This window comes from Erithacus rubecula (genome assembly GCF_903797595.1).
Source record: "Erithacus rubecula genome assembly, chromosome: 3".
Lineage (NCBI taxonomy): Eukaryota > Metazoa > Chordata > Aves > Passeriformes > Muscicapidae > Erithacus > Erithacus rubecula.
In genome coordinates this window covers 12,119,732-12,398,694 of record NC_136689.1, presented here as the reverse complement: position 1 = coordinate 12,398,694, position 278,963 = coordinate 12,119,732, and the positions used below count along the sequence as shown (strand labels likewise).

General features: G+C 37.5%; 2 long non-coding RNA genes across 2 annotated transcripts; one reads left to right on the top strand and one right to left on the bottom strand.

Moving 5' to 3' along the window:
* Positions 1–35,532: 35,532 nt before the first annotated feature.
* Positions 35,533–186,732, bottom strand: LOC306799784. The gene is made up of 2 exons (XR_013773680.1): positions 186,659–186,732; positions 35,533–35,613 (listed from the first exon to the last, which is right to left on the bottom strand). It is a non-coding gene; the product is annotated as an uncharacterized lncRNA (long non-coding RNA).
* Positions 186,733–260,619: 73,887 nt separating this feature from the next.
* LOC306799781 lies at positions 260,620–266,010 on the top strand. Its single transcript, XR_013773677.1, has 3 exons — positions 260,620–260,907; positions 262,337–262,419; positions 264,096–266,010. It is a non-coding gene; the product is annotated as an uncharacterized lncRNA (long non-coding RNA).
* The last annotated feature ends 12,953 nt before the right edge of the window (positions 266,011–278,963 follow it).

Sequence of the window (278,963 nt, the reverse complement as noted above, 5' to 3'; positions counted from 1 at the left end):
ACATTGTGACATTGTCACTATATTGCAAAATTTCTCTGCATATCTGCTTCAGTTCCCAAATGCCTGATGGCAAGACAATGAATGCTGTACTTTGTGAATAAGTTCTGACTTGCATATCAGAAAGACTGGTGGCATTGGGAAGACTTGCTTTCTTGCAAAGACCTGGAGAATGCAATGCAGAAAATGCCCATGTAGGCAATAGCATGATGCCAGGTATTAATTTACAGAGAGAGATCAAAATTGTTTATTTTGTAAAATAATGAAATATGAAGTATGTAACTGAAAGGCCAGAGGAGGGTAGGGGAAGTGGTTTGACTTCAAAGGTGCCCTATATTCTTAAGATTAATCCAGAAATCTATGAGAAGGATTTTGGACAGTATGAACTTCTCCCAGGGGAGAAGTCCTTAGAGATCAGAATTTGCCCAGAGCTGACACACCTTGGTTTGAATCTCTTCACTGTCAGCTGCTGTGCTTACATCAACTTCAAGTTTCTTGTGGTTCCTGAGTTGCACATAACTTTCCTCCTATCCACATTTATGTCTTACTATCACAGAGGGAGAACAGTCATACAGGATCAGACTAAACATCTGTCTAGCTGGGTATCCTGTTTCTGACAGCAGCCTGGGGAAGAGTATAGGAAAATGTCAAGCATGTAGTGATCCCTTCTTGGTGTACTCTCTTACCTTCTACTGAATCATGGTTTTGGGACTTCCTGAGCTAGAGATAATGCTAACATTTTTCATCCCTCCTCACAGTTCCATTAGTGGTGCAAGCCTTAGAGACTTACTTTCTATTTTTTAACAAATCTTTTGTATAAGAACTTTTTTTTTTTTTTTTTTAATGTGGTATCTTACACAAGCACTCTTTCATGCAATGAACTGCTAAGCTCATATATCTTTTTCACTGCTTAAATTCCTCTTTGGAATTATTTTCTTGGTTGACATCTACCAGAATAAGTTTGTTGCTAATTTATTTCTATTTACTCTGTTAGTTAGCTGCTCATTAATGTGAGGGGAAGGGTGTGGGGGATCCCTAGGGAAGCTGCTGGCTGTACAGGCTCCAGCAGGATGGCTCCATTTTAGCTGTGCTAGAGAACAGGGAGGAGTTAAGGTGCTGAGTCCAAGACAAAATTTATGAAAACTAACAGTTCCAGGAGCCTTCAATTCCAGAAATTTCACATTTCTCTGCAAGACAAACTCGTTGTGCAACCCAGGTCCCAGCATGACAGGAAGCAAGCCAATTGCCACTGACACAGGTTTTGAATGATGTGGATAATCAAACAGTAAAATAATTTACTTGGCTTCTGGTTCCCAGCAAGTTGTGACTGGTCCTTTTCTAAATCAAGCCTTGTCTGAAAAGGATAAATGGTGCTACACTGCACACTGCCTTCCCTCCCCCTTCTTTGCAGCAGGAAGTAAAAGCGTCTGTGGAAGAACTTTGGTGTGAGCAAACACAATATTGAGCCAGGAAATGTTTATGCAAGAGCATGTGAAAACCTGAAGGAAAATGTAGATCTAAAAAAAAATCCCATACTCAACAACTACTTCGCTCTCCTCATCAAATGTAAAGGAATTTAAAATTTCTTGGTATTTTAGTGCACGTGGTTTTTAATGAAAAGGAAAAGAAAAAAAACTTATATGAGTACTATAATTTTGATTCAGATCGGTTATTTTTCAGTTCAGTATTTACTATTTCTGTTGAAGAGCTCGATAAACCAGTGTTGGTTTCAGGAGTGGATCCATACCCTTTTTGTAGCTGTAGGTGTGTAAGTCTGTGGGCTCCTACATTTGAAAAAATAGCCCTTACTACCAGAATGTTACACTTGTGACAATTCTGACTGCAGAAATTCTTACCTAGGTGTAAACAAATAAGAAGGGAGGAAGTAGTCTCTAAAAACTTCATACATGGGAAAGAAATATGACAAGGAGTTTGTAATTTTTTCTGTTGCTATTTTGCATGCTGATAGGTTTAAGTGGAGTGATTAAGCCTCTGGAACACGAGATGCAGTTTATGTGTCAGCTAATCCAGAGCTGACCCAAACTTTCTAGTCTCTGTGGGAAGATTCTCTTCTGCTTCAGCATCTTGTCAGCTACTTTGAATGCGCTTAATCCTACTCATATTTTGTGGTATAGGCCAGGCCAAAAATATGTTCTCATAATTCAGGCCAGGCAAATTAGAAAGGCTTTGCCTGCTAGGCACACTCAGTATTTTATTGCTCTAATGTTTCACTGTGAAAGTGATGTATTGTTCCTCCTCTGTGTCACAACAAAAATAGTCTAGAATCACCTGCTTTTCCATTGTCCCCTTCATATCCAGTTCTCAGTAATTCTGATGCTAATTTTGATGCAGGTCTCTTTATGCACCTCTGTTTATCAGATTATTTCCCCCACCTTCAGTTGACCCTCAGATTTAGAATCCTCCATTGTTACCATATGGCAACACTTGAGGGTCATCTTACAGGATCAATCAAATATTGCTGTTCTTGTTATTGACAGACACAACAATCTGGTGAGTAGCCTGCTATAAAAAACTAAAAAAGAACTTTCTATCATGAGCAAGTTATGTCCTGTTTTTGAATTCTGTTCCTAAAGTCTTGCTTGTTTAGGTCAATTTTCAATGGATTGATAGTAGGCTGATTTTATTTTCTGGATCTGTACTGCTTTTGGGCACAGGAGGTTGGAGGGCACCTGTTAGAGGCCTAGCAGCAATGCTAGCCTCTTATTTTTTGAGCTTTTCAGTCATAGAAAGTGATATAGTGCTTATATATAAGTATGCTCAGTATTTCAGGGTTGTGATTTTTTGCTTACACCAAGGAACCTCCCATTCTTTGGAACAAAAAACCTGGCAACAAACTGGTATTTGGAGGATAGAACTTTTTATATGAGAAAAGTTTTATTATCCTCATGAATTGGACTAATACCTATCAATAAAGCAGATTCTATGCTGTTGGTGGGGACTAAGCTTTTAGGCATAGTTTTATGACTTACTGTTTTGGGAAATAAAACCATGCACATTTTATCTTTCACATGAATGTCTCTCTTTAAAAAAAAACCAACTTACTGCACTCAGATGGAGCAGAGCACTTCTTTTCATCCTTTTGTTTTCTTTTTGATTTATTTGAATGAAGGTAGATGTTGAGCTAGAGGACACAAAAACAACGCATGTATGCTAGAACCTCAGTTAGGATTATAGGCTAAAATTAAAATAAAAATTATAAGTAAGCTGTGGTTACATGAGAGAGTTTGCATTCTTCACTAGTTTGTCATTAAAGGGTTTTTTTGTGTCTAATTTTATTTTTTTATTATGAGAAAGCTAGTATTGGTCTCCAAATGTGGAATCCTTTGCATTTCTGATTTGGAAAACTTGCATTGTGCTCCTCGTACTATCTCTACTGCTACCACTTCTATTAATGATAGTTGAGAAGTGTTTAAGACATGCTAATACAACAAGAATACACAGAAGAGATGTCTCTTGTTTTGGGGATCTTCTGACACAAGAGACCAAGATACACAGATGGAAAATATTCAGTTGTACAGGGTATGGAAGCTGAGTGTATTATTAGCATTATCATTACTGAGGTTTTTGAAGGCTTCAAGTGAAAGAAGAGGATGAAGGTAGTCATCTAGTTATTTCTGTGTATTTTCTGCTTAGAGGGACAATATTGCAGAAAGCACCAACATGGTTACTCAGGTGAATTAGGGGTTTATCTGGACTGCTTGATGCACAAAACACAAGGGTCTGAAAAAGGGGTACATATGCAAGTAAAAAATTAAATATCTTATGTTTTAAGTAGTAGAGAATGACAAGTGCTGCCCTGATTACAGTGCAAGAAGAGCATAGGTCCACTGAGTCATGGATGAATTCAGTCTCTAAGGCCAGGCAGCTCTTGGGCACTGCCTTTGTGTGCTGATGGTCTGAGAGGTGGGGCTGGGTCTTACAGACATCCAGAGTCTGAACCCACTCCTCCACTCCTGCTTTATCTTCATCAAGTGGAGTGGCTGTTGAAATATGACTTTGTATGTGTGTTAATCATCACGTGGTTCATTATGAAACTATTTCTAACATTTTAGTAGCTCTGTCTGAGTGAGATACTCTCTCCCATCCCTGACACATTGCCAAGACCACACCATTCGTATCCAGCCTTGAATTAGCTGTTGTTTTGTACAATGTCATATTGCAGCTGCTCCTAAAGTCCTGGTTGCAAATCCACATTCTGGAGCTGTAGGATGATGCTCATGTGCCCATTTATGGATGCTGCTGACACTCTGAATTGTTAAGGCATTGATATTCTGAAAATACAGAAACTGAGGAGGCTTTGAGTAGCTATGAGCAGGATGCACAGTGAGCACAACTCACCAGAGTAACTTTTACTGAAAGTGGAGTCAAGCTGTTGGCAAGGTGTCCCACAGGAATGGCTGAAACTTACCTGACAGGCTCTGTGCAAAATTTAAGAGATTTAAATAATTTTTTTGAATAGTCAATTTATCTTGTGTTTTGAGTGTTTACTGCAGCCTCTCCATTCATTCCTCTGCCAGATTTATTATGCTGCAATTCTTTTACTCACCACATTTGCTACCTTTCAAATCAAGACTTTCATCCTGCTTGCCTCCTCTTCCTCACTCTTCTGCATAAAGCTTCCTCTGCCCCTGAAATGCATTGCAAGGAATTGATGGCAAGTGTCCTATACGTGGAATTAGAGTGGTGATAATACAAGGCTGAGTGATTCCCCCACTTTGCTGTCCTTTTCACTTCAGTTATGAATTTTAAATAATATTTATTCCCTGAAATGATGTCAGTGTTTTGCTGACATGTAGTTTACCATTGGGTTTATTTGCTGTATTTTTAAAACCTAATGCCTGCTATCTTTTCTATAATTTTATAGATGTGTAAAGGCCTCTGTAAGCAGCTACATGGTGAAATTTAGCAGTGCATGATACATTTTATTAGGATTAAGAGCTTGTAAATTAATATAGAAGTTCTGAGAGCTTCAGAATATACCTGCCTGAAAAAATAGCAGTAGTGACTTGATATGATATTTGTATGTTTGCTTTCAGTTTGCAGAATGTCTCTGAGAGACAAGCTTCCTGCTAGCCAATTTATTTTTCAGATAACAGGGACTGTCAAGAAGTACATTCAGAAGGAAAACACAGTAATTAATTTGTCACTGAAACCTGAGGGGTCCTCTTCCTCATATAGGTGATAATGAAGGTTTTGCATGTAATTAGCAGGAATAATTAGCACATTTCTGGTAACAAATAGACTGAGAGGTTCTCTGCAAATAAATTAATTGTTGTGCTAACACAGGCAATTGTCTCTTTATTGTCTGACAATGCCCCTTGTTTGCACTAAAGCCTATTTCCGACCTTAGCAGCTTTTCACAAATAGGAAAGTGAATCTATAAAATTGTTCCTCATCCATCTGCTTTTAAAACACTTCAGGACCACCAAGGGACTTGCTTGTTGAGACTTGTTAAACAATTTATAATAGTGAACGTGTGTTGCACTATATTAACAAGTAGATTTTTCAAATCAACTTGGTGGGTAAGCCAGAAAACACACTAATCAATCAAATGCTACTTTGGGCATCTAGGAGAAGTGTCTCTGAAAAATAATATAGCAGTAAATTCACAGCTAAGATGAACAAACCCCAGAATTCTACACATAATCACACAAAGAAGTAGTACTGGTTTTATGTGGTAGATGTTTCTCATAATGCAAAATCACACTTTTTTTACTTCACTGCTGTAAAAAGTGAAGGTGTCACAGGTCTGCTAAAACATCCTCTGGGCAGCCTTAGTTTAGGCAAGGCTTACTTTGCCTATATTCTGTCTTCATTTACTCTTTTCAGAAGATCGAAACAGGCTTTCTACTTCGGGTGTTTTGTTTCATCCTTTTTCTTTCTCTTTCCCCCCCGTGTTTCCTCTGCTTAGGCACAACTGTCATCTCAGCAATAAGCTTACATTACCTTCTGGGTCTTCATAAATATGGAAACTGTTGGTTATAGTGAAGTCTACAGATGTATTTCATCCCTCCCATGTGCCTGTGAAGGGGATAGAAGAGGAAAGGGAGAAAATTTAGTTTAAAGGTGGGGTGCTGCATGTATAGGGTTGGGTAAAATAATAAATTTTGTTTAGGGGAAGCATTGCTGCTTCTACTTTTTGCTAGAGTAGTAATTCTCCAGTCTTCCTGTGGAATGGAAGCAATGAAATATAACTGATAGGTGTCCCTTTGTCTTTGAGGGTAGGGTCACTGTGCTTGCCAAAATAACAATTCATCATTTCACCTCCAAATGAGTATTTTTATTGATGTGTGTTTTGATTTTTATATTTTTGTTTTTTCCTTGCTTTTCTCTAGTAGCCATGACACTGTGTGCTACAGTTAAGTCTTGAAATGTAATGCCAGCAATTATTGGAATTAATGTATCAAACTACAGCAGAAACCAGTCCTGCATTTCTCGGTGAGAAGTGTTGTTTAATAGCAATGGTTTCCTAAAAATAATAAAAAAACCCCAGGCAATCATCAGTTTCCTAAACTGGTGTTCTCTGCATTATACATCAGTGGAAATTTGACCAATGGATAAACTCTCCCGTTTTCCTGCCTTGTTGGAGAAATGCTGCTCATTGTAGCTATTCCATGTTCTTGTAATAGTTGACTAATAATGAGTAAGAAAATGGGAACCACCATCAACAAAAACCTCACAGCCAAACAGTGCTTTTGCAAGTGTCTGTACAGCTGTGAAATTTAAGACTTGTCCAAACATGTGGCTGCTTGACTTCAATCCCTTTTCACCAGTGCATTGCATGTCAGTCAGACAACTCCTGTTGTGCATCATGTCAAGTGTTGAGTTGTTGGCTATCCTTCATCAAACCTTGCATCTATCAGATCTTCCCAGGGACATCCTGCAAAAATTTTGGACTTACTCTATTTGCTTTTGTGACCAACACTGGTCCTTATGCTAAGGTAACTTCCATGTAGAAAGATCCTGTGGAGATGGATGTAAGCCTTGGATATTGTACAATCAAACCTTTTACTTTTTGCTGGAAATTTCTCAATCCTGAACTAAGATTTGGACTTTATTGTGCACATAGGAGAAGATCTACTAATAATGTTATTATTAATTGATGTGGAACTGGAGAGACAAATGATTGATGAAAGCTGGTTCAGCCAGTGTGGAGTGGGGAAGAGGGATTCTGAATGGGCTGACTCAATATTCAGGATAGGACTTCTGAATTGTTTGGAAAATGTGGCTTCCATGAAAGGTGGAATCTGCTATTCAACCTTGTAACCTCTTTCTGTCTGGTGGATCTTTAGGAAATCACTGTTTTGTAGCTTTATCGGGAGTGAATTTGCTATCCCATATTTCTTCCCTGTGCATATCCAAGTGCACAGCCAGCACTTTCACTTGCTGTGTCATGCTTGGAGCTCACTGCTCTCTGCCTCTCTTTAACTACTCTCAAAACACCTCTAGTTGACCAAGATGGTGGCCCTGCATGAATTAAATAATAGAAAGCTTGAAGGAAAATCAGTTTTATTCCAGCATCAGAGGCACAAAAGCATTCCAATTTTTCTGATTTGGTGTTCCATCAGTGTCTTAATTGTTGAGCCAACATGGGGCCTCATGAGGTAATTTGGCCAAGTCATACAACATTCTTCTCAAAGAACAGTATTTTATGATACTTTAAAATTGTGGTCCTTTTTTGTTACTGCAAAATCCTGTTTCTCTTGTACGATGCTGATTGTCAACAGCTAGGTGAGTGAATTTAAAGAAAGCAATGTTCATATCCCATGGAGCTGGCAATGGAAGCCCTGGCAGAACAGTTGACACAATCTGTGACCCACCCTTGCTGGCTGTGCTCTCCTGTGCTCTCAGCTCTGTTTGCCTGTCCCAAGCACCTGCAGCTCCTCCTTGCTGCACTCCCAGGCAGCTCTGCCCATGTGTGGGGTGCACAATGAACCCCAAGGTGGGGTGGGTCAGCCCAGCTGGGTGATTCAGTGATGATCCAAGATGCATCCATGGCTGTGGGGCTCTCCCTGTGGGGTGCAAGGTCTCTTGCTGGCAGCACACTTGGCTCCAGACAGCTCAAGGCCTCCGTCTGTGTTCAGCCACAGGGCTGGGCATCACCAGACAATGTGTTAAGTGACTGTATAATTTGTGCTGGTTGACAAATGTTGACAGAAGAAAGATAAAATCTAGGATTAATATTGTTCTCATTAAAATGTTTCCTTTGGTGCTAATTCTGCCTGCTGAGATATGCTATTTGTATTTGAACTGCTGCTGTACACAGAATTTGGTTGGATGAACCAAATTTAATTCCTCAGCTTTTAAATAAAGCATGTGGGAGATTTTTTTTAATAAAGTCAAGATTTTTTACTTCTGTTGTTGTATAAATTCTTATATGTGATGACAGCCTTGTGGTGGTGAAATAAATGTCTTCTCCCTTTACTTTTGTTCCATTTGTAACAATGAGCTAAATTCATGTTCTTTATATTTTGCTTTATGAAACCACTTGCAAAACTGTTATCCAACACAAATTAAAGTGTCAGTTTTTGATCCTGCATCTCAGTGCTTTATCTATATTTTCCCAAAACTGAAATAAATCAGGGTGTGGTAGATCTTAAAAAAAAATATCCAGTGACTTTATAACAATTGAATAACACCAGAGCTTCTGGGAATCACACATAATGTGATGGTTACATGATAGTGGGGAATGCAAACACAAGAATTTGTAATGTTTGTCCCAATCATGTAATAGAAAGTTTTCTAATATAGTCCAAAATCCAGTATATGAGACAAATTAAGCAAATAAGTAGTTTAACTTTCCATGCTCCTTTTCTCTGAAGACTCAACAGTACTGATAACTTTCAAAGGAATAACTTTCTGGAATTTGCTTTCAGCCATTGTTGGTAGCCTGACTTTAACTGAGGATTAACTGAGGACATCTACAAGAGCTGGAAAATTTTTTTTTGGCTGCTGTTTAGATTTTTTATTTTTTCTCTTGATTTAGTTTTAATCTAATCTTGTCTGGGCACCAAGCAGAGCTGAAAAGTGAGTGACTTTTTATCTAAATTGAAGTGATAGCAATTGATCAGTTTTTCATCATCTGTCTTTGCTGTCATTGGTGCTTCCTCTGTGATCTGCAGTTGACGGAGAGAAATGCAAACTTAATTGAATTCTTTATTTCTCTAGCTGTTTATTTATGGATAGGTATGTTGAAGCATGTCCTACATCAGAGTTCTTTTTCCTGCTATGAGTGTAAGGGTTTTATTGATTTCATTAAAAGCAGGGACATATTTGACTTTCGTGAAAGAGCAGGATAAAATCTAGTTTTGTATCATGACTTGGGAGTTGGTCATGGTGAGTGATAATAGAACAGTGCTGGTCACCTTGGTGAGGTTTCAGGAAATACTTATCTTCCACATTTTCATTTTGTTACTAAAGAACTAAGAGAAGGTTTTTAGAAAATGCATTTTACAAAAATATGCTGGTACCACTACCTTTGTGGAATTTGAGAAATACCTGGTAGAGTCTTCAAAAAATATCCCAACATTTTGTTTTTCTTTCTGCTTTAGTTTCCCTTGTTAAAAAATGACATTGATTTTGACATTTTACTTTACAGATTTTGCACCGTTTGAACAGCAGCATTGCTGTGCATTAAGTAGTCAAGAAGGAAAGCAAAATTCAGCCTTGTCAAAGGAAAATTAACCTCATAAATGTTTGTGAGTAATAAAAAGAATGTTAAAATAATTTACCAGAAATGCTTCATTTTTTTCAGATGACAGGAGTATTAGCTAAAACTTGCAAAAGCAGATATTTTAACTGTGTTATGCCATATGGTCACTGTAAGACTTTTCAGAGACATTTTTCCAGGTAGATATATTGTCAGTACCAACTCTTGTAGTCATTGTGCATCGATTCCACCAACACATGGGGAATTCTAGTCCAAGTTAAATATTAACAGAGTTTCCTGCTTGCAAACTCTCTGCTGCTTTCCAGCTTAGCAAATAAGCTCCTTGTCCCAGGATTTGGTCAAATGAGGGAGGAAAAAGCCCAAATCACCAAAAGAATACCTTAAAATTTAGTTTGATTTTCTTTAGAATGGACCAGGGCATAATTTTAACATTTTCTCCTCAAGTAATTATATTTCCAAATGTCATGGCATTAAAACAAATTCAGGCGTTTGAGGGCTATATATGATATTTATTGTAATAAATGTCCTTGAATTCTTCTTGCTAATTCACCATATATTTGCAGAGCTGGTCTAAGTGTTAGAGCAAACATTGACAGCTCATGCTATTGGGAAGCACAGAAAAAAGAATTAGCAAAGACTGTTGTGTTCCATGAAGGTAAAGCCTTTCATTTTATTTTATTTTTTTCTTACCATATCTTGGTGGCTTTTCTCCTGCATTGGAAGGCAAAAAAAAAAGTTGTCTCAGAGCAACAACCTTTTATTATTTGGATCTTCACCCATTGTTCCATCTTAGTGATGGTCACTGAAGCTCACCAACAAAACACCTTGCAACATTTATTCTCTCACAGTCTGCAAATTGCAAAAAGCAGCTGAGCCTTTGTTGGGTATTTTTTACCACTCCAGAGGGGTAAAAATAGTTTCTACACCATTGGAATTAAAACATTCTTAACACTAATCCAATGTTTCTAACAGTTTGTAAACAACTCTTATTAAATTATGGGTAGTACTGGAATATATTTCATCATAGGAAGACAGGTTCTTGGGGCAGTAGTTATTAATTTAAATCAGTCATCAGTCATCCCTGTCATTTAATCTCAATGAGTGGTCTTGGTAAAGTTTCTATGAATGGAACTGTCCTTTGTCTGAGGGACATTTATTGCTTTGATAGTAGAAAATGAAATCATATGCAGTAGGCTAATAAAGTGCTGTAGATGTCACTGCATGCTGAAATCTAAAGATATGAAAATATATTTGGTGGCAAGCCCATGGGGGAGCAGAGATCCACCTGCAGCCCATGGGGTGAGCAGAGATCCACCTGCAGCCCATGGGGTGAGCAGAGATCCACCTGCAGCCCATGGGGGGGAGCAGAGATCCACCTGCAGCCCATGGAGGGAGCAGAGATCCACCTGCAGCCCATGGGGTGAGCAGAGATCCACCTGCAGCCCATGGAGGGAGCAGAGATCCACCTGCAGCCCATGGGGTGAGCAGAGATCCACCTGCAGCCCATGGGGTGAGCAGAGATCCACCTGCAGCCCATGGGGGAGCAGAGACCCACCTGCAGCCCATGGAGGGAGCAGAGATCCACCTGCAGCCCATGGGGGTCCAAGGGGGAGCAGAGACCCACCTGCAGCTCATGGGGGAGCAGAGATCCACCTGCAGCTCATGGGGGAGCAGAGATCCACCTGCAGCCCATGGAGGAGCAGAGACCCACCTGCAGCCCATGGGGGTCCAAGGGGGAGCAGAGACCCACCTGCAGCTCATGGGGGAGCAGAGATCCACCTGCAGCCCATGGGGGAGCAGAGATCCACCTGCAGCCCATGGAGGAGCAGAGACCCACCTGCAGCTCATGGAGGAGCAGAGATCCACCTGCAGGTCATGGGGGTCCAAGGGGGAGCAGAGACCCACCTGCAGCCTGTGGGACCCCACACTGGAGCAGGGGAGGCTGTGACTCCATGGAAAGGTCACACTGGAGCAGACTCCTGGCAGAACCTGTGGACCCATGGAGACAGGATCCCACAATAGAGGAAGTTTGCTGGCAGATTTTTTTTGTGGAGGACTGTCTCCTGTGGGAGTAATTTCTCATGAGAACAGAAGACTGTGAGGGGCTGTTTCCCTGGGAGGAAAAAGCAACAGAGACAACACATGATGGACTGGCCACAGCTCTGTGAAAATGAGCTTGAGAAAAAGGGAGGGGTGAGAGACAAGTTGTTGTAAGATTTGGTTTTAATTCTCATTCTTCTACTCTGATTTGATTGATAATAATTTATTTTTTTCCCTCATGTTGTCATTTTGCCCATGACAGCAATTGATGAGTGGTCTCTCCCTGTCCTTATCTTGACCCTTGAGCCTTTTGTTATATTTTCTTTCCCCTGTCCAGCTGATGAAAGCTGTGATAGAGCAGCTTTGGTGGGCATCCAGCCAGAGCCAACCCACCACAAAGAGATAGCAAAACAGATGTGATAATGCCTGTGAGCATTCAAAGGGATACCTGTGGATTATTGTCATCAATTATTCCTACTTTAACGAGAGTACAATATTGACAAACCTTGAATGTCATCAGGAGAGAGAAAACCCTTATTTTAAGAATAATCAAATTTGTTCTGTCTTAATTTTAAATTCATTGTCAAATTGAGGGTTCAGCCACTGACTCTGAATTTTATATGGATGATCAATGAAGGGAGGACTTGAGTAGAAAAGAGCTAAGACTGGCTTGCTTTCAGAAATAAAATTAAAGTGGAAGAACACAGCAACTTCACAGCAAACATTTTCCATGTGCTCAAAATATTAAGCACCAACCTAAGGTAGTCTAGGTTTTTCATGGCTGTTTAGAAACAGTTTCAGCAAAAATAGATCCCAAAATTAGATTTAATTTTTTGACTCCTCAATATAGAGGATATTTGCCAAGTTTTGAACTCTGCAACAAAGTCAACTCAGTCATCACAGGAGTAATTATGCAATGGAAACAGCTGCCAAGGGCTGTTTTGTAACCAGTATCACTGGAATATGCAAGACTCAACAAGATACTTATCTGTCAGGGATGCTGTAGGATTAGTGAAATTATGCTGTAGGAGGCTTGGATTTAGGTAGCCCTTGAAATCCTGTGGACAGAAACCTTTCCTAATCTAAATGATTCTAGGAACACATTACAAGAGCTACTATTATGGGATTAGCATTAAAAGGAAAATGTACATATTTTTCAAAATATTCTTGATAATTTTATCTTTTATTCTTTCTTGTAAAAGAGGTTCATTTCTGCCAGCATGACTATATCTTGCATAGATATTAAAAATATAAAAGGGCAGAATAATTATACCCGTGTACAGTTTATTGTGGTTAACCTTTCACAATGAGCATAGACTGTTTTCATGTAGCAGCAACTCTCCATAACCATTTTTCCTTGAGAAGAATAGGTGATCTGGAAGCCAAAACACAATTGTGCACCCTCACATGAAGGATGGCCTGTCATTTACTGAGAAACATAATTTTCACAAAAAAACTTCTGTCTCTGAAACAAATCCTTTAGATAGGAAGTTCCAGGCAGTATTGAACTCCACGTGTTCCAAGGGTTTTTCCTGTCATAGCCATGGCTGGCATTCTGATGGGTCTGGTTGTTGCTGCAGAGCAATGGATGTGTGACTGTCCTTATGGAGGACATTGGATCCTTGGGCAGTGCATTACATCAACCCAGCAGAGAACCTGCTCCAAGGAGTGTTTAGTTGCTGGGACAGCAACATGAACTTCCCAACCTAATAAATTGGTGAAATTTTGAGTCTTAAAATCATTCTAGAATCATGGAAAAACTGAGGTTAGAAGGGGCCTCTGGCACTCATCTAGTACAAACCCCTGCTGAAAGCAGGGTGAATGTCACAGTTACATCATGTAATGAAGAATGAAAGAACCCAGAGGAGGTTGTAGCTGCTATGGCAGAGTAATCTTATGACCAATCCAAAATCACCAGTGAGTCCTAAAAAGGCAAAATGGTTCCTGTGCATGCTGAAGTGATGGATGCTCCTCAAATGTACTGAACACTGCTCATGTTATCCATTTTAATTGTGCTATCATATACTAATAATGCTTTTTTTTTCCGCTCTATCTGGAAACTCATTCCTCTGTTCACAATGCTATCTTTTCCTTACCTTACCAATTTTTTAAAAATCAGTTTTTGTCTGACTTTCTTTGTTCATAATCTGTTGATAGATTATCTGTACCAATACTTTCAGTTTTGTCTCTTTTTTAGAGGTCCTGTATAGATTTCAGAAGTGTCAAGGAATCTCCTCCCACGATCACATGCTCTTTCTCATTCTTGTTCTGTCCATATGTGTTTTGTAGTGGGCTGTCAAATAGAGATTGAATTATATGTGGAACAACTGCTCTTTCTGTTGAAGGGAGAGTATTCCATGAAGGATAGATTAACTCTGAGATTGTCTCAAGTAATTAAAATCACTAATGTTACCTTTTTCCTGTTCTGAATTAACCTAGATTTTTTATGAGATTGATATGCCCACCATTTATTTCATATAACTTTATAAATTTTGCCAAAGCATGCCAGATGAATGTGTAGGTAACTCCTTATGACAGATGAGCACCTGCAGAGAGTGAGTCAGCAGAACAAGGCTCACAGTTGGCAATACAGCATTTCTTTGTTACAGATCATCTCTAAGTCACCTTGACCTAGGAAAACATCTTGGCTGAGGGCTGGACTATACACTGAGAACATTGTATATAGTCAATATATATTGACTGTACATTGAAATGGCTAGTAAAGAATAGCCATTTCAGAATTCTTTCTGAATAATTGTGTGTGTCTATGTATTTATTTGAGTTGTATCTCCCTATACTCTTGGTTACTACTAATTGTTTGTAATAGACACTGAAATTTTATATGCTCTTTTCATACCAGTTGAAGCATAAACAAGCTCTAAGGAAGGCAATGATGTTAACATTAGGCTTTTCTTGAAGTTGCATCACTTGCTAGTAGGTGTTTTAGGAAAAATGTTGTAACTTGGGTTCATCACAGCTAATTCTAGCACTAGACTGAGGTCCCACTGATAAGAATATTCTCTTTACTTCTCCTTCTGCAATTAGACACCTGTGGATCAGAATTACACAGAAAACCAGCCAGCATGTCTAATGTATGTCTGTGACTCTCTGTGATAGCAGAAGGCTCCTGAGATGAGAGACTACTGGGGGATGAATCAGGACCAGGGTCATCAAGACCTCTAGCTGCATATAAGGTGGTATTCAGACTTATGTTCTCATTAATATATTTTTATAGCCTCTAGGACATCATGAAATTACCCAGATCTTCTGGAAAAATGTGTAGTTTGAATATCACCAAAGCTGTGATTTCCTCCCCGCTTTCAGTTTTATTGTAGTGTGGACTCCAAAATATCAAGAATTTTCAGTTCCACCTAAACTTTTAGCTAGTATGTGGTATCTCGAGTGGGACAAGTGAATGTGTGCAAGGAGAATGAAGGTACATGTGAAAGAAAGTTCTTATAGATAAAGAAATGTAGAACCTATGACAGACAGACAAGAGGAAACCAAGAGAGCTGATTCATGACATCTCAAATTATAAAGGCAGTGCCCTGAAGTTGGTAGCAGTTTTACTCAGATGTGCTGAATAGTGAGTTGTGGTTTCTCAATAAACTCATAGAACTTCTATTCCTGCTATAGGTGTGAGGGAAATTGAGGCAATGATGTTTTGAGTCCATACCTAAATCTGATAGAATTTACAAGCTGAAGACCTTATTCAAGCACAGTGGTCTGCCTTGGTGAGAAGAGTGAGTGACTGTCACCTGGGGACTGTGTGATGTAAGGTAAAAGTAAACTGCATCTTCTGAGGAAATCTGTTGTCTTTTTGTGTAAAAGGTTGGGATTTCTTTTTGTTTTGTTTTGTTGTTTGTTTTTTCTCTCTCTGTGAGGATATGCATCAAAGTGATAGATTTCCAAGGCAATCCCTCTCCAAGCTCCCCATCTCCCCACTAAATAGGCACGTGGCTTTCAGCAGCACAACCAATACAGTAAAAAGCCCCAGTTATAATTCAATGACCTGTTGTGTATTTTCATCTTTGAGAGTTGAGGAGTGAGCATCTTCATTACAGAAACTGTGAAACTAATCTAAATTATCTATTGTCCTTCTACAATGAACCAGGTGATAGCCATTCATGTCTGCACACAAAGGCAGGAGGTGGGTGTGAACCAGAAGCATGTGAGGAAAGTGAACTTTCCTAGAGCATTTCTTACATTTATGAGAACCATTTTTAAGTAATTTCAGACAGGCCCATTTGCAGCTGATGTAGCTGTGGTTAATTAACAGAAAGTAAATTATTAAATTAGTCAAGCAAATTCATCAGGGTAAATTTACCCACCCTATCTGCACTTGCTCCAGTCTTCTCTCAGGTGGAGAACTTTCCTGTTGCATCAAACTTTATCACTTATCCATATGACATTTCCTTTATTTACATAGAACCCACAATGTCACACATTTCTGGTCAAATCCTGTTGAAATTACTCATGAAATTCCTCTAGATGTCCATGAGGATTTCTCTCTTACAAAACAGCCTTTCACAGAAAAGCAAAATACATTTAAATTTCTGCTTTGTGTTAGATGAAGTGAAAACTGTGATCATACCTATTTAGATCATGTTCTCCTTTATCATGTTTTCCTCTTATTTTACCTGTATTTGGTTAAGGAGTTGACATTTCTGCTTGCATCATTCTACATGTGGAACTTAAAATTCCCATATCACCTTGAGTTTGTATTTTTATCAACATATAAATATTTTTTCTAATTTTAACCATTTCCTAATCTCTAATTCTGATGGCCATAGATGGGTTTGATATTTTAATTATTTCTTAATTAAAATTGTTAATCAAACTATGAAGAATATCTATCTGATCTAAATCCCATGCAAAACAACTCTTGTCATATTATGATGAATGGGTGCTTTAAATTCTCATTTTCTTCTTTCTGTCTATAAACCTATTAGCTTGTCTTATGATTTTCTTTATCCAGTCTTAAAATTTTCATTAGAATAGCTACTATTTGATATCATCTGCACTAATCCATCATGTGAAAAGTTGTCAAAGGCTTTCTGAGAGTCTAGATGGCTGCTGCTACCATAGTTCTTCATGTCAATGGCTATTTCCCCTAGAACCTTGAAATAAGTAGAAGAGATGAAATAAAAAGATGTTTTGATGTAATTTGGTTCACAAATCAAGTCTGATCTGGTTTTATATATATTTCTAAAATCAATAAATCTTTAATATTTTTAACATTTCTGCTGCTAGCTTTTAAAACCATTTATAGTGGTTGTGAGGCCAAGTTAGTGTCACTGGAATTGAGGAGTTCACCTAAGATCATAGATCATAGAATATCCTGAGTTAGAGAGAGTGCAGGAGGGTCCAGCTCTCAGCCCTGCACAGGATCAAATCTCTGTGTGTTCTGGAGAATATTGATTTTGCCACTGTTTTGCTTTAGGGCACAGGTATATTCAGATTCTGTGAACCAGTATGATGGTAACGTTATCTTGGACCAAAGTTAGATTAAATGCAAATTGCTTTTATGTTTCAATAATATTTTTTAAGTTTTAAGGTTTTTTGAGCCTGATATTTTTTTTCAGGGTTTATCAATTTGTATTGTAACATATATAACAATCTGTAAGACCTATATAAAGAAAAGTAAGGAAAAATGCCAGTAGAAAGCAGCAAGAATTGCAAGCAGAAATCACATAGGCTTTAGCAGCTGAGAAACAGAGTGCTAGATATAGTAAATGCAGATGATAAAATAGAATTGTAGACAAAAGTAAGGGTAACTATTATTGCTGTGTTTGTAAAGATGCTTTTTCTTTCCCAAAAATTTTAGATGTATGGGTACTGGTTTGTTTTTTTTGGGTAGCTTTTTTATAATCCAGCCATTCAACAGCCTTGGGAGTCAAGACATCTGCCTTGGAGATGTACTTATGTTTTGATGAACCTTAAAGCATCATGGGTTTTGACATAATGTTGAAATGAAATCTTTGATGCTTGACAGCTGTTGGCTGCATGGAATGCTCTTTTTTTAAAATTTCTTTTTTTTATCCCTTTCAGCGTGATGTTTACTACACATTACAAGAATGTGCATAATTTTGAAGAAAAACAGTTTTAATTCCCTTTATCCATAAAGCTTTCTGTAAAAGTGATAGATTCATAGCAGTTAATGTCCTTTTGGTGAGGAATGCTGGCAATTTTAACAGCTGTAAATGTGTGTGTAAAAGCAGAGGCTTGGGATAAAAGACTGTGTGAAGTTTTGCACATGGTAGCAGAGAGATGCCACCAGATGAAATGCTGGAGCTGATAGTGTCATCTTGGCATCCCTGACCAGTGCTCACTGTTAACCAGAGAGGAGCTGCAGCTGGGAGGCTGCCAGCTCATAGAAACAAAAGATGTCCCACAGCAGTATCTGCAAATGCTGTTGCAGTGCTGCTAATGTGGGCTGTGAAGGCAGATGGGATGGCTCATGTGGCTGATTGCTGCAGAACTCCAGTGGCCATGGGGGCCTGAGGGGGGGGAGAATGGTCCTGTAGCACAGGAGTGGGCAACTCCTGCTGGCAGCAACAGCTGCCCTCTCCAATCTGCAGAGTGATCCCTGATCCAGCTGTGACTGATAGCTCACACTGGTGCTATGACAGCCCTTAGGGCAATTTCTGTGCAGTGTTTTATTTTGTGTTTATTAAAGCTGGCATCTTTCCAGCTGCTCTTCACCAGCAATAATCACTTTTCACTCATTCTAAATGGAAAGAATGATGACCTCTGTCTTTATGCAGCAATGGTACAAACAATAACAAGCCAATGCTCAAGACTGTGCAAAAGCCAAAATTGAGCTAAAACCAAGGGGAAAAGAAATCCAGAGGGAATGCTTGCAACTGCCTTTCAGGTGTCCATGTATGAGGGAACAAGCCGGTAAAAGAATTAAGAGAAGTAAACATGGCAACAGGGATTGTGAAGGTGTTCACAGATCTTGGGTCTGCAGTTCTTAATGGAAAGGCAGATGTAGATTTCAAGGTAATTATATTGACCATTGGTATTGATTTTTTCCCCTCTTTCTGTTCAGTAAAATAAGAGTTGAACATTCTTTCCTTTCCAGATAGAAGCAAGAGAGCAAGGCCACAACTACTGACAAACTCTCAGACAAATGGGAACAAACTTTCTTTAATTTTATCAAGTCTTAGTATCTATGAGAAGTTTTCAAATGTGCTCAGGCCACATTACTACTTTTGGGATCACTCCTGTCAGCTGCTGAAAACTGTGGCCCTGAGCCAGCAGCAAAACAGATTTTAAGTGTGCAAGTGACCCCATGGTTTCCATGGAAGAGTTTACATGTTTAAATTAAATGTGCTGAAGTTCTTCACTGCTGCAGAGCCAGAATGCCTCACACTGTGTAGGACTGAGTTCTTGGAAATCTAATCAATACATTTCAGTGCCAAAATGGGGACAAAGTTCCTTTGAAAACCTGTCTGCTGAGTTAGGTGTCTAAATGTTGAGTGTTGAAATTTCCTGAAAATCTACCCTTTGCATAGCAAAAGTGGTAAGTTCTACTGATAACCAATTTAACAATACGGGGCCAGTATTTTTAATCTAATCCTACATGCCATTGCACTTCCAAAGGTGAAGACTTTATATTAATTAAATTGTATATATACTACTGTGCTTCTTTGTTTATTTTGTAGCTTAGATACACAACTGTAGGTCTGTTCCAAACAATGTAAATCTCATATTTAATTAAATTTAAACACCACATATTTCTGAAAATGTAGTTTCCTACCTTTGGTTTCCCAGTATGTCTCAAAATCAGTTTGCAGTAATAGTCAATGTGAGGCAGGTTGTGTTCATGCTTGTGCTCATGCACACAGACCGTGGATCTGGTGCTAAATCAGCATTAGTCTTTGCTCTGCCTGTGTTTAGGAAACACTGTTCTGCTAAGTACTGTTTTATGGATGTGGCTAAGGCTGTTTTTATCCATGCATGGTTGTGTTACACTTACAAATTTCCATAATTAAGACTGCAAGTTCCATAATTATAGCTTCAAATGAGAACAATTTTTGCCGGAGCTCAGTTTGACAGTCGTTTACAAAAGGGGGATTTTTTTGGTGGTGGTGGGGGTGATACCATTTCAATTATGTCAGGATTTCTATTGGTCTAGCAGAATTCTTTCCTCCTTTTAATAAAGCAGTGGCAGTGAGAGTTTGTTTTAGGCAAGTTTTCTGATTTGTTTGTTTTTTTTTAAATTCTAGCTACTACCTTGTAAAGTTACCACCCATTGTGGACTTGGAAACAGATTATGAAAATGCATTTACTTGATTATCCTTAGCATATGCTTAAAACATAAGCATGATGGAATAACTTTATAGTTCCTTTATATAAAAGAAAGGAAATTTTTATATTATGCAGTAAAATCAAGATTTTAAGCAGTTTACACAATTCTTGTTTTTTTTCCTTTGTAAAAATATTACCTCATAGTATGAAAGATACTTATGAGCCTTATTAATCAGCAACCTATGATTTGTGGTTTGTGACACTCACAGAGGTTGACTCAGTGGCATAGGAATTCCTCTAATGCATCAGAATCAGTTCAGACTTGCATTTTTGCCACTAACAAGGACTATCTTCTGTATTTTCTGAAAAGTTTTCCTCTATTAGTGATGATAGTCAAAAGTAAAAAAAAAAAAGGTAGGTAGAAGTGATGTCTGGATAAATTGTCAACATGGCACAGAATATATTTCAAGATGTTATTACTTTTCAGGCTGGAGAGATCAAGACAAATTTAAAGTTTGTGTCCTGTGGAAGGAAAAGCCCCTTATACTGTAGTAATATTTAAATTCAAGAAAGGAAAACATGAAAAAAAGAGAAAGCTTATTTGAAAAGAGCAGCCAACAGGGTAAAATGATTAAAGACCCTACATTAGAGACTCAGAGTAACAGTGTACCACCTATAATATTAAAAATTTTAAAAAGAACCTTTTCCTAAACCTGGCTTGGCCAGCAGTACAGCAAGATACTACTCAGAAGTGCAAGTGACAGATCAGGATGAGATAAATTGTGTCCCAGGATTCATGGTGCTATTGACAGACTTCTACAACTTGAATATGGAATTATAAAGTTCTTAACTGCAGTGTGGAATTTATGTTCTAATCAGCCTGAGGCTGACAAATGAGTCTGATATCTTTAAATGCTTCCTATCTTCTTATATATTTTCATGAAAAAAATGAAAAAAAGGTAATTAAAAACTTACCTGGTGATTCAGTCTAGCAAGCCACACATATCTCAAACACTACAGACATATGCACAACTGATTCTCTAAATAGTGTATGTAAATTTAATTTAAAAGGTCTGAAGCCCTGCAGTATTGGTGAATAAACCTCCAGCAGTAATAATATGTTTGCCAGTATTAGCTGGCAACATAATAATATGAGTGCCAGTGTTAACTTAATTCTACTTCAGGATATCAAGAATCACAGACACCTCCTTCCCAGTTAATCACTGTGCTTAATTTGTTTGCTCAAGAAACACAATACTTTAGATTATAATAGACACCAAAAGGTCTCAAAATGCTCATTGCCCTGAGCAAGCCAAGAAATGCTGAAAAGGCCCAAACATGTTGAATATCCATCGTAAAAAACAGTTTTTTTCAATTTTTGGTAACAGTTGGATCACATTAAAATTGAATTAAAATTATTATGTAGTTCTTTTGAAATGCTCCTGTACTGTGAATTTTTTAGTTTGCATGTAGGAAATACATTAAGGTAGCAGGCTGCTTATTTTGGACAATGTAAAATGACCTTCTATATATAAGCATTTAAAATGAAATGTTGGCTGAATAATCATGAGATTAATTTCATTCTGAATAATTTTCTTCTGTGCCTGCCACTTGGTAGCTAGAAGCCAGGTGGGTAGAGTGTTCATTGGTGACAGATTTTGGGGTGCACACATGTGCATGCTCTGGTTATCATCAAAGTAGGATTCCAGGTGGGAATTCATCATCTTTTGGAAGTAATTTTAGTGGGTAAACTCTGATAAATCCACCTTACCTTAATGGTATTACAAAACCTCTGTGTACTGGAACTGTTGAAGTTGAACCTGTCTAATATTAAAGACTTCTGTTTAGTGTATAGTAAACATGTGCCATCTCTTTTCCTTTCTGCTTCCATCTGACTAAGTCAGAAATTTTCATGTGTATGAGCTGTATGATTTTTTTCTTTCTAAACCAAAAATTCATAAAACCAGCATAAGTTTAAGTTCCACTGTCTCTGAGGTACTTCAATATCTGTTATCTAATCCTTAGTTGGGAGATTCACCATCTTTAAATTAAACTTTAAATTTTGCAAAACAGTTGCTCCAGCTGAACAGAATCTTGGGAAGACACATAAAACTAGAAGTTTTGTAACTTACTTTTCCTTGTTGACTGTATTTCTTTGCTATTCTTTGATATCTACTTTTAAGATTTCTGCTGTAGCTGTAGTAAACAGTAGATAGGATGTAAAAGATTTCTATCAGCTCCAGAGAGAAGCCATAATGGCACAGATAATCCCCTCAGTAAGCAATGATTCCTTGAGATGATAATTTATGTGGGGTTTGTGTGTGTGGTGTGTGTATTTAACCAACAGAACTAAGCATTTACAGAGGATGTATGCAATTTGCTTACAGGTGCTGACTGCTTTTCCTTTCTATTCTTTTGGAAGAATGCATGAAAATCTCCCTTTTTTCCTGAATTTCATACACCAAACATGTTCATACCTAATTTCTATCTATTTAAATGCCCAAAGAATTCTTTAAGGATGTTCATTCACTTTGGCCCTGAAGGTTTCTCTGGAATTCATGAAGAGCACTGGCTATCTTCATTGCCCAGTCACTTGTGAAATTTTAGCTCACTGTCATCTCTTCATTTCAGCAACCTAGAATGATGCAACATAACTTTGGGAAACAGCAGCATTAAATTAGAGATGCAAACTGCAGACTGTGATATTAAAAATGTGTTCTCCTACTGTGGTCTAATTTGCCTTTTTCTTTTTATGCTGATAATGTATCTGAAACCACACTGTGAGCAGTGTGTAATAAGTTTCTAGGCTTTTGGCATCTGTTATGGACAAACTGTGGATTCTTTGCAGCTTCAAACAGCAAGTGAAATGAGAAGATCGATGGAATTAATGACTAGATGTGTGACATGGAAATGTGCCTAAACAAATGTAATTTTGCAGCAGGAGCACCTAAATTGTGTTGAGGCTAAAAGACCAGATCTTGCTTAAAACATGAATTAATTAACTGCAAAACATTTTTTTCTCCTGTTGTTACACAAAATAAAAGTCTGGGGATTTGAGTCCTGTGATTTAGCATATGAAGCTGCTGTCAGAACCTCTGGCTTAGGAAGCCCTGAAACTGCAGGATGCTGGAAGTGTAACCAGGGGAAGGATCATGATGTGCTTGCCTTGCTTCTATACTTTTCCTTAGGCATCTGCTACTGTGAGAGCCAGCATATCCAACCAGATGGACCTTTGGTCTGACCTGGCATGGCCCCCCTGTGTAAGAACACATGTGATCTGGGTATTTTTGATTTTCACACCCTTGCACAGCTGGATCACCACTGGGGATGAGTGAAACTGTAACTGGAGTTCATTCTAAAACATTGTTCCTCAGGTTTGGAGCAATTTTGAGGAATGTTGTGCTGTCCAAAAATATAAAAATCCACTGGATACATAGTCCTGTTCAGCAGAGGGAAATGGTATATGTTCACATATTCTGAAAGGATTTGAACTAAAAAGGAAATTGTAACCTTCTGATTAGGTAACATGAGATACCTTGATGGGTGTTGTAGTTAACTCTGTACAGCCTTCTAGTGCTAGGTGTGTGCCTCACTTTCACAGGAATCTGGAAATAAGCATATTTTCTCATTGTCCTCACCTGGTTTTGCTTTTTGTTTTTCTGTTTTTCTTTTAATTTGTTTTTAATAGTACATTTTTTGTAGCAATATCCCCTGGAATTTGTGGTTGAGGGAGTCTCCAGTTTATTGGGGTGTTTAGGTGTTGCTGTATTGCACACATGCCCAGGCTTTCAGCTGAGGTGGTAGAAGCCAGTTTGTCTGAGGGGGTAAACAGTTTGCTTTAGAAAACAGGAAAAGAGGCCTGAATTTGACATTGTCAAATGTCAATTTCCTTCCTCAGGAAATTTGGGGAAAACTGCCCTAGAAAGGGACAAATTAATCCAGATGTGACCCCAATTGCTACTTGAGCCATGGCTATTCACATTACAGCAAGCAAAAAATGGGAAAAAGGGGTGAATTACATTGCACATAGTGAGCCTGTAGCTCAGCTGTTTCCAGTCTCTGGTTTCAGACTGCAGTGTTTGGACAGAAGCAAGTTGTGTTGGGCAGCTGGTGTCAAAAAAGGAACTCTTCACTGTGAGCACTGATTTTTATTGGTATTGACCTTTCATATGTGTAAAACAATGCAGCAGGTGACTGAGCTGTCCTTTTGATTAGTGCTGAGAAGTACCTGCTAGAATTGAAAATACAAAGAACAATATGGGATGGTTTTTCTGCTGTGGGAAGAGCTTCTTGTCCTGTGCAGATCCTTAAGTCTGCTGGACTGACTGAATTAGGTGCAGTTCTCCTTCAAATGTTCTTTGAAAAGCATGATCCAAAGGTGACAAGTGAAAAGGGAGCTAAATCTGTTCTGCAGTATGTAGTCCAGAAAAAGAGAGAGTGTTGCAAAGGAAGCAGGAGGTTTGAGGAAGTCTTGATTTAATTTCTATAAATGTTTGTTCTGAAAATACAGCTATTAGATTAACCCCAGATTGGTTTTTGTGTGTGTGTGTGTGGGGGTGTTTTTGTTAATTTTTTGGTTTTGTTTTTGTGTTTTTTGTTTGTGAGTGCTTATATTCTGTGCAGTTGCATGAACCTGTATTTAAAACTAATGCAAAGGCTAAAAGAAATGTCTCAGGAGCACATATATGAAGGACCACAGTTTCTGAAAGAAAGTTTTTAATGAAATTAGAATCACAGTGACATATTGTGAAAGGCTTCTCTCTATTACATCCCTAAGATTTATGTAGGAAATGGTCCAGACTCCTACAAATCCTTGTGACTAGTGAGGAATATATACATTACTGTGCCAGATGACATATCTATGTTATATATTCCAGATTAAAGCAAATGGAGTTTGAGTGCAGATTTCAGCTGAGATGGCCTTCTGGAGAAGTTCACTGTCTTTCTGATGATTTTAAAGCTCTGTTTTATTGATCAGATGCTTGAAAGTGAGAGGTTGAACTAATTCAACCTGAGTTAGTTTTATCTGAATGTTGTAAGAGTGTAATCTTTGCTAACAGCAAATGAGGGATGTGAATTTATCATTGTCTGAAGTTTTCCTTTCTGATGATCATTTCATATGCTTATGCTTTAGGTTAATGTTTAGAAAGTTATGAAACATAGTAAATATTTAGATTTTTTTACATTACTTCAGACTTTAGACAAAATATGAGACTAAAAATGGAGTAAGGTGTTGTTTTTAGTGATAACAGAGGGGTTAGTGTGATAATGGTTTGCCTGGACAATGGTTAAAAGTGGCCTTTTCTATGGAATTTGGGTAAATTGACTGGCTAATGTATAGGACAACAAGCTCTCTTATTTCACTTATTTCAGAATGCCTTCCTTTGTAGGGATTCTGTTAGAGAGTAAAATTTGTTGGTTTATTAGCAAAATGACTATTTTTCAATGCAATGTTCTTCCAGCATGGGAAGGTATTCTGAAGGAGAATACAAAATCTACTGTCCTGAATCTTCATGTGCCAAGATGCTAGATTAAAAGGGTTAGTTCATTCCTATTTTACCAGTAGATTGAAATTTCCCACATGCATCCCAAAACAATGGGGTTTCAGTGACAGAGCCAAATGTCCTTTAGGATGTGGAGTGGAGTTATACTTTCAGAAAAATTTTTGTTTGTTCATTTGTACATGTTTGATTGTCTATTTAGTAAAATATATAATAAAAATAAGGAACCCAACATTTTAGAAATTCAGCCCTGAGTTTTGATCATCATTATTTTATGTTCCTGAGATTTTCTAAAAATGAACCTCATATCTATCTTGATCGCCTTCATATTCATTCGATGCCATGAAAATTAAGTTTCTTAATTATGTATTATATTGCTGGTTGAAAATGGCATTTTTCTGTTATTTGGGATAAAATATGTAGGTTTCTCTTTTTGTTCTAATCTGGAGAAAAGCTTGATGTTTTTCATGGCATGGAAACTGAGAAATTTAATTTTTAAAAGTCTGAATTACTGTAACCTGATATTTATGTGATTTTGCTTTGTTAGTATTGACACATGCTATGCATCAGTATTTTATGGCAAAGGCATAGAACAAGTGAAGTGATGAATTAAAAATATAAATTTAAAAAACAGCACAGCAGCTGCTGTTTATTAGAAACTATTACATTTAACTTTTCATCCAAATTGATGAAAGCTTTGTATTTTGTTAAATTTTTTTTCCAGAGAATAGTACTGATCAATTTTTCTTCCATCTAAAATCTTCCTGCACCAGTGTGGTGGGTATTTCAAATATGAACAAAAGAGGTTGCTTGCTCTTAGGTGCCCCAGTCTTAAAAGTGTGCCTGCATTAATATCCATGAGGATTAAAGGTGAAACAATACATAGCCATTCATTAGTCATCAGTATCTGATGGTCCATCTAGCTTGAAGATCAAGTATTTGCTTTAAAAAGAAACAACAGCTGTATCAATTCCAGGTGTAATGGGTTTGAATAAAAAGTTTAAAGTCCCAATTGCCTATATAGTTGTGCAAATACATAGGTAAATTTTTGTGTGCAGTATCTACAATCTCTAGGGCATGTCTTTGCAGTGGGACTGTGGGATGGAGGTGGTGAATCCTTGTTCATTCAATCCTGAGGAAACATCTGTGGATATGAAAGTAGAATTCACTGCACCAGATACAGGCTTTGAATCTTGGTGTTGCAATAGGAAACCACTTCTCTTTTCCTGAGGTTTGGTCTTTGAAACAGCTATCAGACTGATATTTGTGGTTAGAAATAAAAAAGACTTTGGTGGATTTACTTGTGATATTTTAAAAACAGTGAAAAGGTTTGGTATGAGTAGTAATAAATTTAGATGAGGCTGTGGAGGGAGAGATCAAGACTGTGAAAGGAAAAGGAAAAAAGGAAACTTCAGAGATTAGATAAGCAGCTGTAATTTTCATGGCATCCAGGATCCAAACCTCAGAAGACATTGTGGTTCATATATCATTGGATTTTGACCTGTGAGGGAAATTCTTCTTTGCAGAAATACTGTAATGAATTGGCAAACCCCATGTGTGTTTTCTTTTGTCTTTATGCCAATGTAAGCAAGGGAAATGCTTTTACCATAAGCCTTTAGATTTCTTAAAACCCATGATCGCTGCTTCATTCTTAGCATGCTTAAACAGTGGGTTAAAGTTTTTTCCTTACTGGGTTTTTTTTCTTTTTTAAGAGCAAGTCTAAGGGGTTTTTCTTGTAATTAGGGTAATGGGGTGGGGGGGGGAAATATCCCACGGAACAATTGCTGCATATTTTTAGGTCTCTCACATTCAATAGAGCTCATCAATGGGCAGCACTGAACATTAAAATGCATGAAGTTGAATTAGGTTGTTTGGCCCTCAAATGGCCCCACAGACAGACACCTTGAAAGAACTGTCATTTAGAATACAACTAGCAAATAATATGTATTTTAGGATGCATAGAGGCGTTTAAAGTTTGAATCATCATTGTAAATGGATGAGTATCAAAAGCAGTTGTGGAATGAAGCCAAGAAATTATCAGTCTTTCAAAACATCATTTACAAGAGGCTTTTTTTTTTTTTTAATTTTTATTTTACAAATCCATAGATATATGCAGGCAGCATACTGAATCATGGCAGAAAGATCTTTGGTGTATGAGGTGATGGGTTTTTTTTTTTTCTTCATGTTTTTTCCTTTGCTGCTGTTTAATCTGGAATTGGTCCCTATTCCTGTTAATTTTAATTGAATGCTCTGAATTTAGAGGTTTTATGTTGGTATACTTGGCATGCTTCCATTTTATCCTTCCTTGCCATGCTGGAAATGGGCTCTGGATCAGACACTGCAAAGGACATGCATTTGCAATGGTGCCTTTGAAAGCAGGCATATCCCCAGCAGCACACATCTGCTTGTTGATGCTGCTTCCCAGCTCAGAGTGCTTGTCATGGGTGCAATCTTCAGAGCCTAACAACAGTGGGTGACCCAATGCAGTGAGAAACTCTCCCTCTCACTTGCTTTTCTTTTGTAGTTATTTTCAGGCTGTTTGTGACACCCAAGGGATAGAAAACAGATTCTGGAACGTTATCCAACACCAGGAAAATTTGGATACTGCAGAAGAAAGATGGCTTTTTCCTTCTCTTTACTTGAGACCTCTCTGGTCAGTTGAAATGTACACCTTCTTTCTGTGTTGACTAACATGGTTTTTCTTCATAAATCAAATAGAACACATCTGGAGGCACCTCCTGCCAGATATGTCATTGTGTATTGTACTTACAGAGGGTCAGTGATGAGTTGCTTCACTTCAGAGGACAATTCTTCAGTGACAATTTCTTGAGTTTGTTGGGTCCCAGTTGCCCCCGCTCTTTGGAACACAGGGGCAGTTCCATAACAGTTCTATACTCTCATCTGTGCATTTTGTTACTCTGGGTCTGTAATGATAGAGCATAACCTTTTGCATTTTGGGGGTTTAACAAAATTGAATAATTGTATATAATCTCTAGTGTGGAGACTGATTTTCAGTGGTATGGTAGGAGGGGAGGAAGATTCAGGTGTGAAATGCACACAAGGTCTCCTATGCTATCCACTGGACTGTCATGAATTTTCTAATAAATAATTACTAGCTTTTGGAAATAAGTCAATTAAATGTTTTTCTCCCACACTGGTATACCACATATGCAGGACCTGATGCTATTAATGCACATCCTCCTGAATCCCACTGCAGTTTTCAGCCTGGGAAGTGAACCTCAACAGGACAGGAAATCTATCTGACCATTCCTGCCATGTGACCACATGAAAGTGAATCAGAATTTGGCTTGTCCTGAGATTTTTACCAGCAATACTATAGAGCACATTTGATGAAAACCAAAGTTTTCTGCTTGAGTAAAATTTGTTTTGCTGATGAATTCTGTGGAGCTTTAAGTGGAAACCCTCTTTGGTAACTGAACAAAGCCATCAGGTATGTTATCTGACTTGACAGTCTGGTGTTTGATTAATCAAACTGTTAATTTGATTTTAAATGACTGATGCTCTTTTAGTACATCTGACTTAAGTGCCTGTTTATAATTATGGTACTGAATCAAAGGCTCTTCCCAAGCATTGTACAGATTGGTTTGAAAAGATGTGTTTTGATTTTTGTAGTCGTAAAAAAATAGCATTGGTGTTTACTTTAAAGCACAAATATGTTCAAAGAAACACATAGTTAAAGTGATAAAGCAGTGCCCTCACACTTTTTATCTGAAAAAGGAATGCAAGGGTGCAATTTTTAATAAGTTATATAAACAGCACACTTCATCTTCTAAAGAGATAACCAGTTTGGGGGCATTCATAGCAGTTTGATTGGTGGGCACTTAGCTTTGTGTAATGAACATTGATCACGCAAAACTTTTGTAAAACTGCTGGAGGTGTAGGGGATTTAATCTTGTGTGTAGCTGCTTGCATCTTGTATTTTGCTGGGAATGAATTCCTGTGGAGCTCGAAAACCAAGTAATGTCATGTGGTAATTCGGTGTGCTGTGGTATATTTTCAAGTGCGTTGGAGTAAATGCTCAGATATTAGGATAGTTGCATTTTTGTGGAGGTTAAGGTCCTAATCCTATAGACAGACAAGCACACTCTTCCTCGAAATAATCTGTGTAGACTCATAGTTATATGTATTATATGAACACTTAAATGCAAATTAAACCTATCAGTTTCTTCAAGGTTCAAATATGGTTGTATCTGTAACTACAGGAGAGTGTCTGCACTTGGAAGAAAAGGCCACAAATGTCTGCAAAAACACCTTTTTGAAATAGTTTAGGTTAAGGCTAATCACTAGCATGGTACATTCTATCTCTAGTAAATGTGTAAAATACTTTGAGTGCCATCTTGGTGTAGCAAATAAAAATGTCTAGAGGCATTATTTTTGCCTATCTTTAAACTCTACATGTCTCAGATAATACATTATCATCTATATTTTTCCTCACAACTAACTTTAATATCTCAGGGGTATGTATTGCAACACTGTAATTATATAGCAGATAATCTAATCACAATGACACTATTTTTAAAACTGTGGTTTTGGGCATTGTAGCTAAGTGGGTGCTTAAAAAAATATTCTAAATTTACAGAAAGTTTTCCATCCCTTCTTTTTTGTTTCCCAACTACATACTGTTTCAAGTGTCTTGATTTGCAGAGGAAAGATACTCAGCACTTTCTGGAAATTAATAGCCCCATTGGCAATTCAGGCACTGTAAAAGCCCAAATCATCAGTCATTCTTGAAAATCTTGGTTGAAGAACAATAGATAATGCAATCTCTATTTCTATAGGGTTTACTTTTTCCTGTTTCTTTTTTCCTATATCACAATTTCCTAAATTCTTCAGTCACTGCAACCTTTCCAGAATACAGAGACATTAATTTTGACTTTAAACCAAGCTAAAACACCTCCTTGATGGTTCCCTTTAGTTTTTATCATGTAAAATAGTATGAAATCACGAAACAGCACTGTGTTTTCCTTAACAAGGTATTGTTTTGGGGGAAAAAATTAGTCTCTAAAGGAAAGGAGCATTGGGAAATAGAGTTTTGTCCCTTCTCCATCCCTATATGAACCCTAGAAAGCTGAATATTCTCACTTAGCATTCCTAAATGACTCTTACTTTGTTAGCATGTCACTAGCCTGGATATTTTTAGCTTGGTTTATAAAAAAAAAATACTGAACTTGACTGGGTAACTGGGGCTTGTGTCCCTTGAATGAGGTAAAGTGTACCCTGAGAAGAAGGTATATAAATACGTGGATCTGATTTTTAATTTTTTTTTTTTTAAATTTTATTTTTAATTCATGACTATGTTCTTGTGTCAAATTCACAACCAGGTTACTTAGGGAGCAGAGTACCTTTGTGGGAGCTGTGTATCCTCAGGATCCAGGTGCACTGAGTCCTGGATCCTGCATGTAGAGAGTTACTCTGGGCTCTGTTTTACTTTTTCCATCCATGTTCAAAAACACTGCAGGTCTGCAGAGGGGAGCCACATCATTGTTCTTTTTTATTCAGCCTGAGACTGTTGAAGATCCTTCCTGGGGACTGGAATGGCTTAGAAATGGGGTGAATTTGAAGTTCAAGCGAGATAGCAAGAAATGTCTACTGGGAATACTGAATACAGTCTAAGGCAGTGGCAGTGGTTATGACTTTGTGAAGCCACAACACCAGTGAGAATGGTATTTTCCATCAGTTTTCAGAAGCCTGCAGGGCCCAGTGAAAGACAGGAGCATCTGTCCTATGTATTTCTTGGGTTTGTGAGTTAAAAAAAAAATGTTTCTTTTTCTTTCAGAATGAAAGAAAAAAGGATTTTTTTTTTTACTGTAGGAACCCTAGGGATGGGGCCAGAATTAATTTCAACTAATTGTAATACCCAGCTGAGATTAGGAGCCCTGTTCTATAGAGCATAAGAAGAGGCAATTTTAGAGTAGCAACACTGAATTATCCTTTAAAGCTGTCTCTCAGCATTGACTTATATAGGCAACCTTTGTTGATGTGCCTCCTAATTAGGCACCCCAGAGAAATTCCTGCAGTTAGTGAGATGAATTTGGATCTCAGTGAAATAAAACTTCCTCAAATTTATCTCCTGTCCATAGCAAAAAATGATATAGAAGAGCATACAAGCATTTAAATTTTACAGAAAAGTGTATTTTTGATCTGGAGAATTGATCACTAAAACTTACTTTGGTTAAATGCCTTCCTTTTCTTGGCTAAGGAGATGAGTCAAAACCTAATTTTTTCCCCCCCAGATGATTTTCATTTGCACTACCTTTATTACTTTTGAGCATATTTTTACAGTCTGAAGTTTGAAATTTCCATTTGTATATCACAGATGATGAGTATATCATATTTGATGATGCACTGCAGAAATATTGTTGAATTTGGATGACTCTCTTATAGAGAAATAGAAGTAATGGCACTGAAATGGCAGCTGTAAAGTTCTGAACAAATAAGTAATATTTAATAGACAATAATATTGCATGTGAATAAACATTTTTTTATAACAAGATATGAATGGGATCTTTTCAACAGTCCAAAGTTTGACATTAGGTTTTGGACATACTTTAATCACTCTCATTCTTCTTCTACCTAAACTTAAAATTTAAGTAATGAAGAGCTTAATTATACTTTTTTTCTTTTAATTTGCATGTTTTGTATGGATCTCTTGCTAGAACTGTACTAGGGCAAAACCTAGATTTTTTTTTCAAATCACATGAAATGCAGCAGCTTGGCAGGAGAGTTCAGTGTGGAGGATTCAATATTCTTTAAAAAATGTTATTACCATTAAAGAAGTCTGTGCAAGTTATCCAGAATAACTCTTGGAGCTTGAAATAGGCATTTTCTCCCAGACAGTGCTATTCACACACTTCTCTAGCAGTGACCTCCCAAAGAAATTCCTTCACGAAGAAGACATTTCTGTGGGGAAAAGGAGGAATGTGACCTTGTGTATCCTGATAAGTAGCTGCTGCTAAATTATTAACTGAATATCTCAGCCTCAGTTCTGGCAGTTCCAGCTCTTGTTCTCCTTCAGAGCAGCTTTGTCTTTAAGTGTAATAATTGTTAACTATAGCAGGAAGACTGAAAGTGAAGGCAACAGGAGTGTATACTTAACAAAAAACCTTCCTGCAAATCTCTCTTGTTAAGCTATCCTGACTTAGTTATAAATAAATGAATGTACTTTATTATGGTTGGACTCAGATGTTTGTGGGCTTATGTGTTTTTTGTTTGGTTGGTTTGGTTTGGTTTTTTTTTGGTGAGGGGAAACAGATTTTTATATATGTAATTAGGTAATTGATCCTGTACTGCCTACGGATTGAAGTGACAAGCTATTAACTTCAAGTATTCACAGCTTTACATGCACAAGGCAGAGTATTTGCAAGGGGAAAAAGCACCTGTATGGGTGGATTTCTGTAGGCAGACAGAAGTTATGGGTGCTAGGTCACACTATTTGAATTTCTTTGGATATTCTTATCATTTAATGGTGAGGTTGAAGGGGTATCTCCTCCTGCTGCACTCCTAAGCACTTTGACACATACAGCAGTTTTGTCTGGGAGTTTATACTGGTTTCAGTACTGTGTATTGTTGGCTTAGATTTGCCAAATTGCTGATGTTCACATCTGGATTGGTCACTCAATGAGCTCAGCTCAGGTGCAAGAGGATTTGCTGTAGTATGGAAGGGAGGGAATTTGCTGAACCCCAGAGATCTGGGAGAATATATACAGGGTGGACTGGGAGTCCTGGCAGCTGATGACAAGGGACTTCAGAGGGATTATTTTTAATATTTTTGTTTGCACATTTAGTCAGTATATTAAGGATCTTCACTTTCAAGAATCTGATGCAGAGTCAACACTGCTTAGTTGGTCTCAAAATTTCTACAAAATAACTTTTTTCCTGTCAGACCCAGCCATCAGCCCCTGTGTGCCTCCTCCAGAGCAGGATGGTCTTAAATACTTGCCCCATCTACTTGTGCTTCACTTTGCTTTTAGTGCAATTGATGGTTTTTGTTAATGGTTTTTTGTTTTGACATTAACATAGTAATCCTACTTGAGAAATCGTCTCTCTGTTTTGGACTATCAGAGTTCTTGCTGCTACCTCTGCTGGGTACAGCTCTTAGGGTATTCTCCGGGGTGGGGGGATTGTAGGAGAATGAGTGTTCAGGTATTTAAACTGGTTTTGACTGAGCTAATTTACAAGGGCTAATCCAGTTTAGAGCTCTGCACAGATCAGTGTGTTCTCTTCCAAATTAGTTTGCATTTTCTGTTCTGGAGCAGAACTGTTCTTGGTACTCATACCAGGTTTTGGAAGCTGCTTTGTTTATTTTCAGACAGTAAATAGGTTATACATATGTTTGTGATCCTCCTCTGTCCCTTTTATGCATTTAAAGCCTAACTAAGGAGCCTGGAAATAATCTTGCCTAATTTCTAACCACCAGAATTTATATTTTTTAAACCATCTCATTTTTCCCATATAAAGCAAGTCCCTGAGCATATTAATGTTTGGATTCTTCACTTGTGCTCATATCTCTCATTGCAATATTCTGTATTTGGGCACAAATATTTTTTCTTTAATTTTTTTTTTTTTCTCTGCATTAAGGAAGACTTTGGAAGGTGTATTGGTGATTCTTGTAGTATTTGGGGAGTGAAGAAACAATAAGGTGAATAGTAAGAGAAATCCTTCATTTAGTCTGCAGGCACTCCTGTGCAAACTATATTCCTAATTTTCTAGTCAAAAGGAGGAAAATATATCTGAAGTTAGTGGTGAGTGGCTGTCACTCTAAAATTCAGACCAAGGCTTGTTTAGGTTAACTGGATAATTTTCCTTATCTACTACATAAGTTGAAATTGGATCCTTTAGGAAATTTTTATGAATGGCATCTATAACATAATATTTTAAACCTTGATAACACCTGACAGAAGTTTCTAAACTCAGACAGTATGGGAGGGAGAATATCCCATTGAACACAGCTATGCTGAATATTTTCTTAATAGATCTGTAGATGAAAATAAAAGACTATGATAACTGTATGGCCTGATGTTACTAAGATGAACAAATTTTAGGCACTAATGCTTTTAGGGAGCCTCCTACTTTTCTTTGAACAGTGGTGTATTGTACAGGTTATATCATAAACGTTTACACACATATGTAAGCACATGCATCCTAAACTTAATGAATGAAAATTCGATTGTGGTCAAATTGAAGATGTGGATTTCCAGAGGGATTACAGTATCTGAAGGGTAACCTTAGCTAGAAAAGAATAATGTAATTAAAACAAACTCTTGCAGATTCATTGATAGAGTTGACATATCTTCATCTATATTGTTTATTAAGACTTCTCCTTTTTCTTTGATTCTCTTATGCTGTGCTTAGAACTTCTGTTTGCTGAGGAATTAAACATTCACATTTGCTTCCTGAGTCTTTTCTTAAGCTTGTGTCAGACAAAACGAAAGAAAAACAAAGCTTGTCTGGAAATTCAAAAGTAATTTAGTTTTATAAATCCTTTCAGGAGATCCTGTGTTTACTAAGTGAACTACAGAGGGTTAATTTACTAAAGTGTTCTGAAGGACTTGCCCAAATGAGAAAAGAAACATTACCTAGAGTTGCTGTTCTTTGCCAGGAACAAAAGTAAAACAAATCAGTGGCAGGATGAGTGGATCCGGTTAAATAATAATGTCTCTCCAGCAGGAAGTCTGTCTGTCAACTGAAAGGTGAGACAGCAACATAATGACAATGCCCCGTGGATCAACTCAGAGTAAAAAAAAAACCTCCCACAACACAACCCACCCCCCAAAATCCGTCAATGAAAATATAAGATGACAGAATTCACAACAGCATTTTTTTTTAGTCTTTAAGCTTAAGTGTCTGGAAACACATTTCTTCTCCAAGGTTATTCACATGCAGATTCCTCCTTGTGGTGGAATGCCCCAGGGTAAGGAGAGCAGAATTTGGCCCTTTCTGTTTGCTCACTGAGGCCAAGTGCTGCTCTCTCAGTGAAATACCTGCCTTAGAGCTGTACAGCTGTGACATGCAAGAGTAGCTTTGGCATTTCCTTTTTTTTTTTTTTTTTTTTTTTTTTTTTTTTTTTTTTTTTTTTTTTTTTTTTTTTTTTTGTATGGAAGGCGAGTCCTGTGAAAGCTGAAGACTTGGTGTGGAAGTGAAGTTTTGGCTGGAGTGGGGATGCTTGGATGTTTTTGTGACAGCAAAGATAGAAATAAGGATTATCAGAGTTAATATCAAGTTAAAATATCTACAAAAACTTCTCAGTCTGGTGCTCTGTTATTTGTATTTCAGTTCTGGATGACTGCAATGCTCCTAGGACACATGAAAATTCCCTGGAACCAACAGTTGTAAGTGTTCATTGTATCAGAGAAAATCTAGTCATTTAATGTGTTATTTAAATATGCATTTAACAGCTGACAGAAGTTTGAAACTTTGGTCTCTATTTCTAGGACTTTCAGCATATCATTTTTCAAAATCAGTGTTTTTTTTAATTTATGAAACCTTCTCACACTGGCATTGAAAAATCCCAAACTGCCGTTTGTGTGCTTAAAACATCTGCAGGAAACAAAGGTGTTGGGCTGCTTTGCAGTGATGAGTTTAGATCTCATTTCCATTTGGTAATTGCTGTGAGAAGTTTACCTGCTGTAGTGTAGTTTATTTTGTCTGGAAACGCCTCTGCCTCTGCCTGTGGCTGCTAAGCAACAGCCCAGATATTTACTGTCAAACAAATAAAACAAAAGCCTCATCTGCCACTTGCAGGCTTAACGTCATTGTTACTGAGCTGGGTCATCATATCTGAGAGTCAGCTCTAAACTTAGTTTTTGACCACACAGTAATATTACTGTATTTCAGTCTTCACATTAAGTAGTGAGATTGTAACTACATGGAAGTATTCTAATGCCTCATATATTATTTATTTTAAATTGTTATGTTTTTTCTCCATCAAAGGGTGAAAGGAAAACTTACCTTGTGAGACAGCTTAATTTACGAAAGTAGAATTACCTTCTTGGCTGCCCTGTAAAAACGAGGGATTTCTTTAATAGGTTTCTGCCATGATTAGAGCTGAGCCCTTCCCATCTATTACCTCCCTTATTTAACCCAAAACAATAACCAAAATGTATTTCTTGGAATTGGTCTGGAGGAAAAAGAGATATATAACAGAAAACCCAACTCCCAGAAGGAGCAGTCAGGCAGAAATGTTACTGACAAAGGGAAATTACCATTGAGGCAAGTAAGGTAAGGCAAGGTAATCAATAGTAATCAAGTTGGTGGCTCTAAAACACAGAAATTTCCTTTAAGATTTGTATTATATTCATCTGCAGTGGGTCAGAGGCCAAGACAGACTAATTGCAATTGAGGTAAGCTGTTCAGAAAGATCTGGGGGACATGGAAAATTTCAGTTTTTAGTAGCTGGAACTTGTCCTCTTCTCCAATACTGTGTTTGCTAGCTGCACCCTCTGTCACTATGACCATCAGCAAGTGGGTCACTCCTTGCTGTTTCAGCAGATCTGTGCTCTGGTTTTTCTGGGAACTGCAGGTGACATCTGCCAGGTATCTGTGCACATACAGTCCTACACAGGGAGAGGCCTCAAAAGCACAGAGAAGTGGTTTTGGGAATAACTTCAATAGTGTTGCTAAAGCCTGTTGCCAAAAGCAGACACTTAAATATTTCTAGATCACATGTACTGTGCACCTCACTGTAGGGTTTTGCAAATATTTTAATGTAAGCTAATTAAATTAATTTTGGTGTTTTTACCAAGAATATGCTGGAAATGGGTGCACCTGGGATGGTGAAAGAAATATTCACGGAAGTCATGGCACCAAAATACCAAACTGTTCCAGAATTGCCTTTTGCTGTTGCAGGTTTCAGTATTTGTGGAGGAAATAATAAAAGAGGCCTGAAAAACAAAATCCACTAAAGTGACTTCATGGATTTTGAAGCAGTTAGCTCCCATACAAAGTCCTGCTGTGTATGGGTTTGGAATATTAATTTTACAGACTAATCCAACTGGCCATCTGCTCATCTGAAATTCAAACAAGGCTGTGTATTGCAAGTTAGTCTCCTATAACAACCAATAGCTATAAATGATCAGCAGAATGTGTCATTCTGTCTTGCTCCTCCATCAGTGAATGACTGCGACATGTCATTTAATACTTCAGCTGCTGATTATTCCTGATGGGGAGGAAAGGGGAGAAAGCAAATGATTGAGCTGGTAGTGATGTTTGGCATGCATCTTGTGGATCCACTTTTTTGTTGCTCTCTCCCATGGTCCAATTATTATGGGTTGTGCCAAAGGCTAGAGGAAAGACTGTGTTTAGATCTTTAGATTGGAAGTAGCATGACAAATAATTTCCTCTGAGAATTACTTTCCTGTGGAAAGAATTGGTCTTGACTGGGTAGTCAAGACCAATATTTCAAGCTCTTGACTAGCCTCTGGAAACCATGAATATATGCAGGTTTTTTGAAACCTAGTAAAAATTTGATTTGATGTGGTTCCAACCACCAAACTGAGGATTTTTGTGCAGAATTGAGAAATACCTATTGAGCTTTTTAATTTTTACCTGACTTTATTAAACATTCACTTAGTAGCCCATACTCTCAGAGTCAATATCTTTAAATCATCAGTATTTGCCTAATAATTTTAAAATTCTAATTCAGACATAGCAAAACTGGTATTTGTAATTTTATTTTATTTTATTTAACTTTAAATGTATATTGTAATTATTTTGTTTGAGAAAGGATGCCTTTGAAAACCATGTGGTTTGAGCAGCTGCTAAAGTCTTTGTCATATCAGTGATATGCTTGAAGCATTTAAGATTTTTGGATATTATGATTATGCTCTTCTAATTTCTGTAACTTTTAGTTGTGATTACGGCTTTAGTTATATAATAAGCATGAAGCTCCAAACAATAATTAGTTATTACTTCTTTATGTTCTAACAAGAAGAAGAAAAAAAGAAATAAAATGTGAGGTAGGACACAGTTCTGAAGCTTTTGATAATGGTTTTGTGACTGACCATCTTTGGTGTCTTTGGAACACTTCACCAGTGAGATACTTAACAGTAAGAACTTTATTTTTAAAGAAAGAAATCTTGTCTTTCCACCATTTTGTCACATGAAGGTGCCTAATGTCTTCCACTTCCCATTCTGCAAAATGCATACAGTCAGACTTCACTGAATTCTTAGAAAAAAAACCTGATTATAACCCTAGATTTTCCCAGAACCTAAATGCAATTTGCTTTTGGAGCAATTCCATTAATTTTTCTAGTCTGTGTGAGGAGTGGTAGCAGGAACTGAATCATAAATGTTTGGAAAGGACTTTAAAGTATTTAGAAAACTATAAAATATTATTAAGTGTGTAATTAATTGCTCAAATCCATAGTCTTCATAGTAATGGGTTTACTTTGTTGTTGTAGTAAAAGGAGAAGTCAGATTGCTCTAGGAAATATTTTTTTTTTTTGTAAATTTTGAAACCACAGCAATTTGGATAACACATTTTAGCCTACATTATGGTTATGAGTTGCTGCATTACAAGGATTCTGTGTAAAACCACTTCATACCATCAAGGGTAACATCTTTATGAACAGGTGAATAATAACCATGAGAAATCAAAGAGACTCAGAAGAAATACAAAAAAAGGAGGCAGATGAGTGTACGTGAGGGAGATGATATTTTTGTTTTCTCTGCTCTTTAAAGTTTTCTGTTCTCTGCTGAGAGCAAAGAAAAAGACTCATTTTTTTTTCTTTATTTGATATGGAGGAGGAGTCAGAGAAAGAAACCCTTTTGCTGAGAGCTCTGAATTAGTTTTGTTTGGCACTATTCAGGTGCTGCAGACCAGGATAACAAAGAAAGCTTTCAGTTGAGGTTCACTGAAAGAGTGGAACTTAAGGAAGAAGTTAGGTATAATCTAGAGAGGCAATTAATTAATTTAAATATTTCTGTTTGCTTTTCACTGGAATACAACAGAGAGTTTGGAAAACACAGTTAAAAATATTGTGCATTTCCCAAGAAAGTCTGTCTTTACTATTTCCTGCCTTGCCATTATTTAAAATGAAGAAGCAAATTGTGATACATTTAAAACAAATACCAAAAACCTAGGTGCAAATAGAATTTTAATTCTGGTTATTAAAGAATGATAAATGGAAGAAATACTAATAATGGAGATTTTAAAGAAATCCCTCATAATATTTAACCTTTTCTGAAAATGTTTGCACAAATAAGTGACTAGAAAACATCTCATTGTAGATATTAGTAAGAAACTTGCTAATATGATAAATTGACTGCATTGAGTACACACTGTTTTATTCCAAAATATACCTGGTTTATCTTCTCCTTCTATGATTATTTTTTATTGAGGCTTTTCTACATTTTAATGTGACTGAAATAATTTTAAAATTGTATATTGAATACTTTCTAGGAATGTGAAAGTTCTGAATTAAGTTTGAGACAAGTGAACAATTATTATGTTATTTGCAAAATGTTGATAGTTTATATCCTTATACCTAGGTCCCAAGGAAAAATGTATGAACTCTGTTACTGACTTATTTTCCATTTTTCTGTTGCTCTGCTTAGTGCCTATTCTGACAACTCAAAATGTTGAACAAACAAAGTAAATAAGCACTATGGAAACCATAAATCATAAAATATTCATATGCTTAGAAAAAAACATATTTAAGTTTCTTTTGCTCTCTTCAGGATGACTTTTGTCTCAGTGTTTCAGTTTCAATAAAAGAGACAGCATGCACTAAACAGATAAAATATCCATTTATGTTTGAGGATATCGAGCCAAGTTTTGCTATCAGCTGCACTACCATAAGTGTGGTAACTTCAGTGGAGTTACTGTGGTATTATCTTGACAGAAGTAGACAGCAATTAATGAGGAATATATATTGCTGTATATTCTAGGAAATCTTGAATATGATATCTAACCACAGGCTGGATTTCTTCCTTCATCTCCAATAGGAAAGTGAAGTCAGACTCAGGTTCTAGATGAATTCAGCAGATGTTCATGCATTGCTCTGTGATGCAGTGCAGAGCCATACTAGAGCACTTTGATCAAGCTTTAATTTAGTGGTTAGGGCAGTTTCTTTGAAAATAGGGGATGAACACCTTTTATCTCAGGAGAACATATTACCCAACTCTCCCAGGATCTGATTATATACTTTGGTGCTCCACTGTCATTTAAAGCAGGGCACTGACAGTTTTTCCATCGATGCTGAAAGTGTGCAGTATTTTTTCTCATGGAGAGAAATGGATAATCTGCCTCACTGCCTATGTGGTGGAAAGCCCCACCATTCATGAACTATGGCTGTTTCTCTGGGATTTCAAAGAAATAGAATTGAGAGGCGTGAAATGCTTCTACATGACTAACCTTGTGTTAGTTATTCAACTGTCCCTTACTAAGAAGGCAGAAAAAATTTTACAATCAAATTAATTATGTTCATTTATTGGGTTGCAGTTATTTAGAACTATTAGAATACAGTTGCACACTCATTAAACACATGGCATAGAGTGCCATCAATGAGTTTGGCTGCCAAAAACTGGGTTTTTATCAAAGTGATTTACCCAGTAATTCTGTATCTGCTGGGTGTGTGCATGCAGGGATTATAAACAGTAAGGAGACAAAAGACTGAAAAATGCAGTGATTTTCCCAGGTGTTGTAAAACAGACACTCCCAATAATAAGGAAAAAAAAAGGGAAAAGGCACTGTAAAAAGTGAGATTCCTTGGACACAGACCTTGCTGTATTCAAAGTGGAGAATACAGGGAATTTGTACTCACAGTGTAGTCAATTATTGGGACAGGGGGATTTACATCAGAGGAGCTTGTGCTGCTGAAATGTTATCACATGTTCTACAAGAGTTTACAATTTAAAATGTAAACAGTCCTAGAATTTCATGCTTTCAGATAACCAAAATCAGCTGGTAAAGTGTCAGAGCTGCTGATCACAAAAAGCCCAAAGTAAATCAGGAGACATGTGGAGAAAAAGGAGGCAGAGGTCAGCAACGTGGCAGCTCCTGGGCAGACAGGAAAGCTGCTTTTGTAGTGATGAGTTGGTTTGAATGTGACAAGAGAAATCCTTCTCTCCTGCTCACTGCATGTTAGGAAAGAAAGAGAGTATTTTTAAATCTGAAAAGGATAGCTGTAGCAAGGCAGAAATATGCCTCAGGGAAAAGAAAAATAAAGAAAAAAGAAGATATCTTTAAATATAACAAATGTAATTAGATTTTTCTTTCTGTTCAAATTTGTTATTTGTCAGGTAATCTTCATTAATTTTATTGGATGGTGGAACATCTTTTTCAAGTGCTATGCTGTTTACAAAGTTTAAGAAACCCAGTTAGAGAACAAAACTTTTATTGTCTGACTGGTAAAACCAGTCACGTGGCTGGAAAAGTGAGTTCCAAATGTTAAGTCCACAAATGAATGAAGAACAGCTCATATTTGTTTTGTTTATAAGCAATGAAGGCTAAATTACTATGTAGGATTCACAAAAATTATGTCTTGCAAACAGTCTAAATGTGAAAGTTGAGCCAGTCCCTTGTGACTGGAATTTAACTAGATTTGAGTGTAAGAAACAGATGTTCTCTATTTAGATATAAATATATAAATATATATATATTGAAATGCATCAGTTTTTACAAAAAAATGAAGTAGATTTTGTTATTGTTCTCCTGCAGTCAGGAAATCCTGAGTAAAGACTGATGACTGATTGTCTCCTCTATCTTATCTAGAGGCCTCCCCTGTGCAAAACAAGTGTAAAACACTGATACAAACATAAATGATAATGTTAGACAGAGAGGAACACCCAAAAAAAGTGTTAGTTGTATTAGCAATACAACTTGGGTCAAATCAAATTTTATTTTTAAAACTATGACTTGCAACCCAAGTTGATTACTTGTGAGCCCTCTATTAAATCTCCAATAGTTGTAATGAGATAACTAAATACCAACACTATTTTCACTAAATCCAGTGTCAATTTTCCCCATCACCTGTCTCACAGATCAGAAAGAAAATTATAATGTCAGTACATGGAATTTCACTCATTTGACTGTCATCTTCTAGCAAGTTACCAAAACCGAATGAGAATGAAATAATTTGTAGATGAGAACTCAGCAGGAAAGGGCAATGCTCTGCAGTGAGAATGAATCTGGATAATCAGCTTTAACTCTAGAATTCCTCATTGCCATCAACGTGTGTCCATAGGCTCTTGTTACTCATGCCACTATTAAAAAAAGAATAAATTTTACTGCTGGAAAGAAGAATCCCTTCAGGCAGAAAGTTCGCAAACTTTTAAAGATATTTCTTGTTTCATCTGAAGTGTTTGGGCAGAGGATTATTCACTTTAGTATTTAAATGGAAAAAATACTGATGCAGTAATTTCTGCTCATTTGGTACAACAGCAGTACCTGCTGCAGTGTTGTTTGCAAATTCATCATCCATCTGTTGATTTTTTTTCCTAAGGAAGCAGAAATCATTGTGCTTTTTGTTTGAGGATATGATAAATGTAAGTCTGTGTATTCTTACATTACCATAAACTTTCCTTCTTCAAGAAGAAGGAAGTCTGGGATGTTCTCCAGGAAGTTTTGTGGCTGGCAGCTGGGCTCTGGCAGTGGTCACACAGCCAGGTTTAAAATGATGAACACATTAGAGGTTGTCAGGTTGGCCTCACCATGTTTGAGAGATGTCTCCACTGATGTGGATTCTAGGTGTGCATGTGGAGAGTAAATTTCACTTAGACTAAATTTCTCTTAGAGTGAATAAGGCTCTGGAATTATTTTTCCCCAACATTTTTGTGAACTCACCTGAGTGTGTCCCCTCCTCCAGCTAATCTTTGCAGTAACTTTGTATGTTAAAACAAAGCTATGCAGTAGCTTTGGTAGCTTAATTATGTGGCTGCAAAATTAACCTTTGACCTTTCTTAGACTAATCAGGAAATTGATTTCAGGAGCTATTCCTTAACCCAGGATATGTGGTGGTTAAAGTTAAACATCACTAATAGGAAGTCTAGTAACAGGAAATGTGTGAATGCTAATCCATACAAACATAAACAAACCTTTGGCTTACATACAGTTTTATTGGAATTTTCCTCTTGACTCCCTTTCCTTCAATAAGCCAGAAAAAATTACAAGTAGCTTGTTTAACTCTGAAAAACTTGAGGGTTTTTTTGTTGGGTATAGGTTTATTAGATTTCTGCTAAAGGAGATTTTCAGACTTGGGTAGAATTTTGTGAAGGATCATCTCAGGACAGTTGCATGTAATTCAACTTCACTGCAGTTCTGATCAATGCTTTATTGCCAGAAGAACACAAATTTTTAGGCAAAGAACTAAGTGGGGCAATTTCTTTTTGTGTAACAGAATTAGATGATTTAGAGAAAATTTGCAAAAAAATCTATTTACACAAGGTCATTTTGAAATCTTTTTATAAATCTAATTTTTAGAAACTCACTGAAATAAATATAATTTTAGGACAGAAAAGTAAATTTGAGAATTTGAAAGATTTTTGTTGTTTTTTATTGAATTCCATCTACTTTTCATTAGGAAAATAGTCTTGAGTGACTTGTAGCTCAACACAAGCCAGTTAATCACTATAGATGTAAGTGCATGCCTTACCTTGGAAACCTGTGATTTATACTTTTCACACTAAATCAACAAAACCTGCATGCTCATATTCAGCTCCACTGAATTCAGTGGGATATTTTGCATATCCATTGACACAGATCAGCTTCCAGATCAGGGCTAAAGCAACTTTTCTGGGAGGATTTTCCTTGAAGTCAGAGGAGGGTCTTATGGGAACAGAAAAAAATCTAGACTGACAAAATTCATTCTCAAAACAGGAAAGAGCAAGATGGCTGTAGAACAGTATCTTACAATCTCTGTAGTTCCTCTTTTGTCCTGTCCAGGTTGAGTTAATTAGTGACATCCACAAAATAAACCCAGGCAAAGCATTTACTATGCATATTAAAGCAGGGGGTATGTATGGCATTAGAATAGTGTCATAATGATATGTGTTCACCTATTTACAAAATTGGCTAACCATGAGGTATATAATTCATGGCTTTACTTTGCAGATAATTTTTTTCCTAAGGGAACATTTTCAAAAGAGTTCTTAAGATGTACTATTACATTAACTTCAATAAAAATGTTATTGCATATAAAATGAATATTTGATGACTATCTAAAATGTGTTTAATGATTAACAGCTGTGAAGTAAACTGTAAACATATCAGCCCAGCCCAATTAAATAAATTTGGGATTAATTCATTTGCCTTAATACACTGTCTCCTCCAGAGATCATAAAAGCTTCTCTTCAGGGTTTGGTGTATTGAGCATTTAGTTGTTTTTCCATTTTTGGAGCCCAGTTTGCAGACTGATGTATTGTAGTAATTCACTCCACTGTAGTCCAAAAACTCTTTGCTTACGATACCCAGGCAAAGTTGTAAAATTGGTTTTGATCACAGCCTCATTAAACACATGTTTTGCAAAGTGGGAGTGATGAGTGAGGAATATGCAGCCTGCAAGAGCCCTCCCACTTAAATGTAATAATGTTAAAAACTGAAGAAAAAGTTGCTATATAGAGGCGTGACAATATTTATACAAGCAACTCTTACAGCCTGATTCTCTCATTAGTCTGGTGCTGTTGGAATCATTCCTGAATTAAATAAATTTAAATATAACTCAAGATTTGATCATAAGTTAATGGGATATAATGAAAAGCTATAAAGAAGAGGAAGTCACAGAGCAGTATCAAGCAACTTTCTTATTGTTTGTTTGGAAGCAAAAAAATCAAAGATTTCATGTTTTATATGTATGCTGCTATTTGGCAAGGGGTTTAATCAGTTCTCTGGAATAACATTTTTATAATGAATTTCAATGAGGCAAGATATTTAATATTTTAAAGTATTTGAACCTTGTGACATTAGTCTTTTTCTACAGCAAAAACCCTCTTGTTTTTCTCATAAATCTAGCTTTTTTCCTCCCTATTCAAACATTTATTTTTGCTTTGTCTTAAAAAACTGCTGGTGCTTAATAGAAAGAATGTGTCTTTACAATGCTTGTTTTGATAGAAGAGAAATTGCTGTCAACATGTCAGTGTGAGGCACAGTCCTTTTTTACTTCAGTGCCTTAACAATGGCATTCTAATGAGGAATGTAATTTGCCTAATTAAAAGGTTATCTGTAAGATACAGCTGTCCCCTGAGCTCTTGGAGTGAGCACAGAACCGGGCAGGTGTACCTGGTGAACCTGGGAATCCCCTGCTTCCCCCAGGAGGGAAAGGTCTGGAACTCACCTGAAGAGGCTTTGTAGTTGTGGATACTGGAAAAAATGATGAGGAATCAGTCCCAAATTCTACTCTTCAGGCACCAGATTATCTTTTTCAAAGGGTGGTGCTGCTACCCTCAGGGATCTGGATAGGCTGGAGAAATGGGCTGGCAAGAACCTTGCAGAGGTGACAAGGAGAAGTGACAGACCCTGAACTGCAGAGGAGCAGCCCCGTGCTCCAGCTTTGAAAAGAAGCTTTGCAGAAACAGCCTGGTGTCCTGGGGGATGCCAAGTTATCATGAGCCACAAAAGTGCCCTTGCAGCAAAGGCTAAATATATTCCAGGCCATATTGGGAGAAATGTTTCCTGCTAGTCAAGGTAGGGGATCCTTCCCATTTCTGAGGTGCTGATTAGGCCCCTCTAGAGTGCTGTGTCCAGTTTTGGCCTCCCAAGCACAAGAGAGACCTGCACGTACTAGAGAGAGCCCTCTGAAGGGCCATGAAGATTATGAAGGGACTTGAGCATCTCTCCTGTGAGGAAAGGCTGATGGAGCTGGAAGGGTTTGCCCTAGGAAATAGAAGGTTCAGGAAGGCACTTATCTAAGCAAATATATAAAGGGAAGGTGCAAAGAGGATGGTCCCAGCCTCTTTTCAGTGGTGCCCAACAACAATGGGCTCTATCTGAAGCAGGAATTTCCTTCTGAACATGAGGAAACACTTGTTCACTTTGCAGGTGTCTGAGTACTGGCACATGGTGCTCAGAGAACATGTGGAGTCTCCCTCCCCAAAGGTACTAAAAAACTGTCTCATTGTGAACCTGGGCAATCCCTGTGTGACCACCCTTTGGGTGACCCCATTTGAGCAGGGGGTTAGATTGGATGACCTCAAAAGGTTCTTTCCAACCTCAACCATTCTGAAAGAGTGCTGTATTTGTTTTCCAGACTTTCATGGGCAGTGAATCCAGTGACTGATCAATTGAAGGCAGTATCAGTAGAGTATGTTGTTTGAGCAGCCACTTATTGATCATGTGAAATAAAATAGTTGCCCAAGTCTTGAGAAGAAATGGAAACCTTAAGTAGGAGAATGTGTGGCTGTGGGGCTGCTAGTTCTAGTCTGTCTGTTATAACATCAGATTTGTGCAGTGGAATGAGTTCGTCCCACACATAATGAACAGGTATCCTAAAACTGTAAATTTACATCTCATTTAGTTCCTGATGATACTCCTTCTGATGCTCTCTGGTACTAGAAAATTCAGCATTCTGTTAACTTGTCCTCCATCTTTAAAGAACTTTGAAAGATACACAATGATGGCCTATATTATATTTTGTATATAGGATGCCAACCTCTAGAGACAGCAGTCAAGAGAATCCTTTTACAGAAAAAAAACCAATCAATAATCTAGTTTAATTGAAAGATTCTTCAAAGTTTTTTATTCATCATAGTTCACAAGACTGAATCCCTGACAAAGACAAGACAGGATTTTTTGATATGTTACTATACTGCATGCTTAAGTAAGCAATTGGCTCCAAATGAACTTTTTCACATCAGGAGTGTCCTATAGTCAGTCTGTGAGTCAGTCCTCTTGCTCTCCCCTTGTCTATCTATGGACACTTGCTTCTTCAGCTGTAGTTTGAACTTGCAGTGGTATCCATTTAGAATTAAAGGCAGTTAAGGTTCATTAATTTCATGCTGTTGCTATGATCATACTGGTTACACAATACATATTTGAAGCAATTTGATTAAATGCATATATGTAGGATGTGATGAGTTATTGCAGGTTTACAGTTTTAGAGATGCTGAAGAAAAAGCAGCATTTTGTTGTGCTCCAATAAAGCTAAACAGTGTTATAAATGGTTATTTCTTGTCACAGCATTATGGTGATAGCCAGCAGTAAATTCATGTGGACATTTTAACAAAATGTTCCTTCCTTCTTCACAAAATCAATACAATCCCAAAGAACTGTGGTTTGGTTTTGGATAGAGAAAATTCAGTTCAGCATTACCATCACAATGCAAATGAGTTTGGAGCTCCTTGACCACACTGGTAAGGTGGGAGAGACCTATCAAAACCCAGGGATATCTTAGGAGCTCTGAGGTGGGTGGTGGCTCCAAATTATTCTCTCTTCCCCATTACTAACCACTTCCTCATGGCTGAAGGTCTACAGCACATGTGTTTGACAGTTGGTTAAAATATACAGAACCACCAGTTTCACTTGTAAAATCGAGTAAAAAGATTTTGAAGCCAGAAATTGGGAGCAGAAGCTAAAATTCCCTTCTGCTTTTTATTCTGCCTTAGTCTCTGAAATGTCTTTCTAACCAACTAGCTTAGATTTTGGGGCATGGTATTTAGTCAATCCAAAATATTTTGCTACAACTCCCTTAATTTCTAAGCCCTTGTGGTTGAACTCAGAGTCTCTGTGTTTCACTTGTACTTTTTTTGTGGTTTAATATGTTTTCTTCTCTTCCTGATATATTTGAGGCATCTCTGTGCTGAGCTGTCTCATCTGAAAGAGGCTGACAGCATATGAAGGCAGAGAAGTATTCTTTGATGGGAAAATGCAAATCCCAAACAAAACATTTGCAGAACCACTAATTACCATTTCCATACAATTGAGCAATGATATGGGATTTATTATAGAATGACTCAAAGGTAAGGCAGAATCCTTATAAGAAATCCAACAAATAACTTCTTATTACTTCCCCTCCACTTCTTTCTACAGAGGGTAATTTTTACTTATTACAGTTAGTGTCAGGACTCCCTCAGTGTATGATGGAACTGAGATTTGATTTCTTTGGTCTCAGGAATCAACTTGTGAGTTGTTTAAGGTGTTTCATAGTAGAACAGGAAACTGGTGAATATTGTCAAAAGGAGTTTCTAAATTTGGAAGAAGGTGTGGTGCTCTGAATATTCAGATATTCAGAGATGCTGGGCAACCCCAGCTGCCATTAGTTTTTGTGGTTGTGTATTCAGTACTTGGAAATGAATGAACTGGCAATGCAAAATTAACTGAAATCTTAGAGAGTTTGGAAAGTATTTGTCTTGTTTTAAATTTTATTTTTTTGACTTTACTGTTACAATTATGGCTACTCCATTAATTAATTGTCACAATAGCATTCAATAAAGAAAAAAATATATATCTGTGACCCTGTTTTTTTTGTTTTTGTTGAATTTTTATACCCTCTCTTTATTTAGTTCAACCGATATAAAAAATAATTTCATTTAGCAGAAGCTGCTTTAATTCCAATTGAACCTTCATTTAAACCTGTGGATATTGTAATTACATTTAATTATAATGAACATTAAAAAAAAAAAAACTAGTTAGTAAGGTTTGGGTTTATTAAAACCATATCATTTTATGGTGCATTTAAAATCTGATATTCTCGTATGCTCAATCCTGTTTATTTCTACTAGTAGAGCTTGGCTAGGAAAGTGAATTCAAACCAAAGTTTGGATATCACATTTTTCTGTATCTAGTAGAACCTATAGCATCCAGATATTCAAGTGTGAATGCCTTAGGCACAATTCTATTTCTGAGTTGGATTTACAAATGTTGAAAAATATATTTATACAAAATATAATTTAACTTCTCTGCATTACAAAAATCAGATAACAAAGTAGATGGAAAAAGCCAAAGGTCCTCTTTACTGTTGGAAAACAAAGTAGCTTCATTGTACAGTATGTGTGGAGTGCTGGGAGAAGAAGAATTTAGGTGTACTGAGTTTAGTAGCCTGCAGTGTCTTATCTTCATTGTCAGCAGAAGATTGCATTTTGTTCAAAATTTCTATGCCAATAATTATATTCTATTTATCAAGTCAAACAGAGATTGAGTCATTTGACTTAAAAAAATTTAAGTGTGATTGATCTCATTGTAGTGTAGATCAGTGAAAATAGGTCAGATGAATCATCTTTAAATGCTTGTTTTTCTTCTTTAACTTAAGAAAATCCCCAAACAACCTAAATTAACTAGTTCAGATATAAACATCTACACTGTAGGGGATTAATATCAGATGAAATCTACCCAAAATAATCACAGTTTGCTCCCAGCTGGATAAAATATTTTGTAGTATGTTTGGTCTGATTCAGCCTTGGTCTTTACAGGTTTTGCATATTGTCATAAGGCACCTGAAGTGTATATTTCAGTAGGAAGAAACACTCTGTCCCTCCAGATTTTGTTTCCCTTCTGACCACCACTGGCCAGTGGGTCAATTTTCACAATGACATTGCACAAGCAGCAAGTCTCTGTTAGAGGCTATGACCAAAGAAAGAGATATTTGGAATATTGAGGTGTCTCCAAGATAAAACATCCCAAGAGAAGGATGTTTGACCTGGGAAATTTTGGGTTTACTATTAAGCTGTAGGAATGTAACTCAGGAAAGACTCATGTTATACTGGAGGGGTGGCAAAAAGGGGACCAACAAGTTGACACTTCTGTTTGAGAAATGCTGCATCTGTTGCCATGCCAATCATATAACGAGATCTTTCTGTAAGTCAAGTGGCTCTACATGATTGATCCCAGAGTGAATGTGTCTGAAAAAAGCCAAATACTGGGAACATCAATAAAGTTCAGGTGTACACGTTTTATTAGGAAAAGAAAAGGTGTAGAAGTCTCTGAGTGTGCAGAACAGGTTTATTTTCTTAGGCTTTGTGTTCATTCCCTTTGATTTTGAATACCCTTTTTATTTCTTTCCTTCAATTTCAGACCAATTATTTAACTTAAAATTGTTATCTGGTACTGTCTCAAAGGAACGAGCTGGAACTGCTCCTACAGTTTTCTAGCTTAGTCCTCTCTATAACTTCCTTTTCAGAGTTTGACTCAGGATTTGCCAATAATTGACTATGAGTTCAATTTTTTTTATCAAGTCTCTTTTTGCAGTCTCTCTTTTGCAGTTTCCTAAGCTTGCTGTTGTTGTCTTAATTATGTATCATGTAAGCAATTGAATTTCTTGGGTTTAAGCTGATTCTTGATTTCATCAATAGTAAATCTCCATCAAGTTAGATTTATTTTTAAATTCAATTTGACTAGTAGTTTTCTTTAACAAGAGATGAAATGTATACAGTACCTGAAGTAATGAATGTGCTTTTAATTTGCTTCGACAGTTGCTACTAAGTTACTTCATGTTGCTGTAATTAATCTGTAGCCATTTTTTATGTCTTCCGTATTTTTGTATCAAAAACAAACAGCTGGATCCCCCTGTGGTTCTCCTCCAGTGTCTGCTGCTCTCCTGTCTCTACTTGGCTCCATGCAGCCTTCCTGCCATCAAGCACTGTGCTGTTCCAGTAAAGCACCTTTTAGTTCTCTGATTCTTCCTGCAAAGCTTTAGGTTTGTAGGTATGGGAGATGAATTCTTTAATTATTTATATTGGTAATTATGAATCATCTCTCTCTCTTACTTTAATTTGGAATATAACTGAAGCATTGTTTTGAAAGGGGATGAAGTTTAAAGCAAGGTTCTGTGACCTAATTGGGTTATGCATATTTTTGAATTGTCTACAGGGAAGCAATAGTTATCTAAGGGTTGTAATTGTTTAAGTGATGGAAAGAGTCATTTCATGGCAAATGCTATTACACTTCAAAGGTAGAGGGAAGAGGTGAAAGTGAAGCCACTGCTTGTGCTAAAAATTTAAAGTCATCCTACCAGTGCTCTTTACTTTTAGAGTAAAACTGACAAATCTGAAATATCTAGTTCAAATATTTGCTATTGACTAGCAGGCATTTGTTTCTAAAGCTGGTAGAAGCAGTTTTCATTCTTTCTGCCTTCTCAGTGATTGATCTGTTTCTTTCTGGTTTTCTTTCAGAGAACTTAATTGCATGATTTTTTTCAAAAACAAGCACATCAAATGTCACAACATTAGCATAATCATAAAAATGTCAAGCACTGAGTGCATTTGCAATATGCCAGAGCTTACCAGAGAACATATTTTTTCATGTGATTAATGTGAGTCTCTGGAACATGCCTTTGAATGGACATCTCTATAAGAGGTGACCAGTGGTTCCTTCAGATTATTCCCATTATGGAAAATAACAGTTTTTCACTAAAGTGGGATAAAATTGGTCCTTAAAAGCAGTAGATTCTAAAGGAATAGACAAATATAAAAGGTCATGTAAGAAAAGGAAAGGTTACTGGTAGAATCATAGAATCATAGAACAATTTGTGTGGGAAGAGACCTTAAAGAATATCTAGTTCCATCCTCCCTGTCATGGGCAGGGACATATTCCAATACATCAGGTTGCTCAAAGCCCCATCCAACCTGGCCTGATGCTGTGGATCACAGTGTTCTGTGCAGATTTTGCTCTGTCTGGCCATATTGATCTCCAGCTGCAAGAACCTGGAAAACTGGACCACAAATTTTGGTGCCTGTCATTATCTGAATATTACCATCTGTTTCACAGGTAGTATTGTTTTTTAAATACAGGTAGTTGATAAATGCTATATATTTGAGATGACTAGATAAGATAAAAAGCATCTGGTATATACTAATAAATATACTTTTTTGATTGCATCTAAACATGTGCAGAATCTGAATTTTGTTCCACTGCTTATACTAATTGCAATAGCATTTTTTTGGATAGTAATTTAATGGAAGGATTTGGGACTGTGAATCTCAATTGTAAGGATGGAAATGGGGGAAATGGGAGTTTCAGATACCCTTTGTAAAACAACTATTATACATTTCTGTGCAGAGTCCCTTCATCTTTCTTGCCTCTTACAGAGGGAAATAGCCACAATTAAATACAATATATTATTAATACAATTAAATGCTTTAAATTTTTGACATAGGAACCCAATGTATTGTCAATGCAGTAATTTGCTTCCCAACATCCTCTTCTGGATTCTGTCCAGAGGTCTTAACTTGATTTGTGAAAGCTGCCTTCATTAAGCTCTTGACTGAGCTTGGTAAGACTGTTATCTAAAAGATTCCTTGGCATAGTTTTTTCCATGCATGGAAAGCCACAGACACAGTGTGCAGTGTTCTGGTATGATCCAGGAGAGGAAAGCAGGCATGCTGTGAGCAGGGGGGTCTCCTTCTCCTTACAGCCTCTGAACCTCCTAGTTGGTTTTCTGAAGAGTACCCTGTGTCACAGGACATCTCTTGTCTTACTGTCTTTGTTCAGATAGGCAGATATTTGCCTTTTGCACATTGCACTTGAGAAAATACAGTGGTCACACAGCTGGCAAAAAGTACCAAACTGGTAACTTTCTCCCTCCAAATATGTTTATGGAGAGCAAAAGCCTTGTAAACCCATCCATTTATGTCAAGGACAGTGTCATTACAGGTAGCTTTTCCTAATGTCTTCTCCCTTTAAGGAGTAAAAATTGAGTGTCCCTGCTCAGCTCACTCTTCTGCTCTGTGATAAATCTGGAGCAATGCCAGCTGGTGCTGGTGTGGAGGCACCAGGTCCTGCTCCCTGGATATGGGCTGCAACAAATGGGGCACCTCAGCAGAAGCTGCCAAAGGGCCTTCAGGGGATAGATGCCACTGGGTAGGAGCTGCCAGTCAATGTCTGGGTCTGCATCCTCTGCTCTTCTGACCTGTTCTGTCCTGAGAGGGTACTTTTATGCTGCTTTTTCCTTTCTTTCTCCTCCCTCCCTTTCCCCTATAGATCCTCATGGAATGTTTGATGCTCGTTGACAGAGGTCATGTGGAGCTGCATGTTCCTCTCCTGGAGCAGAAAGGAGACCACAGTGGCTTCAGTCTGTGAGTGAAGGGCACACATACCCACATGGACCTGCTGCAAGAGAACATTTTGCTCATTCCTTCTACTTCATTTCTTCTTACATTCTTCTCTGGCCTAGGAAATTTGACTTTGTCTCCTGTAGTGTCACTCCCATACTCTTGTGGGATTCTATGAGAGATGTCAGAGGACATGGATTTGGCAGTGGTAAGCCTGATAATAAAACCATTACAAGTGACATTTTGTAATCCATCTGCTGGACACCCAAGGATGGACTCAAATATACATGTGAATACTTCAGAAAGCATTCCACATAAGTGTAGTATAGACATAACTTCCTTCAAAATCCTGAGCACTGAAATGTTTGCAATTGCCTGTGTAATATGTACTTTTGTGATCATTAAATTCTGCTCTGTGCTAGTTCTCAACATGTAAGAACAGGTCCTGTGTTTATCATGATATGATGAACTAGCAGCAGAGAAGCAGTACTTGCCTGCAGTGCAGTAAGACCAGTGGAAATAGTCAGGATTTGGGTATTGAAAAGCAGAAACTAATGTGTATGCACGTAAAAAACATAGGCAACTTTCTGTATTATTTTCAGGTGTCTTCTTTTATCCATCTGTAAAGATGAAAACAATGTCAAATTTTTTCAAAGTCTATTTTTAAAATGGGTTTTGAAGGCAGTTTCCAGGTAATGTACATTTTACATTCAGCAACTCATGTGATGCCATGCAAGGTTCTTTTCCTGCTCCTGCTCAAGGCAATTTAGGATTTGACACTGATTTCATGAAGACAGGAGCAAAATATTTCAGGTGTGCATTCAGACCTTGGGATCCATTCCTGTCACATGGAACTGTGTACAGACGGGGAGCATGGAGGGGTTTTAGGACAACAGTCTCTGCTCTGCCAGTATTTTCTGGCCTGATGGGCCAGAATCCCATGGGAATTGCTGCCTCTGAAGTTGTTAGAAGGGGCATTAGGATGTACAGTAAGAGGACAGACACAGTTCCCCTGCTATGCAGTTGAGGCAGGGCAGCTCATGAGTCACTCTTATTCTTTCAGTCTGGTGTAGGAGAATTGCAAAGGGAGTGTGTTTTGCACTTTCAGCACAATAGTCATGTTCTCCACTTGAATTCATAGATTTGCACTTAAACATCCCAAATATGCTCCTAGACTGGTTATCCAAAATGGAGTTTTCACATTAAGTCTGCATGTGATTCATATTGCATTCTTGCTTCTTCCCTCAGGAGACCACTGGATTTCATTCCTTATCTAACACTTCCTACCTTCAGAAAACACACACGTCTTTGCATTATGGCCTCATATAAAGTTGGTAACTTTTACATGTCAGGAATGAAAAGGAAATGCATTAAAAAAAATGAGAAGGTAAGATATCAAGGAAAGGGAAACAAAAGGGTGTGATCCAGAATATTACATCTCTTTGTGGGTGACTTGACTGAGATACAGATTGAAGGGACAGATCTTTTTGCTATTACTCCTCAGTACCAAAAGAGAAAAAGTTGCTTTGCTGGAGGCCACTTCATCCTGACTGCATTCATATACAGGTGATTTGTTTCAGTGCACAGAGGCATATCCTGCAGGGTTAAAATCAATGGAAATGTTGCTGCTGAAAATAGTGAGAGCATTTTATCTTTGTTTCTGATAACTGATGTCACAAGGTCTTGGGAGGGTTGTAGTACTCTTAGAAACAATCTCAACCTGTGTTTTACTCTTGGTGCCTAGTGTTTCCATTGAAAGTGGCATTTCACCAGGATGCTGTGCCTTGTGAATTCAGGGAGAAGGTTTCACACTGGAAAGGCATATGAAACCAGCACTTAGTGAGAAACAAGTAATTAAGACATCTGGATAGAGGAGGACATGTCAAAAATAACAATTTAACAAAGTAGGTGTCTGAGAACAAGAAACGGGAACTGGGGAGGTGAGGTTTCAGGTGAACTCATAGCCCAGAACAGTCATGGTTATACTGGATCCTCAACTTGTTGCACTCTCAGCTGCTCTTTCCTCCCTGGAGTCTTTCCAGGGCAGATGGTGCAGCTGAGGCTGCATGGCCTGAGGCAGAGTGTTGGAGCAGCAGCATGTTGTTAGCTGGCTTAGCAAAAATTGTCTTTTTTTTTTTTTTTTTCTTTTTCAACCCATGTATTGTGAGCTGAGGCCTAACTCTGGAATTACTCTTTTCCTGTGGTTGAATCCACAGAGAATTGGACTGTAATAATGGCAGCAGATTGTATATTTTCTTGTCCTCGGATGGTTTGACAGCAGGTCAGTGATAGCAGTTTTCAGAGCAGTAAGGATTACCTGTCTGTTATATTTCCCTTTTCCCAGTTACTCCTCTCCCCAAGCCAAATTATATTTTTTTAAACAGTTGGGATTTCTTGTGCAAGTTAACTTGCTAGAGCCCTGTCAAGTCTATGCACAGCCACAGTTTTCTAGTTTTCTTTCCAAATATCTGATTCCAAGCAGGCTGACTCTGTACCTCTGGGAGGTTGGTATTGCCCCTGTAATATTTCTAAGCATCCTCATCTACTGGATTGGTCTGAAGACCAACAGAAGCAGCTCTCATTCAATAGGTGGTGGTTGCAAATTCCTGGAGTGGGGAAAGATGTTCTGAAAATTTTATCCAAAACCTGGATTTTTCTGTAGTTTTTTTCATTGCTCTGAAACTTCACATCTCCTCTTAAAGTTGTTTTCAATTTAGGTCTTCAGTAGAGGAGCTAATTTTAGATATGTGGTTATGCTTTTTTTTTTTTCTTCTAAGAGCCTACTAAATAGAAAGAACTTTTCTACAGAATATTGTTCTGGTTTGGATTCTGCTTTTTTTTTCCTTCTTTAGGAGTGTTAAAATGATGTCACTTAATTTGAGCAGTAGCAAACCTCAGCCCCAAACAGAGAAATATGCAGTCTTTCTCAAGACATGTTGAGACATCCCCCTGCAGCTGTAATGGGTTATCAGCACAACATCTCCACCCTTTCACCAGATGCAACCTCTTAGAAGCAACTTTTTCTTCAGACTTCAGTTGTATATCATCTGATCTCAACTAGTGTCAAAAGACTGGGAGCTCTCTGCCTGTCTGCTGGGAGCATTGATCCACTCACCACAACTATTTACAAGATGTGAAGTCTTTCCTTCCCTTGCACTCTCTTTCTCTCTTAAAAAAAAAGAAAAAGCTGTCAGTATTTCAGAAAGCGTGAGCAGAAGATCTTTGTGTACTTTAATCCATAAATAAACATTTCTTCTTTTGAACTTCATTAAAATTGGATGTGTTTTCCCTGTAAAACTCTTCAGCATCCCTATCATTTAGACATATTTCGTGATGAATATTGCAATTAAGTTTTGTCTGTAGGAATAATTGTAGTCTAGAAATACTCAATTTATGCCAAAAAAGTAAATAAGAACCAGACTACAAGTATACTGCTTATAACAGTAATTTTAGAACAAGATATTAAGCTATGCTCCTGTTTTAACAAGTTGGACCAAATGCATCTTTGTTATGACTGAGCTTGCAAGGAAATTGTGGAGTTGTGAGTTTGGTTTGACTTCTGCACAATTATATCTGACTTTCTTCTGGTAAGACTTGTTGATGTATCACATTCAAATCTCCAGCTTTGCCTTCTCTGCATTTGACCTGAAGAAAGGAATTCCTGCTTTAAAATGCTCATCAATCAGTGCTTGGTAGTTAAGCTGATAACAAAGCTAAGGCTAAGCCAGTGTTAATTTGGCCAACTGTTACATTACTGACAATATTTGTCAGCAAATGATTTTAATTAGACCAGCATAATGAGATAAGTAGGCTAAAACTAAGCTAAATCTAAGCAAATTGCTAAAACTAAAGAGAGATTCTGATGACAAACAAGTCCTGATGAGAGTAAGACTGATTTTTTTTTTCTTTTTATCACCAATGCCTGAGTAGCATGTGGGAATGGAGAGACAGCACTAATCACATGAGAAATCACTTAAAAATGATGCTGGTGTGCTGGAATGCTGAGCTGTTGTCAGGAAGGCTTGCAGAGTTTGAGCAAGTGCTGTGTAAACTTCCTGAGCAGCCTTGCATGTCGGTGACACTCCTGTTTGTGTGCCTGCCTTACGTGCCTGGCATGGAACAGGGCAGGGAAGGCTTGTGCAAGGTTAAAGTGAAGAGGCACTTGAGCTGTGAGACAGTACAGTGGAAGATGTGGAATAGGATCTTCTGAAATTGGTGGGTGTAATTAAGAACAGGTAGGGTAAATATGGGAAGAGTAGGCAGTATTGTTTTGAGAAAGAAGTAAGAATGGAGAGTCAAAAAAAAAAAAAAAAAAGAAAAGCATTGTTTGGTGTTTGAGCAAGGAAATGTTTGGGGTGAATAACCTACTGCTCTATTTGTCTCTTTCTCTCCCTACACAGATTTCTGTTCTGATTTCTGATGCAGTATTCTGGCCCCCGTGTTATTTCCCCCTGCCTGCCCACAATCTTCCTGAGACCTGCTGGCAGAGGGAGGTTTTCACAGGCTGAAGTGTTGATTCTGAGAAGTGTGAAGGAAGCAGAGCCGTGCTGGATGATGTGACTCACCTTGGAGAAGTTGATGTTTTCCGGCTGAGGGAAAGTATAAAGTTTCAGCTTTGCTATTCCAGATGTTTTAATGGGTATTGCTGCAGTGAGAGAAACCCAGGTCTGCATGTTTGACTCAGCCCTGAATAGGAGAAGAACAAGTTACATACTAACATAAATGTTTAATGATTTATGATATAAAAATAAATTAGATGGTGAGCAAAATACTTGGTTAATTGACTATGGAGTCCTAAGTTCCCCAAAATGTAGCATTCCAGCTAAATATGGCTGAAATATTAGCTGTCTTATGATGAATATTTTAAAGAAGATTCTATTATACACCTAGGGGTTCATTCGCTTCAGTAATGAGGACAGTTACCTCTAGGGAAAGGAAGCTATATTATGCTTGCCACTTAACCAGGGGCTGGTTTGACAGGCATCAGCTCAGAATATGTGTGTATATATAGGGAATCACAGCAGCTTGTCTCAAGCTTACTGAGTAGGAAATATTGTGCTGTACAATACTTTGGGTTTCTGTCTATGGATTTGTGGATGGCACTGAGTGGGATTCAGACTATTTTTATTCCCGAGTCTGGTTGTTGAGATGGAATCCATCACCTACTAAATATTAAATCAGCAGGTTTTTTAAAGAGTAACACTGTCTCTGCTGACTTGAATATCCTTATGTGGCCCAGAGGAAAAGAGAAACAAAGACAAGATGAGAAAACTATCATCTTTGGCATTCTTCTTAATATTAATGATTTCTCTAGTTTTCAAACTGTTGAAGGTAAAAAGTGAGATAGTAAAACTTTCACATGGGTAAGAAATGACCCAGGTGAAAAAAAAGCATACATTATAAAAACTGCCGTGAAACTTCTGGAGTTGAATTATTTGTTGGAAGAGATGGGGAAAATGCCTCAACAGATTATTTTTTAAACAAGTTTTGTTTAATTGTTTCCAAATGAACATATCTGGGAATTACTAGGAATGTGCCATTTCCAAATTACTTGAACAATTTCATGTTGAAGCAATTTATGCCAGTTTTTACTCTGGGTATGGTTTCTGAAACCTAGTGTTTGCAAAGGCTGAAGTTTTGAACTAACTACTCAACTCACATGCTAATTTTCATCTTAGCAGACCGACTGGAATTGCAAATAGTTCCTTCAGGTTTTTCTTTTCAAAGTTGCACTTCATGGACAATATCCAAAGACACCTGTGAGGTGTCTGAATGAGGAGTTCTAGTATATCATGGTTGTCTATATGAGCATTCATCATGAACCTCTGCACAAATAAAAGCCCATCTCTGCCACTTTTAAAGGATCCTTTAAGACTTTTAGGATTCTCTAGGATTTTAAAAAACTCTTTTCTGATAATGAGCAGGTAAATGAAATAACAAAGGCACAATAAATGATGGCACGTATTTTTTTGCTTTACATTTTGCAAAATAGTCACATTTCAGTTCCAGATATTAAAATGAAAAATTGCTACACCAATCTTCTAAACACAATAAAGATTCTTAAAAAGTTCCTGCTTGCTGACTGCTGCAATGGAAGCTCACTTCCTATGCCACAATTTTAAGGCCTCAGATGACATATCAGAATGTCCTGGATACCCTGATATTTAAACAGCGCATCCTGTACAATCCTATGGCAGGAGAATTCCAGTCTTTTTCTGAATTTCAAGTAATTCTCCTTGTTTAGCCAGATGAATTATCTAGGTTTCAGAATACAAGTGATTTATTCTGATGCTGTTTGTTGGATAAACTGACCCTTCAATGCAAAAATGACAAAATGAAAGCACTCCTTAAGTTGGCACCTTTGCATATTTCACATGCATTTTTTAAGGTCATATTACATATTCCTCACTTTTAGTCACAGAGTTATTGCAATGAATGCTCTGTGTATATGTGGATATCTGAGCTGCTTTGTAGGAGTGTGGAGGTAAGGAAAAAAGGAAAAAATTAGTATGAAAATTGAGAGGGAATAAGTGAGATGAGGAGTTAGGAGGGACTCTGAGCTATATCATTCCTATTCTATACATCTGAATCCTTAGAGGTTGTAGGGTTTCCTTTCCTAGTATAACTTGATGCTCACTGGGAGTTCAGGCCAAATTTTGATGTTTTAAAATTTTTATTTAAAACCCAACAGTTATTATTTTTCATCTTGAGATAAGGGTTGAATAATCTTAAATTGTACAGAGACCATAAACTGCTTTGTTATCCCATCAGTTCATTCATTGTCTACATTGGTTTTAATTGTGTGTGAAAAAGAGAATATTTGAATAAAACCATTCTTTCTTTTTTGAAGAGAAATTGTGTTTCTGAAGTTTGTTTTGGATTTGTGCCCTGCTTGATGTGATATCCTGTTATGTAAGACCACAACATAAAGACTTTATCAAGACTTGGAAAGTTTGGGAAAAATAAACGGTTTGTTGGGTTTTCTTTTTGCTTTCCATGTATATGAGCTTGCATTTTTTTTCAGATTGTGAACTAAAATAGATGAATATTTTCAAAATCATGTAGCTCAGATTTTTTTTTTTTTTTCCTGCAGTGGTAACACTGAATTGTGAGAAAGAGTTTGGAGTAATAGTAAAATATCTGCACGAGTGAAGGGATTTCATCCCAGAAAGCTGTAAAAAATGTGCAGAGTTGTACTTCATTTTAAAGAAAGTCTAAATCAACTGTAGCTAACACTTAAAAGTGGAAGTGGAGCTAACACCTAAAATCCTAACCCAAAGAACTCTCCCTTAAATTCTCTCCCCTCCCTAATTCCTATTCTTCCAGATTTTTTAGCCCCTATATCATATCTTAGAATTGCTTGGCTATAAAGAGTTAAGGGAATCAATTTACTTGGCACAGAGCAGTGGGGCACAAGTTCTACAGCTCCCACAAGGTGTGATGGTCCTGTGCTGTTTCCAGGTTTGGCTCAGAAATGTCTCAGCTGCCTGCAGTGGCAAAGGCAGAAACATGGAGCTCATCCCAAGAGGCTGGTCCAGCCCCTCTAGTTCTGCCATTCCAGCAGCTCTTGTGTGTGTGCACTTTGTGTGGGCAGAGCTTGGCTGCCTCCTTCCAGAGGGTGCTTTGGATTCGTGGTGCAATGGGTGAGAGTGACCTGTAATTATCCAATCTCCAGAAAATCGTGGGGACAAAGCAAGCCTGTGGCTGGAACACGCTGCTGCAAGTCATGATGGAGATTTCTTCAAACGGTGGGGGACTGGGGGAAGTGAGCTGTTGATGGTGCAGTCTGCTCTTTAGTAAGCTGTGGAAGTAAAAAAAAAAGGTTCATGGGCATAAACTCATATGTTTTTTCCCCCCAAAGGCCTCAGCATAAGCCTGGCACTGCCAGGGCCTTGTTTAAGAATGACATATCCTCTGCCTGAGATTTGCAGCAGGCTGATTTAATTGCTATGTGTACCTACCCCCTGTTTTGCTCTTGACTCTCTGCTCATTTTTCTTTCCAAGTCACTGTTATAATCGGTGATTTTAGCCAGAAGCAGCTAAAATGACAGAAATCTGTAAAAGGGGTTCATGGTTGGAAGTAGAGCGCTACATGCTGAGTGCTGCCTGCCAGCATTTTACTGGATTTTAAGTGAGGGGGAAGGAAAGTAAGAGAGTTCTATTTTTCATTTTTTAATTAATGCAGACACCATTTTCATTCTGAAGTGTCACACACTGAAAATCAAAGGAGCCTTGTATAAATAATAAGGAAAAAAAAAAAGGTTCTCCTGATTAGTAATGGAAAACGTTTTCAAACAAGATCTACAGAATTACGAGAGGCCTGGCACTTCCTCAAGGTGAAAGTCTCTCAAAATCATAACATAAATTATTGATTTGTCCAAGTCTCTTCTCCATAGGAGATTTACAGTCTCATTTTCATAGTTGTCTTAAGAAGGGAAGAGAAAGAGATTCTTATCTAGGTCAGAATGAAAGCATCTTTTTTTTACAAAATAATAATAAACCCCTATTTTAGATAAAGTGAATAGGCTGGGAAATTATAAGTCTTTCTGTTGATGTCAGGAAAAACTTCATTTAAGAAAATATATTTGCAGCTGTGCAGGTGTAATCAGAGTCACACTATATGACATCTCAGATACAGGGAAGAATTGTTGTGAATTTCAAGTCAGATGTATAAGGAAGATTTCTGGCCTTCTTTGATTTTCACTGGTGGTTACTGTCTTCATGAAAAGAGAACTCCCCAAATAAAACACAAAAGACAAAAAGTATGAAGATGTTGGCAAATCAGAAAGCAGCAAGATATGAGTCAGTCCCCTTTTTTGCTGCCATCTTGGTTCAAATACAGCAGTATGGGTCTAGAAAATAAAGATCAGGAAAACCAAAGGAAAGACTAAGGTAACGTGGCTTATAAGTGAAGGTGAGCCTTTCTTGACAAGCTGACTGGCTCTCCAGGTCTGTGAGGAAAGGATTTGGCTACTGAGGAACCATGAAAAATGAAATCCAAGAAAAAAGTAGTCATCTCTTAATCACCCCAGGCAGGAGAAGGGGGCACCATAACACACAGAAGGTGATGAGCAGAAATGCACTGAGCAGGCAGGAGGGATGTTTGGGGAATGTCTCACCTTCTGGGGTGAGAAGTAACAGACTTCAGATGTTTCAGTCTCATTACAAGCACGATGGAGAGGGTTAGAATTTGTTCTTAAAACCCAGAAAGGACTGGTGGAGCAAAATACTCAAAAAATTAGCACTGTATGTCAAAGGAAAAGAAATCTTCAAATGACAGAGAGTTTGAAGCTAGTTATGTTAAGTGCTTGCAGATCAGGATGTTAAAAGAGAAAAACATAACATAGAATTTAGTTATCATCTATTGTGGTAGCCACAAAACACACAAAGCACAGTCTCTTAAGACTATTTTTAATAAAGAAAACTGCATTGTGTTATTCTGGAAGACTTTAGTGTGTGCAATGTGTTAAAATTGCCATAATAGAAAAGTGAATCCTACTTTGGTTTTAGTCTGGTCTGTGGGTCCCTGCTCCTGGTACTCTCTTGCTGTTCAAGAATTCCTCCCCAGATGGCTACTTTTCTGGCAGAAGAACTCAAATCAGTTGTAGGTGCAATAGGCAGAATTAGTAAGGTTTTTTCTATCTATTGTCCTAAAGTTTTGTCTGCCACATACTGCTACTGAAGGAACAAATATATTGCAGAGGGCAGTATTAGATTGTCATATACAACTGTTGCCAGGCTTCTGAAATAGTCTCAATTTTTTCTTGTCAGTCTTTGAAGAAGAATAATGGCCCCTAAATATGGATATTTGAATAGATGTTTGCAGATCTGTCTTCAATACTTGGCTTTTTCCAAGAATTCTGGTTTCAATATTGGCACTGTTTGGTCAAACAATTGCAGATATATTTGTAGTGTGCAATGTAGTCTGAGGCTGAAAATGGGGTTCTGGGTTGTAAGGCAAGGGTAACTGTATGGGGACACTTTCTTCCATGCAATGCTGTAATAAGAAGCAGTCAGTTGCTACAGGTGATAAGTACTAAGTGAATACTCACTTGAAAATTGCAGATTGAGTGCTAAGATGATATCTGTGTCAAACAACAGTTCAGGAACCACCTGGACCTGTGTAGGTTGTAAATCCAAATGTTTCATTTGCTGGTTTTCAAAGTTCCTCAACAGCTGCTGTCCTGCATGGCATTGAATATACATTGAAGTTACCCTAGAAAGTATTTTTCCAGCATAGATGGTTATTTCTGAGTAACCTTTCCATCAGACGTGCAGACTGAATTTTTATTCAATAATTGCTAGTGCCCCTTTAAGTGAAACCATGCTCTTAATATCTAGCTGTGCTGTAATTCCATCACAATTCTTGCAACTGCTGTTTGGGCTGCAAGTGAAGCTTCACCAGGATTGTTGCAGGGGTTGTGAAAGAATATTCACATTGTGCTTCGGATTTGAAGAACATCCAGCTTGCAAGTGGCTAAGAAAAACAGCCTTTGTCAGTAAAATAGGCAGATTTCTATCAGGTATAGTGGACATGAGTCCAGTTGATGAGGAAGGGGGAATTGTTTTTACCAGATCATTTTTTCTGACCTTGTTCATTCCCAAACACTGAATTTTTCCTCTGTGGAAGAAAAATGTTTGTCGTGACTGGAAGGTTTTGTACATACCAAGTGGTAGTTTTGCTAGAGGACTAGCAATTGTTATACAAAGAATAGTTCAAACTAGGAATCTCCTGGGCTGGTGGGTTTGTCTTTCCTTTTATTCTCATTCTAAGGGTACCCTTAGGGTTCTTGCCTGGCTGGATTCTGGCCTTGTTTGTGTTGGTGTAAATCAGGAGTAACTCAGCTCCTGTAAGTGCAGTTCAGGTAAATGAGATCAGGCTCCAGCACGTGGTATTCAATCACTCTATTCTGTTAAAGGAGCTACAAATGGATGTTCATCTAGTTATGATTTGCACAGATCCTCTGTTTTGTAGTTTTGCTACATATTGTTTCATCAGATTTCCTTCCATTTTCTACTCATAATAACTACTTTTTACTTAAACTGAAGCAGCTTTCATTTAAAATTCTGTAAATCTTTTTACAAACTTCAATTACCTAAGTTTCATAACATTCCTGTAACATTAGTTAATCAGTAGGGTTGTACAACTGCTGCATCCCATCAAATGTAGCGCCCAGACCAAAAGAAAAAAATTACAAACAAACCCAAACAAACCAACCAAAAGGCATGTTAAGACAAGACTAAGTATGCAGTATTAATTTAAGATGCCTTTAGAATTCAGGGCAAGATGTGTTATCTAGTTCACAGGAAACTTTCAAGAGAAAAAAAAAGCAAAAAACCAAGCAAATGTGTTTTCTTCATATAGGACATACAGAAGAAATTTCAGACAGAAAGCAGACCTTGTGGACAGATTGGAGTGATATTCAAAACTCATTCTGTTTGAGTGTCCATTTGTGGAATTTCTGCCTTTTGCAGTTCTTCCTAAGGGTTTTTCTAAGATGTTTAGAAACCTCTCAGGAAATCACAAGGCTAAGCTTCCTAATTAGTGTTGTGGAGCTGTGTTTAAAGCATACAGCAATTCAGCTGCAAAGTGTACAACACCTCTGAAAATCCTCCTTTCTCCTCTCCCACCTTTCCTCCTGCTGAGCAGTGACTCTCCGCATGCTATACACTCTGGGCAGAGTTTGTGGGTTGCTGTGAGAGGCTTGTTCTTTATGAAAATACCTGTGCCTTCCATGAGACAATTCCCCCTTTCAGGCAGAGGTTCTTGCTTGCAGCATGGGAATCCCTAGGCATGAGTGCAGGTAGATTTATCCAGGCATTCTGGCCCTGGACAAATGAGATCATGACACGACCACAGGACAGTGCCTGAGTATATTGAAATGAAAGAGCCCAATTTTCAGTTACAGGAATTGAGCTTTTAGGTAAGTAAGTCTTGTTGAAATCTATTTTATTTTTCTGAAGGGAAGCAGATGCAGTTTGCTGTTAACTAAATTTTATGTAGCAAAAGTTAAAAGGGAAACATTTCCAGGAATCTCTTATTGCAAGTCAATATATGCCATTAATATGTGCCCTACTGCAGTAACAAGGAGACCTTGGGAACAAGCTCTTACTGATTGATTCTTGTGAGCTCAGCTGGTGGTCCTTGGGCCTTATTAAATTCCCCTTGTCTTATTTTTGCACACTTATTCCCTTGAGCTACAGCTTAACTGCAAAACTTCTCTCACAACTTGTTGAGTCTCAATAAAATTTGTTGAGCATTAAGGTTCAAGGTTGGCTCATCCCTATGATTAAGTCTGTTCAGCTTTCAGCACATTCAGTTTTGCTCCACTTAGCTTGATTTGCTTTGCTTAAGGCTTTCTGAACAATTGGTTTGCTCAGTGCTGTTGCTAGCCCCAGTTCTAGCCGTGTGATGACCTTTCTCCAGCCCTGATTATTTATGTGTATCCTGCAGCTCACTGGGGAAGTGTGTGTTGGCTTCCAAACAAAGATTGCTGTCTATTATATATAACCTAAAAATACAACTGTGAACATGTGTAGGAGCTAGGAGCAGGATTTTTTTCCTGGAGTTTATTAACATACTACTGTATTTATTTAAAAACCTACAAGATGGATTTTTTTAAAGGTTTATTATTCAAAACTTCTCTAATTGTAAAAACAGACTGATAGCTGCAAAGTATAACCAGTTACATTAATGGGCTTTATAAATCAGTTTAAACTATTGCATTTATATATTGCATTTATATATTGCATTTATATATTGCTATCTTCACTGGAAACCTGGGTTTGAAAAAGGAAATGCTTGACCTTTGGTAGCTACCTACAAATATGGCAGAGTGGTAGACAAAAATGAGTAAAGTTGTTGGTGTTGAAAATGTCCAGCTACCCAGAAGTAAGCAGGATGAAATATCCTAAATTTATGTGTTCATTAAAAAGCAAAAAAAAAAAGGTCAGGCAAAAAAAAAATCTGTTTGACTACTAAATATACCTCTCTGCTCCTTCTCTTCATCTTTAATTTGTTTAACCAGATTTCCTAAGATGAGGCTTTGGTCTTCATCCTCTGTGTGTGTGAGATCCAGAGATGACCTTACTCATAGAATGATGAAAATCAGAACAGAAAAATCCTGAATGTCTCCATCATGCAGAAAGCTTCATTTGCAACTCATACCTACCCCAACACTCAATAGCAGTCACAAATGTGGTGCTCTAATATACCAGGCTGCATTAATTTGGGCTCTCACAGAGATTTTATTGACTTTTGGCTAATAAAAAAGGCAATTCCACAATTTTTGTGTTGAGTAATCAGCCATAGTTTGTTTCCTTTCTTTAAAAAAGATGTAATTGTAAAAACCAGTAGCATTTGATTGTGGGTTAGGGGAGCATAAAATATGGGGGAGTGTGAAAGGCCTCCTGTGCCTGTGAGTGTCCTGGTACAGCTTGCAGGAGATTTGTTCATTCTGCTGCTGGACAGTGAGCACCACGGCTGTTTGGCAGAGCAGGGGCTGCCAGGGGTCAGGCTCAAAGGAAGGATGGCTTGGAAATACAAATATATCTCATTACTTTTACTCCCTCTGGGCTCTTGTCTGGCCCTGTGCATTCCTGCAGTTTGCACTTACCTAACCCTGGATATTCAGTGCTGTTGAAAAGTTTCCGTTATCATGGACTGTAAATTTTATTCACCACACCCAATCCCAAGAGCATCCAAGCACCTGGTCTGACACACCATCCAAACAGACAAAGCAAAATTAATTATGAAGAAAGTGGTAGTGGGAAATATGGGCATGAGAGATACATGTGAAAACCATAAAAATGGCAGGTGGGTGTTCTCCCAGGCTGGCTGTGATAATAAGAGAGTAGGTAAAGCAGTAGCAGAGTGGAAAACCAACAGAAATTAGAGTCTAATGCCAGTTGCACAGGAAGGATGGAGAGAGGTGAGGGGGAGTTCAGAGGGCAGTCAGGCAATGTGAAGGAAAGGACAACTTCCAGCTGTAGAAAATTGCAGGAGGAGACCAAAAGGAAGCAATTCTCACAGACAGTAAACACTTTTGCTATTATAGTAACTCAAATTAATAAATATTTATCTTATTAAGCTGTCCAAATGACTTGGTCTCTGAATAAATGTGAAAACTGTTTCATTGGGGCTTCCTAGAGAGATCCAGTGAGTTTATTGAACAAAGCTTCTGACAACAGTTCAGGATAAAAGAATGCAGGTCTCCTGGGCAAACTGCTGGGCTGGCCCTGCTCCCCCCTGTGCATAACAGACTCTTCTCTGCTCTGCAGCAGCTCCAACAATGTTTGATGCTGCTCAGATACTGCAGCAGGGTGGATATATAGAGGGGCTCTGGCCTAGCTGATGCTCTGAAAGTGTTGCTGCTTTCTGCTACTGCTGCACTCAGTCTCCAGAAGGCAACTCTCTCTTGTGCTTTCATTTGGCATGACTGAGGGACTACACACCATCCCCAACCTTTGGAGGTGCTGGTACCCATAGGATGAATTGGGGTCAAAGAGATAGGTTGGAATAAGCCTCCAGAGGTTACAATGCCCAAATCAAAATTAGAATAACTTCAGATTTAAACCGGGACCTTGTCCAGTCTTGTTTCCAAAATCTCCCAGGACAAGACTCCACCATGTCTCTGGACGACCTCTTTCAGTGCTTAATCACTCTCAGTCTACATTTTTATCCTATTATGTCCAATTAGATCTTGTCTTGCTGCAACTTGTTGTGACTGTTGCCTCTTGCTGAGCACTCCAGAAAAGAGTTTGCTTCCACCCTGGTGCAAATCCTTTTTCTATAGCAATAGGCTGCAATTAAATACTCTCCCCTTCTCCAGGCTGAGCAAAATTGTTCCACCAGCTTCTCCTTGGATTTAATCTGCTCCCCAGCTAAAAGACCTTTCTCTGGACCCTTTACAGTTTGGAAGTATGTGTCTATACTGGTGAGCCCCAAGCTGGAGCCAGATGCAGCCTCAAGAGCTGAGTAGGAGCAGTAAATACTGTCTTGTCTTTCTGTCTATGCCCTCTGAAAAAGCCAGCACTGAATTCTGCACCCCTGCCCAGCCCCTCTTGCAGAGCTACAGGCCATGCAGTCTGTCCCCTGTTCTGTACAGCCACGAGGGACATTTCTGGTCCTGGGGCAGTGATTGGCATTTCTCTTGGCTGGACTTAATGTGTTTCCTCTCTGTCCAGCCCTCTGGCTTGTTGAAGCCCCTCTGAATGGCAGTGCAGCTCCCCAGCATAGAAACTTTCCTCCATAGCTTGGTACCAGCTGATGTCTTTTTATTTTTTTCTCTCCTGCTCACTGATGAAGACATTAAATAATGTCATCTTCCATATTGGCTCTTTGGGTACACCACCACTTATTAGTCCTTTGACTTTGCACTGTTGCCTGCTGCCCTTTGAGTGCAGGCAAATTTTCATCTACGCTGTTTTATGTCACCCATTTGTCAGTGTGTCATGCTAATTCTTTGGGGAAGCCCTGTAACCAGCTAGAAGAAATGAGGGGTGCAATGCTTTAGCCAAATTTTTCAATTCCTGGAAAAATCCCTGGAGACTTGATTATGGATCAGAATAACAAAATCTTTCCTATTCACTTATAATACTAATCATCATGATTATCATCACAATCATCACCATCATCTTAGAATTAAAAAAAATTGCATTGAAAAAAGATGTGTATCATTGTGCTGGAAAGAATAAGAACCTTTTCCATTTGTGTATTTCTGTCTTTCAATGGATAGAATGCTTCAAAAGGACTAGAGGTCAGTATATATTTAACAAGAAGTTTTCTAGAATTTATCATAAACAATACCTTTCTTTTTGTATATATTTTATTTCTAAATGGAGGAAAACTAGTGCAGCATAATTTCAGGTTTTATTGCTTTTGCCATTCACCCACTGAAATCTCAAGCAATGAAAAACTTGTTGCCTTTCTGCACACCCTGGAGTGAACCAGGCATCAAGCAGCTCACACTCTGAAAATCTACCAAATTCGTTTATGTTAAAATTCAGCACAATGTCTTCCCTTTTGGCAGGGGGAGCAGTTGAATACAGTGACCACTGTGTAATTTAGTTTCTTTCTACATGTGCAAAATAAATGTTTCATAGTCACAACAGAGGCTGAAGAGTTGGAGAGCCCTTGTCCCAGTGCAGCACAGGAGAAGGAAGTACATCCTGGTTCTGCCCACTATGAAATATACCCCAGACTTCCATTTCCAGCATTTGTCTCTCTTGTACATGTGGAAATAAATGAGATAAGACTGATACTTATTTAGGGAGATGTAATGCCCTCTGTTTGTGTAGCTGCAGGAATGCTCAATTTTTCAAAACCAAAAGATGTACTAGATTGTCTTAAAAATTTTCCATTGGATATTCTTGTTTGAGTCTTTTCTTTTTATACATAAGTTAAATGCATGAGTTTCAGCTGACACATAACAGAGAAATTGTGAACAAAAAAGTTCTGCAAGGGCTTTAGGAAAATCATTGTGCATGAGCAGCTAAAGGTTTGAGGAATAGGCTGCTGGGATGCAGTGCAGAAATGGTTCACAGTACCAGCCTGGGTTAAAAATTGATGTTTTATACCACAGCTGACATGATCTTATGGTCCTAATAGCTTGACTAATCTGAGGGTTTTCACTACCTTCACAGAAAATGTGAGAGAAAGAAGAATTTTCAGTTAGCAGAAAGTAAAGCAGACTCATAAATTTTATCTTGAACCAGGTTCTGTTTTCTAATATACCTCGCCGGCTGTAAATGATGTTCTTGTCTTGTTCATTAACCCAAGGATGTGAAATCATTCTCTATATCTGGTCTCTCACCTCTCACATCTCCCCTTCCCTTCCTCCCTCTCTCCACCCCAATTCCTGTGTAAATAGTACAAGTTCATTCATCACCAGGTCATCAGAAGACTGTCATGATCTAGTGATTTGAGAGTACTTATAATTTCATTTGTAATACAGATTCATTTGTAATATTTGAGAAACTGCTGGACAGAGAAATAGAAAGAGATGTGTGTATTTCAAAAAATACTTAGTTCTTGTTTTGCACTAGATTTTACATTAATTTTTTTCTTGGTCATGTAGAGTGTTTCTTTTATGTGCTGTTGTTCACATTTGACCTGCTTTCAAGTGAAGCTTTTAAATGGGGACTATTGCTGTGAATGAAATATGGAAAACATATACAAATATATACAGGAAGAGAAAAATAATCTTGATACTATTAACCTCATGAAAGTTAACACAAGTAGGCCTTGAGTGATAGAGATTTCAAATGTGAAGGGTTTAGTTAATTTCATTTTCAAGGCAAGTTTTGATAGATTAAATTAATAAACATTTTGTTTAAGAAAAATTGCAACAAAGCTCTCTGTCCATTTGAATGTATGTTAACATTTCTGTTCTTGAGACCTTCCTGAACTGTCTTATTCTGTGACTTTTATGCTGTTGACTTTGCCTTTTTTGCTGGTAATGTCAAGCTTACTTGTTCAATCTAAGCTGTGTGGCTGAGGCACTCAGCATTACCCATTGTTTGAACAAGGTCTTGTTGTGTGCTCTGGCTGATTGATTGCTTTTTCTCAATAAACAAAGACTTGCACTCAAGGTCTTTGAAACATTTTTTGCTCAGCTAGTCAACTGATATTCAGAGAAGGCCAACTGTCCCTTTCCTATATTAATTTATTCAAATAGATAATTTTTTTTCTCAGACTCGCTATCTTAGAAAGGAAGAGAGAGTAATCAGGAGGAAGTATTATTTTTCTAGTCCTAATTATCTTGCTGCTTAAGATGTAGGGGTTTTCTGGGTCCATCTTTAATCTGAAATCACAGTACAAGATATTTTTAATGAATATCATTTATTCTGAAATAGGATAAAGTGAAGTCCTAGTAGTGCTAGAAGAGCAACACTGAAACCCATTGTTTCCTTGTGAAAAGAGAGGGAACCTGGAGTTATGCTGTGAATATCTGCCAAGGGTCATCCACATCTTGGAACTTCATTTGGGAGGAGTATCAGTTGTCAATATAAACCCTTTGCAGATGATTTAGTCAATATTTCTTTGCACAGTTTTCCTCCTTCACTGACACAATTGATTAACATAAGCAGTGTTTAAAAATATCCTAATATTGCAGTGTCACAGTTTGCCCTGCTCTCTTTAAAAAGGTGCTATGGAATCAAGTTTTTTTTCTAGATTTATCATTCTGTATCTGTAACAAGAGAAAGATAATTACTAAGTAATATTTTCACTGTCTAAGAGAAAGATAATTACTAAGTAATATTTTCACTGTCTATTTCAATGGAAAGATGCAATCTGGATGTGCAGATCTGTTTTCATTTTACTGTGAGGAGGAAAGAGAAACCTACTGCAGGTTACTGACATTTTGCTGTGGTAATGACTCCACTGTGCTGTGCAGACACAAAATAGCCCAACTGTGTGTCTTCTCTATTCACCATTCTCTTCTACCTCTCCTATGCAAGGAAAAGTCAGATAAGGGTGGGATCAGCAAAGTTCCTCCAAATAAAAGGAATGATGTAGCTATAAAGGGGAACATTTTATAACATATGGTATATATGCAGCTGACAATTTTTATGGCAATTCTATAGTAAGAGTCAAGCATATTTAAAAAAACCCAGTATGAATCCTAATGTATTTGAATAAGTTCTCCACCCATCCCCTCTTAGTCTCTTTATTTGGATTGGATTGGGTTGGGGGTGGAGAAAAAATATTGTATAAAACTTTTTTCTCTCCCTTTCTTCCCTCAGGTTGTAAGAATTGTTTTATTATTTACATAAATTTAAAGTTCAATGCACACCTGTATTGCTATGTACATAAAAATATTCATGAAAGATGTGGAACTTCCATCATATTTGGCATTCCTTTACTGAATAGTGGAAGTTTTTTCTTATGCTTACATTGATTAAATAATTCATTCTTTTGGAATATGACATTCTATATATAAACATCACTGTAATTTTTTTGGTTCTGTATACCATTAATATTTGGAGCAAAAAAGTACCTTGAAAAGTTAATTGAAACAGCAGATAAGTCTTCCTGCAATGGAAGATCACATGTAGAGGCAGTGAGATGAGGTAAATTCAAACAAGTGTTAACATGAGGGAAGAGTCAAAGTCCATTTTTCTTGTATGAAAAGGAGGCTAATTTAGTAGGTACATTTAGTCATGACTTTCTGTAAGTGTACCACTCCATGAAACACATAATTACACAGCAGTACTGTGTGCTGGAAAACAGGGCACTATTAGGAACAGAACCCCAGCTTTATAATTCTAAGAAATGAAGAGCAATTTGTATGTAATCTGTCATTTTGTACACACATTCTGTTAAACCTTAATTTGATTGGAAAGGAGAGGTTCTGGCTGATTGGTGTGGCTCCATTCCTGCTGCCTGTAAATTTGGAGATGGCATTTCTTGCTGCACCCCTGTCAAGGAGGCTCCTAAGGTTTTCACATGGGTCTGTCTGTCTTTCTGCATTCTTACATCCATTTCCAGTGGATTTTCACCTTGATAATTCTCCTCATCTGGTAAATAGGCAATTCTACTGCTGTAACTGGCACCTCAGGCAACCCCTTCTGTGCAGCTTATTTATCAATATTTGAACAATGCACACTGTCCCCCTATGACCCTCTATCTGTTTTTTTCCTTGTCAGAGAATGCTCTTTTTGAATAATCATTTTGACAGACTAATGGCTTTGTATCTAGAGACAGACCTTGATAAACTCATTTCTATTTAGACTTTTTCATCCTACTGTTCCTTATACCAGTCAGCATCCTGCCTTTCGCAGCCACCTTAACCAACATAAATGATACCTGCCTCATTTGACCTAAACTTTTTGCAAAAAAAAAGGAGTTTTTGGAATAATGTGTCTTGGACAATTTTTTAATTTTAAATTTTTTAAGTACAGGGACATCCCTACACACGTACACGTCAAATGCTAACTGTGTGGAAAACAAGGTTTTCAGGAAGTAGACAGGTTTGTGAGAGTTTTACCATGTTATATTGTGTAACCTTCAAAATTCACTCTTGTGGTGGAAGCCCTAAAGTGCCAAGTAAATGACAGTTTTGGTTTTAAGCAATATTCTAGACAAAAGTTACCTTGAATATGGTATTTCATTATTTTAGCTATATTCAATATTATGTTGGATGCTATTGTAGAATCTGGCAAACAAATCTGAGATAATGCAACATTTTTTATTAAACACTGCAAGATGTAGTGCAAGTTTTTTAGATTCTGTGAGCATTTCTGGTACTGCAGGACAGCACTGGTATTTGAGCTTGAGGACAACATACAGCTGATAAGGACTAAGTACTCTTCTTGTGGTGGGTATGATGTTAAATGACACTGATTAACTCACACCATTCTAATTCAACAACAGCAATATAAGTCAGTACTAATTAATCCTAATTCACTAGTATAGGTCCTCTGTCCTAAGGAGAATGCACCAAGGTTAAAAATGCTACTGATTTCTCCTTTTTGTCACCAGAAATTTCATTGGGATCAGCTTCATCTGGCTGATTTTTGGGCAGAAGTTATTGAGAGTGGGAGAACTCAGGTAAGCAGGAACTGGCCACTGACTGGGAAATATGGGTTGTTTTGTATCATATTTTAGGGGTGTAAATGAAAGTGATTAACTATCAAGTTTCATACCAAATTCTCTCTAGTTATATGATTTCAGCTACAAGCAGTGAAGTTAATTAAGAGAGGTATCAATGTGCAGGATTTTGAAGGGTTAAAGAATCTGAACAGGTGTGAAAGATTAGCTGGTGGAAGAAAATCCCTTGAGCAAAGACTGAATGGAATAAACATCAGTATAAAAAAAGAGAAGAAATCACCTTGCCCAGGAGAAAAGTTTTAGAACTAAGTGTTTGTTTTTTTCCCAGTAGAATCTATTATTTTCATAATTAGCAGTTCTTGTGTGATTATCTGAGGAGGGTGTTAGTGCTTTATGATTAACTGAGTACCTGTATATCATATGACTAACTGAAGTGTCCTCAGCTCTTTCTAGTGTCACAAAAGGTTAAGAACCAGTCTTTTTGATGTACAGTAAATGCTAATTGGCATCATATTTTACTGGAAAAACTCATCCTCAGTCAAAACAGAAAACTGTGTTTTTGTAATCAGCAGCTGTAGCTGTGCATAGTCTTTGTCCAGGCAACCTTCTCTCTGTCCTGTAAGTTAATTGCTGGGATTTTTTGGGGTGCTGGTGGTTTGTTTTAGTTTTAGTTTTTAAACTCAGGACATACTAAAACAGGGTACAGAATAAAAGGAGATATGAATTTAGATGAACTTAACATGTGAAAAACCTCCCATCTTTCTAAACTGAAGAGAACTAAATACATAATAATGAACTTTGTGTTTTGCTGTTTCTGTTCTGTTTATGTTTCATTTCTGTAGATATGATTGGAAAAGAGCAATGGCATGTAAAAGCCCAGTATTTTTCTCAAATTGATAAGAATTTTGTTTACACTGACAAGGTTTTTCAAGTCTTAAATGAATGGTCTTCTTTGACCTCGCAAAGCCCTTGATACGTGCACACACAAAAAACTGCAGCAACTGGTGCCAGAGTGACCAGGCCCAGCCCAGGTGTGAGTACATAGTTCTGCAAGTAAGCACATAGAATTACAATCATATCTCTCAAACTTAATTGCCTCATAGAAAATAAACACTCCCAGTTACATGATCTCCCCTATTACCAGGACAATACAAATCACAAAGATCTATGATAAGACTCTGCTTTTAATGAAAGAGGATTGTATTTCTCCTCAAATCCCTCTAAGTCTTTGACTTGATTTGAGAGGAGAAGCTAAATTAAATTGAGTTTGAGAAGTATGAAGATTAAGAAGTCTTCTAAGACCTCTGTTAGGATCAGGGCTTGAAAAGCTTTGAGGATAAGATGAGAAAATCTTCACCCGGGCAGTCAGTGTGGGCTGGAGCTGCTCAGTCTTGCTCATACTGTGAGAGATGCTGAGCACCCACTAATGCTCTGCACTTCAGGGCTGGGTGTCCTCTGGAGTTTCACTTGGGGAAGCCAATCTTGAGCAGTGCATCAAGGCTGTGTCTGCTAAAGGGGTGCTATTCCTACTGTATTTAATTTTAAATGAAAGTCAGCAGTACTCCTCTGAACAAGCACGTGTTGTTATCCCAGACAGGTAAGGCATGGGAAAGGTTCTATTAGTGGTACAATGAAGGAAATTGTAATCCATACCAAAGTATTGTGAAAGAATACTTGACCATTTCAACTACACCAAAATGCCAGCACATACTCTGGGTTTGTACACTTCATACTGCTTGCTGTTCATGAACTTTCAAAACTGGTTAGACATCTTTTTCAGCTCTATAATAAATAAGATTGCTTTAAAAATCTGAAGGCTTAAGAAGTCCCATATATTTTTTGGGATGACTGATTGCTTTTAGGAAATAGTGAGGGGACAGTACCTGTTGGGTGTGTAGGGATGTGTCCAGGATTCAGAAGTGCACACACCCCAGGGCTGTGGTACCTGCTCCACAGCACAGGAGGACCCTGCTCCTCTTGTATCCATCTACTGCTGTGTGGTTTCCTGACTGCTTCTGCATTAAATGTACCATCCAGATGGGTGGAAAGGACTACCAGGATTTCCAATACATTTGCTGTGGCCAGTCAGTGGGATGAGAAGACTTTTAGCTTCCCTTTTGCCTGTGGCTGAGCAGCGCAGAGAGAAGCAACCTCCTCTACTGAAAGGTGTTCCTGTCCACAGCAGCAGCTTGGAACTGCATGATCTTCATGGCCCCTTCCAACCCAAACCATTCTGTGGTTCTGTGGAGGAAGAGTGAATGTGACCTGTTCTCTGTGGGAGTGGGTCTATCATGGTGTGTGGAGTACAGCTGAGAGGTGAGGAACTTCCATGCAAAGAATCTGTCCTCATTTAGCACACAAAAGAGAAGTCCTACAAAAAATTCAGAGCAAAGGAGCAAAATGACCTGCTCATTGCCTGCATACCTTCTCATGGGGTGCTGCAGTTACTGAAGGTCTTTATTATATCCCTGGTAAGCAGGATATAACAGAAATTACCTTTCTAAATCCACATTTATTGATTGGTATTGTTATGGGCTATGACTCTGCCCTTTGAGAGAATGTTGACCTGCTAATAATGTGATTCAAATAAGGGCATTGATGTAGAATTCTGAAGTGATTTTAAAGCACTGTGCAAGGGGTCTGAATATCAAACACAGAAGTAGGCAGCTGCTGTGCTTGCTAAAATGAATATTGAATTGTACTGTCTGGCAGGTGTTACCTTGCTTTCAGGTAATAATATTCATCTACAGGTATATTCAAGCCTAACTTCTGAACTTGGCATAATTAAAAATATAAATTATGAGTCAACCATATTTAGGATATGGAATAAAAGCAAAGAAAATGTCTTGCCTGCTGGAGATATTACAGCCAACTTCTGACAGATAATATGTGTATATAGCTATATAATCAGCCTCCTGTTTCAAATGTGTTTTCTAGTGATTCCTCAGCACCCTTTTGTTTGCTACTTAGAAATTCTGTGAACCTTTTTATGGGGCAACACTGTTTTCCCTGCAGGTGCCTGAGAGATATGCAGTGTTTCTTGCTGCTGTAGTTCTGTGGCTGTCAGCAGGCAGCTGGCCAGAGAGCCTTTATTTAGCAAAAGTGAACAACTGGAGAATTTTTGTTTGCAAGATTGACGCAACCTGCCTCAATTTACTGAGAGCAATAACAGTGTTTCTCCCTCACTGAAGAGATCTAGCCTGAAGCTCCCTGACATTAATAAATGACTAGATCAACCCCTTTTCCCTCACTATCTTTTTCTAGCTACAGCTGTGAGGTATAGAGACATAAGGAATACTAGCTGCAATTCGATACAAAAGTTGGAGAAGAGCAGGGGAGAAGAAAAAAACCTCTTCTGGTAACTTTTGTAAAAGCTAATAGCTAAAATGCAGTGAAATATTTGTCATTAACTGGATATTACTATATCATGTTGCCATTTATTGAAGGAAAGAATTAGGAATCCAGCTCTTAATTTGTATTGAAGATTTTGCTCAGGTAAGACTGTAACGAAAAATTTAACCTGAAAACAAAGTAGAGTGAAACTTTTCAGTGGGAGAATGGAAACTGGGAGTAAAATTCACAGAAAACACCTTATTTCCAAAATGGTTGTAGTCAATTTAAGTTCAGCAAATTTGCTAATAAATTTATGACAGGTCTTAGAGCAGAAATAAGATTCTTGGTGGGGCAGATTCTAACTTAGCTCAGACTGCCAGAAATTTTAGGAAGTCTTTACCCTGATCAGTTTAGGAAATTTCTCCCGTTTTCACTTACCTACTTAAGGTTAAATACCAGTGCTAGGAAAAGAGCAACAGCAACTGTCTTTTTGTAGAGCTTTTTTATTATGACTTTAGCATTTTGCTATTTATTTGGAAAGTACCAGTTTCTCACTAGTTTACTTGCTGATGAATCTTACTTTTCCTCTTTGTTTGTTTTGATGGTTAGATGCACAATCTCTTTCTCTGCAAGGCAGAGGTGTACCTAAAAACTGTCCGATTTTTCTGCTTTTTGGGTTAGATGAGACCTATGAAAATTTCATGTATATTTTGTGTACATCTTCCTTTGACAATTTTTCTGGTATTCTAATGAATAAAAGGAATTGAGTTAAAAAGAAAAGGTTTAAATTTGGCTAAACATATGACTGCAGGTAGAAACTAAAGTGGAAATCTCTGTATGTCACCTTATGCTTGAAATTTTTTTTTAAGTATTTTGTATGTTTGGGCAAATATTAGATGCCTTTGTGGGTCATAAAGAAATCTGGTAGCAGGTGATGGTCATGTTTCAATAGGAGAGTTTGGGGCTAGGATTTGAACCCAAGTTTTCTGGGCTTTGGACTACTTGAATACCTGTTTTGTATTAATAAAGCCTGTGTTAATAATTATTAATTATTAATAAAGCCTGCATCTTCACTCTTTAGAGAATCATAGAATATCCTGACTTGGAAGGGACCTATGAGGGTCATCATGTCCAGGTCCTGACTACACCCAGCACAAACTAAAAGCTAGACTATCTAAGAACATTATCCAAACTCTTCTTGAACACGCACAGGCTTGGGTTCATGGCCATAAGCTGGGGAGCTTCTCCCAGAGATGGGTATTGGTTGCCTTGCTATTTCAGTACCCAGCAGAGCTATTTTCATTGTTTATATCTTAGCATGTCCTAGGTTAGGTAATTACAAACTGCTGAACATAATTAGTCACTTCTGAAGCTTTGCCTAGCCATGAAACTATCTCAATTCCAGATATGGGAATGAGAATATAGATTGCAAGGGTCCCAGTCACTACCTTGAACAAGATTATTTATGTTAATTCTTAATTGCTTGCATTGTAAGAATGGATTATCATCTGAGATTTTTCCTTTGTGATATTCATCTACAGATTATTGAAATTTTTAATTTATTGGACTTGATGAGGAGGAATAGGTAAAACTTTAATGGTTTTCCTAATTTTACTACAAATAATTAGTCTGTTTATTCAGTAGGTTCTAAACTGCATATATTTTGGTTGCATTTTTAAGCTGCATCCAGTGTAAATGGAAACAAACTCCATTTCTATGTTGGTTTCTGTTCTGTGATATTTTTGCTTTGCATAGTGCCCTCATGATTTACAAATCTAAACGTTCTCATTCCCTAGTGAGTGAAGATGTCACATCCTGGTTGTATATGTTCAACAACAAGCTTGCTAACATTTTCACTTTATATGAAGAGGGTTAATTATGAACTAGACTACGAATCTCAAATATAGCAGCAAGCTGAGTAGCTGGTGACTGCTGCTAGGAAATGAAACAGCACTTATTTACATTTAGAGTGATGCCTGAGTTCTTAATCACCTCAAAGCATTTAAAAATTAACTTTACTACCAACAGCTCAAGAGGCATAATGAACCCCAGGAGGGAGTTTTCTTCTCTTTCATTTTCATTGAAGACATCTATTCATTTGCATCAGACTACTCACACTCCAGTCTGTTTTCCTGCTAAAACCTCAAATTTTCCTTACTTCATTTTCTTAAATAACTTGTGGTTAATTTGGTATGCTTCATCATAAATTAGTATTAAAACTGTGCAAGAACTCTCGGCAAGTACTGAAGCACATCCAGCCACAAATCCTTTAAGGACAAATAGAAGCAAACAGCTTAGTATTTCTGTGTTTTGTTGTGGATGTAACTATGTATTTAAAAGGCAACACAATACTTTAATTATCATCTTCATGTTCTCTCAAGCTTTTGCACCTGCACAAGCACATTTTGTGATTTCACACACAGACAGAGCCATGCTCCAGAGAGGGATCTATGCTGTAATCAAATGAGCAGCTAACAGCCTGAGCAAAATGACATTTGACAATTGGCAATTTATAAGATGGAAGAAAATATATTGAAACTAGTTCAAATTCTCCAAGCTTTCCACCATAACTTTGTTTTATCTTGACTCTTATTTTGCCCTGAATCTCCTAATAGGAGCAACTCTTTCATAATAAACTCAGCCAACCCATTATTTCTATACACTTTTTTCCCCCCATTTCTGCAAACGTGACTCACTAACACCTCCAAAAGTGTCCTATTCCCTTGGGAAAGGTCTCAGTTATGAGGGGGAAAAAAAAAATCTTTTCGTTGGAAGTTTCCCTTTAAGGTTTGAACTATTTTCCTGGGCTATTTACAGTTGAAGTGAAAGTGATATTTTGAGAGACAACAGTAATGAAGAGTACAGCAATCCAGCAAAATTTAATAGAGGTAAAACTTAAGAAAAAAGCTTCTTTAAAACTGTGATTTAATGCAGAAATATAACTAAAATTTCTTCTACATCTATTAAGGTAAGTAGAAATATCAGGGCATATTATTATTGCTGTTTTCTTAATATAAGATACAACATAGTACTGTGGCAATTCTAGTAAACAGCAGATACAGAGTTGCAGTAAATATGGATATGTTTATTTAGGGTAGTTTTAAGTTTTTTCTTGTATCTTCTCTTTCGATTAAATTTTCATCATAAATCCAATAAACTTTTAAATTAATTGTTGCAGCATCCTTTGTTACCTGATTCCATTACAGAGCAATTACATTCACAACTAAAAGTCTCAGGCCTCTAATTACTTGATCTTCTTATGGGACAGTGCCATCGAACTGAGCAGAGGTGTTTTGGGGTTTAGCTGTTGTGTGTGAGGCACCTGAGCCCTCCTGGCTGCCTCCCTCTCCCTTCCTCTCCACCTTAACTCTGCACCCTGACCTGCTGCAGCTGCTTGGTAAATTGGATGGAGGAGTTGATCCTTTGGAGAAATAAATGATGTTAGCCCTTGTGCAGCCTGGGGTGGTGTGGAGGTGAGAATAAATTCCAAGGAAGGGAAATGTAAGTGTCTCAGTTTAGCCCCATCTGGCAACAAAGCACCATGCAGAAGCTCAATTTTCACCCCATGCCTCCATTGGCATGGAGAAGAGAATCAGAAAAAAGATAAAACCAGTGGCTTGAGATGAGTAGTTTAATAATTGAAATAAAATTTAATAACAGCAACAACAAAATGAAAAGCGAGACAACAAAAATAGGAAGAGAAATAAAACTCTGGAGAGACAAGAGATGCACAGTGCAATTCCTTTCATGGGAAACTGAAAGGTCCTTGGTTTAGAATAAGCACTACAAGCAACAATTAAATCTTTGCTATGTTGTCAGCATTTTTCTCATACTGAAGCCAAACCCACAGCACTAGTCAGAAAATTAACTCTATCCCAGCTGGAACCAGGACAAGATGCCAGAGTCTCATTTTTTTGGATAATCATGTCACCTCAGTACTGCTCATCTGCAGCCTCAGAAGAGAAAAAAGTAAAAAGCTTGTTGCATCTAAGGGGAGATAAGTGGTCTCATTAAGTAAACTGGGCACTGGTGCTGCAGTTGTAAGGAACAAATGTAAGTATTTATGAAAAAATTACAGTCTTGCAAATACTTTTTCAGTCACAAGGGTAACAGTTCTGCTAACAAAATATCTTTTTACTGATGTGATAAAAACTTTGAGTGTGAGACAGAGGGATTTTGCTGTGTGATGTCCTGGGGAAAGATGTGACTGCTGATGGCTGACACCTTGGGGGAGGCTGGTATGATATTTGATCACCTGCTGGAGAAGCTTGAGAGATTGTTTCCTTCCTTGGCCTAAAGTTGCATAGCTGATATTGCTGTGACTCTGCAGGAGAATGGAACATGACACGTGGCAAGGCTGGGGAGCAGTATGGTTCCAGCAATCTGTTTTGGAAAAGAGCCTGAAGGATTTTTTATAACATTTTTAAACAAAAGGGTCCTGTTGTGTATTTTAATATTCAACACTTCAAATCTGCAAAATTATTTTCATATCACTTTCTCACGATGGAGCCTGCTACCTCTTGATGCTCTCTCTCAAAACTAACAATTCATTTCCTCTTTCAATGCCAAATTGCCCTGAACTCTAGGGTTTCCTGTAAATACCTTACTTGAGTTACAAAATCCAGAGTATGAAATTAAAATAATAATTTCAGAATTGCTTACCCTTTTCTTTCTTATTTGTTTTCCTGTTCATTTCTAACCCACCTCCTTTAAATTTATTTTTATTTTTAGTAGTTCCTTTGTTCCTTCCAATTTAGAAAAGTCTGAAAAAGATGCTGTGTTCTTATCCTACAGTTTCAATGCATTTTGATGTAGATGGCTATGCTACAAGTCTGGCAGGTCTGAAAGACTGAGCAGAACCCAATCATGTGTTTGACAATATTGTAAATATCCCACTTTCCACTCTCCCTGTAGCAAGTGCCACTCACCTCTGCTATTAGTTGCTGGATAAAAGCTCTGAGACAGTTTTGTTCCTTTGGTATTTTCCAACTGTTCTCAGAACTAAGTGTACTTATTTCCTCTCCAGAGACCATAGTTGTCTGTGGAATTTACCTCTATTTTCTTCCATAAAACCAGCTATAGTTTCATCTTGATTTATATTTGTTGAGTGAGAGATTCAAATCTGTCTGTCAGTTCAGTCAAATTCTTTCAAGATTTTTACTCTCTGAAAGGCTTTGATGGAAAAGAATACATTTAAAAATGTTTTTTCAGTATAATTTCATAGAGATTAGTTTTCCTGGATGGTATTGCTTATAGCCAAAGATGCCTGGATCCCTTTTGATTTAGTTGTAAGTGACTCCTGATATAAATGTCTTCAGGAATCCTGCCAAGTAGTATACTAATATTTCCCTGTCCTTTATTTCAACCAAAGTCTTGTAATATACTTTTATTGTTTTGATTGTTTGTGACATTGATTTTTAAGGGTTTATAATAATATAAATAAAATAATATATAATAAAATTATAAAAAATGTGATAAATAAAATATAATTTATATATAACAGGAATAAAGCATTATACTTACTCAGAACATGAAAAGTTTATACAATAAGTCTTTCTTCATACACTGTCCTTTCACATGGCATATAGATATTTAACAGAGCAGGTGGTCTGTATGACCAAGTTTGATGTAATACATGGTATTAACTATTTGGTACAAATTTTCATAGTTACAAACTTCATGCAATACTTTTTAACTTTCTTCAGTCTGTTTTTTTAGACTGTCTTCATGGTTCCAGAATGTGGGGCAGAATTTAAGGTCGGTTTGTAGCTAGAAGAATTTATATCTCCATTGCCTAAGACAAAAGAATCTAAAATTAAGCTATGGGCCTTGCTGGATTTTGGGATGCCAAATACTGTGAGCATTCATAACCAGGGAAATTACACTCAATCATTTCCTCTTAACTTCTGACTTCCTAAAAGTGATTTTATGTGGAGGATGTTTAGACACTGTGGCTTTGTAGGAAATTAATGTCAGGTAACAAATTGATATGAATGAATTAACAATGTACTAACAGAATTGTTCAGATCCAGGTACTCCTCAGGCATAAACAGAGCTGAAACTCTGAGTGTTGCCTCTATTGCAGATTTAGTGTCCTGCTTTGCATAGTTTACACAGAAGAAGATAGAAGAAGGCTGCCTGGCAGCTGATTCCTTTGGGAATCTCTGCTAAAATGAAATGTATATTTCATTAGGCCATCCCAGGAACAACATTTTAAGTAAACATACATTTTAAATGAGTAAGCAATTGTCTACTGGGAAACTTTATTTTTAAATATATATATACTCCTCTTCAGATTCGGGAATTACACACATAATCTACAAATAGAGAACATGCTAGTTAATTCTTAATATCCCTCTAAACACAGCCCTGCAGTCTAAATTAGTAAACACTCTAGCAAGGATGTTTTCTGCATAAGGCTCAATTTCACTGCAGTCAGGTCAAAGTTCTTCTGTCATAGGAGAGTGTTTTTTGGACACATAAAATTTGCAATGAGTCTGGCTGAGTATTCCCAGAGAGTATATTTTAACTGGAATTGCCTGCAGTGGCTTGAAAGTAACAGGATATTTAGAATATTCTTGAATGTCATTAGGTATTTGTCTGACACATTTTCTATAGTAATAATTCAACTTGTATTATCTTGATTTATCAGATACTGGACACAGGCAAATTTTTAATCTCTGTTTTTAAGCTTTGAGTTTAAAAGAGCTTAAGCTCTCCTTACCTGAGACAGCTATTTGGGTTCCTCTTATTTTTAGTGATAGAAATAGACAATTTTGAAATGTAGTTAAATGGCTTGTTTTAGATCTCTGCTCAGAATGAAACCTCTTAATCACCTACATTGACTAGCACAGAGACAGGGATGAGTGCCTCAGATCTGCATCCCTGTCTCTGCCAATGCTCACTAGCAAGACTGCTTTTCCTTGGGATGAAACCCTCTAGTTGCACCTTTAATATTAATAATTTGTTAGAATTCAGTTTGGTTTTATATGTTTATGTGGGAAAATTTGACCTGAGTAATAAAGGAAGAAAATTTGATTAATTATTCAGTGCTTTCCTTTCTCTTCACTTCTGTAGTTCAACAGTGCCAAAAACCCCCACATTTATGTGTGTATACATATATATTTGGAAAAAGTCTTTAGGACTTCAGAAACTGATTCTTAGTTGCTTTTTTACACTGCATTTCAAGCTTGCTGCTGTAATATGCTTTCTGAATGGATTACATCAATCTAAAAGAATAGATTGTTGGATATACCAAAGGAAAAAAATAGGAATAAAGTAAAAAATAATGTCTTCGGGTCTAGACCGTTCTTTATTCTAAATCCTCTTGTATTTTTCTGAAAGCATTCTGATCTTACTGCTGTCTACCCAAAATAGCCACATTAAAATTAGCAGCACTCAAAGACAAGTTAGAGGGTCATTGCCAAGATTTTAAGGTACATAGCACACGTTGTACTCATAGAATCAAAGAATCATAGGATGGCTTGGATTGGAAGGGACTTTGGAGATCATCCAGTTCCAATCCCCCTGCCATGGGCAGGGACACCCTCCACTGGGCCAGGCTGCTCAGAGCCCATCCAACCTGGCCTTGAACACTTCCAAGGATGGATACGTACAAAGCCAGCAGTAGAAGGATTATTTTTTGACAAGACTTAAGATTGTACCTCTTATATATATATATATATCTCTGTGAGCTCTTATTAACAATGAGAGGCAAATGTAGTTTCAAAATTATTAATTCCCTTTTGCCTTGCACTGCTCTGTGAGTAGAACAGGACACTTGGGAATTGGATGCAGCTTGGTTTGACAGGGCTGCATTTAGTTCATCTTTCAACCAGGAAGAGTCAGGGAGGAGATTCCTCTGCTGTGTGCCATGTGACCACACAACCACCTCCTTTGTAAGAATTTGGTGTTACATGTCCTCATGAAATTTGATGAGAAATTGAAAGCAAAGCCAAGAAACTACAGGAAAAGCACACAGAAGAGATAAAGACTTCATGGTGCCTTAATTATACATTTTCTTCTCCTGTCCCATTTATTTTTTGCATTGCTTGTATCAATATCCTCAATATTCAAGAAAGAATTAGTCCCAGATTCAATGAGCCAGTATAAAATTAGAAGATCCAATATAAACTAGATACCATTTTTTTTCCCTGTCCTGTGTCAGGAGAAGGAAGTCAGTATTTAAAATGTGTGTAAATGAACCAAAGACCAGTCTATGCAGTTAAAACTCATTAAAACTCAATCCCTGGCTCAGTGTAAAATTGAGTGATGTACTGGTCAGATCTGGGCTTGCTTGCAGAAGTGAAAGTAGGAGACTGATGGTACAGGTCTGACTGAGCACAAGCAAGAGGAAAAAACCTGCTTCTTGGACAGTTCCTATTTTCCTGATACTTGGCTTCTTTTTAATTTGTTCTTTCTTTGCCTTTGCAATATTCCAGCTGCAGCTTAATGGGATTGTAAGGAGGACAAAGGATGCAGGTCTTACTGGACTTAATAGTTCACTGGACTTAATAGTTTTCAGTTAAAAATGAAAGGAGATCACTATTGCTCATATATCTCTATTTGCTATTGTAACTCTTTTTCTGGTGGTTGTCATATTTTCCAAGCACTTGTGTAATAGTGTATTAGAGAGTTATGAAGGGTAGATACAGGTGAGCATTAATACATTCATACAGACCACTATGTATAGTGTAAAATTTGTAATGAATTTATGCATAAAACACACTTTCTGTATTCTAATCAGTGTTTTTTTTTCCCCTAATACAGAAACAACGTAAATTGAATATTTTAAACACTAAAGAACCCATGTAGGTCATGAGAGATTAGATTTCCTTCCTTGCCTTGCAATGTCTTTTATTTCTGAGCAATATGGCTGTAACATGAGACCACAAGAACCTTTATAAAAGGAGTGCTTTAGCAAACAAAAAAAAAAAAAGTATTTTCTGATCAATGCTCTTGGAGATTTTTTTTTTGCATTGATATTGTATAACAAATAATAGACTACAGTTAGACTACAGTAAGTTAACAAAGGCATGTCTGCTCACTTCCAGCTGATGGTGTCAAAAATAACTTTCAGTGACAGCATTTTGAATTGTTAAATGTACTGTTCTATGCTGAAATCCTTGACCTAAATATTTATGAGTAATTTGGTTCTACAGTACTCTACATTGGTGCCCTACAATGGGACCACGTAAGGAAGAGTAACCAAGATTATTCACATGTTTCTAGAGACAGTGGTAATGCTGGGGGATGGGAAGTCTGAACCTCTGGATCCTGGAGGTTTCTGACTTGCTCATTTTCTGTGTCTCATTCTCTCTCTGCAGATCAAACATTCCCTGAAGTGTGGTAGAAGGCAGGAAGAATGACACTTGCTAATTTGAATTTCAGAGAGCACCTAAACTGCATTCTGATCTCCAGGTAAGTGTCTGTGAGCCTCTTGGCTTTGACACTTGTTAAAACTTAATCACATATTTTTTTAGTGCCAAGCTACCTTATGCAGACCAAAGAGAAAAGCATGTGAGAGCATGTGCTGGTGTTTGTGAGGGAGAGAATACTTCATTTGTTTGTTCAGATGATGTGACATGAAAACAGTATTACTCTGGAAAACATGAGATTAGTTTATGAAAAAGGAGGAGACATTAAACTGAAAACCTAAAAATACAGGTGATCTGATACAGTTGCTCTATGCAAGATCTCAAGAAGGAAACATCTGGGAACATGTAAATTACTAATTTAGATCAGGCTTTATTTTCATGTATTCATTCTCTTCCTCTTCCCCAAAAACTGCTTTTTAAAAATACCCTCAGGCATGTCATGGTCTACATTAAAGTCTCTTCTTAAACTGTGACTGTCAAAAATAAAGGAGAGGGAAAACAATAAACATATTCTAAATGTCAATGTTAAGTAGATGAATTCTCTCTCTGAAGATCTGGATAGCTACAGAGAAGTTTGCAACATGTTTTCTATACTGTGAAACTCAGTAGTAGCCACCTAAAGGGTGTATTTGTACAATGATCAGTGACTCAAAAATGAAGACTTCTTCTTTGTTAGCCTCTTCATCACCTTTAGACTGATGTCCAACAAATGCTGATGACAGCAAAATATTTTCTGTCCTTTCACTTTTATTTAGAAAAGAATTAATCTCAGTCAGGACTAGGATGCTTCTTTTAATAGTATTTGAGCTGTTGCATTTGGCCAGCCTGAATGCTTATGGGAGGACTGTTGCATGATTTTATTCCAATATTGCATATACCTAAAGCCCTGTGCTGAGATAACCACCCATGTCCGTGCTGATGCAAGATTGACTCACTGTCCACTTTAGATTTCAGACTAAGAATTTTTTGCTTGTGTAAGAATGGCTTAATGAATGAAAGGGAAAATATTCCCAGGCTTCCTGGTGGGGGTACTACATGGGATGTTTGGCACAGCTGCAGTCAACATGATGCATGTGGCGGGTGAAGTGGGAAAACAGACCAGTAAATGCTCTGCCATCCAGGTGCTGGAAATCTGGTGTGACACTGAGGAAGAGAGCAGAGGGGTGTGATACCTTAAACATATTTTCCCTGAAATGATTACATGCAGCAGCCCTGCTGCATCCTGTGTACTTTCTGGAACAGGATGGTATATGAGCACTGAACAGCTCAGAACTGTGTGAAATATTGTTAGCAGTCACACTGACCTTGTCTAGGATGTTCTAAAGCAGACTGAGGATGCTACAAATGAGAATAGATTGTTCTCCATATTCTTGGTGGACAGGAAAGAAAAATGTGCTTAAACTGTAGCAGAGAAGACTCTAGTGAGACAAGCTTTTCTGAGCAGCACTGAAAGAGGCTGCACACAGCCTGTGAAATTGTTGTCCTCAAGAATCTCTAACTTGGGAAAATACATCTGTTGTGTCTGCCCTGTGGGGCTGAGCACTGCTGAGCCTGTGGTGAGGGCAAGGAGATGATGGTATCAACATCTGATATTTGAGCTGCAGTGAACATCTGGGCCATACCCAGGAGATGGTTTGATAAAAAATGCATCTTTGGCTGAGTTTTTCTAAGGCTGACACCAAAACTCCTGTTTCTGTATCAGTGGTCTCAGCCTTCCCTGACATGCAGCCTTGCTTTATTAGCAGGGAGGAGTGAGGCAGATTTTGTCAGCAGAGTGAACCAGGAGTTGTGCTCCCTGCCAGGTATTCAGAGAGCCATCAGGAAGGGTTTGTTTACCAGAACACTTTTCTGCAGCCATTTCCCACCTCAGAATGGAGCCTGATGGTTTTCACATGTGTTGTGAGCACTATTTATAGCTGAGCAGCAAAAAACTGAGTTTGCAGCAGAACTGACACAGTCATTTGATGCAATGTATGATTTCTCCTTAACCCCAGACATAACAAAACACAATCTGCAATACACATTTTATCTAGAAGCACAATTAATCACAGTGATTAATTCTCACGATTTCTTAGCCTTTTAGTAAGGTGAAGAAATATTGCTGGTAGATAATGGGTTGAGGAAGAACATTTCTGAATCACTGTTTTACTTACTGTGGACACATCACTTTGCCCCTTTGTGCTTGGTGAAATCCCCAGGGATTATTCCATCTTTATGAAAAAGCTGAATAAAAATAGATTCAGGTCAGGATATTCTGGAGATAAGAATGTGATCCATACTGTGCAATATCACTGTCTTTTCATAATGGTTTATAATGTGCATTTTTAATATTCTTGAGAAGATATTTGTTACTATTTTTTAATCTATCAATGCATAAACAGCATACTCTCTTATTCCTAAAAAGCACAGGCTTGTTCTTAATGTAAAAACTGGGCCTTAAGGAATTTATGATGTAAATGTGTCTTGTCACTGGAGAAAGGCTGTGCTTGTGAACTGCAAGCTGGCAATGGATGGTGTGGAGCTTGATAAGGATGTAATACCCCCCCTTTGATCTGCTGTACATGTGTCCAGTGACCAAATAAAGGAGAATGCAGGCTCATTCCCTATCTCCATAGCTCACCAGCCACATCACTTTGTGATCCATGGATCAAAACCAAGGCCAAGAAGGTGGGAGTTAGATTCTCTCCTTCCTGTGCCCTGCTTGTCCAGGTTTTTTCTCCCCTGTGGCACACGGTGCCTGTACCCAGTGGGCAGCAATGACTGTTTTGGAAGGGCTCCATGCAGGGACAGCAGGAGGAGGAGGAGGAGGAGGAGCAAGCACTGACTACAGCTCAGCCCTCAAGGATCTCATTCTTGCTGACAAGCCCTTATTTGTACAGGGTGTTGTAACTGTGATTTTCAAACAGGGTGATTGAGATAGACAGTGTGATAGCTGCAGCTCAAGGTCTGGTGCCTTGTGGCTCTGTTGAAGGTGTCATAGAGACAAAGTGCTCCAGCTGCCCACCCTCCCACACCTGCAGCAGCCTCTGAGGGGCTCTGAGAATCCCTGTGAGGGGAGGAGGCACCCCTGGATGTGTCTCAGGTGTGTTCTGTAGGAGCAAGAGCTGCTCTGCTACTGCTGCAGAGCAAGACTACACCCGCCCTCAGGCTTAGAGACCCTCAGTAGCTGAGCTGGCAGTGGTGGCACCTCCACAGTTGGCATAATAAGGGGCCCTTGTGCTAATGAGCATCTCTGTGCCCTCTTATCCTCACTCCAAGCACAGGAACTGTTGCATTTGGTTATAGGAGAGGCAGAAAGAATAATGCAACAAAGCCCTTTGTGCAATGGAGAAGCAAGAGAGCTGTATTTAAAGAAACACTACAATTATATAGAGTAGTTTGCGCAAAACAGAATAGAAAAAGCTCATTGGTCTAAGAAGGCAACACCTCTTTGAAAACATGCTTTCTGCAAAACATCCCATCTCTAGCAGTTGTTTAATCATTGTTATAATTTCTTGTCCTTGAGCAGCCTGAGAAACCCAAAGCTTCAAGGCTGCTTTTGTCCTGGTTCCCTGGTGTCCAACTAGAAGGCACAGCCTCTATTTGCAAGCTCAGACAATGTCAGCACTTGGGAAACTGTGGAGAGAGCTGACATTGTGGGGCTTGCACCTGGCTGTGACCCTGGTTTCTTCCTCTCCTTCCCAGCCATTTTCTAAGACCCTGTGACTTCTGTAGGGTTGCACAGTGGGCTCATAATGTCTACACAATGTGGAAAAATGGGAGGATGAAGGATGGATGACTTATTGCACACCACAGAACCTTTACCCCAGGATTTTCTCTGTGCATACTCATGGGAGGTACAGCTACAGATGCTGGGAATGACACTTTTGCTGTGCAAGCACACAGGGTATTCTGGATGTTCTCAGGAGTTTTCTGTCTGAGCATTTATTCTGGATGTTCTCAGGAGTTTTCCGTCTGAGCATTGTCTAAGCTAAAAAGTAAGAGTTCTGTTTTTATCTCAGTGGTGGAATACAAAATTCAGATCAAGTCCTACTTCTTCCTTAAGCTGCTTACAAACAGCACACTAAACTTTCCTGACTTGAAGAGGACACATGAAATATGGGACCAAGTCTACATTTTCCGTACTGAAGCAGGATCTAGTCAGGAAAAGAACCCAGTGTTGTAATAGGAAACAGGTACTTGACTAAGAGGGTGTGGTATGAATTTTTGAAGACTTAAGACCATGTGCAGGCTGTGTCTCAGCAGGAAGGCTCCAGGTATGCATTTTCCATGTCAGCAGGCATGTGCTCCCTAAATCCTAAATCCCTAAATCTGCCCACCTGAGCAAAACCTGCACTCACAGTCTGAAGATCCTCTAAACACATCTTGTGTATCACAGGATACATAAAGGGTTTGAGTGGAATGTTGCTCATGAATGGATAAAAACCAGACAAACTATGGGGAAAAAAATGTTGAAAGGAAAGGAAATGGCCTTCTGGAGGATGAGGAAGAAACCTCTCTCAAATACTATTTATTGATGACGTTGATTTTTGAGAAATCCTGCTGACAAAACAAAGAAACTTTCTGAAATAATATTTTCTCATAATACTATATTTTATGAGGAGTTCCTAGTAGCTACCCCCTTATTATAAAATATGAACAGACATAGATTTTTTTCTAAGTACTAGGATCCATACTGGCAAGTGTGATCTTGTGAACACTTTTTCTAGTATATATTTACCATTTTGAATAAAGTTGTGTGAAAGAGTTTTGAGTTTTATGAGTGCACAGCAATAGGGACATTTGCTCTTTTCAGCAGCAGCTGTTGTTTGCTATTCCCTGTTATTTTTTTAAGACTAGGAAATGTGTTTTATGAAAGAGAAGGACTTTCAGCTGCAGTGAGGGTAAGTTCAGCATGCTGCCTTCTCATCATTCTAGGACTTGGTCCTTTCCAGTTTTGTGTGCAGAATTTCTCTTGGCTTCAGTGGTACTTTTCCACCCAGATGGAGAGGTCTGTTTAACAGTTCATGTGTGCTATTAAAGTGCTATAAAGAGCTGGAAATGGAACATATTACAGGCTTAATTAAATATTCATATGTTATTTCTCTCAGAAATATTAAAGTAAGAAGGGACAAAGGCTTGGAGGCTACAATGAAGTAGAGAATATTTGAATTCAGTTATGTCAGACAGGATGGGGACCACCTTCCCTCTTAATGGCCCAATGTGTAATTTTCATAATTTAATCTGTTTGAGAAATTTAGAGGAGTGTTATCCAGACTGCTTAAAGGATTTACCTCTGTATGGTATACATATATCAAACCTTTAGGTTAATTGATGATCATGCTTGTATGATTTAAATATCATCCACAGTATTACATAACTAATGAACTACTGAAAAGTTCAGAGTGGAAAAGAAAGTGATAAAAAGCAACATTTTTGAAAGAATGCACATGTCAGAGCTACAGGATAGAGAAACTGATTTTATTTTATTTACTTTTTAATATGAAGAAACAAACAACTGTTGAGCATGCAGTTACCTTAGAAGCCAACGTAATATGGACTACTCACAAAGGCATACAATTTTGTGGGTGTAATTAATAATTAATCTTTAATCTTTAATTTTTTTGGATGAATTAAATATTTGGACAGAAAGCAGTAGTCTACTGTGAAAAATCTGTGAGAAACCTGTATTTGTCCAGTTTCAACTCCTCTACTGTAGTCATTAGCATGCTGCCTAGTTGAAGAGATTTTGATTCCTTGTTTAAGGCATTTGTTTTACTTTCATTTTTCATATGCAGCTTACATTATGATGCTCTTAACAGAGATAAATGTTTAGCACCACAATCTATACAATAGAACAAGGGTAGAAAGTTGCATACTGTTTGACAATGATTTATGAGATCAACTAAATCAAAAGTGTGTTCTGAAAGAGGAATTATACAGAAAACTAGTCCTCACTGTTGCTTGGTTGGCTCCTCCTTAAAATTTCTAGTAACCAGGAAAAATCTCCGTAGGTCTATTACTCATTGCTTAGTTGGCCTTTCACACTATATTATTTCTCTCACCTCTAACCTTATTCTCCCTTCCTGCAATCTTTTCTGTTTTTCAGAGATTATTGAAAACAATTCATTGTCTGCTTTCACAAAAAATCTTTCTGAAAATTTGAGAACTGCTGTCAAACCTGCTCCTAGTGTTTCCCCTCCTGGATTAAGCCTTGCAAGTCCAGTCCTTGTAAAGTCTTATGCTAGAAAAGTTTTTTAAAGTTCATTCTTATTTCAGGTTCTGGGACTTTCTCCAGCTGGTTCATGTATTTTATTGACATGAGATAACCTGCAGTGGTCACAGAGATCCAGGTAAAGAATTAACAGCTCTGAGTAGAAAGGAAGGAATATTTTATGTGATTAACATAAAATGTACTACTTTTATCTAATGCAACATTATTGCTTATTAGGCAATTTACAATTTTATTGCTTGTTTGTGATCCATTCTAATTGCCAGATTCTTTCTGCACTGTGTTTGGTGTGTCATTCTCCTTTTTATGTTTGTGCAGGTAATTTTACTTACATAGGTACATGTGAATTCACTTAATTGCTTAGCTGCATTCAGATTTCTGCTGTGCACCAAGATAATTTAAAATGTGCATTCTGCACTCTGATGGGTTTGAAGTCTTTTTAGCTTAGTGTAATTTTCAAATACAAAAAACAACTTAATCATCTACCAGTTCAATAATGAACATGTCATGCAGAGTCTTGTAGAACCTGACCTGATGCATCTTGCTCATTTAAAAATGAATCACTAATAACTATTGGTAACTAATTCTGTGAATAGGATTTCTTAAATAACTACCTACCTCAAATCTGCTTGTCTATGCAAATGTCCTATGAGATGTCAAAAGCCAAAATCCAGATGCATGACAGTTTTTTTTCTCTTCTGTCTATAAAGCTTATTATCTACTGTAGACAGAAAAAAAAATGCTTTTTCATTATTTATTTATTAGAAATTCATTTGTCTCTTAAATCCTGTTTGTATTCAAAATTTTTACAAATAGACCTTTTCATTATTTGTTCTGATATTTTTCTGATAATTGAAGTTAAGCTCTCTTATCCTTTTTGACATTTTAAAACTAAGTGTTTGCCCTTTCTAGACTTCTGGAATCTGTGTCCCTCAGTAAAATGTTTTCAGTATTCTCAGAACTGAATTACAATAGACCAAACCAACTTGAAAATAACTGCATTATCTTTGTAGAGTCTAATTTTTTTTCAGCCTGATTTTCACTCTTTATGATTTTAATGGAGTTGGCTATGGTATTAAAGCTGAACTTTTAAGTGAAGGTAAGGGAAAAAGATCATTGAATGCTTTAAAGTGATAATACTGTAAGTATGATAGCCTAAAGAGTGTAAGGAAGGAACAGATGTAGATAAAAAACAATCTCTCCCATTTACCCAATTGATATTGCTGGAAAACAGACAAACATGCCTCTGTAATGGGGTTTGTGTTCCTGGAGACTTTTTTGTTTTTTAATACTAAATTATTCAGTTTAATGAAAGGTATAACCTCTCCTGTAACCCTGTCTGAGTCAACACTTTGGCTAATTTGCTAGTAATTAACTGTATTTTGTTGCGAACTATTACCTTTTTTCTCTTCTTAATAAAACACTTAAAAGTGTTTTCTTCTCATGATATTTTTGCTCCCTTTCAAATTCTGTCACAGACATGCTCCTGAGCCCATAGAAATATTTCTGCTGTGAGTTTCTACTATCCTTTTAGTAACTTGTAATTACATTTAGTAATTTGTGCTAATTCCATAGTTAATTTGATTATGCATATTTTTATGTGTTTTTCTTGGATATTGGATCACTGAAGAATGATCAGGCCATGCCAGTGTTCTAGGACACACTTTATATCCTCTATTTAGAGATAACTGGCATTGTACAGATGCTGCTATACCTAGTGTATGATGCTCTCCTCAATTAAAGCAATAGGTAAAAAGGAAAGAAGTGCTTGCAGTTTAAAATAGCAAATGAGACATGAGGGCTGGTATTTTGTAATAAGAAGCATACTGATAATTTCTCTTTTAATGTATTTAATTTTGGTTCCCTGTAAAGTAATACTAAAAAATATTGAGAAATACAAAATTATTGCAAAGTACTGGGGTTGTCTATAGCCAGCTTATTGAGTCCATAAGTTGTTTTTGGTTTTCTTCTATATGAAACATGAAGAAAGACTAAAAATATTTGCCTCAACATGTTAATAGCATTAAATACATAAGTGGACTTTGAGACATACCTCCAGATGACACAGACTTTTTGTCTATAGAGTTATGAAATTTGTGATCATGGAAAAAAAAGTGCATTATAACAATGAATCACTTGATAGCTGTATGTTGTAGAATTCTCCTCTGTGCACAATTTAAAATACATTTAGTTAAAAGTTCCATAAGTGCAGTTACTGCTGGCATCATAACCAAGTGAAGAGAGCAGCAGGTAGAGACACAGAGTCCTTCTGAGCAGCTGTCAAGCTACATTGCTGAAATGTCTGTTTTCCAGCTGTCTGTAAGAGATAGAGAGCTGTAATTTAAAGATAACGTTTTATTACACACTTGCTTTTAAAGGGCAACTGGACACTGAGGTATATTTGGCTCTTCTCAAAACCTCATTTCATTTTCATCATGGCTAATTGTGGCAGTATTCTAAATACTCATGTATATTACAGGAGCCTACTGCTGCCTCAACAACTCACCCCAAGTAGTTTGTATAAAAGATGATACATATCTACATACAAATATGGAATTTTAAATGTGCTTGTAGACACAGAAATTCTCTCAAAGCCAGAGAAATTGTCCACACACAGGAATCACACACAGGAAGTTCAAAGTCTGGCTCAACAGTTACAATTATTTATGAAATAATTGTAGAGACAGGTTACCAGTCATCTCTGTTCATTGTGCTGGTTCTCTCAAATTTGGCCATCTTTCCCTTCTTTTGTATGTGATTGGAGAAAGAGGATTGTATTTCCATTGGTTTGTGTATCTGGATCTGCTCTTCCTTTCCCCTTTCTCTTTCCAAATTTAGCCTCAATTTCTTTTCTTGTGCTCAGTGATGATATCTTGGTGAAGCACGGAGATTTCACATTATGCATGTAAAGGATAATATAAAGTTTAATGAATTTAAATGTTTATTGCAACACTAAACCAGTTATTCCTTGAGCTGAGGCTCAGGGTAGAATGATGTGCAACTTCTTGGAAAGTGTTAGCCTGCTCACTGGGCTTTACAACATTAGTTCTCATAGAGATTGGCTCTAAAGATGTGTCATACTTTGCCCATAACTTCAACTTGTTCATCCTTGACTTCGCGCTTGATAAACAAGGAATAAAATATATATTAGGAACAAGAGCACGTTTCAATCCACTACAAACATAGATGACTAAAGAGAATAAATCATAAACCATCCAACTATATTTTTCTCCTCCTGCTTCCTCTCCAAGTTCAATTAAGACTCAACACGTTTTTCTTCTCCCTAGTTTCCTTTTATCTGTTCTCCTTCTCATGTTTCCATGTCCTTCCCCCCATACTCTTTATCTGATGAGGGATAAAGAATAGTGCTGTGGGATAATGAGGTAATTCCTGGTAGTGTTGGAAGTCCCAGACACCTGGATGATATAATTTTTTTCTATCCCAGACTGAGTCAGATAAGACCTTGGGTATTTCAGTGGTATATGCTCAGGTTAAGTCAGTCCTTATGGGACCCAATAAAATTTCTGTGCACTGAAAAATATGCAAATCTCAATTTTTAGATATGGTGGTTTTGGTCTGGAAAATTTGATTTATGTGACTGGCTAGGAAATAGCCTAGATGTATAATGAACCAAAGTGTTTTACCTTTGTCTTCATCCCATCCAACACTTTACAGATGTCTAACCCCTGGCTCTCTTTCCTTGGCATAGATCCAGTTCTGATTTGGCACTGAATTGCTCTCCATATGCAGTGGATACTCCCAATCTAGTAAATTTTTAAATAAAACTGTTTTGCATACATTGTGTAAATGAAATATTAACCCCTCTCATCCTTGCAGCACAATGTTCCTGCAAAAACCCCTCAAAAATACCATTCCCAAGACTAATTTTTTTTCAACAGAGTCTAATCTAAATTAGTTCTCAAAGTAGTTTCCATATTTTTAATTTTATGTAACCATTAGAATTGCATGATTATTTATTTTAAAATTGGATTAATTTAGATTCAATAAAGCAATTATAACCAGCAAAGGGATTAACAATTAAGAGACCTCCAAAAAGCCTAATTACAGGGCTAGTAATTTAACTGACTGTGTGATGATTCAACTCAGATTCCAATTTCTTAAGCTTTTGTGTATTCACTCTTCTCCCTGGTGCTTTAATAGCAAGCTTGCATGCAAATACTTGCTGCTCTGTGACTGAGGCCTGTGCTGCTTTGAGCCAAAATTGATTGCTGAAGTTACATGACTGAAGTGCCTCAGGTGAAAAAAAAAAATCACTAGAAGTAAAGCATCCAGTAGACAGCTCTGTAAAATGTGCAGCCTGACTGTCACTAATGCTCACAGGATGGAAGAAGTTCTGTAAATAAGGTCAAGAGAATTAACACTCACTTACCCCTTTAATAGCAAAGACATACTGCTGATAACATTTGGGGGTAATTACAATTGCAAACCACAGCTACATGAGCATATGTGGCCAAATGCTTCTTCTTCCTTAGAGTAGGTTCTCTTCAGCCAACATCAGCTCACTCAATTATATTTCATTTAAGAGCATGGATGGCCATAACTGGGTAAAGTCTCTTCTCCTGTATTGTTCAGATCTCTCTGCTGACATTCACTTTCCCTACTCCACTGGGGCTGATGGAGTCCTAAGGTTTTATGCCAGTTGAGGTCACACGTTTATACAGTCAATCAATAAACATGGAAACAATGATAATGCATTTGTATGCTGATTAAATAAGTAATTTAAATTTGTTTAATGCATGCCAAGATAAATACTGCCACTCTCATTTCCATAAAACACTGAGGTTTAGGTTCTGACATGTTGAAATCAAGGAGGTTTTCACTTAACCTCAGGGGGCTTTGGCTCAGGACCACAGTCCAACCATTGTGAAATATAGTTGATTTCTAGACTCTTGTAGAATGTATTCCAGAAGTATTTTCCCTTATTTAGACCCTAATTCTGTTTGTTTTTCCTTATTTTCTCTTTGAAGAACAATAAATCAAACAAGACAAAGCAGGATTACAAGTGTCTCTGAAGGGGATGTCATACAGTCAGTCAGTCATCATTTATCAGCTCAGCAGTACAAAAACTGACTCATGTCTCCCTTTTTCAGTTTTCATTGTCCTTTCCCCACCCTAAGACCTTGCAATCAGCCCCAGCAACTAACTAGTATTAAAGACCTCCTCTTGCTTTTCAAAAATAGAAGAAAAAAATTAGCTTTTAATTTTTTTTATTGTCCCAGTTTAGTCCCTGAGTCTCAATGGGACTGTGCAATCTGAAATTTGACCTTTTCAAATTGGATTTGAAGAATGAAATAGCAGCAGAAACCCCTTTCTTCACATTTTTGTTCATATGCTCTGTGGCTGGCAATCCTACAGTATCCGAGAGTTCAATTAGGCAGTGTGTGATTGGCAGGTTCCTGAGTTAAATAGCTGGGATGGGATCATATTCTTAAAATAGCTTTAAAAGAAAACCTGTAGACAGACAATCAGTCAGACAATCTTTTCAGGCGCTTGGAAAGCCCCTGCTTTCCTAAGCACTTGCCCTGTAAACGATCTGGAAGTCTTGCAGATGAAGTAGTTTAATATAAAAGATTGCTTGGAGGCAGTTAACATGCAAACATACCCCTTGATGTAATATCTAGGGGGCATTTTTTGAAGTTGTTTCTTTCAGAAGCATTGTTGTTGCTCATTATGAGTGTGACATCACTTCCCCTGACCTAGTGATATGTGTACTCTCTGTGCTCTGATTTTTAACTTTTCTAAGATCAAAGCTTCAGGTCTTCTGAATTCAAGCCCACCTTTCCTTTTGCTCTGCTCATTTCCAATATCTAGAGGAGAAATTTACCAACAAAGCAAGGGAAAAAGAAAGGCAAAAAAAATTCCTGTCTTTCTCTGTTGCTAGATTCTGCAACTTGTTGGCCAAAACTTCCCTACTTTTGTGCTGCTATGCTGGGTTAGAAATCTCAGTTCTGAAGCTTGTCCATGTCAGGAAAAATAGGAAAGAAAGTCTTGCCTTTCTGTTCTTGAAAGTGTGTCACTGCATAGTGTACAATTGTCCATGTTTATTCAATTTATACAAATTTACAAAATTTACAAAATTTACAACATTTACAAAAATTAATATTTTACATTAGGAATTTGAGAGTAAAGAATAACTTCTGATGCCCCCCCTCCCCCCCTTTAACAAAGCTTTTATTTTGCTTTCTAAAATATAAACACTCTTTTCCCTTTGTGTCCCAACTCAGTTGGAGCTTTTAACCAGCATGCAGAAAATATCAGTTTAGCTCCTGAATTTTGGGGATTTAAATTCAGATTTCTTCCCTTTGAAGAGTGCCCTGTTACTCCTCCAGACACTCTCTATCCCTTCTTTCAAATCTTACAAAAGACTTCCAAAAAGTCCCTGGGGACCCACTGAGGAGGGCTGGATGCTTTCCCCACCAGTCCAGGTGTCACCTGGGAGGAGATGAACCTGTAGGTTCACCTTTGTGGGGCTGAGAAGGATGGCTTGGAATCACCAAAGCAGAATTCTCCCAAATCCAGTGTGTGCACTGTATATAACACAGTATTTTATATATGGTGCCATGGAGTGCTCTTTATGACAACACTTTATTTTACTCCTGATCTGGAGCTCATGAAATCCCAGAGAAGGATGGGATTTCCTTGCTCTGAGTGTTTCCTACCAGCTAGCTCTGAGAAGATCCTCCTTACCATGCTGGTTTGTGATTTCATGCTGTCAGGGAGGAGGCAGAGACCAGCAGATCAGAACACAGATGTGTGGGGACTTTTTTTGTAAATCAGTGGTGAACTCACATATTAAACACTGCCAAAAATTTCTGATATCCCCCTTGACCAAAATGTATTTAGCCAGAAGAACAAGAAGTATGGCAATAAATATGAAACAGATCTCTATGTGAACATATGCTAAATAAATTATGACTTTTTATTTCAGATAAGAGACACTGAAATAAAGACAGTAGAAATATGAGAGAGGGCTAGAAAATTCCAATCAGAGAAGAGGATGGAGAATAATTTTCTTCCATTTTTTACAATACAAGAGCTGAAAATTACCATGTAGCAAAAAGCCAGCAAAACAATACCTGGAATTTTTTCACACAAAATCTTATGGAGACAAAAATATAAGTGGATTTTTAGGTTTTTATGCATATATATGTGTGCACACACAAAAGACACTGAAAAAAAATAATTTATGTATACTAGATATAATTGGGCTGATTCAGTCTTTAGCAGGGGAATTCTCTAAACCTCTGGTTGGAAAATACTGCAGGCACATCACAAAACATTAGTCCTGCTCTCTGTCTCGTTCTGTACTCTTCCCCTAAGCACTCCCTGTGCTCTTTGTGACCCTCTGTTCTCACCTACACACTGTGATGAAAACTGAGTCACATAACAGCAGGTTCCTGAGCAGTGTGATGGGACACCAGGAGACGGAGCTGCCAGACTGCAGCCACCAGATCTGTCTTTAGAAAGCACACAGGAAATCCACAAATGCAGCAGGCATTAAGGACAACTGAGTCTGCAGGAATTGGGGCTGAGCTGAAGAGCTATTGAAGCAATTAATTTGTAATACCTGAAGAGAAATTCTGCTCTTAGCAAAACAACCATAGGAAACTTTTATAGGGCAAAAGATTGGATTTCTAATCCTCCAGAGTAACTGACAATATATAACCCACGGAGGATGTATAATGTTACTTTTCTCTCTCTTTCTTTTTCCTGAAGAGTTGGTTAAGTGTAAGTCTAAATTTCCTAACCAACACAGGAAGGCTGACCATGCTTGAGACTTTCTCTGAAATGAAAGTTTTTGAAGTTGGCATTTAGACAAGAAGACCAGGAATATAGGATGAGTATCTATATAACTTTATATGTCTCAATTTTCAGTTTAATATGATATTATGATAGTGCAGCTTCAAGCCTATGACAACTTTCTGTGTGGTACAGAATGAGTTAAAAAATAAAGGAGAAGGAAAACAATGAACATATTCTAAATGCCCATGCTAACTAGATTAATTCTCTCTAGAAGATCTGTATAGTTATCTATACTGTGAAACTCAGATCCCAGACATTACCAAGACAAATGCAGAGACTTATGAAATATAACATGCAAAATTTCCAAGAGTACTGATACTGATACAAAAAGTTTCCCTACTCTTTCTTATTCAAGGAACTCACTCTTAAGATAGATAGTACTGATTTCCAGTAGACTTGCAGGAAAATAAGAATGTGGCTTCTTCTGTAACCTGAGGACTATAAAATCATAATTATTATAAATTTTAGAGGATTTCTCCCATGAGGCTACAGAGCCCCTACTGAGTGGGAAATTCTTACCTGTCTAAAAAATGACCTGCACTTTCAGGGAGGTTAAAGGAAAAGATCTGGGTGGTGAAATTTTAGTTGGCTTTAGTTGGAGGTTTTTTGCTTGTTCTGATTATAAGAGAATATCATATTATTGAAGAATAAAAAAACCCAAAAAACCAAAAAACTAACAACAACAAAAAAACCCACCAAAAAAATTCATATAGACATTCTAAATATTTTGTTTTCCATAACTGGCAGGGATTAAAATATGTTCTAAAATTCTTCTGCCATTCTCTCAATGTTTTCCTTAGTGCATTCTTCACTTACTGATGTTATTTTTCATCACATGGTTTTATTATTTACAGAGGACTGTATCTTAAGCCATTTGGGCAATTAATACAGCCCTGCCATGATCAATAGGAGGAACTAACCCCCCAATTTTATAAGTCTTCTAGAAGTAAATAACTGCCATATATTTCCCACATTCGATCCACTTATGTCTGGATTATGTTGGAGAAATCAAATTAATGTTTTGCTCCTAAATAACCCCCAGGCCCCAATTCTTTTAAGACTTAACCCTTAAAAGTAAGATTTTTTATATTTTAGCCTAAACCAAGCATTTCAAATTTTTAAAATTAATTTCACCCTTAAATACCAGTTTCCTTCTAGCTCATTATTAAGAAAACCTTTTGATATTCATCCCACACCACTGCATTGCAAACATCTAAGAATACAAACTGCATCCAGGGTTCATAGACAAAGTCAGGTCACAGGTGGGAACCCTGATGAAAGAAATATATCATTTTGTTCCATACCAGGGACTCTGATACAGTCACTTGGTTTGTTTGTTTCAGTTTGTTGTGCACATTCTGTGTACTGTAATAGTAAAAAGGAAAGTGACTTTTTATTATCCTGCCTGCTTCTAGAGCATTTGAGAAGAAAATAAAATTACAATCTTCCTAACAGAAAGGGATGAAACTCAGGAAGCAAGCAGGAAGTTGGGACAGTAGTATGGGATATTATCTGCAATAAGGATCAGATTCAAAGCTAGCATGTAGAAGTGATGGACAGAAGAATAATTGTCTGAGGACTGAGTGAGGTAGGGTCAATGTAATGTAGGGAGTCACTGAAACTTGCTGGCTTGCAAATAAAGACTGTAAAAATAACCCTTCAGTAACACATAAAACACTGCAAAAGCATCCCCTTCAAACTCTCCCTGTGAAGGAGTGAAACAGCTTCCAAAGGTTTTGCTTGACTTATCTCACCCAGCAAATCTGAGTAATCTCATTTTATAGAATATCATTCCAGTTTGCTGTTGTGGGGATAAATCAAGCTTAGGGTTGGAGACTGGAGTCCTGTTGGTATCACAGAATCACAGAATGACTGGGTTGGAAGAGACCTTCAAGATCAAGTCCAACTCATGCCCTAATACCTCAACTGAACCATGGCACTGAGTGCCACAGCCAGTCTTTTTTTAAACACAGGGAGGGATGGTGATCAGTCTTTCTGTAAAAAACTTTTTACTAGTATCCAACCTATACTTCCCTTGGTGCAGTTTAAGACTGTATCTTCTAGCAAGTTCCATTGCAAGGCAAAGGGTGAAAGAGTTCCATAGCAGGTCCTAACTGGTATGATAGTCAATTTATCAGCATTACTATAGTGTCACTTTTCTACTGAAAGCTAAGTTCCATAATACTTTACCAGATTTTCATATTTCCCATGTCCATATTCAGAGGCAAAGTTCTAGCTGCTTCTTGCTCTTGCCTGTGCTGCAGGTTAAATACAGGTCAGTTGTATAATCTGCAGGTAGGGCAGGAAGTTTTGTGGTGTGCCATATTATGGACAGGCATTGCATACAATAGGTTCTGAAATTCCTTACTGTGTTTGAAAGGTTGAATGAATTCTGTAAAACATAAGGTAATTTCTGAACTCCCTAGAAACCTGAGCAGGGCTAGAGCAAAAGTCAGCTGTAGAGCAGGTGATCTGAAATGGCAGAGACCTCTGGATGAAAAGGATGCTCAGAGCTGTCAGTGAGGGAGAAGAAGAAAAGCTTTCACGGGGCAGGTCAGAGGACAGGTTCATTGGGAGAAAAGTGAGACCACTGGATGCCTTGGTGCAAATCTCACTTTTGTTCACATACAGATACATGTTTATAATCATCTTCACTTCAGTTATCACCCTTCAATAAGTGAGTGGTGTTTAAAACTCGGGAGCATAACCAGCCCCTGACAAACATTATTGGTGAAACTCAGTTCACGTGTCTGCCTTTTGCTAGTTCTTGTCTCATTAGAGCCCCTTGAGTCCCCACCAGCCTAAATGGAATAGGAATAGGAGAATGCACTATTTTATGTGGAAAATTATTTCACAGTAGACTATATAGCTACATTTTCACACTTTCACACAAGTCTATCCCCAGCTTGCATGATTTTACAAAGGTTCCCCTGTGTTCCCCTCACAAAGCAAAGTTTTGAGAGAAGAAAAGAGCATTTAACTGAAGATTTTCCTTGCAGTGGGTTGCCCATTGTTTTAGGGGAGGTAATTTAATTTCTTCTGGACTGTCTGTGTACTGGCTGATGCAGGTCCCCCCTTTGTGCTCTCCTGTGGTGCTGGCATTGCTCCAGTGTGGCTGTGAGGAGCTGCACTCTGGATCCAGTGACATCCAACACAGATGAAACCCTACCATGCAGGAGTGCTGGGAAAGAAGTTACTTTTTCTTATTGCTTTTTTTGAGAGAGGTAACACTGCCAGGTCGCTTCCATTGTACACACCAGAGCACGTAACAACTGCTCAAGCTGTTGATCAAATGAAGAAATGCTGTCAGCATTAAAGTCAGAACCATTAAAAGAGATACATGTGGCAGGAGAATACAAGTCCAGCCATGCACATCTCTGCGAGTCAGAGGGAAGCTCTTCCAACTCCATAGACTTTTTGAATCAATTTAACTTTTAGACATCAAAACGTAGACAAAAAATACAAACAGCCAGAATATATGAAAAAAGTAATTGAATTATAAGAATGCATCATATTTCAATCACATTCCTGCCACACAGGGAGCCAGTCAGAAAATTTCCTATGTTTTACAACCTATTACATGTACTTTGCACTTCAAACTGTTCTATGAATCAACTGATATCCTGAAAAATGTTCCAAAAATAAGATCAGGAAGTGAGCTTATGTTGTGGGTTTTGGAGCTCAGCAGTGGGAAGAGGTTTGTTGGTATTGCTGTACCTCAGGTCAAATTTTTAGGAGTGGTAAAAATGGTTCCTGGAACTCAATGTGTATTATTAGTCTACAGCTTGTATGTGATTTTTTTCTTAAGTATCTTTGTAGAACTAATGCATCTCTTCTGTCCTACAGCCTTCACATACATATTTCCATCAGTTTTTTGACCACATCACACAAATAATTTCCTTTTCCATTGTACCTGCTCCTATTTCACAGCTCCACTGTAGCTTGCTGTCATCTCATTGGGCTCTTCTGGTTCTCTTGTCTGTCATCTCCCAGATCTCATTTGCTGGGATGTGCAGATATTTGGGTTGTTACCATTATATCTGTACTATAGATTGATCTCACATCACACCTTTTCCTCAGCCAACAGCTATATTTTGGGGGACTAATCTGTATTAAAGTTCTCTACAGTCTTTTGCTGGTCCTTATAAGCCAGTACCACCACGTAATTCCTTCCTGTCAATTTACTATAAAAATTATTAGTTTGGAATGGGAATCTGTTGCCTTATAGCTCCTTTATCTAAAAGGAAAAGCATTTTCAGCTCCTTGTTACATATAAAAACCTGTTTTCTATCTAAAATTTTTACTATCATCAAATTGAATAAGTTCACTATTCAAGTTGGTACATCATTCAGGGATATATTTTGCATGAAAGGCACAAATCTGAATTCATTTACAAAGTCCAATATGTTATTCTCATCTTGAGGTTGGACTCTTTCAGAGACAGTAACATACACCAGAGCCTCTCATATTATCTTGTTACTATGGAAACAGTGATGCAGAGCAGTTTTGGGTGGAGATCCGTGACATTCTAAAGCACAGTATAAAACTGATCCACTCCATAGCCTGCATTTTTATTCATCCTTAGTGCTATAGAGTAGCAGAGCATAATGGTTGTGATAGTTATCTTGCTCATGTGTATGGGTAAGTAATATCATGTAGAAGAGGAAATAATAAAAGAAAGGAAAGTTTGAGACTGAATAGGGAATATGGAATCAGACCTTTTGCCACTGATTTATTTTAAGTCTTTGGAAAAGACTTTTGAGCAAATCAGTCTTGTCTCAGTTCCCCAGCTGTAACAAGCCCTCTTTTTCATTCTCCTCTTGTTTTCTTTATTTAGGTAACAAAACTTTCAATGCAAGAATGCTTCCTACTGTGGTTTTAGAGTGCATGGCACAATTTTTGGGAAGGGTTTCATCAGGCAACAGCAGTGCAGAGAAAAGGCATAATATGTCTACTGCAATAGAGATGTTAAAAGACTTTGTGCTGGTAGAAGCAAAGCCTAGGCTACAAACAGAATTGTTTTACATGGTCAATGGTATTCATTCTAGGGAGCTGGAATGGTCAGTGGAATAAATATTTATGCCATGTGGAAGTAACTGAAGGTGATATTGCAATGTGATATGTACCCACAAAGAAGAATGCATTCTGAAGTTTGTGTGCAGGAAAACTCACCTGTTTTTTCCTAATTATATAAATCAGTGTCATGGCAGAACATCATCTTCCCCTACACAATTTGCCATGCCTCTATCTGTAGACCGTCCTAATTTCACTATCACAACTTCTCTAACTGACCTTTAACATGAAGAAGATGTTTCTGATTTTTTGTACTGCAAGCACAGATTTTGTTGACTGAAGCATCCTGTTGGAGCTGATTGTTGAATATTCTCTTTATTAAGTAAGATATTCATGGAACTATTTCTTTAGTCACATTACTATTTAGTATTCCTCATAGACTTTATATTTCTAATGAAATCCCTATCTAGCAGATATAGAAATTTTTTTGGAACAGAGATTAGTAGGAAGAATATTAGATCAATGAATGATTATGTTTACTCTTTGCACATTTGTATTGCAATGCCTGGAAAGTGAAACCACAGGCCAAACTGCATTTTGGTCACTGCCAGACAAACACTAAGGCAAAGGACCAGCTACTGTGTTCCAGCAATTCAAACTTAGAAATTAAAATATCAAAGCAGGGTGGAACAGAACAAAAAAGGGCATTTGAACTTCAGCCTCTTGCTTTTCTTGCTACTGTTAGTTTACATGAAGTCTGTGCCAGATTTGTGTTTTCCATGCTGATAAGCCTTCATCTCCAATTTCTGGCAGCAATTCTGAAGCGACACTCTTTGAAATACTTCAGTTGCTTTCTGCTGTGGCAACTATGAATTAACTGATGACTGATGGTTAAAAGGATTGTTGCCTACATAAAGGTGTTTTGTTACCTTGAATTCAGGGGAGACCTTACTATCTATACTAATTTCTTTTTTTAGACTGCTTGTTAGTTCTCATGGTGTAGGGTTTTCCACAGCTAGCAGATTATTGGCCATGCCCAGATTTTCATTCCTGGAAGAGAGTTTGAGCTCTTTATGTACTCACATACCCCATTCCATTTCCTCTACTGGTGAAACTTGTGTTTTAAGAATGAGAGACAGTGATAAGGTCAGTGTGATGAGACTTGGGTAAAGTGTGATATGCAGAAGTAATTTTGGTTAGGAAAAGTTCTCATGCTTGGGCTATGGGATCAGTCTATTATTGAAAGTTTTTTGCTGCCCAGCACACCTACAAATTGTCCTGTGCTTTAGATGCAGATAAATAGTAATTTCTAATTCCATACAGTAGTTTATTTGTCACAGGAGAAGGAATTTGGACACTGGGGTGTTGTACATGAACTCACAAATAAATTGCTTCACTAAATGAATGACGATATATTCTGTTCTTACAAATCCTTTCTGTTTCCTGTGGTCATGGAACCTAATTCCCCAAGAATAACAGGGAGTATTATATATCTTCTGAAGTTTGTAACAAAAGTTTGTTCATACAGGTGGTCCCAGTCCTTCCACAATGACCCAAATCCTTTGTCTTGATCTGCCACACAGCAGTGGGTCTTCATCTCTAATTTCAGGCATTTTAATGTTAGACATCTAGACTGAGCCAACTCAGCTTCATTGCACTTGCCTTAGACACTTATGATAGGATGACACACACATGCTTTCTTTTGAACTGCCTTAATTTGAGAGTCTCTGTTTATAAGTGGATGAGATGAATTCCCACAGTATCCTTTATTACAAACATGTTTATGTTCTATGGTTTCTCTGTATGTATATTTACAGGTGTCTGACATGTAAAGCAAAACAAATGAAACACATTCCTTGCTTACTCTGAAAAAATTTGTTAAATAATGTCCTGGAATAATGCAGAGACATGGATCTGATATTGTTAGAAATTATTTTTAAATACAAAATCTTGAAAGGATATGTTTTGCTTAATGGCTCATATTTTGATCCTTGAAAAGGCCAAGTAATCACGGCAATTCTACTGTCCTGAAAGTAAGTAAAATGCAATGCCTGGAGAAATAGAAGAATGTCTTGATTTAGAAAAAGCTGAGAGGCACAGATTGATGTATTTATGCACTACATGTTCAGCATTTGACATGCTTGGTGATGCTTTAATAAGAAATATCACCATATACTCTTCATTTTCTCTCATTTTTATTGCTGGGAGATAAATTTCCAATAAAAGGGTAGGGCATGCATTTTTTCTATTGAGCTCCCAATTGCTCAGTCAGCAATACAATCTACTTGGCATTGATTCTGCTTTCAGCTGCAGTAATAATAACTGAAAGAAAAATAGTGTAACTTTGGTGGATTCAGAGCAAAATTGTCCTGACTGAGCTTCTGCATCAGAGCCTACCCTGCAAGCAGCCAAGCTCCACCTCAGCTTCAAGGTATTGAGTATATCAAGGTATATCACTTCTGCAAGAAGTGAGAGGGTCTGTTTGGAGGTGGATGATTTCTTCCACCTGATCCATCTTGAGCTTGGACCAACACTGCTTTGCAGGGGAGCTGCTGACTCCTTCCTCTCCAGAGAGCTGTGAAGTTTGAGTGGAGCAAAGCTCTCAGTGGAACATTAAGAGTCTGACTGCTATAGCAGTCTTGGATTGAGTCTCAAGTGTCACAGGAGACACATGTTGAATGTTTCTGCAGAGCGTTTCAGTGGGACTCAGGAAATGCCATATTTTGCATTTATGTGCTTTCCCCATCCTCTTGTTTTAGCTGAAAACCAAAGACTTCTGTCTGTCCTATCACCCAAATGTGCTATATGATTTTACAGTGGCAAAAACCTTTTGAGATAGAATATAATTGATTTAACTACTTGGATGATGGGATAAACATCACGATTTTTGCTTCAGAACATGATAAAAGTTATGACAGGCTTAGAAAGGGGAAGGATGAAAATAGACTAAAGAGCAACCTGTATTTGAATCTCAGCCCCTGTGAGTACTAACAAAGATCAGGCTGATGCCAGTATTTGAGAACAGTTTGTTTCCCCAAACCTGTGGTAAATTGCAAGCCAAGATCCATGCAGTTCTAGATTTCAAGTGCAACTGTAGACATGACTCTTTGGCACAGGCCAAAAATGAACCACAGGGTTTGAGGCTTAGCTAACTTCACTAATAACTGCTCCAGAGGATGACTGGCCTCTGACAGAGCTGCTGTGCTAATTTTCCCAGGCTGAGCACTCACCTCATTTTTCTTTCAGGTAGTAGATGTTATTCCTCTCAAACTTCTGCAAATCCATAGCACTTCATTACCAGACCTGGGCTTTGGTGATTAATTTGTTGCAGCAATGAGGTGCTGCCTGAAAAAGGACTTCTGAGGAGCAAAGCAGCCCCAGCAAAGCAGCACTTGACCGTGGAAGTTTTCTTTAGTTGCTGTGGTATTGTATCCATGTGCCTGGCCTGGCAGGAAAGTAAAGAGAAATGCAGTGATAAACATGAAAGATAGAAAGAGTAACAGTCTTGAAAATAAGTGACTGTTCTTTATAGTGTCTTGAATTAGGACCTATGTTTTTCCAGACATAAACAGATTCTTATGACTTGAAATTTTAGCTCATTGAGCTGGAGAGGTGATTGTCTTACACAGTGGTACTTTTAATGTCTCTTCAAAGAGCATTGCTTTACCTTGCAATATTTTCTTTGTGATTCCTGTACACAAAATTAAGTAAATTCTGAGGCAATAGCATTTTGTAATGCACTAAGGCCAGTGAGATTCCAAAAACATGCAATAGCTATAGCCCAGCAAGGTATAGAGGAAATAAAAAGTCAAGGTAGCTCCTGGACACTGGCTTGTACAAATGGATTGTGTTAAATTCTTTTGTTAAAGTAGGAAACAATATGGAACAATAAGAGTTTTGACTACAAAAGAAATCATGATTATTTCTGTACTTGCATAAAAATATAGCCTGTTTCTTTAGGATACAGAAAGTTTCAGGTGCTTCACAGTGTGTCTGAGAGCACCAATAAAGAAAGGACCAATTTAATTAGGAGGGAATTTATGTTTTATTTCATTAGAGTCGTAAAACAGATTTCACTGACCTTATACAAGAGGAGTCTTTTAAGGGCAAACTTTGTTCTCCTCCATTCCTGTGCTAACCTCTTGAAGAAGTCATTAAATATTCATTCCAGCAGTTATTTTTCTTCACTTCAGAGTTTTGCCATCTTGAAGGTGAGAATTCTAGTACCAAGAGTAAACTTTTTATTGTTTGTGTGTATGGCACTTCCACTGAATAGTAATGAATGAAGAGTATACTGAATGGCAAGCTAAAATTTATTCTGGATTAGATGTTTTAGGGCCTTCAATTATTCTTTATTAAAACCATATCCTGCAGTTGTTTTTGTGCTATGGCTTCATCTGTGGCCCACGTGCCATCAAGGTGGCACAGAAGCTGTGACTCAAAATATCCCTGCTAATAGCAAACAAAATGATAAGCTGAGAATAAATAGAAAAGATGTGTTGCCTGATTTAAAATGTAGATTTTCATGTATGGCTTTGTGCCTTGATTTCCCCTAGGCCTGGGAAATTACCAACCTGAAATAAGAAAAATCTAGTGTAATCTAAAATCAAATGTAAAGAAAGAGAAAAACCTCTTATAAGGTTTTCAGTCAACCTTTTAAACTTAAGTGTCAATATATAAGTTAATACTTTAATGCTTTCATGGTCCAAACATTGAATATTTCTTAATTGATGTTGATTGATCATATAGAGAATTGGACCAAAACTGTAGTCTGTGCATAACCTGGTGCATTTACTGATTATGATCTTTTACAGACAGTCAGCACAAATATTCTGCCTGTGATGATGAAAAACAAACTCTGGAAAGTATTCTTTTTTGTTATATCTCTTCTCAGGGAAAGAATATTGAGAAACAGAGTCTCCTCTTCAGAAGGGAGGCTTTGTGTCCTTAGTTTAGACTCATAGAGACAAAGATAGAAGGAAAAGAGTTACATCACTGTAACAGTTCAAATTTTGTGTGATTAAAGCCAGCCCCTATCTCTTCTGATATCTTGAGCAAGTACACAGCAAATCAGGCCAAGTGTGTTCCCTCTTTATAAGAGTCCTGCAGATGGACCCAAACAGAGAGCAGTGAGATGGTTCTGTATTTCTGAATGAAAGGAACTCATTGTATCCTCTTTTGGACACTGGTGGGTGTCCAAGAAGGCTTGTGCTTCAGTGTTTTTTAATAAAAGGCAAAAGAAAAGGTGAGACTGTCTTTCTGCTAACTTTTTTACCAAGGAGAGGTGATGGCAGAATACTACAAGCACTTTTGAGGAGCTTCTCAAAATCATACTGAGAGTGTGAACAACACAAACATGCCTTATAATAGAGCCACTCCTGAGACTGAAAAGTGTTGGATGTGACCTAAGCCTTTCATAATGTGGTCTGCATCTCAATACAGATCATGCCCCCTCCCATCCATGGACACACAGCCTTCTTCCCTTCCTCCCAGAGATCAAATAGGATATGTATGGCAAGCTCAGCAGTTCTTGCCACGGAAAAGCACTATGTAATAAATAAGTAATAAATTAATATATAATTAAAGCTTCTTTTAATGAAAGTTAGCACCTGAAAGGAGGTGGAGAGACAAATGTATGTGACCAGGAAGCTCTCTGTAGACCTGCAGTGACCACGTTGCACAGGCTTATGCAAAAACCAGAAGCTTGCATTATAAAAAAGACCTATTCTATCTCTTAACAGATTTTCACGGTCAATGCAGGACTAACAGTGCTTGGAATGTAATTATGTGGCCTGAAATCCTTGTGTGACAGTGCAGACTGCAGTCCTGTGGTCCACTGGCCAAAGGTGCAGCTCTGAAATGACTATTTGACTTCACTCTTTCTTAGAACTAGTGTGCAGTTTTTGTTAAATACAGGTCAAGAGATCATTATATGAATGACTGCCTGTTGGGACTGTTCCTGCCTTTTCTTTAGGCAGAATTTTTTTTCTACAGTTGGTTTCTGTCTATTTGTGTTTCTGTAACATAAAGTCAGGTATGCTAAGGTAAGGGCAGCTGCAAGCTGTTCAGTTTTTTGACTGCTCTCTGGTTTCTGAAAAGTTACTGGAACAAAAATTAGCAAATGTTGTATGCTCCTTGCTTATTATTGTTTATTTTTGCTCAGATATCCAGTGCATGGAAGTATGTAGATTTTTGGTATGAAATCTGCAGGTGTAAGTGGTTAAATTAATTCACTATCTTCCTTTCTGCTGATTTCCCTTGCTCAGTGCAGAGAGGAGGTTTAGTGCACTCATAATGTCTATACTGCTAAATAGGTATATATTCAAGAGACTGAAAGAAACTTCACCTTTACTCATTCAACCTAGTTCAGCCCATGTATTAATATTCCTTGCATTTTCTTGTGCATCCCCTCAGAGAGCAGATTAAAATTAAAATGCTGCCAAGGTTAGGTAGCAGAAAGGATTAGTGAGCTAGGTCTTCACCTCTAGAGAGAAAGGTGACATGAAAATGATTGGACTGGACACATCCTTATTCTGGAAAGTGTTCATATGGATAAAAAATTCTCCATGCAACTGACAGCTTGTGCTGAAGAGATATCCAGGACCAAAACAGCAAAAAGGCTGAAGGTCAGGATTGAAGTGCAGCACATTGAGAGGGCTATGCAGAGTTTATGTGTTTATCTCAAGCTATTAGCATTTCATTGTCAAGATCAACTCTTTACTGGAAAAACTTTAAAAACTATTGTGCCCAATCCTCCCAAACAAATTTATTTTCAAAAGCTCTGAAGTAGGAAAAAAACCACCAAACCCAACCCAAAAAATCGGTCAATGAAATAAAATCCTCCTTTTTCTCATATATACCTTCTTTGTAATTGAAAGGCTACATGTAATATCTCATTTTTGAGGAAGAACTTCAATGGGATTTTTTCTTACAAGAGGAGAGAAATATCCGAGCAATAAAAGATGAGCACTGCACAACTTAATTCCATGCCTGTGTCAATTTTAGGAATTGAACATTTGGCCTAAATTGTAAGGATGAAGATAACTATAAGAAAGTACAGAAAGGGGACCAGTAAATGTAATTGAAGAAATGTCCTTGCCTACATAACCCACCTTGCAAATCGTTCACAAAAACCAGCAGAAAGTAAGAACTTGCCCTTGTTTTTTGTTGCCATATTATTATTGTATGGAAAAACTGGGGCATTCACACATGTTATATGCACAGTCCATTAAACTTATGTGTACATAAATATATAGAAATGATACACAAACATAATCCCAGTTCATCACCACCCTTAAATAGAGTATCTCCACTGTTTGATTGCATTAGCAGGAAAACCCCACCAACAGTGCAGTAATCCACACTTCTGAAAAATGTAAATGTCAATTTTTGGTCTTTAAAAATTATTAAGCCTAGCAAAAGATAGCGATTTCCAGTGTTTGCTTGCTTGGTAAGATGCAGGAGAGTGAGCATTACTCCTGAGAGCTGCCATTGGTTAGCTGGAGGGAAAATGGATATCAATTATACATAATCTAAGAAGCCTCTGCATAATAATCAGGCCCAGTAGGGGCTTTGGGGCAGCTTCGTTATTCTCTTGTAAACACAAGAGCCCAGATAGACATGTCAGTCAGGAGTAGCGGCTGCAATTCTTCCTTTTTAACACCTTCACATTCTATTGCTTCAATATGCAAACAAGGCTGTTTAGCTGAGGGTTGAGGCTGTGCTAATGAGCTCCCTGCACTAACCCTGAAGTAAAAAGGTTCTGTTTCACAGCTGCTCAGAGACTAGCTCCTCTGGGCATGCTCAGGTATTGGAAAATAATTCCTTTTAAACAGAGAAACGCCAATCAGGATTTCTTGCATTCTCTTCTCTTTTTCTCAGCGTGCTAATGCAATTACCTCCTAACTTGTGAACTTTTTATGGTGCTGAAAAAATGTTTTGTCTTTGAATTATGTATTTTTGTCACCAAAAAGAAGAGAGGACTTGGAAAATTTAGCAGATGTAAAAATCATATCCTCCTTTGTTCCTGGAGGACCATAACTAAGGGTAATTTTCACATTTCCTTCTTAAAGGTGGACAGTCCTCTTATCCCCCTCACCTCCATGCATTTCTCATTTCCAGCATAATTTCCATTTCCTTTTAGCTGGTCCTTGTAATAAGCGACAGACGAGGCTCTGAGGGCAATGCTGCCAACTTCATTCTGCTTGTCACTGGAAAGGCCAACTCCTGTTGGTTTAGGACCTGGACTCTGTCCTAAAGCTAGGTTTCAGGGCATTGCTGAACTTAACCAACTGCATAATTGCCTTGGTAAAGAGGCACAGACCCCATGATAACCCTTTATGGATGAGCCAACATTTACAACTCATGGCACAAAACATGACGACCTCCCGAATATCCAATTATTCTTATGAATAAAGTAGTTTTCTGCCTGGAACAGTCAGAAATCCCTGCTGGGTTAATTTAGTGTCTGATAGAAATCATTTGGGTTTTCTGTTTAAAATAGGGCAGTGAATGATTTCTGATACAGCTGTGTGAGATGGTCCCTGTCTTCCTTCATTCATCCACTCATTGCTGCCCAGGACTGTGCCTTGAGCAACATGACACCTGAGAGCAGACCTATAGGCAGAGCCACAGCATTCCTGTCAAGTGGAAGCTATCTCAAACCATGACGTGTTCCTCTGAAGAGAGACAGCACATTTGTAATATTTAGCAGTCAAATATTGTGATCTACTTTTTTCACTTTGTTTTTGGTTGGATTCCTAATGGCTGTCTCCATGTGTGACAATCCACATTACTGAGTCACTGGGAAAGTCTTGGCTTTGTGATGTTTCAACACTTAAATTATTTATTGTGTTGGCTTTATGGCATATTAAAATCCTGCTTAGACAGGTAGAGCCAACTCCCTTCTGCCTTGCTGAAGCTCATTAAATGGCCATCATAACTGGACAGACTTAATTGTGCTATATCCAAATAATTCTGTCATTTGGATTCAAATCTGAGACAAATGGCCTATCCAGAAATCTCACTTATTTGACTGTGTCTGGCAAATGATTAAAGTATGCTGCAAGCAGTTTACTTATGGCATGTTGGTGAAAATTTACAAGTAAAATTAAGAAACTAAAATAGGATGAGACTTTGTCTGTTTCAGAATGTTTTTAAATTATACCATACCATTCTAGTACTACTGTCCTCAGACAGCAGAAAATTCATGTATTCATCCTTTTTTAAGGTATTTAAGAAATAATAATTGCCAGTGGTTACATTCAACTGTAGCTTAGAATTCAAATTTTTCAGCTCAGAGAGTAAGTGACTGAAAAAATATCTGATTTTCATTCAGGTCATCTTTCCAAATGTCAGTTTACAACTCTTCAGTTCACTTTGCATGGTCTAACTGACGAGATTTTAAACCCTGTTATTATGTAATTATTCTATTGCCTTATAGCTTCTGCTAAGGAAGAAGGCTGAGGTAATTAAACCACTTTTCTGGAACACAGAGGATCCCCTCTTCTGAAAAACGCCTGTGTCAATTTAGACAAGACACTTGACACAGAATTTTACAAAACACATTTAGGAATTTGGATACCTCTGCAAAAATTCATTTGGTCCCTCCTCTTTATGCAGTCATAATCCCTTACAGCAGGGTTACAGGTGTCACAAGGATCTGTGACTCAGAGGAGTGCCCAGCCTCAGCAAGTGTGGAAAGGCTGGACACTGAACACATCATTTTTCTTTCATACAATTCATATTTTACTCTGTCTAATTATACTTCAAGCAATTAACACTAGAATGCCTTATGCTCTGGTTATGTGGTAAAAAAACTATCTGAGAAGTAAAAATAACATAAAATAACCATTTCCTACCATCCATCTATAAGGTAAGGACATCTATACATTGTAGTTTGCTTCCCACAGAAATGAGATTAGTCTCATATATATTAAAAGAGCAATGAAATCCTTTCATTGTATTCACAAACAATCTAGCATTTTTGGTCCTACAAGAGAAAACCACAGGGTTATGGCACCAAAATGAAAGTGAGACTCCCTTAAAAATAGCAATTGAACTGTAGTTTATGATTAGGGGAATTGTGCAGTGGTTTTATATTTGGCTATGATAGCTAAAAGAAGAAAAGATTAAGTAATGCAAAAGTTCATCTGTAATACCAACTTGTTCACCACAGAACCAATACTTATTACTTAATTCTATTAAAAATAGAATTGTGATTGTGATTAAAGGAAATTATTTTAAAACAACAGGCTTAGAGTCCCAAAACTCAGACAGTTTATATCAGTTCACTGCATAATTTCCTAATTCACTAGGATTTTGCAGAAGATTTGAAAGCTGTCATTATCCCAACTGCTTGTTTGAAAGGTTAAACATAAAAAATAAAGGTCAATAGAGTACATTTAATCACTCTTGGGATACTTTTCCCTTCTTTTTAATCAAATATAAAAACCTTTCTGTGTTTATTTGTTTCACTTTATGCATTAGGTGTCACACATTATAGGCAATGATGACTAGCTGGATACTGATTTTTGATATTTAATTTATTCTTGTGCATATAAATATTTTTTCTAAAAGTTGTGCAAAATTATTGCAGTAGAAATTGCACTGCTTCCAATGCAACTGGGCTATTGGAGGCATTTAAACTAGACTAGGAGCCTGCTGGGAAAGACCAAAGTCTGTTGTACAATTTTGGGCAGGGGTGCAGATGCTAAACTTGGCACAACTTTGATTTAGAAGGCACAGATTATCACATGTCAGTGCTACTAGCCATGGGCTGACTTGGGAGGTGGGTGTGTAGATAAAAAAAAATTGTTCTTTTCTCTTGAATATACCTGAAATAATTGATTCTGTTTGGCCACATAAAGGATTGTCCATCCTGGCTTTGGAAAAGGGATGGACCATGTTGTGCATTTGAAAACAAAATATTCTGATAGTGGGATCATCCAACTTCCCTAGGAAAACTCCAAACAGTAAGACAGTAACAATGGAAGCAGAATAGTGAAATAGAGTTTGGGGCAAATCCTGTGGCTGCCTGCAGTTGAGGTGGGGATGGACACAGATTTGGCCTGATACATTCCAGTGTGAATCACCATTTCACTGCCATGCTTTAGCCTTTGTCTGGGATCCTGGCTAGTCTGACTGTGTTATAATACAATAGGATTATTTATTTATTGGTATTGTTTTCCTTCTGTTGAAAGGAAAGCAATTTGGATCTTAATTAGTTTCATTAAATATCTTTAATGTGTGAATATTTTCAAATTAAGCACAATTAAGCACTGACTCCATAAAATTATTCCAGGTACTGTTTTTTGCTGCAGGACATTAATTCTATTTTTTAAAGTATTAATACAGATGAAGGAACTTTGTTCTTTGTCTATCTACCAAAGTGCCTGAAGTGAACTTCTTTCACTCTACTCCTGCTAAATTACTAATTAGTTCAATGTACCTCAGAGATGACAGCCTTTGAGATTGGCAAAACTTGTGTTTTGAACAAAAGTTTTTAAGATGGTTGTTGGTTAGCTCTTGATGACAGATTTGAGAAGAAAATTATATTCCTTCTATTTTTTTCCTTAAGCAATATTGGAGTGAAGCAGTTGATTAAATCTGACACGGTGTAATCACAATTGGGCAATAGTTTAATGGGAAAAATTTTTTGTCTTCCCGTGGAGAAGTGTTATTGACATGAGCTGTTTCAACTCCTACTGGAAAGTCTTAGGTTCTGAATGTTGGTGCTAAACCCATGATGGGTGAAGAAATAAGAAAGAATGTGTAAGAAATGTAAACACCATTTTCCCCTGCACAGAGGGGAGAAACAGGAAAGCTGGGACTGAAGCTGGACAGCATTGGAGTGTTTGAGCTCAGCCTGCCTGTCCTGAGGAATTAAAGCCATGCACACAGCACCCATCTTAAAAGCAGAAGTGCTTATTCATGCATTTGAAAAGGTGGAAGGTGGGAATATTAGAAATAAATTTTCCCACCTCCTTTGTGTTCCCCTTCAAACGTACAGTGGAGACCAAGCTGGTATTTAGGGTATTTGAATGGGCAGATACAGAGTGTGAGACACAGATTTAATATCAATTACTCACTAGTGCGGAGTGATTAGTATGTTTTTAGCCATGGAGAAGGTGGCATATAGGCAATTAAAGATAACATAATACTTAAAAAAATTTAAGGTACTGATTACTTTTTAGCATGATATAGTGACACCAAAGAACCTGTGAACTAAAGAGCCAGACAAACTAATCAGTCTTATGAGTATTAATGTACACAGCATTTCTTTAAGCATGTGCTTTTATTTGGGCTGAAAACTATATTGTGATATTTCATAACTTCACAATTGAATTGCCATTTGTACTTAGAACTGGGAATAGCAAATATAGTAACCCAGCAACAAAAGAGCAAGTTGTTACCTTTTATTGAGACAAATGTCATATTTGCCTGCAAGATTTTTTAAATTAATTCTGTTTTCCTTCATGCATAGTAATTCCTGACAAAATCAAAGAAAAACCTTACATAAATTTAGAAGATAAACTATTTGATACAGTGATGACTAAATATTTACAGAACATCAGGAACACATAGAAACAGACAATAATAGGTGTTGGTACTCTCCCCATGCCACATATAAGGAGCTCTAACCAAGAAATTGAACGATTTGTTTAACATTATTTGATAAGTCACCATGTATATTGCAGAACATCTGGAAGTCAAGGCAGGAAATTCTGGCTGAATATGAGAGATCTGCCAGTGATTTCAGCCTATAAAGATTATTTTGCAGTTGTATTTTTGGATGGTATGTCTTCTTCTGGCTATCTTCCTTGTTTAGCTTGGTTTTTATTCAATTGTTTCCTTAACAAGCTCAGGGAAGTGGGAAGGAAAGATAGTAGGCACTAAGGAAATCGTTTACTCCATGAGCACAGGCTGTATTTCAGATATTGAAATCTTCTCCTTGCATGCACTCACCATTGTTCTGAACACTCTGAGGAAGGAAACAATAGCTATGATGGAGAGTGTTTGAAACCCTCCATGAACCTGAATTTTCACACATAGAACAATAACGTGTATTCCCCAATGTATGTATGCACTTTAGAATAAATGTTGCTTTTGGGCAATATAGCAGACATCCCTTTGGTATTGATGTGTTTTATAATTCATTTATTTAAATAAGAAAACTGAAGGCCTTTACTTAGTGGTGCTGTGATACTAATGCTTTTAAAAATGGGACAAGCTGAGTTGCAGAAGCTCTCTCAGCTTTTGTTATTCTAAAGTTTTCCCAGAAGTAAAATCAAGAGCTGTAGTTTGGAGATTATAGGATGTGCACCAGTGACTAGAGGATAAATCAGTGCATCTTATTTTGCAGCATAATCATGAACCTAATCCTTTATTTCCTTGGATTGCTCCACAAGTACCTTTAGGTGTTTCATGTCGTCTGCAAGGGAACATCATGTACAAATGGAAAACAATGTATTTATTTTTTTGATTTTGGTATGTAAAACAATTCAAAGTATTTTCAATTCTACATTTTTTCCCCTATTCTATTGTTTCCATATAGAATTGGGGGGGAAGGGGAAAGAATGGGTTCAGCAGTCAAATGTAGGATTTAACTGTGTACAGAGCCATACTCTCAACCCACATAAGCCCTTTTGAAATACCCTGCTTTGTCCTCAATAAAAGGACAAAGTGTTAGTTAACAAAGGTTAAGTAAAGCATATTGCAATCTGAATTATATAGGGCCATTGCAGCTTGCTTAAGTGTTAGCAGGTCAAAGAGAACACTGTGTCCTTGAAAATGTTTTAGTTTGACCTGCTAGTAAATGTTAATACATCTGTCTTGTTCAGTGTGTTTTTGTGTGTGAATGTGCATGTATTTAAGGACTAGAAAAGAAATGTTATATGTCAAATGAAAGTCCCTCAGAATTCAGCAAGTGTCATTTAAATGGGAAGCAATCAATCACAATACCAGAGTATGCTACACATTCCCATACATGACATAAAGATTTTCTGAAGGCTTTGTAGACAATACTTCTGCAAATAGTTTTCATTTTTTTGAGCATTTTTATACATAAATCCATTAAAATCAGACAACTCTATAAACTGGCTATCTTTATAACAGTGTTGATAGAAAGCAGTAATTTTTGATTCAGGGCAAGTTGACATTTAAAAGCCTGATCAATTTTTAAATTGTTAGCAGCTGTTCAAACTGAGCAATTGACAATTGCAAATTGCCTTAAAAACTTATCATTATTTTAATCAAAGAAAGTAGCAAAATGTATTACTTTTGATAGCTTCTTGTGAGCAAATGTTTTTCTACAACATAGTGTGTTACTATTGCTCTAGCAACGTTCACTGACCAAGCTGAGCTATATGGTCTGAAAAAAATCAGAAGGAAGAAAATCCTTCATTATACAACTCACAACTTGTAAGAACGAGACAGGCACAACTTCTGGGTCCATTGCAACCAGAGGAAGCACAAAGAAACTGCAAGACAATGCAGAACTGCTTGCATGGCTGTGATCTCAGATCCCTGGCTGTCTAAACACTCTCAGGGACTTGAAATATGAAAATGTGTGGGAAATTAAGGTGTGGGCAGCATTTTGCCAGTCCTTGTGAGCTAGCAGGAGTGGGCTGTTGAAGGAAAAGGTGAGAAGTTCATGGCTGATGAGCTGAAAAGTGGGAGTGCTGGAGGTACACACAGAAAGGAGCAAGGTGTTAAAAGCAAATAGTCCAGGAAATGGTTGCAAGGCTGGGTGCATATGGAATATCTTAGGCAGTTATAATGAGATGACATTAATGAATGTTCTAGCAGTATCCTCATATTGCAACTTTGCTCTGTGATGTCTTTTCCATATCAAATTCATCACCTCTCAATGCCCTTTTCTCCAGAGGAGTCTTCTTTAAAATGCAGAGGAAAAAATAAAGGTCCTCTGGAGGGGAGAAATACATTGCTCTGGCCATTGCAGAAGTCAATCACTGCATATAACCAGAACACACAGCTCTGGTGTAGGAGGGAAAGGGAAAATAAAAGGATTGCAGCTATAAACTGAATAACTCTTTTTGAGGCACTCTGCAGTTCTGGTTTTGTTTTGTATTGTTTTCTACTTTCCCCCTCTTATTTTACAAATTACGAAGCGTTTAATCTTTCCATTTGGAGGCAGAATATCTTATGGTGTTGTCTGAAAATTCTTACTTGCATAGATTTGTAAGTAGAAAAAGTCTGTTTGTTAAAGCATTTACCACTAAAAATGTGAAAAGTCACAACTGTGCTGTGATGTTTTATTTAAATATAAACAATACCAAGCTATCAGCACAAACCAATTAAATAATACTTCTTGTCTCCAGATTAGCCTACACACAGCTTTTTATTTATACTTTTATTTTGTAAAAAGTCAGCCTCTACTCAATGTAATCAGACTCAATATTCCAGGAGGATTATCCCTCCACTGTTGCTGGAAGCACAACAAAAATTGCTAAAAAACCCCAACAAATCAATAGTTCCACACATTAAACCTTTTTGAAACCTGTAACACATCAGCACCAGATGCCTGTAGATTTTAACAGTCCACAAAACATCAAAAACATAGGAGTGGCAACTTTTTGAGACTGAAATGTGGGGCATGGTGGTGACCACTTCAGCTATCAGTCTTTTACTGATGCTGAACCCATCATACTCACAGAATCCTTTTGAACAGGCAAATGTCTAATAGGTCATCATTGTCTGGGGCCTGTGTGATTTTGCAAGAATTGTCTTTAGATAAAAAGGAAGAGCAAGCTGTTCAAATAGGTGTCAGTTCTGTACAGTGGGCCCTATTTTCAGCAGGAATTAGACCAGATACCCTTTTAAGGTTATTTTTAAAATTATTTGTTCTATAATTCTGTATTGCCACCCAATTGGTTTTTTTTTTATTTTTTTTTTTTTTTAATTGGCAACACCATCCTACCATTAGCATTCAAAATTAGCCACCATAATGTCACTGTAGGAAGACATTGAAACCTTTGGTGTATTTTTCTGAGTTAACCTTCATAGGCAAAAAAAAAAACGTTCAAGGTATTCCAGGATAGTAATTTAATCTTGCAGAAGGTTAAAAAACAGGTATAGCAGGTCCTTAATATATTAACATATATGTACATTAGTGGACTTATAACTATAACATGGCCAGGGACACTTTATATATTAATCCAATAGCCAGTTCACAACTCTAAAAACAGAAGACTGAGCTGTATAAAGGTCTGATAATGATACACTCAGTGGTGCTCAAAATAACTTCCACTGGAAAGACTATTGTCCCTCATTGAAACAAAAAGCAAATATTGGACTTGAAATAGTCCTGATTGGGTGGGATTCTGAAAGAAAAAGCCAAAAATTAGAGAGCACAGAGTGGTAGCAAGGAACTGATGGTTGATTTCCCAAAATAAAGGAGTTTGTTTCTGGCTTTAAACTGTACTATATTTTTAATATACAGGTATTTGTGTTTCTTCATATTGAAGTGTGCCTACATGACATCATGGAAGGATTAGTTCAGCATTTCCCACAACCCAGATCTAACAGAGAGTAAGTATTTTTCTCCTTTACTCAGAAACCTTTTCATCATGTTTCTGATACAGTGAAGAAAGAGTTTAAAAATTTTATTGACTTGTATCCCTGTAATTCACTCTTGGAGAATCATGTAATTTGAGAAACTCTTCTGACAAGAAAGTCTGGTTTTGGGGATTTCTTTTTGTTTGATTTTTATATTTTAAAAGTTTTTAATAGTATTTAAAAAAAAAAAAGGTCACAAAAGTTGCTTATTATATTACCAGTTATATTGGATCCACCATAGGTTTGTTTGTAGTTAAAATCATCTTTGAAGATAAAAATTTTGGGAAAATAAATGGAACACAGACTAGTTGATAGCTTGCATCATCTCATAGAATTATGCGTACACAAATTAATAATATTGTATTATATTTATATAGTACAGTAAAATACATTAGTTAGTCAATGTAAACCTTTAATGGTGAAATAATTTGAAACAAATTCCAACAAATCATGTTAAGAATTATGAATCTTAAGAAATAGCTTATACTGCAGTACATTTATGTACATGGAAAAATGCATTGAAAATACATCTTAGTTTAGCAAGACTTTTTTGGTCCTGATTTTCTGTCATTCTTTTATGTTATAGAGTATTTTATAATGTTTTAAATAGAACAATTTAGAATAAATTTAGCATTCTTACAGTGGGCATGATTTGATATAACTGAACCATATTTCCTTGGATATTTTGCTGAAACAAAATACTACCAAAATTAACACATTTCTGAGGAAGCCCACTAGTATTTTCTTAGGTTACCAGTGTTATCAGAAATCTTTTAAGAGGTAAACCTGCAAATTGCTGATCTAGAAGCCCTTATTTATGAAACTTTTTTCATGCTTAGACTCAAGTATTTTGTGTTCATGCATATTAATATCAGTAGGAATGCAATATTTGAAAGAAAGGATGGAGCTCAGGGGTTTTAATCAATATGTCTTTGCCAAATGAGAATACTGTTGAATTTTTTTTTTGCACAGTATCATTATGTTTCACTAACTGATTCTCTTTTGGGAGATCTACACCCTTATTCTTAGCAAAAGTAAATCAGTATTGTCCAACTGACTTCTGTGAAATTGTATCACTGCAAGCCAAGCATGAACCTGGTCCATCTCTTCCATTAAAATTAATGGAAGAAAGATGTGTCCAAAAGACCTAGAATACTTTGAATCTGTATATTTCTTCAATTGTGTCAAAACAATGCTTTTAATAGTATATATCTTTGTATACATTGTATGTGTAAGTGCATATTAAATGTGCTGAATGGCCTAAATGTAAACTGTGATTGATTAGTCCCATTTGAGTCCAATCTAATTCTAATCCATTGGTTAGGATATAATAAAAGACTGTTTTCATCAAGGACTTGGCATCCCCTTGAAAATTGGATTTCAATATGACAGCAAGAATGAATATAGTACAATTTGGGAAGTTAATCAAGCTTAGCCAGAAGTCTTAGCTCATATGAGCCTAAAACTCTACAGTATTTAAAAACAAAATATAGAAAATTAACATCTGGTGTTAATTAATAATGTGAAACAACAAAAAAAAATCTTCTTGAAATCTTTTCTTCTGCTACTTATTGCTTTTACATTTCAGAAAAGGCAAATAAAACGACCCAATTTTTAATCAGCTTTGTAAATCTGGAACTTACAAACTGTACTTGTGTTAAGTTGTCCTTTACTCCATGGGTAGCCTGTGAGTAAGGCTGACAGACTGTCTTGTATCTCTGGGCATTTCTGGGGAATTTTCTTTTTTCTTAATCCTCTTCACAGAAATTAGAAGGCAGCATGATGTACTTCTGCTCACATGAACTTTCTAAAAGGTAAAAAAAAATTTTTTTTCCTCTTCTAGGCACTGCTGATGTACTAGAGAAAATTGAGTGTGCTTTGTCTAGGTATTTGAAAAATATATGGACAGAAATTATTTTATCATGTGAAAATACAGCAGATGTAAATGAGATAAGATAATTTCTAGCAATTTTGCTGCAGATAATATTGGCCTACATGAAAAAAAAAGATAAAAAAAAATTGTGCCTTTTACATTTTGGAACTTCATAAATGGGCTCTGGACTCTGGCATATGTCTCTTCCTATCCTGAGATGCCATACTTCCGGCAGAGTGTATTGTGGTTTATTTCCATTGTTTCTCAAGAATGCATTTGTGTATTGCTCTGGATGGCTCCTAGACTAAGTTCATTCCCCTTGTGCTTGTAAGATCAATTGCTCTTCATTTGATGTGAAGCTGATTTCCAGCAGGGCTGGCTGGCTAAGTCTGGAGAGTTATCTGCCAACCTAAATATTGGTCTTTCTTTCAGACTTTATCACCCACAAATTTTGAGATGCCCCTCATTATAGAACTCCCTTAATTTCTCAGGAAGCCAAGCAGAAGGTCAAAGATTTTCCCATGTGGAGCAATTTCTGGACTGATGCTTCTCCTGGAATACACAGCCCTTTCTGTGCAGCAATTAATGAACTGAGATCCAAGAGAAGCCTAAATTTGTGCTCTAAATGATGGCTCTGATTAGCATGCAAGAACATTTAAATGAAAAATACTGATGAAAGCATACATATTTTCCACTGAAAGCTTCTTTATTTTATATTCATGCTTCAGAGAACATGACTCTCACTATGGAATACTTGCATAATGTGAATGCTGGAACGTGTGCAAAATGTGAATGCTGGAACATTTCTCACATCATGAGATGCTGGTCTGAGTCTGTCCACCCTCCACACCTGGGAGTGATCTCTTGGAGCACTCACTGGATCTGTACACTGAGCATTTCATTTTCTGTAGTTTACTTCAGTTTTGTAGTATTTGTTAATCCAGTAGGCTTCAAGAAAGATTTGATTTTCTGGGGTTTGGATCCAGCCAGGACTTATTGGTATACATAGATTTTGTGGGGACTTGCACTGATCTTAGTGAATGAATCACAAGCTGCAGAAGGGTTTGGAGACAGCATGAAGACATTACTTTATGAGCATATTAAAATTTATAATCTACCTGCACTTTAATCTCTTAATGAAAAAAGTCTTACATGTTTAGAAGTGGGGTGTTCATAATGGCTAATTTAGCCCTTTTTTTGGTCTGAAACTGTCCCTGTGCTTGGTAGCAAGAGAGGCTCTGGCAGAGGGCATTTCAAAGCAGGAGATATTGCATAAGGAAGTTAATCCCTGAGGCCAAGGATGGCATTTATAAATACCTTTCACTAAAACAGTAATATTTTTACTCAAACATCTAGTATACAAACCTGAATTCATCTGCCTTAGGAGCTGATTAGACACCTTGTAAAAGCCAGAACTATGCACCAATTAAAGTGTTTATTTCTAAGAGATGGTATGTTACAACCTCTTGGGAAAATCCAAGGGTCTGACATGTATTGCATAATTAAGGAAGCACAAAAATTATCAAATGAAAAGCCAGACCAAGAGAATGTCATAATTTTTGAATGCTGTTATTTTTTTAAAATTAAAACTTTTGAACAAGCGTTACAAATTTTTATTTCTTAGAAATATTTTTTAATTCAAAGGAAGTTAGTTTTGGGGTCTAAATAACTATATTTTGGTAACTATGCATTTCCATTTCTGTTTTGATTGTAGTTTTAGCTGAGAAAATCTGGGAAGCTGAAACATTTTCTCAAGCACTGATACAACTGTGTCAGGAATGGCCTAGCACTTGTCCCTTTTCCAATCTTCAGGAAATTTGGAGCTTTATTTGTGATTTACATGTAACATGAACAATTTTGTCCCTCTGTTTTAAGGAATTTCCAGGGACCCTGTATTTCACTGAGGTTTGTGTGCAATGACTACAAAGGTCTCTCAGTCACTCAGGCCAACACTGTCTAGGGGAACAAAGATATCTGAACTCCTGGTCCTTGTTCCCAACAGTGTAGGTGACTTTGCAGTTTAATCTTTTCTCAGCCCACTGCAAGTTGTGGAGGGAGAACTTGTGGACAGCTGTGGGCTCAGGAGCCAGGAGATCTTGTTCCTTCCCACTCTTTGGAGAAGCAGCAACAGCAAACTCCTGTTAGGAGAGGGACTTCTAAGTGGGACAGTCCCAGGACATCTTTACCAAACCCAGGGGATAGCACAAGAAATAGAAAAACAAGGCAAAAATGGTTTTTACAACAGATGATTCTAAAACTTGGTAATGATAATACTTATGGCTACAGATGAAGAAGGGCTTAACTTTTACAAAGTTCATTTAGTTAGTGACAAATATTTATTTTCTTGAGTATAGTTTTTAATTTTGAGCACAAATGAATACTGGCCTCACTTGGAACACACCTGCTCTTTCCCATCTCCCCTTGCTGCTGTTAGGAATTTTCCTGGCTACATGTGCTTTTTCACATTTTTCTGCTAAATGAGATATTAGTGTATAAAATGTAGCATGCAGCAGCATTCTTTGGATTTGTAGCATTTTCTTGGGGCACTTGGGTGTACAGAGTACCAGTTTTCATTCTTGATTTTTTTCTTGAGTTTCAGCACATACAGTCCTATTTTATTTATTCGTTGGGGGACAGGGTTTTTCACCAGTTATTTTTATGCAAAGTACAGGTTAGCCAGATATTTTTTAACATGACAACCTTGCAAATGCTTTTCACATTCGTTTAGCCATATGCTGACAATCCTAAAGACAAAAATATATCTTTGAGAACAAACAGAATATGAAATCTAACATCTCTAAAACTTCACATTTCAAGGCTGAGAAATTTCAATGAGTTTTTTTCCATTTCTTTTATGCAATTTTAAATTCTGTATTTACACTTAAATTGAAATATACTCAGAAAAGAAAACTGAGCATCTGTAGATCTCACTTACTTCTCAATGAGGAATGTCAATGTGTATTTGGGCTATCTCAGTACATAATGTTATTATGATATCAAATTTTTGCTATATTTTAGAGGACAGTCAGATGGCAGGTTTTTAAACACCTATGAAACCACCCCCAGTAGCAAATACATCCACTTCCAAATATTTCCATACAACTGAATGAAGCTGTAAGTACATCTGAATAGTATCATGAGATCTCTAAATACAGCAAGTGTATTCAGCATTTTAGAAAAATAAGAGTCTACTTATAAGAGAAGAATAAGAGAATAAGAGAATTCAAATATATTTTACCTTCTAAAAGAGGTAAATAAAGATTTGAAGGTATATGAGTATATGAAATACTTAATCAATGAGACACATCAACATAATAATAAAAGTGCAAGGACAATTTGTGATATGAATCAACAGTGCCTACAGTGTTTTAGTGCTGCCAGTGTGTTTCAGCTTAATTTCTCTAAGCAAAGGCTAGAAATTTGCAATTTTAGAGGAGTATTTCTTAGTAATTCCGGTAATGACTTGTTTAAATAGAATTGATCTGCTTTTTTCCACTAAGGAACTAGGTTAAGGGAAAAGTAAAAGGTATTTTCCAAATACATAAAAATATATTATACATATTATTACTTTAAAATATTTTTCAAATTTAAAGAAAAATTTAAAACCCTGAAGCATTCCTCACTCAATCTTTGACTAACTATAAGAGAACCAAGGGGTAGGAACTTAAATACAAGGCTTTCTTCTTATTTTCTGAAATCTATGAAACTATGAAAATTTTCAATAATTTAAGGAAACTTATGTGCATTTCTTCCAGAAAAATATGAAATGTAGCACTGACAGCTAACATGACACAAGTGATAAGTGACATTCTGACAATGGGAAAGTCAATGGGATAAGTGTCCAAATTTCCTTCAAGTGGTCAAGTTTCAGTTCTAATCTTATCTAAGTCAGGCTTGCCTCTCTAAAAGTCCTTTCATGTTGATGTTTTCTATGATTAGTGAGTCTGTTTTGAATTTTCATAAAACATTGTAAGGGCTACTTATGACAGTGTGGGAAAGATATGCTCGTTTTGATACGATTTCAAAATAAATGTTCTAATGATTGATGCCTGCTTCAAAATTGACTTATTTCATTGTTCTTGCAGAAGAAAATAAAGTAGATAAAGCTGAAATGAAGTTATTCTATATTAAATATATTAATATGGGAATGAATTAGTATTGCATGGAGATTTAGATCATTTTTCAAAGGTCATTTAAGAGTCTGTAAGAGAGATAGGAAATTAACTTAATCCTGAGCTGTTAAGTACTAAATTGATCTTGACTTCAGGTTTCTCATGCAAAGATTATACACCCAGATAGAAATTAGCTCAGTTTTATCACAATGCTAATGTGTCCAGATAGAATCTTCTACTAGTCTCCACCATGAATTAAGTAACAAACATTAATAAACTGAAATGAATGGAAATTCTTCATATGTTTCTATGTCAGTGAGTTTTGGGAATGCAAAATAATTTCAGTGGAGTTATACAAGAAAAGACCATGGACCATTAACTTTTGGAATTTCCTGACCTGTGTGGTTGATTGAGCAACCTCGATGCTACATTTGACTGTAGACTTTGCATTTGACTGTGTATGTATTTTATACATTTTCACATGTTTTAATATAACCTGTGTGGTATATTCTCATTTCTGGAATAGCTGGAAGGCATGACCTTTTTTCAGCAGGGGAAAGTTCATAGAGAATGTATAGAGTGCATATCTAGTTTGCCAATGCATATTTGACTGAAATTTTCAGCACAGCGTCTTGAAGGATTTTCTTCTGACATTCACTTTGCATTTAAGACATGTCTGGTTTTCTATTATATAAAAGAAAAAAAGTCTTTGTCAACCACAAATTTTAAACTTTGGCTCTGATACTATTGCATGCTTGTGTGGAGCCTCCTAGGAAATGCAAAGTTAGGCTGAAATCAATGGGGTTTGTGCAACCCACTGATGAGCACCACTGAAATATCCCACTCTGTCTCCTCAGTGTGTGAGCTGGTTGTGGTCCCTAACTGCTAACCTTGCCAGTCTAACTGTAGAGATTCATGCCTGCTGGTCTGGTAGCCTCAGGTTAAACTGAATATAAAGAGCCTTCATGTTTGTGAGTGTACAGACACATTTAGCTGTGAGCCTGAGGTCAAGCCTTTGAAATAATGTTCTGGAGGTAAAAACAAATAAAATAACCCTTAGAAGGTCTAAAATTCACAAAGAAGACACTAAAATAGCCCAAACTCATGGTCTAGAGGATGAAAGACCAGTGTCTAAGCAGGAAATACAGCTCAGCTTTCAACTCTCTTCTAGCAGTTCCACCCTCCTAACCAGCACTGATTGTTCTGGGACAACCAGGAGTCAATGTCAGCTTTGGAGCCCTGGCCCTCAACTCTTCTTTTAACTGTATTTTCCTTATGTTTATTCATTTGAGGAAATGCTTTGACATGTGCTGTTTTTCAGTGACCACTTGGGAAAAAGTAATTGATTAATTTTTTTTTTTAAATCGAGTTAATTTATTATCTTGGCTCTGCTGAGAATTGTTTTTGCATTTTATTTACCTCTCACATGTTAGGTTGTTGAGTTTATGTACAGAGACTGCAGAGAAAAGCATGTTATTTAATATAAAGCTCAAGCTGCTAGTTTACCAAGCCTCCATAACAGCTATAACAGATGAATGTGAGCCCTTCCACTTTCTGCTCCTTCTGCATGTGTAAAGTGCATTATACTCAGCAAAATGCAACATACTGGTGAGCAATTTAGATAATAATAATGAGATCTGATTGCATCTAATTTGAATATTTAAACAAAAAAAGCAAAGAAAGCAAACCTTACAGCAGGTCATAGGCAAACCTTACAGGGAGGGAATAAAAAAAGTCTTCCTCATTGCCATGGAATGAAAGAGCCATAGAAGATGAATCAAGCCACTGGACATTCATCATTTTGCCAGCTTCATCCAGCAAATAAATCAGCAGTGTCTTGTTGGATCAGTATCCAGTCAGTGTGGAAAAGAAAGGAAAAAGAGCTTTTGAGGAATGTTAAGGATTTGGACTATAAGAAATTCTTAGCAGCTTTAAACAAATTAGCTTAAAGACTCAATATACTCACTCTGGCCAAAGCAGCTAAAAGAACTCAGTTTGGGTTAATTATTGAATGTCTACTTTATTTCTTCATTATTCTATTTCACATTCTTTTTTTTGCCCATGTTTTGCTCTGTGCTGCTGTACCTTTGTTTCTGGAATTATATTAACTGGGAATCTTGAGGACAACTACATGAGCTGCAGTGTAGATGTCCCTCAGTAGCATAAAAGAGGGGTTTATGTCATTGATTTAGGATTGGGAAAAGCACCTGCTCATAATGTTGTATAAGGAATGGCAACAACTGCCCTGCTCCAGGAGGTGCCCCTGCTGCACTGAATCAGCAGTTGAGAGATAGAAGGGGTTTTATTTATTTTTTTCCCCAGGAACAGCTCGATTCAATGTTGCTAAAGAATAATATCTTGGACTGTGCTATGCTAATAAATACATTTTCCTTAGGAAAGATGGTTTGAGAGTTATTAAAACTCAGAAAAAAGAATGATGATTTTTTCACTCTGTTCCAGTCCAAAATGAAGAATTTTCTGGCATCCTCAGGTGAAAGTTTCTGAGCAACTTGGCTAACATGAACTGCAGTAGGCTGGGGAAGTGGAGAGAAAAGAAACCTTTAGGGAGGAATTTAGAACTGTTATTTTGCTACTACCTGTCTCTGATTTCTATAGATGCTGGAATAATTAGGTGGTTAGGAGAGGTGTTTCATTGTAAGGTACTCCAGAAAACTGCTTTCAATAAGGAAAAAGTTCTAGCAGTTTCTTTTTGCAAAGCAAAATTCTTCAAGGAAGAATCATATTCTATCCTGGGAAAATTACTTAGGGAAGGATGCAGCAAAAATGTGTTTTGCTCACAGCAAAATTTGTAAACCTGGAGTGGATGAGAATAACATATTTCTGTGCCTTTTGAAACTGGCAAAAAGCCAAGTTTTTATGCCTGAGTTTATTTTAGCATTTATGCAGTTGTGTGCAGCATAGTTACATTTATCTTGGGAGAGGTACATGAAGTGTCCTGAAAGTGAGTAAGACTACAGAATGAAGTACATCATGGATCAAATTTTTCCTATACTAATTTATTTCATTTAGGTAAGCTAAGTGCCACTTCAGTTCCAGGGAGTGGAGATTAAAGCAGAAGACTTTAGAATGGCTGAAATGTGATGTCAAGAGAGACTTTTTGACTTGGTTAGTTACTTTGAAAGTGCTAGAAGAAAAAATAGTGATATAAGGATTTCAAACCAAAGCAAAATATGTAGTTACATATAACCTTGCCTGAAGTTTATTTTCAGGGGAGAAAGTCCTCAAATAAAATTAATTAGGAAACTGCCATATCTTAGAAATCAAAGTTAGAATCCTCACAGAAAAATTAAGGAATTAATGCAATTAATTTCTCCTTGCCAGCATTAAAGAAGCAGTGAAAATGAAGATTGGTAGTATTCCATGGAAAATGGAGATGGAACAAATATTTATTTTTTTTCTCTTAATTGATTTGAAAAAAATGCAATGTTAATAATTCTCAAGTATTTATTTTAAAATGACTAAGCTCAAAGGAGGGTCAATATATCGAGTACACATTAATGCATGTTGCAACTGCTTTGAATTTTCTGTGTTCCACTGAAAGGTAAGTGGAGTTGAGTGGAATCTCAGCTCAATCTGTCTGAACTTTCGTGCTGCAAAGTTATTTTGAAGAGCTGTGCAGTTGCACCTGTTGAAGCTCCTAGATAATCAAATTATTGGATATTTAATATCAAAGAGATGTGACATCTAAAGCCCAATAAAATTACTCTAGAAGTTTGGCACTAAGCTACATATGCAAGCTGGGAAATCCTGTAATGTGTCTGTTGCTGTGCTGTGTGAATTTGAGCTTCTGATTAGCTCCTGCATACACACCCATGCAAATCCCAGGGGTATATGCACCCTGTCCAAGGGGGAATGTGAGACCCAGTGCAGACTCACTGAGCTGTGCACTGCCTAAGGCTGCCCTGGATGCAGACACACAGGCAGAGCATCCCTGTGTCTGCTGGATTCTGCCTGAGCACTGTGGCAGTGCTGGTGGGGCTGGAAGGCAGCAGGAGCTGTGCCAGCAGGGATGGAGCCCAAGCTGCCCTGGGCATTGGCCACGAGGTGTCCAGTGAGGCAGATCCAAGGGGCTGCTCCACACAGGGACCAGCACACAAATGGGTTGGGCTGCATAAAGTCCATGGGATGTTTCTCAAGTGAGAGGGATGCACTGCAGGGGCTAACTTTCATGATTTTTTGTTGCTGAATCTGTTTCTCAAATAGTTAACCACGGTGAATCATAGCATAAATGCTTGCAAAATTTGTGTTGAAACTTCCAGCAACCCAGTGTTTTGACAGTTGCAGCTTATAACATGTAAACATAGCAATTTCAGATCATCATTTGGAGTAAAAACATTCTGTTATTTTTTGTACTGTAGACATAGGGACATTTATAATGCTGATAAAAGTTTAGGAACCTCAGCAACTAAAGTAATTAATTGCATTTAATTAATTAATATTTTGGGAAAAAAAAGTTTTAAATTTTACATGCAAAAGCTTATTTTTGTTCCTTACTCAAACCAGGTTCAGAAACGATGCAGTATTTGCTGTTCCATCCTCCTTTTCATTTTTTTGCACACAGCTGGGATTAGACTGGGAAAATTATTTGTGCCATGTGTCCATCTCAGAGATTATGCATATAGAATTAGGTAATTTTCACAGCCAGTTAAAGATACTGAAATGAAACACCTTAGCTATATCTCATAACTGATGGTAATAGCAATTTTTTGCAATGTGCAAATTACCTACCAAGAATCTTTCAGAGTCTGTGGAGATTTTTGTGATGTCCTTGTCAGATTGCAATTTTATCTATCCTCATTTCTCTGGTGAATTTAAGGACTCCTTAACAGCAAAGTAGAGGCTCTTCTCTTGCCCATCCCTGTTTAAGCACTGCCACCATCCTTCACCTGCAAAGGAACAGAGGTTTTTGAAGTTTTATATGATTTAAAACAAGGACCAGATTGATGTTGCAGTTTTCTGCTGAATGCCCTAATAACACTGGTGTGGAATAAAAATTCATGACTACCTCTGTGTTTACTGTACAAAGTCTGAGTCTGATAGGTGTGATCAAAGACTGAGGATCTGGGTTAGACTTGTTAGCTGAGCAAAACCCAGGACTTAGCTGCAAACTGTGTGTACTCAGAGCTAAATGTTGCAGGGGCTGATGTAGTTTTCAGTGTGCTTGCAGATTGAAGGTGCTGAAGTACTGTGTTATCCACCTTGCTGACAGCCTAATAAATAGGTGCCTGATTCCTATTTTGAACTTTCAGAGTTTATAGATTCAATAGTTACTTATTTTAGTGGATTTCTCACAGTAATACAATGTGTTGTGCATGTGAGATGTAGCACATATGGGTATTTCTCTTCTTAATTTAAAGCCTGTCACAGCTGCCCCCATTTCTGCCTAAAATCTTAATTTATTATTTAGTTGCCAAAAATAATCACATGCTCCTTAAATCAAGAGTTTCAGCTGCTTCATATCTCTGTTGACTTTTTGAAACAACCAGCTTTGCCTAGACAATTTGTGCTTACAAGCATGCTTTTCAACTTGAGGGTGTATAAAGTAAGCTGAAAATATTAAATCATAGAGAAGAATTTTAAAGGGATTTGCAGACATGAGGTTCTAAATAATAATTTATTTTTCTGTGCTGGTTGAGGGGTCATCCATGTGCATGAATTGTATTTTGAAACGTTAACACATTAAAGTGGAGAGCAAGTATCAGCTCACTAGTACAGTGTAGTCTGTGTTGCTTGGTCTAGAAATGAAGGAACCAAGGAGAAGTGTAGGTAGTGCCTCTGCTCAGTAGTCTGAATAAAATATCCCCTTTATTTCTTACACTCAGGTCTTGTGTCCCCTGCAAGAAATGCCAAAGGGAGTCCTTTTGTTTGGCATATGCCTTATTATGAGTGTCCAGAGGCTGCATCTGTGAAAAAGCATGAATTGGTAGTACTTTACAGACTGGTTCAGGGAGCAGAATTAAACAGGTCAGCCATGCTCAAACCAAAGGCTCTTTCACCCTCCAGCTGCTTTCAAACACAAAAAAACTTCTGCAGGTATTTCTTGAATCAAATGGCTGGAGCCATTTTGCAATGTGAAAAGGGTATAAATAGCAGCTGCTGGTTTAGGAACATTATTTGCAGCTTGGGGAACTGACATCCCTGGTTTTTGATCCCCTAATTAGACAGAATTTGGAAAAGTTGTGTTTAATTTGCAATTGACTTTAAAATCACAGAGTGTGCATTTCAGAATGCCATTAAAAGCTTTTTAATACCCTTCAGAGCTTAGTGTTCCTAAATTGGTCCCCAGTGGTAACTTTGGAAATGCAATAGATCATAGAAGTTCACAGGGCACAGCCTAGTTGCTGCTTTATTCTGCTTTGTGAGTTCCTCAGGTGGAGGCATGTAGGCAGCCCACTGTTGGCTAGAGAAGGACAGGAGACTGACCACATGTAAGGGAGATCTTTTAGGCAGGATTACATGGAGAAAATGGTTGAAAATCATGTATTAACAATAGAAGTTTCATTATGGAACACTGTTCCGTACTGAAAACAGTGGTAGCAAATTGTCATAGTTGTTTACTCACAATCTCCAAAGGAGCTAACATAAAGAATGAAACATGAAATGTCAAAAATTAATTCCAGAGAGTTTTCATTAATTGTCTGGATTTTTGTACTAGGAAATCTGGTATAAACAAAACTAAAACAGCAAATGAGTACACATACCAATTCAGTGAGAAGGAGCTTTTGAATAATTAAATAGCTCCCCAGAAATCCATTTGAGTTTTTTGAAGCGATAAAGGATCATATGGATGGGGTTGCCCTGGTTGATACTATGTACTAAGATTAAAAAAATCCTAACTTTTTCAGCAGTTCTTATCAAAACTTCTAAATGAAATAAAGCTATCATGGGATGAATATTATCAAAAAAGTTTAGAAGTATAAATGATAATTTTTTAGAATGGAATGAGACTAGTGTTTGGATGTCACAGAAACTTGTTCCAGAATTTGTGCCACTTAGGGTATTACTAAATTGTGGGAAAGGCAAGAAGTATGACTGGACAAGAACTGACAATGATACAAAATTTTTCTGAGTCATAAAGAAAAAAGAAGTCTAAAGATCTTCAGGATTATCTGATTATGCTGAATGGCTGGGCAGAAAAAATTCATGTTGATAGATGCAAAGTAATACACATGGGGAATATACCATCTAATTATATATGCAGTTTGGTGGGCTTTAAGTTAGACTCAAGAAGTCCCTAAACTGCTGACAGAAGCTGGGATGTTTAGCAGAGAATATCATGGTGTGTCTGCCCCATATTTTATATCTTCTCCCTAAACATCTGCTACTAGCATTGTCAGAGAGACAGGGAACTAAGCTAGATGAACCTTTAGTCTGACTTAGTGCAGCTGTTCTTATATTCTGAGGAGTGCAAGGGAAAGAAAGGAAACATGAGTTTTAAATTTTTTTAACAGCTGAGATTGCAGCTAAAACTAAATGGAATTTCATAAGACAAGCGGAAATAACTTTTCAGCTCAAGGGTTTTGTCTGCTGGATTTCTAAGGTCAGCAGCAAAAGCTTCTATTGCAAAGGTATCTCAGGAAAATGATCTTTCATTATTGAAGAACAACCTAAACATTAGGGTTGCTTCTGTTGCATAATGCTGTTTATCTGGCCTTAGATATTACTTCTTATAACAGTTAACTTGTTTTTTCCCCTAATAAAGGTAAACCTGTATTGGCTTACCAGATTGAAAACAAAAAAAACCCAAAAAAACAAAAAACAAAAAAAAACCCAAAAAACTGTAAGAGCTGAACGGGTAGAGATGTTATAGAATTGGAAAGATGATAAAATACAGAAGTTCACTCACTGGGTATTTCAGACATTGCCATGAAGACTGTGCTCTACTGCCCAGAAGCCCTACTGGGCTAGCTCTTTATTCGCTGTGGACTTGAAATATAGCAAATCTCTTAATCTTAAACAGCTTCTTTGAATTTCTATACTCTTCATTATGCTGCTCTCTGTGACATGGAGTAAATTGATGGATGAAGGCTCAGAAATTAACAATCTGCCTTTGACATTCTTAGACAACCTCTTTATTGAGCTCTATTCAGTTAGGTAGAATGACAATACTTTATGGTCTTAACTGTCTGATAATTTGCTGCATCTTCTAAATGATGATTGTGTCTCTATTTAATCAAGAGGGATACTCATCTTCAGATAAATCTAAACTGCAAAAGATGCTTACACAAGTGTTCATAATTCACAAAAAATGCCTTTTTCTTCTCTGAATCCCATAAAATATATAACTGGAGTGGCTTGGTTCTTTATATTTGCAGTGAAATCCAAAATACTGAGGCATTAATTCTATCAGTTGGATAAAGCTTTTTTTTTTTTTTTTAATTTTATTTTAATTTATTTTTTCCTAGAAGCTTTTTGTTTTGCAAGGAAACAATTAGCAGAGTATGCATAATTGTGGGCATGGCATGTATTTCTTCCTTGGTGGGTCTCACTGACGGCAGCATCAGATAAAAGGATTTAGCAAGAACTGTGCCATGGTAATGCAGATCTTATTTACCTGGAGAAAGTCTTCTGCTGTCATGACAGCTCTGTAAGACTGTCAGCCAGGGGCAAGGAATCCTAACTTGTGCTCTCATTTGGTTTAAACTTGAATGCATGGGAAAGTGCAGCTATTACCTCTAGCCAAAATAATGAATGAGTCAACATATTGATAGCTTGAATGAATAAGCAACTTTTAAAGAAAAAGTGTTAACATAAGACTCAAATTACCATTCCCACTGCCACCTTTTACAAACCTGAAACTCTGCTTCTCACTGGAGTCTCATATCTGCATCTTTGTGGGGCTGGGTGTGCTTGCAAGGGAACTCTGTCATCTATTTACCTTTTCCTAGTCTTACAGGTATTCTGAAATCCTCTAGTAACCTATGCAGCACAAGCAGGAATTGCAAACAGAGATCAGCCTCTCACTCTTAGATGAACACTGGGCTGGGAATGAGGCGTTGGCTAGCTGTTTGTCCATATGCTTAGCCCTGAATTTCTCTGCTTGACTGCCATTTAAAAAATTTACTATACTGGTTTCTGTGACATTTGTCTCCTACTCACTAAGAAAGAACCAACAACTTCGTTTGTGCAGTGTTGGTAACTTGGTCTATATTTGAATCATCTGTCACAGAAAAGTGGAGTTCAGCTGCATAAATGTTATGTGTGCATAGTGGGGGAGGGATTCCTCATCTACTCTAAGAAAATAATAAAAATTTAAAGAAATCTTTGGAGGTATTTTGACTGTGCTGGTGGCACATGCTTGGCATATGAAATACTGGACACTTATGCTAGTTCATGTTCCTAATTACAATTTCCTTATCATAAACAATTACCATTAAATGCAGTGCATGGTGAAGGGGGGAGGAAGAAACCCAGGTAGAATTGTTTGGAGCTGCATGAGTCTGTATTTGCCTCAGGCTTAGTTAGCTGTCAAGAAAACCCCTGGAGCACCCAGAATTCACAGGCTTTACAGCTGATCATAATCAATAAAGGCAAACACTGAAGCTGGGGAAAATGAGCAAACATGTGTTGTCCTCTTGACCATTGCAGGCTAAAGCTGTGTGCAGCTGAGTAATTGTGGAGAGGTGTGAGGGTCAGAGACTCTCTGGCTTTAGGCATCTGTAAGTGGTGCATGAAGCTCTGATCACACTGAGGAGATCACTGTGTGAGGTGATGTCTGCTCTTCCATGGTCAATAAGGGTGTTTTGTTATTTGTGTCCTTTGGGTTCCTGTGTTTCTTTGCATGGGGGCACAGGATGCTCCCTGGGAGACTGAGAAAGCACAAAAGGTCAGGCTGCTGCTTGATGAATATCAGCTAACAGCATGGCTGGCAGTGTTTCCTGCAGCTTATGGTGAGAGACAGTAAAATAGAAATAGCAGTGGCTCATGTTCATCAGTGTAAAAACGGTCACCTGCTATACTATAGCAAATCAGTCTCTTTTAAGATGGTTTTGGAGCAGACTTAAAATGAAGTTATTTGGTCACTTATCAGCTAAAGTGAGTTTCTGTTGAACATTGCTACCTACAGGACATTGTCCCATGCTTTGGCTTAATGGATTTTGGGGAATAAGAAACCCTATTGTCACATTAAAAGTACAAAGTCTATAGTCCATAGAACATTAAATACTGTAAGAGAACAGCTTTTGTCAGAACACAATCCAGACCAAAGGTTTTAAGGCTTATACTAAATCTAGTAAATCAGGTGGGGATGCTGCTGCCTAAACAGTCTGCACAGTTAAAAGTTTCAGCATGTGTCAGATGATTTTGTTGAGTATAACATGCTGGGACCTAATGTAAACTTCGTAAGTTTTTTGTTCTAAGAATGCACACAGAATTAGTCATGACAGAGCAAGTGATACACGTTTGTCATGTGTTTAAGACTTGCACATTAGAATCACTAAATAAATATTCCCTTTACTGTCCTGCTGCTTGGACACTTCCTGTCTTCACCTGCTTGCTATTGAGAAGAGAATTACAAGGAGCCACAGTAACACTGCTGGTTTGGGATAAAAAGTGGAGAATACAAGCTCAGGCAACTGATGCTTTTCAATGCCAGAGGGCAGGTGGATCAATACCTGGTACTGTGGATCTCCAACAGTTCCTGGAAGCATTATTTAAAATGGCTCTTTCTGTATGGTTGGAAAGGTGTTTGACTGTATGTTTTTATAGGTAATCATAATACTTCTGTTTTAAAAAATAACTTGTCTCCATGCCTGCAAACTTCTACAATTTTGTCTTCTCACACACAGAGATAATTTTCTGGTGCTATTTATTAGTCTGTTCTCAGTGAATTGACATTTGGGTACTTTTGGACAAAACCAGGGTTCTGAGTCCAGCAGCATAAATCCTGCAATCCCAAATGTCTGTGTAATTGACTGACTGAGCTATCTTTAAATAGTGTGTTCCTGTTCAGCCCTGCAGGTCATATCTTGGTTTAACATTTCTGCCCCTGCCCAGCCAGGCAGGGTGGGCTTGCAGCCAAGCTCAGTCTCTACCCTCCTGTTGCAATGTCCTCAGAAAGGCTGGCAGGATTGAAACCTTGATGATGTGGGAAGTTGACTTTAAACCTATTCCTTAGAAAAGATAAGGATGCAAAAATATGAATTTAGGTGGGGTTTCATTCTCATCAGCTTTTTTACAAGAATGAAAAGGGTGATGGTGGAAATTGCAAGGAAAGGCAAGATATGGAGAAGATCCTAGCCAGATGTCATTTAACACACAGTGATTGTGGTTTTGACTGATTTAATTGAATAACAGTTTACTGAGTCAGACTTCTTGGTTCCCTGAGAAAAGAACTTGTAAAAAATTGTTGCATCATTTGATACTGTGTAGATAGTGACTGTAGACATGTAGGTGGTTTTGAACAGTCCCTGTTCCTTGTGAGGGTAATAGACAGCATTTAGACTATCTTAGTTCCTGTCTGAAGACAATAGCTTTTTTTTTTTTAATATAAATTTATTTTCTTCTTTCTTCTGGGAGCAGTCTCTGAAGGAAGAGTTTCTTGCTTTATCTTCTTTCCTGGAATAGTTAGGATCTGTCATAAACAGTTGTTTTAGTGGTGATCTGCCTTCCAGTTCTTCGAGGGATATCTACTATAGGGATCCAACAGAGGCATGAATTACTTCCTTAACCTGTAACAAGTGCATTTAATGCTATGAAAAAAAGCATTTACCATGAAGATCAAACATGTTGCATGAGATGTGATAGCCCTTCTTTAACTTGTCGTGTGATAAACAAATATGTATTTTAAATTAAGGAGGACAAGGAAAAGAGATTAAGTCTTGAGAAAAGCTTGAATAAGCACCTGTCACTTTTCTCAATTTTTATAAGAATAAAAGGGCTGCTGCAAAAGGTTTGTGGTAAATAATACTGAAAAAGCAGGTAAATAAAAGTACAAACAGAGTGAGTATGTGGAAAAAGCTCACACCTCTCACCTGCTAGCCAGTTCTGCAGTCACCTACTTTTAATATTTGGGAAAAGGCTCACAACCCAGTAAAATCCAAAGCAAATCTTTCTCCCACACATGTAACTGCAACCAGCTCTGGCTGATGTGTGGAAATCAGGGGCTTTATAGGCCCTCCATCTGTTATTTTTTTAAGGGGGACCTTAGGGGTTTCCTCATTTAATCTCCAAGTGCACAAAAGACTTAACACTGGAATATACCATGAGCTTGTTCTAAATTTGCTTCTACTTTATATCAATGTTCAGGGGCGTCTTTTGCTCAGAAGATTTGATTTAGATGGCAACAAAATTTAAACTTTAGCTAAAGTATTGATTTGTCTTAGTTTCTTCAGGACTTTTCCTTCTGCCTGATCCATCTTACCCAACTTTGTTTTGCCTTGATATTACTTACTCATATCCTGAGATGGAGTTAATGGCACAAAACCTGTGATAAATAATTTTCTAGCCCTTTGTAAACTTTTTGATAGTTATTATAGAACCAGACAGTTTTAACCTGAGCCCCAAAGTAATCATTCAGAGTCAGGGAGTCTGAGAGTGCTGTCTTTTCATTCAAAATTGTTTAAAATAATCTACTGCATAGTATTACAGGCTGTGCCAACTGCTGATGTTGGAGAGTACAGCAGGAATCATTTCCTGACAAGGACATTGCTAGATTTGAAATGTGACTTTGTAGCTTTTATGTTTTTGGTTTTTTTTTGGCAGAGGCTTTATTTGTTGTCTGCTCATAACCTGTTGAGATATAAAGGTAAAATAAGCTGTGACTATTTCACTGAAATTCTGTTTACTAAAACTTTTCAATTAGAAAATAAATCCATAACTTTTATCTACACTATAACTGTCTTGAAAAGGAAGAACTATGTTAATGAAAATACAATTATTTTTCCTTGGATTTCTTTTGAATTTATTTTAAAATTGTGCCCTAGTAAAAATGTGCTTTGAAAAGTGTTGACTGAAAATTAACTTAGAACTCAACAATTTTATGACTATCTTCTCTCTTATATAAATACGCTGAGGCTTTATTCATATGGGAGACCAGAAGCACCACCAGAAGATAAAACTTATTGAAATGCAAAAGTCCATTGCCTAATTCAAATTTTCCCCAAACTGAAAACTTTTCAAGCTATATGTTTTATAATAGTTCAGGAGCAGTAAAGCCTTATAAGGGTTTTTTCAATGAATAACTATTTCAGAAGTTGGCCAAGTTCAAGGGCATTCTTATCTGCTGTACAGTTCCAGCCATAATTTCACATAATTTCTGTTACTTCATAAAGCTGGTGTCTCAAAACACATCTCTGACCACTGTCAGGCTGCTTTTCAAGTTCAAACATGAAACCCCCTCAAGTGCAATTCATAGTGCAGTAGTTTTCAGCTGATTTAGTGTGGAAGGAATGTAGCTTTTCTATCTATTGTGGAATTTATCTTTTTACTGGGTGCTTTTTCCCTGCTGGGACTTACTCAGGCCTCTTTTTTCAAGCATAACACCTACAGGGAGTAGAACTGAACATTTGGTTAAGTCAGAAGTGCTAAATTAGGCAAATATGGGATGGAACTATTGCTACAAAATACCCAGGAGAGTCATAAATTAGCTACTGCAAAACATGACAGCTCTCTGTTCTCTCATAAGTCTTGGAGATGTAGCCCTGGCAAAGAAGTTACTCCTTCTAGAGGTTGGTTTATGACTTGTAGAGGCAGCTGATGGAAGCAAACTTTACCAGCCCCAGCATGGCAAACAGTACAGATGACTTGCTCCCCATGTATGAACCTTGTTGTTTTGAAACTGGCAGAATCTGTGTTAGGAAAAATTCCCAGCTGAGCAGCAGCACTTCTGTGTACAGCTGTGCTTGCATCTGTCAAAGCTTGTCTCCAAGCAGTGGAGGCAGCTCAAAAGTTCTATCAATAGCACAGGACATAAACATTTGGATACCAATACACTATGCCTCATAACTTTTGACCCATTTTTATGCTGAAGGCAGCATACAGGGCACTGAATATTACAAGTATCTGTCAACATGCTTAGAGCATTATTATTTATAATTTTATTACCATGGGTGTCAGTTGGACCAGTTTCTTTCTGGTTTATGTTCCTATCATGCCCTTCTTGTTATTTTTTTTTAATTGAAGTACATGAAGAGAGATTTGTGATGTCAGTGCTGGAAATTTCACTATAATAATAAAAGCTATCTTGTTTCAAGCAGCTAGGTTGTTGTCTTTTTTCTTCCTTTGGATAGTCAGCCCATGATTTTGAGAAATCAAAACGCCTGTACAAAGCTTTAATGGATCATAACCTACAAGTTTGTTCTCTGTGTTGTAACTTCCTGAAGGTAAGTAATAAATTATTTTGTTAGGCAGTCAAAAATGGTGCAAGGAGCCTATTAATGTTATCACAGTAACGCCAGCCAAAATGTCTCCACCTGAAGCTGTATTTAGAAATGAAAATCAAAGAGCCAGTAAAATGCAGCAGACATCACTGAATGATAGATTTACAATGAATGTCTTGGATAGCTTTCTATGAGCTTTAAAGCCAATGAATATATTTTATCTGATTGTAACTTTTCCAGGAAAATAAAAGCCATGCATACAGTGTGTGCTCCATCAGACTTTATAGTATCAACTCTTTTTGGCATAGTTACTAACACAAATGAGTTCTTTTTCTCCTACCTATGAATACCATAGTAATTTCTGTGACCAGAACACTAGACATTTTGATTATCTGCTATCAGTTAACAGTTATTTCCTGCTACTGAAAGATGCTTGCCAAATAAGTTTTTATAAAGCAGATACAGAAGTCCTTGTTTTAGAGTTTTCACTATGCTACTGAAAGCCTCCAGGAACAGAAAAGAAAGAGGTTTTCTAAGTCCTTGCTGAGGGATCAGCAAAGCTACAACAAAAGGATATGTGGAACCATGGTGGAAGATTTGAATCTATTGACAATAGGAACACTTGTTTCTCAATTCTTGATCTTATCTGAAATATATCCAGTGGTGAATTTAAAATATTTTACTTGAATTTCTATTCAACAAGTCTCTATGTCTCAAAACAATTGCCACACATGGTGTACAATACTTTGTGTTAGACCTACTAGAGAAAAGTAAATTAGTTTCATGATTTTATGTCTGACTGAACCCTTCACTTTTGAAACCAGATATAGCATGTGAAGAATTCAGCAAATTTAATAAAGAGTTCAAGAATGAATTTATGTAAGACCATACATGTTTTCTGGCTGGATGCAGACATTGTCCTGCTTTCCAAATTACATTTAGAAAGTATTTGTAGTTTCTAGGTGCCAGCAGCTTTGACTGAGAAAAGGACTTTGGTCTGGGAATCTAGGCACAGTGATGTTTCAGAATGTAGCTCAGAATGTGTATTGCCAATCTCACCCCACTGAACAGTTAACTACATACTCAGTTTATATTTCTATAAGTCACAGGGTTGTTGTATGCCACATTTCATGGTGGCCAAGTGGCTGGGCAGCCTGCTGCTGGTCCAGGTAAGGTCCCCAGCATCCTCTGTGTGCTGGGGTTGCAGTCAGTGTGTCCTTGGGAGCTCAGGCTTTTGCCCATGCTTGAATTCCATTCCTGCTGGACAGTGCTGAGGTTGGTTTTGGAAAGTACTCAATTCCTTTTGACAGTAGACAGTGAGGAGGAAATGGGGAAGGAGGGAGGATATAAAGAAGAAGAATCTGGCAGGGAGTCTGCTGCTCTCATACTTCCTTCTGATCAGCTAGAGAGAAAATATTCATTATCTGTCCCCCACTCCAGGGCAACCACCATGAGTTCTCCACCACATGAAACAAAGCATCAGTCTGATGGTACAATAGACTGATTTTATTGTGTGACATTCTTCTGTGACCAGGTTTAGCTGGGTGAATTTTTACACATGGAAAGAGAGAGGGGACATTTGACATGAGTGCAGATTTTGTTCATCAGTTACACAGCTGAGCACGGCTGAAATTTGGGAGCCCTCTCCAGTGCAGAGAGTTAAACACAAGATGACCCAGTTGATGTCACTTTCATAAGGTTTTCTACATACTCTGCAGCCCCAAGAGGTCACTAGTCAGAGGCAAAGTTCTCAAGAGATCATGGGGTGGCTGAAGTATCACTCCTTCAATATAACAAGCTAATTTTTTAGGTACAGCTAATTACTGCATTTCAACAACTACTCTCAACTAAGTAGGTGATTTTTATATTTTTGTTTTTCAACCTCATGGAATCACGTTTTCAGGTTTTTCCTGCTAATTGTTCTTTGTATGAAGACACAACAAATAAGAAAGCACAGTAAAATATCTTCTCTAGCTCCATGCAGCCAGGAATGAGGCTCTAAGTAAAACAATGATAAAAATGAATTTGGTTATAGACTATGGGCTAGATGAAGGGCACTGGATATCTCAGGCTTGCTGAAATAGAAAATCTTGAGAGTGTCTTAATAACCACAATATTCATTCTAACACCATAAAGTTCAGAAGTGAAGTGCCAGAGTATTCACACATGCACACATCCCTACCAGTTCATCAGCAGAAGTGACTGTGAAGGGTTTTACTGGTCAATTCAGCTTGAATGTTTTCAGTGGGGAAGGAATATTCTTGGATAAAAAGGAGCATTCTTTCAACAGGGGAAATACTTTGAGTGGTGGTGAATTATTTTTGTTTCTACGTGTTTTTTTCTCACAGATGCTATACTAAAAATACATTGATTTTTTAGTATGCTTGAAGAACAGCAAGTGGGGGATAGGTTTGCTTTTAGTTTCTGAGTCAGAGTGAGCAGATCTGAACTGCTAACCCCTTAGAATGACACATACATGAAAGGGATGTGTGTATCCTTTCACTGTGCTGAGATATCAGGATAATTATCCAACATACAGTTCCCTCTCAGTGCTTTTCAGTGCATTTTGAATGAAGAGACTGTGAGGATAGCTGATTTTAATCTGAGAATCCACTTTAAAGGGGCTCAGGAGATTCAGTGCTAATAGAGGAGCTAAGTGATACAGAAGTATTACTTACTCCTCAAATGGGAAGATGAAAATGAGAATCCTTAGATAATACAGGATGGAAACAGATACCTGCTGATCTTCCCCCAGGCTCAAAAAAAAGACTGAATGAGGAGTATGGAAGGAAGCTGATGCCATTTAGGACTGTCCTTTATCAACTTTTTTCATTCATTCCAGTAGATTTGAACTCCATATTTTAACTCTGAGAATGTTGAGGAACTACTGTACATCTATTATAAGGGAAAGTTTGGGGTCCCTGATGCAAAATTAGTTTATTGTACAGTGGAGTGCAACAGGCAGTAATGATGTATGCATGCTTAGATGTAGCTTGAATGTGTCTGAGTGCCTGTGGCTTTTTACAACTGTATGTCTTATCATACCATTCTAGCCCCTTTTTGTGTTTTAGGCTTCACTTGTCTTAATTTTGCACCCTAGGCATATACCAAATTCTTACTCTTGGAAACTGGCATAATATAAACAGCAATGTAGCAATAACTTTCCAGAAAGAACAATGCAATTAGAAGAACTTTGCTTTCCTTCTCTTCAGTTTCCTTTCCTGTTGTATTTATAAAACAAGTTTACAACATTATACTGCCTTTCCAAGAAGCAGTACTATCTCCAAATTGACTTTTGTCAAATTGATACCTATTGAGGAGCAGTAGTTTGGTTTTATAGGACAGAAAACTACAGGTAGCTCTGAAAATCTAAAAATAATATCTCAGTTAGAAGAAAAGTACATTATTTTTATTTCTGACTTTTAACATTTCTTCAAAATTTTCCATTGACTATCTCCATTTCCCTAAAATTCCAAACCACCTGCATGTTAATATTCTGCTGTCCCTCATGCTGTGTTTCTTGCCTTTATTGAAATTGTGTGCCCTGCTTTGGGAAATACACAATGCAAACGAGGCCTGTACTCTTTTATTCAGACATGAATGCAGCTGTTCCAGCTCATATGTAAAGGTAATAAAAGGTAAGCTAAAGTTAAGTACCTAATAATGAAACCTTTAGATACATACTAATGTAAGAATAAGAGAAAATTTATGAGAACAGAGAGAAGCAAATGAATAAACCCTTTTTAGCAGAAAACAAATAAAACTCTTTGTGATCAATTTTTCAGGAGGAACAGTATGGTAGAGAATACTTGAATGAGCTGTATGATCTTTAAGGTCCCTTCCAATCATTTAATGATTCTATGATTCTGTGTTTCTCAGGCCATTTTAATACAGGAACTAAGGAATTAATCGCTTTTGGTGCTTCAGTACCCATGTGGCACTAAATGATCAGATTTTTTGGCTCAGAAGGTTAGGAATATGACAGTATCAGGAACCATTAAGAGAGTTTTATTTTCCCTAAATGACATTTCTGGAACTGGAGTCCCCTATGGAGTTCTTAGCTTATGTCTTTATTTCCTGTCCTCCTGTGATGCAGGGAATAAAATGTTTCTTTGAATGCTTGTTCTTTGTTGAGTGCAGCATGGAGACATTTGAGAATCAACAGTCCCTTGTGTTTACAGAAGCAGTCACTTCCCCACTGCATGCTGTCTAGGAATTACCACGCTAGTCAATTTAGGGTAAATTTGCAAAGTGGTGCACAGGGAGTCACACAGTTAAATCCCATTGATGTTAATAGGAGTCATGCAGCTAAATCCTTGCACATTGCTTTGTAATTTACCTCTTTGTGTTTCTCAAACCTGCTGCTCATGACTAATTTCTGTCTCTTATAGAAAAGCCTGAATGTGTTTTGGTAGTGGAATGGGCACTGTCTATCTATATATACTATCTATATATATCCATATACTAGCTATATCTATATATGCTATCTATATATATTTCTATGACAAATTTTATCTGACATATAAATATATAATCCAAAATACAGACATTATCTCTAATGATTGGTGTCTTCATATATTTGCTTGTATGTGTTCCTTATAAGTTACAGGGTAGTGATAAATCAAATCAGCACCAATCCTCAAATTAGCACACTCCTCAGAACCACTACTTCATTAAGAAACAAAATAATATTACTAAAGTTTTTGAAAGCTAAACCCATGTCACAGGAGAAGAAATGCTTCGGTGAAAGCATAATGTCTTGAAAATTTGCTTGATCAATTCTTAAAATGCTTTGAACTTGCTCTGTGGTCTTCAGATTGGTGTGAGTTAGACTTTCTGCATTAATTTCAGTTTTCTGAAGAGAAGTGCTTTTAGGTTCATTTGTGGGAAGGAGGAAATGCAAAGAATTAGCCAGTGTTTCTAAGAATGAGGTTAAAAAATGGTGAAGTGACTCGATGCAAGCATGAAAGTGCTTTGCCCCCGTGTATGTTTAAATCTTGGTGTTATAGTGATGAGTATCATTGGGTTATTTACACCATGACTCCAGCTAGTCATGAGAGTGTCAAAATGTCCATAACCATGCAGGTATCAAAAGCAGAGCAGCTGTGCTGGTACCATACTGCACCCATAGTGAGCTCTGGCTCCAAGGAAGGTGATTAGTTCAGTTGCAGCACCCTGCTGATGTGGTAACACGACTCCTGGCTCAAGAGCTGGCTCAGGCAGCAGTCCCCAAAGAGCCTTAACACCACCCTTCACTGCATGGCACAGGCATGCCCACAGAAACACTCCTAGGATAACAAGGGACTCTATCTTCTGGCTAAAGTTTGGATGATTCCCAGTAAATGGGGCTTAAAACTGCACCGTGAATGCTGAGAGGAGAAAGAAAATATTGCTTCATTTATACTGCTGATTCACCCACTGAATGGAAAATAAGTTATGAAATCATGCAATTAAAGACCCTGTCAGCAGACATATGTGCAGAGCAGGCATATATGAGGTGGAATAGGCAACCTGATATGAAAATCCAGTAACTGCTGTGTTGGTCACTGGCAGGTCTGAGATATGCATTTGGTAATTCCTTACTCTCACTTTGATTCCCTGTGAAAGTTTCCACAAAGTCACATTTTTTTTTTATATGGGACTAAGGGTGCTAGCAGGACAAGCAACTTTTAATGTGGGGATTAGAAGCTGTTTATAAATTAGTCTTAAGCATACACACACATTTCTTTTGCCTTTGGAATATGGCAAGACTCTCAAATAGCCCTACAGAATATAAAGAATGTCAGAATCTTTTGCATTTTAATAAGTAAAGGCAGTCAAGTTGTGTGTTCTTGGCTTTATCTTCAGCATGGTTACAGGCATGTGGGAACAGCCTTTCTCACAGTGTTTTGATTTTTCTATTTGACAATGTGGCACACAGAGGGGAATTTGACATATCTGGGGCTCTGCAAACATCTGGACAGAGTAGACAGAGCTGTTATGGTTCACCAGAACCTGACTTCCATATATTGTATCCTTTCACTTGTGTCTCAGGATTGCATCAAGGGTTCTCAATTTGTTAATCTCTGCAGGCATCAAATCTACTCATAACAAGTGGTTTTGATGGACATGTGAGCAGCTGGGGTAAACTGAAAAGAGCAAACTGAGATGCAGAACTGGTGACTGACTGTGCTTCCAGTTTGTTTTAACAGCAAAATCTGATTTAAGAGAAACAAACAGCTTTACAAACTTCTGATTCCGTATTTTGAATAGAAAGGCAATGCTCTGATATGTTGCACCCATGAACAAAAGGAAAGGAAAAGTGTATTAAGACACTTGGGTTGCACAAATCATAATATTCTACTTTTCAGGACAACTTGTGAAAATATGTTTAAGCTGATATTAATAACTATTAATAACAGTTTTTGGAAAAGCAGAAAACCAATCAAAATTTCAGAAAAGAATTTCCTAAATGTGTCAGGAACAAACAACAGTTCAACAACTGTATCAGTACAACGTGAGATAAGGGTAGTAATCCCAACATGGAAAAGGAAGTGTACAGCAAATTATTTTTTTTATCTGTTCCTGAAGAAAAGCAGGATGATGTATTCTTATGATAAAGTATTAAGGAAATACTTTCTATTGAGCTAGAAGATAAGGAGGACCATAAACTTAATCAGTGGAAGTTAAATGTTTTTCTGAAATCATCAGGACTGGCACCCTTGAGTGCCAAAGGAGTCAGAATGAGGAGACTGAATTTCTTCTACTTGCAAATCTTGCAGCACTGAGGAACTTAAAAATTCTTCATAAATCAGTCAAACATGACTGGTAATTGATTGGTGATGAAAGAGAAGTCACTGCTCTTTGGCAAAACTGATGTAAGGCTAATCCAAGAAAAAAAGTGATTGTAAAAAGGATGTAATTAGTAAGATTTTAATGAAAAATAGGACACAAACTGTAATCTTATGTTAAGTAGGTTGGACATCTGGATACTTTCACAAGCCCTTAGAGCTTTTTCTTTTAAATAAAGAAGCTTTGAGAAAACATTCAAATACATGTTGGATATAAATTCCCCCTCCTCACCTGTTTAGCAAAATAACAATGTGCATTGTGTCCTAGAGTATTCAGCTTCATTCCACTCTATTTTTAGACTCATGGCTTTCAAACAGAAATTATTTATAGGTTAGTTCAGCCACAAAAGAGGGAGAAAATGATGTAGACAATACACAGAAGTATGGAAACTGTCAAGCAGAAAAGAATGATTATCATAATATAGTGTTCTAAATTAAGTAAAAAACTGGTTTAGTGATAGAACTCCAAGTGTTACATATGGGAATTTATCATTTTGTGATGCGTTTCTGGGCTAAATATTATTTAACAATTCAGTCAGTAATACAAAAGAAAGTATAAAATAAATGCTGTTATGACATATATACCATAAAGGCTACTAGAGAAGTTATTAATAGGATAAATAAATAGAACAGATCAGTGTGAATTTTTTGGCTAAAAGCGCTGAAAATATTGCTTTTGATATTGCCAAATAAAACATCACACATCTGGAAAGGAAAACCACAGTCGAGTTTACAGTGTGTCAGGCAATGCTCTGGAAGATAAAAAATGTCTTCAAGACTTGTCTAAAGACGTGGCTGATTTTACCATGAATGTACCATAAAAAATAATACTCTGGATAAAACTGGAGAAAGCTGGGAATGGCATTCTGAAAATACAATGAGTAACATTTGAATTGTAATTCTAAGTCTCACTAAGGCATCTATGCTTTATAAAGGAGATTGTAGGAATGATGGAATTGGAAAAAAATACAATGATGATCTCCATCTCATAATGTCTATGAGATCTACATATGCAAAAGAAGGGGTAGAAATGATTTTATTGCATCAACCAGTATTTTCATGAGGGAGGGGAAATTCAATAAAAAATGGCATGATCTGATCACAGTTATGCAAAAAATTGAAATATTAAATACTTCCCTAAAATTAAAAGATTGCTATATAAATGAGAAATGAATTGCAAATATTAAGAGTAAGTAAACAAAGGACTATGTAAATGTTGACAGATTATCTATCACTAGGATTATTTTTAAGTTATGAAAATGTGTCTTTTTAATCAATGCTTTTATTCAGACACTGTGGAATTGCTGCAGAAATTAGATCTGCTCCCCTGATATGCAAGTGTCAGATTAGATAATCATAACAGTTTTTGTAAGCTTCAAATCTAATAATATTAATAAACATTTTGCAAATGATCATATGTTTTGAGTTACCTCTATCATTAGCTGCTCTGCTCCCTTTGAGACCTGTGCTTCTCAAACAGGAAAGTGCTTTGACAAAGTGAAGCTCTCATCTCAATTTTAGAGGGAAAAAATTCTTTTCTCTATATTTGTTTTGTTGGTTCTTTGATGGTTCCTGTTAATTTCTGTGTACCTTCTTCTTCCTACTGTAATAAAGAAAATTGAATTTCTGAGGGGATAATGAGACCTATTATGTAGTAAAAAAAACCCCAACATCTCCAGTATAAATGCCACAGTGAATTCCATAATGTGTTATTTGGGACTAAGTTTAAGCACTTAATGATTCCTCTTGTTCTTATTCAACATCAGTTCACCAGAAAGAGCAGACTCACAGGAAGATGAAATATCTAGTGAGGTATACTATATTTTTTATATTAGAAAAATAAAGCAAGGGATTTTAAACAAGAATTTGTGCTAGAAGAAGTAGAAGAAAGTATGAGTACCATCAGAAATATGCAGGAACACAGAAGATACTAATGAGAAAAGAAGAAATTACAAAAATGACAGAAAATGTTCTGCTGGTACAAGATATTAAAAGAGTGAATCTCCACATTCTCCTGAAATAGGAGAAACGGTGAAATAGTTTCTTTAAGACTGGTCTCTAAAAGGAAAATAATGAGACTGAAAAAACGATTAAAGTACCATGAGTAACAAGACAATAAAATTAGTAGCAAAAGAAGAAGCTTTAAGAGTGATGTCACAGACCATTGGACCAAAAATAGTAAATACAATTACTATAATTTACAAATTGTTTGACAGGACCTTTTTTCCAGCATGTTTATCTTTACATGAATGTTCAACAGAGCCCAGTTTGTTTTCCTTTCCTTGGCTTTACATGATGCCAAGAAGTTTCTCTGACCACTGGCACAAGTGTCTCCAGCACAAGAGGATGTTTAGATTATCTACTCTGTCTCCTGCTCTGCTCCCTTTGCATTCTCTGCAGCTCTGAGGTTAAGGGCTGATAAACACTTCAGCTGCCCATCTTTTACATAGACTACCAGATGGTCAAAATGAAAAAAACAACCCTCCTATCAAAGATGATGGTTTACCACTTAATTTGCTTGGGGTTAATCAAAGCAGAAAAATTGCAGTTGAATTTAATGACTGGCTATCCATTAATCTTCATGAGTTAATGCCAGCTCTTGTAGTGCAGAGTCTGTGCCATTGGACAGGGAATGACTCTGCACATGGGTCTTCATCTCTGCAGCATAGACAGGCAAAGGGTTTGTCACATAAGTCTCCTTTACAGCCATTTATAACTATTAAAATCTGATAATTACTCTCAAAGAGTTTTATTGTGCTAGTCTGTGGAGTGGATGAAAAAGTTGAAATTGAACTGGCTGCATTACTCCTTGCTGGAGCTGTAGGGGTGAAGCCTGTTGAAAATGTTTCTGCATTACCTGGTACAAGTGGATGCTGGTTTGGGACTGTGGCATCTGTGTGGTGCTCCAAATCTCATTACTCCTGTGTGTCATGTCCTGAGAAAAAAATCAAACCACCATCCTGTAAATGACTCTATAAAATTTTGAAAAGAAGGTAAAATATGAGAATAAAGATTTTTTTTTAAGATACAGAAAAGTAATCCTTCTTTCTTCCTAAACATGGTGACATTTTTTCAATTTTTCTCATAAATCTCTGTTTTTCTGGATTGCAGCCAAGACTGAAAGCAGGAAATACAAGTATATTTCCAAGAAAGACTTGTAATTTTCTATTCAGTTTTTAAGACAACAACAGGAGAGTAAATTTGGTTTACCTTAGCATTTTGGAGAGAGCTGGTACTTAGCCTCTACATGCCAGAAGGGATGCAAACTACTGGGGAGAAATGGTGACAAGAGAAAAACACTTGCATGGTACAAGCAATAACAGCAATTCAAAAGAGATGAAAAAGAAGAAAAGAGTGAATTTTCTCTCTTTTGTTTGTACAATACACTTGTAGGCCTAATATATTACCTCTTTATTTGTCATGTAAGGTCTTCATATCATGTTATTTTGAAAGTGGTTAGCTTTTCTGCCTTCACTCAGAATCAAGATTGGATGCTTGAGAGATCCATTTCTTGTTTGGATTAGCTTGTTTATTAAATCTTATCTAAAGCACAGAGAGTTCTTCAGCACTTCTAGCTATCAAGCTGAAAGTGAGAAAATGGAGGTGTATCTAGCTAGTTACAAGGTCTTTTAAAGCCTAACTATCCAATTAAGAGCTAACATCTATATTATTTATACTTTTGACCCAATAACCAAATAACCTGTGACCTGCACTGTGGTACTAAACTATCCAATCCAAAAACTTCTACCTGAAATCATGAAGAAGGAACAAGAAGGAAGAAAGAGACAACACCCAAGAACATCCATCTTGTCCCATCTCTTTTTACTATACTATAAAACCTTCAAATTCAAAACCTTTCACCATGCAAAATGATGCTTCTGTTCTGACTACACACCAGTGATTCTAACTCTATCACTCAAATTTGGAAGCCTTCTCCAAGGCCTCAAGTCAAAAGCAGTGTTCTTTTGAGGGTCAGTGTCAGAAACCACAGAAAGTTTAAAACTTCCAGGCTTCAGGGTTCCAACATTATTTGATGCAGAGGGATTGTGAAAAAGAAGTAGACATCATTCTACCCCAGACTCCATTGGGGGTGACCTTAATGCAAAAATCTTCCTCATCACCCCTGTGTGTGCTCTGCAGCACTTAGGGCTCCTCAGGCAGTGCAGAGGAGCAGGACAAGGCAGTATAAAGGTGTGATGAAGACAAGCCACACTGGTGGCCCAGCAGCTTCAGAGCATCAAGCAAGTGCTGTCCCAGGGTCTGGGAGGGGTAAGGACCTGTGCAAGAGGGAGCATTGGTGCAGAGGAAACCAGGATAAAGGATCCAGAAGGATTCACGTGGTAAAACCAGAACCCAGTGCCCAAGTGTGAGGGGCAGAGTGAGCTCTGCCAGTGATCCAGAGAGAGAAATTAAAACAAAAACTCAGGCACCAGTCACCTGCAGTGCTGAAAAATTATTTACATCTTTGTGTCATTCAAGTGGTAAGGTAAACTCAAGGGAATAGGGAATTTCAGTTCATTGCACTAGAGTTGTGTGTGGTGAACAAGCACTGAAAAACATGAATTTCATCTTTATGTCATTGTTTGCATAAAGGGGGAAGACTCCCACACTTGGCTCCTGTATCTTCCCTGTGAAACGTATTTCTTCAAGAAGTGTTTGAAAACAAATGAGACTTCAGTAGGTGGGATATGGTTTGTGGAAAAATGAGAAAGGAAGATGAGGCAAGTGGACAGAATTAAGAGAAAGGCACAAAAGAAAAGCTAGCTCTGTGTGAATACCTTTTATTTTTAATGCTGTGATCCAAAACATTCAGATGATATTTCATGAAAAAAAAAGCAGGCTAACAGAATATTAGTCACATCTAAATGGAAACACACAGCTGTAGTGTGACTGAACTTCAGTCTTCAGCTATTTTCCTCTCACAGTACCAGTCCATTACTGGTGAAAATATGTTCCTTTTTTTTTCTAAAAATATTAGGCAAGTTTTGGAAGCATGTGTGCACAGGAATGAAAACCATTTTTAATGTTTCTGGGGGTATATATCCCCTTAAGAATGGAAAATTGAAGACAAAAACTAAACCAAACAAATAAGCATTTAAGCAAATTACTTTAATGAGTGCTTATTGAAAATGAATGCTCTGAACTTTTGAGATTGTAGGTTCATTCTAGGATAGGACTTGAGAATTAAAAATTTGTTTCCATTCAGAATTAAGAAGAGAGTGCTGATTTTTTAAACTGCTGTTTGGAAAATGGTTGACTTTAATGCTGCTTTTTGGTCTAGTGGAGATCAGATTGCTGTGGAGTAGTGCCTGTTTTCTCCACTTCCTGTGGTGATCAGGAAGGAATGACCTTGCAGTCTCAAGTTTCCTAAACTTAGGCACTTGTGTGTGTGTTCACCTGTAAAATGGATTTATAAACTTCTGTAACAGACAATGGAATTTTAATCTGAAGCACACCTGGAGCTTTGGGGTTGGTTGGTCTCAGCACAAGGCAGGCTCCTACACACAGCCAGCTAAGCTGTCTCATGCATGGGTCTGAGGTGGCATTCACATATTCAGGTTTTATGTACCCCATCCACTATTTTAAAATGTCTTCCTTTGGCTTTTAAGCATCTCTATACCTATGAATCTTTCTTCTTGTTGCTCTTTTTTACTAAAAGCTCAGTGGGTGCAATTTGGTATAATTCCATTGATATCAGTGGAACTTTGCTGAGTTACACTGGCTGTGGTTTTCCTTCAGCTTGGAGGGTTTCTTTTAATGTCCCACTTCTGTGACCATTATTGGATTATACCTTTCACTAAAATTTTCAATATTGTAATTAATTTGGAAACACTGAAACCCAACATTTTAACTTCTAAAGAACACTAATCAGCACTTCTGGCTTCATTTTTTTCCACTTCAAGCTCCGGCCCATAAACATCCCATTAACAAGAAACTGTTGCAAGTGTTTTCATTGTTTTCTCTTTGCTTTGTGGTGAGCTAAGTGTTTCTGAATTTCCTGGGTGGATGCATCAGACTGTGACATGCTGAATCTGGTTTTATCAGTTTTATTCTGTTTAAGTGATTTTAAATGCAGCTGGAGGTATGTAGCTATATCATTATTATTATGATAATAGTAATTATTATTATTATTACTGTCACTCTTTTTATTGCTGTTATTATCAGCATTTGGGAACTACTGATTGTCAGGTCTGTATTGAGAATAACTGAGCAGAACTCCAACCAGTTCAGCCAGGAGCAGACTCGTTTTGCTTTGGTTTTGGTTTGTGGGGCTGGTGGTGACAAGAATACTGTGGGCTTTCAGCTGTTGCAATGTTTGGAATTCAAGCACTGTTTGTCCAGCTAAGGGACAAAGATTTCAGTAACAGGACACATTCCTTTGTAAGTTGAACAAAACATTGAGAGACTTTCACAAGACCTACATGTTCTTTCTTGTTCCAGAAACTTCTATAAACCAGAAATATTTGTTGCAATGTGAAATATTCTGTGAGATTATGATAGCTTTGCAGAAATCTTGAAATATTTATTGTGGCAGGAATTTCTCTTTCCATGAGCCTACATTGACAGATAGGTTCAGCAGTACTTAATGAAGAATATAATAGACATTATGAGTCCAAGGATTCTGGTTCTGGGCCTTAGTTTATTAATGCAACTTGGTTTAAGAAATGGGAGAAGAAAAGGTTTAAGATATAGGTAGCATTAGTTAAAGGGGAAAACTTGTTAGAGGAGAATGTTGCATTTTAGGCTATAGGAGAGCAGTGAAAAGGATAATGCAGCATAGTTCCTTGTGCAATGGAGAAGCAAAAGAGAGAGCTTTATTCAAAGAAACACTACAATTACATAGGGTAGTGTGTGCAAAACAAAATAGAAAAGACTCATTGGTCCAAGAAGGCAACACCTTTTTGAAAACATGCTTTCTTCAAAACATCACAAGACACTCACACGGCTCTCACACACTCTGCAGGTGCATAATCATTGTTGTAATGTCTTGTCCTTGAGCAGGCCTGGGAAACTCAAGGATCTGAGGCTGCTTTTTTCCTGGTTCCCAGCAGCATCCAGTGACAGGAGAAAAGTATGGTGACTGAAAGATGATCTGGGAAGCACTCTGGCTGTGGCAGCACCATCTCATGTGGCCATCCAAAGCAGGGGTACCTCAGGCAGCTGAGGAGCACTGGGCAGCACTGAGCCCAAACCCCATGGTCAGGTTTGCAGAGAGCTGTGCCTGCTCCTCAGGCACTGCTGGGAGAATGTGCAGATCAGCTGGAGCACTCCAGTGTGTCCCAAGAGTGTGAGCTGCATGTCCATCTGCAAACAACAACTTCACCAAAGCTGTGAGGGGTGGGAGAGGTTTGCTGCATGTGATGCTGGGCTAATGTAGCCCTGGAGCTCTCGAGCAGGATTACACACACACAGTTCTGCCTTGCTGTTCCTGCAGCCTACTGCCAAAACCAGGGATATTAGAGGTGTTTTCGAGTGCTGACCAACAAAAATCTAAAGGAGTATAAAGGAGTGGGTATTTGCATTTAGTTGAGGAAAAGAATCAATTAATATTAAAGTTCCATGCTTGAGTATAATAAATGAGACTTTTAAACACGTTCTTTCCCCTATACCTTGAAAAGGGTTTGGGACGATCCTCTCAATATCCTAGTACTTACACTGCTAAAGACTGCTCACTTCTCTGGGCTATTGGAAAAGCTAAATCATTATTACTTTGCAATCCTAAACTATAAAACTTGGTGTAAACATGTGCTAGTAACTTCGCCCGTTTTATGCAGGTCAGGTTTGGAATAGTTCCAAAACCAGATCACACTGTGCAGATTTGATTTTGTGATATTGGTTTGAGAGATACATTGGGGCTTTCTAAATGGCCTTTGTCAAACTTGTGCACCAACTGTATGAATTTTTCTGTTGACTTTACAATTAATTAAAAACTGATTTCTTCATGTAGAAACTTAATCTTATCAGCAGACATTATTTCCATCATCTCTGTATCACAGGCCAAGGTTAGAGCACTCAGCAATTTTAAAAGTGTTATCTCAGCTGTGGGCTCCTGAGCCAGATTAGCATGTGTGTAGTAAATCAAAATGTATTCAAGATTCCTGCAGTTGTGCATGTGCTAATTCTCTTTGGGTGTAACTCAAATGGGATGAGAGAGCAAAAATAGAGTGGTAATCATCAACCAGAGCAGGATTTCCCAGCTTGTGGACAGGTGTGTTCCTGTGGCCTTTCTCAAAGCAGAGATGTCACTGCGAGGTTAAAATGCCAAACTCTAACAATAGAGACATAAACAGAAAGAAAGACCAAAGATAAGACATCTGGTGCTTTTCTTAAAGATTCTGAGGTTGAAGTCAACTGTTTGTTCAGTTTTGATAATTTATGACATGATCATGGAACTTGTGTGGTCCAACACCACGAGTGAGCTGTCTTGAGGTAAAGCAATACCTTGATGTTTGCTTCCACACAGGCAGAAAAAGGAGCATTTTTCCTTCATTGTGAGATAGTTCATTGGGCTGCATATTATGGTCTGACTGTGTCTCAGCTCTTGTGGTAGCTTGGTTGAGTTTAGACTGTTCTGGCACCTGTGTGCTCCATTCTGAGACGTGCTGGGAATGCTGGCATTCCTGAAGGAAAGCCTCCTGGGGCTGCCTGTGCACAGCCTCAGCAGCTCCACCTGTGAGAGCCTGTACTGCAGCAGCTGGTCTCAGCATAAATGATTCCCACAGAGCTCAGCACTGGGCACAAGAGAGTCTGATCAAGAGCAGAATTCCCTTTGCCAGTGATGACACACTGGGGCCCTGCTTATATCTGTGCTACAGAATTGATTCTTGGTCATCACTGGGCTGTATGAGATTTATTTTGAATTTGTGTTTGGTGCAGTTTGCCATATATATTATTGTGCTTGTGTCTAATACATTGGATAGTTAAATAAATGCATATTTAACTGTGGCTGAATTGTCCCTCTTATCCAACTCCTAAGGTTGGATTGATTTTCAGAAACATAGTTGTATGTATAAAAAAATTACTTAGCCTCTCCTGGACCTCTAATTGCTTTAGGAACTTAGCACTGGCTAGTTCAATCTCTGACATAAAATTCCTAATTACTTAATAAAAAGAAGTAAAAGACAGGCAAGATGACCTCTAAGTTTGTAATCAGCTGTAGCTATTGACATGAGCACTGCTGTGAACCTGACAAGCTGTGATACGTGCACTGACGACCATAAAGATAATGAGGTCAGCTGTTGATTTGAGTCAAAACAACAAGAACAGACTTGATTCAAATGAAATCAGAGTTAGCTATAAAAGCTCGAGTATGTGAGAATGACTGTGAAAATGATAGACCTGAACAGAATGTTTCTTTTTGCTGAGGTATGAACTTTTGTCACTAGGAGAACAGGGTTTTTTCCAGGTAGGATTGTCAACTAAATTTTTTTTTGTTTTTTGTTTTTTGGTTTTTTTTTTGTTTGTTTTGTTTTGTTTTGTTTTGTTTTGTTTTGTTTAGTTTAGTTTAGTTTTGTTTCCTCTGTACTTGGTGGGTTTTATAAACCTCCATTCAGCAGATGCCAAATTGCAAATATAGCTGCCAAAGCTAATTTCTTGTGGAGAAATTTTAAAAGACTCATCTAAATTCAAGGATAATTGAGAATCCAGAACAAAAATACAATGCAATTGCCATTAAACTACCCCAAAACATGCATTATTAATAATGTGGGTTTGCAATTTTTTTAATAGTTATAATCTTAGACTCCTGTTTTCAAGGCTGACCTCACACCCTCTTTCATGGTATTTCCTAAGGCTGCCATTAGCTGCAAATAATTCTGTACCTTCTATGCCTTTGCTGGTGTACCTTTATATCCAAATCATTCATATCAGAACAAATGTGAAGAAACATGGTTTAAGAAAATACAAATAAAGGTGTTTCATTCTCCAGCTGTTCACCTTTTTTGTAAATCATCTGCCTTCCCTTATAAAAGACACAAGCTCATAGAAGTATGAGGTGATCATTGACAATGTGACTCTTAAAGTAGTTATAGCTTCCAGTTAAATAATCAAATATTTCTAGACACTGCACTATAACTTAGATTAATAGACATTTCAAGGCATTTAAAAATCCCTATGAGTGACCTGCTAAGAAAGCTTTATGTGCCATTGTACTGATGAAGAGTAACAGCTTCAAATTCAGCATAGTAAGAACTTTGCAAATAATATTATGCATCTCAATAAACACTACCACTTATTCAGAAAACAGCCATGCTCTCTGTTACTTCTTTCTCAGGTCTGAATCATTATATTTGAATGCTTTAATACAGAGAAATTGGGAGAAAAAAAATGCTGAATTGGTAAAAAAAATCTCTTTTCTCTGTATTCATGATGGTAATCACCCACATTCCTGACTACATTCTTGTAAATTCCTGTCTATTATCTTGAGAGGGGAAGATGAATTATCCTGTGTGTTGCAGAAATTAATAATAACACTTTTTCCTTGTTACAGGTGATACCAGAATAAAGGGGATCCAAACATGACTTTCAGGTTGATCTTTCAGAATTTCATCCTGCCCTTGGTCTTGTGAGGCAGTGCAGCACTCAGCACAGGTCAAGGTCTAAATGGCATATTGGTACCCCAGGTGTTCTGCTTGAGTGCTAAAAGACTTAACAAAGCAAAAATAAAAGACAATTATTATCACAGAGAAGCTGTCTAATCTGCATTTCAGTGGACTTTTTTTTCTCCAAAAGTGAAATAATCTGATCAAAAGAAGAACAAAAAAAATTACTTTGTATAGATTACTGAATTATACATAGATACACTGAATTATTAGGACATCAAGGGAAAACAATTCTGCCATTACAGTAGGCAGAGCAGAGCTTGTCAGAAAGATAAGGCCAAAATAAGCTAAATATTGTTTCTTTAAGATTCATGAACAGGGTTTATAGCATTGCAATGTTTGTGATTAATGAGGTAGAAAACAGATGCTCTATCAGTGGAGATAATATCATCAACGTTCTGAGTAAGGAATAGTTTATTATTCCACAAAAGCTTCATGCCCTTCTGGCCTTGCTTAGGGACTTGGCAGGATATGCAATGAAGATGAATGATAGTTTAAACAGAGTTCATTCTTCCTCACAAGACCTTATTAGTAAAATAGGAATACAGAACATCAGCTTGCAAGATTAGTAACATGTGAAGCACCTCTGTAATATACTTTCTTTTTTTTAAATAATTGATTAAGCACATGTAGGACAGATCTCATTATCAAGGTCTATTGATTTTTCTACTCACAGCCTGTTGCTAAATCATTTTCCAATTATACAATAATGTTGTAAGTATAGAGGACAGATCTGGATGGAAGTCTTAATAATTCAATGAGCAGAGCAGTTTTTTTAAGTCAAGAAAGACAGGGAGGTAAGATGGAACTTGAGCAGAATGGCTGATCTAAGTAGGACTGTGAACACAGCCTCTCAAATGAAGCACCATGGAAAGGTTTATGTTTTAAGGTTGATTACTAGAAGACTGTGCAGAAAATGCAGCACAAAATATGGACACTGAAAAATTGTAAGAACAGAAAAGCTGTTTTGTGTTTCTGACAAGACAGAGGTACAGTTTGAATCCTTAGACTATAGGAAAAAAAATCACAGTTAAGAATCAAGTATAATAATAAAGGGAATACGTTGCAGCAGCCTAGATACTTGGTCATTGAGAATGACTGTGTGCATAAAAAGCATAAATACTTCTGTAATTTTTGACTACACTTTTTAGCCCAAGAACTCTAAGCATCTGTAGAAAATGCAGGGATTTTACTTCCTAAATTTTATGCTTATTTTCCTGTTGCTGAAAACAAACATTATATGGTAGGAGACACACTTAATTTCGTCTTAATTTTGCTTTTCAATAGTCTACAGTATATTATTCTCTTCTCTATAATAAATAGAAGGCAATTCAGATGACCTGCTTTGGGTCTCTTATTTCACATGGGTGAATCTCACTCCAAAGGAACTTGTTGGTATTGAGGGATCCCAGTCGGTAGCTTCAGACCAAATAGTGAATTTTAACTTCTTTAGTGAACTGACAGCCTGACAGAACACTCTTCTCTGCTGGTAAGGAACTCTGCCTTTTTTTTCCATGTCATACATTTTAGACTATGCATGGTTGGTTGTATATTAGAAACATTCCAATGTGTGCATATATATATACACATATATATAAAATCTCCAATATACTATATAATATCCAAAGTGTAGAGTGCAATAATCATGGGAAACCAGCTCCCTGAGATACTACCTTCTAAGAGGGAATAAAAATAGATCAATAAAGGCAGTCCTTCTTTAGCTATCTAAATCTATGAAATTTCACCTGCAGCTGTAGTTTTAAGTATGGATTTTGCAACAAACTTTGGGAATTATTTCTTTTTAATTTATTCTTTAGCTTAGGAAGATCTTTGTTTATTTGCAATTAATTAATTCCAGTTCCACATTTATTTATATTCGTTAGTAATTAGTTTTTTTTTTGTTTGTTTGAATAGCAAATCTTTGCAATTCTTCTCAATATAATGAAATAACATTAAACCAGAAAAAATATTTTGGATTAAAGAAATAATGACATTATTCCCCCATGCTTATTTAACCCCTTTAAAAATCTAGTTTAATTTTGAAATGGAAACCCTTTTCAAATACTGAAGATAAAACATTTAATTTTGAAAATGTTGAGTAAAGCAGTAGTGGAAAAGAGAGAAATGAGTCTGTAGTGCTCTAATTATCAGAATTTTTTATATCTAGCTGCACAGCTAGCAGACCCTTCTTATGTTGGCTGTTGTAGCACTGCCTGTGGCAGTTTCCTGCTCATCAGTTCTAAGTGCTGATAGACCACTGTCTTCCAGCAAATTTTAGTTCTGCAGGCCTTGAGATTCAACAGGTTCCTCCTCTCATTCTTTCACAGTTCCAAAATTCACAAGCTGTTGGAAGTAAATACACTGAAATGATTTTTAGAAGGTGGTTTGCAGTAGCAGCCTAAATAGACAATACAAAGCTCTATTAGACAGGCAGTGCTGCAAATTTAGATTAAAGATTGTCCAGTTCTTCTCACACCCTCAGCCTCAGACAGAAACTTGTAACACACATGCACGAGCAACTAAGAGCAACACTTTTTATCATTTGGGGAAACACTCAACAATTGAGATTGCATTTCCACACGTTAAACAGTGTGATTTGTGAGTGACTCAAATTCAAAAGTAACTTTTTAGAAAAGGCAGGGAAAATAACCCACAAAAATCCCAGAAAGATACAATGCACAAGTAAGGTATTATTTAGCCTATGTGATTATTTTTAAAATATAGCAGCTTCCTTGCTCACATTCCTTTCACCTTTCTAAGATGTAGAGTGTGTAATATCACAAGCAGTGCAGGAGATTGTTTTGATACCACTACAACAAGGGTGTGGTAGCACTGGGACTGGTGTCTGGTGGCCAGCTTACACTCAAATCTATGGCACTGTAGCAACACCACACTAAGATAAAAGATACCTCAAAAATTCCATCACCCCTCCAACAGTGCAGACCTGTCTAAACTTTGATGGTGGTACTGGATGTGGGGACAGAAACTCTTCTGGGTGTCCTCTATTCTGCATGTTCAGTCTTGTCCAAAATTTATCCCATCTAGATGATGACAACCTGGATTTTTTGGATGGGAATTAGCCTTTAGAGGAAAAAACTAAGGTTGTGATGGGGAGCTAAAGAACAGCATGTAGGGCACTGAAGGGTGAAAAGTCTTCAGTTGTCTTGTGGAGTATTTTTTTCTGTGCTGAAAATAGGAGATGTGATTATCGTATTAGACAAAGCAAGCAGCTACCCAAAAATTGCAGGCATGGAATATGAGTGTTTGAAAGTCAGATCCTTGTGGCCAGGAGTGTAAGACAGACAAATGAACAACACCTGGCTGTAAGCTTGGAAGTCTCCTACCTGTGTTTTGTGATGTCTGTAGCAGCCTATGTCCCACCATTGGAAAAACAGCAAAGAAATATTACATCTGAAACCCATGGGACTCTTTAAACTTGCATATTTTATTTTATTGGTGTTTGGTCTAATTCCTCATGGAGAAGGGCAAAAAATAAAGGATCACATAGCGGACAAGATGGCCCCAACAATTGTACTGATATTTGTGATAGTATGGAAACACAGAAAAATATTCACATATGTCATTATACTCAGTATACTCAGATCTGATACCTTGGATAAATTTGGATAAAAGGGAATGAATAGTATACCTGATTAAGACAAGCCAGATGGTATGTATGATCCTGACATTTTTTGAAACTGAAATGTATTTCATTAAATAAATTACTACTTCTCATTTTCCCCAAACAAATAATTAGCATTTCAGCAGCACATAACTACTTAATACAGCTATAAAAATGTTTACTGACTTTTACTTGGTTTCTTTCTCTTTCTTTTACTTGCACTTTTTTTACTCCATAAATACACAATAACAAAAATTTGGAGTAAGAAATTGAATATACATATAAATTTATAAAATATATGATTTAAACATGTAGAGGTGTTTTGTTGTTGTAGTTTTGTTTTATTTTTTTTTTAAATGCTTTGATGCTTCAACCAAAATCTTCACAAGAAAATATATCCCATTGTCCCATTTCAAATGAAACATTGGCATGATGCTCATGGCTCATCCTACCTAGCAACAAACTTATAACAAATGATAGTTTGCTTTCTGCTCTGATGCAAGTGATGTCATTTTATTTTTCTTTTTGTGCTGATATCTCTTCTCCAAATCTAAACTGTTTTGCTTGGCTTTAAGCAAGGCAGCATTATTTTTTCATATGGCAATACATTTTAAAAAAATGAAGGAATGAGGTTCTGTATTATTGATATTAATTTTAAGAAACCTCAATGAAGGCTGAAGCTGTGCAATTCTTAGTGTCTCACAAATACAAAGCTAAAAGTGAGCTGTTCATGCAAGTCCATAATTTCTAGAGTAAATGGTTTCAGTGTCCCTATATGCTCCTCTCAATGAAGAGAACTTCTCTCCTGTGAATTTTAACTTCATGCTCTCACTTATAATCATGGAATTTACCATGTGTTCATCATTTGGCTGCTCTGCTCTGCTATTGCTCCAGACCCATTATTTCAGTACTACCACATCCTAAACTTTCCAAGGAACATGGTTTCATCTCTTACAGGACATGTTCACCAGTCCCAGAGAGGGAACAGGAGACCTGCAGGAGGGCACATCACCATAAAAAATAAAGATGCATGAGGCTTTCACCAGTTTTGTAATTTTGGTGGAGAGCTGAAGAGGCTGACACATGGTCACCACACATGTGATTAGATGGGACAGAACATAAGGGAGAGTTTGTGGGAAAATTTCTCTATGGATAAGGAAACAATTTTTTTTTTTTTTTTTTTTTTACTGCATTAGGATCTCTGTGTGGTTAATGAGTTTAATATTGAAAAAAACCATGAACTTCTGTATAGAGACTTATGTATAGGAATGTTTTGATGGAAAAAAAAGTAAGAAAAACTGAATTTGTGATGATCCTGTCTCTCACCCCACTTTCCCTGCATATTCCAACTAAAACTATTTCAGAAGGCCCCAGAATAATATACACTTTCTCCAGTAATGCAGAAACCTCTGGATGAAGGAAAGTCTGGTTAATCCATAATAGTGGCAGGTCTGTTTATTGATCTCATAAATTGCACTTTACTTGACCTGTCAAAAAAGCAGAATTCTCAGCATGTGCTTTCCTGCTACTCAAAGAGACTCTCCTCACCTCGGGCAGATTGCTCCCCCAGCCTCTCCCCCTGTGCTGGCAGCTGCTGTAAACCCTGGTCTAAATTCATTAGCCTTCCTCCAAACAATCTATTTGAGTTCATCCTTGAGAAAGTGCAGATAGAACAATAAACACTCACTACTGATTTTTTAACCCTGACTTTCCTAACACATCCATGCACAAGCTGCCTTCCTAATTTTCTCCTAATAGCAGTAAAATTAAAATCAAAATCAATAGGAATTTTAATCAACACACATAGTAGAATTTCCTAATTAGGAATGCACTCATTATAGGCAGTATTAACACATGCCTAATACCAAGGAATTCTGCACAGAGTAATCTGAGTGGTACCACACCAATCAATGGCATGTATCTGTAAGAAACAATCAAAGGGAAAGCCAGTGCTTAATGGAAAAACCTGTTCTGTGTGACTTATTGATTGCACATTGCTCCTTACCTGAACAACTACCTGAAGGGCAGAGTTGTTGCTGCCATGCAAATGCTGTGAGTGGATCTTCAGTGATTCTGGCCTGGGTAAAGCTTTGTTTTGCTTCAAATGGATAAAATTGCACACAGATGCATGACTTGGATGGTGGTGTTACTGCAGAGTGCTGCTGAGTTGCATCCAGAGACAGGACAATTTGGAAGTACATTCCTGGGTATCTTTTAACAGTACCTTTTAAGGTAAAGCATTTTATCTTTTAAAACATTGTGTCTTTGAACAATGCAATTTTTGATAATGTAATGTGAATGCTACACTAAACAAAAAGGGAATGCTTTAAAGCTTTAAATCACTTACCTTTAAATGCCTGACTCCCTTTACCAGTAAATAGTGGTAAGTTCTAGCTCACATCTAATTTTATTGAAATTTTGAATCATAGGTGCCTTATGGCTGACTGAAAATACTCTCTGGTTTTATTGTCTCAGGAAGAATACAAATTCTGAAATTGAACTGTAGGCCTAAGGTAACTACAGAGTAACTATATATTTTTTTTAACCAAAATGAAAAAGGGTACCTTAGGTGAAGCATTAAATTTCTATGTGGCTAAAGGTAGCTATGATGAATCAAAGCAAAAAAATACTGAGATAGATGAATGGAAGGTTTGAAAATGTTTTACTAAATTTTTTGCAAGTTCTGCTCTCACTTGAACTCACTTTAAATAGCATTTCCAAATACTGTCTTACATAAATAGTTCTAACAAAACTGTATCTGAAAAATTGTCAAAATCACATTCAGATAGATGGCTTTGCTAAGTATGACTGCAGGTCAGATATGGGTTCTGCCAGCTGTGCAGGGGTTTGTGAGCAAACTAAGCACTTAGAGTGCATAGCAATGTCTTCAAAAAAGTATTAAAAGTGGACAGGACTCTTTACTGTTGTTTCTGATGTATCAAATATCATTATTTTAAGTGCAGAAATATGCAGCCATTGCAGAAAACTCTAAAAGGATATCTTGCATTTTGAGGATGGGAGATTATCTCATGCTTGACATTTCCCTGGGAAACCAAAATTTTTGGTAGACTGATGATCAGAGGCATAGGAAAACAGAAAGAACAATAAAATTGCAGTTCATGGATTTGTTTCCCCAGCCTTTTTAATATTTTTATTAATAAATCCCAACTAGTGACAAAACATTCCCAGCCTCTGGAACTGAGAAGGCACTTTAGGACACACTCTGTATGTCATGCAGTCTAGAAGGCTGTGAAAATTTAAAGGCTTGCCATTTGGATAATGCTGTCTCACTGTTTTCCTCTATCTAGAAGACAATGGTGAATTATAGCATTTTGCTGCAGTAGATGATAGGATTGTAGGTTGATTTTGAATTAGCTCCACATGTATCATGAATAGAACAGGAATATTATTTTGGTGGGAGCTGATCAGACCCAGCAGCTCCTAATGAAGGGGCTGTTCATTGCCTGGTGTGTCTCATCAGAAGCCATGTGCACATTAAGGCAGCTGTAAGAAGCAGTGTGGTTGGTAGAAGACACAGACTCATCTTTCCAAGAAGTAGTCTCAGGCAGTGTCAGTCAATGGGTCATCTGAGTTTGCTAGAGAAGGGAGAATTCTTGGAATGAGAAAAGTTCAAGGATTGATTTGAGTCACACTAGGTTAGAATAGTTCAGAAACTGTTTGTGCTATAGGAAATCAATGAAGTTTTGCTTTAAAACTCCTTAATTTCCAAGAAATTACCATGTAATGACTGTATGGTCAGCCATTGCAGCAGCAAAAGCAGTATAAAGATTTACAATGCTCTTTCTTGGCTCATCTGTAATATTTGGTGAACAGCACCTGATTGATGGGAATGTAATGATAATCCAGCTCCTCCACTTAACAGGAGAGAACATCCAGATAAAACAGCCTGTGCTTCTGACACCCAGAAATGGCTGACACGACTGCCAGAAGTGATTGAGCTGGAGAGAATTTTAAATGAATGAATTGGGCATGAGTCACATCTTTCCACAGAGCAACTGTGGGTGCTGGCTGCCAGAGCACTTGAGAAGTCAACAAGGGCCCCTTTTGAGGGAGCTGGGGGAAAATTTCATAACTGACTTGGATTTGGAATTCTGCAGTGCATCTGGGATAATAATACCCCACAGCAGCTAAGATTATTTAAAGACAAGCAGTTTCATACTGTCAATAACTCATGTATCAGCAAACTTGGGTGGTGAAGGGTGGCAGAGTGCTAATTGGTCTGGAAGCAGTATAAATACCTTCTCCATTTATCTCCCTTGCAAATGTTCACTGGTGATATGTTATCAGTAATTTATGATGTGCCATGGCAACCGCTTACATTTCTGACAAAAGTAGCAATTAGTTAGAAGAATGAGGATTCTCCTTGAATGTTTTTGTCAAGTCATAAAGGGGACTTCTTTCCTTCCATGCATGAATTGCCTGTAAAAATCATTTTAATTTGGCAATTTTCTCTCTTGGCTGAATTTGGTCCAGTTTTTAAACTTTTCTAAGGACCTTACAAACATTCTCATGAAATTGCATGTATTAATTCTCTGCATATCCAGTTTATGCATTGGCATACAATCATGGTGATAAATACAAAAGAAACTCATCAATTTAATAATGCAATTCCTTGATTCTAGATTCTTACACTGTTGCTTATTTGATGTTGTTTCCTCCTTCACAGGCATGGTAGTTATTAACAAATGCCACCTTCCAAAGAAGAAATAAAATGTGCATTAAATTTTGAAGTGTTGAGTCACATATGAGAAGTTCTCTATTGCCCCAAAATTTCATGCAGGGTGTTTATCAGGTTCAGGGAAATGAGTGGAAGAGTCCAATTTGTAACAATTAAATACGACAGTGCACTGTCTTCTTTCAACCACAGGGAGAGGCATTTGCAGTACTGTGAGAAAAGTGAAATATTTTCTGAAAAATGATGACTGCTATGAATCCACAAGTTCTCTATGATCTTTTTGGTAGCTGGAATAAAAATACTGTAAAATCCAGGTATGATTGATATATCTTAAAAAAGTTTCTGAATAGCATTATCTTGTTTGCAAAAGTAGAGAAGTTTCAAATGTTGCTAAGTGCATTTACTTGTGTTATTCAGTGAATGCTTGTAGAATTTGTTTGGAAAATGAAGAGTTTGCCTAATTCTTGCTGATTTAAGATATTATAGAAATAAATTTCAGAATTCAGAGAGAACCTGAAAATGCAGATGTGGTAGTATAGTTGCATTCACAGGCCAACAAAAGATAGACAAAGCTGGTGAAGATTCAAGTCAGAAGCAATTCTCTTCACTATGTTCCCTCTTTGCAGAAGAGCTGGAGAATGCAGTGATGAAACTTCCCTTAATAAGTTTTATAAGCAGAGATATTCAAAAATTATCAGAGCCAACTGAAAGTAACTGCTTAAGAGTTTTGGGTAAGTCCTGAAACTGTCAGATTTTAGTTATAAATGTAGTTATATTTAGTCATGGCTATAGTTTTTTTCCAGACTCACTTGTTTTATAACTCAGCTTTAAAAAAGCTTCACCTGACAAGTCCATTTTTAGCTGTGGATGGAATCTAGGATCTGAGCAGCAAGCATGGGGTGTTAAAATATGACTTAACCATGAAAGACAGGAAGCTTTGGTTGGCTTGTTTTTGTTTGTTCATTTTGTTGGTTTGGTTATGTTTTGTCTGTTTGGTTTTGGATTTTGTTTTCTTTTTTTTATTTTTTTCTTTTTTCTTTTTCTTTCTTTAATGTAATTTGGAAAAGATGTAGGAATTGAACCTCTTGGATCTCTTTGTATCTTCTCTAGGGGTTACTGTGTGAGGTGACCACAGTTCCAGGTGACATTGTTCATTGCCTGTGGCTTTGGAAAGTCATTGGAATAAACTTACTACATCCCTCCCTGGGCACTGTGGAGGTATGAAGCACTGCAGCTGAAATGGAACAATATTGCTTAATGTTAGAGAGCAGCCAAATGTTATATTCCGAACAAAGGGCAGAATTTGGTCAGTAAAATCAGTCAATGGAAAAGGAGACTCAGTCTTCTGATATATTACAGAAACAGTTCTGTGTTTCCAGAAGGCTACTTTTTTTTTAGGGATATATTTAATTTTTTATTGAACTCCCTTAGTCCTGCACTGCATAACAATGCAGCAGTGTGAGCTGCTATACTCAGCAATGAATGCTATCCACTTCTATTCCACGAGGAATACATCAGAAATGCCTGCAAATGAGATGAGTAAAGCTAACTGCAAATGCTATTTTTTCCCCAATTTTTCTCATTCCAGGTACAATATATATTTCTTCAATTCTTAGAGAGTAGGTGACAGGCTTATTTCAAGAGTGAGGAAGATAATGCAGAAATACTGTGTGGCAACAGTGTGAAACACTATGCTTGTTGCTTCTGGAAGAATATCTAGCTCAGAGGATTCTGTTTTTTGTGAAACTTCAGTTATCTCCCAACCCCTGTCTTTAGACATTGAGCTGTTATGTCAGTGACATAACAGTGAATAAAAATGATCCAGAGCTAACAGATAGGAAAATAATCTTCAATCTGAAAAAAAGGGCAACTTGCAATTTAAAAACCCCAAACCCAACAAAAAAGCATACCATACTAAACTATCTAGTTTTTCAGTTAAACTCATCAGGAAAAGAAATTAATTTTGCTTCTGGAAAAAACATTTCTGCAGATCCTCTCTTTCTGTGGCTTTGTATGCAGGAACACAGTGTATACCAGAAGAGGTGGCCCATTCTTTTAGACCTCTTTGACAGGAGCAGTGAATTTCAGTTCTCAGATTTTCTCGGGTGTGGAAACTCTGAGGCACAGCTCGTGGACCTGGGCTGTCTGCTGGAAATTCTGTCAGGAATGATAAAAGTGATAATAAATTTGCTTTTACTGCTTCTCCCTGTTACCGTAAAGTTGTCCTGTATCTACACAAAAATGTGTACAGACCTTCTTTATAAACCCCTGGGGAGGAATTTGTGCACAAAAGTAGCATTCTCTTTCTCTTCACTTAAGTCTGTAGTGTCTTTTATATTTGTGGCAGCTGTCCAACAGGTTGGAAAATGCATTGGAAACCTAGGCCAGTCAGTACAATGCTGGTTCTAGTTTAAACAAAGACCAAGCAGGTTTTCCCTTTTCCAAAGCAGTGTCTCCAAAAACACTTCTCAGGTTCAGAAAGTATATTTTTGTCCTAGTTTAAGTCCTTCCATGCTGAATAACAAGGAAGGCTATTTTTGCATAGCACAATACATGTCCCTTTTCAGAGAAAACGCATTTCACAGAATCATGGAATTGGTAGGGTTGGAAGGGACCCCTGGAGATCGAGCCCAACCCTCCTGGCAAGGCAGGGTCCCCTGGAGCAGGTTACACAGGAATGTGCCCAGGTGGGTTTGGATGTCTCCATGGCAGACTCCATGGCCTCCCTGGGCAGCTGTTCCACTGCTCTGCCACCATCCAGGTGAAAAAACTGCTTCTTCTTGCTGAGGTCAAACTTCTTGCATTTTAGTTTATGGACATTGTTCCTTGTCCTGTCACTGAGCACCCCCAGAAGGAGTCTGGCACCTGTCTTTTCTCTAACAGCAGAAGAAGGTTTGAGCAGAATTATAAGAATTTGGCCAAAATCTTTGCTATTACAAAATGAAGTTAACACAATAGCCTTTATGTCTAGTAGTGCAGAATTTGAACCACAGTGCATGAATCAAAGGCAGTGTCAAAGGAAATGTAATCATTTCCCCGTGATTTTTTTTTTAAATATATAGGGAACACACAGGATTTTTTGACAATTGTTTTGTAAAATTTCACAACAATCTTCCAGAATGTATTCTTGCTAAATGAAAATGCTGTGTGTATTTTATTGCTGAATAAGGAGAAGCATGATTGGCAAAATGAAAATATTGGTCAAACTTAAGTAGTAAAAAAGAAAGATCATAACTTATCCCAGCTAATGCCCAGAATGTTATGTGCAGATTTCTATTATAAGGATGGAAAAGGACAATATTTTCTGGACATGGTCTTTGTCTTTCCTGAACTGTGACTTTAGAACACACCTTCCAAATTCCAAAACACATCTAAAGCATAGCTCTGTACTAACCACTGTGAAGGAAATTAACTTCAGCCCAGCCATAAGCAGCACAGCACTCATTCAGGCACAGCAAACCAACAACTAAAATCATATCTGAATAAGTTTAAGCTCCTCCAGATATGGTATGGGGATGCAAATGACCCATTTTAAGCATTCAGACGAGCTGAGTCTGGATGAAGGAAATGAAAGAACAATTGTCTTAAGCAACTATCTATGAAGATTTTTCCCATTTTCATCGCAAAAATCCCCCCTTTCTAGTACTTTCAATATTCAGTGTTGCTACAGAAAGATTCTGATAACAGACCATCCTTTGGAAAAGAAGCTTCCCTGCAAAATACCTAACCAGCAATACTTTCACTTAAGGTCCAGTCTGGTTCCTGCAGTAGCCAGTGTGAACGAACAGATCAATATTACACGTGTTTTTTAGCTTTAGTACACTAGGAAAAAGGTGTGCCTGGACAGTTCAAATCTGTACATATAGAAAAGATCCTGGTTTATGTGAGATATAACATTGTGCCAGTCTCAGTGTGAACTATGATTCAGGGTTAGCTGAAGCTCAAATGCAGCAGGTAAAACTGCTGTTGTGGACCAAGAAAGCACAGGTGAGATGAATGAAGTGTGAGACAGAAAAGGGGAAAGACAAGTGATGTAAATATGAAGAGCTGAGAGGAACAGAGACCAGTGGAGAGGGCTGAATGTAACTGGGGAGGAGTGGGCAGCTAAGGGGACAGCAAACAGGAATGAATTTCAAAAATATACAAAGAGAAGTAATAGAGGGAGAAGGAGAATAAACCGGAAGGCATGGTGAAGAAGTAGAACAGCTTCCATCTTTACAATGCTTCACAGAGTTTAAGAACAAAGAGCTATGACAGCTCTGAATTCAGGGCAGAGTACACAGCTGAGAACAAAAATGGCACTAATTTTAAATGACCTGACACAATGTGGTGTGTGGATTTTTATTTTATTTTATTTCAAGAATCATGAAGTCCATACATTGCATATTTTTGAATCTCTGACGTTCCCTGTTTCTTTTTTTCTGTCAAGAGACAACTTTGTTTTCTTGCATAAAGTAATGATTCATTTTGTATAACTCAGGAAGGAGCCTCAAGGCAGAAATCTTTCTCCTTCATTTGGAGCATCTGTAAAATACACGATGGAAAAAGATCTAATGGGCAGAACAAGAGCATCCAGACCCTGGCTGTCTTTCACTTGACCAAGGCCAAAGGCTGCCCTGGCTTTAAAGGAGTTAATTTGCAGCCCTCCTGTCTGCCCTGCATACAAGGGGCTCACTCTGCTGGCTGCCAGGGCAGCTGGTCAATGTGCAAACTCTCATCTGAGGGTAATCCTACCTATTAACCCACACAGTATAGATCCAGATGTGCCTTTTATTCCCCTCACCATCAATCCTCTGTCTAGGCAAAGTCCCTTGGTTTTCAGTGGGAAGGCTTAGCCAACAGTAGCCAGAGACAAATTTTACCTCTTTCCTCCTTCTTACCCTACAGAATTTGGAACTGATCATGTCCCAGGACAAGTTCTGACTGTGTGCAATGATTTAAAAACCCCCCAAAAACATGATGATTAAGAGAAAAAAGCAACCACTTTAAAGGCAAGTGACAGAACTTGGTTGCACCTTGATTGAGTTTCAGGAATTAGTTTCTTCTCAAGAGAAATAGGAAATATTTGTCTGGCAGCCTGATGTCTTCCTTCTTCCTTCCTCAGGAATGGGATCCCCTCTAGAGAGTAAAACTGATGGTTACACTCTGGATTCACCAAGAATTGGACAGGATGTTTTGTCCACCCTCTGATCTGCAATACTCCTACACAGGGCATATTTACCCATTTACCCAGCTGGGTACCCACATCTCCACATTTACCCAGCTGGGTCCAGTCACTGCTCAGGTTTCCAGATCTCAAGGGAGTCACAGGTGCCTGAGGAGAGCCAGAAGAAAAGTGCTTATATACCTTGTACTTTCTTGCACGTAATTTTGGATGCTCTGGTAAGATTTCCACACCTCTTCTTGTGTCTGCCTGGAAATTTTTCAGGACAAAGACTGCCATGAAGAATTTTCTCAAAATACATTTTTGACTTTGCCTACAGATACATTTTGCAGAAATCTGGAGAGCTGAGATTCAGAATTCCCATCTCTGCAGTACAGATTCATTGCCTGGCAACACAAACCTGAGGTGAGGCTTCCTCTCTGTCCTGAGGGCTGAGGAAAGAGGCAGAGAGGCACCTTGAGAGAAAGAGGGCTGTTCTCAGGGACATCTGCAAGACTTCCATTGCATTTTTCAGGTCTAGCTCTTTTCTTTTGTGATCACAACAGAAGTCACAGCAACAATCTGCTTCATAACTGTGTTTGGTAAAGGTTAACAACACAGTCAACGTGTGGGACATTTTTTTTATTTTACAGCAGAAAATGATTTCTTCATCTACTTTTTCTTTGATAGAGTTCGTAAAGGTATATTTGTTATATTTGTGCTTGTGGGGTCATCCGCTAATTTCAGCTTAGAGAAAGCGCCAGGAAGTAGAAATCAATTTTTTTTCCCTGTGAACTGAAGCAATGGAAAAAACCTTCATATATATATATACATATATATATATATATATATATATATATATATATATATATATATATATATAAATTTTTTTCTCTTTTTTTAAAGAGGATGCCTTCAGAATATTTCCACCTATGTACTTGTCATATAAGTGCTTGGTCTGCAGTTCTGATGGGGAAAGGATGGGTAAAACATCACCTACTTAATTCTTGGTGTGCCAGATACAATCTGGTGATGTTTAGAGCATATAAAGCATCGAGGTCAGGCTGTTGCAGACTGGTCAGGGACATCATCACAGCTTATCAAAGTGAAATAGAAGGAGAGAGGTTTGAAAAAGGAGAGAGGAACAGCCTACTTAGGAGTTCTTTTAGCTCCACTTTTCCATTATAAAGTTTTTCTTAAGCTAAGGAATGGGTAGGCTTGTTAGATAAATATATGTACTGAAGAAGAGGAGAGGAGAGGAGAGGAGAGGAGAGGAGAGGAGAGGAGAGGAGAGGAGAGGAGAGGAGAGGAGAGGAGAGGAGAGGAGAGGAGAGGAGAGGAGAGGAGAGGAGAGGAGGAGGAGAGGAGAGGAGAGGAGAGGAGAGGAGAGGAGAGGAGAGGAGAGGAGGAGAGGAGAGGAGAGGAGAGGAGAGGAGAGGAGAGGAGAGGAGAGGAGAGGAGAGGAGAGGAGAGGAGAGGAGAGGAGAGGAGAGGAGAGGAGAGGAGAGGAGAGGAGAGGACTGCTGACTACTGCCACATGAATGCCAAATATTAGAGTGCAAAAAGGGCTCCTTTTTGTGGTAATGTTCTTGAAATGTATAAGTGACAAATATATATGCATTTTTTGAAAAAAAAATCCCCAAAAAAACTATGCTCTGAAATCTAGGGAAAGCCTTCCAGTGGTATTCTTGAAACAACATAAAAGTCTCCTGGTTTAGGTTACTCATCTATCATCATTTGCTGCTCAATGGAGATTACTCCCATTGTAGACTGAGAAATTGAAAGAATGACAATGTCCTTGCAACATGTGTAACAGAATCTCTTAATACTGCCTTATAAAGGAATGAATAATTGGCATTGATTAAGAGTGTGTGGGGACAGGACACAGTCCCTGATTTTACCTGGGAGGGTTTTGGCAGTCTTGGGTTAGTTCTGGATCTGTTGCTGGCTCTGTGCTAGAACTGGGCAGTTGTGGGTGTAGAAAGGGAGCCTCTCCTGGAGCTGGTCACAGAGCACAGGGATGGCAAAGCAGAGAGACCCAGGGGTGAGACTGTGCTGCAGGATCAGCCTGTGTGGGAGCAGGGACAGCTGAACCCCAGCAGCTGGCTCGTGTCTGTCAGTGGGGCTGCTGTGCCAGCTGTGAGACCTCCTGCTCTGCACTCTGCCTGCTCCTGCTGGGGATGACATAGGCAGTCTGCAAAACAAACAGCAATTTGTTAGAGCCTGATGACAAATTTACACGTTGGCTGGGAGTGCACATGTAAGAGGCAGAAAAAGCAAATTCCAGCTGGAAAATCTCACTGGACCTTGTATTGGCTTAAGCTGGGCAAAAGCTCCCTTATATCTTATCTCACAGAGTTGTTTCCTAGGATCCTTGGTGTATTCATTCTGTCTCCAGATAGGGAAAAATGAAATGCTGTCATCGGGTGAAGAAATGAATTGCCCAGGTGATATCTTCTTTGTACCTCCACCTAGCTGCATATCTGATGGCCTGACTACACACAAGTAGTTTGTGTAGACTCTGCCAATGGTGCCAATGGTGGAATAGGTGCCATAAATCCCACAAACTGATTTGTTTTAATAAATAGCTTCTTGGAAGCATAAAGAAAATAAACTCTTCGCTCATAGGATACATTTGAAGTCTGACCTGCAAAGCCATTCCAGGTGGTATATAGCTTGGTGAATCTCTGTTTTCTCTCTTTTGGAGCAAAGTCAGATTGTTTTCACTGTGATGAGCTTTTACTGCTCCCTCAGACCAGATCTGGAGAATGTCTGCTCCTGTAGTGGTGGATGTGTGTCCCGAAGCGACAAGCAACCGTCTCAGAGCTGAACGTCTGCCAACCATTTCCACTCCTTAAGAGAACTTGTCTGGAAACACTCATCCTACCCATTATATTTTTCAAGTGAAATACAAACACACTGCAAAATCATATGTATTTTTGCTGAAATGTCAGCATTTTGTAAGGAAAAAGTCCTGACTTTGCTGAAATTGGAAGTTTCGCTATTCTGCAATGTTTTATGTCAGTACATCTAGGAAACATTGCCTCATGGTATCAGTAGTTCCTGAAGTTGCTTTACTGGGAATCCTTTATTCCATTGCATTTCCCCTCTAAGACAAGAAGGTACTGCTAGACACTACAAAAAGACAGTAACACATTTTTTGTTGCAATGGTATAGACAAAATACTCCATGGCGCCTTTTCGTGTGATATATGTCAACTTTTTGGAGAATCTGGATAACTTCTTGTGCTTAATGGGCTGAGAAGAGATTTTCTGTGGAAGTGACTGTCTGAAAGAGAATTATGCTATTTTCAAAATCAGTACTTTTTCAGAGAAAAAAAAGTCAAAATTCTCTGACTTCCCATATGAACAGGCTTTGCCATTTTCATTTGCTGTGGAAAACTTTTATCAGTCAGGAAAAAGAAAAACATAAATTCCTTATTTCTTTCTTCCAGGAAATTTGTTCATGAAAAATTTTTCATTCCACTCTAGGCCAGGATTGTAATTTTTTCAGAATATGAAGATTTTTGTGGGAGAGATGGACATTTTGAAGACTGGTGAATATTTTCATTGTGCTAAGATTAGGAAAAGGAATGATTAATGTGAATATGAAAGTCATCTGTAATTTCTGAGGACGCTGCAGTTATTCATACCCCTGTGATTTCCAAACTATATCATGAAATATGCTTCATACCTGAACATTGTGGCAAAATATGTGACAGATGTTGTTTGAGAGTGGCAGCTGAATGAAGCATGTTACTCTAATTCACTGATTAAGTGTCTGGTTCCCTATCAGCTTCTGAGTGACTGCCATTGATTTGTGAATTTATATATGATTTGGAGCCTTCCTAATTAAAATGCTGCTTTTCTTTTTCATTCCTGTTTGACAGTAGAGGTCAGCTGACTTGATATTATATTATTTGAGTAGTCTGCTTTATGAATGACTGCCATGGGGAGGTTTCCAGGAAAGGATCTGAATTTTGTCCTCCTGAAAGTCTGAGATAGCTCCTGTTCAGGGAATCTCTATTTCCAAGAATTTTCTTCAGAAAAGATATACACATAATTTGAAGAGGATGGAATATTCATAAAGATATTGATTACTATCTGATGCTCAGAGAACTTGTAATTAAAAAATTGTATAAAATTCTTTAAAATCAATAATGTTCCAGAGATCCCATTGACACTAGAAATATGTTTTTATCCTAAACAATTCAATTCAGAAAGCAAAAAGAGGAAAATTAATTTTTTTCATAGAACTTTACTTTCTTTCTCAAATAACCTTTCAGGTACCCAAAGTCCCTTTGGTGACAGCTTCACTGGCTTTGCATAAGGAATGCAATGAAGTCAGAAGTCCCCTCAAAACAACAAGAAACATGTGCAAAGAATATTCAGGAGCTGTGAAAGTCAATACCAGTGTACTATACAGTTGTTCTTGTGCATTGGAAAAGGCATCAATAAAGTCCCTATTAGCAGTCAGTAGTCTTACATCCTGATTTTGAAGCCATAAGCATAGTAAACCTCTAAAGGGTTATTCCATCTGAAGGATAAATCTGTTAAATATGTGTCCACATTGCACCAAAACACTTTAGCAGTTCCCTTGAGTGAGAGATACTTGTTTGAGCAGTCTATCACATTATATGGATTATATTTTGGGTTGCATAGATAAATTTAACAGTGTTCTTTTAGCCATTGTGTTGGATGTACTACAGATCAGTTTTCTTATGTATTTATTTAATGGGTCTCCATTGCACAGGGTTTTGTCTGATGGAAGAAAATCAGATTTTTAAGAGGCCTGCTTGATTTCTTTAACAGCTCTTCAGTTTGCTGGTCTCTGATATGTAGAATTAAGTTTTCTATTCCATCTTGTGCAGGACTGAATAAAAAAGGGTGAGAAACAGGGAGAGTCAAACTCTGTCACCCAATTAGACCAGATGGTCTTTTTCACTAGACTGTGAATTAACTTTACTTAGGGATGACTGAAAGTTGGTCTGTGCTCCAGGGGAAACCACAGTGTTTGGAAATCTTATTCCAGGCTTATTTGGAAGACAGTTACAAATAGGATTCTTATGAAGAAGGCACTTTGAACAGCATCATGACAATAACATAATTTGAAATTAACTCTATAATCTGCACCTGCCTGTTGCAATTGTTGAAAGAAATGTTGTCCTTTTAATCTCTTCTCTAAGGAGTGCCAGAAATTGAGGATGATGAACAAAAAGATGGCCAAGGAATGTGAATACTCTGTCTTGAATTTGAATAGGGCTGCTTGAACACCTGCAAGTCTCAGCAGAACTTCAGGAAGTCTCAAGTCTTACAGAAGTGTGCTCATGGTCCAACTGAATGTCATGGACAGAAAAGTCCTTCTGTGATGTTTTTTGGGTCAGTGAGTAATCACTTCCCTAAGAAATTAAATTTCTATGGAAAATTCATTTTCTCTTGTTTTACCTCTAACAAAATCACTTGGCATTGAGTAGAAATGACTGGAAGGTGGGGAGAGGCAAAGTAGAATCTTATGAAAATGTGTCTCTTGCATCTCTGCATCCCTGGGTGGAGATGGATAGGCTTCTCTTCTGTTTGCTTTATTTTCTTTTTTTTAAAATAGATTTGCAAAATGCTGCTTTAAAGTTTTGTTTCTGAAGTTGTCTCAGTCCTTTTAACTTCCTTTTAATTTATGTTGGTTTGTTTGTTTGTTTGATTTTAAAAAATATATTTTATTTATTTATTTATTTATTTTACAGACAGAGGGGAAGAAACATATTCTGGATAAGACTAATTTTTGAGCTGTTTATCTCCAGCAAGGTTGGGTGCCTGCCCATCACTGGCTGCAAAGTGTGTAAGTGGCAGGTCTGTTCTCTGTTTTTGCCTCCTTGCTGCTTCTGTTTGATTAACTCAGCAGCAGTTGGGTATTAGCTGGATAAAACTAGCTCTCCAAATGAATATGTTTATTGAGGAGCACAGGGTGAATAAAGAATTAAATTCTGATGATAAAAAATTTGGTGCTTTCCTGGAGTGATTTTTAATCACTCAGTGGAAAAAAAACCCCAAGAAACCCAAAGATAAAGGCAGATTTCTTTCTATGGTGTCTGTAGGAATACTTTAGGGATTTAGGTTCTAATAGAGGGTCACTATTTATATCTCTGGGTAAAGAAGCAGATAGTGAGGAGCTAAACCTGTAAATATATTTAGACATGCATTGGATTGCATCAAACCAGGCACAGCACGTTGGTGGGACCAGGTGAACTGGGCTGGTGCTGCTGCCTTGGCATTGGCAGAAGTGCAAAGCTCTGCCAGAAAAGGAGAATTCTTATTTAGGTTACACTTTGTACATTTCCTTTCTGCTGCTGTGCTGTCAGCAGCCCAGCATTGACAGTCTCTCACAGGGAAGGATTCCATCTTTCATGACTGCTGTAAAAACAAGGCATTTTAAAAACATGAAATAGGAAAACATGAGTTGCAAAGATGGAGGAATAGAATAACATGAAATAAAAAGTTCATATGATGCTTATTCCATAGTCCCACAAAATTAGATAAGACACTATCTGTAGGCAAATGGAAAACTCAAAAAGCAATGAAATGGAGAAAGAAAAGCCAAAAAAAAGGGAAATACATTTATAAACAAATTAATCTAAGAAGCTTTGACGACAATGGAAAAGTTGGACAACATGAGATTAATTTACAAATAAAGTATATTTATGTCTCATGTACCATGGCAAACATAGAATTCTTTCCATCTTTCTGCAAATGGCTCAAAATTCAGCCAGGAAAAGGATGAACTGGTAGGTAAGTGCAAACCTAAAAGGGTCTGAAAACTCAGCAGAAACTCTTTTTTTCTGAATCAATCTGCTTAATATATGAAATGATCAAATTCTTGACATATTTTTCTTAGGAACTAAAGCAATATTTGTCCTCAATCTTAATGGAGAAATACAGTGATTTTTCGCAAAAAAGAAAAGATAAAGTTAGGCCTCTCTTCAGAACAACAACAAAAAAGATAATTTCATGAACAAAACAGCTGTTACAATTGTTATAATTTTAGTAGATATTGATTTTTATTATTGGGCAGTTTTTTTTTTATTTGCAGGGAGTTTAAGGAGATATGTACTGTAGTGTGTGTCAGCTCAAGCTTTGCCCCTGTTTGAATTCCCAAGGAATGTTCCCACTGCTTCCAGTGACTGCATGATTCCACCCAGCAAGGCAAACATCACTGCCTGGGGCCTGAGTCAGATAAGGGCTCTTACAAACCTCATTTGCAAATAACTCACATAAAGAGGAAATTATATTTCTGAGTAAGCAGCAAGCAAGCAGGACACCAAGTTATCTTGACCCTAATTTGATCTTCCTGACGTTCATCACAGTCATCTTTTGGCTAATGCTGTGGTTTGTGTGGTGAGGCTGGTATGTGTGCCCAAGTTCTTTGTGGCTCTGCAGAAATCAGGAGTCCTCTTGGCCCCCCAGGGTTGTGCACAGAGGCAGATCAGACATGAGAAGCTGTTGCTGTTCATGTTTTCCAGGACAGTCATTTTTCCCATTACGAGTAAGAGTAACTTTTCCACCATACAGATAAAAATTGGAGGTCACAGATCTTCAGTTCTATGCCCTTCCTCCATGTTACCTGGGAGCTTCTGCTAGACTCATAGGTGCCCTTGGACCTTGGCTAAATTGCTGTTTAATAATTCAGAAAATTTCAGTTTGACTCAACAAAGAATTATTGCCTTCTATTTTCAGTTCTTTGAGGGAAAACAATCTGCATTTATGTCAGTAATAGAAGAGGCTGCTTACAGGAGGGTTTGCAGTACTAAGGGGTGAGCAATAAAATATTCTCTGTGATTTGTTGAAGCCTTACTCTAAACTCCAGTTATATGGCAGATTAAGCCTTGTGGAACTGGCCCTTAGTCCTAGCCTGGAATTAAGACTGTGAATAAAAATATTTTTATTTATGCTGACTAATCCAAGCAGCAGTAAATTATTGCAAACTTCTTTTGAATTATTCCTCATGGAACTTATTTGTATATTTATCTTGCTCACACAGTAGATTTATTTCTTTTTCATTCTTTTGTTAAAACCCCAGCAGATTAACAGCTGTTGATGGCTCTTGGATCCTGCTGGGCTTCCACTCTTCAGCATGTTTTGTGCTTGTGTACCAGTTTACAGTCAGGCTGGGGCTGTGGTGGGGCACAAGGGATTTGCTCTCAGTGAGCAGGGACATCCAGGATCTCTTTTTTAATTTATTTATTTTTCCATTTTTCTTTAAATCCCTGAAAGACACATCACCAAACAGAAGATTTCCATGAAGGCAGACAAAAGAAATTTCCAACCAAAATGATGGCAAATTTAACTAATTTAACTTTGCCATGTGCAGAAGACATAAGACAGAACTTTTTTTTACTTGCATGTAGTGGACCAGAGTGCATTCCCAGGCACTTGAGTGCTTGGTATACTGAGATGAAGATGGCCTGGGTGGTGCTGGGGTTGTGAGAGCAGCACTGAGTCCCTGGGGAGGGAAGCTGTGGAGCAATGAGAGCCCTGCTTTGGAATTCTCAGCCTAATGAAGAGAAGTAAGCTGGGTGAGCGTGCTGTGCAGCCCAGCAGGCTGGCAGCAAGGCAGTGCCTAGCACACACCATGAGGCACTGAACAGCTGCCTGGGAGAGATAATATTTCATGGGGACTTCTGGAAGCACTTTTGTTAGTCACTGGCTGCATAGCTGCCCCTGCTCTTACTCCTCTCTTTCAGACCTAAGACACGCTTGCATAAGCTGCTGCTCCAGCCTAGCAGTGGGAGGAAGGCAAAAATGCTAAAAATGGCTGCAATGCAGATGATTTATATTCTCTGGGTTATACATTGAAGCAAGTCAGGGCAGAGGTGCTTATTTTTGTCCCCACCTTTCTGCTTCCTCCTTCCCTCACTGTGCTCTGCTCCTCACAGGAGTGACACAGCCCATTCTCCTTGGGCACTGTGAACCATCCCACACACTCTGGGGATGCCTCCCAGCACACTGCTGAGAAAAGTTCTTGTTCTGGCTCAAAATCACAACTGGAAGCTGTTATTTGACAACACAATTTTCCTATGCATAATGCAATATTTGGGATCAGTCATTGCTTCATACTAAACTTGATTTTATTTGATTCTGGGTGATTCCCCCCCCCCCCCCCCCCCCCCTCCCCCAGTGGTAAATTAAAAAGAATGACTGCTTTGGTGTCATGTAAAACCCAAACACTAATAGAAGAGAGTAGTATTATTGATTCTAATATTTCTTTAAAATGTATACTTTTTGTTTCATTTGAAATGAATGTAATGGGCTGGACCACTGGAATTTCTGCATGGTCCCTCTGACTCAGCACTTGATGCCCTCCACTAAGGAAAAGCAGTGGTAACAGCCCAGAGCACCCATTTTGTTAAGCTCTTTTAACAACATAAATAGAGCTTGAAATGTATTAAGAATGAAACTGCCAGTTATCCAAATATCTTGGAAAAACATAGACACGACCATACAATCTTGATGATTATATTTAATAATATGCTCAGCAATATTCCATAATGCAATATTCCTGCAAAACATTCCTTATTATGAAAGATAATAAATTAAGAGCCATGTAAAATATCCTTGCTTAGGCAATTTGAGAAAATAAGGGAATAATTTGAAACATTCATTGCCTAAAGTTTTTGGCTTATGATTCTTGGCATTATATAAGGAAGCCTCCAGACAGTTTCAGCTTGAAAATGTGACACTATAATTTTATTTACATTTTTTACACAGAATAATAGGTGTGTAAGGTAATGCAGAGAGAAACTTCCCTCTCCCCAGACAACATTTGCTTTTCCATGAGAATATGCAATCTCAGGCCATGAGACACTCACACCCAAATAATCACACTCATCTTTAGTTTAACTACTGTGAGGAGTTTTGATTTCTGTGGGACCACACGCAGTAGGAAAGTTGAGCATGGGAAAAAAATTTTGCAGATTCAGACAAAGAATCCAGACTATCTGGACAGAGCCCATAAAACCAGATAGTTCACTGCAGCTAGGGGCCTAAATTGCATATATCTATATGCATGAGGAAAGCTGGCATTCCATTCCATAGTATATTTCAAGCTTTCAAAAATCTGTCATTGTTTGAAGTGGTCACAAACTCTCAAAGTTCTATAATTTTCCCAGGTAAAAAAAAATCAGTGTTGGTATTTTATTATTACCATGTTTTAGATATTAAAACAATAAATAACAAAACCAAATTTTGTTTGAAATAAGATATTGAAACACCTTATATTGTTTGCAAAAGAATTACATGTTCTTTCAAATTTCCTATTCTAGTTATTCAGACTGAGTGTACTGTACCAAATGACCCAATTTATAGGGAAGCTGGGTATGAAAGACTAATGAAGGACTGTCATTAATATTTTCAATGGGGGTGTGCACACTATACTGTTAAGCATAATTAAGATCTTCCTTAGGGCAAGAATACAGATATGGGCATAAAAAGTAGTAGCAAACTATCATAAACAGAGAACAGAATTTGGGCCATATTGGCCCAAGCTGGGGCACCCACAAAGTGCAGGGCTCTCATAGCCAAAGACCCTTGGCCCTACTCAGCACAGCTATAACACTTGCAGGTTATAACATATATAATATGTGTATAACACTCATCAGGTGTCTGCACAACAATTCACTGCACAGTGGAGGCACCTTCACAAAAACCCATGTCCCTCTTCAAACACAATATGGGTTCTCACAGGCTCATTTTCCAAAGATACCCTATTAAACCCATGTCATTAAAGTCTAGATCTAAAGACTAAGTAGCATCATAGCTATCTGTGCATCTTTATCAAAATACTCTCTGGTTTTCCTTCTGGTTGGTGTATAGACCTATTTGAAATACTTGCAGTAGTAGTACTTTGGTCCATATAGCACATCCTTAAATGTATCTTATTTTTCCTGTTGGGTAGATGTTCATAGCCCAGACTGAAATGCTCTTTAGCATCTCTCAGCTGCAGGAGAATGGCCTGGTTAGAAAATATAGCCCTGGAAAATGGGGTTCATCCAACTTCGTTTCAGTTCCAGGTGTCCTACTTCTCAGGTAAACGTTCTGTTTGGCAAGTTAGGGGGTGGTTTTTTTTCCTCCAGCGTTTTCCTTTATTTAATTTCTTGCTTTCCTCCACTGCCCTAAAGAGCAGACTACTTAATTAATGGAAAGGGAAAGATCTGAGGAATTGAGAAACATTGTCCCCAGATACCTAAAAGCCTATGCTCAGATTCAATTACCCAAAGAGGAATATGAATGTGGATCTTTGAAACAAATATCCCAGTCATAACACTATAAGGGATTTTTTGTCTGCTAACTTTCCCTCCCTTCCCTCCATTTTTCTGTGGAAGGCTTAGCTTCCTGGCTCTGCAAAGCTCATGGCTGTGAAACACAAGTGGAGCCAGTAGCTTTTTTCAGCTTGTGAGTTGAAGCTCAACTCACAAAATATCCTCTGGCTCAGCCCAGTGGAGAATTTCTCTTCTATGTGTCTGCTGATTTAGTGGATGAGGTGTTCATGTTATGCACTGTTCCATGAATTGTACAAAGAATAGCACAAGTCAAGCAGCTGTATTGGATCTGTAACTTGTAAAACTGGGTCTAACTTACAGGTTTGACATATCTGCAGCCAAATATAGTGGCCAAACAAATGCAGCAGCTGAAAGAGAGACCAACTAAGCTGATTATAATGAGGGGACAAGGCATGGCATTTCCATCTTTAGCGTGAAGTTCCTTCTTGGGGTTTCTGCAGGTCTTGTCCAGCCAACGCATCTGTGCTCCTCTGCTGCTGAGAGCTGTGGCCTCTGGGTCACTACCAGTGCAGGAGGAGCTCTGAGCATCTGAATAGAATTATCATGTGAATCTTGTCCCAGGAGCCCAAACCTCCCTGAAAATCAGTAGTATTGGCCCCTAAACATCTCAGAGTTTATTTAAAAATCCTTAAGTAAGAAGATGTGGGATTCTGTAAGGATTTGATGTCTGTTTTAACATCTACTTTAGAATAAGGGCTGAAGCAGATGTAAAAAGTGGGACAATAATGAACAAGGCAGTTTTAAAAGGGTTTAAAAGCAGCTGAAGGAGCCTGTGGTTTTATGCATCTACTATGTCTATTTTACCATCAGGAAACTTCTGTGTCACCTTCCCAAGTAGATTTGTTTGATTCAACTCCAGTGGCAATCACCTTGATTATGGTCTGACCAGCATTTGCTTTTCTAACACTACTAGTGTTCTTTTTTTTTTCCTTGAGGAAAAAAAAAATTCTTTAATAATTGGAAGCTCACTGTTGTGGAAAAGCTGTTCACTGTAGCTATTTTTCTCAGATGGCACAAATACTCCTTTTAGAAAAAAGGGATGAATCTTTTCTTTCACAGTTGCTCCTTTAATAAATTATTTGTTTAAATCATATATTTGTCCTCCTCAGTGGCGAAGCTTGTTCCTTATTTAAAACAGGATGACAGGGCTCTTCCACTGTTTAGAAAGGCACTGAAGCTGATACTCCAGAACAGAGCCACCCATTCTTCTGCTGGGAGCTAATTGATTAGCCTTAGAGCTACAGATCTGTACCCAGGGACTCAAATAAGAGCACTTCGTTTTTCTTTTGAATGACTTATTTCCCCAGGCTATCTACATTAGACATGTCCAGGTGGTCTCAAATTATTTACAACTGCAGGAACCTCTGTGGTCACAGGATTATCTGCATGGGGAAGCACATTTGAAAGTCAGTATTTCCTTCTCAGAAAACAGGACAGTCTTTGTTAGTACATATTCCCATTTGAAATACTTTTAAACTAAGCTAAGAGAACCTAAATATATATGTCTCCTTGCAGTCACTTAAGAGAAATTATTTCCCTTAAAAGAAGATTATAAGAAGAAAAAGGTAGGAAGGGACTTGAATGTACTGCATATTTTATTAAATTTTTTATGATGTGCATGAATCCAGTACAGAGACTAATTTAATGCTATATCTTCTGATCAGTCTACTCATCAATTGTCATTTCAGTTGTTGAGCTTATTTGCAAATGTCCCCACAGAAGAGAAGCACAACATGTAACAGAACAGGTGGTGCCTATCCTATGGAGTATCCATTCTCCAACATAGCTGATGACATTGAGGGCCCAACTTTCCTTCTGTTCCTGTTTTTTTTTTTTTTTTTTTTTTTTTTTTTTTTTTTTTTTTGGTTTTTTTTTTTTTTTTTTTTTTCCTTTGCATTGGTCATTGGTTGTCCCAATGCAAACAGAATTTTAGCTTGTGGCTGTCACCATAATTGACTTTTTCAGTTTTAGTGGTTATTTCTTTCCAGAGTGTCTTCAAGGTTATTCTTAGGTCTTTCTCTGAGGCTGCTGGCATTGCTCAGCTTGGCAGCCAGATGAATGTTTTAAGAGGAAATCTGACAGTCTGCATGTATCTCCTGTAGTACCAGTGCCAAGACAGCCCCTCTTTTAAATACCTATAGAATAGTGTATATACACATTCATAAAATGTGGTAGTCGGGTTATAGACTTGATTCAGTTTTAATTTCACAGTTTGTTTTTGTTGAATCATAGATTCATATAAATTAGAGACGGAAAAGTTGTATTAGGTCATTTAGTCTATCCCACTGCCAAAGCTGGATTGTTCCCTGCAGTATATTTTCCAGTGTTTTATCCAGTACTTTTCCATTCTCCGGGTTGGGCTTACACTTCAGCCTTTTTTTTTTTCAGTTAAGCTTATGTTTTGACATTTTGAGTATTTTTCTCTAAAATTCATTGAATTCTGTCACCCCCCTGAGGCAGTAACAACAGTGATGATGCCTGTTGCTACTTTTCAATTGTTACTTGCTAACTAAAGTTATTAACCCGTGACTGTGCTGGAAATAAGGCCCTCTGTCATACAAGCAGGAGTGACATTGGGAATTTGTGCTTCAATGAGTAAAGCTGTGGATTATATCTGTGAATTGCTAACAACACATGTGCTGTTTATTTGCTATTTTCTTCTAGCTGGCAAATGCTCTTCCTCTTTTTTGACTATGAGTCATAAATGAGGTGTATATTTCCTTGGGTCTCTGTTTAACTGATTAAAATTTCTTAGTCAGTCACTCACTTCCAAAATAGCACTTCATTAATATAAATCAAATATCTTTCTAAGACTAGGCAAAGTTTTAGTGTCTGCACATACACCAAGCATGTGAAAACCTTTTTCTGTGTGGCAATAATAAATACAAAATATAGTCAGAAGAGGTCATATGATGATAGGACCAACACAAAGGAGTTTGTGTTCAGTAAAAGGCAGAGATCAGTGCTGCATGCCAGCTCCACACTTGGCACCAGTTGTGGACAAGGCTCAGGCTGTGCTGGTGCTGTGTACCTGTGTCTCATGGAGCTGAAAAATCCTGGTGGCACTCATCCCTGATGATGCTCAGCATGTGTGCCTGCAGTCCTGCAGAAGGACACACAGCTGGGCCCACAGGAGCTCTGAAAAGCAAGCTCTGACCTCACCATCACTGCCAGCAGGCTTGATATTTCCCTCTTGGTGACAGCAAGGCATCAGCTCTGTCCAAGGCAGAGGGGTCTGTCTGTGACTAATGCACTCGTGTGCTCCCTCTGCTTGTGCCAGACAGCACAGAGGGCCTGGTGCATGGCTGTGCAGGAAAAATCTGCAGAGCTATGCTCATTTAGGTCAGAATGAGAGTGTTACTGCAGTGATTTGCAGTTCTTTAGCCTTTTTGACAAAGACTTTTGAATATAATATTCCTCTACGGTGTTTGCCAGCAGAAATAAGCATTAACATTTTTTATATATAACAGAATTATAGGAGCTAACCTCCCTGTTAATGAGATGTTAACTCTCATTTGTTTTAAAATGTGGTGGTTTCTGAACAGAGAGGTTCTGTGGGATTTAATTAGAGGGAGTTAACCTTTTCCCACTGAAAGGGTGGCCCTACATGCTCCCCATTTTGAGCTTGCTTGTTGTATCTCCATCTCAAACAAATCTCACCGATGCATTAGTTAATGGTTGAAAAATGCTGTGAGGATGTAAGGGACTAGGAAGCAGAGCATTGTCATTAATATACAGAATTGCTGGTCAGGAGACCTGTGTTCCCTCCCAGCTGCATTGCTGATTTCCTGTAGCTGTGTGTGAAGATATTGTCATGCCAATAAAGTCCAACTGAACTATGCATGACCTGGCCATGTCAGCTACAGCCAGCCAAAATACTCAGAACTGCTTGCTAAAGTTTTAGGCACCTTTGTTTAGTAGAATAATCTGAAAAAAATTGTCTTGCCTTCCTATTACACTTTTCTGATAAATTTTTCTTGTGATTTATGGCACCAGAATTGGCATGAGACTTGAGTTTCTATTTCCCTCTTTTTCTTCATTTTTGAAATGAGCATGATGAATGTTTTGGTGTCTTATCAGGATTAAAAACCAGTTTCTCTTAATTCTTTCATGTCTTTGAAATAAAAAGTGCTGGGAAATTGCAAAGCAGATGGTAAAATGCTGTTCTTCCCATCTCACTTTGTCTCTGACACACATCCTGTGCATTCATGAAGATGAAATCCAGCTCTGTAATACATGGTAGCTCTGCTTGTTTAGCACATTTCCTGGCTTGGGTTGGAGAAATGACTTGTGAATAGAGTTAGACCTTCACCCACTGCCATTTCTTTGGCAGGTGACAACATATGAGATCATTTTACACAGCTCTAATCACTGTTAAATCCTTCACAGATACCAATCTAGAGAGTCAAGACAGAGCCTATTTGACTCAAAATTGTGCAAAGGAGACTACTGGTAAACTTACTAACCCTCCCAGTTAAGCCCCTCAAATCCTGTGCCAGGAAATTTACAGAGAAGATCAATTTTAATTTATTTCATTTCTCTGACCCTACTATGTATAACTCCTTCATAAGAATCTTATCACTTCTCTTTGTATTTTCTGGGGTAAAAGTGAAGGAGCCTGGAGGGTTCATGTCAGCCCCAACATGACTAAACTGAACTGTCTTAATCTCTGGACCAATTTGCTCTACAGGCCCCTAAGGAAGGAACTTGTTGATTTTGGCAGTGTTTACCTTTCCTACAAACAAATCCATCGTTTTCCAGACCGGCTGGCTCTTAAAAATCACTTGAGAGCTGAGGAAAAAAAAAACCTGCCCCAGGCTGCATCAGTATTCTTTTTCTTATGTTTGGGGGAATCTTTTGTGTTCTCCACAGCTGCTTGAGGATAATCCATAGAGTCAAGATTATTCACAGAGTCAATAAAAATGCCTGTAAAGTTCTCTGAGTTTAGTTTCCTTCAGTGGGGGGAGTGAAAGCCCCTGTCAAAATAAAAAGGAGAAAAAAAAATAAGATTCTTGACTGAGTTAACTGTGTAACTGTGTTCTCAGCTACAACTGTGGAGAGGAAATGAAAGGACTGACTTGAACCTGCTTGCCTTTCACTTTTGGAAACTACATGCCTTTTTTTTACTGCTGTTTTTTGTTTTATTTTATTTTGTTTTGGTTTGTTTTTTTTTCTTTTCATAGATTCCATACCAATAATATTTAGTGTGACTTATAAGTATCTGCTTTTAGTTATTATGTATCAGGAGTCAAATTCCCTGTTTCTAACCTAAACATGGCAGGTTCAAGTTTTTAGTTATTCACACATATATCACATGAAGTGATGAGAGCCATGTAATATATTGCAGAGCCATGTCATTCACCTCTGACTGCCTGAATTGCACTTTCTCACTAGTTTGTCTCCACCAGAACCAATCACTTAGCAACCAGATATTTAGTGTCTTCTTACATGCACTATTAAAAAAAAATCACACATTTTTTAATAAAAACTTTTTCATCTACTTCCACTGCCTTGAAGCTCTGGAATTCTTGTAGTGTGTGTGTGTGGGTGTGCTCTAATCATTGCTGTAAAGAAAGTGAACCCCACCTCTTTTGTGAAGACAGCAATAATTAGATTTTCAGAATAATTTTTGCTTCTTTTAAAGTTCTAAAAAACTCATGGTGTTCCTTCAAAAAAAAAAAAAAATATTAAGTTTAGAAGTGGGTGGTGGGCTCTGCAGCTCCAGGCTGCTCCTCACTGAGCTGATTGTTTTGGGTCCTGTTATGAGTTTCTAGCCCATTTCTTTAAAAAATTTTGGCACATAAATCATGTTCTGTGATGGAGACCAGTCACCTAAAATGTTTGGGACTTTAACTCTGTCACTGTATATAGCCCAAATCATTACGTTGAAGCTATTAAGTAATGTTTAGATGTTACTAGCACTTATTAGCTAAAGTTTTATTATTCCTTCAATGTCTATATAGTTAGACTCAATGAACCTAAGGACCTAAATTTACATTCTCCTGTGCACAGGCTGGACTTTGCTGCCCTTTGTCTATAATTCCTCTCTCTGAAGAGTGTCATCCTTCACTGATTAGTCCTGCCCACACACCCTTGGCTGCAGCAAACACTCTTTGGCCTCCCTAGTGCTCAGTTTGGTGCACAGTGCACACTGCCTGCTGGAAGTGTGCTAGGGCTAACATGCCAGGGTGAAGGATAGATGCCATTTGCCACAAACAAGATCCCATCTCAGCACAACACACCAGTTGGGGTCTGTCAGCACTTCTGTTTCACCCTCTGATGTGTTTATAGGCAGCAGCCATAGTCCCTCTCTGCAGTGATTTCTGCTGAATTAATAGTTTTTATGCTTGCAGTTTCTTGCTGCTGTTCTTTCACTGCTTTATAATGTCAGTGAAAATAACACATTGGACAGAAACTGAGTGTTTGCTTGTTTATATAAATTCTCTGTGCTCCCCAAAGAGCTGAAATTCATTTATATGGAGAAATTAGGTAGACCTCAACCACAATATGGAAGGTGTGTGAAAAATTAGATGGAAGACAATGGTTCAGAATCTACTGCTTCAAAATTTTTTTTTTTTTTTTGGGTGCATTTTATTCTTTTTGGCTGAGATAGGATAATGTAGTCATGGTAGTGTGGTGAATCATCTCAGTCAGAAGTCTGTGGGGATCAGAGCCATTGTGGAATTGGAGCCACTCTGATCAGCATTCTTTTCATGGTATCATCTGCTTCATTTTCTTTCCCTCTTCAGTCTGCTATGTTTTCTCTCATCTCTTATACATTTCTATCAGCTGAGACTATATTCTGCTATTAATCAAATAGTTTCACCAGATTACCTTTACTGACACTCCATGACTGAGATTTTCTGTTTACCACACTCCCTGCAGAAACCTGCTACTGTATTTTAAACCTATTCTCCAAACCTTGATCTCCTCCTGTATTTATGGGATTAGTGCTTTTTGGCATATCCTTGATAAAAGGCTGAATCACCACCACCACTCACCACAAACAAACAGGTATTACCACTCACCAGCAATCCATAGGCAGTGCCATCCCCCTGTAACCACAGCTAAATTGCACAGAAGTCCCCAGGAGGAATGACAGGTCATTATGATTACTTTGAAACTGTGTGGTTTCAAATACTTCCATAAAAATGTATTTAGCTGTGTGCTTGCAGACCCCTCCAGCTGCAGTCCAACACACTGCTCCAATCACAGCTCAGCTGCTTTCAGACACTGAAGTCTCTGTCTCCAGAGCTTCACCATCCCCATACCCAGTTATGCTGTGGCTCCTGCTCTGGCAGATGTTTGCTCTGTAAAGAGCTGGTTCTGTAAATGGCACCACTGCCTATAAACGTGGCCAGGCTAAGCCAGATCACTTTGGCAGGTTAGGAGGTGACTGCATAGGGAGGTTTGGTTTCACTCAGTGTGCTGGGGAGGAGCAGCAGGAGCTGCAGAAACCTCTCTGAGTGACTTAGCTGCAGTTTGAACCCCCATCCTCGAGCACCACCCATCACCATAACCACAGCAGAGCCTGCAGGTCCTGTGACTACACTGGACATGGACTTGGAGGATGTGGGACATGGGCTGTGCCTGTGCCTGCCCAGGAATAATAGAAAACAGCTACACTCTGAGTGTGCCTGCTTTCTCAAAGCTGCAGCAGGCTGTGTGCTCCAAGGGCTGCAGCCCTTGGCAGGCGTGTCTGCAGAGACGCTGCCAGCTTCTGAATAGGACTTCCAGGTAGACAGCTATTAGCAGCTGCAAAGAAAGCAATTTCTAAAAGTCAGGTATTAGATAATTCTTAAACACCTTAGTAACTGAGAGGAAAAATATACCACTTGAATATACAAAGAAAAAAAGTTGGCAAATGAAGGCTAAACTAATTTCAGAAAATGTCGAGTCAAAGGCACAGATCATTAGCAATGTCCATGCACAGCCTGTCATAACTTGCTTTCATCTCTGCCTTGGTTTTGCTTTTCCTGTAGGAAAAACTGCCTTCAGTACTCACTGTGCTTAAAATTTTCCACAATTCAGTGGAATTTTCAAATTTTCACTTGTATTTTCATAAGTTTGGAACGAATTTTCAAGAGGTGGTGACACAAACCAGTCATGAGATAATTAGCAATTAGACAAAAATTTTATTTGAAATAGGTAAAGCTTATATTTGTCCCCAATTTATTAAATTTAATATTTACTACAATTATGAAGTAAGATATTTTCCTGATATTTTCCTAATATTTAGATGCATATTTCTTAATATTTATCTTCTATGATACTTTTAATTTGTATCAGGAATCAACCTATAATATTTAGCAAATGCAAGTAAAATCTACTTCTAGGTATTTCATTAATAAAAGGATATCTGTTTAATATAAAATTAATTTTTCCTTTTACCAAGTGAAGATATCAAATTTTTGAACCAACCTCCACAAAATAATCAGGACACTGATTTGTCAGTGTCAAAAATGTTACAAGTATCTCCATGAACATAAGGCCTTTATATACCTTTTCAGGTTCATATTTATGTATCCTTTCAGATTTCAAAATTAACTGAAATTGAAGGGCTGAGCATATGTTTCTGAGAGCCATTTCACTTCTGAATACTTAGTTTACAGCCATTGACCAGAGATGTGGATACCAAAATGCTGACTCTAGCACAGCATCTGCATCTAGGCTCTTCCATAAAAATCCTGGTAATAGTGCTGAGGATATGCAGTACTCTATGCCTAAAACAGGACTGTGAACAGGAACTCTTAATTTAGTCACAAAGAAACACTAATGAGTGAAGCATTTTACAACCAGTGCTCCCTCTCCCTGAATTTTAGTACTTTTGCTGAGAACTGTGAAATAGTGTTGTCACTCATGTGAGCAATTCACAGCAAGGAAGCTTCTCCTGCATGCCAGCATCTGTAAATTTTCTTTTGAAAGTGCAACAAGGATCATGCTTTTTCTTTCTAATAGCAGCATAGAGGATGTGGGGAGAGCAATTCAGCCATTAGTCCTGCAGTTAAACTGCAGGAGGCTCAGTCTCTTTGCATAGCTCAGATCACTGGGGGTCAATAAATGGAGAGCCCATTTTCCCAGGGGGGCAGGTCAGATAGTGGTAAATGGTCTCTGTTGCCTTCTGAGAAAGGGAACCCCCATTCTCCAGGCAGCTGGAGAATTCACTTTGGAGAAGGAATTAATTTGTCCAGTTCCTTCATCACAGCCTGTAATGAAGCCTTCTCTATTTTACCCAATGGAAGTTTAATTCAGAAAACCATGTTTAATTCAACATCTATGACTTTTTGAGCCCTTTTGCAACCTGAGTGCTCTAACAACAGGCTTAGAGCCATCTTGCTCTATAACTTTCTCCTAGAAGATCTTTAATACTTTTATAGCAAATGGAAAACCTTTGGTGGGAGGGCTTTAAGTGTGCTCTTCTCTACCTGGATAGCTTAAAATTTAAGAGAGCATGTAGAAAAGTGGTTATATATAGAGCTCAGTATTCTCAGTTTTTGCATAAGCTCTTATCCTCAAAAGAATGAATAGGAGAGGTGGGTCATGTTTAAAAAAAAGGGAAGGATGTTTGTGGAATTATTTTCAAAATATGCTCTTGTGTCTTAGGTGTTGTGAAGAGCAGGTCCTCATTTGTGGATTTAGCACTTTGGTGAGACTTTGACATTGGTTTATTTGGCTGAGAGACATTTGGAGTTTGCATGCACATAATGACACAGAATTTGAGACACCTGGAGAATTTTTATGGCAAATGTCTGTATGCCTCCTGATTTAAATACAACAAATATCTAGGACTTGTGACAACTTCAGTGTTGGACACAGCATTTAGGATTTCATGAGAGCCCTGCTCTAATCCCTTATTTCAATCCCAGACACAGAGTGAATGAGATCCTAAACTGTATGTGAAGTTTTCCCTGCAGTGTGCACACCTTCCTTAGGGCCAGAATGCTTGAGCTATGACTGAATTGTGCTAAAATAGGTAATTAAAACTCTGTTAAGTGAATGGTGAACTGTCCTTCCACAATGTGTGGAAGCTTCCATAGCACACAGCTGGACACCATTTCTAAGGAGAAAGGAGAACAGGTTCACAGGCCAGGAGGAGCAAGTACAAAAAAGAAAAAAAAAAAAGAGGAAGGGTCAACAAATCAACTGTGAGATTTTGAAAGGGGTGATAGTGAGAGATAACACTAGGCTACACATCTGTGATCATTCATTGGTGGACACATGAGGCTGTTATGGGTTTTTTAGTAAGTCAGATGAACAAATGGGCATGTAAACCAGACACTGAGCCCAGATTCTTATGCTCTTCTCAGCCAGACTTACAGTCTTGAGCATAATATTGCAAAATCTGTTTGTTTTGCATCTGGTTTGTTTTTTGACTATCTGTCTGTCTGTGGAGATTTGTAAGACAGATGCAAGACTGTTTGCAAAAGATCATACATACTCTTAGTGTGCTCATAGAAGAATAAACAAGGAGATATCAAAAAAGCCAGATATTAAAAGGAGCTTAGTCAGAACAGGTCACAGCTTTTGTTCTGTAATCATTCCTTCTGGCTCCATCACTTCTATTTGAAGAGAATACTTGCTTATGCCAGCATATTTGGTCTATACAAAATCCTAGGGAGAATGATTCATTCAACCATGTTGCCAGCTGCAGTGTTTTTATTAGTGAGCCTTGCAATATTTGATGGTTTTCTTAAAACATCATATACTAGAGTAACGTGGTTGAGTGAAAATCACTGTTTGCTTTTAAAAGATTTGAAGTTTCCAAGGCCTTACAGTGACAGAGAAAAAATTGGAAAGAAGGCAAGAACAAAGGAAATAAGGAAATAGAGAGAGAGAAAGGAAAGAAAGAAAATAAGAAAGAAAGAGAGAAAGAAGGAGAAAAAGAGAAAGAAAAAAAAAGGGAAAGAAAATGCAAAATAAGCATAAAGTCTATGTTGATGATCTCTTTTCAAGTTTTAATCATGAGACCTGGATGTCAAGAGCTGGAAATATTGCAGGTGTGGAAGGCTTCTAAGTGGCCATTTTCATCACCCTTTGGTCCCTGGGAGAGTCCTGGTTTGTATGTGTGTGTGGGGAAGCTTTTACTCTCTGGCAGTAGGAGCCTCACCTGATGTCAATTTAAAGAGACAGGTGATTTCTGCAAGTTGCAAACTAATGTGCCATAATTCCCCAAGGTATAAATTAATACAAAATATATGTCTAATAATATAAGGTACTAGACAAAGAAAGCTCATCCTGAGCAGCAGAGCTGTAGTGTTGAATTCTTCTGTATTCAAAATATGCAGGCACCTCGAGGGAATGTCTCCAGATGGCTGATTACCCATTAAAATCTCAAACCTTTGATACAGCCTATAGAATGGATCACCTCCCATGAAGAGAGCACTATTTTTAATTTCCTTTATGTTGACTGATATTGGTTTGGCATGGAGTGGGGAGGGGAAGATCCATTGTAGTAACTCCATCCTTAGTAGGTTTGCTTATTTTCATTAGGAATGAATAAATGGGGAAGAGTCCTTCCCAAATTATTTTTATTTACTCAGAATCCTTTTGAAATTGTTTTATTCCTGCTTATAATTGTCTGTAGTTCATTATGTCTTTATGGGCAGCACAATTTCCCCTACTGTTTGATTTCCACACACCTGATGTTAGAGCATTTGGCCTCACATTTTCCAAAAGGATCCCTGCTACTGCAGAATAAACCATGACATTTAAAGCCAAGTGTTGGCTGATTTAGCTCAAATAAACCTTTATAAACAAACCCAACTATACTGTGATAGGCATCCAAGTCCCAGGGGGATTAGATGTGGCTGGATTTAGAAAATCCTCTCCTTGCTCCTGTTCTGTAAGTGGCTTTTCATACTTGATTTTACTTCTGTATTACATGCATGTTTAAAATTTTCTTGTAATTTGCAACCCTGTGAGGCAGAGTTTGTTCCTCTCTGGCACTTGTTTCGTGCTTTGCTTCACAGGGGAACTGAGACTGAACCTTCACTGAGACATAGGCATGCTATGAGGGATTGGTGGTGGGCCAGCAGTTGAGATATAAGGAGTTGAAATTGAATAAAGCTTAGAGGTGTTCATTTTTTTTCTACACCAAAACAAAACACAGAATTTTTTTATTTTGTTCACCTATATTCAATTTATTGAATTGGGAAGTGTTAGGAAGTGTTTCTTAGAGAATTGGAGAAAAAAAAATAGAAAAAAATGAAAAAAGAACAGATTCACAAAACTGGAAACAAAGCAAAGCAAAAGTGACTAAATAAAAATCTGTGACAAAAGGATTCAGCCCAGGTGAGCTGGGCTCCTCTGAACTTTCTGATGGTGGTCCATATTTCCTAGGTGCTTCAGAGAATGCTCATACACTCCCATTGACAGTTTTTGTGGGTGAAAAAGCTGTGCTGCCTATGAAACTGCAGTTTTCAGATGGAGCTTTTCTGTAGCTGGAATGCTTACAGCCTCTTTTCCCTGTGAAGACTTTCCAGTGTCTAAGATTAAACTTCAATATGCCACTAGTAGACTTTTTTAATCTAGCCACCTATTTCTGGGAAACAGATTCATTTGGGATTGTTATGTGGATGGCTAATGGGTTAAAAAGTCATTAAACACATTCACATGCAGGCAGTGCTATTATAAAAGCCTTTTTCCTGAGCTTCCTAGAATAAATTCACCTTCAATGGAGATAATGCAAGAGATTAAAGGCCTGTTTGTTCAGGATAGATTTGTTTCTTAAATGGATTTTCTTGTCAGTGACTGAGTAACCTTAGAAGTGTGACAACTGTTCATATGCAATATTACCTGTAAGTCTGCTGCTCAGGAAGGATAAACTCCTCATGACTTTCTATAGACACTGCATATTTTTGTAAAAGATCAAATCAGCTCTGAGTTACTAAGTGAAAGGGTGAAATTTCTGGGTGAAAATCTATGGCCTTTGTTGTACTTGGGGTCAGACAGGATGGTCACTTCTGAGTTTAAACCTACAAGTGGAACTTCATTAAATAGCAATGTCAACTCAATCCACCCTGCTTTTTCATGTAGGCTCTTTTTTCCTTTCTCTTCTCTTTGGAGCTTAAGCAGATGCTTATGAAAACTTTTAATTAAGTTTTAGCTGCACCCCAAACCTTGCATAATCCCAAGATCACAGCTGACATGTTCATTTGCAAACACAAGATCTGAAAACTAAAGTTAGTCCTGCTTGAAGTCAAAAACCTACTACTACAGTTGAAAGGCAAGAATATCTAGCTAGTCTAATAATCCTTTCTAAAATGAAGGAAAGAACATCGAAGCTCTTGTGTCTATATAGGATATTATACATAGAATGCAGGGAAATGTTTCTGTTGGCAAACACCAGCATACCATTTTTATGATTATGAAGAGCTACTTTGATAGATCTAAGTTTGGAGGAAGTGGCAGAGATGATCTGGGTTTCAATTTTGAACCAGAATTTTAAAAATAATTACAGGCTACTATATCATAGCACAGTAAAATTTTACATCAAACAAAATACTGGACTCTAATCTTGTGCCACAGTGTCAAGAATAGCAGCTTTATCTGAAATTAGATTTATTTAATCTGAAATTAGCTTTACAGGTACAGGCAGAGCCCTCTCCTTGTGAGGTGCAGTGAGATATCTCATACATTTTACCCTATTACCACTTGCAAGAATATGCCACAAGGGATAAGTCTCTTCCTTTGTGTTACTGCTATAGAGTAATGGCTTAGGGACTCATGGCAAAAATGAATGATATATTATTGAGAAAGAGTAATGTTCCTGAAGTGAAAGGTAAAGCTGGGTGTAAAATACTCTGAGAGGAACTGACCACAAAGCCCAATGAGAAATATTTAAAGAAGGAAAGAAAAGCACTGCAAGGAAAAACAGAGAGGAAACTCCATCAGAATTCAGATCAGAGGAAAAACTCCTCCTTTATTTAGCAATGCAGGGTTGGATTAGTACTGGGATGGGATGCCAAAGACTCTTTAAACTAACTCCTCCTAGGAAAGTGTTATGACTTCTAGCATCTTTACTAAGATTTACAAGACCAGTAAATTCTGTTCTGCTCCTGATGAAGGAATCAAACTTCTACTGTGGTTTCAGCATTTCATCACAGAGGTCACCATTGTGACTTTTAAGCTGGAAAATAACTTTCACTGTCTCAATATCTGGTTTAATTCTTTGAGTTGCTTCCTGAAATGGTTCTACCTAGAAACACTGTAGAAAATTTGCCACAGAACAGCACAGAGAGAATGGCTCAGGAAATAACACATATCAAAATAAAATGGTTCTGAGAAGGAAATTCCACTGAAGGAAATGCTCAGGATTCAGGGTGGGTGGCCAGGGCAGTGACATGAGCTGAAAAATTCTGGTTCAGACAGACACACACTGAAGGTAACCATTCATATCAAGCAGGCTGGGGACTTCTAGCTTGGCCCCCCACATTTTTAGACCTCCTCCTTCCTCTTATATCAGGTGTCTAAAAGAAAACAGATATCTAACACAATCCTGTATTTTAGGCAAATGTCAATAATATTTTTTAAGTCTGATCTATCTCTGCCTATGGTAGAAGGTTTAGAACTAGATAATCTTTAAGGTCCCTTCCAAACCAAACCATTCCATGGTTAATGTGGAACACAAAGGAATTTGACAAGTTTCATATTTGCTGTGAGTGGAATTGCCATTTGCTGTTCAGGTGGTTTTTTTTTTTTGGTTTGTTTTTTATTTTTTTAATTTTTTTTTAAATTTTTTATTAATGTCCTCTCTCTCTCCTTACTCAATCAGAACATTTTTGGAACATTTTTAGTATCTATATTTATAAATTACCATCTTCATCTTTTTTCCCCAGGAATCTGAACTAAGCAAAGATGGAAGGAAGTGGGAAGAATACCACCTGGGAAACTTTAAGGGTTGAGAGACCACAGGCTTCCCAGATGAATACAAAACCTCAAGTTGCATTCATGAAACTGTTGTAAGCATTGCCTGAGGGTCAGGAACACATCAAACCAAGGTTTTATTCCAGTGGTTTTGAGGTTTGAGGTGAGCCTTGTGCTGCTCTGGTAGCATCCTGAGGGGTGGAGTGTGGGCAAACTGTGAGCAGGGTTTATTTGCTCCAACTGCTTTATCCTGAACAGGGGAATGGCTATAAGGCAGCTTTACAGTAATGAAAAATGTTTTTCTGTCTTTTAAATGCATATGTCAATGGCATATTTGTTGTTGCTAGCACTAAAGTCTAGAGAATAATAAGAGAAGAAGGACAATATTGTATTATGGGTTTCTATTTCCCACTGATCTGTTAGAAATAAAATGTCATGAATTATTTACATAGCAAACAAAGATTTGTAAATGCTTAGAGGGAAATGAGTTAATTCACCACTCACATAATTTAAACTCTTATATAGTAACTAATTTGAGACCACCCATTTTTAAAATTGTGGTTTAGAGAGATTTAAAAAAATCTTAAGATTGAATTTAAACAACCCCATAATTATTCTGGTTTGGCTCTTATATTTATATTTGTATAAGAACTCTCACTGATAGCTGCCAGCTATTCAAAATAATTTACTTAAAAAAATTATAGCAGGAAAATTGAATACCTATAAATAATTGGTCTCTGTTGTAGATTTTTCCCTATAGAAGACTAACCACCCAAGTATATTATTTGTATTGTAGAAAAAGAAATCTATATTTAATTGATACAGTGTTTCAAATACACCAGCAAGAAAAATTACAAGTAGAAAAGCTATTTCTTTCATCTACGTATTTATTTGCTTTTTATACACCCTTCATATGTATCTTCTGCCCTAGAAACTACATTGAGGAGGTAGAAAATTTTCCAAGAAGGAAAAGAAATTTAGTTGAAATTTTTTTTCCCCTTGTAATTAAAAAAAAAAATCTGGTAAAAATATAAAAATAAGTGTTTAACTGGTTCAGTTTCATGTGAAAATTTCAAAGTACTTCTTGTTTCAAAAATTGCAGAGTGACATTACACTAGAGAAAGACCATGATGGATATGTCCTATTAGCATGTCTTTTACTTCTGGAATGAGAAGACTAAGTTACCTTATTGTTGCATATTCCTCCTGTGAGTGATAAGTACATTCAAATCTCTTTCTTTAGCTCTTCTTTCTAATTGGTTGCCCCAGGTTTTCCTTGTGCTGCTGAGATTTTGATTTTTTTTTTTTAATCTAACAAATATGTTGATAGACTCAAATGAAAGGTTTTATGTAAAGGAAAAAAGATTGTTGCTCTGAAGACATTATTAGGATGAAAAGAAGCTCTTTCCTTTTTGATAATCTCTTCCTTCCTGAATACAGTTTTTATGGCATCCCAAATAGGCCTCAAGGTCACAGTGTGAATAATCCAAGACTGGGACTTTGAACTGGTTTTGAAAACTAAGAAGCTCGGTAGCTTTTTAACACCTCCTTATTTTTCCACATGTCCCAGCACATCTCAGCTTTGGAGCTATGCAATAAAGAACACTCCCAATGAACTTTGGATCTTATATCTAAGCAGTTCCCTTTCTTCTTTTCTTCCCCCCCCACCTCCTTTTCTTTTCTTTTGTTTCCTTATTTTTTAAATTTTTCCGCCAGAAGTCTAATCTTATCATGCTAAGGGCATGGGATGTTCTACAGTTTTTACAAGACACCTACAAATGCGATCAAGTCTGGATTCCCTTGTTCTCTGCACCGACAATCCTTTTTTCTCCTCTTCCCTCTGAGCACACCCCACGCAGCCCCCGGCTCGCTGTCAGATCACACCTGGGACCCTCTCGCCGCCCCCTTTCAAGATTTCTGGGGAGAGATGAAAACGCTTTGAGCGAAGCAGGAAGTTCAGCAAGTCAGAGCAGAGTCTGTGTTGGGGTTATCTGTTTGTCAGGGTGTGTGTGTTCACCGGGGCTGGGGCGCCGATGAAGGAGGGGAGGAGGAACGCGGCAGCAGCGCTGCCCAGCAGATGGAACGGGGCAGCTCCGCACACAGGGGCAGGGATGCTGGGCAGCACTGGGCACCTCCAGGGAAAGGCAGAAAAACACCTTTCAAACTAGAGTGAAATGCTTCACCTCCTGTAGAGCTGCCTGGGAGTCCTCTGGCAGTACCATTGCACACCAAAACTCTCATGGCTGGTGTGGGCATGAAGTGCCATTTATTTTAAAAGACTGGAAAGAAACCATCTGTGAGCCCTGCAGCCCATAGGAACATGACTTTTAGGCCAGACTATTTTGGCATAAACACTAAAAATATTTTAAAAAATAATATCCTGTAGCTTTTGCACTTCCATTATATTAAACTGATTTTCTTTACTCACGGTGGGATTTGAAATTAATTTGTAATTATACACACCATGAGGGGATGAGAAAGAAATGACCTAATTATAGACCAAAAGGATGCCCTACAGCTATCATCCAATTATTCCAACCATCTGAGCTCTTAAGCAAAATGATGGGCTTAATCCTTTCTTGGCCACATCTAGTTGTAATTTGCCACTGAAAGCTATAAATTCACTTTCAATATTCATTCCCATTTTATAAAATTCTGTACTGATATAACTGGGGATAGAAACAGATAATGAGAATGGCTCACAATTACAGATATCCTTCTAGCCCACATGCTCTGTGACAATTGAGTGAGGAAGAAAATCATGACTTCTCTTCTGTGTCCCTCAAATAGCAATAATTAGCTACAGTTAAGCAGATAGAAAACTTTTAAAGTAATAGAAACACCAGAAATGCCCATTAACAAGTGTCCGTTAACAACCTCCCAATTTCAGCATTAACTTCCAGTACAGGCTGAAGATATCATGAAGAGCAACAGTTGTACAGATGTACTCATTTTAATAGTGTTTGCACTAAAATATTGCAACACAAGAGGAATAATAAGATGAAGAAAGGGACATGCTATAGAAGAGGTCAGTTCTCTATAAAGTATCTGGTTGGTTTTGGTTCATTGACAGTTGCATAAACTATTTACATGTTAACACAAAATATATTTTCTTAGTTTTTCTGCTAATTAAAAAAGCAAACACAAACTGTAAGTGGAATTCTAAGACAAACTACTGTATTAAAAAAAAGACAGCTTGGGGTGGGGTGAAGTAAATTTCTCCACCTGGAGGAGGAGGGAGAGCTAGTAGCCCAGTAATGAGGGTGTTCATATACAGTTTGGATAAATTGCACTCAAAAATTTCCTTCTGTTTATCCTCACTAAAACTGAGTTATGAGGATATATTTAAGTCCCTTGTGGAAGTTATAACCTTTTACAGAAGCAGAAATGTACCAGCAAACAAAATCAAGCAGTCTCGTGGTCAGGTGAATTTCCAAGCTATTATTTGTATATTTCTGATCCATCAGTTATTTGTATGGAATGAATCAACTGCAGCTGGTAAGATATGAAGAAATTTACTTTTGCTAACAGGATAGTATTTGGATGAGGGAGGTGAAACTAACTTCAAGGATTAACCTAGTGCAGTACATGAGGGTTTGATGAACAGTGTGTAACTTCTGGGATATACTGAGTAAAAGGAGGTAACTGTCTTCTCCTAATTTTCCATATGGTATTTTAGACCCCTTTAATTTCTCCTGAAAAACTGTATCAGAAAAACAGTATATCAGAAATACTAAAATGATCTGTTTGATAGCTTCAGCTTTTAATTTTATTTTATTTTAGGCACTTTACATTAAGTTAGATAAAATGCCTCATCTGAATATTTTGGCTCAGGCTGATGATAGAGCTTTGTCTTGTTAGTTCTTGTTGCTATATTTTTTAGAGACAAAGTCATCCCTTACAGATTAACTGACTTGTTAACGAGCTGAAATGGGAAACACTAGTTTTGTTTGTTCTTTTATTATTTTTCTAACTTCATCTGTATCTGGAGATAGAGTTCTTATTTTTTTTTTAAATGAGGAATGGCTTCTAATAGTCCTGTTGATTGCTTTAGCAACACATCCTCTGCTTGTCTACTTGTAGGCAGATATTTTGCATTTATTTCTGTTTACTTTCACAGACTAGAAATGTACTTTTGTATCTGAGTGAAAGAAGACACAGAGTTATACTTCAGTATCAATACACTTTGCAGCTATTCTGTTTACAAATTATTTTGGTCAATACCAGGTATTTAACAAGTGTCTGTTAGAACAGACCTGTAGACTGGCAGACCTTGTGTACAGTTAATATCTCAGCTGTTGTTTGCCATCACTGCCTCACTCTGTTTCTGGACTGCTCTTCATATTGTCTGGTTAAAAGCTTGGGAGTTAGGGTTATTCCTCTGTGGATAGATTGAGGGTGAAGTTGTCTCCCATTGAAGCACCTCTGTTCATAAGTTCAAAGCCCTACTTCTTTGAACAAGGGGACTCAAAAAGCCCAATTCTGTTTCCCACCTGCCAGCATGCAGGTATTTTACAGGCAGCCCATGCTCTCTCTCCCAAGATTCAGAGAGGGACGTGTCAGCCAGTGTCTGTTCTCTCCCCAAAGCAGAAAGCAAACATCCATGTTTCTCCTGGTCTGTCTTCAGCCCAGAGAGAGTTGAGTCTCCTATGAGGATTGGGAGCACGCAGGGCTCCTGCAGATGTCCAGGGAATGGAGGCATTTCCAAAACTCTTGGTTTGTTCCCAGGAACCCAAACCAAAAGTCCTGAACTGTCTTATTGCTTCCAAAACTAAGATTTTTAGGAAAGAAAGAAAAATACTTTTGCTCCAGGAACCACCACAGCTGGATGGAAATACAATCTTTTAGGCATGCAAATTCTTCCTCAGCATGTTATTCACCCTATAAACCCTATATATCCCTGTGCTTTTGCAACTACAACTGCATCCATTTTACACATACTCTCGTGGTAAAAAAATAGATAGTGAAGAGAACTTAAGTTACTGCTGGCTCTGACTTTGTTTTGGCTGAAAACGTGTCTGTGTTTTGAATGTTTTAGGCTGAAGTTACTGAACTCTTTCCTACATGCAGCTAAATACACAGTAGATAGTTATCTTCAGTGCAGAATAGTGGTGAGTTTTAGGAAATTAAACTTGAATCTGGACTAGCAGAATTCATCACTTCTGTTCAGAGTTAAACCTTCTGCTTTTCATTGGTAGATTCTCTCACTGCAATAATGACTGCTTCATAGTTCACTTATCTTCTATAGCTTTTGTAATACATGATTCCCATAAGCATCTGTTTCTGTGGACTGGAAAAAATGGTCTCAATATGATATCTTTAAAATATGCCTGAAAGAGAGTGTTTGACTCAAATAGAGCCCTTGTTTTGTTAAGGGTTAGCTGTGAGCAGGATTGCACCTGGTCCATTCTTGAACATCTCCATGGGTTTTTCTTTAAGTCCACTAAAACTTCCTCCTCTCCATGGTCCCACTGCTGTCATTCATTTGAACAACCCCACTGATTTCAAAGTGATGGCTTGTGAGAGGAATTAATTATTTGAACAATGAAGTGATTTGAAGTACTCTGGTGAAGTGGTCCCAGTTTTGTCCCTTTCTGTGAATTCTGAAGTGAATATGCCTTAGCTCTGAGAAACTACATGCTAAGATTGTCACCTGTAATATTTCAGATGCATTTTGTATTTGCTGCATTGTTTACTTCTCTCTGCCTCAGGAAAAGTATAGCTGTGGGTGTATGGGACTGCCATCTGCCTATAATTTTTATTTCTGATAAGCTATGTGAAGAATTTATTTAAATTTCACAGCACTTCCTGCCTCATCTCTTAAAAAATTATCCTCTTTAGGCATTACAGTATTATTCAGTCACCTTCTGTTCTTACATATTTAAAAGCATTTTTTTGTAGTTTTGTAGTCTTCTGTAAAATCTTCATTTTAATTCTCTTATCTATTTTTCCAACTCTCTGATTCAGGTATTGATTTTTTTTTTTTTTTTAAATCCTTTAGGTGTCCTTTTTCATTGCTCTTCTATTTCATTCTGCAACACTATTAAACATTTACTATTTTTGAATGTTTAGAATTAGGTGTAATGAAATTCTCAGTGTACTTGATGCATGCTCATGTATTTTGACTTAATTTTATGCTCTAGAATTAATTGCTTTGCTGTGCTGCAACATAGCTCCAGCTGGTAGTTGTGCCCTGTTCAAAAACAATGTTTACTTCAATTTTTGTGAGCTCTTTTGTGATGATAACTAAAACTTCTTAAAAGGTTTGTTTATTATATATGTCCTTGCAGAAAAACAAAGGAAACAAATTACTGGTTTATTTCTGGTTTAATTCTGGTTTATTTCCTTTATTAAACATCTTCTTGAATGTCATAGCTGTGTTTTTTAAATACCTGTGAGTTGCCACAGCAGAGAAGGTGGGAAGAAAAATTTTTCCAAGCTGTGTTTATGTAATCTAATGCTCACCTCAGCTACAGTTGATACTGTTATTTGGCTTGTCCCAGCCATAACTAGAATAAAAATGGGTCTTTAATTCCAATAGTGGCAGATGGAATAAAGTTGTTCGTTGGGTCAATACAAACCCAGATTCCCAGCATGGTGAAGCACATGCCCCAGAGTAGGATATTTTGTGTGCTGGCAGTGGGAAAATCTCAAATTTCATTGCAATGCATCCTTTAGGATGGCACAAGCAGTGGCACAGAGCACAACTCTCACTGGGACATGAGGATGAAGGACAAAACTGCAAGTGGAAGAATGTAGTCTGGAAAGTGTCTTTACAGCATTTGAAACTAAAGGGTCTCCTGAAAATGATATGGCACAAAATTCTTCAGTTCTGAAACTGTGGGAGAAAGTATATTCCAAAGCTAACTTACTCAAAACAATTTAAATACCCTGATTTTATGATGGAAAATGGTAAAGTAAAAAGAGAAATATCTCTAACAGGTTCATAATCATGTTTCTCTAACTTTTTTTTCCTACTAGTCTTTATTTTTAGAGGAATTGAAATGTTCTTGGGAGAGTTTTGAAAAACTTCCAAAGTCTTGTAAATATTTGAAGGTTATAATTTTTGCTTTGTCTTTCCATCTTTCTGCACATTTTTCTTTAAGTCTTAAAACAGAAATGGAAAAGAAACACAAAAAATTATCAAAATATGATGTGTTTTTATATCCATGAAAGTCTTTAAAACACAAAAAAAAAATTCTGGTACTGGCATTTAATTTAAATTAAATAGTCTATCATGTTTTTATTTATTATATAAATAAACAGCTTCACAGGTTACACAGGAAAAAAAGAAGAAAAAAGCAGTCTCTTACACATGGAGTCTGATTGTTTATTTTCTGTATTGATAGACTAGTGGACTAATTTTATTAAGCCCAACAAAAGAGAGAAAACAGAAATCCACATATCAGGTGTACAAATATGTGATATGACCTTGAACAATGTTGCACTACCAATTGCTTTATCAGGTGCAGAAATCACGGTCTTATACTGGTCCATGTAGGAAAAAAATGAGGAAAATAAATTTTTAGTTCTCTTGTAGGAAGCTATTTTAACAGGACATAAATCCTACTGCTCCTTGTTGAACTTACTCCCTGCTGTTCAAAGGACTGTACTCAGTTCCCTTGGATGCTCATGGTGATATTTCAAAAAGCTCTTCCAAGCAAGTGCTGTTATTGACCCTGAGCTCCACAGAAGTGATGGCATCACTGCTCGAGTCTTTTGGTCCTCTGGTGTTTTCTCCAGTCCCCTTGTTGTTCCATGAGCACAGCTCCACAGAGGAGCAACTCTTCCAAAATGCTGAGCTTGGAAGGAGATGGCTAATTGCAGGAAATGGACCTTCACTCATTACGGGGCATCTGTATGTGCTTTTTAGATCACTTATGATTAGAATTCTCGTGTTCATTGGTTGGGAAAGAATTGTTAGACAGAAGTTCCCTAGGAAGAAAATGTTTCCCTGAGGAACAATGGGTTATCCTAAGAACAAGAACCTACCTGAATTTTTTGGGGGGAATTGATTAAAAGGAGCAGATTTTCGATCATGATGGTTTTGACAAGAAATTTCCCAATTTACTGGCTCTTCTTTAGGAGTTAAGAAAACAAACTGATTTATAGTTCTCATCCACTTACCGTCCTCAATTTAGCAAAAGTATCTGATGTGGCAGGTTTAATCATCGTTCTGACAATTAAGAGATAGACTTTCCCAAAGGCAGTGTCATAATTTTACCTTAATCTTCTAATTATATGGTGTGTATGTGTCTCTGTGCACATTTTGACTCTGATGCCAACTTCCCAAGTACTCTCTTGCTTGAGAGAATGATCTAATGCCTTGGGGGTCTTGATATCTAATTACTGAGAGCTTTCCTATCTCTGCATTGTCTAGACTTCAGTTTTATCTTGCACCAAAAACCTTGGAGATCCCCAGATAAATACAATACTTTGACTAGCCTGATTTGCAGGAAGAACAATTTTATGCTAGAGAGTAGTGAACTTCCTTTGGTTTTCAAGCATGTTTTTTTTTTTTTTTTTCCCAAGCAGTGTAATGTGAAGATGACATGAGGGTGGAATTAATTTAACTAAATGCAAAAGTCTGTGTTTGTAGACCTGTGGTAGAGTAACTTCACGTGAGATTGGGTTCTGAGTGTCTCAGACTTTGCTCATAGGTAGTGTAATCAATGCAGTGACTGCTCTAATTCTGAGGTAGCAATCTAAAATAGACCAGCTGGGTTTTAAGTGCTGAGATTAGAAAATTGCAGAATCTAGATGCTAGGTAAAATAAATGCCATAGTGACTTTTAGTTCAGCAAAATTACACTGTGTTGTACTATGAAAATTCAACATAAATTGCAAGAGAAAAGGGAATAACTTGTAATATTCATTAGCTTTATATGGATATGTTTGCTGTATGCTGAAACTTATAGGAAGTGTTTTTATTATACATTATTTTTTATTTGCATTAAACTTTTTATATAACATTTGGAATTGTGATCCTAAATAAATTTAAAATTATGAACTTTTTAAAGCAAGGGATCTAAAAGAATAAACAAAAGGTTTTCATGTTGAAGAGAGCTCAGAAAGGACAAATATGCATGATTAAGGGGTTTAGAAAACTGATTTATGAAGAAAGATTAAAGAAGCAAAAAATATATACTGTAAGTTAATTGAAGCCTAACAAGGAACATGATAATTTTCTTCAAATAATTGATGCACTTAAACATCAAGAATAGAGAGGAAATTAATATTTGGGTTAATTTCAATAAGAAAAATGTCTGACGTTGAAGTTAAATGTGTTTTACTTTGGTGTTGCCAGGAAAACCTATGTGTTGCAAGAGAACTAAAGCTGAAAGGTAGGATTTATGATTTGTAAGAGGTGTGAAGCCAAAAAATTAACAGAAATAATTTAAAATGCTTTATGTTTAATATTGAATTATAAAGCTTTTACACCAGAACAGAATGATACAACAATTGGTACAAATTGACAATGGATCCCAGTTTATGTGATTTTTTTCTTTCTTTTCCCACAAGAAAATAAGATATACCAGGGAAAGATCTTGGCTGGCAAAATGAACAGCTCAGTGACCCAAGAAGACAAACTAGTTCCTTTTCATGTATGAGTTGGATGCTCTTCAAGCATCTAAGTTGGCCAGCAGTTGCTGACCAAAGAAAAAATGGCTTACTCATGAACTGCTGCATGTCTGACACATTATACAGCTTTTAATAATTAAGCAAAAGCAAGTTCTATATAAAAAAAATTGCCATCATATAGGAAACATAAATGATGTGTTCCAGCACTGTGAATAACCTCCACTGATATGGCCATGAGTGGAACTTCAATTGACCTCATTAAGTGGGTGGATGAAATATCAGGAGATTCTATAGTTTGAAAAAAGGATCTCCACAGAGGTCAGACACATGAAATTGAGCTGGGAGTAGGAATTTACACCTGGATTTACAGGAGGAAAGTAAAAGAAGCTGTGTCCTAGGTGGTGTATGTGCTTTTGCTTCCTGACCTGCAATGGTGGCTGCATTTAGAGCCCAAACCTTCCCTCTGCCATAGGATATGGCTGGTCCTGTAGTAGAAATTTGTTTAAGAGTCAGCTGAAGAATCTTTTTTCTTTAGTCATTTGTATAGTTTGTCAGAAAAGGATTCAAATATTTTCAATCATCTTGAAATCTAACTAATTTACATCTTGGGCTCTGGACATATCTATCTTTTTGATCTTTTGCCTTAAGAATGAGAAATACATAAATAAACTTTAAAGCAATTGATACATGTCAGAAAGCCCTTCTAAAAAACCTTGAGGAATTCAGAAGTGTTCCATTAAAAAAAAAAAAAGAATGTCTTTTTGGAAGTGGAACAGCTTTTTAGCTGTAGCTGTGTGAATTTATGTGGAGAATTTAATTGTAATTGCTTACTTCATGAGCGACGTATAAACATCAGACATGGGAAACATATCTGCATGCTTTTACATTTCACAAACCTGCAACAGGTTAGAGTCAATAAAACTACTTAACTAAAATAGAAAAGTGAGTTTTAAGTCACCACATTGAAATTGTTATTTCAAATCCTTGCATTCATTTAAAACCTCAGCATCATTTAAAAAATAATCTACACCTCTATGTGCTCTGAAGCTTTTCAGGCCCTATAGTCTAGTTTAGGTTGTTCTCAGAAGGAATAACCAGACAGGTAATGTAATCTAATTATCTAATTTAAGCACTCTTGGAATCCTGTAGAGAATGAGGTAGCTTCCTTGTAGCTGAGACCTGGCAAGTGAGGTAAAACACATGGAATTAATAGGCTGGGAGAATTGGGGTTGTGTAGCTAGAACAGGAGACTCTGGGGAGATCTTGTTGTTGCCTTTCAATGTAAAAAGATTGCTCATAACAACAACAACAACAACAAAAGATAAAGAAAGAATTTTTACCAAGGCCTGTAGTGACAGGGCAGGTGCAATGGTTTTAAAGTCAAAGGAGATATATTTAGATTAGAGATCAGGAAAAAAAAAACCCATACAATAAATGTGATAAGACTTTGGAAAGATTTTTCAGGGAATTTAGATTTTGTGGATACTTCATCATTGAAAGTGTTTAAAGCCAGGTTGGATGAGGCTTTGAGCAACCAGGTGGGTTGGAGTAGATTATCTTTGAAGAGCCCTTCCAATCTGAGTACATCTATAAATTTACTCCAATAAAAAAATGAATGTTTCAGGAAGACTTGTCCCCTTGTCCCCCTCCCCCATTTACTTGGATGTCAGGTATTTAAACATCTCATTTCTGAGGAAGCAGCCTTACCCACAGGGTCCTGGCCTCACCTATGTAGCTGGGCAGATGTTCACTCCAGCTGCATGGGACTAAGAGCCATGGAGACAGATGAGGAGAGAGAAACTGTATAGAGCAAGCTGTCCTTGCTTCACAAAACTTTTATGTCTATTTTTCATTAAGTGGTAGAACTAGGAATAATCCTATAAAGTGTATTTACCATCTCATTTTTGTCATTTTTACAGAAAGCTTGAACATTTGCAAAACAGCTGAATAGCCCTTATGATCTATGGATCCCCTCTGGATGGAACAGCCACAGCCTTCAGCTGTGACACTGAGTGCCTAAACTTCACAGGGTGATGACATCATTTGAGTTTCAGTTTTTGTGAGCTAGAGTTAGATATTTCTTTGCATTTACTTTGAGTTAGTGTCCCAAAGTGTCATAAGTTTCCTGTAACAAATATCTGATCTTGGGTTTGGGTTGCAGGCTACAATGCCTGAAGTCTAAGCAGGTGTTGTACTGTTTGGGTCTGTGAGCCACATGGATCCTTTCTAGATCTTCCTGTCAGCAGCAAGGTCTCTTGTTGAAGCCCTTGGACAGTGCTGAGCACTTTTGCTGTAACTGCAGTGTGTTTTGTCCTCCTGACATTTCAGGAGTTAATTGAGATTTACCACGTAATTCTTCAAAGCTGAATCAAGACCTTAGTCTCCACAGTGGACTATGGCTAAAGATTAGAAATAATGTGTCATCTAAAACTTCCAGGAGCTGAAATCTAGAGGCTTCATTCAGCTCCATCTTTAGGGCTGAAGTAGAAGCCAACTGCAGCAGGAATTGGGTTCCAGATCTCTGACTCGGAATGTGGTCTTGGCACTTTGACCCAGTGCCATTTGTATACATATAAACAAAGAAAATATTGATAGTGAGATAATTATGGATACATAAACCCAGGACATTAGGAAGCCATGTTTATAGGCATTTTTTCAGTTTATAACCATACTTTTAAGAATTTCCTGTCTTTTGTTTTAGCCAGACACGTGGGACTATTTTAAAGCAGTTTTATTTGTGTGCTCTGTTTCCTTCATGCTTTTGTTTGAGCAGAAGAGGATGAGGATAAAAAAGCAGTCTCCAAGAAAGGTTTACAAAGTTTATGATGATAGGCTGTGGCAATTCCCTTCTGCACAATTAGGACAATAATAAAAATGCATACACCATATTTTGAAATGTCATTATGACTTATTATGTAAACAGATGATGATAAAATATTGTGAGTCATTATTCAAACACAGTACAAGATAATTGTTTCTTTGGAAACACTGCATTTCTGTTGTGAGCTTTATTTACAGAATTCATTGTAAAAACTTCACAAGGGTACTTAGTGTGTCTTCCCACCATCTCATTTCAAAAATAATGATATCAGTCTCTAACCATGTAAACTCTGAAACAAAAGAAGATCCAATTGTCTTTTTGTGTAAACAAGGGTTGTTTATAGTGCTAGATCTTCACCAGTAAACCTTGATGGAATATGCATTATAATTACTCATTTTTACAGTCTATACCTGTGATATCATAGTCAGTGATTTTTCTGAAACATTCAAACCTAAAAAGATAATATATTTGATATAGATCTTTAAGAACCAATACCATTGTCACTTTGTTCTTGCAGAAAATGAGTAAGTTTACAAGTTCTTGCTTTGAGATTTTATTCTCTTCTATCTGCAGTTACTGAATCACAAGCAGCACAGAATACTGCAAGTGAAGGAAGAAATCTGAGGTGTATCCCAAGGGAATCCACTGGGTTATGTCCAGTTTCAGAACCTCTTACTCTTGGGCAGGACCCATTGTCAGAGATTGTATAGAATTCACTGCCACTGACTGAACCCAAAATTTAGGTGTACACCTCCTAGGAACCTATATATGCATTTGTTCCCATCCAGGGTTCAGATGAACTGGTGAAACACAGGACCATGAAATGGCATAGGATATCTGGTTTTCCTTCAGCAATCACACCTGGGAGTGCCAGAGAGAATCCTGTGTTCTCTCTGCCAGTCTTATGCAGGCTTCAAATGGCACTAGGAATATTCAAGTTTAGGCAATGTATCCACGTGGTACCTAACAAGAGTGTAGAGAAATGTCTGGCTTCCCAGAGAGTGGGCATCTCTGGGTGGTCAGAAGTACCCTGGAGAAAATAGGAGAAAACAGGAGAAAACAGGTTTACTCACCTCAGCAAGTGCAAGGATTGGGACAATGCTGTCTTTAGTGACACCATTTTGCTTAAAGACATAAATCTTGGATATTTGTAAACATCTCAAATGTCTCATTAAGATAGAATTTTGTTGGAGTCTTCCTGATCTTCAAGATTCCTCCCTAGTTTCTAGCTGATCCCATGGAAGTTTAATTTTCTGTCATTAAATTTCTCCAAAAGTGATATTCTAGATATGCACAAAACTGTCCATATCTGCAGCCATTTGGAAGACAGGACTGTGATACCTCAGTGTTTTCCCAATAGCTCTGCAATATGAAAATCTCCTCTGTGCTGTGAGAGGACTGTCCAAACCTCAGTATTGCAGCTGCTCTTGGTGTCTCACTGTACATTTAAATCTGCAAAGGGAAACAAAGGGGATATTCTCCCAGAATTCAATGCACTTATTAGAGACATAAGTCTCAGGATTTCTCAGAAGCAAAAAAGTCCTTTGAACTCTACTTTGCTTAAACCTGGGCAATTTTCTATTCACTAAGAGGGGAGAAAAGGAAAGGAAAAGCTCAGAAACTCCATCTCTACTTGAAGAAAGGTCAGACTCATAAGGGTAGGTGAGCTCTTAAATCTCTGTGTGCCTACTTAATGGAAGCTTAGGTACTGAAACAGGACTTAAAAACATAACTTTGGTTGGATTTGCAATTCTTAGCTTAATTTTTGGAAATAAATCATAAAGTCAGAGAAGAGCAGGGTTAGTTGAATTTCTCTGTTTTTCTAGATTTTACCTCATTGACACTTGTGCCAGAGTTAATTTTGTGGGGCCAGAGAGAATGGTGAACCTGCTTATTCAAGAACAAATGACACAAAAAAAATCAACTAGATTCTTAGCAAGGTGAGAGATCTTGCAGAGCCTGTGAGACACTGGGCATGTAGAAATGCCAGTGCAGTTTTACCTAAAAGCCTTTATAGAAAGCCCCACAACACATCATGGAAATGCCTAGACAGAAGTTGCTTGCTTCATAAGGATTTGAGATTCACCTATTGCTTTTTTTCTTTCATTTTTTTTTCTGCATAAGTTTATAAAATCCTTCAAAATTATTTGTAGGGAAAACATCTCCATTTGGTTCTTATTTTTTAATACCACTTACAATATAATCTAAAGAACATTGTCAAATAAATTTTGCAGTTCTGAAAGAAAAGTTAATATTTCTTTCCACAGTAGTGAAAGTGGTTCTGATTTGTATCATTTGGGAATCTGAAAAGTCTCATTCAGAGCACTGTAAAGGGAGGTAATTGATAACAAATCCATGTTAGAGCATAAGGGAGAAAAAAAATATGCAAGGAAAGAATTCTGGGATTCAGAAGGGCAGGTTTGTATTTACAAGCATTCCAACAATTGTTTTGAGATAAATTTAGAACACCCAGCTGTATCTGGAATTTGAACTGCAATGAATTTCCCTATTTTAACAGAGAATGGAGGAGTAAATAAGTTTCATTTTCTATGCACACATGCATCAACATAGGCACTCAAAAGGACACAAACCATTTCAGAAATCATAGTTTCTTCTCAGTCCAATTATGTGAACTGAATGTGGCTATGCTGCTGTAGTTCTCAGGGCTCTAATTGCACATAAAAACTTCCAAATCATAACACATGTGGTATTTCCACCTAAAACAAAAGGACAATTATTAAAATGTGGTGGCATTTCATGTAGTATTGGCAGGCAGCTTAGATGGCAATAATTTAACACTTGCACCATGAAATTAAAATTTGCATTTCCTCGGTGCACTTCTTCAGACCAACAGCAGACAGTTCTATCCTTTTAACGAAAGTTGAGAGATTTAATTGCTTCAGCTTAACTAAAAAAGCCTTTACATTGCTTGATAACAAAGGCAAGAATGCTGGCACTAGTTTGCAGATGCTTTGTGACTGTACTTTCTACAGTCTCCATAGCTGTGCTTTAAAGCATCCAGTTTTCTGAAGGATATGAACTATCCTATAGATTCTTCCACAGATTCCAAGCAATGTGTGTAAATTCCAGCTGTCCATAAATCATTTTTTTTGAAAGGCAAGCATTATGGCTGCTATAAACATTTCAAGTAAGTTGCCAAAATCTTCAGCATGGTGTCTTTCTGCACAGAATGTATACAAATTATACTTCTCACAAATTCTTCCCTCTTGCAATGATTCCTGCTGCATTGTGTTACTGTCTACAAAATGAATGCTAAAAAGTGAGCTGTAACCCACCAGACACAAACTGCAAAAATGCATTTGATTTATGGTGCAATGAGGACTGGTAGGACAGAATTACCAAATGCTCATCCAGAAACATATTTTTTCCTGACAGTTGAGAGAGCCTTGTAGCTAGAACGTTATCCTGAGGCTACCTATATGTTCATACAAGTAATCAAAAAAATAAACTTTTACACTTGGTCAGACCAGGCTGCAAAGGGATGGTTTGAGGGCCTCTTTTATATCCTAGCAGAGTATTTTGATGTGGGTTTCTCTATGAAAGTTGGTTGGAGGGGAGCAGGATTAGACTGGTAACACACAGATGCATACTGGAAAGAAAAGAGGACTGTAAATGCACAAAATACGTGTAAACCAAAATATGTGTAAGGGCAAAATGGGAAATTAATTCTAGGCTAATATTATTATCATAAAATTGGTTAATTGCCTAGGGAGCTTCTAAAATATTTCTACCTAGATTTGAACTTTTGCTTCCTTCAAGAAAGACTGAGCCATAGTTATGTCTTGATTTCATGATCAGTATTATAGAGGTGTTTTACCACAGCCAGGAACAGATCTTCCCTTTACTGTCTGCAAGGTACCTCTGGAACTGTGGATCTCAAGTTTAGTGCAGTGGAAATTATCCACATCTCTTTATGCTTTATAATCCTTCACTGCTCTGAAATTAAGGGTGAGACACAGCTCTCAGGGGTAAGAGGGAGAGGAGGAGAAGGATAAATCCTCCTACAACCAACCTTTTTGCATTTACTCTTGAAATGGAAAATACAGATGTTGCAGAAGTACACATCTGGGACATTGTTTCCATATTTTTGACAGAGACTAATTCTCACTGCTTTTCAGCTAAGTGGCTTAAAATCAACTTCTCTCTGCCTGAAACTCTGAGAGTTTTTTGAAATAAAATCATGTGAATACATTTGCTGATCTTGCAGACTGTGCTGTTGTACTTATTTCCTTTCTCTTCTCCCCAGAAGCTTTGCAGGATTCTTGTCTGGGTTATAGGGTTTAGGTTATTTTCTTCTTTCACCACTGTTCCAATGCTCCATTTGCAAAGTGTTTAGATTACAGCAGACACGAACTTCCTCTGTCTCAGAGCCAGCCATGAATCAGGCTGAGAGCTGAGACCACTGCCTGTCAGAGGACCTTGAAAAGCTGCAGCTTTAAAATAACAAGTGTTTGACAGCTCAGTTTACAAAAAAGCAGATTGTGACTGTATTGTACTGTGGGGCTATATGTGACATAATAACTAGGGACTTAAAGTTATTCAGTCTTTTTCCTCTTGCTATAATTTCCAATAAATAAATCTCTCTGGGACAGGAGGTCTGGTGAGTTGTACAATGCTTGCATTTTCCTCACCACAGCTTATCCCCTCTCTTCTTTATTTTACATGTTAAAAAACCCCTCGGTGCCTGGTAATCGCAGTTCTGTAATGTTTCCTGCTGAAAGAGACGGGCTAATGTAAAGATAAATACATACATTTTTGGGTTTTTTTATTAGTCAAGGTATTCATTATAAGTCTTCCTCTCAAAATCTCTTTAGAAACTTCTTAATGGACAGAGCTTAATATTGTGTATTTGGAGTGTAACACAAGCAATTATATTTAAGGTTTTAAATGGTCCTTTTGAAAAACTTCTATGATCACAGGATTACTGTGAGTTTCTTTTTTTTTTCAGAATCAGTGGTCAGAGGTTGCATAAATGTGGATTCATATGCTTTGAAAAAAGCTGAAGTGAATAGAATGTGACTACTGGAATGCTCTTCTTTCTCCAGTCATAAAATATGATGGAATGAATGAATAATGACTTTACATTAACATAGTTGCTAAAAGAGACCAGGCTATTTTTTCTGCATTCCCTCTTCGATATAGAAATGGCAAGAATTGCCAACATTTTCTTGGTCTTATTTTCCCTTTACTAATATTTAGGCTTCCAAAGAAACCCGAGAGAGATGCTTACTCAGTTTCATTAGACATTCAAATCCCTTTGCTTTTGAAATCCCATGTCTAATTTTTTCTTCATTTTTTTTTTTCCTTTGAAGACCTTGATTCTTTAGATTCTGTTTACACCAATTTTTACCGTAACCTTAAAATAGACATAATAAATTTATTTTACAGGCAAATCTGCAAGAGTCTCAGTTTAAAAATATTTATAATTGAAAATTAATTTTCTTCATCCTCCTCTGTGGAAAAAAGGATACTGGGTGTGATAGACTACATCCACAAAGGTTGTACTGCATAGTACAGGCATGGATTAATTTTAACTTCAGCTATCTTCAGTTGAGTTTATCATCTTAGGCTCCATCTGTAGTAATGAAGAGAAACAGGCCTTATTAGGCCATGGTTTCACTGACCTGTTTTAAGTGTCTACTTCAGGATGAAATGAATCACAACCTGAACTCCACTGTCTACACTGAATAGATCTCCATTGACTGTCAAGGGAACCCAGAATGATTAATTGTGTTGACATCTAAACTGAGTCAGATTATTTCTACTCTGAAAGTCCAAGTGTCCTTAAAGTCTATGAGAATTTTCAGCCTGGAGGAGGAGAGCATTTTAAGATTCTCATTGTCGTCAATATCAATATGAAGGACCCCTGGAGGTATTAGTTTTCCTTGTGGAAGAACCACAGTGAAGCATATGGTTCAAACTCTGTCTGTTAGCATTTTTGAAGATGATATAGACCACAAAAACATGTCTTATTTCTGATACCTGGGTTTACTAGGTGTGTACAAGGATAGTACTGTAGATGTGGCCTTCAGATTTGATAAATGCAGAAAATAACCTTTTATGTGAAGGTAAGAAGCTAATTTTGCTTGGGTTTCTCACTCTAAGACATTACACAAAACTTAAAATCTTATCTGAGGCTATGGACTAAATAACATTAGAAGGGTGGGACTGAGATACTCTTTCTTTGACCCTTTCAGCTTCAGGTAATGCTTGCTTAACCTAATGGCTTCTGCACATCCACTAAGTGCCCAAAAATATTGCTACTATTGCAGGCTTATACACTAAATCTGGCTAACTAATTAGGACCAGCTATTTTTGCAAGTTTAAGAACTGCAGTACTTTATTTGGTCTTGCAGTTTTATAGCCATATCCTTAAATGTATTTAAGCATCCAACTTCCACTAAAATAGCTGTTGCGATTAAATGGCCTAAATACTTTTGCAGATCTAACCTCTGGATTCTCTTCCTGGCTAAATTCCCTGAGATTTTTGCAGTCAGTACCTCTGAAAGTGATTTGAAGTACTTGTCTACTAGATCCAAGTTCTTGAATTTAATATATTTGGTATAATCTGTCTATATATGATTTTGTATGTTTACCTGTAGTAAAAAAAAAAAAAAAAGTTACCTGTATTTTTGCAGTCCAGGGAGGGATTTTATATACCCTGAAATGTTAATAGGACATGTTTTGAATAATGTTGATACAACAGTAGGAAGCTACACCAAAACCAAGAGGAAACAAAATAGTTCCTAATAGTTCATTTTTTTTTCTTTTCTTGCTTAGAATCATATTATTTTTAGAATACACCTTAAAGGCTTACTTCAAATAAATTTTGAAATGAATAATTTTCCTGGGATTTATTCAATAGTACTTTTCTATCTTTGTCCAAATATTGTATTATTTTTTCTATAATAGTTTTGTAATTAGTTGATTTTTTTTGCCTGAGCTTTACACTTGTGAATGTGGCTTTGAAAATAATTTTTCCTATCCATTAGGAGAGAAACAATCTATAAATATGCCTATGCACTCTCAGGGTTTTAGTGCTTGACAGTTTTATTAAAAGCAACAAGTACACACAGTCAGCATTGTTTCTGTGATGTTACTTGCCCTTGTCTGTAAAATATCAGCAAAGAAAATGAGACATTGGGGTTTCAGTTTGCCAAATGTGAGAAGTTATAAAAACAATTTTCCTATGCAACATATTTATGAAGAAAATGTACTACAAGAAAAAGAAGTTTGAAAAAAATGGCATATTTAGAGCCAATTGCCATAGAAGTTAATTTCTTGTGAACCTTCAAGGTCATGATATTTCTTGTTTTTGTAACCAACCTTTATTAGAAAAGGGATTTCTGCTTCCCACAATCTTTTTACTGCTTTTACACACCTTTTGTATTGCCAGATTTAATGTGGAAACTAAGAGCCATAAAATTATTAGAATTTATTTAGCTGACTTATTTTTATAACTAACTTTAGTAATCTAAAAATGAGGTTTCTGGTTCAAACTGGTCATCAGGTTCCTGTTGTAGTCAGAGAAGGAATCTAGAGAAGAGCAGTGAGCTTCCAGGTCTTTGATAAGTCTGTGCAGACTGGGTCACCCAGCTCCTGAGTCAGTCTAGGTCAGATGAGCCTGACCACTCTCTGGCTATGGAAAGTAAATGCAATAATTCCTAGGGAACAAAACCCCACTCAGAAGAGTAATTTCACTGAATCTTCTACTGATGGATTGAGCACTGAACCTCACACACACTGAATGAGAATTTCTCCCCTCCTCAGAAAACAACTCTTGAGATGACTTACCCTCCTACAGTGGCCACCATCCCCAACCAAAGCTTAAATGGTCCACTGTCTTTACTACTCTACATAATTACTTTTTATTTGTGTCTATTTTTAATATAATTTTTCATTTGTAAAAAGAAAAAGAAGTCTCGAGCCAATTAATTAGGAAGAGGAGAGTCATCCTTAATCTTTCGATTGTGGAAGTAAGAATAAACTATCGTAGAATTAAAATTTGTTTGTTTTTCAGTTTCTGTTACTTTTTTTTTTTGCATTATATTCTTCCCCTTTAACAAGTTTGTAGGAGCATTGAGAGAAAAAAACTGAATGAAAAATAAAATTTCAAGACTTTGAGAAGAGAGAAATAAGGAGAAAAAATAACACTAAAAATAATAAAAAAAAACCCTTTCCCTTCAGTAAAACTACTCTGAAAAGTGTATGTGGGGAGATTGGTTGGAGTTCTGCTAAATTCATTAACCTTGAGAATGTCCACAGAAGTCATAGGATAGGCTACCCAGGACATTGAACTGGGCTTCAGTCTTTCCCAGGGTAAAGCTTTTCCAGCACTTGCAGCACATGTCAATGCAAAGCTTTTCCCAAACTTCCTGGAACTGTTACAGACAAATCACTGGAGACATAAAGAGTATCTGGGGCCTCAGCCAACAGCATTCCTGTATGAATACTGGTATCTCAATTTACTCTTTATTTTTCTTAATTGGTATTATGCAATTTCAAAGATCTACAGCCAGCTAGATTAGGAAAAATAAAATAAAATAAAGCAAGACCTGAGCTGAAAGTGGCAGCAAACCTTCACCACACAGGGGACATAATTTTCTACTGCAAATTCAATTTACTGCAAACCAGTGTACAGCAAAGTCTCTCCCTGTCTTCTGAGATGTAAAAAGTCATCAACCCCCCAGATTATATCTCATCTGTGTTTTGTGGAATGAATGTTTTAATTCACTGGAGCAACAGAATAAGCCACAATTGCATATATTTTAGACTGAGGGTATGCTTCCTTAAAAATGTATCCTATTTTAGCATGTAAATGTCAGCTTCTTAAACCAAACAATCCATAGACTACATGATTATTACTTTATACTTTGTGTATGCTGTCAAACCTTCCAATAGCATTTTAAAGAAGTACCTCAAAGTACTGCTGTTGTGAAACCTTTTGGAGATAATCTCAGTAATCAGGAACATCTGACTCTAAAAGAGAAGGTTATAAAAGGCACAGAGGGCAGTTTAGCATGTAATTGTCTTTTAGAGATAATGGGAATTGGGCATGCTACTCCCGTTTGTACCTCACAAAATCTCCCCTGGAGAGAATCAAGAGCCTGTGGTTATGTGGGATCCACCAACAGAACGAGAGGGTTGCCATGGGAGAAGTTTTACCTTGAAAGCAAATTTGTACAAATGAATAGGGCAAATGTGTGTTGATTTGGCCTCATGGGAGCAATTCCTTAACTACTTTCCTGCACTTTGTGTCCCTGATGTTATCAGTCATAAGAAGTGGTTGAGGTTAGCAGAGTTTGAGAATTTTCCTTGGGCTCCTAACACATTAAAATATTAATAATTCTGTGTGTAGTCAGTCTCCTGCTCCTGCTGATCATTTACTGCAGTTCTGCTGTGGAATACAACATTTCTGGTAATTACAGCTCCAGCCAGACCTGGGGCTGATCCCCTTGCAGCTTTCCCTGCCTTGTTTGTCAGCTGTGCTGGAGAGTGGTGGCACAGTTGGCTCTTGTGTAGCCACTCAACTGTATTCACATCCCTTGACATCCTTCAGCAACCGTGGGCTCTTTCTTTTTGCTTGGAAACATATTCAAGCTTTAGGTTCTCTGCACTTCTCTTTAGAGGATGCTTCCAAAGCCTAGAGGTTTTTTTTCAACTGAACTGAAATCCAGCTCAATATTTGTATTGGAATTTGTTTGTTAGGTTTTTCTATCTTCTAATTTTCAGGACTATATCACCAGCTGTGGTCAGGTGTTCTAAAATATTTCAACATTAAGATTTAGAAAGGTGGCCTTAGTTTTGTCCTGAAATTGCAATCTTTGCATAAATAATAGCAGTACTGTGGAGAAAATGCCAGATGAAAGGATTGATCACGCTGGACATTTTTTGTTTGGTTTTGTCTTTGTGCTGCAGACCTGTCACAGAGTCTCAGATGTGGAGCAATAGTCCACTGCCTGAGGTACACAACACAACAAAGTAGGTCTTGATAAACTCAGCAACACTTACTGAAATCTTAAATAAAAGAAAAAGTCTTGTGGGGACAACCTCTGCCCTCATTTAGAAACAGTGATTCATTGTGATCAGTTACCAAATTTGGCCTTAAACATAGTCCATGTATTTTGACTGTATATGTCTGGTTTATGTATTTTAACTGTGTTTGCTTGACAATAGAGGCAGAAAAGTCTTCCTCTTGAATTTAGTGGAAGTGTTGGCTCTGACCTCTTTTAGAAAAGAAACAGACCAGAAAAAGATTATTGTTTTCTGTCTTGAATTCTGTTATTATTCCTAACTCAAATTGTAATTCTTAATTGCCCTGGTATAATTGGACTGCATGCACAATTATTATTTTTTTTTTAAGTAGAAAGCTCACAAGGTCCTCAAATCAATGAGACTTCTGTGAATACAGAGGGAAATGTAAATCTAGATAAGTCAATACACCCTGCCACTCACTGCTCATTTTTTTAAAGACTTTCCTCCAAACCTTCAAATGCATATCACAAAAGGAAACTTGGATGTGAAATTAAAATACATGGAAGTGACAGGACAAAGAATGAAATGGGCAAAAAGCTGGAATACATGCAAAAGCTGTAAAAATATGAGCAGGGAACTGTGAATCAGGGAAGGAGTTGAAGGAGGCACAGAACAATTCAGCTACTGCTTTTAAAATTGAAATTTTTTTACTGTTTCCAGACTTGCCTACTTACTGAAGGGAGACCCCAAAACAGAGGACAAGCAATGAATATTGTTGATGAAAAGAATCAGGGACAACTGGGAGCTAGACCTGCTGTGAGATTGCTTTCCTGCCCTCAGTTCCAGCCTGCAGCAGTTGGATGTGAGCCTCTCTCTGCTCCAGGATTGCTGCAAACAGCTGGAGGGACACCATCCCCCTTCCTCCCCTCTGCCAACAGAACAGACAGCTTTAAATTCATTAAATGTGGGTGAGAGAGAGAAAAAAAAAAAGTTTTCACTGGCTGACATGCAGATGTCTGAACTGGGAGTTTTTTAAAAATTTTGAGCAGAAAAATGTAGTGACTGACAAAGGATATTCTTGGAATTAGGAGTTTTGCTTCTAGTGTCTCCTCCAGTGTGGAAGTTTGCAGATGCAGGAAACTCTGAAGCAGTAGATTAGAAATATTGTAGAAGAGAGGGTTTTGTGGAGGATGAAGTGAACATTACCAATTTCAAACAAATATGTGATATGGTGGTATTTCTGAAGGCTGAGAGAAATGTTATCTGGTGGTTCCTTCAGCTGAGGCTTAGTAATGGAAAATCCCCATCTTGGAATGCAGAGTGGAGAATAAAAATAGCTGTTGTGCTTTAAATCACACTTTTGGTCATATTAACACCATAAATTCCGATCTCTGGTAGACACGTGCAGATCCGTGGGTGAGCGATTAATAAAAAATCACTTTAATGACTCATCTATATGCTTAAAACAATGCTCTGGGTGAACACTTACTTTTTTCCTTAATGAATTTATAATAGGATTTTTTCTTTTCAAGTTCCAAAGCATATTCTAAATGGATTTGAACTCATATGAGGCCACTAGAAAGCACGTGACATTTGAAAACCAAATTGGTAAATTAAGTATTAAGGTCACAGCAGAACATATACTCTTAAATTATTACATGCCTTATTATTAAAATTAAATTTAATATGAGAATATTACTAATTATACAGACATATTTTCTGTGAAATTCTATAAAATCCATCCAGAAATTCAGTTTGGGTCTTCCTTGTCACAGCAGTTATAAATTTTCTCATTCTGAAGTCAGAAAGAGAACTGGATGACACACATTCTATGCCATTGTATAATGTTGTACATGGGCTCTTTATCACTAATATTTCCATGGTGGAAAGTTTCCTATGGAGCTGTAGCACATCCCCTAGAAAGTCAGGCTGCCTTAATGTCAAGATAAGTAGCAGAGCAAAACACTTATAGGCAATACCTGAGAAGCTTCAATTCACTTTTACAATCTCCTGCTTGGTAACATCAGGACATTCTGGTGCTTGTGCTGCCAAATGACCTGAGTCAGGAATGTTCCTTGGGAACAAACTTCCCAGTGACACCTGTGATCTCAGTCAGGGTTTAAAATAAGAACTGCACAGGACTCAAGCCAGTGTAGAAACCCACAAGCCAAGGAGGCTTGCACTCAAAACACTTAAAAAATGAGTAATTCTCCCTAGTGGGTAAGGTCCCCAAGCAAGCACAGGCAAGAGACACTGGGCTGAGCAGAGGATTTTGTTGGGTTTACTTCTCCTTTAAGCCTTTTGGCACATTTTGCACTATTATTTGTTGTTATCTTTATGTTTTTTTTTTCTTTTTTCTGGTGGAAACATTTAGCATTTTTCCTCAGGAGAGCTCTTTTCCCTGTTATTACTTCAACTCAGAAATATGAAGTGAATGTTACCCAAATCCTTGTATGTACTGAGTTACATTGAACTTCTAGAGAATCTTGGTATGTGTGGGAGGAGATAATTCCATTGTTTGGAGGAGAAAGTATTTTGGTAGCATAAGAGTCAGAGTTGATTCTTTGGCAGGACTTAAAGCTAGTGTCAGTTGCAGGTCAAGACACATAAGATTTTCTTAAATTATACTAATTTTACATTTCTATTTTATCCTTTGTGCTTTTACCACAAACTTAGAGAAGCTTGCAGACAGCTCTGACACTGGGATACCTATGCCTTCCTTCTCCTGTGGTGTTTTGTTGCCTGTTGATTCAGACCTGCATCCAGTTGTTATCCACAGTCAACTTTGCTCACTCACACAGTTATTCATGCTTTAGGCACTTTCACCTCTGGACATTGTAGACATGTTTTCTTCTATTCATATACAAACATAACCCCTCACTCCAACCTAAAACCAACACATGAACAGAAATTTCCAAAAGGAAAGTTTCTTGCTGGATCATAACTATTCTGACATGAAAATAAAGTGCATGGAAATATTTCTTTCCCTTAAAATCCCTGAATGGATATTGCATCTAGTATGAGCTCTGTTTGCTTTTGTGCAAAGACACCATATGCTCTTTCACTTCCAGCATGTAATAATTTTTATAAAAACAGTTTTTCAATACTTTTTCCTCAGACATTTGATAATTGAATTAAACAAGATTCTGAAATTATCTGAACCATATCTCATAGGAAAATGTGCCATGAAGTACCATAACATCTATTTCATATCTTCTACAATTGCTCTTTAAATCTTGGATGGGAATACTGGGTGCTCTACTTATTGGTGCTCATCCCACTGCTATCTATTCTTTCTCAGTTCTGGAACATGCTCAGTTACATCCCAACTTTGCTCCTGAAAAAGCCAAAATGAGGAGGGTCAGAGAGGGAGCACTAGAATATTTGCTCCTCTTGTGTCAGCTCAGGTAACTCAGAGTTCTACCAGAGAGCCACAGGAGACTTTCTTAAAGATAAAGCAAAAATTCCTGTGATAGTCTAGGTGCTAAGAAACACCAGAAATATAGCAAAAGATTATATGAACAGTTCAGCCAGGAATGGAGAGAAAAGTGCAGATTTTGCATGTCCCTCAGATATCTTGAAGCAGAAGACTGAATGTGAATGCAGATGTGAATCACTAGTTTGATGTCATGAAAAAGTGCCAGACCCAGGAAATGCAGTTTCATTTCTTGCTGCAAGAGTCTTTGTTATTCAAACATGCATGTTTGTAATGGAGACTTCAGTGCTATTGCTGGCATTTAAAACTATTGGATTTATTTTCTGACAGCCTTTAACAAGGTGTGATTATTAGTTTGATCAGTAAGCAAGGCTATAAATGTTAAAAAGATTTTCCAAATAAAAATTCTGGTTTTGGTCATCATATTTTTTATGTGACCTGGAGCAGTACATTGGGGAACTCACATTCAGTCAGCTCATGCTGAATTGCAGTGAGTGATCTTCCATGCACAGCACTCACACTACCAGTCCCATAAAACACTAAGCATGTGATAAACATGCTATACCAAGCAAAGGACTGAAAAATAAATGTATTTTTGAATCCTCTTTTGTACTTGCACTTTGGAAAGTGTATTCCTTATTACTTCTTTCCTCTGTTTTATTCAGCCTCACTTGGACTTCCATGCTCTTTTCCACAAAAAATTCAGCAATTTTTTTGGCTATTCATAATTTCAGACCTACACCACAGACAAACACCAACCTTTATTGAACAGAAAATTGTGCTCTAAATGCTAGTTCCTTATGTTTTTACTGTATATCTCACAAGTTTGAAATTATTTATATATATGTATATATGAAATGATGAATATTTTTATCCAACTTTTCCACTGAGAGGATAACCTTGAAGACTGTTTCTGGGTTTGCTATTTAAAGCATACTTCCTTCCTGGGGAAAGTTGTCTGTGGACAGATTATTACTACAATTTTTATCTTAATGCATACCCCAACTCATTTGTATATCAACCTGCAAGCATGCAAGTTATTACCTACACTATAATTTTGACAGGCCAAGATGATGCTAGTCCTGGCTTGAATCTATTTCCAGAACCTCTGTAAGTTTTTTGGCAGTCAGAAGAATGTTGGTATTCAGATAAGTTAGTGATTGGTAGAAGTGTGGAGATCTCTCAAAGTGACCAGAATTCTCAACACATTAGGTACAAGACAGACCATCAGGGAAATGAGTGGAGCACTGCATGTAAGACAATTATTTACTTCATCTTACCTGAAAATTAATGAGCTGTATTAGGGGAAGGTACCATCACAAAGTTCTGTTCTCACCCTGTGACTGTCCTCAGTGGAATCAAGGGCACAGCTTTACTGAGAATATGTCCTATGGCCATGATAAAAAAAACCAAAAAAACAAAAAACCACAACTTCAGCCCCAGAGCTGAAAGTCAGCATCAAAAACTCCACTTTTACCTATTTAGATGCTCCATGGAACCTTTTTCTCAGCAGTGGTTCTTCACAATTTTCAAGGGGTAGATGCAGATTTACCCCAGTCTTTATCAGGCTTATATATTCATTTGCAAAGGACTATCTGTTTTCACTTTTTGGCATTACTTTTTGCCCTTCACCATGACCCCTCTTTCTGATTAAATGTTCCATGATTTTATATGGCCTTTACACAGCCACAGCAAAGGAGCATTTAGATTTAAATAGTTTTGGAGAGCAGGTTGGCTTTCTATCCATCTGCTTCTTCCCACTGGGCCCACTGTGCTGCCTTTCTGCCTGAGGGGTCTGCTGTTAGACCTCTGGCAGAATCAGCTTTCCACAGCTGAGCTTCCTATGGAAACTTGACTTCCCTGAGGAAACAGGGAGAGAGCAATAGCAAAGTAGGGAAACCTTGTTATTTTCTGATGAAAATAACACGGGCTTTGCCCTGGCTGATGGATTTGCCCTGCTCACCCTGCACATCCTGCAGAAAGCTGTCCTGCTGTCCCAGGGGCTGGCACAGCAATGTCTGGCACGGGGAACTTGTGCTGCTGGTTTGTGTGTGTATGGAAAAAATGCAGAGACACACAGCAGAGTTTCAGCACCCATCCAGCCCCAGAAGGTGAGAGGTTTCTCCACAGCAGGTGTCCTTTCTGCCCTCCTCCTCTCACCTCTTTAGATTTGCTCATACCTACTGGAAAATCTGTTTTCTCTTGTTCAGTGCTGGTGTTTCAAGACACTGTAAAGACATTGCATCTGCTTCCTTAATTTATCCTGTAACTTCCCTTGAGGAGTAAAGTCAGATTTTAATCAGAGTTTCAATTTGCAGCCTTACTGTTTGAAGTTGGTCAGGGCTCAGGGACCTCTGAAGCTGAGTACGGGAACCTGGGGATATAGAGAAAAAGTTGCATCAGTATGTCTCACTTTCTGTTTGTATTAAAAATACAAATGTCTTGTCATTATCTGCTGGGGTTACTTTTATTGTGTTTGTCACTGTCTATTACTTGTTCTTTAAATATAAGAAATGAATAAATTTTGTAGGACTTGTCACATTTTATTCAGCCATGAAGACAATTTGGGTCAATTCAAGAGGTAATAAAACAAGTGAGGAGAAATAAAATTTTTCTTGAGAATGATTCTGAAGGAGAGGCAGTCTTTACTGTTCTAACGTTTCTTCAGTGACAAAGCATCTTTCTAGGTAGTTCATTAAACTATAAAAGATCCTAAGTGGTGAATCTTTCTATCCTTTCAGGCATGTGAGACATTCTTAATGACAGGTTCATTTTTGCTTTTGTTGAAAGAAAAAGTAGGTTGCCAAAATGGTAAAGACTGAAATCACATGGACCTACACATTTACACAGCAGTTTTTCTTGAGACATTATTCCCTTGTGTTATTGGTACAAGCTCATATGCTGAATAGGTTGACTCATTCAACTCTGCAAGTACTGCAGGTGACTCTAATAAAGCCGAATGGCTAAGGAAGTTCAGAGGTAGCTACAAAAATGTTAATGAACTGCTGTGGTTAATTACCAGATTCTGGTGCCCATTTCTTGTTCCTTCACCCAAGCAAGATAACATCAACATGTACACTGAAGTGAGAACCACAGGAGCAGAAGCATAGCCATTTTCAAATGTAGGAAGTTTAATATATGAGCCTTTAAAAGATCATGATCCCCATCAATAAAAAACCCAAGACAATCCAATGCTTTATGAAGAAATGGCTTTATTCCTAAAGTAAACTATACAGAAATCCATCTAACTATGAGCTTCATGAATTCTTCACTCAGCAAAACTATCATGGCAGGCAAAAGTCAGAGTCTCTATTTTCTTAGGCTAATTCTGAGCCACAAAGAAACTGCACCCAAAAGACATGTAGAAACAATAGAAAAAGAAATTTTTTTACATAATGCATACTAAATATGCAAAACCACATTAATGACTCAAAGATACTAAACAAGAGAGCCATGTCAGGGTCAATCCTGTTCCTAAAGGGATGTTTAACAAAAAAAAAAAAAGTTGTCAGAGAAACAAATAAAATATAGGTGTTTCAGTACAGTGCTGGCTTAGTATCTATGACTCCTGTTGCCTGAGCCTCCACAAATGGGTGGTTCCTCAGCACCTTTGATTTGCAGGCTGTGTGAAACCATGGCATGACCCCAGAGCCAGAGCAGTCACACCTGTCCATGCTACCTCTCTTTAAAACAATGAGCACAAATGCAGCTGAATAGATAAACTGACTTTATCTCATGTCCCTGAAATGTTTCTCACCAGCTGGAAAACCAGATAGAAGGTTTGGGTGATGCACACCTGTCAGCTGTGAACTGTACCATCAGATGAACTGCTGCTAGTTACATAAAAACCTGTGAACAACTATTAGATGATTGTAGACTTAAATCACTGACATTGAGGAAGAAAAGATTCAAATAAATGGCTTTCATGTGAAAAGTTACAGCCAAAAGAATGGTTGTCCTACAGGATACTGGTTCTGTGCTTATCTTTCCCCCTTCTTATTGATGGGTAGAATGCCTGGAAGCTTAAATTTTTCGGAAAAAAATGTTTTGTTTTGTTTTTTTTTTCTAGCATTCTATATTGTTTCCTTTTCAAAATTACAGCAGTTGTAACACTGATTTATCTTTTTTTTTTTTTTTTCAGTCTGAGAGGTAGTTCTTGTTTTATCAGCACAGCTATTGACTCTCTGGCTTTTATGCCTAAAAAAGAAAAAAAAAAGGAATGATTTTTTTTTCTTTTACTGACCATCTATTTCTTTGACTATTAGGCATGCAATACTTTGACAGTTAGAACAATAATATACCCTTTTATATAAATCCATATGTTACTTAAGGAACTGCTGTTCCTATACTTTAAAATTCCAAAGAAATTTCTCTATCAGAAAAAATTATTTTAGTAATATGCCTAGGACACTATTCAGTGTTTAATGGTTCTCTAGCCAAAAAATTTGAGAGTACCCATTTAAATATACAAACAAAATATTTTCCTGGTAAGAGAAGAACTAGTTTTTTAAGTTTTATTCTGGAATACATATTGTTACTCTTGTTATATCAAGCCTGTTCAAAACCAGGGGATTATAATGTTAATCCAAGACAAGCTGTAGTGATTCAGGCACACAGTCACAATGCCCAGCTAAACAAAGAATTATTGATGTTCACCCTCTAAACACTCCAAAAATAAACCAGGTTTTTTTTTGAAGTTACTTATAAACAGCTTCCACTAGGGCTTCAGTGGAACATGAACTCCCAAATATTTTAAGCTCCAAATATGTGAAAATGAGTCCAAGATTGACTATGAATGATGAATTTTGACTTAGATATGATTGAACTTGAAAGAAAGCATCTGTTATTGTTTAGCATTGTTATTGCTACTTCCATCAGTAGCAAATAATCCAAATTTGAATACACAGAGTTATTGTGCTTCAAATAAATAAAAAGGGAAGATAAGAAGGGTGAACACAGAAAAGTGGTCCCTCAAATCCAGAATTCTAACTGGTAAAATCTTGCTTTAACACAGTATCATATACCAAGGCTCATTTGAAATGAATTGTGTAAATCTGACTAGAAATAGTTGTACATAAAGCAGTATGTTATTTAAAAAGGGTTATTGCCTAGATCTGTGGAAATGTGATGAGATAAATTGTTCTTTTGGTGATGTGAGATTACAAGTGACTACTCCAGCACTCCACTGCAAAATGCTGCCAGCACTGTGGATGTGTGTGTGCAATACAAGCATCAAGCCTCACTGGCCTCATGGACCAATGCTGAGCTTTTTCTTAGAGCTTTTATTGTGACACACACGACAGATGCGGACAGTGCTTTTGTATACACAAATCCCAACATCCTCAGGCAGATTTATTTCCAAACTCTTGTAAACCAACAACGAAAAGCTAAACTTCAGACACCCTTTTCCACGCTGTTTTGTTGTGTTTCTTTCATCACACACACTGCTCAAGCACAGCTCTCAGCTGTCTGTGTGGCTTGTCTGTGCCAGTGCTGCTGGGTGTGGGCTGTGATCACTCCCTGAAAGGGAATTGCCATTTCAGGCAGCAGTGACAGTCGTGGGGGACTAAATGTGTAACTGCTGCAGGTGGCAATGGAGCTGGCATGAGTGGGGAGACAGACTTCACCTCTGAGTTGAAATATCCTGGAAAGAGAGTCTCTGTCCTTCACCACATTCCTCCTACACTTTTCTACTTGTTTGCAGAAAATACTGTACCATACTAGTACTTTTTGAAAAATGAGGAAAAAAAAAAAGACTGCGTATTGTGTGATTAAGAATCAGAGTGCAAAAAAACTATCACAAAACCCAAAGAATGGATATTTAGGTATAAAATGACTGATTTTTGAGAGTCTAAACTCAGGGGAACCCTCTCTCTTCTTTATGATGACAGTGGATTTAGTCTTGATCATGGTGATGAAAACTCACTGTCCATTTCTAGTGAAGAAACAGTATGGAAGAGACAGTACTGAATAATACTGTTTATATACTTGTAATATTGTAATGTAATGTTTCAAAACCTATACTCAATAAATCCTTTTAGATTAAAAGTGATGTGCCCATAACATGTAGTATAGGTCAGATTGAAGACTTAACATGCAAACCTCCTCCTGTCAATACTTCACAGTAATACCTATCATAATCTTCAATTTGTACTGTTTGTACAAGGTGAAAGAATAAGAAGTATAATACCAATAGAAAACCCTAACTTGTGTTTATAGATTGTTCTTTTGCTGTCCTGGTTCATGTATAATTTATTGCATTCTTTTGCACTGAAAAAGCAAAGGGTAAAACACATGTTCCTGCAAATGGGATGATTTCTTCTATCTTATTTTCTCCTTTGTCTCCCATCTTTACTGCAATCAATATCAGGATCTCAGATCACATTTATTCACTTTAAATCTTGACCAAATCTGAAATGAGTTAAGGGGGAGGTGGAGGGAGAAGATTTGTTACCCAAAGAAATTTTCTTTGCTGAATATCAAAAGCCTGCAGCAAGCAATCTGGGAGAGCTTTGAAAGAAGAAGTCAGAGCAACCCTTTTAAACAGAAAGTTTGAGGCACTGCTATCATGTTCTTACAGAAACCAAAATGGTGCTTTCTGTCTGAAGGGAATGCCTCAAAGTGGTACTGGAAAGCAAGAGGTGTGAAAAACAAAACCTTGAGGGCTCAAAGTCAAAGAGACAGCTATGATCCAGTAACTCAGTTGGTTTAATAGGGGAACTCTCAAGGAGTTTCTCCATCAGATCCAGTTTGTACTACTGGTTAATTTCTGTTCTGGTCATTAAAATGAATGGGAGGTTGAATTTAGCAGCAGCACAATCAGGCCAGGCTGAGTACTTTTAAATGTCCTTCTACCTCACCCACTCTGAATAGCACTATGTTAACAAACCTCTTCAGCTTCCTCTAATCCTAAAGGGAATTTCATGTCAGTTAAAGCTCAGTGTATTTATTAGGGCTGCTCATTTTGCATTTGAGGAAAGAATTTCACAGCTATATTTCTAAAGATTTCAAGTTGACTAAACAATGGCAGCCACTGTTGACATCAGGAAGCACTGGCAGCAGACATGCAGCAACCAGAGCTATATATTATGTATGCTGTGTAAACCTTTACTCTCATGCTAAACAGCACTTAAAAATGCCATCAGTGTTATACCATATATTTCTCACAGAGCTCTATTGTATTCACAAATGCCTTCAACAGCTTGCACTGCCATTCCTGGAACGGTCCTGGACAAGACAAAGTTTTAGAAGAACATTTTATCAGTGACCAGATCTAGCAAGCTTAGTAACAATAATTCAAGAGAGGCAAGAGTTAACGCAGAAGGAATGGCACATTTCCTGAAAGACTTCTCCCTTCTGCCATGGACTGTTTCACTCAGACCTCCCACAGAGTCGGCTTTCTAAAACTGTGGGTTTCTTTCTATTCCTAATTTAGAACCCACAGAACACTGAAAAGTCAGATAAAGTATCCTCTCTCATTTTTCTCTCTGTCCTAGTACTATGAGCCCATTCTGAATTTGGTCCTTTCTTGCAAAGTCTTTTAAAAAATCTTGCAATTTTCAGTGGGATTTAAAGACCTAATGCTTTTACCAGCTGCTGCTGTTAAAAAAGCAATTAAGAGCTTCCTCCTGCAGTCTTTTCTCCAAGCAGTGAAAAACAAGATGATTTCTGAGAACCTTAATCCAGGGGAAATTCCTGCCAGGAAAAGTTGGGTAGCAGTGGGGGAAAAAAAAACCCACTCTGATGGGAGCTGGAATAAAAATTCAGACACAGGATTGAACAATTAATTCTTTATTCATTCACTGAATCTGAAGAGACAACTCAGATGAGCTTCGGAATGGATAAATGAGACTATATTTCACTTCTCAAAAATATTCTCCAATTTCTCAGTGAAATAATTCTGTGTTCCTGAATAATCCCATAAGGAATCACATCATTTTTCTGCTGGGTGAAACACTAATGATATGTGTTTCAAATGTTGATTATAGCATTTAAAAGAAAATGGTCTATATTAAAATTTCAATGTCTGAACTCTGAAGACATTTTCTGTAGTGTCATGAAAATGCTTTTAAAGAAGAACATATATTTACCTTAGGACTGAAAGGAGTATAATGGAGAGAATGAAAAGACTCTTAGTAAAAACTAACCACAACCATGTTTTGGTCTACTATCACTCAGATAAGATAAATCCCCAAGGTTTGTTTCATTCATCACTCCATCCATGTTCCTATGCTGTTGGACTTCTACTCTATCTCCCCACTTAAAAATGAAGCATCATGGTTTGTGAAGCAAATGGTGGAGGAGTAAATGAAGGTGCAAAACACTTTCTTGGGCAGCAACAAGTAACCCCAGATTATCTGGTCTCCCTGAATCTGCATTTTTTGATACAATATAAAAGTGAAGGTTAAAAGAAGGACTGTGTTTTTTAACTGACTTTTGCTTTGGCTACCAAACAGTAAAAACCACTAAGGAGGGAAAATTGATATGGGTTGATTAAAAAAATTATCTTCTGATTTTTCACTCTCCAGAACAAAAACTCTTGTTAAATACAACATTCACTCTTTACCATCTACAAGAACAGGCAAATGTAACTGCACATCTGAGAGGACTTTCATTTCACTGTGATCATGAGCTTCTGTGTCCTTTGTTTCCATGTCCTACAGTGTGCTGTGACAGGTTGTCTGAGTATATCCGATTCAGAAAGAAATTGAAGGCCCAGATTTACCATTGTGCTAGAAGAAATCTAGTATTCAATAGAAGCAGTACATGACAAGTGCATGGTTGTGAGTGCCATGCTGGTGTCTGTGGAAAGCTGAAATAGACAAGTACACAAAATTCAGCAGTGTCAATATCCACTCACTGAAAACCATGCAGAATTTGTGAGATGATCTGTTATGTTACAGAATTCAGGAGATTGGGGCAGGAGAAAAGAGAAGGCACATGACAGATATTAAAAACCAACACAATTTGTGTTATCTGCAAATCTGCAATCACAGGGTATATGAAAATGAACATTATTGAGGATGCTTCAAAAGGATTGATAGAGAAATTATAAACCCTTTGGAGTATCTAGAGAACTTGTAAAAACAGCTTAAAAGGTAGGCTGGAAAGAGGGAGGAATGCATACATAATCATAAGGGAATTATACAGCCTCCTGGCAAAAATCTCTTCCTTGGTTGGAAAATATCACAGAATTCAAGTGGAAGCGAAATAAACTCTATCAAACAGCAGTTTAATTTAGCAACAACAACAACAACAACAAAGACAGAATCTAAGCTACTAGAAAGAATGTGAGCTGCTTCAGCCAGTGAAAATTACAGAACTACATGATATCCATGGAAAAATACTATAATGATACCAGTTTTAGCACATAAGAAAATTATTTTCAAGGCATATTACCAGATCTGCAGTTGGGTATTTTCTCATATTTTGAGAAAATATCTATCATTAGGCTTATAAACCTATTCTTTAAAGGGAATAAAAGTTATAATGATAAGGATGTCATAATGAAAACTGTGACAAGAATTGCAGGCCATGAAAAAACAGAAAAGAGTAAAAGAATATAAAAATGAAAAGAAAAGAAAGTTAAGCTCTATGAGTTAATAAGTCAAATCTAGGGCATGGGAGAGGCTGAAGCCTACTCATGGAGGTGAGTGTTGCATTTTGCCTCAAAAAAAAAAAAATAGTCCCTATTACGTCCCACCTCTCTAAAAAGCAAGCAAGTCCTAATGTATTTTTTACATTAAAAAAAAAAAAAAGCAGCTTTGGAAACCCCTCATTAACAAAGCTTTATAATGTGTGCCACCTGAAAAACTTAATGTATTATTTCATATTAATTTTTTAACCACTAAATTATTTCATTTACACAAACACAGTGCTCATGGAGGTATATAAAGACAGGAGATGCACAAATATATGGAAAAACTGAAACTGAACTTCAAAAGGTGATCACTATGACTTTCATCTGAGTGTTGGAATTAGCTGCAAGACTGAATAAAGAAAATGGTATTAGAAGTCAAGTAACAGTCAAGAGAATAATCAGTGACATTATTTAATTTTAGAAAGTATTTGCCAGTGATTTAAAAGAGGCAAGAGATAACTAATTCTAAATAAATGACACTGACAAATGTCAGTAACATGATTTTGGGAGAACAAGCAGTCTCTTCAGACACAGGACATATCTGAAAAACCATACAGTACACACACACAGCTTTCCTCTCTGCCAGGCATGTGCCAGGTTTGCTAAAGAGAAATTATAATTTCTAGATTCTTTTTACTTCTATAAAAAAGTTTGTCAGCAGATACCTCCTAGTGATTTTTATAGTGCACTTGCCAAAGTAATTAAAATTTAGTAAATTGCTTGCATTTAGAATGTGACAAAAAGATTCATATATGTGTTCAGACAAAATTTCTCCCACCTGAGGAACTGGAGTGCTTAAATGGCTGACAAGGGCTTGGGATTCAGTTCCCATTGGCAGAAGGAGAGAAGAAAATAAGGCAAAGTTGTGTGTTGGGAGATGCAGCCTTAGACAATGGGACTGTGAACTTGGGAAGAGATTGTTCAAGCATCCAAGGGATATTATCTTCCCTCCTAGGCTGTTGTGAGAGGAAGGTGAGCCAAAGGCACAGGCAATCATCTGAGACAGTGGGTAACACCAAGTGGCATCTGTGACACCTCTCCAAAGTTCACAAAGGTGTGCATTGGAGGGAGCCAAGAACACTGTATTCTCTTCTCTGTGTAGCCTTCAGCTCCTGCCATCTACCCATCTTCCAGGGGCAGGAGCTCTGTCTGGGAATAGTTGGTACCTGCACTGCTTGGAAAAATAACAAGCTGTTCCTGCTTATTGCATTGCTCTGGGGATCACCCTTGGCACAAAACAAGGTTGCTCTCCCATCACCCCTGCCCTCCAGGAAACTTTTATTCCTTGTTGCTGAGTTGGAGCTCCACCTCCAGATGTGAAGGTGTTTTGGTTGGGGTTGTGAAATATAAGTCAGGCTCCTCTGGGTTTTAGCCTTTTCATTTTTTTTGCCTCTTTAAAGAAAAAAATAAATAAAATTCTCCAATTAAAAGTAAAGATGTTTAACCCTTTCTGATAAAAATAGCTTTTTATTATTACAGTGTAGAAACAGCCTTTGCTAACTGATTCACCTGCAATTCCAGGAACTTGTAGGGTCCATACATGTAGAGAACTTCATAGGACTTGGGATTAAGATCATAAGAACTTGTTTAACTGTCTGAAGGTTACTCATCTAAACTTGGTTCCTGCCATAGCCAGTAGGGAGATACAGTGACTTTGGAGGGTCACACTAGAAATGACATAAATAATTCTTTTCCATGTCTAAATGTCTCCATTGAGTAGGGATGACAGGTTTACACTCAATTCTGAACTTTAAGATGGCCTGGCATGTTAGCTGACAGGAAAAAAAGGGAGCAAAACTATAATAATTTGCAGTTACAGACTAAATAATATATATCACTTTTACATTGGAATGATCCACCATCTGTGACTTAGAAGGTGATATTAGCCAGGTTCCTTCTGAGTTAATAGAATTTACTTCAGCTACTGAGTTTTAGGCAAGACTTGACTTGCAGTAATGCCATTGTTTCTTTACATTGCCAACAGAAATGTCTCCAGTACTCCCTTCAGGGATTTAACTGGTGGTGGTGAACATCATCTACATTTAGAACCTTCCACTTCAAGATGCCAGAATCTCTCATGCAAATGTTAAATCCTATTTTTCTCAGGTCCTTTTTTCATCGTTGAATTTTTTTATGATGCTCTTCTGTGATTTCACTGGGTTTGGTTTTGTTTAGTTAGAACACTTGTCTTTTTAGGCCATATTGAAGTTAGCACTGTGGTAATAGTCTTTCACTGCAAATATGCAGGCAAGATAGTCTCTTCTTTCCTTGCAAAGAAAGAAAATTCATACTAATTTTTTGCAATTTCAACCTGTGTTTATAGTTCAAAAAGTAACACTGTTTCCTCCTTCCCCCTAGAAGCCCCCCTCAGATCTAGTTTACATTACCAGATTCATTTTCATGGATGTTGGGAAGCCATTGGATTCTATTAACTGGTTACTATGATTACAATGCAAAAAATTCACAAGAAAATAACGAGAATTTTTGTTATGAAATAATAAATATATCATCCATTCTGAAAGAATTCATCATGCTACTTTAGTTCATACTGGCATGAATGCAAAGCAACATGCCATAAAGTGGTGCCTCCAGCAACACATCCCTGTGGGACTCTGATCCCACTTTGGAGACTGGAGCCCCACACCTGTTAACCTGGCATAAAGTCATACAGGCATTTGCTTTCACTGCTCATTTGCTTACAACTGCAAGACTTCAGACTCAGGGTTCCTGTAAATTACTGTCCAAGCAGCTGGACTCTCTGCACTCTGTTTCTCACTAGATTAGTGTCTTAGGCACATACATTCATTTTATTTGCTCCTATTTCTCTAACTCTCCTTCCTCTACTGTCAGTGTCACCATTAAGTTCTGTCTCTCCATAACCTCTATCTATAATTTCTATAGCTCTATAACTCTTAGCAATATCATCTGTACCCAGATCTGTAGGTATCAGTGGATCATTACTGGCAGTTTGTAGTCAATGCTGTCTGCAATGACTTGTGGGATCCCTGCAGTGCTGATTTGGCACCTCTCTAAGTAGCACTGCCATTACTCAGTAGGGATTTTGTACAGTACAAGAACCTATAGACTGGCTGAACCAAAGTATTACAAGAGAGTTTTAAATAGAGTGCAGTCAGTGGGTGCCTGTGGCCTCATTTATTTTTGAAAGACTGTATTGATGTATCTCCTCCCCAGAATTCAAATGGAAATCTGGGAGAAGATCCCTTGAAAGACAAGCCAGAGAATGAGGGAGACCCTCTTTACCCCCTACATTAACATTTCAACCTTGCCTCAAGTGCTTAGTACTGAGTTTGAGAACAAGGGAATGGTGTCCTGAGGCTTCAAGGCACTACTTCCCCTTTGTTCACACTTAGGCCATCCTGACTATATAGATTACTGTGTTTCAGCACCAAAGGCTCCCTCATGTCCTAAGGAGGGAATAACTCACATCATCATTGTCTCAGCTCAGCAGTCATATTGGTAATTGACCTTTGGTGTCTCTGAGTCAGGAGACCATGCTAAAAAAGACATTTGTGCTTACCTCTAAGTGCCAACTTATTCATCATGGCTAACTGTGGGCTAATGAGCCCTCAAATCTGATGTGTAGTGCCAACAAACAAGGATAGTGGATTATGAGACCAAGGTTAATAATGCAAAATTTGTGATGGACAGAAATAATTGTCTATTTATTTTTTTGCAAGTCTCTGTGCAGTATTCATAAAACAACAGCAGGAAAAAAACGGAGTGATTTGCAGCATTCAAAAAAGTGAAACTCACAGGAAATTGGTAATGGATAAAGTTTCCAATCCAACTTCATGTAATGACTTGACAATTTGAGCCTGCAAAGTTTTGGATTCTAAATGTTTGTAGTTTTTCAGTGGGAGTTTTTCCCCCGAAGGCAGTCGTCAGAGCTGATAAAAAAGGCTGAGGCAGTCAGTTGTCTAGATGGGAACCAAATACACTGACTTCTACTGAGGAGAGATTTATATGCAAGAATTTCTAAAAGTCAGAGAGAATGGGGAAGTCACTTATGGATGTCCCAGAAACATCTGTGTATCCCAGATCACATGTAAGAGAAGTGCAAGAAACTTGCAAGGTATGCCTTGGTGGATCTGCTCCTAAAGATGAATGATCCCAACTTTTTGGTTCTAGTGGAAGTGCCAAGTTTGCAGTCCAAATTCTCAGTTTGGTAAACCAGAGAACTCAATGGAACAGACTTGCATTAAATGTTTCAAGGGTGTGCTGCAGCCACACAGGGCAGGTTTTAGGCAGGAACATGTGCACAAGAGGAGTGGTAGATCAGGCATCAGCAAAACCCACCTTGTGATCAGAGCACCTTACACTTACCAACTGGCTCATTACTGTACAGCTCTAACAGCAGTGTTCAACTCCACATTAGAGAATGACAGCTGTGTCTGATCAGCATCTACAAGTTTTGGCCCTGTCTTGTAGGCGGGTGCTCATTTTGGCAAACACACACACTGAGAGGAAATGAGCTAAAAATATCAGTGGTTAGAGCAATCACTTATACTGTGGTGCTCTCAAACTAAACACCTTTCTTTAATAGAGTACAACAGAAGAAATTAGAAAGATGGTTGTCTGTGGATAATTTTACAGTCTCTGAGAAACAGTTAATTTTGAAATGAAATACAACTTGATATTATCTGCTAGAATAAATATAGCTTTCTTAATTTTTGAGTTGAATTCTTCAGCTCAGTGACTTTGCAGTCTGTAGGTTTCTGTGGTTTTGTATCTACATGTTTGTCATCTGATTTATGAAATGTAAATGTGACTTCATCTTTTTGCTGATGTTGCATAAATCAGCGAGTTTTGGCTTGCCTATTAACTATGAAGAGGCACCAGACCACAGGTTTGATGAAACACATTCCCTTTTTTTTTTTTTTTAATTTGCCCTCAAGATATTTCAAGAATTTAAAAGTTGAATAAAATAACAGACACTAACTCAGTGTTTTATTTTTCTTTTTTAACTGGATTTGAATAAATTTTCTTCATATTTAGGATTACCTGGATTGTAACACTGCACTCAGCTCAGAATGTAGGATTGGATCAAAATACCAGATATTTGTTGAAAAGACATCATGCTTTCCAGTAGGAAGTGATAACCTGGATGACTAGCAGACATCTTGGTGAGTATCAGCCCACCTGAGATTTAATTTCAGTGTGCTGACATTTCTTGGTGAGTCAGTGTCAAGGGAACCAGAAGAATGAAATTTATTTTCAGTTATTTTTCCATTTTATTTTTCACTTTACACCCAGATACACAGTAAAGTGAATGGGTAGAAGATATTATATTCAGCAGAATGTAAAAATTAATTTATCACATGGAAAATCTGTGATATATTTAATCTTTCTGTGTGTAGTATTTCTTCATAACATTAGTGCAGAATAGGACAGTGTTTTTATTGACAGATATGAGTTCCCATGTGCAAATCACCTGCTTTTATCTTTGCTGGCTAAGATAGTAGTAGCTTACTGTAACAAAGTACTGCCTGTTCCCATCTTACAGTCCAAAAATTCAACAGGTTTTGAATAAATTCAGTCATCAGCCTCTTAAAGTCAGTGGAAGTCAAAGATCTGGTTCCTTGTGAGACTTTCAGTGGCAAATAAGAAGAGCCCAACTTTTAGTCCTTTTCAGAACTCAATGGTAGGCATATTCACATACAGAAAAAAAGACCTGTTTCTTGTGAAGAGAATCATGGACTTGATTAGGTTGGAAGAGACCTTAAAGATAGTCCAGTCAAACTATGAAAGATCCCCAGCAACCCTCCCTGAAATACATAAAGAGTAAAAGTTCATCATGGTCCCTGGTTCATTTGTCCATTTACTTTTTTTTTGTTTCCGTGAGCCAGGAGTTCCAAGAATGGAATTGATGACATGCATAAGTGTGAAATGTCATATGGTTATTTAGAATTTTATTTGGCACCTCTAAGAGAGATTCTTTTTTAAAGAATAAATGTATCCCCCCATTCCTGCCTCCAATTAATTGAATGATTTCTTCTTGCTGGGGTTACCTTAAGCAAGCAGTACACCAAGTTCTTTTTTTATCCACCATGTGTATTACATGTTCATGTGTATGTAAACTGTTTGTTCTTTTTTTTTTTTTTTTTTTTTTTAATGAATAGAAGCTGTGTTGGGAAGGTGGGAGGTCAAAAGTTGACATTTTCCTGAAGAATCACCATGAAAAATGAGTCCATACAGACTGGTGTGGTAAAAAGCTTTATGAATGGTAAAACAGTATTAGAAAGTAACCTGTTGAAAATCTTGTACCATTTTCAGAATGTTTCTCTCATATTAAAAATAAACATGGAATATACAGTGTATTATTTTATAAGCATAACTAAAAATCAGTTTCTCCCTTCTCTAGTTGTTAATCTTGTAGTTATACAAAAATCTTTGTGTCCCCTCTGGTGGTGATGATAGCTCTGAGGCTATATAAAGATGCAGGAAATGTAGCTCCTGGTATAATTTTAAGTGTTACTAATCAAACGCTGTAAAAGAAACACAGAGCTGTAACCATGAATTCTTGCTCTTAAAGGCTGTTAGCCTTTAAATTAAAAAACCATCTGCAGACACTGAAATTGCAGTGAATATATAGTAGAAATAGTTTTTTACAAGTATAATACAACATTTCTAACAACTTAGAGTGATATATGCATGCACATTGAGTGAGTAACTGACATTGGTTAAATGTGGGTTTTGCATGCTATTGTGTATAATCCAACTGTACCAGAGATCCCAGCTGAGCTGTCTTTGGATTAGACACTTCCAAAATACACAACAAGTTATCAGAGCATCTTTATGAGTATGAGTATCTTTATGTTATGAGGACTTTAATATTACAAATCTAGGACAATTAAAATTCTGACCATTTTCTGAGCACATATGCAGCAGAGGCACAGAAAGATTAAATGAATTTTTCTAGCACACATTGCAAAAAAAAGTATGGCAAATTTTATTTTAACCCTGAATATACTTGTTTTTATAATTAATTATCATGGTATTTTTTTCATTGATTGCCTCTCAAGACCTGACAGGATCTTGTTGCTGTTACTCTGTTGGATCACAAAAGTGTTTGCAACATCCCAGGAACTGGATCTCTAGGAACTGACTCTAATTCAAAATGTGACTGACCACATTAATGTTGATAAGTTTGCTATTGATTTCAGTTCATCTCACATCTATCCTGAACAAATCTTTGGGCTGATATATACAGACATTTTAGGAGGTAGGGTTTAGCATGATAACATCTGAGTTTCAGGCATGCACCATTTATTTTTCTGGCCATGCCATTCGTCTTGTCATTGTTCCACTGATCAGGTTATTAATATGTCTAAATGCAAAAATCTGTAATATAGAAAGGCTCTTCAGAACCAATCATTTTAGCCCCATTTCATTAACAGAGAAAAGACTGTGTTTAAACACTCAAGTGTTGCTTTATCCAAAAGTTATTTTAAAACTAAACAGCAGAATTTTATCCCTGGAGTAACTTTTTCCCTCAATTGGAAACAGCAGAGATAGTATCTGATTAAAATATAGATGTCTGAAATATGTGGTTGTCAGTTCACACATAAGACCTATGAAACCTATGAAAATAAAGTCTTAATTATAAAGACAATTCCTCAAAGTTCTGATACAGAGTGAACTTAATACACTGGGAAGACATCATCCATCTCTTGTTTCTGTGGGAAAAATGAACCTTTCAATTGTAAAATTCTGTCCCCTGTGGGGTAGCTGAGGAGTGACTGTGATGTCTGCACTGGCCATGTTTTTGTACATACTCAGCATAGAAAGGATGAGAAATGTTAGCTGTCTATTAAAATGTCACCTGTGTTATTGATGAGTGCTTCATCATGCCATGAGGAGACAGAAACTGTGACTTCCCTGTGGGTTTAAATGCTCCAGTACTTGAGTATATTCATAAAACTTTATCCTCTAATAACATTCTATAATAAAATTCTAATAATATATTCTGTATTCATAAAATATGATTCCTCCAGCAGTTATAACATTATTCTGGCTATCACCTCTTTTCTCTTATAAAGGTACAAAGAAAAACCATGAGGCCCCTAGTCAGATCCACCTGCACCTTCCAACAATTTGTGCAAGTTATACAATGCTTTTTGAAGAATAACACCAAAACAGGAATTATTGACCACTTGGAAAAGAATAGACTTAATCACAAGAGCTGAATGTTATGTAAAATTCTGATTTTTAGTTTAAGAACTCTACTAATGAACTTTTCTTGAAGCAAAAAGAAAATGTCAGCTCTGCCTCTTAGACATCACTGTTAAAGGTCTACTCATTACATTTTGCATCTCCAAAACAAATATAATGGCCTCTCAGGATATACACTGTGGAGAACACTAAATGCTGAAAAAAATGCTGTAAGGGCATGAGAAGGATGCAGACTGGCTGCAGTCCAGCTCCCCATTTGTAGCTTATTGCTCTAAAATTTCCATACTTCCCCTGAGTACAATGAAAAACTGTGTAAAGTGATACTTCTGGCTTTGAATGAACTAACAGCACCAGGGAATTCTTGCAATAAAATGGAAGAGGGGCAGCTTATAGAATTCAATCACTTTTTCCTTGGAAAAATGGATACATAAAAATATTTCTAGAGGTCTGTCTATAATATTTTCTTGGTATATTTAAACCTTGTTTCCAGACATTAAGCAACTTTGCAAAATGTGGATCTGGATACTGGCAGGACTAAACATGCTTTAGACATTATTGGAGCTTTTAAAAGGTGTGGTATGCAAGGAGTCCTATGCAGACCTGCATTTTAAACTAAGGATTTACTTAATACAAATAACAGTTCCTTACTAAGAGCCAGGCCTTCCAACTGAAAGTTAGAGGAAGTTTTGCTCTATTTACCAAGTTACAATCCTCAAAAAATGGGCAGGGATAATTAGCTGAATTAAAAATGAAATGGTTTTTTCCAGAGACAACATATACACATACTTAAGGCTGATATTTTTTGGTAATGGAAAAATTTAAGTTCCTGAAACTCATAAAAATTCCCCCCACATTTTTACTAAACACATAGCAAACCTTATAAGCAAGGTCAGAGCCACAAAAGTGTTTAGATTTTTCCGTATTTTATGCAATGCTTATGAAACAAAATACCTGCATGGTCCTGGAGGATGTGGGCACATCCTCTGGGATGAGTTGAATGAGGTCCAATTCAGAGCCCACTGTGGGGTGTGGAATTCTGCACACAGCCCATGCAGGGGACAGCTCAGACATGCCTGGCTGGGGATCTTAGACAGGTCCAGGATTCCAGGATTCCTGCAAAACAAATTAAAGGGAAAAATGCTTGGTTTAAAAATCTCATCAGTTGAAATTGAAAAGTGTTTATTTTATCTTAATGACAGAAGATTTAATTTATTAAAATGCACAAAAGTAAAGTTCAAATTAAATGGAAAGTCTCTTTCTTCTTCCTTTTTTTTTTTTTTTTTTTTTGCCATGAGCTCATGAATAATTTGTCTTTCTCACAAGAGAAATCTCTCATCAGAGCAAAACTCTATATCCCCAAAATGCCTAATTACAACTTAAAATTGTGACTATGTGTTTGTAAGAGAGAAAACAATGAGGCTGAACCCCTGGTCTGTGTCCACAGCAAGCACTCTGCCCCAGGGACTCAGGACTGTATGATGCTTCTTATCCAGAAGAGGATATTTTATTTTTTTTCTGCTACTTTTCCTCAGCTTGATGTTAAAGTTTTTCCAGCTCTAACTAAATTTTTCCTTTGTACTTGACCTCAAAATATTTATGAGTGAGTGGGTTCTTTTAAAGTTTCTCAATTTAGAGGAATTTAGGGCTCCTAAAATTCTGCTTTTTTTTTTGTTTGTTTGTCTACTAATAGTTAGTAAAACAGTGAATATTTATTGTGAGAGGCAGAATAATGAACTGAAAAAAATCATATTTTGCTTATTCAAATTAAAGTCTAAAATGATGTTCTTGGCATTTTCCAAATGACATAATTCCATAATCTGCAATTTATTGAAAATTATGTGGTTTTGTACATGTATATATTTGTGTGAAACGGTGATGTAATATCAAATTCCTATATTTGGTGTGGGCATTATTTGTGTAGCCATTTATTTCTGCATTTAAAGTTACAAAGAAAGGGAGAAATCCAGAAGCCTTTGCTTCTACTTTAACAATAAATGTGAATTGTGACCAGTAACAGATATTCAGACTTATGTATGAAAGACCTAAGACAAAAAAAGAAGTGATGTTTTAAACTTTGTATTAAACGTCCACCAAACCATCTTAGAGGACAATGAGCACCAGATGTAAACAAGATTTTATGTCGAGAAAAAGACTTTCAACCTGATGTGGAAAAATGAGAGGAAGTGAGAGCTGGAGGCCACTGCTGGGGATGCTCTGAGTGTGGCAGGGACAAGGTCCTTGCAGGGCTGCAGGTGCTCACCCTGGCTTGGTTTGAAAAGCCCTGAGCTTCCACTGACACTGAGCAACTGAAGAGGAGATTGAACATGTACAGGTCACTGGTGGTAGAATTGAATATCTGCATCAGCATTTGAGCTGAGCACTCACAGGAGGGCCACTGGTGTGGGGTGCTGGTGCCCAGTGCAGGGGCACCACTGGGAGAACCAACAGCACAGTTCAGGCTGGGGTTGGTACTGTTAGTTAGACATGACTTAAATGCAGCTTCCTTTTAAAACTTACCAGAGGCACAAAGATGTTTGGGACATAAAAGGCTTAAAAGCATAAAACATAATACATATAACTATATTAATACAATTATTATTTGCTCTAGGGATAAGCCTTTGATTTGCTAAATTTCTCTGGAGTCAAAATTTACAGCTGAATCATAACCCCTCGAAGATGGGGTTTGTTGGTGGAAACTCTGAGACAAGTTTAACTATATTAGTGAGTAATGAGAGATGACCAGAGTAAAAGATCTGGCCTCTGTGCAAGCCAATTTTAGAGGGGTTTTTACAGCATTAAATGGGGTTACACTGTATGGAAGCCAGAAATAATTTTTTTACTCAGCAAACTTTATAGTCTTCTAATGAAGAATCATTGTGTAATGTCCTGGAAAAGTTCCCTCAATTTTCCTAACCAGTGCCTTGAACAAAATTAAATGAGTCCCTATGGAATCCATCTCAGTTTCATACAAAAACCACCTGACATTTTTGTGACAGAATACACTTATTTAAAACACTCATCTTTGTATGGTTAAAGTGGGGTTAAAATGTTTGGAAGTGGACTTTTAGTAAGATGCAGTTTCTTAGCAGACCTATTTCCAAAAGCGGTGGTAGACCAGTTTTTAGGAGTCCTTGGCTGAATTTTAGAAATCTCAATAATACATGCTCTTATTAAGTTTTTTTTTTTTTTTTTTCTTTTTTTGGTAAACTTTACCAATCAGCTACCACACTGTGTAATATTATGTTATATCATTGGACTTATCTTATTATACAATTAAAAAATTTTGATTGGTAATGAAGTAATGAGTATGGAAAAGGCTGAGCAGCACATACAAAGACAATTCTAATTTTAATCAGACTCAGGTAAAATTGTAAAGGGTCAGTATCTCATGTAGAACCTGAAGTTTTTATGTCAAAAGTGCAGAACACAAATGAAGCCTTTCAAGAATAAGGACTGTGGAACAGTGAGGAGGGTGTTTTAGGAGGCATTTAGGACAAGAGGATAAATTTGTCAATAGGTGAAGACCAACTAATTAATTAATGATTTACAAGAAATTTGTAGAATTGGGATCAGCTAAGCTCAGGCAGTTGCAGCAATGTACAGCATCCTTTGCAGAAGCACTTGTGCAATCCTTCCACCTACTGTGTGAGGAGTAGAGATTATTCTGGATTTAAGTGTGACTGTATATCTTATTTTCTCTTGGATTCACCACTCATGCTTAGTGTTATGAATATGCAGTACATGCTGGGCAATGTAAGTGTAGTATTGCTGCTTTATAGGAGGCAATTTTAGTGAAGACAGTGATTTGTCTGACAAAAAAATTGGGCTGGTCCAGGGCCTTGAGCTCATAAGGAATTTTGAAAAACTCGACAGCATTTTCAGCGAAATATCAGGCAAAATAGCATTTTCTGCAAATTAGAAACCCTGCTTATAGACCACATCCAATTACAAGGGCTCTGAATAATTTTTATCAGTGACATTACTTTATCTCCATAATAATTAAGATGAATATTTTCTACTTGTATCACGTACATGCTGACCCACCTCTTACCTTTCAAGCAAAGTCACAAGACTGATGTATTGTGAGACTTTTATTACTGAAATTGCTCTGATTAACCACAATATCTAAACTTTTTTACTGAAAATGACGGTTTTCAAATATCCTTGGGATTTAGATTTCCATAGCTCAGAAATGCATCATCTTTGCCAACACTGAATGTCATAATAGCAGAAGTTCTAAATTCCAAACTGTTCAGAAGCCAAACAAAATATTACAGGCAGAAAAAAAAACCCCAAATCCAAACATAATTATATAGCTGAAGTTCAGGTTGTTTGGATTTGGAATGAGACTGCTTGCCCAATCCTATCAGGGGTTCTTTACAGTTCCAAACCCACGTATGCCTCAAATTCGCTATTTCTATTCTATACCAGCCTGCTATTTTCTGCTCAGCTGGTAAGCAAAAGTTACTTTAAATTTTTTTCTTTGGTCTGCACTTATCATCAATGGTCAGACAACAATTGCAGCTGGAAGAGTGTGCTAGTCCATGTGCCATTCAGGCAATCCCTCCAGGAGAGGCTTTCTTTATCTAGGTGGATATTTCAATCTGTTTCAGAGACCTACTGAGAAAGAATATTTCTCAGTCAGCCATAAAAATAGCAAAGACAGCAATTAAAATATCCTAATGTTTCTAGAAAATGTTTACATTCACCCAGATATGATTAAAGTGACTTAGAAAGAATTTTATAATGTGTATAGAAAAATAAATGTTCCTGATTTTCATTTGAGCACTTAAAAAAGAGTATAGAGGCAAGGAAGTTATAATTTGATTTCCATTTGAGTTAATCCTCTGATACTGTTCATATGTATTTAGGTTGAGATTATAAGAGTATTTTAGATGGAAAAAAGGACAACAGGATTCACAGCAGCTCTTACAACTATTCTAACAAATTATAGAAATGGTTTCTGTAAAGAGGAATCCCTAGACTCTATTTCCAGAAGGAACAATATTCTTTTGGCTGTAGTTCTGCAAATGGCACAAAGTTGACAGCAACTGTTTCTTCCTTCAAGCACATATTTGTGTAGGAATAGAAACTGCTACTCCACTGTCTTTTGAGCATTCCCTGGGTCCTCAGGAGACATTTCATCTTCATGTCTGTGGCTTGGCCATGAAGGATCAATGGCCAGGCAGACTATGGGGTCAAGAAATGTTTTTCTGGGGGGAATTTGGGGAAGAGTGTAAAGCCAATGACCAGATGCAAATTGGGGAGAACTGATGCTGAACAGTGTGGGCACCTGTTTCAAGAGCAGGAACAGCTCAGGCAGCTGGCTGTGTCATAGCTGGGGCTAGGTGTGTTTGCTGTCCAGATCTGCACTGTGCACCAGGCACTGTGAAAGGCTTTGGAGCTACCAGTGTCACCCAATTATCTGTTGGGTTTTGCTTACTCACTAGAAATATCTCTCCTTTCAAACTAATGTGCTAAATCAGAAACTGTTAATGCAATGTAATCCAACAAATTATTTCTTGTGCAACTCTTGTTTTTGATGACAAATACAGGAGGGCTCATTATGAGTTATGTGAAATGGTGTCACAGGTATTAATTTAACATAATTCTAGATTACAGAGACTAGTGCTACTGAAAAACACTTTCTCTGAGTAAAGTATTATGAATCAAGAACAGGGAGTGATATCAAACAAATAAACTAAATGCAAATATCATGTATTTGGGAATTTATGTAAAGGATTTTCCCATGTCAGAGTAAAACAAAAAAAAAAAAAAAACAAAACCCCATAAAGCAGTATATATAAATATTTATAAATTTGCTCTTTGTTCTATATTGTTAATGATTATCAGAGATTTTTTTTTCTGATTAGAGAAAAAAATTAGTTCTAGCTTAAATGCAGAGCAGGTACTGCTGAAAAAACAATAGCACAGAAGGCTTTTGCCTTGCAGTTTGCAAGCTTATTTTCAATCTTCTGTGCCACAAGGACTTTTTCTTTTGTTTCCTCATGAGTGCCTCTCTGTACAAGAATTTTTTCCTGTTTTTTACACCATGTCCTGGTTATGGAGCCTCCATGAGATGTATAACCCAGCGACAAGAAAAACTCATAGAATCTGAAGCCTGGCTTTGCTCAGCTTTTACCATTGAGACCATTTTTTTGTGAAAGAGATTCTGCTTTCCATGATATTGGATTCAAAAAATGTATTTGCTTATTTTTTTCAATTAGCCTGAAAGAGAATGGGAGGGATATCATTCATTACACTCAGGTCTGGAATTAATACCTGTCACTGGTGGCTTTAAAGAGATCAATACTGGGGGGTGGAAGAGGTGGTGTTATTAAAATGACCTGACATGTCTCATATAAATATGTTCACCATATTTATACTGTTTGGACTGAACTTTTCTATACTCACAGACTGCCTCTGGCTAAATTCTTTAGAAAAATTTAAACAAAAATCATTTAGCTAAAGAAATATTCTCTCAACTGGCTGAGCTTGAACTCTTTCCAATTACAAGATATAAACCATCTTCCTTGACTTTTGCAGCTGAAGATTCTTGTAGCAATCTACTTTTCTTTGGAAATGCTCAGCAAACTCCTTACTTAATAAAATGAAGAAACACAGGTGATGGTAATAGGGAGGGGTGATTTTACATCACTTAAATTTTAACCTGCCCACAGGCCTCTGGGAGAGGTTAGAGACTGGTACAATCAGTTTGATGGAGCTGCAGGGAATAGAATGCTTGATTATTTTTGTTTTATTTTGTTTTCAAAGTGAAGTAATAGCATTGATCTACAGATATGATTGTATTCTTCCTGGTCACAAGGAAAAACTGTTTGATTTCAGTCTGACATGGACTGATGTAAAACTTTGATGTATTTGCTAGAGATATTTCTAAGAGAAATACATATTTTAAAAAAAGTTAAATTTTTATTTTTGTATTAATTGATCTCTGCAACCTGATTAGTGAAGATATGAGACCAGTAAATGTGGCTTTGTTCTATTTTATCTTGCACCTCTAATAAAAATTTAAAAATCTCTCTGACATTACTCTGCTAGAAGAAATGAAAGTGAGAATGTTCCATACTATTAAAATGGGTCTTCTTTCATGTGCATCTTCTACAAACATTCACAGCTTCTGTGATGGTGGTACCACTTAACCCAATTTTGAAACCTCATTAACCTCTTTCTTGATGCTTGTGAAATGAGATTTGTTAGATACTCCACACTTTAAATATTTCTCTTCTGTAAAACTAAAAGCAAAACAAAATAAAAGCAGAATATAAAGACTTGGAAAACATCTCATCAGCAATGTGCTGTTTGTTTTTCAGTAAAGTAAGTGTAGAGTATGAACCTCCTGATTTGTTGTTATCTTAAGATCCACTGATATATCCTCTGTACCAATTCTTTGGCTCTTTTCTTTCAGATGAATGTAATTTTATAGACATACTATTCAAAATTACCATTAAAAGATAAACATGAAAAGAGGTTATAAGATATAACAAAACCCCACAGGATTTAACTTTAAGAATCCAATCTACTGATAATAGATAATTTTCTCACAATCTGAGTAGGTGGTTGCTCTCTGAAATGAGCCATTCCCAGTATTTTTTTTTTTTTTTCATTTCTCAACCTTCTTGTCTTTCTCACTATATGTTTAGAGTCCTGCATCAAAGACACATGCACACTGGACTTCTTTTTTTCCCCTCTACAGTATAGGTCTCCAATGGAAAAAACAAAACAAAACAAGGCAGAATGTTTGTCTGAGTAAGTGGATTTTTGAAACTTGATAGAATTCCAGCCTCTCTATAACAAAAGTATCCATCTTTATGGTATACCTAAACAACATCAGACATTCTCAGAGATGCACAGCTTGCTGTAGTTTCCCCTCAGGTATGTTTTACCACAGGCTCTATCAGTACCATGATCAGGTAAAATGCCCCATTTCTAGAGTGAGCTGACAACAGTTAAATTTCAAATTGGACTTTTCCTTTAAATTTTTAAGTCTATTAAAATATTTTGAAATTTGAAGCTTTGCAATGGACTCCTTCCATGAGCATTTTTCCTGTGATTAGGCAGGGCTCCTGATATCCTTGGGAGAACAGGATTTTATTAAATGCCTCTGAAGAGAACTGAATGGTAAATGTGCAGCTGCTAGATTTATGGAGCTGCTGGATAAGGAATACTAATTTTTCCTGGTGTTAATATATTTGTATGATATCCTTCTGAAACACAGCAAAAGTGTGTAGCCTGTACCTCATGCTCTGGTAGAAGAGTTCATGATGAATGTACAGTCAAATGCCCTTAATATTTTGCAGATGCTGTGAACACCAATTATAGAACACTGACTGCAGTGAAGGGGTTAATGATTAATTAAGTATGATGATATGAATTAAGTATCAGCAGGGTCTAGGGTAATTGATGTCAGGTGAATGGGAAACTCCCCAGGATAATGTCAGTGCCAGAGGGAGTGGTGATTAGTGGGGATAAATGCTGGTGTGATCTGCATCTGATGAAGGCAGAGCTGAAATGTTTGTGGGACTGAGCCCAGCTGAGAATAATAAAGGCTTTTCTGTTCCCAACTGAGAATAAAGGAGATTTTGAATCAAAATATGTAAATACAGGTAGAACCCTTTCCATCTTTAGAAAGTGCAGCAAGACATATGCTTTTAATACATATCTGGACAAAGCCTTAGAAAGCAATTCTAAAAGTTCATTGGGAACCATGTAATCCCTGATGTTAAGTAGTTTCAAGATAGGAAGAAAATTGAGATCTATTATTTTTCTCTGTTCATTTCGAAGAACAATGCAGAAGAGTCATCAAAGTACAGATGAAGACTTTGCTGTGTTTCTACTTATTTCCCTTGCAAACTAGATTCCATATATTCTGGTAGAACTTTGTTAATCTTGAGGATCCCAGATGGAAAACATGGGTAAATATTGTTTTTATTTAGCTTTAGATACATATAGCTTCCTATTGTTGTAAAAGCAGGCCTAAGAAGGGCTTGTTCAGACAACTCTAGATAATTTTGATTCATTTGCAGAAAAAAGAAAGACTGTTGTGTGCATTGTAAAATGCAATACAGGATTTGTAGTACATAATCACTTAAGATCCTCTCATAATGTAGGTAATTTACTGAGATTAATTAAGGTTGTGCAAGAAAGCTCAATTAGTCCATTACCTAACTTAAATGTGTTTGAAAATGCTCTTTATTGAGTAACATCTTACATTAATCTAGACAGACAATTCTGAGTCTTGTGCAATTATTTAATATTGCTTTCCTTCCACTCTGCCTACAAGGGGCACAACGATGGTACTTCCTCACTTACTGAAGGCAAATCCTATGAACCCTTGGTGTGAATCAGGGCTGTCAATTTAGTTGACTTGCCAAACAAGAAAAATGGGCAGAAACTAAAACTTCCCTGGGATATCAATAAAGGTTTCCTGTGCAGAAATTTGCAGAAGTCTAACCAGGATTTTAGACAATGAAACCTAAACATAGGTCAGAAAAAAGGAAAATTGATTTTTACTCTGTGGTTTTCCAATCATCATTTTAACGTGATTTTTGGGTGGCTGGATGGCTCATTATTCACAGTAGGCTGCCAACATATACAGTGTCCACTTCTGCATTATATAGGATGGTATCTTTAAATGTAATGTGAAACAATGGAGAATCTGGCAAGTTGCTACTTCAGCAGCGATTGTTCTGGAAGTACAGCTTTACTGCTATATATTGGAAGGGATTCTTGTTGATAACTGTGCATCTGAATAGTGAGATATGTGTAAAATGTGCAATTAGTAATTATTTCATGGTTTAAATATCTATATTTATTAATTTTATAGCTAAAATGAATTGGTTTAAATTAATGAGGGGATTCATCTTTGGAGTGTGCAAAACTTATACACTTTTTGTGAAAGATCTAATAATATGGGAAATGTTAGTTTCACATTACAGGAGATTGTCTCTGTATCTCTCAAAAAATACAACTTTTTTTCCAATTATGTATTAATTTTTACAATATACATAACTTTGCGTCCAAAAATAATGTAATTATTTTTAAACTGCAGGAAATATGGGACAATCCTTGGAAGAGAACAAGAGGTGACTGAATGAGCAGCCATGCAGCTAATGCACCCAGTGGGCATTCATGCAGCCTGGATAATGATTATTTATGGTGTGGCTATGTCTGAAATCACCTGGGTGCTTTCCAAATACAAGGGAAAAAACAATCCTTGCGCCCAGGAAGTGGAGTATAAGAAAACAGAGAGACACAGAGTGAAGGCTGCTTGAGGACAGCCTCAGCAAAGAAACAAGGTACTAAAGCTGAAAACAGACATAACTCATTTCCTTAAGTCTGTTGCTTTATTTAATGTCAATACTTGCAACCATACCAATATCAGTACCATTACTACTAAAATCTTCTCCCTTTTATAAGTATCTCCATTGTTTACCTTCTCTCCACAACCAAGATCCCTCATAGGGATCCTTTGACCCTTTTAGAGCAAAAATATTTTTGGTAAAAAGACAAAAAGTCATAATCCTGAGCTATAAAGAGATAACAGTCTGCAGTTCTAGGGGCTGGGGCAACTTACAGCCACACAGGATTTGTAAGCAAATAAATCTTGTGCAGCAGAAGTTTACCCCACATTCTCAACCCTGAGATTACTAGAGACAGTCTTTAAAATATAAGGATAAACTGAAAATGTTATTCACAGCATGATGTTGTGAAAAGTTTGAAATTCTATGTTTGTTTTGCCCAGTGCCCTAGGGACTACAAAACAATACAGCCTTCAAGTGTTCAGCAGAGTCAAAATATAGAAATTAATATATCCTTTGTGATAGGGGAGTGGAGAATATAATGAATTGGAATGCCTGGTGAGTTATTGCCAGCTGAAGTCTGCAAGAAATGTCACTGATGCAATTTCTAAAGCCTTATGAAACAGCCACATGGATGGTTTTTGGTCAGGGCTGGATTCTCTGGATAAATGCTCTCATCAAATTCTTGGTGTTTTCTAGCTCTGGGCAACAGTGTAAAGATGTCTTAAAAAATCTGGAATGTTTTGCACAGACATACAGCTGTAACTTTATAGTCATGTGGTTCTAGAGCAGATTCACTGCTGAGCCAACAAGGAAGGGAGTGCAGTGAGAGCTCTGGGTCATGCAGGGATGCTCTTGGTCACTGTATTCCCAGTGGGGCAAAGGCAGTCAGCACACTGAGTGGGGAGCTGCTTCTCAAAGCAAAGGACTGGTCTTGCCTCTTGCAAGTAGGTGTCTGATCTGCAATCTGGCAGAGACATCTCTCCTTCTTTCCAGTTTCTTGGTTTCCAGTACTTTCCTGAGGACAGCTGACCTGTTTTTAATAAGTGGAGATAGAGCCAAACCTGTTCTTCCAAATGCAGCCCTAAGGACCTTTTCAGACATTTCCTTAGGTGCCAAAATTGTTTCAGACAGCTAGGAACTCCAAACATTATAGGAGAGTTGCTTATGGGGTTTGAGAGTCATAGGTTTGTTTTACTTTCCTGAATTCTGCCAATCTCAATCTCGTTCAGGGCTCTGGATTTTGGTCTGGACTCTGGCTACAGAATGACTTTGTGCCTGAATGACTTCTGCATCAGGTGTTCTGCATTTCTCTTCATAGTTTAATGGTTAAAACTCCTGTTGGACTCACAGCCCTGTTCCACTTATAAGTCTGTGCTCTATTCTATTCATCAGGGGTTTTATGGCAGAAGCAGGTCAAGAAGGCAGTTTAGTGATGTCAGACACAACGAGCTGTGCTTCTCAAGCGACCTGGAGATTTTACTTCTTTGGGGCTTGTGTGTATAGTTTTCAGGTAAAAAGCAGAGGAGACTAAAGGCTAAGACTGAAATTTGTACATTTGGGATGTCAGATTTATTTTCTCAGCCTTTTCTGAGATAACCACAAAGTTTCTGAACATAATTTTCATGGCACAGAATAAGATTAGCAAAAAGAATGAGAAAATCAAATAGGAGAACAGAATGACATGACTTCATGGAGGAGAGTTTGGGCTGTGGTTCATTTGGATTTGTCCCCTGTAATGGCTCATCACAGAGCATGTTTCTCTATTCATGCAACTCCTGCCTTAATAAGAGATGCCTAAATCATTCAGTGGAAGCTTTGCAGAACAGCAATAAACAAGGTCACTTTAATTTAAATATCTTTCCAGATTTCTGGTGTGGGGCTCAAACACTTCATGTTTTCTTCAAGCTAACAAGCTACTGGTCCAGGACTCTGCAACCCAATCTGGTTAATATCATTACAAGAAAGGAATATATTATGAACTTCTCATTCATCTTTCCTAAAATCTTGGCCACCACATCCTGATATATATTATTGCAAATCTTCTGGGTCAAGTTTTAAAATGTATTTGCAAGAAAACCCCTGACAGTTTCCAGGTAAAGGCCTTCTTACAGCTCTCTGAAAATATTTTTCCAGGTGTAAAGTTTCTAAATAGATCAGGACATCTGTCTGCAGAAAGCTGCTGTGCAGTGGTGGTTTGGGGTGCTGAGCACGTGGTGGGCTGAATTCGGAGCTGTGATGGTGCAAGAATGAGATCTTAGCTGCTTCTCAGATTGGATGAAGTTTTCAAATGAGACTGTAAATTTCATCTGGGAATCCTCTATATCCTGGAATGATACTAATTCATAAAGACTGAGAAATGGCCATAGTAAGAGCAGAAAATCTTTGCTTGTGCCCAAGGATCCTTTCTAAAATAACAGAGTGCTTATATTTCTTTGTGAACTCAAAATAAAAATCTGCCACCACTTAAATGCAAAAGTAATACAGTTATTTCTACATGACCAAAATGTCATGTATTTACAGCAACAATATACTAGCTAATTTCCTATTTGAGAAAACTGACAGTAAAGCCAGTGCTCTTTTTTGACTGCTGGAAAATAATGGGAAGATTTGGGCTTCTTAGGTAGCACAACTTAAGGATCAAGCTACTATGTACTGGACTTTCAATGTGTCCAGATGATTATGCAAAAATATTTGCATATATAAATAATTTTTATATGACTTGATGCAACATAATTTGATGCTGATAATGTAAATGGTGATTGCAAGAGAAACACTTTGGTTTCTTGAGGTGCAAAGAAAATTAAAAATGAGTATTTGCCAAGAGCTAAGTACACAGTGATTTGCCTATACTCTAAATATATGTATGCAAGTATATGCAGTTTATAATATAGTACTGTTTGATTGCTAATAGGTAGTATAGGTTTTCATTTACCTTTTTCTTATTACCTAGGAAAATAGCATTAGAATTTTAGAATATATTCTTCTTGTCACTCTGGCATATCTAGTAATTCTGAGGAAAAAAAACTATACTCATAAGTTATATTGATTGAAGTTGGTAATATCTTAAAATGATTTTCAGCTGTAAGAAATGGCTTTGGACATTAAGTGAATACCAATCAATTGAAACTCTCTAAGACCATTAATAACTAAAATATTAAGGATGATCCAACAACTGCCTAGCCTATTTCCATGGTGGATTTTAGAAAAAGTTGATATTGTACAGTTACAACAATGCGATATTATTTCTAATAAATTCTTATGCCATAATACATTTAATAAGAAAAATTTTCAACAAAAATCCCCTTTTTTTTTCCCATAATAATGGAAATGAGCTGAATACACCTTAGGAAAAAAAGGGATGTTGTTCAGTGTTATATATTAATTTTCTACCTGCTTTCTCACTCTGATTTCAGCACACAGAAATGCCTTAATATCTTCCTCTAAAAAAATATAGTGACTTTATAGAAAATATTAAGCCTTGCTGAAAGGTGAGTGCTATTTTATGAGGAGTACTACATATTGAAGTTTTCATTCTATTAGTTTTCTGTGCTTCAGGATCTTGAATTAGAAAATGGTGAAACATTCTAGCATTGATCTTGCTCTTCTGTTTCTTAATGTGTAGGAGGTATTCTATCCATTCTTACCTCAAATGAATAGTGAAAATATTATTTTACACAATTTGGACAGTGTGCAGTAACATCATAAATGCTATTCTGATATGGCTGAGGTCCAAATTAAAATTAATCAGTTTTACTTGTAAAAGGCTTTATAAATTTTATATAAATATAAAATTAAAGGCTTAGAAAGAATCTGGAAGACACTTGAGTGCATTATACTGGTACTGAGTACCACCTAATACAATAAATTATTTATAATGGCTGAAGTAATTTTTTTCCCCCAGCTTGGCTTCATGGACTAATACAGCTGTCACAGCTGCATAAAACAGTCTTAAGAAGCATCCAGTGTTGCAAAGTATTTTCAGTGATTTAACTTTTCTCACATTAACATAGATATTGCTTAAACATGAAGATAAATTGAAAGCTGTGATTCCACTGACATGAACCTACTTACCAGTCAAAATCAATTCTACTAACCATTAATTAAAAAGATTATTTTTTTTTTTAAGAGGGTGTTTCTCTTAAAACTGTAGGGTGCTGTAATTGTATAAGAAATTGAGAAGCTTTTTTTATATTTATTCGTATGTATTGGTGAATGGACCTTACTAGAAAAAGAATTGAAGGTTTTTTTGGGTCAAATACTGATAAGACAACAGAAAATAAACAGTACAAATCTGGTCTTTGTAGGGAATAATGTTTAGTAGAGGGGTCATTTGCTATAATGAAAGAATGTAAAAAAAAATTACTTTTATTTGGAAAATATTGTAATGAAGAGATGAGCTACATTCTACTTACCTGGCTAAGCATTTCATTGATTTTAAAGCTAAAATACTTTCCTAGTGTCCCACTGTTTTTTTTTTTTTTTTTTTTTTTTTTTTTTTTTTTTTTTTTTTTTTTTTTTTTTTTTTTTTTTTTTTTTTTTTTTTTTTTTTTTTTGGTTTTTTTGTTTTTTTTCTTGTTTAATTTCAACCAAGCTTCATTATTTTGAAGATGGTTCCATTATTTCCCTCAGTTTCAGACCTCACATGGAGTTATTATCCAAGCTGCATGTGTGGAACAGTTATATTTGCCAAGGCTGTCTACCTAGAGTGTTGCTGTTTTGTGAGTACTGATTTCACACATAAAAGGAGGAAAAGGCAAAGTCAAGGAAAACTTGGTTTTACAAAGTGACCACAGGGATGTATCTGTGAAAATGAATACACAGCCTTAACCTCTGAGAAACTGATATTAAAAGGGTTTTGTTTAGTTTGATATACTCTATATATGTATCAGGTATTGCTGTCAGATGGTTTTAGGAAAAAACTGAACTTCATAAATATAGAGAGAGGTATAAATGAACACTGATGACATTCAACAAATCCCACTGAAAGTGTATGTTCTGGTCCAAGTGCTGGACTAAGCAAAAGACAGAAGGGAAAAACAGATTTTTCCAAGTACCATTCCTGAGAGCTTGTCTGATCCTGACATGGGAGGACAGAGCAAAGAGCTCTTACCTGTTGTGAGCTGAACTGGAATAGTGGAACAAGCCCAGGTGTGTGTTTGCAGGCAGCCTGAACCATGCCCAGCTCTGGCACAGCCCTGCACCCTGTTCTCCCCAAAAAGAGACCAGCTCCCTTGGTGTGGCTCCCTTTTCTCTTTCCTGGGACCTCAGGAGGGGGAATGCACAGATGTGCCCTTCCTGTGGCTGATGAATCTGTGCCACAGGGGGGTTGTTGGCTCTGTCCCCCACCACCTGAGTTCTGGGCATCTCCCAGCCCTGCTGGAGATTCTGGGAGCCCCAGGAGGGTGGTGACAGGTGACCTGGCAGCACAGAGCTGTCTGAAAGCAGGGACACTGTACATTTCTTATAACAGATCAGTTATGCTGAGAACTGTACCTGTGCACAAACCATTCTGTTGGGGAATCAGCATGTGATTGTGGCAAGTCCAGAAACAGACAGATTTATACTCCAGATGGTAAAATGGAAGATTTCTGCTAAATGGGCTGTGGCTTTCTGCATGGACTTGGAACATGCCAGTGAGACAAAAGTGAAGGTTTTATGTACATGACTGCTTTTTCTCCCCATCTGGAGGTGAGCTAGCAGGACGAATGAGTGGGAAATGCTCTTGATATCTCAAAAAGCTTCACTGAACAAAAGAAGTTTTGTTTGTATTTTTCTTCAGTGTTGCTAGTTTTGTTGCTATCTGTCTGATAAAAGGTAATAAGCCCTGTGTAAGATTAAAGGATATATAATTTTTACCTCAGTAGCTAAAGTACTGCCAATAAGTAATCTAACACATTATATATCTCTGTCAAAAACTGACTGTGTACTTAAGTCTTTCCAACGGCATGAAAGACAAAAGAACTCTAAATAGCAGAATATTGCAGAGTATGCTTTTGGTAATGAAAACCTCCACTACTAGGATATCTGTCTACTTATCTCTAAGTGGCTGAACTGAATAATACATTTGGATATTAAAAGCTCTGTTTTAGGATAATATTTTTCTTAAATGTTTCTGGTCCTGAAAGACTTAGATTGTCTAAAGAAATATTATGAAAGTGCCTAGGCAAAATGGATACTTAATTTTACTTGGTTACTCAAGTTAATGCTTTATATTTTGAGTATTGTTAAATATTTATATAAATATTAAATGATAAAAATTCTCCATAAATCAAAATATTCAATTAACTGAAGTTTTGAAACCTAGAGGTATTATTTTTCTGGGCTGTTTTCCAGCCTTTGGAACAGGATAGTGCATCTGTGTGCACAGCTGCCCATGTCACATGCTGGCTTCCATTCTTCTGTGTTCAATACCAATATAATGGGGCTCATTTGATAACAGTTTGAAACTATTTTTTTACATTGAGATGAATTACCACAATAAATTATTATGGTTTTCGCTTCATTCATTGTTTTAAACTCCAGGCAGTTTTATATAGAAAGACTTTTCTGTGACTGTTTATAAAACAAACTGAATAAAAGGAATTCAAACCTCTTCAAATAGTATTAAAAACAATTCACTTTAGAGCTTTAGATTTCTGTGGCTTTTGGGAGACTATGGAGAATTTTTAAGGTTCTGTGGTGTAACAGATTTCCCAATGGGCAAAAGCAGCACTCAGGATACTTGCTGCAGCCACCCTTGATATTGAAACAGCATGATGAATGGATGGGACAGTGTTTTTTGGGATTTGACCTTTTCAAGAGGTAGTTAGGTGTAGTTATTTTAAGAGAGAATTCAGATTTTCCCCAGCGGGTTGTGTATCAATAAGGGGAAAGCAGGGAGGTGCTGTAGTGAGAGAGTAGGGAAGGAGATGTTTGCAGCAAGGCTTGAGGAGGCTCAGCCAGTCCCTAACACAGCAACTCAGCACTGGGCTGTGTGATCTGCTCTGAGGAGATTCTTGTCCTCACCTTACCTGCACATCATGCTCTGGGAGCTCCTCTGTCCTTCCTGGTACTGCTGAGGCTCTTCTGCCCACTCTGGAAGAAGTGATACAGATACACTTAGCAATTGGCACTGCTTTAAGAAGCCAAATAGAGTTGCAGCTTCCTGCTAGATGGAACTTAGGAGGAAAGAGTGAAGAGCTATGGGGTATTGAATCCCCTGAAGGTAGGCAGGTGTTTACAGATGTTTACAGGTGTTTAACAGACATGCTAGATGAAAAGATTTTCAAAAGTAAACCTTCACTCCTAATTAATGATATCTTCAGGCACAGATATTAAATTTTTCAGATATTTTCCCATGCCATTATTGACGACATTGTTAGAAACTTTCTTAACTGACAAAATTATTTTGTGCCAGGACTCTGGTAGGATCTGTAATAAACCCTCTGTTTCTCTTTTTATGTCATACAGATAATGTAGGACATGAATAATGAAGTGTAAAGACTTGAAGCTTTCTCTGCTCATTTCTCAAGTGTGTGCACAAAGCAAGTATACAGTTGACAAATTTGTATTAGATAAAATTGAATTTTTCTTTTTTTGAAAATCTTTCATATCTATATGGTTTTGTTTTTACAAATCATTTTTCCTGAGGATAGAAGCACCTTTATGAACCAAATATGTAATTTTGTAGGTCTTTTTACTGTTTTGGTTCTTCTATATAATATTAAAATTTTTTGACTGAAAACCTGTGTGCAATGCCACTTCTCATGTTCCACATTTCCATAGGTACATTTTTTACATTAAAATTGTTCAATGGGATTATAAATTAATAAGAATTACTGTTGAAACAAAAAAACCCCAAACCTCAGACAGCCTCCCTCATGCTTAGAGCTTGCCATTTTAACACTTACTCCATCCCTAAAGAGCCTATAAATGGAAGTTTCAGACTTTTGAAAAAAGATTTTTCATATGAACACATAGGCTATTGATTACTCAAGAAATTATGGCAAAACAAATCTAGTCAATTTTATGAAATTTTAAGGTTGATGAACTCGGAGAAGGCTGAAAGAGCAGATTAATTGGCTGACTGAAAATTGAGTTCAGAACTGAAAATTAAACATTCAGCCACCTGGAGAAGCATGTCACTGAAAAAGAATTGCTGAATAGTTGTCTGTAGTTTGGTTTGCTGCCTACAGTTTGTCAAATGTATAAGCCACAGTAAAATTTTTTTGAAATAATTTATGGTCCTTTTTTGCTGAAGACCATATGCTGCTTAGCCTTGCACAGATTGCTATTGACAGTCTGCTGTGTTTTGACCATCTACATGGAGGAGAAGTCTAGAATGGAATTTTTTATAAGTTTCTGAAAAATTGGTTAATGGAATGGACTTAAAAATGAAGATAATTTCGTAACAGAAACAACATACAAAATTAAATTAGCTTTCGAAAAACAGTGGTTTATTTTGAAAGCAGGGTAGCAAAGCACTGAAAAAAAAGTGGAATTTTGTAGTTCTGAAGCTATATAATTTGTCTGTCTTGTCTTTGGCTTTGAATGCAAGAGAGAGAATATAGTAAAAAGTAATCTCTGAAATAATTGTCGTTATTCTCCTCTTCCCCCTCCTCACATTTCTCATTTTATATTTTTCTATTGTTTAGATTTAAAAAAAAAATGAAGATGGAAATAACCAAAGAAAAAGGGAGAAGCCAAAAGGCAAAACACATAATATTGGACATTTGAAGTAAGACTTATGCAGATTTTCAAAATTAATTTATCTGATTTAATGATTTTTACCACAAAATTTAAAAGAGAACACTCTGAAAAAGAAAAGCTCTCATGAAAATGTTAAGTTTTTAAATCATTAAATAATTTCCAGAGTTCAGTTATGCTTGTTCTGTGAAAAGTGGATCTTGAACAAAGTTACCCAACAAATCTAGAAATTCTTATCAGATAATAATGTCTTGGTCCAGTTGAAATCAATGACAGAAACCCCATTTCCTTCAGGCTGAGATTTCCCTCCCTAATATCACATTTAAAGAAGTGATCAAAGTTTAATCTGTGCATATTCTCTGACTCCATGTATGAAGTGGTTCCTCCTTCCTCAGGTAAAGGGTCATATTTAACATATTTTGGTCTCTTTAATGTGAGCATAATAGGAAAACCAATAAACCCACAAGATTTTCAAGTTATCCTGTAGAAATTTTCATCTCTGGCAAGAGGTTTCCCTGTAGCTCTAACAAAAACAGATAAACAGCTGTTTTATTTAACACAAGCAAAAAAAAAAAAAAAATAAAAAAGAAAAAGAAAAAAAAAGGAAAAGAAAAAATCCCACTCACTTAAGAAGTTTATTCACATTTTTCTTCCAAAGTTTTCTTTGAAAGCCAGGAGATAATTGTAAATGCAATTCCTAAGGAAGTAGTTGTTCTACTGGTGAGAACCAGCATGCAGCCAGGTTAGAGCTGAGTCCTTTCTGCCTATTGAAAAAGTGATCACAGGGCTGACAGCTGGAGTTTACTCAACTGTACAATAAAGCATTCCTATAGGTACCTTTTGTTGTATTTAAAATGCCAAGTGTAATCTTAGTGCACTTTTTTCTTTGCCTTCCTTTTTTCCTCTTTTGAGTATTATATCTTTAACCAAGGAAATGAAAAGAAGATAGATAAGCAAAAGAGATCAACATGTATCCCCAATTATTTAAGACACTCCCTGGGGAAATGATGTTTTTCACTTATTTATGTTTTATTCTTGTGGTTTTGGGTTAGTGAGTGATGAGAAAGTCCAGTAATTACTTGAAGTTTTGTACCATGATGATGGCTTAAATGAGTAGAAATCTGTATGAGAACCATGTCTCTTGATGAGATTTCATGCTGTCCTTCAAATTCTATGTGTCACCACTGCTTGAATACAGGTAGAATATACTTAATAACTGGAAAATAGGCCCTAAAATATTGAAGCTTAGGGGAAAAAAAACCCTAAAAAAACAAAACTTGAAATGCTCTCAATGGACTAATTAAATAAAAGAACTTCCTACAGTTTTGGAAATTATAGTATGTTTGAATAAATTTTGAAAACCCTTTTTCTATCACTCTAGAGGGCAAGTGTGTTTGCCAGTTTATTCCCTATGCAGTTTCCAGTCACAGGACTTTACATAATCATCATTCATTGATCATATTTGTTAGCAATTTTTCTCCAGAATAGGACAAATTTGTGGCATCTGTCTTGCTGTTGAAATGAAACAACCTGTAGACAATCACAGCATTTTGTGATGCCCTTGTTTTATGACAAAGAGGGAAGATATGCATGAGTGGAAGCAGGCATCTACTGTCTGGAAAATCACTATGAGAACTTCAACTTTTTGAATGTGTGCTGTCACACCAGAATATTGTGGATGATGAATATTTTGCCATCATATTTCAGAGGATGCAAATCATCAGCTGTGTGAAGTTTAACAAGGAAAAGTGCCAGATTCTGCACCTGGAAGATTCTGGACATCTGCACAGACTGGGGAATGACAGGCTGGAGAGCAGCCCCGTGGAAATTGATCTCAGAGTCCTCATTGATGGCAAGCTGAACATGAGCCAGCAGTGCCCTGGAGCCAGGAGGGACAGCCCTGTCCTGGGGACATCAGGCACAGCATCACAGCCAGGCAAGGGAGGGATTGTCCTGCTCTGCTCTGAACTGCAGCAGCCTCACCTTGAGTGCTGGGAGCAGTTCTGGGTGCCACAATACAAGAATATAAAGATATTAGAAAGCATCCAAAGACTGGCTACAAAGATTGTGAAAAGCCTTGAGGAGAAGCATTAAGGGAATGTCTGAGGTCACTAGGTCTGTTCAGGAGAGGAGGCTGAGGGCAGATCTCATTCCTTACAAGGGGAAGAGGAGGGACAGGCACTGATCTCTTCTCTCTGGTGGCAGTGACAGCACCAGAGGGAACAGCATGAAGCTGAGTCAAGGGAGGTTCAGCTTGGATATCAGGAAAAGACTCTCCACTCAGAGGTTGGCTGGGCACTGGAATGGACTCTCCAGGGAAGTGGCACCAGTTCAGTGGTCATGACAGAGTTCAAGATTTTGGACACTGCTTTTAGGCAGATAGTATGAATTTTGGAGTTGTACAGTGCAAAGTCGATATTTGGATTTGTGTTCCTTGTGGGTCCCCTCTAGAACATGATATTCTATGATTCTCTATTTTATTTTCAGCTTTACTCTGGAACTTTGCTTTAGGTATTAGGTAAGGAACTTTTAATGCACTTTGTGCTGACTTGGAATGCTCATCACTATTTTGCATAGAGGTCACATAGGGCATAATTAAAATTCACAGGTAACATTGTTCTTTTTTCCAAATGTAGTAAGTATTCATTTTTGCTTTTAGACATCAGGAAGCCAAGACTGTGCCTTTGACCCCAAAGAACATATAGGATGAAATGAAACCTCTTGTTGAAATGAAGAATTACATTTTGGGTCAGATTTCCTTCTCCATTAGCATCAGATGACAGGGTGCCCTTAGTCATGCAAATACAGAACCTCTCTATTTCTTTCAAAACAGTTTCATAGGTGTGGATGGGTGCTTGTGAATGGGGAGATGTGAATTATGTCCTTATTTCTTACTCTGTTTTAAGATGTAAAGCAGAGTGGGAGTTCCTGAGCTTCAGAAGGGCAAGGCTCCTGCAGAACTAACTCTGCTGGTGACATAAGATGACCAGGAAAGGTCTGCCACAAGGCCTGTAAAAACAAGTGTGTGGCTACTGAGGAAAAATGTGTGCTAAAGCCTTTCAAAAAAGGTAATATATGTTTTATTGCAAAGACACCCACTGAGGAACTCAGGTGAGTAAGGCTGTGCCAGCATTTTGGACAAGCATGCCTCACTTATGTCCCTATTCTTCAGATCAAAAGGTTTAAATTCAAACAGTTTACTTCTAATAGAAGTGAAAAACAAAGTGACTTTGTTTGTTACAAAAGCAAAACTGAAAAATAACTTTGACTTCTACACAGACCATTGATTGTTTAGTTTTTGAAATTTAGCCAGGAAATGTTCTATGAAAGAAGTGGACCTGAATGATCATTTAAATGTTGGTTATCTGCAATAGCTGTTGGGGCTGGGTGAGTGTTGTGAAAACCTCATGAGGTGTTGACTGAGCCTAACATGCAATTCTTTCATGAGCTCTAGATCATAAATATTTCACATTTCTTGACAGCTCACAAGACTCTCCTTTCTATTCCAAGTGGGTACATTTTAACTTGCCCACTAAGCCCCCTTGCACTCTAAGCAAATATGGATATAAACAGAATGAAAAGGGTTATCTCAAAAATTAATCTGTCAGGTGGAGTAAATTGGAGTACCCTTTAGTGTGTGGCCCTACAAAGGAGTGCTGACCTGGAGTCCTTCTGCACCTCCATGGTATTACAGTCACTGAAGCTGGCTCTAAGAGCAGGAGAGATCAGATTACAGAAAATTCTGGGTTTATCTGGTATGCAGTGGTCAATCAGGCTGACAGAAAGTGCTGGTCTGGCACAGCCTCTCTTACCATCTTCTTCAGTCTTTGGCTTAAGGCACAATCTATTTTAAAAACACAGAATTCCTGTAACTTTCCTCTCTAGCTCCCATTTCTATTCAGTACACTTACAGGGTTGAGAAAAAAGCCCAGAGAATGGCATTGTGGCCAATGTTTGTCTGTTATAACCAGAGAGGAATGTCTTGAACTTAATATGTTTGGTTTGGGAGATCTGTTTTTGTCCACTATAACCAATTGTCCATTATAACCATGTCCATCATAAGTGTAGTGTGCACTATATAATTTAACAGCAGTGGTTAGTAGAGCAAAAGCCAACTGTTGAGGTTGGGTGGGAAACCTGAGATATTTTGTTAACCAAATATGTCCTAAAATAATCTTAATTTTTTGAGAAACTATCAATCTCTGCATTCTTGGCTAAGTGCTGTTGCTGAAATTTTAAAATGGTCTCTATTCAGCCTTAAATATACACTTCACCAAGAAAAGAAAAGGAATTTTTTTATTCTTTTAAAATATCAGATGCTTTATGTGCTAAGCAGAACCTTGGCATCCTTGACCATGAGGAAAAAAAGGTTAAATTGGGTGGGGAAAAGACCCAATTAGTTTCTGTGGAGGAAAGTTTAACCTTTGAAAATTGGAAATGTAAAAATACGTTGTATTTTATGAATAGAGAACAAATATATAAGACTAAGCTTTCTCATCACAGTTCAAATAAACTTTATGGACATTTCAAGGTCTCAGTAAAAGCTGTCAGAGTTTTAAATTTTTAATTTATTAAGTCTTGTTGTATAAAGGGCAGGGAATGAAATAAGTATTAATTTACAAAACAGTGTATTGCACCATTTTAAATGCCAATGATCTATAAAATATGGAAATTAGCTTGGCTTGAGCTAAGTCTAAATAAATATGTCCTTGCTTTTACTACATGAAAACAAAATGAAATTGGTTAGAAGTAGGTTTTTGGGCTACAGAACAGGATTTTTTTTCCTATTAAAAAAGCATTTAAATTTTACATACCAAAACATTTTCATTACAATCAAAGCCAGAGGAATAGCATGCTGGACTTGTACACCATTCATAAAGCCAGCAGGTGATGCAGTCAATCTTGCAGTCAGAAATTCAGTGGCTGAGGAACTTGCCTAAGGGATGGGGGAAGAAGGCTCTCCTGCCAGTGAAGAGCCCCTGTCTTTACCTTCCAAGAAATACACTGTGGAGACATGATTTTTTTTTTTTTAAATTCCTTATTCCTATACTCCAAATTTGCACATGATAAAACAAGGACTCTCCCAATTTATAAATGAGAGCTTAAGTCATTGTTTCCTTCTTCTTGACTCTCTCCTAGCATCCTGAGACCTCAGTTCCCTGCAGTCCACCAAAGGTCCTTGTTGTATTTCATGGTTTGTGAGTGGCCTGGAGAGGTGTAATTTGGGAGCAGCATGGCTGTGTCCCCATCTGAGGGAGCAGGACAGACACGGGGGTGGTGGAAGGGAGCAACTCGCACAAACTCAGTTTTTGAGATGTACACAGGCATCTGTGTGTACCAAGCAGTTGTGGAACAGAAGAGCAAGCCTCAGGCACAACTGGGTGGTGGCCTGTGAATTTGGCAGTGAAGAGCTGTGAGACAGCTCTGCTGCTCAGGGGTCACTATCCAATCCTCATGTAAACCCTTCCTGAGGGCTCCCTTCTACCAAACTGAAACAAAAAACAATAGTGCCTTTCTAGTCCCCCAGTAAGCTGCAAATAGCACTTTTCACTTATTTTTTTCCCCAGTTTTTCTGCCCTTACTTGTGCTGGTAAGGTAAAATGGATTACAGGCAGTTTAGTACCAGAAACTGACTTTTTTTTTTTTTTTTTTTTTTTTTCCCCCATCTCTGCTGTGAATGGAACAAGACTCCTCTTCTTGCTGCAAAAATGCAGTTTCTTGATGAGAGGTATTATGTAAGTTACTGTAATTACTTAGCCAGAGAACCCTAGGGAGCCCTTCTGAACCACAGCTCCTCTGTTCTTGCAAGCAGAATAAAGTCAAACTTGCTCAGCAGTGAAAGTAAAGCTTTAGAACTGTGAGTTCTGCCCCCATCCTGACTAAAACAACAAAAAACCTCACTGCAGTAAGCTCCAGCCTGTCTCAGTCCACCCAGATATAAACTAACTCATCTACTGAAAGTTTATGACAAATGAGATGCAAACAGTTCCACTTTGGCCTTTAGGGCTGAGGAGAAGTAAAGGCCTGTCTTTGTCCAGTGATAAATGAGATGCTTATTCCAGCATTTTGCTCTGCCAGTGAATTATAGTTGGAACTGTTGGGAAAGGAAAAATTGTGGTTGGAAAAAGGAGTGTATTATGTGTGAGTGACAAAATGTTTGTGCATGTATGTGGGTGTTCTGAGCAGATCCTTATGATGCATGAAAGAATAAGGATGAAGAATGCTTAAGTGTTGCCAAGCTGCCAAGTGTTTATCTCTTCAGATATATAGTTGTATCGACAGTGCTTCTTACTGGATGGCTCCTACAGTAAGGAGAGAGAAGGAAAAAAGCTGATAGAATCCTAACAGAATAATACGAATTTTCATAGAATTAGAAAATATATGAAAAAAAGTAAATAAAGAGAATTTGTTCTAGGTCATGACATGAGAGACAATCTTGCAATTGCAAAACTGTACAAGCTTGGAATTATATCTTTAGCAGAGGTTAACCTATTCAGGTAGATTGGCTCTGTTTCTAAAGCCATCAGCATACATTTGTGTGGTGCAGCTTCATCAGAATTTCAGTGCTTTGGCAGCCCTGAGCCTTGTTTTGTCACCTATCTTCTGTCCTTTGGTGCCTGTCTCTGGCAGAAGCACTCAGCCTACTTCATGGATTTACCTTCCTGCTTCAGAGCTTCACGTCATTTCTTCTTTCTCCTGTTGAGAGAGGTGATATTGCACCTCTAAAAATCTGCATAGCCTTATGTCTGTCTAAACAAGATGAAACAATTGAATTTCCCACCACAGAATACAAATCAGCTATGTCCACTTGGCCATTCTGGCTTGTCTGCTGTTTGGATCTCTTACAGACCCCAGAGGTTCTCCTCCTCATTAAGAAAAACACTTACAATCCTAATAATTTGGCTAAAACTGGAATGCCTCTATATGGCCTACCAGACAGGGAGCATACTCCTAGTTCAGTGCTCCCTGTCCCTTCACATACATCCTCATGAGATCCTTCTTGGGCTCTCCTGACACAAACTGGCAGTTTGTCAAAGAATAATTGTCCCACTCTCCTGAATTTGGAAACTTGTGTATGGTGAGCCTTCACATCCACACATGAACACTTCTGAGTATTGAAGGGTGATGATTGGGACAAGTTTTAAACTTTGTATGACTAGCAGCCAGTGTATCCTTTATAAAGTGAACACCTGTGGTGCCTTCTCCCTTTGGTATCCAGCCCCTTGGCTTTTGCAGTAGGTGTGTATATGCACACAGGCACAGTGTGAAAGATTCTGCTTGCTGTATTCCATAACATTGTACAGATGGTCTTCTGGATTACAAAGAAAATGCCTCTGGCAAGCTGTGCTCTTCACTGTGATTGATGCTATGAGGTATAAGCTTAGAGGTTCTGCAAAATATCTTTTCTCATCTTTCTCTCTCTTTTTTTTTTTTTTTTTTTTTGTCTGCTAATAGGATGGTGTAGCTCAGTATACTTCTAAACAATTGTAAATTATTTGTAAACTTTTTTAGACACCTATGATGTTTGCAATTTGTAATGACTTCTTTAACAGTGACTTGAAAGGGACATCCTAAGACCATTAAATGTTTAACATTCAGGAATGAATGACATTTAACAGTAAAGCAACAATATGAGACCCTCTGCTCCTATCTTCTCCATCTCACATCCTACCTAGCAAAACATATATTCTCCCAGTTTATTATTTCTTCAAAACAGATTTCAGTGAATAGTGAGGCATCTTCTCTGAGCTAGACATAAAAAACTGCCTGCTTCATATTTGGGATTTACCTTTATATGCTTCATATTTATTTTACTTGCCACTTTTATCACTTTCCAAAATGTCAGACACGACATTCCTCACCCTTTTCTTCACAAAGATTTTCAATTGTGAATGATAAATTAGTTGTCATTCAACTTGAAGCAATCTAAAACTTCACTGCAGTAAACATAGGAAGGGTCAAAATAATCAGATTATGTTAGTTTTAGAGTTCAGTTTTTAGTATAATGTGTTAACTTTTAGATGAGAAGAAAAAGAGCTGTGTTTTTCCTCTTATAAAATTGAAAAGAAATTTACTCAGACAACAAATTAATTCAGTGGGTTTTTTAGATCTCTGTATGCCAAATTTTCTGACCCCTAAATGCCATATTAGCAGTTAATGGATGCCAGTTGAGACCATGAGCCTGGAATGGGGTGGTTGACAATTATATCCATGAGTTTTATTATGAAGATCCTAAAACTTCACTAATTAAGCATGTTATTACAAAGGAACATCTTTGAAGTATGTGTGGAATTTTTAAGTTCTTCTCTGTTTACTTCATCCCTGCTCCCACTGAACTGGGTGAAGATTTTTAAGAGAGTATACATGAGACATGTGCAAGACTGTCCAGCTTTCTAAACCCCATCTTGCACTTGTTTACAAAAGAAAATTGAATGATGTTACAGACATGGCATTAGTGGAACTGAAGGCAAATATGAGACAGAGAGTAGAGAATATTGTTTTTGAAATTACCAGTGGCAAAATTATTTTTCTTCTACTCTTAGCCAAGTAATCCAAATTCCATGTATTCTTGCCAGGTGAACTCTTAAGTCAAGGACTTATTTGGGAATAGGAAGGGTTGGGGATTTTTTGGTATTGATCATTTATTTCAGAGATGGTTAAATGGACTGATTTTTATATCTGATCAAAGACCTGTTTTTTCTTCTATTGAAGTTAATGGCTATGCTCGTATTGATTTCGTAGAATGCTGGATATTCTTCCAAATTAATTCTGTGCTAAAATGGGGCAATCTGTTTTTTCATATAAAGTGAGATTTGTGGTCAGGTCTAGCTCAGTATATGCTGTTGAAGACTATGCAGGGTTTCAGCAATCGATGCAAAATAATAAAAAATTAAAAGGGAGAAGCATTCTGTCAATAGCACTCCTGTAACAAAGGGAATGCTTGTTTTATATTGATTAGGTCCTATTAAATAATGCATCATGGCTTCACAACCGTGTAGGCTCTTGCAGGGTTGTTTATTGCAAGCAGTGGCAGTACAGAAATGCTCTTAGTGAGCAAGGAAATCAATACTGTATCTGTAAACACACTTGCAAATATAATCCCATGGCTCACCCTCCAATCTGCAGCTCCCTATTAAATCAGAATAGTGTGAAATGAGACTAGATCTTAAATTCTCTATTTCTCTTTCTGCACCTCTCTGGACAGCAATGGGCTGCTGAGGTGCTTCAATTAGAACCTGATCCATAAGAAACTTGTTTAGTATGCTTCTACTCAAATGTAAAAGTTTACAAATCAGCTAAGCCATTTCCAGCATGCCAGATTTTCTTATAAGGACATATTTTTTGGCAGATTTCATTTGTTCATACACTAAAAGGTTCTGAGAACAATTTATTTGTAAATCTACCAAACAATCCCAGTTAAAAATAGGGCATTTCCAACGTAGTTTATCAACCATCTCCAAGGAGCTAGCTACTGCAACTCTCACCAAATTAGGGTCCCAAAACAGTGGCATGTCTCTGTAAATCTTCAAAAGAGATTATTTAGCATGACTAAGGAAATTGCCCATATTTTGTGGAAGAGTGGTGTGAGTGCCAACTGAAGGTAAAGGGAGTGGGGGAACCAGCAAAATGCACACAATGTATTCACATCATGCACTTCATGTCATTTGGTTTAACACAGCTCTGCTGAGCCCACTGTGCTTAGGTCTGGCCCTTCCCACTGCAGACCAAGCTAAGGGCAGTACTGCAAAAGAACTGTCAAGATGAACCTTCTGTTTAGGGAGTGGTTGTGCATTTATTTACTATTCATCCCAATCTGAGATCCTTTCAAGTATCACAGCCCAGCCCTTCTGAACCAAATCCCCACAATTTAGGAGAGCCATAGTGCTTTTTCCATCATGGCTTTGGTTACCTTTAATAGGGTATGACTGGTCCAGTAATAATACAAAAATATCCTGGTAATTCTTTATGTATATTAAATGCAAGGCAAAATAAGCTTTACTTCTGAAGATGAGCACTCACAGTTCCCCCTAACATTACCAGAAGTAGAGTAACATTTGTAGCACTGGGCAGTTTTAAGAAATTATAAACAATAAAAAATATACTGCTAAACACAGCTGATCATTTTGGACAAACTGCATTAGAGTGAAAATTGGTTTATTTTCATAGACTGGTTCTGTGAGATTGTATCTTCAGAATTTTAGGTTACTGTACAATACCTTATCTGGACAAAGAATGGGATTTATATAGGAACCTAAAATCAAGTGTGTAGCTGATAGTCTATATTTCCCTTGTAGTTGATGGAGATATCAGTCTTGTCCATGAGACAGAAACAATGATATAATGAAGTAGAATAACAAAAGTTATTCATTTATTTGCACCTGACTTTTTTCATTGCCTCTATAGGGAGCCTTGGTGGCTAACCTATACCAGAGGACACATTTTACAATATTAGGCTAACAATGGATATCCTGTTATATGAAAAATAATGACCAGCAAAGGTGTGAGGAGAGCTGCAGAAGGAGGATTTCAAGTTAAAAATAGATGCTATGCAAGAAGTAGTAACAGTTGGAGAAAAAGTCTAGCACTGAACAGTGCTGGTTCATTGGTATAATTTTAAATTCTTCCAAAAATGAAAGATTATTTTTGAGGTTAACTCTTAGTTCAGAGCCAAATTTCAGTCAGAGATTTCCAACTCATTTTGCAATGATTCTAAAAGTATTGCTTCAGAGCAAACTGCCTGACTATTTAAAAGACAATACTTCACAGAAAACTGGTGAGTGGGAACTGGGGTCTGTAATATTTTAGTGAGGTCCATTATTTTTTGACACCTATATAAATTTTATTGGAAGTCATTGATGTTGTTCCTTAATTTCTAATGGGGTCCATATGACAGACATAAAAAAATCAGGGAAACAGGGTGAATTTTAAAGTCCTGAAATGTGTCCTAAATCTCTTTTGGACTAGGTAGCTAGGAAGATCTGGCCCCAAGCCTGGTGGAACAGTATCCAGAATAACATCTCAATGGCCCTAAGCCATGGACAGAGAGAGGGAATGACATCCATCTTCTGACCACATAGACACGCTCTATATTTTCCTCTCTTCCTTAGGAATTTTTCCAGATGGGGTCACTGATATTTAAATTGTGTAATCAGCCGACCATGGCTGAGTGGGGAGTCAGCTTGGAACCTTTACTATAGCACTTTAATGAACACACTTTTTACTTTAAAAGTTTCTGAGAAGGTATCTTCCTTTAAACTCAGTAAGATATTAATAAACAAAGTGCACTTTGCTGTCATGACCAGACCTGTTCATGTTCCTGAGGGAGTTTGTTTAACTCTAGTTTGACAATTGCCATATCACAAGCAGAGTACTGAGAAGCTTTGAAACATGGGTAAAGTCTGAAACTGCAATATCACTGATATGATGAAGATACAAGAAATCCTGCTTAGAAGAAAAAATATCTCCCTAAGAATAACTTTAGCTTATCTCTGTAGTGTAAACAATGAATAATAAAGGCCAGATTTCACCCAGGTCTGGGCTGTACTCTTATCCAGGTGATCCAAAAGGCAAATGGAGTGAGCTGAGAGAGGGACAACATCTAGTACTGAACACATACCTCCTTTGAAGTAATTTTTCCATAACCCAGCTTGTAGATCAATGTATATAGCTCAGTACATAACTTTAAGGGAATTCTGCTACTAGGAAATGCCCAACTGAAAACATTTTTAATATATTTTTAATAATAGCTTTAGAAAAACCTCACTGTAAGTGATATATTTACAAAAATGTATCTATGTTAAGCTTTCATATTGCTAAATAATAGACAGTATAGTATCAGTTACTGGTGTGGTTTATTGCAAATAAAGCTGATCCCTTGCTTTGGTCCTGCAGCAAAAATCCTTTTTTGATAGCTCTTTAAAAAAAACTAATTGTGGGATTTCATCTAACAGAAAGAAAATAACAAGTCTTTCATTAAAGCATTCAATAAGAGAAGTGTGTATTGCACATTTATTTCTCAACTCATGGGTACAAAAATGAAGTGAATTATTCATTTCCATCACAGCCTTCAAATCAAAACATTTCAACATTCCTCACTGACTAACATCAGTGGATCGTGTGAACCAGAACGCTATGTTACAATAACCTCATGATTTTTAGGCAGAAGGATCCTTGAATAATATTTCAGTCTCTGCTTTTCCCTGGAAACTTCCTTACTTTCAGCAGTCCTCCTCTACTTGCCAGCAATGACCTAACTTCAAAAGTATTTGCTGCATTTGAACAAGGAACAAAATTAACTCTTAGGAAAATTGGTGGCCTATACCATCAGCAAGGACTGACATGGGGTTCACACATCCCAACCAGTGCCCTAGCAGGGCTCATGGTCTTTGGGAAGCCTCCCTGGCCAGTGAAAAAGCAGCATTTTGTCCAGAGAAGCCACCTTAGCCATATATTACTGTTATAATGTCAAATTAATGGATTCCTTCTAATGTATTTCAAGATATGCCAGAACTGTGCTTTTTCATTTATTTGCAAGTAGAAATTTTCAGGGTGGAAATTGGTCTTAAGCATGTACAGCACAATGTGATTGTTGCAGAAAGAAGCTTTAACATAAAAACCAGTAATTTTTAAATGTCCCTGCTATATTAACTTACCTAGTGTTTGTTTTATTAGTACTGGGAAAACAGAAAATTTCAGAGGAAAGGAAAGAATGGAATTTCTTGTAGCTTTCAGGGCAGATTTCCTGGGCTTGAGAACTGCTCAGACATTCAGTCAACATCATCCTCTGAAGCTTTTAGGTTTTGGGAGGTACATTTATCCATGGAACAATACACAAAATGAAACCCTGATGGCTTGGAAGGGGTCGGTGGAGGTCTGAAGGTTAACTTAAGCCAAAGATCCTAAGGGAAATTATTCTTAATGAAAACTGACACGTGCATGCCCCTGACAGCTTTAGAAAAAACAAACATATATTTCATCTGAATCTCAAATATTTAAGCTCTGCAACAAACCCTGAACAAATTTTGCACTGAGTAGAGTTAACTGCTGAGGAAAAATTAATTCACACACTTTTTATTCCTACTGCTCTGGTACCCAGTGGAACTGTTTTACATTTATCTGACCCCATGCAAAACCTTTCTTTCAAAACCATTGCATTTAATAAATTTTCATAAGGAGCAATTTGGAGAGTTGCCCAGTCATTGTCTAAAACAAAGTAAGAACAGAACTTTTAATACAACATGTGCATATGTTGGGTTTTCCTGGGATGTACTTTTTATTTCTCACTTTATATTTACATATGTATGTGTACACAAAAAATGGGATGGGAATGCTGGAGCAGCTGCCTCGAAGCCTTATTCCACCACAATTATCAGTCTTATTTTACAGAACTAAGCAAGGGAGATGGAATAGCTTCACCTGCTAGCATAGCAGATGAATTTTTCTTTGTTAAAAAGTCTTTTAACAACTTTCTAGCCAATAGCATAATATTAAAAGCTGACAAGCGTTTGCTCAGGCCAATTAAAAAAGTTATACATACATCTTGCTTGCTTGAACATGAACAATGCTTGCTTGTAATAGCTTAAAACAATGGATAAAGCTTCATTAGTAAGTTTATGTATTTCTACTATCTTGCTTAACATATTTTCCTGAGGCTTATCTTTACACAGCTCACAGCCCTGCTGTTTCTTGTCTTTGCATCTTCAGCATTCTTGTATTTCTCCATCCTGAGATTTGCTTTCACACAGCTTTATGAGAGTATTATACCTTTTCTATTTCACACAATTCCGCCTCTCAGTTTAACTTTAAAGAAATCTTTAAAATTACCTTGTCATCTAATATTTTGTGCTACATATTTTTACTACAGTGTAGTTTTACTTATTTAGCAAAGTAGCATTATTAGCTTTTTAAACAAGGCTATATTAACAAACTTTATGCAATATATTGCTTTTTTGCTTGTTTAAGTCAGCTTTGTTGTTTGTTTTGAACAATAGTTCTAAGTACTGAAAGATTTGGTTGACTTTAAGAACTTAAGGTCATTGTTTGCAGAACCTGCAATGGTCACGTGGGCAGTTGGGTGGGGCCATGTGAACCCGTGACTGTCATGTGACCGGGGGTGCGGGCCACATGACATCCATGGCAGTCATGTGACCGGGGAGGCACGTGACACCCACAGTAGTCACGTGACTGGGGTTGGGGCCACATGACACCAGGACTGTGGCGTTAACATGGCAACCAGCCCTGCATTGTGTATGGATACAGGAGCAAACGTGCTTTAGGAGCACCAGAAGCTGTGTCTGCCTCATGAGTGCCGAGTGGCATTCCTTGCTGTCATGGCTTAACCCCATTCGGCACCAAAGTCCCACACAGGGACACGGGGAGAACTGGGAGAGTAGAAGTGAGAAAATTTGAGGGTGGAGATAGAGGCGGTTTAACAGGTAAACAAAAAGCTGCACACATGAAACAAGTAAAACAAGGAATCATTCACCACTTCGCCATGGGCAGGCAGGTGTTCAGCCATCTCCACAAAATCAGGGCTCATGTGGAACAGTGACTTGGGAAGACAAATGCCATCCCTCAAAATGTCCCTCCCTTTTCTTCCCCAGATTTACTGCTGGGCATGGTCCTATATGGTTTGGGCTGTCCCTTTATTCACCTGGGGACAGCTGTCCCAGCCGTGTCCCCTCCCAGCTGCCTTCAGGCTGGTGGGGTGGGGTGAGAAGCACAGAAGGCCTTGATGCTGTGTAAGCACTTCTTCAGCAGGAACTAAACCATCCCTTGTTATCATCATTATTTTAGTCAAAAATCCAGAACATACACCCATACCAGGTACTGTGAAAAAAACTAACTCGATTCCAGCCAAAACCAGCACATCCTGTACCACTTATTCCACACCATTGACATTATGCTCAGGTCTCACACTATCCCTCAACATTAGCCGTCACCTTCCTTACATCTTCTGGTGTAGAACATGGAGATAATTCCCTTAGTTGATGGACCACTGCTGTGAAAGGTCTGTAAAATGTCCATTGAGTTCATTTAGTCCATGACTTTGGGCTCTATTTCTAATGGTGATCACTTAGGACAGGGTAGGTGGTATCTTATGTGCAGTTACTGAGCACCAAAGGCAATTCGAATTGAGTCACTACTGTATTTACACTGCTTCTTGTAAGGCTTCCCCTCCCTTTGTTCAGGCAATTCCTGCCATAGTGGTTCCTAAACACGCAACTCGAATCCCAGGTTACGGCTATTTAAACATTCTTCTATTATAATACAGCTATTTAAACATTCTTCTATTATAATCTCTATCCCTCATTCTTTTGGAGCAGACCATAGGGTTTAACACTGGAATGAACCCTCCCCTCAGAGGTACCAGCTGTGGCACAGCTGTAGCCATTTTGAGATATACCTGCCCTAATATGGATTTAGCCATGGCCACCAATGCTTTGGGGTGTTCTGCTCCCACGTGGAGTCAAGCAGAGGCCAGTCCCTTTGTCTCATTCCCAGTGCAGCTCCAGTCTGTCCAGTGCAGCAGGACAGAAAGAGCAGTGATGCCGTGGCCATGTGCCAACTCAGACACATTGCCATTGCTGTTATCAAAATGTTCCCTGGCACAGTAGAGTAAGGTGATAAGCAGTACAACAAACACTACAGCAAGCAGTGAGAGTAGAAAGCAGCCACTAAAAAGTATTAGAGGTTCTACTACACACGGTGGCAAGTTAGCCCCATGGCAAGAACAGAAGCTTCTCTACCCATGGCTACCCAGCAGTAACAGCTATAAATTTAACTTAGCATATTCCAGTAAAATCTCTCATTATCTTGAATGTTTCTAGCCTCACAGTGGGTGCCAGAGGACTGTTGATGTTTCACATCAGCTGAGAACTAAGCACCAGAGAGCTGCTCATTCACTTTCCCCAGTGAGTGGGGGAGTTAATCAGAAGAATAAATGTGAGAAAACTTGTGGGTTTACATAAACAGAGTTTAATTGGTAAACGAAAAGCTGTGAATGCAGCCAAAACAAGGAGCACATTCCCTTCTTCCCACTGGCAGGCAGGTGTTTAGTCATCTCCAGGAAAGTAGGGTTCCCATCACGTGCAGTGTTGACTTAAAAAGACAAACATTCCAAATTCCAAACCGTGCTCCTCTTCTTTCTTCTTCCTCCAGGAGTTATTGCTGAGCATGATGCCATATGGTGTGGGATGCCTCTTTAGTCATCTGGGGTCAGCTGTCCCAGCTGTGTCCCCTCCCAGCTGCTTGTGCACCCTCAGCCTCCTCACTGGTGGGGCGTGGTGAGAGACAAAAGGTCCTGACTGTGTAACTCAGTAGTAGTGTAACTCATGCTCACTGTGTAGCTCAGCAGTAGCCAACACATCCCTGTGTTGTCAACAGTGTTTTCAGCACATAGACTCATACTAGCTGCTGTGAAAAAAGTTTACTCTATCCCACCCAAATTAATCCTACTCATATCCCAGTTTGTGTCCACACTTGCAGTCAAATTTCCCAATGAAGTCAGTGGGCTTTACATATGTATAAAACATATGTAAATGGTAAGTGTAACTAACTACAGGTGCATATGTA